Here is a 288,358-nt window from a genome sequence, read left to right on the forward strand (position 1 = left end):
ACCCTCACGAAATGATTGGGCAGAATACTCCCTGCACATCTTGCCTTAAATATCTGCTTTTATAAGTGCTAGAGCCTTTTTAAAGAAAGGAAAGCTGGGAATCCAGGAATGTAAATAGGCAAGGGGTGGCATGGCCTGAATCCAGGAAAAACTGGGCCATATGTCAACCTGGGTCATTGTGGAATACTGTAATACGGCTTGCCCTGCTGGGCAGTTGTAACTATGAACCCATTAAGGATTGTCACTGACATCACCTTAAAGGTGATGACCAGTGCACAGGGCAAATTGAAGGCACATGTGTGCCTGGCTCAATACATGTGTTTACCCACGAGTGTTCAGGACTTTTGAGCTTTCTCACTGTTGTCTAAAATCAGTGGTACTTTCACATTCTCATGCTATTGCCCTGTGTCTAAAAGACAGTATCTCTCCCCCCGCAAGAAATCTCCAAAGGCTTCTGCTCTTGCGTACATCCTCAGCATCTTTTGGTAGGTCAAGTGTGTGTTTGGAGGGAAGATGGAGCTTAGCCTGTCTGTCTGTCAGCAGCGGTAAGTGTGGGATGCTAGCTGACACCAAAATTCTTCATGGTATGCCATTTCCATCTCCACCCACCCTGGACACTGTAGAAGCTGCCTCTTAATTAAATGTAAATTTATGTCTCTGGCTTTGAATCCTAAATATGAAATTCAAGACAAAAGCTGACACATGTAATGGTTTCCATTCCTAGAGTTTTATGAAGATAAAAACCTATTCCATTCCTTATCTATCATCATACTGTAATATATCTGTGCTCAATAAAACCGGACTCTCATTTTAAAAGAGATTTAGCAGATATGGCAGTTTGTTTAAAAATGCCTTTAGAAAGCAAGAAAAACAATTAGTTGCTTTCTTCATAATAAGCTCCACTAGGGAACCCTTTCTACATCATAATTGATTTAATTTTAACAAGGCTGCGCAAGTTACCATGGCAACATGTTTACTTATCCTTTTCCAACTGAAAAGGCCTAAACCGGCACAGTGAACCTAGAAGATGTAGGCCATAGCATGTGTTGTATTCTCTCTCTTTTTTAAAGATTTCTAACACATTAGAAACTAAGTTAAATGCAGATGTAAACTATTTCATAGTATCTCTAAATAAATATATTTTTAGAAGGGGGGAAAAAAGAAGGAAAACACTGCATTCCAAATGACCTCACCCAGAGATTTCACATAAATGTTGAACAGACTGGGGGACAAAATGGAGTCCTCCCAGCATAGTATAGTACAATTGTCAGTGGGCACAAAAAACCCCTGACGTTATGAACGAAACTAGCATTAGGGAGAATATATTAACCTATATTGCTAATGTTAGACACAAGGGCCAGTAAAAAAGCTGGTAACTGTAAGGCCGTATTGTGAGTTAGTAGATGCTGCTTGAACCAGGAACCAGCACTTACAGCTCATCCTCCTAGCCATTTCATTATACTATTTATATATTTGCTATTTTACTGAACCTTAAACAGCTGCTCACCAGCAACAAAAGGCAAAGGCACAGGGACCAACATGCTGCAGTGACCCAGAAGTCGGCTCTAACCCCATCTGTACACAGGCAACAGGACCTAATAATGTTGGCCAGCTTCAAAAGTTTATTCACCTGTTCATTTCCAATATGATATATACAACCATCTGCAGGCAACACCCGTGTTCTACATAGGACAGGAAGACTAGCCTCTGCAAAAGAATAAATGGATGCAAAACGGACATCGGAAAGGAAAATTTTCAGAACCTACTTGGAGAACATGTCAGCCTCCCAGAACACTCTGTTAGTGACCTTGAGGAAGCCATCCTTAAACAAAGGAACTTTGAAGGGAAACTCCAGTGTGACGCTGCTGAATTACAGCTCATCAAGAAGTCAAATTCTACCATCAGTTCTGAATTGAGACAGCAGGTTTTATTTTGACTACAGGTGTTGGTGTTGTTAACAATGTTGCGCAAACAGCACTTATTTTACATTTAAGTTTACGTTCATCTTCACGGTCTGCGTTTCTTGCATGCCATTTCCCTCTGACCTTGCTGCCAACGTTGTTCTCTCTGTACTCCTGTGATTATAGCTGCCTGGTCTCTGTAGGTATAGCAAAATAACTACTGTACAGTATTTTGTTTCTAGCAAAAGTGTGCAGTGTATGTTACACTGTATGCATTACATGCTCCTTCCCACTTGGCAATCGTTTTTTGGGGAAAATACTTATGAAATAACTTTTTTACAGCTGTTCTATTCCTCCTTCAACCTCCTTTCCAAATGGTTTGTAGGTTGATTTATTGCTGCCACCTGCTGGATGAATAAATAAAATTATGCATGTTGTAAGTGAAAGGGAAGGCTTGATCATGCAATTATATTGTGAGAGACTGGCAATGGACTGAAGCGTGCAATGAAATAGCACCTAAAGAAGGAATTCTCATTTACCTCAACTATTTGCAGTACATTACTCTTACAGTGGTACCTTGGGTTACATACGCTTCAGGTTACATACGCTTCAGGTTACAGACTCCACTAACCCAGAAATGGTACGTCGGGTTAAGAACTTTGCTTCAGGATGAGAACAGAAATCGTGCTGCGGCGGCAGCAGGAGGCCCCATTAGCTAAAGTGGTGCTTCAGATTAAGAACAGTTTCAGGTTAAGAACAGACCTCCGGAACAAATTAAGTACTTAACCCGAGGTACCACTGTACTGTAATTTTCCTATACAAATCTCAGCTGAAAAGAGATCTATGGTTCAGAGGAAACCAGAAATGGTGAACTAGGACACATAGGACTTGTGTCACTGCTGGGAATGGTAGCTTGTTTCAAAATGCAGATGCCTAGAGAAATCAGATTTCAGTCCTGTCCCCCCCATTTGCAACCCAGGCAAGAGCTTTTTCTGTGGTAGCCCCAAAATCGTGGAACTAACTCCTTACAGAGATGCACCCTTAGCATTATCAATGTTTGCTGAAGATGCACCTCATTACCTATGACAGCTGAAAAGTATTTTATAAGCTACCTGAAAACTATAAAGAAACCCGATGGATAAGAAGTCAGGGTACATATATAAATGAATTATAAAATTTGCAGCATGTGGATAATGTGGAATGAATTGCAGTGAATAATGCAAGTGCACTCTAGAAAATTAAGGTGTAAATCTCATTGTAGAAGGTGTGGGCACAATTTTTTTTTTTTTGGTCTCACATATAGGGTTTGCCAGCATTTTAATGGTCCTACTCCTGCATCTTTGCCATGCAAAAATTAAGCAGATGAAGCTTCCCACAATCATTTCATCTCCATATTAGGAAGAGCTTTACCTGCTAGATTTCTGCATGCCAGGCTGCTGTTAAAATCATAGGGGCAGTACCAGTAAAGCTATTAGCAGCCATAGGTGCAGGGTGGTAGGGTTAGGAGACTAAATGACTGGATCAGGCCAACTTAAGGGAGAGAGTCAATAGCTGTAACAGGTGGACCATTCCCTACACATGCACGAAAAAAAAATATTACATGTTTTATTTCTGTACTGCCCTTCTTCCCAATCAGGAGCCAGGACAGTACACAGCATCATTAAAAAACAGTCAATTTAAACATCAGATAGGAACCACCCGCTTTTTCAATTTAACCTCATTTCAACAGTTGGTGAAGAAGCCCTTTGGACTAACGACTCACGATATCAACAATGACACTGGAATTTACATTTATCTATATTTGCTTTTTCAGCAACAGAGGTGGATCGTTGTAAACTTAGGTTTCTATTATGGGAAGTTTTATCGATTTTCAGTGTATAACGACAATTACGAAGAGTCCCTCCTCTCCCCTCGTGCAGGTAATTTTATTAAGTCCCGTTTGTGATTCTAGTGGATTCTTCAAAGTTATCAGTGGATAACCCTGTCCCGCTAGTAGGCGTGCTGCCAGCAGAAGGAGGAACGTGCATTCCCACGTACCACTCCGCCCGCCTGCAAATGTAGCGAGATTTAACCCTGCATCTCAGGAAACAGCCGGTCCTGGGGCATCTGCCTGTTTCCCTTGAGAGGCGCAGGACGCTGCTGCTGGGTAGGAGCCAGGTCTAGTTCCCGCCTCCCACCCGCAAGTTCTTCGCAGGCGTGGGCGTTTAAAAAATGCTTGCTTCCCACGTTCAAACGCTGGTAAAGCGCTTCAGTCCAGAGAGGGGAGCTCCAGCTCACATGACAGAAAGCCTCCCATGTGAAAGGCTATATAAAGGTTATATAAAGCAGAAAAGAGAGAGAGCCATTGAAATGAAATTCATCCTTATTATTTCGCGTGGCGCTGGCTCTCATTTATTTCTGCCGATCCGCAGCTTGCTGCGGGGCATCCCCAGGGGAGGAGCTGGAGGCCCCCGGCGGCCACCTCTTCGCCGCCAGGCATTGTGGGGATTGTAGTCAGGGGCTCCGGCTGTGCGCACACGCGTTTCCCCGTTGGGGGCGGGGCTCTGGCTCTGGGCCGGCCGCGGGAGGGGCTGGAGAAGAGGCGGCCGGCAGAGCCCCGCCGCCGCCGCCGCCGCTCGCGCTGCCTCCGAGAGAGCCGGGGGAGGAAGCGAGGCGCCTCCTCTTGTCCCTCCGGGTCACCCCCCTCCCCAGCCCCTTCTTCCTGGTCCCCGCTAAGAGGTCCGTAACGGCTGCGAAGGGGCCGGCGGCGGCCAATGCGAAATTGGCTGGTCCTTCTGTGCCCGTGTGTGGTCGGGGTCGTGCTGCACCTCTGGCTGCTGCTCCTCAGCTGCCCGGCCAGTGGCCCCGGGAAGCAGCACCCGGCAGGTAGGTCGGGGAGGGAGGGAGGGAGGAAGCAAGCGGGGAGCGGCGCCCTCTTGCCCGCCTCCCTGAGGGAAGGAGGGAGGGAGGGGTGGGCGGCATTTCACCCTGCTCTTCCCCCGCGCGTGAGGTGAGGTAGGAGAGAAGCCTGCATGGGGGGTGAAGGTGGGTGGGCGCCTTTCTCGCCCTGTGTGGAGGGAAGGGAAGGCCCGGCTCCAGCTTTTGGGGGGCGCTCTGGGCAGGCTGCCCTTGACGGAGCCCTGCCAAGCGCCTGTTGAGCCCCCTTTCCCCGCTCTCAGGAGGGCTCACCTGGCCTCGCCCGTAATGGGCTGCTGCCTCCTGAGGGCGAGGGAGAAGGGCAAGGGGCGAAGGTAGCGCCCGCCTCCCCCCCCAAAAAAAACTTAGGTATTGGTAGAGCAGGGGATGGCGACGTGCTGCCTCCCCCCCCCCCCAAGGCAAGCAAGGTTACTGGCGAAAGCAACCGGGAGACGGTGGGGTGCAAAAACCGCCCCTCAGAGGGTGGGGAGGGTGGTTTGCCTCCTTCGTTTTGGAGGGAGTTTAGGAGATGGGGCACCCGCGGGAGAAGTGTAGAGCAGGGGATTGTGGATCAGGAGGCATGAGGGAGGCAGGCGTCAACCAGAAGCGGGGCGGAAGGGGGGGGAGCTTGAGGGAATGAAGGGCATAATTCACCCAGGCACTTGGAGAGAAGTTGGGACAAAGGTAGGAGGGAAGTGCTGTAAAAATAAGGCACACAGAAAAAGCTGAGAGCAAATGAGAAAGGAGGTCGGCTTCGTCCCCACTTGGTTTGTAGGAGAATTGAATAGTGGCAAAAGATTCCTCATAAAGCATAAATAAGATATGGAAAAGGTGGCTTAGAGTCTCGCCTTATGTATTCTTATTGAGAAGTGAATGAGTTCAATGAGCCTTCCTCTCAAGAAAGTCATTTTTGGCTTGTAATGCTCATCTAGACTAGGGGGGGGGGAATGAGAGGTGAGCTAAGAACTAACATGCCTGAGTGTAGCAGAGGAAATCCTGTGTATGTGTTGGGGGCAGGAGGAACCCTCAACCTGACTGTTGACCTGAAGGGTGGGGACTCCTATCCAGTCATCCATTATTATTGAAGCAACTAAAGAAAGATGAGGAGGAGGCCTCCAGGCATTCCTTTCCTAAAATTTAATTTCTGGGGATCTCTGTTGGTTCAAGACAGATTGGAAAAGAATCTATGCTAGCAAAACTATTTAAATAAAGGAATAAGTCGGCACTAAGAAACTCGGGAATAAAACTGCTGGGGAAAAAGAATTGCAAACTAAATTATTGACAGAATACTGTATGATTTGGCCATCTACTGGGCTGATCATACGAAACAGATTTAATGAAACCAAATGCTGGAGTACTTTGGAGTAAATTATTTGTCATCAATCAGTGAACTAGTATCTATTTGTCTATCACATGCTGAAGAAAAAAAAATGGCCCAATAAATTAGACCCCAGTCCCTTTGTTCTCTTGAGTATTTATGACAAACATGCTGCCTTCAAGATCATCAAATCTCTTTTGAAATTAGGATAGGGGCAAAATTGCAAATGTTCCTCTCAGAGTGTGGTGAAACTTAAACTTTGGTTGCACCTACTCTCAGACCTTTTGCTTAGTCACTGTTTACAAAGTTTACCTGTTTGCTTCTACCAAGAGGGTTCAAGACACACCACTGTGCTCTTTGTCCAACTAGTTAATTAGTTAGTTTTTTTTATTCCATTTATGTATTGTTCCATAAAATATCCCAGAGCAATATTACAGCAAAACCATCCTCAGCTCCTTCCAACAAGCCTTTTTAGTAGAGATACTTCTCAGCCTATATCCATGTTCAGATTGTTCTGAGGTGTTTTGCGAGTGTGTTTGTTGCTGGGGGCTCCTTTGAGAGAAAGGACAGGGCAAGACATAGATTTAACAACAACAATTCCATAGTTAGAAACAATTTCATATGTAACAGATTTCCACTGAAAAGCCATGTTGAAAAATGAAGATCTTTAATAGGCACTGAAAAGACAATGAGATAGCACCTGTTGTCTCTAGCACCTGCCTAATGTTTAATGGAAAGGAGTTTCAAAGGGTAGGTGCCACCACACTAAAAGTCAGTTTCCTGTATCATGTGGAATGAAACTCCTTGTAAGATGGTGTCTGCAGGAGGCCCTCTCCTGCAGAGTGCAGTGAACTGTTGGGTGTATAGTTGGGATCTCAAGTTCCTGCTTTCCCCTATTCTCATTAATAAATTTATAGACTGCTTCACAGCATAAAACCATCAAAGTGGTTTCATTCAGACTTGTAGTCTGCCTCCATTCTTTATCCTTCTCTGGGGTCCAGGTGATCCCACTTCTGTGGGATCCTACTTTGTAGCAGTTTAGCTTTCAAAAGTAACTAGAACTGGGAGCTGAGTATGTGTTAGACCTGCTCCTTAAGTAGCTTTACGAATTGAATTCTAATTCCCTTGTGTTTCTATTTAGTTACATGTAGTGGCAAACACCAGTGTTTTCATCCTGTTGCTGTATCTCTGATTAGTTACCTGCCTTTTACTGTGGATGCGGCATTAGAGCTATGACACAAAAAGTGCATTGAGCTTTGTGCATGGCAGCTTACTGCTCCATAAGTGGTCCAGAGACCATGTGATGATTGAAGGTGGTTTTTTTGTGAGGTTTAGGAACAAATCAGTTAGTGTTTTGGGGAGCAAAACTGTGTTTGAATTGAATTAGGACAAAGTTAGATTCATACTAGTCTTTCTTTCCAACTTGGAGTTGTAGAATAGTCCCTGAATCTAAGGACTATGAGGTCTGTACCAGCTAAAGCTCCTAGACCAGCTTCAAGGGAAGCCCTCCACAGAATACACTGCAGTAATCCAATTTTGGAGTTGCTGATGTATGGACCAATATGGCAAGGCTATTCCTGTCCATGAATGGTCTTAGCTGGTGAAAGGTACTCCTAGGCTGCTTGAGCCTCCAGTAACGAAAGTAGCTCAATGAGAACCCCAAGACCAGGTACTTTAGGAGAAGTGCAATCTACCTAATTTCTACACCCAAGAACCACACACCCAGAGAACTTTAATCTTGCCAGGTTCAGACTGGACCTCATCCAGCCCACCACTGCTTCCAGGCACTGGTCCAGGACTTCCACAGCCACACCTGACTTAGATGTAACTGAGAAGTAGAGCTGGGTATTATCAGCATACTGATGACACAGTGTTCCAAATCCCCTGATAACCACTTCGAACAGCTTCATATCTTGTAGGGACAAATACACATTATAGCTTCAGAAGCAACCCAGGTATTCCAAGAAATTCTAGTAAAATGTACAAAGAAAAGTCTCTCCGACCAGAAACTCCTTAGATTCCTTGAGACATTATCAGGATATATTTGATGGGTTTTACTTTGTCCTAATACTGGCTTTCAAATACTTGCATAATCTCTCCACAGAAATAATAACAAGCATGCTTTCCACAGATCAAAAAACCAGCCTGGAGACAAGAGTACTAAAACACATTTGCAGACTTTTTTTTAGGTTGGCATCACTTTCTTCAAAAGCTTAGGTCAATTGTATAACACATCTAAAACCACCAACAGTGAAAACATGGTTCACAGCTTTTGACTGGTATTGATAGCTAAGATCTTTTCCCTCTCTTTGTCCCTGTTCCCCCACAGAGGTGGACCACAATAATCTTCTGTTTCCTCTTCAGCTCTAAATTGGACAGCCTTTGGGGCAGGGGAACGGGATTTGAATGGTGCTGGACTGCTGAGCAGCACAGCCCAGGCCAAGCCCCACTTTGGAATGTGGGGCCGGGGATCTTCCCCTCAGTTGCAGAATCTTTCTGTGTAGACTGCAGAGTGAAACTGCAGGAATAGTTCTGGGGCAGCAAGAGGTGGACAGAGATATTTAAACAGTCACAACCTTTATTGTACCACTGCATAGCTGGTGACCAGGACTAGATTAAAATTGGGGTGTGAAATTGGAGAGGGTGCCCACTCCCCTGTTCTTACAGGGAGATGTGGGTGGAATTGTGGACTCATGGCAATGAGATCAGGAGTGTAAAGTGACTTCCACTCACTTAATTGACTCGGAGGGGAATTTTCCTTGGCTGTATAACACCAACTCACTCTCTCCATACGTGTGCTACTTGTGCTCAGCTATTTTTTAGTGTGAATGGTAATATACCGGAGAGAGCATTTCCTCCTTAGATTGAACCTATTGTGTAAACCAGGCATAGACAGACTTGGCCCTCCAGATGTTTTGGGACTACAACTCCCATCATTCCTAGCTAACAGGACCAGGGGTGATGGGAATTGTAGTCACAAAACATCTGGAGGGCCACGTTTGCCTATGCCTGGTGTAAACCTTTTGTAATTCAAATTTATAATCTTGTGACTACAGGATTCCATTCTTGAAACTATGTGCCAGCAACAATATATTATATAAGATACTCATAGAAGACAGTGATATTATGAAATGTCACCATGCTGTTAAATCTTGAACATGCAATGTAAATTTGAAAATCTTTTGGGACATGCTAAAATTAGACTTCTGAAATTACCTCTTCCTGCCTTACGTGCAGTAGTTGTTCTAAGCTGTCCAGGCACTTAGTTGATTTGTCATCTTAATTTTTTTGGATGCAATCTCAGATTAAGCAGAGTGAGATGAAACTGATCTCTTGCCAGTGCTAAATATACATCTGAGCATTTCCATTATAGAATAACTGAAGATACAAGCCTATCTTTCTCAATTGACTATGATTATGCCATGTTTATTTAGTCTCAGTTTAGGAAAATGCCTTAGTGTAAAGGAAAATTTGTTTATTTTAAGTTTTTGTGTGAAGCTTTTCGCCGTAGCAGTTGGATATGCATATGTTTAGCTGAGAATGCAGTTTAAAACATATAACCTTCCTTTTCTCCCTCATGAAAATTTCAGAGTATTGGCTCATTTCCAATGCAGTGCTAAGTAAGCGTCCCTTTAGCACAAGGATTCTTGCTTGCTTAATAAACTTTTCTTCTCCCCCACCGCCCACGTGCTCCCTAAATCTATTTTGTGAGTTCTCCGAACCCTCTGGAGCAGACTTGGGAGGGTGTGGGACACACGTTGGGGATGGGAGGGGGAAGTTCTAGTGGGAATCCTTGAGCTTATGGGACTGCATTGTATACAAATCACTGAGACTCCCCAAATTCTGCCTTGGTTTATATTAATGTTAACTATACAATAATAGCATTATCTTAGTATTGCAGGCTTGAAATTATATGCAATCCATTCATTTTAGTGTGTAAAGTGCTCTTGTGTCAAAGCCTCAAACTCCTCAAATATATGAAATTGCATTTCTAAATCCCTTGTGTTCTTTACCTATTAATCTAAGAAATAGCCTATTATTTTTTAAGATTTCTTCTCTTGTTACACAGGTTTGGCTTGTTTAGCTTGTATTTAGTTAATTCTGGTTGAAGTGTTCGCAAGTTAATGCAAACTAAAATCAGCTTCCAGTGTTGAGTTGTTTTTTTAAAGTTACTGCCCCAGTATTGTTTACCATTTCACCACCATTTGAATGATCTGCCTATAGCTCTCGCCACCCTACTTGTGCACTTGCTTTTCTAGTAAGGCATTGTTAATTTCTACTTCCTAGGTCTACTGGCTTTCTTTCCTCATTGGAAACCGAAACATTATGATGTCATCGTAGGGGTACTGTCTGCACGACATAATGATGGGTTGCGGAATGCTATAAGGAACACTTGGTTCAGGCATTTGAAGCAGCACCCAGGACTGAGCCAACGGTAATTCCAAAGAGTTGCTTGTTTCTTCTCTTATGAACCTCAAATCCTAGTATCCAAGCTCATTTATGAGAATCTTCATTAAGTGGAATTAGTTCAAAATATTCTTTAAATAACGTAAAACCCCCCGCTAAGTTATAGTGAGTTCTGTTGCCTGCTTCTGAATTCTCCAACAAGAAGTGTCCTGACCTAAATTAAAATGCTCATCTGCTTGACAGTGCTTTTCTTTATTCTTTTAATGAACATGTCATAATACTGTCCTATGTAGCTGGAATATTCCAGGATGACACTTCATTACATATTAAGATATGCATTACTGTTGAAAAAAGATAGCAGCAAAACAAGGCAAGTGGATGTAATAGGTTCCCATGCTAATTTTACTGGCTTTTAATAAATCATTTCTGTGATTATTAATCCTTTATGGGGAAAAACATTTAGAAGATCATTAATCTCATTTTAATTAATCTGGAATGAATACCAGTGTCTAGTTTTCTCTTTCAAATAATTGAGGGAACTTAGAATTGCTACTCCACAGAAACAAGTAAACAAGTTGCACAGGGAAGTCCTTCCTTTTTATACCTTGAGCCCTGAAACTCTGTGGTTTCTTGGACAGCATCCCATGAAGCATCTGAAACACCAGAGCTCTCCCTCCAAGAGTAGGAGGATTGCTCCAACCTTGGAGAGGGAGCTCTGATGTTGAATGCCCATATTAGATGTCCTTCACTACTGCAGAAACTTCAGCTGCCTTTAATTGTTTTTTTAGTTATTGTTTCTGTTTCTATGTTTTAGCTGTTCTTAGTTTATCTGTAAGCTGCCTTGAGTCTTTGTCAGGGAGAAAGGTGGGGTATAAAACAAGAACATCACTAGGGCTGAATAGGGGATGTGACAGGGAAGATTAGCCCGACTAGCAGATGGCTTGGGTCCAAAGGATCAAATATCTCCCCACCTCCACTGCATGCCCCCAAACCACAGAAAACACTACAGCCCAGGAGCTTAAAAAAAAAAATCCTGGAAAAGGATGGCAAAGTGTGGTGGACGGAGCAGTTAATCTGTCTTCAGTTCTCCTGCCCCCACCTGCCCCCGCTTTAGGGTTGCAGCCTTAATCTTTTGTAAAGGGCAAAAGTGGGTGAAGTGTGTTGTGGTTTTCTTGTGTGAAGCAGTCTTCATAATTCTGGAACTTATGGAACAGAAATCAGTAAATGTTGTTAATGACAATATTTTAGTGTCCTTGTGAAGTTTATAATTGGTGCACATGGATGTGATGTGCCAGTAGAAGATAGAGAAGATCCTTATTCATGCAGACTTCTGAACATCACTAACCCAGGTAAAAACTTTTAGAAATCTTTTGGATGGATTGCTTATTATGTAGCATATGCTTATAGCTAATTAGCTCTGCGAACATTGCAACTGCTGCAGTTTATTGCCCATTGTGCTATTTTTACACTAAAAATCTCTCATACTAAGCCAAACATTTTTAGGCTGTTATGACAGTTTTAGCAAGGACCCCTTCTTTATTTTACATCGAGCCCACCCACTCTTCTTAATTGGTGCAGTTGGATATACTTTTAAGTAAATGTTTTAGGGATTAAAGTGTAAGCTGTTTCTAAGTACATTATCCACTGCACTTGCCAGTGATTGTAATTAATATGGAAAAAATCCATGTCTTCTGTAATAGGAGTGTTCAAGAGTTGCTTTCTCTCAATCACCTTTTTAAAATTGACTTCTGTTGTGCTCTTTGTTGTCTCCCCGCCCCCCTTCCAATAGTTCTGAATCAAGAAGTTGAAGCATTCAATTTGCCAGAGGATGACACTTCAGCGCTCTTGGAAGATAGAGTTGTCAGTGTGCATTTCAAAGTCCTTTACCCAATTGTCATCACCAGTCTTGGGGTGTTCTACGATGCTGAGGGTGTAGGATTCCAGAGAAACATAACAGTGAAACTATACCAGGCAGAGCAGGAGGTATGCTGCTGTAGTTGTCCTAATAGAATGAACAAAATCCACAGCCTTTTTCTAAGTGAAGAATAAAGGAGAGGTAATAGGTATCCATGATAAACGAATGCATAGCGTGGACTGTAGTACCATAACCTGCAATTGTCAAACAATTTGTTTCTTGAAAGTTCTTTGACATTTGTGAGTCAGTAAGAATAGGATTCATGGGGTGGGTATATAGGAGGAGAAAGAAATAGAAAAGGGCAAAAAGTCAGATATTTCTATGCCCTCTCTATGTTTTGTGCCAAAACATTGAAGAAGATGGTTTAACCATGATTTCTGGTAGTCTTCTGTCTGCTCTAAAATAATTAGGCACAGGGAAAGGGAACACAGATTCATTTTTCTTCATTAGGCCATTAAATTAATGTTTGTCTAGTTTTTAATGGCTGATGAAGCTAAGTGGGTCTTCTTCTGCCGTAGGATATGACTTGGCTCCTTTGCTTGCTTACATGGGTTGTGTTTTTTGGTGATTTTATAAGATGCAATTAAAGGGGTTGCAACCTAAAAGATGGGATATTAAATAAATAAATGATTCTACCTTGCAGTGGGTGTTAAAACTAGATATTAATTTGCTTCCTGCCAGCCCTGATGCTTTGAATCCATTGTGATGGAAGGCATATTCCGTATAATGGCTTTCCAGAGGCTCATGGTAAATGAGAGTTATGTTAGGTAGAATTCTTTCAGTGGATTTTAAAGTAGCTATTTACGTAGGGTAGCTGAAAGTCCAGGCTTAAGTCACAGGACTGCTTTGCAACTTGAGTCAGAGGACTGCTTTGCAATGTACTTTAGAGTTTAAATTAGCAGCTGGAGAATGTTTTATATGTGGGATTACATTTGGCTTTACTTATGCAGTAATAGTAATAATAATAAAGGAAGTATGCAAAAACCCTTGCATTTAACAACTCGCCTGGTAGCCACAGGAGACCAGAAATTCCAAGCAGGCTTGTGGAGGAGGAACAGGTCACTGTATTCCTCCTGTGCCAGACTGCTTGGTTTTTATGTTAGCAACAGAAGGAGGAAAGCTCCTTCTATGATCAGCATGGAAACACAGAGGGGATAGTTTGCTTTGGCCCTCACATGAGAGAAGAGTCTTGCATGTGCCAGATCACCCAGGAGTGGTTTCTGATAATTTCCACTAATGTATGGGTAGTAAACAAGCACAACCATTTTCCTTACTCATCCCACAACCAGTTCCAAAAATTCTATAAAGGCTTGCATGAGATTGGATTAAAATAGGTAACACTTGAATGCAAATGTGGGTTGTTCTGCTATTAGGACTGCATTTGAGATATCTTGAAATGGAGGTTTGCATATTACGTATTGATGTGAACCTGGAATATATCGTATTGGACTCAGTGGACATTTCAAATGTAGTCTGTGGTGTTTTATTCCGACATGGGTACCTTTAAGTGTGCAAGATGTTGGCTAAGGCCCTGAAGTCTTGATATAGGGACTTGAAAGCTTCCCCCCCTCCATTATTTAGCAGTGCATATTTGCATTTTAGGTGCAGAGTCTTTGAAGCCTACCTTTTTATAGGATTTTTTCAAGAGTGGGCAGGCCATGTAAAATACATGCAGGTGATTGCATGTTCTCCTGCATCTACAACTATATTTGAATGTTGTAAACTGGTCAAGAGTGTGTGAATATTAATTAACCTTAATGGCATTCATGGCTTACAAATGTGTTGCTTTTTGTTTTCATAGGAGGCTCTCTTCAGTGCTCGCTTTAGTCCAGCTAGCTGTGGAGTGCAAGTAAACAGACTCTGGTATAAACCTGTAGAACAGTTCATTCTGCCTGAGGTATGTGTGGAGCGTATCTAAACTGGTTCTTTACAATGGCATTTGGTTTTTTCATCTATTAAGAATTCTTCAGCTTTTTTTCTGTCATTATTAAATTATTAATGGATTTGAGACTGTGAAATGTCACACATACTCGGTGCTAGCAACCATATCTTTTTGTAGTTCAGTGCACTCTCATTCTGCTCATCTGTAAGTAACTGAAATCTTCTTAACATCCCAATAACTTAATGGGGAGGTGGCATTATAAGCTTTCAAGAGAATTGTCTCCAAGCCCTGGTGAGTAGAAGCAGTGGATTTTAGGCAGCTTTTATTCATGGTGTAAAAAAGAAGCAGCATTATATTGCATTCTAAAATTCTGTTTCATACTTAATATGGAAGAGAATGAATAGATCTGGCCAGAGAATGGAGTTCTACATTTAGACTTGGGTCCAAATCGTAATGTAGATTAAAGTATAGAGAGAGCCCTAGAGCACAGTTCTATTTCTTATCCTGTTTTCCACCTATAAAGTTGGAATATTAGATATTTCCATCATGGGCCTGTTCTGAAAATGAATGAGATAAAAAAATATTATCCCTCCTGCATGTTCCTCCAGTGAAGAGAGAAGTATGGAAGAAAAATGTAATGAGTTTTAAAATGGACAGATCATTTCAGTACAGGCAACTCCCCATTTATGCAAGCTCTGTTTGCATGCAATTGTGCACATGTGTGGTGCTGGAAATGGGTAGCACCCTGGAGAGTCCTTCTGGCTTGTGAGGAGATCCTCCTTGGAGCCCAAAAAGGAGGGTCTCCTGAACCGAAGGCCCAGTGTGGCTTTGTTGAGGCCTCCCCACCTAACAGTTGACATGTGGGGTAGTGCATCAGCTGCTGCTTCCCCACACATCAGCTGAGCAAGCCCTGCTGCCCTCCAGCTCACGTGCCTCATAATAATAATAATAATAATAATAATAATAATAATAATAAATAATAAAATATGTTTTTTAAAAATTATTTATACCCCACCCTCCCTGGCCAGAGCCGGACTAAAGGCAGCTAACACCAATAAAATTCACAGTAAAAACATCATGGGGGAAAAGGTGGGGGGGGACAAACCTATTTAAAATACAGGTTAAAATGCAATTTAAAATGCAGCCTCATTTTGAAGTAGCTGATAAATCAAGACCATAAGGGGAGGGAAACATAGGGGTCAGACTGAGTCCAAACCAAAGGCCAGGCGGAACAGCTCTGTCTTGCAGGCCCTGTAGAAAGCTGTCAAGTCCCGCAGGGCCATAGTCTCTTGTGACAGAGTGTTCCACCATGTGGGGGCCAGTGCTGAAAAGGCCCTGGCCCTAGCTGAAACCAATCTAACCTCCTTGAGGCTCGGGACCTCCAAAATGTTGTTATTTGTGGACCTTAAGGTCCTCCGTGGGGCATACCAAGAGAGGTGGTCCCGTAGGTACGTGCGTCCTAGGACCCATAGGGCTTTGGAGGTCAAAACGAAAACCAGCACCTTAAACCTGACCCTGTACTCCACCGGGAGCCAATGCAGTTGGTAAAGCAATGGATGAATGTGATCCCGCAGCAAGGACCCCGTAAGGAGCCTCACCGCGGCATTCTGCACCCGCTAGAGTTTCTGGGTCAGCTTCTTGTAGAGCGAGTTACAATAATCAAGCCTGGAGGTGACAGCTGCATGGATCACTGTGGCCAGATCAGGGCGAGAAAGGTAAAGGACCAACCGCATAATATGGCTATGGAAAAATGCCACCTTTACTGTGGCTGCAACCTGCACCTTCATGGAAAGGGAGGCATCGAAGGTTACACCCAAGCTCTTGACAGAAGGTGCTGGCACTAATTGAGCCCCTGCAAGAGATGGGAGTTGCCCCCCCCAACCCCGTATAGTCCCAACCCAGCCAGAGGACCTCTGTCTTCGAAGGATTCAACCGGCTCCCACGCAGTCATCCAGCCACAGCTTCCAAGCGTCTGGTCAGTGTGTCCGGGGCCGAGTCAAGGCGGCCGTCCATCAACAGAACAGGTGTCATCAGCATCAGAGGGACAGTGGGCCTTCTTGATCAGCTCAGCTGATGTGCAGGGAAGAAGCTTCCCTGTGTGTCAGCTGTGCAAGCCCTGCTGCCCCTCCAGGGTGCTCCCAATATACCGTATTTTTCGCTCTATAAGACTCACTTTATCCCTCCTAAAAAGTAAGGGGAAATGTGTGTGCGTCTTATGGAGTGAATGCAGGCTGCGCAGCTATCCCAGAAGCCAGAACAGCAAGAGTGATTGCTGCTTTCACTACACAGCGATCCCTCTTGCTGTTGTTCTGGCTTCTGAGATTCAGAATATTTTTTTTCTTGCTTTCCTCCTCCAAAAATTAGGTGCGTCTTGTGGTCTGGTGCGTCTTATAGAGCGAAAAATACGATATGTTGTTTTGGTTACAAACAGGGAGGCCCAGAAAATAACCCCCTCATGAATTGAGAGTTGTCTGTAATACAAACTTCTTCTAAAATACATATGTCCTGATTTTAGTGAACCATAGATTTAATGCTTCTGTGGAGAGCATGTTTTTAACATTTGTTCGTTGTTTTCTTGCTGGTTTGAGCTTCTTTGGGAGGAAGGGTGGGATAGAAATTCAAGAAATGCACAATAAAAAACAAAACAATACGTTTCCTGTTAAAATGAAAGATGTTACTTATAACTAAAGGTCAACATAGTTTGACCATCCCTCCTCATCTTCTAAGAGCAGAATACGGAGGTCTTGCTTAATCAGCAGCTTTTTTGTTACTCCCCTGGAATTAGCTTTGTGTGAGAACTATCTCAGCCCATCATTCCAGATATTTAGATGACATAAAACAGTTTTATTTAGATGATTATGTGATAAAAAGTGTTGTTGACTTTAAATTATTGATATTTTGATGTATCTTATCTTTATTCAATTTAATTTTAGCAGACTTTTTTTATTGTGTGCCAGGGACAATACACTGGAAGAGGAATTGCAAAATAAATGTATTGATAGAACTGGATAAAGTCTTCAGGGTTAAACTGCATCTGTATTTTTGCAGGAAGGAAATCTCTGAACACTTGTTTTTCAGGCCACAATTATTCTGTTTCTTAAAGCTTTAGGCTCAGGGACTCCACAGCCAAAATAAATAGCGAAAGAAGAAGAGTTTGTAAGACACTAGTTTAAAGCAGCGTTTATTCATCCCTGACACAGTTATGTCTTTTATGCATTTATTAATGAGCAGCAATCTGAACAACAACAGACACCATAGTGCCTCAGTTTTTACTGTGGTTAATGTTCACTGTGGTTTAACACATTAATAAAAGCAGCAGATTTGAACTTAGTGCACTGGGGGAAATTGCATATAGTCTGTGTTTTATTCTTTGATTATTCAACTGTAGTAGGCAGCCTTCAACGAAAGTTAGCAAGGTTGATAATTGATTTTGCTACTTTCTCATAGAGACCTCTACCAATTTTAAACCCCAGCCATTTATTTTTCACTGTAAAAATGTTGTTTGAATGTCTACACTGCCCCCTTCTTAAAGCAAACCAACATACATTAATTCCTTAAGGAGACAAGATGCCATTGTAAACTCGATGCAGAGACACACACAGTGCTTTGAAGGTGTCCCAGTAAAGGGGGAAACAGGATCGGGAAATAGCAGTGCTTGTGGAAAATCACTACTGTTGTAACATGCCATTCCAACCAGTCACAAACATAACCATGATAACATACTGCAATGGAAGATGAGAGATGGATACTTACCTCTGTAGTCTCCCCAGATAGGCTTGGGAGAAGTCTTTGGGGGTTTGCCTGTAAAGGAGAATAAGTTTCTGTTCTTTCATAGCCAGCGAATAAATTGGGGTATGAGCTAAATGTGAGTCACTAAAAATGAGAAGGGCCATCAGAAATATGCCAGAAGCTATTGAACTGCCTCTTTCATAAGCAACTATTAAACAGGAAAATGTTTATGTGAAACGAAGTAGAACCATGTTTGAATATACGCTTCAACGTGCTCACTCTTTTAGGGTGGAAAGAAAATATCTTGGAAAGTATGAAATCCCTTCCTTAAGCATCTGAAGATAATGGGGAATGTTGGGATAGGAAAAATTCCTTAGAACTACCGTATTTTTCGCACCATAGGACGCACTTTTTCCCTCCTAAAAAGCAAGGGAAAATGTGTGTGCGTCCTATGGAACGAATGCAGGGGGGAGGCAGGCGGGAAAAGCCCCCAAGAGCGGCACACAAGCTCCGTGCGCTCTTGCGGGCTTTTCAACAGGCGGGAGAAGGGACTGACTGGCGGCATCAGTCCCTTCTCCCACCCAGGAAAGCCAGGAGAAGCCGTGCAGCCCTTTTAAAAGGCGCGCGGCTTCTGCCAGTTTTGCGGGAGGTGGGGGAATCCCCCCGCCTCCCAGGAGAAGCCGTGCAGCCCTTTTAAAAGGCGCGCGGCTTCTGCCAGTTTTGCGGGAGGTGGGGGAATCCCCCCGCCTCCCAGGAGAAGCCGTGCAGCCCTTTTAAAAGGCGCGCGGCTTCTGCCAGTTTTGCGGGAGGTGGGGGAATCCCCCCGCCTCCCAGGAGAAGCCGTGCAGCCCTTTTAAAAGGCGCGCGGCTTCTGCCAGTTTTGCGGGAGGTGGGGGAATCCCCCCACCTCCCAGGAGAAGCCGTGCAGCCCTTTTAAAAGGTGTGCGGCTTCTGCCAGTTTTGCGGGAGGTGGGGGAATCCCCCTGCCTCCCAGGAGAAGCCGTGCAGCCCTTTTAAAAGGCGCGCGGCTTCTGCCAGTTTTGCGGGAGGTGGGGGAATCCCCCCGCCTCCCAGGAGAAGCCGTGCAGCCCTTTTAAAAGGTGTGCGGCTTCTGCCAGTTTTGCGGGAGGTGGGGGAATCCCCCCACCTCCCAGGAGAAGCCGTGCAGCCCTTTTAAAAGGCGCGCGGCTTCTGCCGGTTTTGCGGGAGGTGGGGGAATTTCCTCACCTCTCACAAAAGCCAGGAGAAGCCGCGATCCCTTTAAAGGGTTTGCACGGCTTCTGTGGGCTTTTGGGAGAGGTGAGGGAATCCCCCCACCTCCCAGTAAAGCCAGGAAAGCCCTGTGCAGCCCCTCCGCCAAGGGGAAGCCAAAACAGCGAGCGGTATCCATCCCGCTCGCTGCCTTGGCTTCCTCCATAGCTGCGCGCAACCTGTCTGCCAAGGAGAGGCTGCACGGGGCTATGGATTCTTCAGCCCCACGCAGCCTCTCCTTGCCGGAGGGAGAGGCTGCACGGGGCTAAAGGGGAAGCCAAAACAGCGAGCGGGATCCATCCCGTTCGCTGCCTTGGCTTCCTCCATAGCTGCGCGCAGCCCCTCTGCCAAGGAGAGGCTGCACGGGGCTATGGGTTCTTCAGCCCCACGCAGCCTCTCCCGGGAGGGAGAGACTGCACGGGGCTAGGGGAAGCCAAAACAGCGAGCGGGATCCATCCCGCTCGCTGCCTTGGCTTGATCCATAGCTGCACGCAACCCCTCCGGCAGGGAGAGGTTGTGTGCAGCCTGTACGCTGCTCTTTGGGGCTGCGGGGGGGGGGGAATATTTTTTTCTTGAATTCCCCCCCTAAAAACTGGGTGCGCCCTATGGTCCGGTGCGCCCTATGGTGCGAAAAATACGGTACTGGGTAGGCACTAACTAGGAAAATGAGTGCCCAGGGAAAGGATTAGGTATTTTTGAGGCGAGGCGACCAGAAACATACACAGTATTCCAACAACAGTTACGCCATAGATTTGTATAATGGCATTAGGATAAAGGCAGCTTTATTTTTGATTCCTTTCCTAATGATCTCTAGCATGGATTTTGCCTTTTTCATGGCTTCGGCGCACTGGGTCGACATCTTCATTGAGCTATCTACTAAGACCCCAAGTTCTTGTTCCTGGTACGTCACCTCCAGTTCAGACCCCCATGAGCATATATGTGAAACTGAGATATTTTGCCCCAACACGCATCACTTTTGACTTGTCTCTATTGAATTACATTTGCCATTTTACCACCCATTCACTCAACTTGGAGCAGTGTTAGAAACTAAGATATGGAAGCTAGGAGCTAAATGGCACCTTAAACCTAGGCGCAACAATGGAATGTCTAGGCACACTTTTTTATAACAATACAAAGGTGAAAATGAATGAACTGCAACTAAAATCTTATGTTCATTTTTCACATGGTCTAGTCCTCACCTGAAGCTTTCAAAAAACAAAGCCATTCTTCCCCTGCCCGCCCCCTAATATTCTTAAACAAGGTCCCTTTTACAGTCTTCAGAGAGTAGTTGGAAGTGGGGAGGCAGAAAAAGGTCATCCTTTCCTTCTACTCTGCAAACAAGCTCTGGATTCTCCCTACACCCCCTTTCCTTCATATAAATATCTCTTTTTGGCACCACAATTAACACATATTAAAGGCCTATACAACTGATGGCAGAGACCCACCTTGAGTGTCCAGTTCGCAAACCTAAGACTTAAGGGTCCTTCAATGATCCCACTCCAAAATTTGTTTTGATTTTAAGCATCACTGTGAGAATCTGAGGTAGATAACACTTTAACATGCACTACTTCCTCAAACTCAGCCCTCCAGATGTTTTCGGCCTTCCAGTCCCTTGATCCCTAGCTAGCAGGACCAGTGGTCAGGGAAGATGGGAACTGTAGTCTCAAAACATTTGGAGGGACGAGTTTGAGGAAGCCTGACTTAAGCCATCATAACTAACTAGCTAGTATATTTCAAATTAAAAGTACATTAAACAAGGCAACTAAAACCTAAACAAAACATGTTGGGTTTATAATAAATGAAAATTTTCAGGTCCCCAATGCATGCATGTTTTACTTGGGAGAAAGCACCCTTGAACTTGGTTGGAATTTACTTCTGAGTAACAGTGGCAATTTTAATCTGAAATCTTAGGCACAGTGCTGCACCCAGAGCTCAAAACGCACCTAGAACAATGGGAGTTTCAAACGCTGATATGGAGAGGTCCTTCACAATCTCTTTTTCCTTTAATGACCTCAAACAATTTGGTATCCTCAGCAGACTTGGTCACATCACTGCTAGTATTCTTGGCCCTGTTGATATTTGGTGGTGTTTCATGATTAGTAGATATGTGGCCTTAGCCATATACATAAAAAACTCTCAAGTACTTCACTGTTTTTTATCTCAGATGTAAGAGGATTTTAAAAAAACACCACTGTTAAACTACAGCTTTTAAAATTTGGAGAGTTGTGTTAAAATGTCTGGTGAGGAACAATATAAGGCTGAAAATTATTAAAGATTTGTCTTATCCTTCATTTTCTGTAAAGGTAAAGGTAAAGGTACCCCTGCCCGAACGGGCCAGTCTTGACAGACTCTGGGGTTTGTGCGCCCATCTCACATCTATAGGCCGGGGGCCAGCGCTGTCCGCAGACACTTCCGGGTCACGTGGCCAGCGTGACAAAGCTGCATCTGGCGGTACTCCTCTCCAAATCCAGTATTTAAGGATTTGTACATGAAAATTAAACTTCAGTTCCTCAAGTGTATTCTGTTCTGCAAAGAGTCTAAAAGATCTGTAAAAAAATTGATTTGTCTAGTGTGTTAACAGAAGTGGTGACTTTTTTGACAGAGTTTTGAAGGCACTATTGTGTGGGAAAGCCAGGATCAGCAAGGCCTAGTTTCTAGAAATCTTCACAAAGTGATGGTGAATGATGGCGGAGGTGTCTTCAGAATCACTACGGTCTGTCCTTTTATTCCTCCATATAATGATTATAATAGGGCAGCATTTTGGTAAACATTTTAAGCAGGTCAAATTCTCAAGTAACCTCTTAAATATGTTTTTGTTTTACTTGAAATCAAAATGGTGCATTTGGATCATTTTATCATCTTATAATAGTTTTGAGTATTTCTAGTTTATACATTTGTATAAATTCATATTCTTAAATAGAATCACCAGAGGGGAAATGCTAATGCTTCTAACTCTTTATGACTACTTCCATCTTGAAAGCCATCATGGAGGGCATTTGCCTTATTAGCTAATGACCTATGAGTTGCATTTTAGCCTAGAACAAATTGCTCTGAATTGTTATAACTATATTGATATAACAAGCATGTTGGGCATGTTGAGTATAAAATAACAAAATATCATAATTCCTCTTTATATATTGGTATCATACCATCTTCTAGTATATGTTTTTTGAACTGCAGGTCTACTTTGGATAACCATAAGATTGACTTATCTTAGGAATCTCTATTTCTAATACTAGATGCAGTGGGGATCTAGTATTCCTGCTAGGAATAAAGGTGAACTCATTGCAGCTCTGCCATATTTTGCCACTTTATGGCATCAGAGTAATGGTTTACTAGCTGCTCTGAACACTTGCATTTGATTAGGGCTGCAACATTTTATCAATTCTTTGGACAAAATGTTGGAGGAAACCTTGACAGTAACTACTTTCAAACCATATTAGTTTTGTAGAAGTGATATTTCTGTAGCAAAAAGTTTAACTAATTCTCTTCTGTTTAATAATTGTGCACAATAGGCAGGGGAAGGGTCATTGCCACATGAATTTACACAAGGCGTGGAAGGGATTGCTGGAGGCTTTATTTACACAATTCAAGGTAAGCATCAAAACATATACTCTTATTAAGGCGCTGCTGTTTGATGCTTGCTTCCTCTAGTGTTTTAAAGTTAGCTACCCCTGACAGATCTGCCTGAGATACTGTATGGCTCTGGGGTTGTGCACCTTGTAGGCAGCTACCACAATCCTGGAACACCCCATCTGATGGAAACTGTTGCAACTTCTTTGATTGCTTACAATAGCTTTGGCAGAAAGCGCAAAGCCGCCTGGCCGTACTGTATCGTAGCTCTCAGGTGTGATTTGAACTTTTCCTGTGTTCTATGGGACAGAGAAGCTTCAGCACAGCCCTTGGAGGGTCATTTTCCAATATGTGAAGATAATCATTTCTTTCAGTATTTAGCAAGATGAAGTAGAAGTACATAGGATGTTAAATATTCTTGAGAATCTCAGAATTCTCATCTCGCAGAGACCTTTTTTTAATACCCTTTACTTAGGACTAGAATATTTCTGTTGCAAAGTAAAGTGTATTTTTTAAAAATCTAGGAAAGATAATTATTTTTCCAATCCATCCTTGGCTGCAACCTAATTTTCACTGATTTTCACTTACCATATTTTTCGCACCATAGGACGCACTTTTTCCTTCCTAAAAAGCAAGGGAAAATGTGTGTCTGTCCTATGGAGCGAATGCAGGGGGGAGGCAGCTCTTGCGGGCTTTTCCACAGGAGGGAAAAGGGACTGACTGGCTGCATTAGTCACTTCTCCCACCTCCCAGAAAAGCCAGGAGAAGCCGCGATCTCTTTAAAGGGGTTGCACGGCTTCTGCAGGCTTTTGCGAGAGGTGAGGGAATCCCCCCACCTCCCAGTAAAGCCAGGAAGGCCTTGTGCAGCATCTCCCGGCAAGGAGAGGCTGCACAGGGCTAAAGGGGAAGCCAAAACAGTGAGTGGGATCCATCCCGCTTGCTGCCTTGGCTTGCTCCATAGCTGCGCGCAACCCCTCCGGCAAGGAGAGGCTGTGCGGGGCTATGGCTTCTTTAGCCCTGCGCAGCGTCTCCCGGCAAGGAGGGGTTGCGCGGGGCTAAAGGGGAAGCCAAAACAGCGAGCAGGATCCATCCCGCTCGCTGCCTTGGCTTGCTCCATAGCTGTGCGCACCCCCTCTGGCAAGGAGAGGCTACACGGGGCTATGGATTCTTTAGCCCCACGCAGCCTCTCCCGAGAGGGAGAGGCTGCACGGGGCTAAAGGGGAAGCCAAAACAGCGAGCGGGATCCATCCTGCTCGCTGCCTTGGCTTGTGCCATAGCCGCGCGCAACCCCTCCGGCAGGGAGAGGTTGTGCGCAGTCTGTACGCTGCTCTTTGGGGCTGGGGAGGGGGAAATATTTTTTTTCTTGATTCCCCCCCCCTAAAAACTGGGTGCGCCCTATGGTCCGGTGCACCCTATGATGCGAAAAATACGGTATGAGTCTTTGTCTTAAGAAGTTGTTAATTTTCAATCTAGTTACGCTTTTGCTGATATTTTAAATATCTGAGAAAACCTATAGAGAATAAATTCTACAGAGTGATCATTTCAATGTTGGACACATGTGATTTTTGAAAGTTTCCATTTTCCTATCTCATTTTCAGAGGGAGAGGCACTCCTAAAAAGCCTACAGAGTCGCCCTGAAAGATTCACGCATCATATAAATAAACTTGAAGAGGAAGATGCCTTATTGAAAGTAGAAAGCAACACTTATGATGATATTGTTTTTGTTGATGTAATTGATACATACAGAAATGTTCCAGCCAAATTACTGAACTTCTATCGATGGTAAGTTGGGAGAAATGTTTGAGGGTTTTGCCTGGTTTATCTGGTGCAGAATTATAAATGCCTTGATGTTGTGGATTATTTGCAGGTGTGAATGAACTGTAACTTGAAATGACCGTGGGCCTTTTAAAAGATTCCAATACAATTAAAGTGTGCATATTTCCCCACTGTATGTGTATGTCTGTTCCCTGATTGCTCTCCTCCTTGTGGGGCCACATTTTCCCAGTAACAGATGTATGTTATATTAAAATAAAGTTGATTCCCCAAATTACTATGTCCTTTGCTGCTATGCTTGCCACATGAAGTATGACAGCATGGTATATTCTTGACAATTATATTACATGCATACAACAAACTTCTCCCCTCCCCAATTCTTCATATTTACATTACTGCATTATTGCTTTTCCTCCTATTTTTGAGTTTTTAAAGTATCATAATAGTTGTTCATTGCTTCCTACACAGTGCATATGTAGGGTCATTAAAAGCATTGAGAAGTCTCCCTACCCTCTACTCTCTATCATATTTAATGTGTCCTTTGAGGATTTTTTAAAATTAAAAAAACAGCTTGCATTCCTCCTCTCCAGTGCTAAAGTATACTTCTGTTCAATTACAAGGGTAAACAGGAGCCTGGCTTTCCCTTTTCCAGAAGGCTACCACCTTTACTTTCCCAATGTAAGCGTGGGATATTGCACTATTTGTCCTCTATCACAGCTTACAGGAGTATCCTACTACTAATAAAATATTATTGGAGCCCCCCCCCTTTTCTTTTTCTTATATGGGTTTCAGTGAGTCTTAATTAGAACAAACAGTTGCCTCCCGGTGCCAGAAGAGGAATATGAAAGATGACAGCATTTCCTATTAGGCTGAAGATGACAAACATTTCAGAATTAGAGCTCTTTATTTTTAACTGCTGTCGGAGAGGGAATTTCAGCTCCTGTGGATTATCATGCAATGGTGCTGGGCAGCTGAAAAGTTGCATTCCTTCCTCAATTCAGCCATTAAAGCAAGGGGCCAGAACCTTTGGGGCCAATGGGATGTTGAGTGTGTCCTCCTGCCATGGTGGGGGCCATGCTCAGTGGCAAAACACCCATTGCAAAGAAGGCAAACTGGTGAGACTAAAAGGCAAGTTACTTCCCAAGAACCAGAATACAAGGGTGACGTCTTTTTCCCTTACCCTTGCCTTCGCCTCCCCTTCCGCTGTCCTACCCCTTGTCGCTCCCCTGGTGCTGGCAGGAAGGGGCTCCTTTTTTCTCTTATTGCACCTTTCTTCAGGGCGACTAGATATGTGCAGCTGTCTGCTGTCTTTATTTTTCTAGAGCACCTCTAGGCTTTAGGGCTGGATGTTGGAAGGGCAAGAGTGCTGCATGGGTGCTGCACTGGGAAAACCTGTATTAAAGGTATAGAAGCCAAAATGTTGAAACATTGATCATCCTATTGCATCAGACCTGTTTCAGTGTAGTTATTATAGCAGTTTCAATGCATTTTAAGGGACTTTTCTAGTATTTACTTATTTTATTTATTTATTGGATTTGTATTACGCCCTATACCCACAGGTCTCAGGGCAGTTCACAGAGTAAAATCGGAATATTAAACCACAAAATGCATAATCAAAATAAAAACAACAACCCAATAATAGTCTCATTGTTTTTTATTTGGCTACAGGACAGTAGAAGCAGCTAGTTTCAACGTATTGCTGAAGACAGATGATGACTGCTACATAGATTTGGAGGCTGTGTTCAACAGAATAAAGCTTAAAAACCTAGGCAGACCAAATACTTGGTGGGGAAAGTATGTTTGTTTGCATTTAAATAAATTGTTTACACCAGTAGTGTTTCTGCTGCTGTACAGTTTCATAGGCAATAGGTATCCTTGCACTGAAGGAGCTTATGGTTGAAGAATAATGGGGAGTATAGGAGATATTTTAAAGCCAAAAAACAATCACCAAATATTGTTTTTAAATGTTTGTTTTATTTTCATCTTGTTGCAGAGTATAAGTGATCAAGCATGAACACACTAATCACAGAAAGTATGTTTAAGGAAATTTGCAACTCTGGTTGCAAGCCATGCTTGAACCAATATTTTGATTTGCATTCTATATAAACCTCTAACTGCTGAATCAAAGACAATATTTCTAGATAGCATAAATGATGGATAGTTTTCCATTTGTGGCATCCTGCTTGTACAAAGATTTCTGCTTGTGCTACCAGACCTCCCCCTTATCTACAACATCTGCTCTGGGCAAGAAGGTGCTTGCCCTATGAGTTTCCTTATGGGTTCATTCAGATATGAAGTATATTTAATAAGCAGCTGAACTGCAGAATCAATACTGCCTACATGCTCCAGAGATTGATTTGCATGATAATGTATTGGTTTGTTTTGGGGGCTGGTTTCTGGTATCAGTCTTCTCTTGCAACTTCTTTGGATTTCCTCATGATGCCTTTGCTTAGACTGGCAAAAATGCTGGGTGGGAGTGAAGGTGGATGTCAAAGCTTTTTCTAGAGGTATCAATAATTCCCTTGATACTGTAAAGGAGGCAAATATAGGCAGGGAGATGGGGAAAGAAGAGAGGTTAACTAGCCTTCGTTGTTTTTTCATGAATCCTGTGATAAATATTTTTTTCTGCACTACAAGGTGAATGATTTCACTATTTCACAGCACCGACAAACCCCCACAAAAATAGAAAAATGAAATTGTAAAGAACTTTAAAAGCAAAAAAGTGGGGCACATAGGGGCTACTTTTCTACTTGTATATTGAAAAAAAGGAACAGGTGGCAGCACAAAAAATTGCAAGTTGCTGCCTGAAAGATTAAAGGGGTCAGACATGAGAGTGAGCTGCTTCTCTGCAGGGACTAGTCCTGATGATTAAATTGTCTAGTTGCCAGTCCTAGAGAAAGGGTTTCCTCCCCCTTAGTCAGAATTAAAGAGCTATTAATATTCTGTCAAAATAACTTGATTTTGGTCTCAAGTTTCAGATTAAATTGGGCCGTTGACCGCACTGGGAAGTGGCAAGAGCTAGAGTATCCAAGTCCTGCATACCCAGCCTTTGCTTGTGGCTCTGGTTATGTAATTTCCAAAGACATTGTAGAATGGCTTGCAAGAAACTCAGAGAGATTAAAGATATATCAGGCAAGTATTTTCACAGGAGGAATGGAGATAGGTTTGTGTATATGTAATCCTATTTATTTTATAAACCGACATTCCATTTCCCCTCAGCCTAACATTCTAATATTGGGATTGAGAGTTGTTGTTGTTTTGGAGGAGTCCATTCCAAGAGCTTCTATATGGATATGTGAACTCTGCAGTGGCTACACAATCCCCAGGTTGGCAAGGGCTTCCCTCATTCCCTTGTTCAGGAATAAGTCCATTGTTAGACTTGTGAGGTTTTAGATCAAAGCCAAAAGTTACACAGCATTAGACTTGGCTTGGGGGTTTCTGGTTGCATGGAAATGCTCCATTACCTCAAATATGGATGTGATGACATCTGTATACTTCAAACACAACAACACACCTATGCATCATAGTTTTCTGGTAAATATTTACTTAGGAAACTCGGCACAAGCTTAAATGATGAAATGTGTGCCATCTTGAGTCTTTGTTGAAACTGAACTCATTTCTTCATTTTGGTTTTTATTTTGATTTAAATGTGTGCATTTAGGGTGAAGATGTGAGTATGGGTATTTGGATGGCAGCCATTGGGCCAAAACGCTATCAGGTATGTTTTTACTTGATTTGTTAAGTAACTGAGAATCCTACATACATGTACTTGGGAATCAGCGCCATTTCACTCAGTGCAAATCTGCTTAGATTGAGCTGTAAAGACTTTTAAGACTGCTAAGGAACAGATGATTGTTATTATGTCCTCATCTGTAAAACCAGAGTTCAAAGAGGGTGTACTTCCTTTTTCCCATGACTCTATTTTCCTGGCACGGCATGCTATGTGCGTGCTTTGCTCCTCCTACAGCAGTGGTGGCGTATCTACGGCACGCGTGGCAGAGGCCACTCAAAGCCCTCTCTGTGGGCATGTGCGCCATCGCCCCAGCATGGCCGTAGCTTCTGTGCTGGGGGTGGCAGGGGAGGAGAGGAGGGCTCTTGCATGCCGTACAAAGCCTGCGGCACCAGGGCTTGGTGATCATTATTCTCATATATTAAAAATTGGGAGAGGGTGGCTCTCGGTGCAGCCCTCCAGTGTACACTAGTGGCCCAAATTGTGGAACCTTCTGGAAAAAATGTATTTCCGAGGTTTGATGGCTCATAACACAACTTTGTTTTGGAGTAATACCAGTGCTTTTTCCTGTGGGGACACATACCCCTAAACATTTTGTGAATTTAATGGGAGAAGAAATTCACTGTATTTATTTCCCCCGATTTGAACTGTATTTGTTTTTCCCCGGTGGTGATTTTCTTGAGTCAAAATGAGAGTACCCCTAAACATTTTTTTTAGAGAAAAAGCACTGAGTTATACCATAAAATTATGTATCAACGGAAAGACAAAGAAGAATGTAATGCAATAACTTTTTTGAAGGATTATTTATTACAACTGCAGCCATAAAGAAGAAACGTGAAACACACAGAAAACATGAGATATACAGGTTAAATTGCCGTTTTGGCACTTTAGGTTGAATAAGTGGGTTTTGGGTTGCAGTTTGGGCACTCGGTCTCTAAAAGGTTCGCCATCAGTGTCCTAGTTTCTTGGCTCAGGGTAGCAAAACACTGCATCCATTCCAGTGGTCTGAGAATTGGTTGTATTTAGCCAAACAGAGAGTATGGGATGGGGAATCTGTGACCTTGCAGAGGTTCCTTGACTACAGTTCCAATCATCCCTACCCATTGGCCATGAGAGCTGCAATGCCACAACTCCCGATTGCTGCGTGGCATCTAACCTGGTGACTTGCTGGTTGAAGCAATCCAGTAACTTAAGATTCAGTCTTAAGTGTTTGGTTCCTGTTGCCAGCAATATATTTCTAGTTGAGGAAATCTTTGACTTCTGCTCTTCTTTAGTTTCTCACTACCCCTTTATCTGCCTACCCCTGCTGTCTGTATTTTAAAATCTTGTTACAAGAGGATACTTGTATAACTAATATGAACTATCACTGTGACCTCTTCTTATCAATGTTTGCCGTGTTTTGTTTCCTGTTAAAGAGTCTCTGAAATAATTCTCTCAAACAGGACAATCTCTGGTTGTGTGAGAAGACATGTGAGAGTGGTATGTTGTCCTCTCCGCAGTATTCTCCAGAGGAACTTGCAGAGCTCTGGAAAGTCAAGGAACGTTGTGGCGATCCCTGCAAATGTGATGAAAGATGAACACTGGCCAACAGCATGAGGAAACTGTAGTTTTCAGTGATAACAGGAAAGGCTCTCTCTCAGTGGTTTCTGAAAAGAATTTCCTTTCATAAGACACAACATCAGTCTCCTGTGTAGTTTGTCACTTGTGACAAATATTAAGTGTGGGTAAGTGGCAGTTGTGTGTATGTCCCCCCCCCCCATCCCCAGGTTACATGGAAAAAGAGGAAATATGTTTGCTGTGGGTGCCAAACTATACATGGAATTCACTTATTCTCACAGGCGGATTTGTTTTGTGTCAAATGGCCCTTTAACAATGTTTTTTTGTACATCTTTTCTTTTGTAAAGGGAGCCTTTCGATTTCCATATTCCCTCTAGGAGTTTTACAAAGCTAAATGTGAAGTAAAGCAATTTTATTTATTAGCAAATGACAGATGTAGATAAGCTTGACCTCTCATGCATTAATATGCAAAAAGAACAAGGATTTAAGTCTAGCCTTAGGAATGTAAGTGTACTACTGTAAAAATAAGTATGTAATGAGGCCCACACTACTGTGCCAATGCAGGAGGGAAGCATAAGTTAGTGTGCCAGTATTCCACTTATGGGCACTATATATTCTACCACTTACTAAAGAACGATGGTGAATGCTGCAGTTCTTCATTCCTTCATTCTTCATTCCTTGCACCGGTGGATGAAGGAATCAGGGTAGCAGGTCCTTTCTCCCATGTGGTGGTGTGACTATGGAGCACTCAGGCAGCGATCCTATACCCCACTGAGCGGGTGGGGGGCAGGCATGGTGTAGGATTGTGCTGTAAGTAGCTGTGTTTACTTAGTAGTGTTATGCTTGCTAGTAATGCAGTGCCCTCAGGCCAGGTGGACAATGAGAATACCTCAGTTTTTAATTCTCTAGATCTTATGATTATATCTATAATAATGAGAGTAGCATTTATTATAGTCCCATCCACTTCTAAAAGTTAGCAGCGTAGCACAAACCATGGGTTAAATGCATTTCCATTAAGTTGGCTAAAGCTTACCTTTTCTCAATGAGGCATGGCACTGTTTTTACAGAGAAATTTATTAACAAAGTACACCTGGTAATTTGTCTAGTAAATAAGCGTTCCATTTTTCATATCAAGGTTCTTCCAGAAAATAGTTTTTAAAAAATCAACATATGACGTGTTAGAGGCTTTGCTAGCAGCATACAACTGTTTATTGAAAGATGTGAAGGCAGCAGTTACCATCGGACTAGAATGGAGTCTTCATTTTCAATAGAGTAAAACTGCAATGGCTTCAGGTCATTGTCTAGTTCAAATTCCTTGCCTTTCATCTAGGATAAGAAAATATCCAGATATTAGACTATTTTATTCTTGCATAACTTTTTTAAAAAGGCAAAAGATGTGAGATCAAGCAGCTGCTACCTCTCAAAAGAAAGCTGAACAAGGTCTAAAATTATGGTTATGGTTACTGTCCTTTACAGGAATCAAATAATTCAATAGTGTTAGAGTGCAGTGTTGACAGTAGCAGTGTGACAAATTGTATTCTGTATTGTATGAACATGAGCTTACTTTAGAACTTTCGTAGGATAGCTTCAGTTCTGAACCTGGGATTTTAAGTAGCCGATACAGCAATCCTTTAACCTTCTGGATAGTCATAGACTCTGTATAGGGAAAAGAAAATTGATCAACTTCAAATAATTACCTTTTAATGCATTTAAGTAGATTTCCTGAAGTTGCTCTCTTGAAGCAATTAGCAGAAGCACCTCAGTTTGACATAAAGGTAATAATATAAAAACTATAAACCAAATTGGAGTTTCTATAGTATATGTATACAACACACTGACTGACCTAAGTGACCTTCAGGACTTAGTTTATGGCATTTGCTCTTTTGTACTTTGACTGAAGCTCTTCCCTCTGCAAAAAATGATTGTCATTCTAGGAACTTACGACAAGGTCCAAAATCGTGTATATTAATTAGTTCTAGTTTACCACTAGCTTTATGTGCTTGCATTACAAACCAATACATATGAACATGGAGGTGTATTTTTGTAATGAGACTTGAAGGAGTAAGTTAGTTTTTTAAAACTATCTTTAAATTTGAGCAATGCAAGATATTGGCTATTGTGGGTAATCCCCTTCCCCTTTCATTTAAAGCTTTATCTGAAGGCACAGCAATAGTGAGTTACTCTATTGTCACAAAATGTACTTAGAAAAATATTTTTCTATTAACTTTTTGGAAAAGCTGTATATTTTATGCAACTTGTGATAAATGTGATTTTTATTTTAGAATAAATACTTTTCAAAATACAGTGTTCAAATTCATTAAGATCATTTGATCACATGGGTCATACAAGTGTGTTAAACTATATTCCTGCTACCCCACTAAGAAATTCCCAAGGAGAATGATGGGATTTGTATCCATGGAATATATGCTATTTCTTCTTCCACAAGATAGATTCAAAAGTCAGGTCAGTTTTGCCTACATTGGGATATTACACAAGAATGGAAATGGGTCTTGGCTTTGTGTGTCCCCGTCCACCAGAAAAATACTTCCACTTTGTTACACTGGCATTTATTTTACTTGGGACCTGTATGTAATTCTGTAAGCTGCTGCTTAAATGCTTTAACAATTAAGTCAGCAGAGACTACTCTATGCTGGTTCATCAAGTAAGTACTAAAGGTGTAAAATTTTGAAGCAGGGCAGAGAACTGGGCTTTTTAAGGGAAAACAGGACATAGTATTGAAATATGCAATTTTCCTTTCAAACTTATTTTACTGCTTTAACAAAAAGCTAGCATATAAATTGGTATTATTTGTCATGTTTACTCATAAGTAAAGCCCACGTAAGCATGCAAAAGCTTGCAGACCCAAAAGTATAAATACTTTACGCTGCAGTTCTATACATGTCTCTCAGAAGTAAGTCCAATTAAAGTTCGATCATATTTAAGTGAGTATAGAATTGCAGCCTTAAGTTTTATATAAGCTAAAGGAGTGAAGACATGGGATACTTGCTCCTAATGCCTCCAAACAAGATCACCAGACAGCCGGCATAAGGCAAGAAAATGATGGCCCTGTATGTTCTTAAGAAGGCAGCACCCTCTAGGTGCAGAAATTAATCTTGATTCTGAATGTTGTATTCTAATAACGACAGGAATTACCACCCTCTAATGTTGCCGATTATCTTACACAAAAGATAATCTTGCATATATTCCTAATCTATTTAGCTTTCCCACAAATACTCCCCGTTAAGCAGATGCTGCTGTAAGAGGATTCACCATTTAATCAAAATACATACTTGAACAACTAGACTGAAGTTTTGAATGTATTAAGCAGTCATCCAACCTAATGGGGTGGGGGGAATCCTAATTAGGGTACTCTGTAAAAAATTTACAATAGCCTAATTTCTCTTCTTCTGCTTCAAAGGAATACTCTTTTAAAGATGCTTCTTACATCAGTGTGCAGGCTGAGGATGATTCTGCTGCCTTCAAAAAGGCAGAATGAGGCTAGTTTTTCAATGCGTTTTTACAATGGAAGGAAAACTGGGTGGTATCCAATGAAATAGGATTAACGCAAGGACTTTTGGCTGTGCAATAGAACTTACAGGTCAGGTCCTCTCCCTGAGCATCTCCTAAATCTGTTCTGGGTTTCCCCTCAAACTTCTGGGACAGATTTGGGGAGGGAGATGGGGATGCACAGGGAGTTCTGTTAAATCAACAAAAATCCTTGCTGTAATCCAACTAACTTTGTTGGATAGTGCTTTATGTACCCTTGAAGAACTTAATCCACTTTATGTGAAAACACTTAAACATGAGGTAGCCAAGAAGCACAAAATAATTCTGACACGCAGAAACAACAGGCTATGTCAAATGATGAAATCCTGGCTTAATATGCCATGATATAAATTTAATAAATAATAATGATATACCTAAGTTCTGTGCACCAGCATACAGTTGCTTTATGCAAGCTGAGAAACAAGTCAGGGAGCCACAGTTAACCGTAAATTATTTATTACATGCCAAATGGGACTGATGGTTTATGACTTTCAAAGAAGCTTGGACTCTTAAGCTAACTTTAAACCATAGCTGGCTTGTGTAGAAGCCATTAACCCTGGTTCTCATGTAATGGGAAGTTAGATTAACTCTGTATTCCTGGGTTTCCCTAGTCACCTGAATGAGTTGTATGTTGGTGCACAGAACTCAAGCATATCTTCGTTTATTAAGCTGGGATTTGATCATGCCTGAAATCAACTGTCCTTACCTGGCAGTTTCTTCTCTATGGGCTTCTGATCAGGTCTGTCAGGACACTTAAAGGTTAAAGCTTAAAAAATAAAGAACAGTGAGAAGCTGATGTAATACTAACATTTTATACAATGTATATTAGTTATAGGCAAGGGAAAAAACCTTATGCATATTTCCAATTAACCCCTAATGCACTGCTGAGTGTAAGAATTCTTAACACTAAAAAGCGTATGGCAAGTTCAAAGGCAATAGATTAATACTGATAAGTTACAATACCTGGGCAGGACTATATCCTAAGAAACAATTTCAGGGTGCCAAAAAAGTGAGAAACTTTGCTTGACATAACTGGGTCACACCACAACGGTACAAGCAGAGTTTAAAATGCCTTTGGGTCAGGGGAAAGTGGATGTTACCATGCCTACTTGTTACCAAATACACTAAGAGTATTCCTTCCCCTCTAAAATAAGCACATCCATCTGAAAGCATTTTTAAAAAACCTCTGGCCTCACCAGGAATCCTGAGTGCGCTGAGGAATATTAAACTTAGATTCAAGTAATAGTTGTAATATCACATGCTGCTTGTCACATATAGCAGGGATGCAGAACATGCAACCTTCCCAGTGTTGCTGGACAACACACATCATCCTCAGTCTCCAGCCATGCCGGCTGGAGCTGATGGGAGTTCAGAGGCCAACATCCTCTGGAGAGAGACAGGTCCCATACCCCTGATGTGTAGTAATAGGAATCATGACCTCAACACCCCACATCCTTGTTGGTTTAAGGCTGCAGAAGCTATACGGCGAGGAGGGGAGGAGTCATCAGTTTAATAGTCTGTTGGGGATGTGTACAACATCATAACTGAGACATTCTTTTAAAAAGTCACCTGCTCTGCAAATACTGTACTGTAGCCTTATAAACTTCTTTAAATACTTTTCTTTAGTTTGGCCTTATATCTTACCCAACAGCTGACTTTTTAGTGAGAAGGGCTGTTCTCTTTTCAGCTCTCCATCTTCAGGGGCACCATATTCTGTTACGGAAAAATGACAAGAATGGCAATTCACTTAATGCTTAAAACAAAATATTAGTCTTGTGGGTAGGTTCGCTCATGCTGGCAGGTAAAAGAGGGGCTGCAACTTCTCAAAGTTTCAGACATTTCTGATGGGCATTAATGGCTACACAAGGGGAGCAATGAAGAAAAAGATCTGATGTAGAAAGGTCTGAAAGAGCTCATAAGCACATTCATCTAGAAGGTATTAAAAGCTTCCACGCACCCAGGAATCCCTCATTACCAGAAAGAACATACTTATAAGCCCTGATCAAACCTTTGCTCAAATCAAAAAGCTCATGTGCACAGCAGGTGTGTCCTACAGTGACTGACCTTGCAAACACATATCACATGAGAATCAGAAAAGCCAATATTTTATTATTCTACGTTATGAATTCTGCCAGGGTGCAAGAGAGAAGCAGTTGCTGGGAGAGCATCTCCTCTTGGCTACAGACAGGTTACACTGCAGGGATACTGAGAGGAAGATGTAGTCACTCGGCATTCCAGATAATGCTGGCAACTGGGTTTTGCCCCACCAAAAAGAAAGACTATTGAGTTTTATTCTCTGTGCTGTAGTTCCAAGGGACTGGAGCAGGAAACCTTGGACCATGAGGGCCACATTGCTTCCTGGACAACCTTCTGAGAGCTGCGTGCCAGTGCTGCGTTGAGCCAGAGGCAAAAGTGGGTGCAAGAATGGACGTTACTTTACCTTTTTCAGCAGGCTACATTCCAGCTACAGCAAAAGCCAGCAGTCTCTAATTAGCTTCACCTCCAAAATCTCCCCCAGGCAACAAAAAGGTATTACTGCAGTTCAAGGACATGTACCAGCCAAGTAAAAGCAACCAAAGAGGGCACAGCAGGGCTGGTGAAGGATATGGCCTGTGGATGGGCATGGTCTGTAGAGTCTTGAGAGCCAAACAGAGATGACCGGAGGGCCACATTTCTTTGAAGCTGCAAAGATATGTTCCGTGCCAATATGCTTTCTCCTCCCTCTCCCATGGCAGGAAACAAGTCAAGTTTCAGGTTGGTGGCAGACAGGCTACCCTTCTCCATCCTTGAAAGATGTGGGCTAGATACTACTGAGCTCAAAGATGCTGGAAAGTGGTGGAAGTGTTGGGCCGGATTCAACTAACCCAGGGGAATAGTGAAAGGGATAGTCACTCTACTTTTTGCCTAGAAACCTGACCCTGCTTGTAGCAAGAGGTGATGATATTCCCAGACTGATTATTGCTTTCCCCTGCCATCTCCAAGAATGTCCAAGAAAGTAGAATGCACTTCCTTACAGAACTGTGAAAGGATTATACCAAGGCAGGCAGCCATCTTAAAACAAGTAAAAAAGCTAGACGAAAAACCCTTCTACTGACACCATACTTACTGTCACAGAGTAACTGGAACCTGGGGTGAGCAGCAAGGAATTCCTCACTTGGATTGTTTTTGTTTGGATCCTGATTACCACCAGCCTTTAACCAATCGAGGCCATATTTTTTCCTGTAGTCAAGTTCTGCTCCTTTCCTTTCCTGAGGGGTGATCTGTGACAAAACAAGGACATATTTCTGCAACATATCACCAGAACAGCCGTTACCAGTTTATATAAAGAAAAGTGTATAAGATCAAGAAGGCTATAGTTTATGTCATTTCTGTTTGTAAGATGGACCATGAAAACTGCCGGGTCTTTTCATGTAAGCAACTGGGAATGGCTTCAACTCCAGAAGGGTTTTCAAATTAGCAAATGATACAACTTAACACAGCTCCAGCTCCTTTTCTACTATAGATGGCTTTTGGGCTTTGGATTTCTCAAGCAGCACTCACCCCTGCTACGTTACAAACTGCTGCTGTACACTAAAAGGACTTCTGAAAACAGTCTGTAACGTGGCAAAAAGAAAATAAGGCAAATTTCTCAAGCCCTGGGAGTGCCTGAAGCCAGAGTTTCTGTAATGAGACTATTAGCCCACCACCATCTCACAGAAAGAAAGGTAAGCGAATTTCATTTGAGGTACCTATAAACATCATTTGATTACCATAGAAAGAAGGGGTCTTAAGTCCCAGCCCTAAGCATCAACCCCAAAGGAAACAGCCAGCATTGGGTATAACAACTGCTGACCCTGAGCAACAGAATATCCTGGGTGGTTTACTGCTGCTTCACCCAGTTTAGTAAAAGGTACAGTACCAAAAGGTACAGAACTACATGAATCAGAAATGCAGAGAACCAGCATGGTTCAAATGATACTAAGATTTAAAACGTATTTACAGTAAGCCCACATTTAACTAGTCCGCATTCAGCTTTATATGCTTGACAAATGATTTTATTTTTTTTAAGTGGTAAGGGGACAGGCACCTGGGCAAAAAAAAGGGGGGGGGGCTTTGGCAATTTCACTCACCACTGAACCTGTGCTTTGACTTCATGCAATTTTGGCTTTAGGTGCGATCCCCAGAATGCAACCCACGTGTAAATTCCGGTTTACTGCATATAATTTCAACATTGCAGTAGGCGTATGCTACCCTTGCCTTGTTTCTGCTACACTGGTGCAAACTGTTCTGTGTGCTGTCAAAAGTTACACAATCTTCAGCAATGGGATGCTTTTCCAGCATCCAAGTTTAAATAACCCAAATTCACAAAAAGTCAACAACACAATCAAAAGATGAAGCTTATTTTTAAAGTCTCTTCTTTCGGATCACATTTTTGGTCATCTGAGAAAACTGATCACACCAAGAACAATTAATTCCATGTTATGGTTTGTATCTAAAGTTCTCAGGCACAAGAAACACTTTTCACGCTCCTCAGTGCTGCTAATTGAAAAGAAACTACATACCTCAGACTTGTTCAAAAAACGTAATTGGCCTATTTTGGCAATAATAAGCTGCTTCACAGTCGCTGTGTTTTTGTCTATATCCATTAAAGGGTTATTCCGGCAATCTAGAGATTGAAGCTTTTGTAGTTTATCAAGTTCATTGATAACGAACCACTGAAACAAGAAAATGGAAAAAATATGCCAACATTGAAACAAAAATTTCCTCTGCTGCATATTAAATGCTACACGAGGCTCTCATAATGGCCACTATTGGAATGGCAATGTATTACATTAAACACAAGTAAGTCATGCTATTTCACTTAATTATCTACATAATGCTTAGAAACTAAGAGTAAACCCTAAAGCTGGGGAAAGCTGGGGAAACAAATATTGCTTGGTCTCACACTAGTATATTTCAACTTCTACAGCTAAAGAGTCATAATTCTGAAGCAGTTTTAACTCTATTCTTCTGTTTCTGGCAAAGGGAACTAAAATGAGGAAATTGCTCAGATTTTTCTTAAACTAACCCAGAAATCAGCTTGCAACAATCAGGGGCTCAAAATCTCAATAGGCTGTGTATAGAGGCAGTGACTTAATTTGTTACCTCTTACTGTTATTGTGGAACTTGCTCCATAGCAAAAGCTTAATGAAAACAAGAATAGTGTGTGTGTGTGCGCGTGTGCGCGTGCGTACACGCACACACAAAATTCATACCCAGAGAAACTCACTGAAATCAACAGGCATAGCTAATTTCAGTCCATTGGTTTCTATGGCTCTGCTCTAATTATGACTTAGATAAATCCTTTACATTTTATATTGTACAGTTCATATTGCTAAGAAAAAACAGCCAGCAACTTATTCAACAAAAGCAAAGTTCTTGATTTTGAAGGTACTCTATTATTATTTCAGTCTAGGGATGGATACAATACACAGTGCATAGTCCCTACATCAACCCCTTGCATAGTATATGCCACAAATATCATGCCAGCCAAATGCCCTGGCCTGACATTGTAACATTTTCACTGTGTACTCTCAATTGACTGAAGGTCTGTTTTGAAAGTTTAAAAGATAAAAGGCAGTGTTAAGTTATAAGACACCAGTGTCCACCCTTCTATACACAATTCAATGCATTACATCAATATTTTACTTACTTCTGCTATTCTGTTGTCCTTTATTATAAGATGTGTTAAAGAAGGGAACATTTTGGTCTTGCAACCTTCAAAGAAGAAAAAGAAGAAAAATGAATAAACTGATAATAGTAAAGAAAAATGAATACACACAAAAAATGTTAACGGTGCTCAGTTTCCTTCAGTTTACTTACCAAATTCTACATCAGGAAAATGTATGGAAGAAATTCCATTGTTTGAAAATATTAGTGTTTCTAATCTGAAATTTAAAGTCAGAGTAAGGCAGTTAAAATATAAGTTAATAATATATAATATAAGCACGTATTAAAGCAGGCACTATGCTCTGATTAATCAAATCCTAAAAAAGAAAGAAAGAAGATTCCTCAATGGAAATAAAATTATGGAAAGGAAAATATTGCTTGAGAAAACAGAAGGTAAGAAAAGCAAATCCAGATCTAGAGAAAAGGACACCTGGAAGCCAGCAGCAGCAAGTGCTTCAAGGCATAGATTCAAACACATTTTGATGGTATATGTTGTATTTAAAGCAGTCTGTTGCATCACTAGAGCAGACCTCTGCTTGCACCACAGGAATTTCACCTTCCTCCAATCCCAATGCACCCTCAAAATATGCTCCAGAGGCAGGTCAGGGGACTGGAACAGATTTAGGGGCATCTAGAAGAGACAACAGGAAGGTGAAATCCAGCTGAATGAGTAGAAGTTTGCTGATGCCCACAGTGTGTAAGCTGCAGCCAATATTCATGGAGTTTTTGTCTGGTATAAACAAAACATGGTTTAAGCTCAATGCACAACATCTTCCTTGGCATCCCATTAAGTTACTTAAAAAAAAGAGAGATGGACAGAAATCGATTATAGACTACAGACACTCTGTCTTCAAAATGGGAACGTGGTAGAAATGAAATGGCTATGTGGTAGAGCAAAGTAGAAGAACTACATCTGTTCTTTGGAGGAATCGCCAATACATTCTGCAAAAAATGTAACTCTTGATCATTCTATATGGCTGGTGCACCACAGATGTTAGCTTCCATGACCAAAAAATCAAGAGGGGGACACAAGATTGTGAATTACCCCCCTCAGATCTTTGGCTCTAGCATGTCTTCATCCAGCTGGCCTTAACCCATGGTTAAGTTTTACACAAACGGTGAAATTAGCAATAGTACAGTGTTACATTTACCTTGGGAGATCTGCAAGTAGAAGAAGCTGATTTTCATCTGTTAACAGGTTGTCTGAAAGGTTTAACCATTTCAAGTTATGTAGGACATCAATAGGTCTGAGGGAAGATATCATATTTAAGAGTATAATAAAAACATTAAGAAATGTAACTGATTTCTTGTCCCTTTGCCACATTATACGACGTGGGAATTAACTGTTTGCTTTAGCCCCTGTAATACTGGAGTGCTATATAAAGCTCAATGATCACAGAGAACAATTTATCCAGGATTGGTTCCATGAATTTGTGCTTGATGAAGAACTCAAAAGTTGCCAGCTCTCGCCAGCTTTTAGAGGTATTTACCTACAAGATGCAAGGAATGGAGTATAAGCAGATTCCCAAATCAGACCACTGGGTCATCCTAGCTTAGTACTATTCATTCTAACTAGCATGGCTGGTCAGTCTCATATTTCCCCCCAAAACCTGGTACCCAAGGTCCACAACTTGAGGAGCTCAAAATTGAAAATTCCCCATTGTACGAAGTACCAAGCTGAAAACATTTATGTTCTCTCAACGGGAAAATCCTCTAGAACATTCAGGAATCAATTGGATTCAGCACCATCATTCAAAATTATTAGCGTGGCATAATACTTAATGTTCAACCAGCATTCTAATAAGGAATATCACAATTCAAGAATGCTTATGGCATTTACAGTTACTCTCATACCTTTTTAAAAGTGAAATGTCATTGGCAGTGAGATGTAGTTCTTCAAGAGCTGGCCACCCAGTAGCACATAAAAGAACCTAATGGGAAAACCTCACTTAGCATAAAAATACCATTTTGTATATCTTATATACATTGTATACTGGTATACCTTAACAGACATACATTAGAACAAAACAGCACCAGATTTATTTATTTAACGACCACTGGCTTAGATCTTATTTCAAAGATTGGGGAAGTTCTCTAGTATGAATGCCCTTGTTCAGATTCTACTGCAAGCCACTTTCAGGGGTCTCACAACAGGTAACATGAGGCAATATCTTTTTTCCTTTAGAGGTATTAAGAAGCCTTCCTTTTTATGCTTCACATAAAAAATGCCAATACTATGTTTTGCTATATTTTTTAGTAATATATATGTTTAAAGTGTCTAAAAGCAATTATCAAACGTAACTGGAAGTGTTTCATCACAATGAAGTATTTTCAGCTTTAATATTCGCAGCATACAACTCAACCCTAAATATCTTTGCTGATAGGTTCCAGTGGCTTCAGTAGAACTTCAAAGTTAAATGTGATTAGAAAGGCAAACACACATGATTTGTCTAGGTGAAAGTTAATAAAATCAATTTTATTAGGATTTTGTACTTCACATGGTGCAGTACTGTTGACACCAGTTATTTATGTGCAGCAATATTGCTGTATTGAAAAAAGTGAAGGTCTTTAAATTGTGTCATCCTTAATAACTTTTATCAGGTATCTTGTTTGTATGGCTTTCTTAGGGTATATTTCAGCCAGATACTGCCTGGGTACAATCAAATTTTCTATTAACATAAAGATGAGCACTTCCCCTGGGGTTTTGATAGGGATAATTTTTCAGGATCTCACAGGAAGATTAGTTTTGTATTTGTGAATTGAAGGCAACTGAAGATCTCCTTCCTTATTTATGCTTTTGCTATGAACATAAGTATTGATGAACTCATGTTGCCTATAAACTACAAATGATTTTGTAAGTGAAGACCCATAACAATCTTTAAATATTTTGTGACAAAAACAAAGCCATATGATTACGGTCATACCAAGCAAATCCAATGCAATATTAAATTACATTACCTCTGTCCATGTCACTCCTGTTTGATTAAGTGCTAAAGTCTTGAGATTACAAAATGTTGTTGAAGCAGGTGGTGGAGTAGATGGAAATTTCATTTTGTTCTGACTATGTAAAAATAGAAAAAAGTGTCTTGCTTTTAGTGAATGGAACAAGTTCAAATCAATTATCTTTGTTAGTTAATACACATTTTAAATCATGTGCTTAAGGCAAAGTAAGTTTATAACCCTTCTGTTAGATTCCTGTAAATTACTATCATGTTTAAGATAATACAGGTAACTCACAATTTATGCAATTTAACTTGTGCACATTCAGCTTTACACGCTTAGCAATAAAAAAAAGGGGGGGCCAGGGATCCAGGAAAAAAACTTCAGCAATCCCACCTGTCATTGTACCGAATGCATTTTGACTATACACAACTTTGATTTAATGCAAAACCCTGTAAAGTAACCCTCATGTAACTGAGAGTTGCTCATATTTTAAGTATCAACTGGAAGTAGTCAGATTACAGTGGTACCTCGGGTTACATACGCTTCAGGTTACAAACGCTTCAGGTTACAGACTCTGCTAACCCAGAAATAGTACCTTGGGTTAAGAACTTTGTTTCAGGATGAGAACAGAAATCGTGCAGCAGCGGCACAGTGGCAGCGGGAGGCCCCATTAGCTAAAGTGGTACCTTAGGTTAAGAACAGCTTCAGGTTAAGAACGGACCTCCAGAACGAATTAAGTTCTTAACCCGAGGTACCACTGTATATTTTAAACAAATTGTACAAATGTTGTATTTCAGAGATAGATTAAGCCAAACTATTTTTTATGTATGTGCAAATGTTAATAAGTTGTCAGTGAAGTAAGCCACAGCAAAGTGCCAACCAACTGGCAAATCATTCAACCAAGGGCCAGTAATCTGATTCATGATCAACTCTCCCAATATTTCTATTTTTAGTGTAAAGCAGTTGAAGGGGTCTCAGATTTGATGGGAACAGTGGTGCATGCATGTGAAGGGAGTAATCCTTTCCCTTCTGCCATTTCCCCATGTTTTCCCCAGAAGAGCATATGGCAGCTGGGACGTGTGTAGGTTTAAGATCAGGAAAACAGCACAGGGAAAGTGTTGGAAAAACATCGCCTGCTGCTACAAATAAGAGCCTCTTGCTGATGCTTAACTAAAAATAGAAACTCTGGGAGATCTGATCCTGGATTTCTCATGTTGTGTAGATACCCCCAGTTTGGAATCTCAGCTCCCGGATTCTTAGATTTTCCAGAAAGCAACAGAGCGTCACTGTTCCTTGCCCAATTCACATTACAGTGGTGCCTCGCAAGACGAAAAGAATCCCTTCTGTGATTCTCTTCGTCTAGCGGTTTCTTCGTCTTGCGAAGCAAGCCCATTGACGGATTAGCAGATTAGCGCTATTAGCGGCTTATCTGCTGATCGGATCAGCTGATAAGTGGCTTAGCGGCTTAGAAAAAGGGGGGGAGGGGGAAAAACCAGCAGGAACTCGCAAGACATTGTCGTCTTGCGAAGCAAGCCCATAGGAAATTTGTTTTGCGAAGCACCTCCAAAACGGAAAACTCTTTCGTCTAGCGAGTTTTCCGTTTTGCGAGGCATTCGTCTTGTGGGGCACCACTGTAAATTCTTTATGCTGCTCCACATTACTGTCAGCTTGGAATGGATAAGTATGAAACACTTTTAAGATTCTTACGTCTTACATATCAGACATGTCCAAGGTGTCAATTGCGATCGACTAGTCGATCCTGGGATGAATTCTGGCTGATCGCCATGCCCCCTCTGCTGGAGACGTGCCTGAGCAGCCACCACCTCAGGGGAAGCAGGCTGTTTTGACACTGTGTGCGCACCCACACCTTCCATCGGTGCCCGCCCACCCATCTTGTGTTAGGATTTTTATCTATCTGAGCTGCTCCAGCGAGTGGTATTATTGTACTATGTTTTGTATACATCATGTGAGTGTCTGAGTGAGCGTGAGACAGGAAGTCTGAGTACAGTTGGAAGTTAGTTTCACTTCTGTATGTGATGCAGTTCTGTACTGGTTTTCAGAACATGCTGATGGAATCTCTGTATTATAAGACTGGGAATGAAGCAGTTTAGAGCTACTGCTATGATAAAAGCCAGAAGACTAGTGTGCTCTTTTCAAGAGAGAGGGGTCGCTTATTATCGGTCTCTCTGGACTGCGGGAGATTTACGGCCAGAGAGGACCACCGGAGAGACGCCCCAAAGACTTGGGAAGTTGGCAGCCTTCCCGGGTGTGTTTCCAACACCTTGCACCCACCCCAGCCATGGTGGGGAGACACAGCTGGCGGTGGGGGCAGCCAGCGGCGTGCGCATTCCTCCCTCCACCTACCGCTGCTGTCAACCCTGCACCCATCTCGGGGGACGCAGCCAGCAGCCAGCGCCCACCTGCCCACATCCCTGCGCTCTCAGGGGAAGCAGTGGGCGGTGCGTGCCCACCCACCCTGCACCCATCCCTGGGTGGTATATCACTGCCAGTTTTTATACTGGATCGTTTATCACAGCCTACTTCAAGTTGGACATGCCTGTTATATATCAACATTACAAAGCCTTTAAAGGATTTCAGTTTCTTTGTTGCTAATATGTTAATGAATAAACTTTCCTTTGCCAACATCTGGATTCGAAACACACTAACCTCAACATTATTTTCTAATTTGAAAATCAAATAATTAATAGTTTAAAAACACATAATTGTACGTCAGCAACAAATTATTTGCAAAGCACTGAAAGTTCAGCTGAGCCTACAAAGGGATCCTCGTGCCCATTTTAATCCAATCATCATTCAAGGGTAGGACTTTTAAATGGTTATTTTCATGGGTTTTGACAAAATTAGAATATACCACATAAAATAAAGCAAGGCAAAGATAAATACATTCAGTGATATCTGTCTTAATCAGTCAGAAGAGACCCACTGAAATTAGAGGACTCAAGTTGGTCCTACTTAGTCAATTGATTTCAATGGAACTACTCTGATAACCACTTACATACTATGAAATATGAAGTACCGCATAAGTACCTGAGATTAAGTATTTCTAGATTTTCAACTTGGCTTGCAATGCCTATCACTTCCTTCCAAGAAGACAAAAGATTTTTCGATAGACTTATTTGCTTGACATCTGGGCATGAACATTAAAGAAAAATGTAACTGAATTGTGAAGCTCAAGTAGTAGGACCTTGCATCTTGTTACTTTTACAGTCAATGTTTCTAGAACATGTCATTAGTAAAACACCTTGAAAAGAGGTACTGCTTAAAGGTATAGCTCTCACTCATCTGCATTCCTTCTATCATTCCTAAGTAGAACACCCAATTCTTTGACATTTTGATATGCTTCTCACTTTAAGTGATCCTAGCTGCAAAAATAAGAATGTTTTATCTAGTTGATTTTAATTATGCTACCTCTTCCTCTGCTGTAAAGTTAACAAGTGCTGCCTTCTGAACCTGTGTTTCCAAACCAATTCAGACCTACCGCTAACCATGACTGTTTTTCCAGGTGAATAAAGGGAGACTTTATTCTGAGTAACACCTTTTGCAATTGGGTTCTGTCCATATGCAGGCTAATAATCTTTCCCCTCCTATCCAGACTAGTAACTTTTGCACATTTATCTCCAAGTCTGAAATTCTGGGCTACATGGACGAACAGACTGACTTGCCGTAAGACAATTTCCCGTTTCTCTAAACCTCTGCACAGCTTGCAGTCAATACTGTGCAACAGATAAACCTTTCACAATTTTTTTAAAAAAATTACTTGTGGGAATTGATAGCAACTAATTCAGCAGTTTTATTTTTTTTAAAAAAAGGATACTGGGGCATGCTCTTCTGATTTCTTCTTCTGGACCAGCAAGGCTTACTGCACATTCGTCTACTGAGATGTCAGTTAATGTATTCAATTGCCTGCAAGAAAGGAGTGTCTCAGCATAGAGCACTTTAGTGAAAAGCAGGAGTGAGGAACCTTCAGACTATGGACCAAACAGTCTCTCCCTAGGTCATGCTGCCCCCACCCTGCTCTGTACCCTCCTTAACTGCCAGAAACACATTAAATGACATTCTTATATACTGTTCATTTGCCAGAGAAAGCATACTTGCATTTGTTTTTCTTTAATGGAATCAAACCCAACAGTTTCTACGATCTTGCTTCCAAACGCTAATGATGATTCTGTCCCATCCTCGGCATCTTTTTCATCTTCATTCAATCCATACTGCTTCTTGACAGCAGAAAGGAAATCTACTCCAAAATTTGCCTTGCTTGGACGGATAAAGGATCCACCTGTGGGGTGCCTGGAAGGAAAATATAGAAAATTACAGAATTATAAACCACTTTTCTGTCAAAAAATAAGCTTCTGCTGTTGACATTTTAGTAATACCTTTGTTTCAGAACTGTAAGCCTCTTAATATAATAATAATAATTTTTTATTTATACCCCACCCTCCCCGGCCAGAGCCAGGCTCAGTGTGGCTAACATCAATAAAATTACAATAAAACATAATGGGGGTGGGATGATGGACAAATAAAACACCAGTTTATTAAAATACAATTTAAAATGCAGCTTCATTTTAATAGTAGCCCATAAATCAAAACCATAAGGGGAGGGAAACATAAGGGTCAGAATGAGTCCAAACCAAAGGCCCTGTGGAAAGATGTCAAGTCCTGCAGGGCGCTAGTTTCTTGTGACAGAGCGTTCCAACAAGTCGGGGCCAGTGCTGAAAAGGCCCTAGGCCTAGTTGAGACCAATCTAACCTCCTTGAGGCTCTGGACCTCCAAAGTGTTGTTATTTGTGGACCTTAAGGTCCTCCGCGGGACACACCAGGAGAAGCGGTCCCATAGGTACAAGGGTCCTAGGCCGCATAGGGCTTTAAACCTCTTGGAGGTGGGTATGATAATAATGCAATAAACACACTTACCAGCACTACAGAGCTTCACATACACTCTCAGCAATCCTTACAGTAGCTCTGCAAGGTGTCAATATTATTGTATCTACAGAGCTGTGCTAAATTAATAAATGTACACTTGTTCAGGGGCACTGAGACACTTGACTCTAACTGATTCATAGGCCAATTGCTTAGTCTTCGCCCCTCCAAACCTAATAATAAGTATTGCAGACAGCCTAAAACAAGAGAGCTTTTAGGAAAAGACAAAGACTGCTGATGGAAACTCTTCTTTCATTCATTTCTCAAACAGTTTAGTAACATTTGCCACAAAAATACTATGCAGATATTCAGAATTCTTGTATGCAACATGACATTATATTAAATGTCTTTCTTTTTTTTCTTTTTTTGCTAAAAATCTTCCTCTTCCTCTTTACTTGGTTACTTCAGAACTGGATTACTGCAATGCACTCTGTGTGGGGCTTCCCTCACGCTTGATCTGGAAGCTACAGTTAGTGCATACTGGTGCAGCACGATTGCTGACAGGCCTTGTCAGTATATAACATCTGTGCTCTAGAGATCTGCTCTGGTTGCTGATTTGCTACCAGGCCAGGTTTAAGGTGTTTCTATCAAATATAAATCCCTTACCAATTTGGGACCAGTTTACCCAGGAGAGCGCCTTACCCCACATTTGCCCACTCAACCGCCTTGCTCAGATGCTCAGAGAGCTGAGGTAATTTTAATCTGTCCCAGTATCTTAACTTTGTATATTCTAGTGTACTATTGTAAACTTTTCTTCACTTTATTGTTTTATCTTTTTGACAGCTGCTTTGAGGTTTGTTTGTTTTTTTACAATTTTTTAATGAAATAAATACACACAATCTTGTCCCCATATCCTCTGGTTCATCTGTTTGCTAAAAAAAAGTACTGCATATGTCAATATTAACTCACCTGCATCTGAAATATTGTATTCCTTCATGACTACCATTATGTTTTCCTTTTTCAGGGTTGTCCCATTCCACTCCAAGCCAAAATCCTACAGTAATTATAAACTTTGCTTTTACAAATGCAAAAATCAACATGAAAAGAAATCTGCCCATAATATAATTCGCAAATACTGGCAGAGTCCGCATGACACGCTAAAGCATGGTTTAATGTGACATGAGTGAGCAAAATTAATCAACACCACACTCTCTGCTCTGGGCTTAATAGGCCAAAACCCTTGAAGGTTCAGGAATGAACAAAAAGCCATCTGATGAGTTTTTTTGCTTTTTGCCTCAAAGCTGACACCAGTTTAGTATGAATACTACTTCTAATCCCAATACTAATTTACCCTGGACATCAGAACTGATTAATGAACATTGTGTAAAACATCAGTTAACAACAATTTCAGCTTGATAGTTTTCCATTTTATCAGTACTTGCCATTCTTGGATATTATTTGTATAATAACATGAGTAACTTGCATTTTCCAAATAAATAATGTTTTTTTTTTTTAAATTTCCAGTAGCACCTTAGAGACCAACTAAGTTTGTTCTGGGTATAAGCTTTTGTGTTCATGCACACTTCTTCAGATGCATGCATGCATACAAAAGCTTATACCCAGAACAAACTTAGTTGGTCTCTAAGGTGCTACTGGACAATATTTTAATTTTTTTATTTATTTCGACTGTGTCAGACCAACACGGATACCTACCTGTATCTAGCATTTCCAATATGTTTTTGCTAAAATTAGAAATCATGCTGCAGAATGGTTGCAAAAGCAGAAATTAAGCTCAATTTGCTAATGACGAATCAGGCCTGAACATTTAAGTTTTCCTTCACAGTGCATTCTTCCTAAAGCACTGGAAGCAACTGTCTACTATTGAGAGCAATCATAATCAGTCAGTGACAGCCACAGCCATATCCAAGGCCCAGCCAACTCCTGCCAGTCAATGTGAAAGGGGTAGTTTGACACTCATTTTTGCTGTGCCAGCGCCACTAAAATAAATGTTTGTGTATCATTTTGAATTCAATCAACTTTATTTCCAGCTAGGACTTTAAAGGGCTCCATTGAACCCCTATATAAGATTGATACTATCCAAAACATAGTATGCTAACCTTCCGAAGCAACATACCAAAAGGAATTAATGTTTTATGGCTTTGTTTGCCTTGCCATCCAGTGATAGTATATGATGAAATAAAAAAACATTTTCCTACCTGTTGTAGGAGGAACTTTGCCAGCATAGAGCACAGTTCCATATTCACCATTACGGATGATTCTTCGACCAACTGGATGAGAAGGAATGCTGCTGGTCATCATGAAAAACTGGAGTTCAAGATACTTCTTTAAAGATCTGTGGAATATGACCACAACTATGTGTGAGCCAGGAAAACATAATCTAGATACCCTATTTGTTTGCAAGTCTTCTATCCCACCTTTCCTAAGAAGCATGCCTAGAAGAAGACTTTAATGTCCTATCATCAAGGTGCTGCAGACAAACCCCCAGCACCATCCTGGGCTCCACCCAGCACTGCTGCCGCCCTTGCCATCATCAGCCTTAGCCTAGTGCTGCAATCAGTCGGTCAGTCTCTCTCTCTCACCCACCCCCCCACACCCACCAGTAGGACATGTTTACCTGGCAGGGAGCAGCAGTACTTTGGACAGCCCCTACATCTGAAGAATCAAAGATGTCAGCTGCTAGTGCATACTAGAACTGAGCAATATTTCAGCTGGCATCCAAAGCACCACTGTTGCCTGCTGAGTAACTCTAGTTGGAAGGGTGAGGAAGTGACTAGTGGCAGTAACAGGTGAGCTATGTATGTCTGGTGGTGATGTCAATGCCGACCAAAGGCCCAACGGGGTTGTGGGTTCTACTGCACAATGTGGCCTCCAGCAGTTGCCCCAATATATCAGGAACTCATGCTATGTTGGATGTCAATCAACCAAAGGCTTGGTTAAAAAGGAACATTTTTGCTTGGTGCCTAAAGGTGTATAATGAAGGCACCACACGAACCTCCCTGGGGAGAGCATTCCACAGACGGGGAGCCACTGCAGAAAAGCCTCGTTCTCATGTTGCCACCCTCCGGACCTCTTGTGGAGGAGGGACATGAAGAAGAGGACGTAGCTGGCTATCACCCAAGATCAGTAGACACCCTGGCTATCACTAGACATGGTTCCATTGATTTATTATTATTAATAAAAATAAAAGCAGCTGCAATAATTCAAACTAATACCAAAGTATTAGTATAGCTGCAGTCTAGGAAAAAAGATGAGGGCAATAACTACACACAGTATATTTAACAACAGTTATTATACAAGCTTTTGGCTTCAAGTTCTGTTACACTTATAAGGCAACTGTCAAACATTAACAGTTTTGACACTTAGAAGCATCTACATGAAGTACTAGGGCAACATTCTGTAGCAACGTGAGTCTGAAAAACTTGCATAACCCAATTCTTTTCATCCATGAAGTCAACACCTCCATTTCCAGTTATAGGTGTTGTGAGGGGGCATCTTATCTCTCTGGATCTGAAAGGATTGTTTCACACAATATTCGTAAAGACACTGGCAGAGTGTTTTCTGGGGCAATCCAAGGAATGCTAGTGAAGTGTCATACCATAGGGCTACAGCTCAGCAAAGATGTATCCACCCTTCCCTGGTGACAATAATGCTGTCATTGCTCAGAGCAAGCCCAAATCACATGCAGTGCCTTAGTGCATGTACAGAGTTCCAGTTGAGCTCAGCTCCTTGATGACACACTCTTCAGTCTAAAATAGTTAAGCAAGTTTGGGGAGGGGATGACAGCATTATAGTTTCTTTAACGAGTGTTAAATGCCACAACCAAGGTATGTTAAAGAAATATAAAGAGGCTGGTAAAGAGGCAGTGTAGACAAAACTCAAAGGAACTAGTTCCAAGAAGGCTTTATACTGTATTTTCTCAGTCTTTCCTCCACCAAATGATGAACTACTAAAGGAACTCTCAAGAGCACTCTATGTTATGATAGCTCTAAGGGCAATCCCCCATATGTGCCCACACTACCATAAGGGCAAATAAGACATAGGGTTAGAGAGCACCCCCACTACATACAGCTTCACAAAAATGTTGAAGAGTGCAAAATCCATCAGTAGACTTTTGTACAGATCAACTCCTGCAAACTAGCCACATTTCAATACCACACTACATTGGCATAGCCAGGATTTATGTTAGTGGGGCAGAACCACAGTTAGTTAAATATTTTTATTGATTTCCTTTATTTAGGGAAGAGGCAGTTGCCCCCCACCCCCCAGGCTACACCCATGCCACACTACAAGCATCGCTGAAGCTCAATAAAAACACACTTATTGTTGTTGTTGCAGTGCCAAGAGTTTAGGATGTCTTACAACACTTTAAAGGGACGCGGGTGGTGCTGTGGGTTAAACCACAGAGCCTAGGACTTGCCGATCAGAAGGTCAGCGGTTCGAATCCCCACGACAGGGTGAGCTCCCGTTGCTCAGTCCCTGCTCCTGCCCACCTAGCAGTTTGAGAGCATGTCAAAGTGCAAGTAGATAAATAGGTACCGCTCCGGTGGGAAGGTAAACGGCGTTTCCATGTGCTGCTCTGGTTCACCAGAAGTGGCTTAGTCATGCTGGCCACATGACCCAGAAGCTGTACGCCGGCTCCCTTGGCCAATAAAGTGAGATGAGCGCCGCAACCCAAGAGTCGGCCACGACTGGACCTAATGGTCAGGGGTCCTTTACAACACTTTAAATCAGTGGTTTTCAACCAGTGTGCCACAGCACCTTGGGGTTCCTTGACGGATGGTCTGGGGTACTACAGGCAACACTGGCATCTGTCCCTCTTTTATCCAATGCCCTCTTGCACCCTCTGCCTCCCAAAGGCTTGCACAGTTGTTTATTGCAGCAGCACTGGCTACAAGCTACCCAGGCAAATGGTCCCAATAGGGCTGGGCCAGGAGGTGCTGGTTGCCAGAACTGAGGCATGCTCAGAGTAAGCAAGCAAGTGGGTGAGGGATCCCACCAGCCCTTGATTGTTGGGAATGGACAGGCAAGTGAGAGGCCAGGCAGGCAGGCAGATGCTGCACTGACCTTCTTTGGGCTTGCTGTATGCAAGGCCTGCCTGGGGCTGAAGGGGAGCCTTTCCACCATGCATGCCCGGCAGCACTCCTTGCTGACACTGCTGCCTCCTAAGGTAAGGTGCCAGCCTCACTTTCACCTTAGGCCAGCCTCCGTTGGGCCACTAAGGCTGGGGGCATCCTCTTCCCAGGCCCTTGTGGGGCAATGTGAGGAGGCACCTCTCTTTGGAGCAAGGGTGGCAGCTGCAGCTCTCAAGGAGAGGAGATTGAGGGAACAGGTCACACGGGAGGGTGTTCAATAAAAGGGTGAGAGGCTGCCAGCTCTGCAGGCAAGGGGTGACATAACTCGTCTCCTGAGTCCCACAGGGGTACTGCAGAAAGAATGTATTTGGTCAAAGGCACCGTAGGCTGGAAAAGGTTGGAAACCTGCTTTAAATCAACAATTTTTTTTAAAAAAAAACCCTACACACACACACACACACAGAGAGAGAGAGAGAGAGAGAGAGAGAGAGGTACCTCAGGTTAAGTACTTAATTCATTCCGGAGGTCCATTCTTGGCCTGAAACTGTTCTTAACCTGAAGCACCACTTTAGCTAATGGGGCCTCTTGCTGCCACCATGCCACCACCCTGCGATTTCTGTTCTCATCCTGAAGCAAAGTTCTTAACCAGAGGTATTGTTTCTGGGTTAGCAGAGTCTGTAACCTGAAGCGTATGTAACCCGAGGTACCACTGTACTGTATAGGGAGAGAGCGCGAACGCGCTTGATTGTAACAAAGTCACTAATCGGTTTAGAAAAATAAAAATAAAACATCGATCATTATCAATATAAAGTTTAAAATAGTTACTTAAAAATATTCAAAAGAGAATGAAAATCAATAGCAACTGCAAATAAATAAATGCCACCCTCCCACAGGTACATTCCAGGGAGAGAGACGCCGAGGCAAGAGGACGGGCAGCTCCTGCTTCTCCCGCCACCGCCAAGGCGCAGCTGCTCGTCCTCCCCGGCGGCCCCGCGGCCTCCGCTTTATAGCAGCCGGCGAAGGAGGAGCCTCCTGTGAGGAGCGAACGGGGCGGGGGCCGGAGACAAGAAGAGCCGGGAAACCCGACACCCCCTTTCTGCCGCCCCGGGGGGAGGGGGAAGGAGGCGGAGGCAAGCCCCCCCGCCGCCCGTTAAGCAGCGCCGCCTCTCACCTTCCGAGGTCTCCGCCGCTTCTCCGCCAGCCCGGAGCGAGCCCCTTCTCTCCGCCCGTCTCAGCCCAGTGTGGCTGTGGGCACAGAGCCCCACCCCCTTCCGCCTCAACCGCCACCTTCGCCTGATGGGGGGGAAAATGCGCCACCGGGGCCTGTCGGCGCAGGCGCGAGCTCCTCCTACCCCCGCTTCCATAATCTCCCTTCGGCTCCCTCCACCGCCCCCGCCCCGCTCCATTTTCTCATTTTCCTCGCTGCTTCCCGATGCACTTCGGGAATTGTAGTACAGAGGAGGAGCATGTCCCCTCTCGGGCTGCGGCAAGAGGGGCTGGTGGAAAACCACGCTACCCAGAAGCCCGCGCGCCGCCCGAGTCTCCGTTTCCATAGAACTGGCGAGAGAATTACATCAGTGTTTCGGAGAGCGGGGCTAATGGCGCTGAGAAGTAGGCGGGCCTTGCTGGTTTGAAGCGGAGAGGCAAGGCGGGGAGAGGGCGGGCTTGCAGCTGTCACTCACGCTTCGGGTTTTGGGGGAGGGTAGTGAACAGCTTGGAGAGGTGCCGCTGCTGTCGCCGTCGCCACCGGGGTTCGGACGGGCGGGATTGGCCCCCGGTGTCGCCGGGCTTTTAAACACTTTAAAGTTGTTAAATGGTTTGTCTTTTTGTTTTTTAAAGCAGACGCCTGCATTGCAGGGGGTTGGACTAGATGGCCCTTCGGTCTCTCCCAACTCTATCATTCTGTGACAAACTTCCCACTCTTACATTAGAGACAGACCTTTCCTGAAATTTTCACATCTCCCGCATGAAATTCTTTTTCTGAAGTCACCAACATGAAAGGTTTTTATAACAAATCTGGACTTCTAAGAACTACTGTGTATTTCTTAAGCGCACCCACATACCAATATCTGGGAGAGTTCAGATATTCACAACAATACTGCTTAAAAGCAGGTGGGAGAAATCAGTGGTTTTCAGTCAACCGGATGTGTGAGAGTGGCCTAATGTATACAGAGGACAGATCTACTTATTTCTTGGGCCTTACAGGTCAGAGGGCAGCTGCATGCTATTTACATTCCATTCCTGCATTAGTCTAGTAATACAATATGGGATGTGTTAGTCATCAGGGAACAACAGGCTCTCTAGTACACTTGTTAAGTAAACAAAGTTATAAGTAAACAAAGCTAAACTTCAGTTCTCTCCTAGAAAGCAGGTTTGTGCACTGAAGAGCATTTTTTACTTTTTTTACATTTTTGGTTTACAGTACTACACACAGGTCTGGCTGTTTGGATATCTGAATCTGTGGTGTGTATATACAAATGTAATATATAAGTAAATAAATAAAACTGGTTTCGGATACTCATTCCTCATGTTTGGATAGTGTGAACTGTGTGTACACATTTGCAGTCCCCTGAAATGCAACCCCAAAAGCTACTATGAAATCTTAGGACCTCACACAGCCACTTTTTAGAAGACTGCAGATAAGGACAAAAATGGCTTAAATATAGGTGAACACGGGAAGAGTGGGCTATTGAAACTGCATGGCTACCAAGTCTATTTTCTCTCACATTATATCTCAGTGGTCCCTATGCTTCAACAAAACCAGTCACTGGCTCAATTGGGACGGGTGGCTATTACCCATTATAGTTAGACTCTGGGTTGCTTTACTTGCCTTCTTCAGCCTTTTTGACAACACATTTCCATTTTAAAGCATACATTAATCCAGTGCTTTTTTCTGGGGAGACATGGGGACGCATACCCCTAAACATTTTGTGAATCTTTGTACTTTTGTCCACTTACTGTATTTATTTTTCCCTATTTGAACTATAAAGTGGTATTTTCTTGAGTCAAAATGAAAACCCCTAAACATTTTTAAGAAAAACAGCACTGCATTAATTCATTGCCCAAAGGCTAAGTGAAAGGAAATGTAAAAGTGATTAAGAATACATGTTAGGACAAATCAGAACAAGATAAAAACCAACATTGATAAACCAATAAAGTAAGAACTTCATTTTCTTCTGTAGTCATTTTTTGGAAATGTGCCTTGTAGTCAAAATTAAAATAAACTCACAATCAAAAAGGATCATAGATGAAAGTTGTAGTTGGCAGCTTTATTTTAATGGAAATGTGCAGCAATATTGCATACACAGCTGAAAGTAGAAGTCCAAAGTTCACTTAGGGGACATATAAACCCCATAACCCCTTAATACATGCTTGAGAGCATTTCCTATGAAGCAGTGATAGAAATATTGTAGTTTAGTTTCCTTGATTATTTCAAAATTGTTTCCTGCAAATATAATCAGCAATTGTATCAGTTCTCGTCGTCCTTGAACATTTTGCTTAAATATTCAAGTAGTGCTGTAAGCTCAGGGTTGTCCCCAAGAGATTCAATTTGTTTGTAAGCTTCAGCCTCGAGTTCTTTTAATGTTTTCCGGGTATATTCAAAAGAACCCACATCCTCAAGGTAATGTACACAATATTTTTTTATGTCCACATTTTCAGTCCTTTGTCGCAGAATATTCTGCACCTGAGTGCTTTCTGGCCTAGACCATATGGCATGGATAGTTGGGAAACTGAACTTCCCTTCAGTTAGGTCTTCACAAAAACTTTTGTTCTCACTATATTCTTTGGAATGCAAGTTTGCATAGTCATCTCTAATTTGAAAGAAGAGCCCAAGGGTGTTAAGGAGTGGTTTTAAATCTTTCTTATAGCTAGAGAACAATTGCATGAGGCCAACAGCTAGTCCAAAAAGGCCACCTGTTTTTTGCAGAACCATGGTTTTATACTCTGCTTCTGTAGGACAGGTATAGGTGTCTCTCCAGTAAATATCCAAGCCTTGGCCCTTATGAAGTTCTAGCAGTTGGCGGGTGAACACTTTTACAGCATCTGGATGATCAAGTGTTAAAACTTTTTCTAAGCCAAGGAAATACACAAAGTTGGCACAATTTATTACAGATGGTATCCCATAGATGCTATGGGCCACTGGAAAACCTCGCCGTAGTTTTGAATTGTCTTCTATGTCATCTATAAGCAAACTTGCATTGTGCAACATTTCTGTCACTTCAATGATAACCTAATAAAAAAAGAGAACAGTAATCAAGTCTTGCATTCTACTAGTTTCTTCTACAACAATTCAATAGCTTTTGACTTTCCCTTAGCCTGGTTGCAGATCTCAACTTCTGACCCCAATGTATCAATTTTATTCTCAACTCTTTGCTTTATGGCTTTGGTACTTGTGGGTTCCAGTGTACCCAAAGGGCAAGCAGAGTGCACACCAGACTCGCTACTTCTTTGCGTGCTCACTAAATATAATGGTGGTGCTCACTCTCACATTCTTCTCTCTCCCTTGTGCTGCCCATGCTTCCCCTCCAACCAGACACAGAAAAGAAGAGAATGAACCATTCTGACTGGATTGTTCTAGTAAGTGAGTAACTCAACTCTGAGGGAATAGCGAGTGAGTGGATGAAAAATGAAACAGCCGGGGGCAGAGCAAGAAAGAAAAAGCAGAGCAACTAGGACCTGCTTAAGAGGAAAAATGTGTAAGAAGGAAGAGACAAGAGATTGGGAGCAGAGTTAATTGGCTGACCAGGCCTGGGTGATATATTGCCCAGGACCAGTAAGAAGAGCAGACCGCGATGCTGGTTTCACTCAGCGATATAATGCTGATGAAACCTGCCACTGGGCCAGCATCTGCTGGAGGGAGTCAAGAGTTCCTTTCTCCAGTGGGCACTGCTAGCAGAGGGATTTGGGAGCGGTAGCAGTTTCACCAGCGGGGCAGGGCGGGTGGAGAACGATGCTCTTGCCACTTGTGCACAAGCAGCGAGAGCACCAGGGTGGCGCAAACAAGCTGCATCGTTCCATCCTGCGAGCCTGGGTGAAACCGCCTCAGCTCTCAAGGTGAGGGCTGGGCAGTTTCACCTGGTGTCTCGTGGGCAGAGGCCAATGCAAACTTGTTTTTTCAACATCACGGTATATCGCCAAACTGCGATGTTTGGCAGGCGATACACCACGATGTTGAATAGCTGGTATCGCCCAGCCCTGTGTCTGACTAAGGAAATTAAGTGTCAACAGGAATAGGTTTGGCTAATGAACTCAGAGTACCGTATTTTTTGCTCTATAAGATGTACTTTTCCCCTCCTAAAAAGTAAGGGGAAATGTGCGTGCGCCTTATGGAGCGAATGCAGACTGCGCGGCTAAGCCAGAACAGTAAGAGGGGCCGCTGCGCACCACTCCCTCTTGCTGTTCTAGCTTCGCCGTCGAAGCCTGTTCAGGGCACGGGGAGCCTTCATCCCGATCCTGCTGCCCTGAAGAGGCTTCAAGCGGCTATCCCAGAAGCCAGAACAGCAAGAGGGATCGCTGCGCTCCCTTTAAAGAATATTTTTTTTCTTGCATTCACCCTCTAAAACCTTGGTGCATCTTATGGTCAGGTGCATCTTATGGAGTGAAAAATACAGTAAATTATTTTGAAGTGATCTTTCTATTAATTTGGAGTACATCTAGATTTACCGAGAGGTACATTAAGAAAATTAGTTTGCATGAAATGGGTTTTCTACTGGAGCAGGAAAATTGGTTTAAAGGAGTGGTTTGATTTTGGGGGGCTAAGACCCATCATTGACATACTCATGTTCTTCAGAATGTCTTTCAACCTCACCAGTTTGCCTTCTGTGAAAAGGGTGTTTTGTGATTGGCTACGCCCACCGTGTCAGTCATTTTGTGTCTCCCTCCACTCAAGACTCCAGATGTACTCACCATCCCAAAAAGGTTTGCAATCCCATAATACATATGGGGCTACGGTGATCACAGCATGCATGATTGTGGATCACTGCATAGTTACAGTACCTAGCCTTAGAAACGAACCAGATTTGGTATACAAAAAGCACAAACCTCCTATCAAGTGTGAAAACCATGTACATGTAAAATTCAGTATTGTGATCATTTAAATACTTGGTAGCTTCAGTCTGGAAAGGATAAATTTACAGGTAAATCAATTTAAGAATGCAACTTACTTGTAACTTATCTTCAGGAACATTCAGCCAGTGATTAAAAGCTTGGGAGAGTTTGGTTCTGACTTGCTTTCCTGTAATTTTTTAAAAAAGTTAAAGGTATTATTACCTGGAGAAATAATTAAAGTCTGTGGAATTTCCTAGCCACTACTCTTCTCATAGTAATTATACTTCACTAGGTCAAGTGGAACATGTGTTTGTGTGTGTGCAAGTTATTCAAATTCAGGAAAACTTTGCTATGTAGCTCACCAATGAATACTGCTGAAGTTTAGAAAAAGTTATTTTCATAGTATGGGGTAGAGTGGATGATACATGCTGTGTGGCCTAGCTGGAGTAGAGTACTTACTTACTTCAGGGTCCTGCTAGGACACATATATTGGGATTTGAGAAGTCCAGGACAGACACACCTGCATGTTGCTTAACAATTTCATTACCTACTGAACACTACCACAGGTAATCCTAAAATTATTACACTTATACAATACGTTGATTATAGCATTAAGGTATCAAGGTGTGGTTTTAATTTTGTACTTTCAGAACTAAGGCTGTAGGCAGAGAACATAAATTGTGAAAAAAACACTCCCAGTTGTAGCCACAATCCACTACTTCTGGGCAGCCATTTGTTCAAATCTGTATATAAGGCAGCTGCATCTGTTAAAACAAGCCAGAGGAATGTAGATAATTCAAATATTTTGTTGACATGTTATTATAGATAATCTGGACACCATTTCTGAGGGTCATGATTGCCCCCAAAGCACTGCTGGCTGACATGCCAATTTTATCTTACCAGATATTTCAATAAATTTAGGATTAATTTTAAATCCACTCAGAAGCTTTTTGCTAGGTTCCAAAATGTGGTATGGGAACTCTTTATGCATGCAGGAGAGCATTTGAGGCTCCCACTTCTTCCTGCAACATGCGCTCCCGTCCCACTTGAACAACTGACTGGGTGTTAGGGAATCCCTATGTGGTATCAAACAGTACTGAGAATTGTGGTTGCAAGACGAAAAGGATGCACCTAAGCATGCACACTGGGCTCCAGATCCCATCACCTAAGCGTTCCAAACTAAGGAAATTTAAAGGTGGGGGGGGATGGGCTTTTTACTAATTCCAGGGTAGACCAATACAGATTACCAAGAAAAAGAGGCGTTTCCCATGATTAAAATATTCAGTTAACAAAAAAATTGAATCTGGGGTTAAGTTCACCATTCTGCCCCTGACAGCTGTCCAGCTCCAAAGTATGTAGTAGACAAGCTGGAACTAATCACAGGATAGGATTCCATACAATATCAGTTAAATAACACATTTGCCAATGGTGTGGCCCTTAACAGCCACAGTTTTCCAGAATTTTGGAACATAAGTTAACATGGAAATCCCTTATCCCAGCATGCTAACATCAGAAGTGCACAGCTCACTGTGGAAATGTGACATATAAGCTAAATCAAAAGGTTTTTGTCAATTGAATTTGATTATGCCTTGCGTCTATGCTTAAAACGCTTCAACTTGAAATAAAAAATGAGAAAGGAAGAAATACTAAATTATACCATTTAGAAGGGAAATAATTCACATGCAATTTATTTAGGGTTGCCATTTTTCAAACAGTGAAAATCCGGACCGACTCTCTACCTCCAACAACTGGCTCATTATGGAGGTCATGTTTGTTCCCATGCCCTACAATCACCCTGGCTGATTTCTGCCTGTTGTATAGTTGTTAAAGGTATAGGAGCATGCCAAACAGGGCTTCAGGTTAACTGGCAAGCTTAACCTTTAAAGAATGGAATGGAAATATAAGAGATTCAGCACACACATATCCCCTTCCCCTTTTCTGTGCCTTAAAAAGCTGCCCATCAGTGCTGTGCATTCACCCCTCACCTCCCAAACTTTTTAACTCCTCTCCTGCAATTTCTCCTACCTGTCACACGTAACCTCTACCCTTTTGGCCTTTTTCAATTGTAAACTCTTCAAGGGCTTGGTATGGGAGAATCTTGTCTAGCAACAACAACCACCTTCTATACATCTGGAGGCTGACTGACCAGAAACCATTGCCTAGCAACAGCAGAATAATGAACCAGATAGAATTCACTAACATTAGCCAAAAAATGCCTTTTTAATACAAACTACAAATATGTTGCATGGCCATCTGTCTTGGATACTTTAGTTGAGGTACCTACATTGCAGGGGGTTGGATTAGATGACCCTCAGGGTCCCTGCCAACTCTACAATTTTATGATACACAAATCATGGCTAAAAACACATACTAGAAGTTCTCCTAACCCAAAACAACATTTCCTAAAACACATAGTACTAATCATAGTACTTGAAGCCTTTGCCTTGAGTCCTACCCTCCTCAGCAGAAGAAAACAAGCATGCTCCCTCTTCCATGTGGAAGCCCTTAAGATATTTGAAGATGGCTCCCTCCTCTATGTGGCAGCCCTTAAGATAGTTGAAGATGGCCATCATATCTCTTCTCAGTCTCTTCTTTTCCAGGCTAAACATACCCAGCCCTGCAACCTCCGCTTTATAGCAGCCGGGGAGGGAGGAGCCTCCTTCAACCCTTGATCTAATTCTGTCTTCTGTGGCATTAGCTACCCCTCCCAATTTGGTGTCATCTGCAAATTTGATGAGTATCCTCACAATTCCTTCATCCAAGTCATTTATAAAGAGGTTGAACAACAACGGGCCCAGGACCCTATGGCATGCCACTTATCACTTTTTTTCAGGATGACGAGGAACCATTAATGAGTACTCTTTGGGCTCAGTTAGTCAACCAGGTACAAATCCACCTATTAGTTACCTCATTCAATCCATATTTTACCAGCTTCCTTGTGGGAATATCATGGGGGACTTTGTCAAAAGCCTTACTGAAATAAAGATACACTATGTCCACAGCATTTCCCTGATCCACCAAGTTTGTAATTCCATCAAAAATAAAAGAAAGAAATCAGATTGGTCTGGCATAACATATTTTTGAGAAATTCCTGCTGGGTCTTAGTAATCACAGCATCCTTTTGTAAATGCTCACAGACAGACTGTTGAATTATCTGTTCTAGGACCTTCCCTGGTATTGATCAGTCGGTAGTTACCTGGGTCTCTCCCCCCCCCCCCTTTTGAAGATGGGGACAACATTTGACTGCCTCCAGTCAGTAGACACCTCACTTGTTCTCCAGGAATTCTCAAAGATAATAGACAAAGGCTCTGAAACTACACCCACAAGTTCCTTTAGTACTCTTGGATTCAGGCCCTTGAGGTTTGAAGTCATTCAGGTCTTGCTCTTCCTCTCCTCCCCTGCTGCTCCCCAATCTGCTCCATAGGGTTAGTAGACCTCCTGGGCCGGATTTGTGGGCTCATGCAAGAGGAAGGTGAAGTTTCATTTTTCAAGATGACGTCTGTTATTTGAGAATGGACTCAACAGGGTTTCAGCCAAAGCCTCTAGAACATTTCAGAAATAAGCCCTGGTAATTATAAGCAAAAAATATGCTTATCTTCAAGAAGGGAAATAAATATTTATGATTTTTTTTTATCAAGTCATAAATATTCTTTACAGTTGAGTTCAGACATAATACCAAAACATAGTTTGGCACAATGCAAAGGACCCTGGAATGAGCACAAAGCCTGCAGCTTTCTTCTTCCCTTGTAAGTGTGATTCTCTCCCTCTCTGGTATGTGGCAAACCATAATGTGCCAGTACATCTAAATGGTCAAACTATAATACTATTCCACACAAGGTTAAGCACCTATAATCCCATATTTTAAACAGGCAATTTCAGCACATATTTGATCTCCCCCACAGAAGGCAATGTGACTTAATAATTTTAACGTTGGATAGATTACACCTATTGCATACTGTATGACATGTTCTTGCTTTGAATTAAATCTTTGTTTGAAAGAATTTAAATTAACATAGACATTACGTTTTACCACCTCAAATGTATAGTGAGTTGGAGGTGCATATCTGATATGACTTTAAAATTGAAAAATGGTCCAAAGAAAAAGCCGATGTCCAATAAAGAGGGTGCAAGAATCATAATAACTGATTCCTTTTGTTTCAAGTAGGCAACTACAATTTCATATCAGTTTACTAGATATATTCAGGCATAGATAATACTGTGTTCTTGCGTTTTTTATAAAAGACAACTGAATTCCTCTCTAGAGTTACATGAAGATGGCAACCTTAATCTATCAGCCAGTGATTTCACCAAAGCATCTTGGAACTATGAGTAACATATAGGAATGCATTGCTTAGGAGTTACTACTTCTTGTGTAAAAAGAAAATGAGAGCAATTTAGTATTCATCCTGCTGCCGTGTGCTAAACAAGTTAGCATTATGAAAGCTTATGTTGAGATTTATTTAGGCTTCCAAGCTTACAAAAGCACTTGAGAGGGAGGGAGGTATTTTGAAGCTTGTGGCACGCTAGCAGCCAAATGTTTTCCCACATATACTACCTTTATTGAAAATACCGGAGAATTATTTCGTCAGCAATTTATTTCTCATAATTCAAACAATCTTAAAAACAGAAATGAGCCAGCAGAACTCAGAAACCTGAATATAGCTTGTAAATCAATAACCACCCTCAACTGAGGTGATATTAAGTAGGAAACTGAGCATGCACACCCAAGACACCCCATTGTAAAAAAAAGTGTAGGTGGAATGGCACCAGTGTAGGTGGAATGGCATGAGTAAACATTCCCTGTAATTTAACGCTTTGGTTATGAAACAGAAAAATCCATCACACCATGTGATGATTCCACAGGATCTCTACTTATCTTTTGGAAATGAACCTTTGTTCTTGCATGAAGCTTAAGTTGAGTACTGGCAGTGAAAACATGTTTCAACACCAAGTCTATTAAGACATAGTAATCTGGTTTTGACACAACCCTAGTCCATATTTAGTGGTACATGAATGAGCAAACTTGAACCTCAGGCTTTTATTCTCCCTTTTCCTCCTCTAGCATAGTCACATAGTTTCTGGTTTAAATCACCGTAACTGCAGTTTGTCATTAAAGTGAAGTTGTTGGTTTGGATGTAACATTAAATGTTACTGAAGCAAGCTAGAATCAGTGAGGTGTTAATGAGTGTTATCTATGTATTAAATGTACTATGCACCTTTATCTATGTACTACACAGTTTTAATTGCCCTGATGTGCATCAGAAAACGGTACAGTTAGTTAAACATATTTACGCAACATTTGTACACAGTCCAAACACATACTCTTTAGGTGGTTAACAATAAAAAGTACATGAATAAATATAAAATATAGCCACCCACCCATCATATCTCATTTGCTGGGGGAACCTGGAGAAAGGCCTCTGAAGATGACCTTAGGATCTGGATAGGTAATCTTCAAACATGTGCAAATCTATATTAAAAATCCAAGATCTTTAAAATATGCTAGCTATAGTGGACAGCAAATACAGAGATGAAAGGAAGGTGGGTAGTAAGATACAAACAAATCAGAATCAGGTATTATAAAAGCATTTACCCAGGAGCAAAAGCCCAGCCATTTATAACTCTTCTTCAACCAGAACACTGAGAAAACATATGATTAGACACAGGGAGTGAGCGGTCTGGAAATTTCAAGAGGTTACAGTATTGCTTAAGCTAATCACATGTAGAGCCGGTCAGAAATTTGGATGGAGAAGTTTGGATAACACTAATGTTAAGAACAGGATAAGAGTATAATTTAAAAAGAGAAAACACAGGATATGTGATGGTTGGATAGCACTGGTCAGAAATTAAAGGGTGGTTTGAAAGATATGTGACACCAACCCTAGGCTTTAAGCTGAAAACATGCAATAGACAAAACAAAGTGATTGCTACGGGCATCAGTTTAGATACTAGTTTTAGACATTACTAGAACTTAAAGCTGCTTCATGGATCACTGCCTTGTCGTGGTGAAGCCAAAGATGGAGAAGTTCTATACGGTCAGCAAAAACAAGACCTGGAGCTGACTATGGCTCAGATCATCAGCTTCTTATAGCAAAATTCAAGCTTAAACTGAAGAAAGTAGGAAAAACCACTGGGCCAGTAAGACACAATCTAAATCAAATCCCATATGAATACACAGTGGAAGTGAGGAACAGGTTTAAGGATTTAGATTTGGTGGACAGATTCCTTGAAGAACTATGGATAGAGGCTCACAACATTATACAGGAGGCAGCAACGAAAACCACCCCAATGAAAAGGAAATGCAAGAAAGCAAAGTGGCTGTCCAACGAGGCCTTACAAATAGCGGGGGAGAGAAGGCAAGCAAAATGCGAGGGAGATAGTAAAAGATGTGAGGAGAATCAGAACTTACAGGGTTAAACAGTTCTGTGTGACGTCTCACATTCTGAGGCGTGGTTTGGTTCACATACGGGAATCTTTCTTTGTGTGTGAGTTACCTTTCGTTTTTGGCTGAGAGACGAAATAATATCTGCTCTCTCGCCGGGACTGATTTATGATGTTTTTCTTCGCTGTTAGAGATTTGCAAGAAGCCTGCGTTCAGTCTGATTTATTATCCACACACAAGGCAACACTTTCTACCGCTGCTAAGAACTCTGCTGAGAGCTTCAAAGAGCTCAATTTTCTATCGGCACGAGCGTCCAAAGGCACAGGGGAAGTGTGCCGGGCGCCATCTTATCTCACAAAAGATATAGGAAATTGAATGCAGATTTCCTAAAAATAGCAAGGAGAGACAAGAGGGCCTTCTTAAACGAGCAATGCAAAGAAATAGAGGAAAACAACAGAATGGGAAAAACCAAAGATTTGTTCAAGAAAATTGGAGATATGAAAGTAACATTTTGTACAAAGATTGCCATAATAAACTACAAAATTGGAAAGGACCTAACAGAAGCAGAAGACATCAAGAAAAGTTGGCAAGAATACACAGAGGAATTATACCAGAAAGATATGGATGCCTCGTACATCCCAGGTAGTGTGGTTGCTGACCTTGAGCCAGACATCCTGGAGAGTGAAGTCAAATGGGCCTTAGAAAGCCAGTGGAAGTGATGGTATTCCAGCTGAACTATTTAAAATTTTAAAAGATGATGCTGTTAAGGTGCTACACTCAATATGCCAGCAAGTTTGGAAAACTCAGAAGGGCAGTGACAAAGAATGCCCCAACTACCGAACAATTGCGCTCATTTCACAAGCTAGCAAGGTTATGCTTAAAATTCTACAAGGCAGGCTTAAGCAGTAGGTGGACCGAGAACTCCCAGAAGCGCAAGCTGGATTTAGAAGAGGCAGAGGAACCAGAGACCAAATTGCAAACATGTGCTGGATTATGGAGAAAGCTAGAGAGTTCCAGAAAAGCATCAACTTCTGCTTCGTTGACTATGCAAAAGCATTTGACTGTGTCGACCACAGCAAACTATGGCAAGTTCTTAAAGAAATGGGAGTGCCTGATCACTGCATCTATCTCCTGAGAAATCTCTATGTGGGACAAGAAGCTACAGTTAGAACTGGCTATGGAACAACTGATTGGTTCAAAATTGGGAAAGGAGTACGGCAAGGCTGTATATTGTCTCCCTGCTTATTTAACTTATATGCAGAATTCATCATGTGAACGGCTGGGCTGGATGAATCCCAAGCCGGAATTAAGATAGCCGAAGGAAATATCAACAACCTCAGATATGCTGATGACACAACCTTGATGGAAGAAAGTAAGGAGGAACTAAAGAACCTTTTAATGAGGGTGAAAGAGGAGTGCGCAAAATATGGTCTGAAGCTCAACATCAAAAAAATGAAGGTCATGGCCACTGGTCCCATCACCTCCTGGCAAATAGAAGGGGAAGAAATGGAGGCAGCGAGAGATTTTCCTTTCTTGGGTTCCATGATCACTGCAGATGGTGACAGCAGTCACGAAATTAAAAGACGCCTGCTTCTTGGGAGAAAAGCAATGACAAACCTAGACAGCATCTTAAAAAGCAGAGCAGAGACATCACTTTGCTGACAAAGGTTATGTGCAAGTTAAAGCTATGGTTTTCCCAGTAGTGATGTATGGAAGTGAGAGCTGAACCATAAAGGCTGATTGCCAAAGAATTGATGTTTTTGAATTATGGTGCTGGAGACTCTTGAGAGTCCCATGGACTGCAAGAAGATCAAACCTATCCATTCTGAAGGAAATCATCCCTGAGTGCTCACTGGAAGGACAGATCCTGAAGCTGAGGCTCCAGTACTTTGGCCACCTCATGAGAAGAGAAGACTCCCTGGAAAAGACCCTGATGTTAGGAAAGATTGAGGGCACAAGGAGAAGGGGACGACAGAGGGCAAGATGGTTGGATAGTGTTAGAAGCTACCAACATGAGTCTGACCAAACTGTAGGAGGTAGTCGAAGACAGGAGTGTCTGGCGTGCTCTAGTCCATGGGGTCACGAAGAGTTGGACACGACTAAATGACTAAACAACAACAACAAGGAACTTAAAAGAGTGAAATGTTACCTGGTAACTGAAGTAGGTAGTTGTATGGCTCCAACAGAATTCTCTTGGATGACTCTTCTACTTGTTCCATTTTTAAAAATTTTCTGGAGTAGTTCAGTCTGTTTAAGAAAAACCTTTATTAATGACCAGGGGTCTGAAGATTAGGTCCTACTAACCACCAAGACTATAGTAAGAGATTACATGGTAATTATACCCTACCCCTTCCATAGAATTAAGGAGAAGACCTAATAATGTAGATGACATTTTTCTCCCATAAGCCTGAGTCCCCTGCATGTCCCTTCTGGAAACTGCCTAATGCAAGTTCATTACAGCCACACCTTTGCTAGGGTAGTGCCTAGGGGGTACACAATCCCGAAATATTTAGTCATGGTTTTACAAACATCCATAAAAAACTGTACAGTTAAAATACTCATTGTGCCAATTTTCTTAACTCCCTTGCTTTAGGCAGGCTTTCTGTTCTTTGCACCCACCCTGACAAAGGTCTTAATTTGTGCCAAAGCAGAATCCAGCAAGCATAATCAGGGTTTCAAAGGCTAGGAAATAGCCCTTCCTTCACTCACAGAAACACAGTCCAGATTTTCCTTCACTCCCTGCAGTAGCTTCCTCTGCTTCCCAGTCATCATATTTTAAAATATAGAAACCGCTCACTGCGGAATATGGCAAGGAGAAAACAGAACACGGATGCTAATTCAATACAAGCAGTGGGGCCAATATACAGTGAAAAATCTAAGCTGGTAGTCACTGCAGGCTTTACTCTAAAATACTCCTTAAGTATTTTTTACATGTCATTCCAAGTAGAATGTAGAATTTAGTGCAAAGTGCCCAAGATTAGTAGTATGTCACTTTAAGTAGGAAGCATCACTAAAAGAACTTCTTGAACACACACTTATTTATACACAACTCTAACAAAAATGATATTAAATGATATTAAAATTTCAAAGTACAGTGGTACCTCGGGTTACATATGCTTCAGGTTACATACGCTTCAGGTTACAGACTCCGCTAACCCAGAAATAGTACTTCAGGTTAAGAACTTTGCTTCAGGATAAGAAGAGAACTCGGGCTATGACGGCACGGCAGCAGCAGGAGGCCCCCATTAGGTAAAGTGGTGCTTCAGGTTAAGAACAGTTTCAGGTTAAGTACGGACCTCCGGAACGAATTAAGTACTTAACCTGAGGTACCACTGTAACATTGTCCTATCATTTTAAAATCTACTGTTGTGAGTTTGGGGGGGCGTGCCTTGGCTCCCCTTCTAATTTCTGGGTGCCAGATGCTGGATTAAGCATATTGATATACAAAACATGAGCCAGTCTGGTAATGACCCACTAAAGTATAGTAGGTGGGGAAGTGGCTATGTGCCAGAGGGCAAATGGAGGGCCCCCTCCCTCAACTCAGAATTAGTTAGAAAAACAAAGGCCTTTGAAGCAGAATTTTTAGAGTTGGGAGGGGAGCGGTTGAGTTTAGGATTGCAGCAGTGGTGATGTGAGCTACTTGGGAAGGGATACGATCTGCTAAACATAGCAAACTGAACAAAGTGACAGAGGGCCATGGCCAATTTCTCCTGGCATTCAAAACTGTGGCCATGGGAGAAGAAAAAACCTCTTGGAGTGTAATGTTGCTAGCCCCTCCATCATCATCTCAGGTTGTATATATGTGTAAATAAACAATATGTCATACACCAGGGGTAGGCAACCTAAGGCCCGTGGGCCGGATGCGGCCCAATCACCGTCTCAATCCGGCCCGCCGACGGTCCGGGAACCAGCATGTTTTTACATGAGTGGAATGTGTCCTTTTATTTAAAATGCATCTCTGGGTTATTTGTGGGACACAGGAATTCGTTCATTTCTCCCCCAAAATACAGTATAATCTGGCCCACCACATGGTCTGAGGGATGGTGGACCAGCCCAGGGCTGAAAAAGGTTGCTAACCCCTGTCATACACCTACCGCTGTGCCCCATTTATAAAAGAAACACAAGCCCTGGGTAAGCACTGGACCCCTGGTATCTTGCACTGCTTGGAGATCGGGCTGGTGTGTAACACTACATTCTTAGTTGTCCTATACAGCTTTCCGTATCTAGGTCTTCCTAAATTTAGGAAACCTATAATCTCATGTTTTGTAGGCCTGTTTTTCTGTAGACTTTACTGAAATCTCTTTTCTGACCTCTCATTTGTAATGTTTCTTGCTGCACTGCAAATGCAACTGCTTCAAACTGAAACAATCTGTCTCGTGCAGTTTAAATACAGACACTACAGTAGTATCATCGCCCCAAATTAATTCTGCAGCCATTGTTGATTAGCATGCAGATAACAAGTTGTGGCCCAACATATAATTTCCTGAAAGCTTCACCAATGTTCTGTCTAACAGAAATAGTGAAACACTCAAGCGGCAAAAAACAAATATACAGTGGTACCTTGGGTTAAGTACTTAATTTGTTCCAGAGGTCTGTTCTTAACCTGAAACTGTTCTTAACCTGAAGCACCACTTTAGCTAATGGGGCCTCCGACTGCCACCGTGCTGCAGGAGCACGATTCTTAACCCCAGGTACTATTTCTGGGTTAGCGGAGTCTGTAACCTGAGGTACCACTGTAAAATCATTATCTATCATTGTATGATAAATGCTGACTTTCCAGTTTAAAATCCACAAAGCACTTTCACAGACTTTGTGTGGAAAGTGCAAAGTTACAGAAGACTAATACTGATGTATATTCTACATAGCAAAGCCCAAATGAAGTTTTATATATCAATTATTATTAATTACACACCCTTCACCCTAAGATCCCAGGATGGGTAACAAGTACAACAATTAAAACACGGTTTAAAAGAGAGTTTAAAACAGCTTTCAACCACAGAAATAAGGTGGGTCCTATAAATATAGATCTCAAGTGTCAAAAGCCAGAGTAAAGAGGTTCATATTCAGCATTTGGTGACAGCTGTATGATAAAAGATGCCAGATACACATCTGTGGGGAGTTCCACAAGTTTGCAGCTACCACACAGAATGCCCTCTCCTGGGCTACCTGTCCCCAAACTTCTGAATGCTGTGAAAAAATGAAGAGGGTTTCTACTGCCAATTTTAATACTCTCCTTCCAGGGGAGTGCAAACCTGTGCATGACATACCACCAGAATGTTAGCCCTTGAGGGACGTAACACCCATGTTTTTAAGATTCAGTTTCCGTTTACTGGCCCACATCCAGCCCATCACCACCTCCAAGCACTGATCTAACACTTCAACCACCTCTCCTGATTCAGATGGGTAGACACAGCTGGGTGTCCTGAACATATTGATGACACTTCACTCCAAATTCCCCCTGCCAGGGGCTTTTTATAAATGTTAAATAGCATGAGCTACAAGAAGGATCTCTCCAGGACACCACAGGACAACTTCCATGGTGCCAAAGAGTAACCTTCCATGGCTACTTTCTGAACACAGTGGTACCTTGGTTCTCAAACGCCTTGGTACTCGAACAACTTGGAACCCAAACACTGCAAACCCAGAAGTGTTCCGGTTTGCGAACTTTTTTTGGAAGCTGAATGTGCTCTGTTTTGAGTGTTATGCTGCTTCCGATTTGAGTGTTACGCTGAGGTCTGTCTGTTTTTGCTATTTATTTTGCAATTTTGTTTTTGCGGCTCTTTTTGTTTTGTTTTTGTGACTGTGTGGAACCCAGTTCAGCTACTGATTAATTGATTGTGTGACTGCAGTACATTGTTTATTGCTTTCATTTTATAGATCAATGGTCTCATTAGATAGTAAAATTCATGTTAAATTGCTGTATTAGGGATTGTTTTTAAAAGTCTAGAAGGGATTAATCCATTTTGCATTACTTTCTATGGGAAAGTGTGCTTTGGTTTGGAGTGGACTTCCGTAACGGATTAAGTTTGAGAACCAAGGTACCACTGTACAGCCCTGGAGGTAGGAGTGAAAACAGTGAAGCACTGAAGGGCTTGATAATTATAACTGTGATCAACAGGATTGAAATGAAAGTCTCCAAGAGGCATCCCTTGATCTCCCTCCCAAGAAATGTCATCAACCAGGGTGTGACCAGGACACTTTCAGTGCCTTGATCAGACCTGAAACCAGACTGGAACGGAGCCAAGTAATCAGCTTCCTCCAAGCATGCCTTAACATGTCAATAAAATTTTAATTGTGCTTCAATGCTGACCTAGAATTTCAGAGAAGGGTTTAAACATCTTTGGTAATGAACATGCCACTGTTTAATAGTTTGAATTGGCAGGCCACTTAATGCCTAAATCACGTTGGGCCAGCATCCTAATAATGACCTCATTTTTAAATCCGGAATCTTTCAGTAAGAAGAGGCTCACAATCATTATTTCATTTATTATATTTGCTATGGTTATATTAATAAAGGAGAAAAGAGCATATATATGCATATATGTCTCCATTATTGAATTGTAACAGGTGCCCAGAGCAACATATATGTACACATTTGAATGGTTGCCATTATAACTTAGATTAGGGTTCCATCTTTTGCTTACATGGTTAACAAATAAACTGAGTTTTATATCAAAATGTAGCAACGCATTACATTACAGTATTGTACATTACACATAGTGGAAAAAACATAAATCACTTATTTCAGGAAAAACAGAGCAGCCCTCCCTCATATCTTTGAGCACGTCAACTTCTCCAAAGCAGGCACTTCTAAATACTGTACAGCCCTACAACAAGCCCCCCTACAGCCAAGTGATAATACTCACAATTGTTTAAACAAAAGCTTGAGTTCCTATTTCACCCTGTGTCAAAAGTTTAAGACGGCTTACCAAGAACACTGCAAGGCGAACAAAACTAAACTTCAAAGCAAATAGCAACATAAAGTCACCTGTGCCCGTCACCTGCCCTCTCAACCAGCACCCAGGAGGCACTTACCACGGAGAGAGACAGGTAACCCGCTTCAGAGGACAGCAGCCTCCCTCAAGGGCGAACACCGGTAGAGAAAAAGGCCGAGGAGGGAAAGGCGAGCTCTGAGGCGGGCAGCTCCTGCTTCTCCCGCCACCGCCAAGGCGCAGCTGCTCGTCCTCCCCGGCGGCCCCGCGGCCTCCGCTTTATAGCAGCCGGCGAAGGAGGAGCCTCCTGTGAGGAGCGAACGGGGCGGGGGCCGGAGACAAGAAGAGCCGGGAACCCGACACCTCTTTTCTGCCGCCCCGGGGGGAGGGGGAAGGAGGCGGAGGCAAGCCCCCCCGCCGCCCGTTAAGCAGCGCCGCCTCTCACCTTCCGAGGTCTCCGCCGCTTCTCCGCCAGCCCGGAGCGAGCCCCTTCTCTCCGCCCGTCTCAGCCCAGTGTGGCGGTGGGCACAGAGCCCCACCCCCTTCCGCCTCAACCGCCACCTTCGCCTGATGGGGGGGAAAATGCGCCACCGGGGCCTGTCGGCGCAGGCGCGAGCTCCTCCTACCCCCGCTTCCATAATCTCCCTTCGGCTCCCTCCACCGCCCCCGCCCCGCTCCATTTTCTCATTTTCCTCGCTGCTTCCCGATGCACTTCGGGAATTGTAGTACAGAGGAGGAGCATGTCCCCTCTCGGGCTGCGGCAAGAGGGGCTGGTGGAAAACCACGCTACCCAGAAGCCCGCGCGCCGCCCGAGTCTCCGTTTCCATAGAACTGGCGAGAGAATTACATCAGTGTTTCGGAGAGCGGGGCTAATGGCGCTGAGAAGTAGGCGGGCCTTGCTGGTTTGAAGCCAATGGCGGAGAGGCAAGGCGGGGAGAGGGCGGGCTTGCAGCTGTCACTCACGCTTCGGGTTTTGGGGGAGGGTAGTGAACAGCTTGGAGAGGAGCCGCTGCTGTCGCCGTCGCCACCGGGGTTCGGACGGGCGGGATTGGCCCCCGGTGTCGCCGGGCGGGAGCCCTCGCCTGCCTTCGGAGCCAGGCCAGCGATTGGTCGGTAGAAGCGTGGTATTCGACCAGGGGATCAGGTCCAGCGTTGGGAGGAGGCTCCATCCTCCTCGCCCCCCCTCTCCGCAGGTTAGGGGGGACCAGCGAGCAAGCGGGCGACAGCCGAGGAACAAAGGTAACGTAGCCCCGGGGAAGATCTCCCTGGCCCGGGTGGCCGGCGGGGTCGCTCCGTGCAGGCGAGAGCCTTTTGCAGGGGCCATGGGGGGAAAGAGAGAAAGGGGGGAAAGAGCGCTCCTGGTTTGTTGTTTTTCTCCTTGTTGAGGCTGCGGCGGGACTCGCCGATCGCCCCCCTCCCTCCTCTCTTCCCGAATCCGAAATCTTTGGGTCCCTCGGAGGACGGAGCCGGGCAAGCGGGGTGGGAGGATACTGGCCCGGGAGCCGCCTTTGGAGGAGGCGAGATGGAGGCAAGGCGTCCCTTGTTTCTCCTTCGCTGACCGTCGCTTTCCTGGATTCCTCGATCGCTGACCAGCTCTGAGCAGGGGAGCTGCGGCTGTTGCCGAAACTCCTGCCGCGGAGTCAGCATTTGGGGGGGGGGGCACGGAGAGAGAGGGACATCGAGACAGGTTGCTGGGAGATCTTTTGGGGAGCCGCTTTTCTTTAAACGGCATGGGGAGGAGCCCCCCCCATTCCACTCTTCGCTCCTTGTCCAAGTACAATGGAGAAGCCTCCCCTCCCGCAGGGAAGAGAGTGAGAGTGTGTGTGTGTCTGCATGGACGAGAAAGCGCCTCTCCGTCCTGGCTGGACACCCCGCAACCTGCCTCTCTCGTCTCCCTTATTCAGCGGCACCCCCTCCCCACTTTTTTGTTTGTGGGGGGGGGGAGACTGCTAGGGGGGTAGGAGCCGCTCCCAGAGAGCCGAAGGCGAAGGGCTCGTTCCCCCTCAGGCGGTACCCGGAGAGGGGGAGCGGACGTAGAGGAGGAGGGACGGGGACGGAGCGGCGGCGGGGGAGGGGGGTTAAGAAGCGGTTGTTGTTGTGGCAAGTTTCTCCTCTGACAGAAATGGCGTCAAAGGCAGCGAGTGAGGGGGAAGCCGAGCCGCCGTGTGTGAGGCTCCGAGAGGAAGCGGGAGCTGGAGCGGCGAGGTCGTGGTTTGTGGCGGTGGAGAAAAGAGGGGCCTGCGTAGAGGGAATAGGAGAGGCAGGGGGTGAGGGAGGGGGGAGTATGGGGGGGAGAAGCTCGTGCAGAAATGCTTCCCTCGCGGACCGCGGAAAAGGGGTGGTGCGGTGGCTTAGTGCTTTGTTTTAAATTTCAGGTCCAGCCTCGGCAGCTCAACCTCTTTCGGGTTTTTCTACTGCAGCCTGAGTTCATCATGAAGGTAAAAGCACTAATGGGGGGGGGGCGGGGGGTGAGGAACCGGCGGAGGGTTATGTCTGCCTCGGTGCGAGGACTGGAGCCGATTCCAGACCTCGACTGCAGGCTGTTTTCTGCCCTCCGGCTAATGTGTGTTGGTTCGGTTTTGGTAAACCTCCGTGAACTGTGCTGAGAGCATAATATAAATCTGGTATGCTGGAGTTTTTCTGCAACACCCTTTCCGTGGGGATTGAGGACATGTCTGCCTGGGCCAGCCCTTGGTAGTTTGGTGGAGGAATAGGGGGCATTTGCTCTCCATCGGAAAGTATGAAGTGGGGCGGGAAGCTCCACTAAGCAGTTGCATTTAATCAGTTGGGGTTAAACAATAGATTCAGTTTACTTTTATCGTACGAGCCCCATTGAATTGATATTTGTGGGCTGCTTGAAGGGGTATGTTTGGGAGGGAATAGCTGCAGCAAAAAAATTGCTGCAAGATGCAGAAAGAAATTTAAAACAGCCTTTCACTGTTGCATGCAGTAAGTGTTTGCATGACATGTGCCCGTTAACTGAAAGGCGCTGACAGCTGGTGGCCAGTGTCTTAAAGAGAATGTGATGGAAAAAATATTAATAATGCTTTCCTTATTTTTAAATCTGTACTGTCCATGAACACAGAACCTGGTGTAGCATATTATCTAAACATCCAGGACAAGCCCCTTATCAAAGGCCAAATCTGGGCTTTCAAGGCTTTACAAACCTGTTAGAGGCACTTACTGAATAACTGAAAATGGTATATTGCACAGTACTTGAATAATAAGTACTGCCTACCATCTTTGTTATTAAATATTGTAAGCTACTTCCTCTGTTGAGTAAGGCCTTTCTTAAGGGATGTGGAAAGCTACATCAGCTGTGCCAGAAACACTAACTTAAAATCAAATTAAAAAATTCCTTCCTGTAGCACCTTAAAGACCAACTAAGTTAGTTCTTGGTATAAGCTTTCGTGTGCATGCACACTTCTGTGCATGCACACGAAAGCTTATACCAAGAACTAACTTAGTTGGTCTTTAAGGTGCTACAGGAAGGAATTTTTTTTATTTTGACTATGGCAGACCAACACGGCTACCCATCTGTAACTTAAAATCAAATGTTTCATACAATTTAAATTGGAAATAAGCTCCATGGCTGTCTTCTCTTGATAAAATAGTTGTTTTTCAGAGAGTTGCTGAGTTGATTCCAAATCTGTTTTTTTACATTAAGATTTCTTTTGATAATGAAAGTGAAAGAATAGTCTTTTTCATCTAAAGACTATTTGTTTTTAAAATATGCAGCACCCATTCTTTATATATGCAAGTCTTATGTCAGATGAAAGATTCATGATCAGATATTGTGATTATAGCAAGCCATTCTGAAGTATGGAACTATGCAGTTCTGAAGTATGGAACTATGCAGTTCACATGTTGTTGAAAATGTAAGAAATGTAGTGCAGTCTTCACTCTGTAACAACTTAAAACCCTGTCGGTGTTAAATATAAACACTTTCGAAAGTGCTGAGTGCTTTTTTTCAGTTTCTTAGGATATGTGTGTAAAATGAAAGTTACAGTGTATTTCATACTTCAGAATGGATATAGTCAGGCATTTAGCATTTTAGTACCATAACATTATAGTTTTGGTCATATCAATCTTGGTACAGCCTGATTCTGTACATGCTTACTCTCTCTGTATTGGCCAATGCTTTTAGCATCTAAAAACTTGTCTGGAATATAATATGTTTACTCAGAAGTGTTTCACTGTGTTCAGCAGAGCTTAATCCCAAATAAATGTTCATAGGATTGGTTTGAAAGAGTTGAAATAAAATAGATCACTCTGTTATAAAGAGGTTCAGATGTTATTAAAAAAAATCATGACGGAAACCTACTTTTTGGGAAATGCCCACTTTGCTTTCTCCCAGATTCTCATATGAGTTACTTAAGAGGTTGAAGTAACTTCTGCCCTTTTGTGAAAGTATAGTCTGGCTAAAACAAAAAGGTGCAAACTTTTGCCACTCCATCAAGAGGACTAGCTGCCGTATGGCTTTGGTCGCTGACAGCTGTAGTATAAGAGAGAGAATAGTTTGTTCATTCAGTATGCTGTGGCAGCATTGAATTCTGCATATCCTGCTTCAGACCTCATTCTGTTGCATGTCAGAGCTTTGATTCATAGTTGTGATACATGTGCACAGAAGGAAAAATAAAGAGCTGGCTAGTCAGGAGCTCACCCCGTAGCATGTTTAGCGCTGTGACTCATCTCCTTTTTGCCCTGTACTGTGGAAGAAGTTGCCAGGCTCTGTGGTATATACCCTCTAGTACCTTTTCTTCTGTTTCACTGTGTCACAATTTAACTGTCTGCCTTTTTGCAAATGGCTAGCATATTGTTTAAAATTTCAGCTCTAAACTTTTAGAAAAGAACTCATTGTTTCCCTTTATATCATGTTTAAAGAATGTTTTATAGTATACCTTTACTACTGTAAGGGTAACACTAACTAGAATAATAGGTCAGTAAGCAAGGGTGGTTGTTTTTCTGCTTCTGTTAATTCAGTGTTTTACTAGAATGAATGTGATCTGTAAAGTGATGTCGAAGGTAGTGCTTCAGTGGATAAAAGTAAGCAGTGAAATTTTTAATTGTGTGATAGAGCTCTACAGAGGTACTTCTGAGGAACTGAAATTATTTTTAGAACAAATGCCACAAGCTCTGACTGATGGGGCTACTGGCTGTTCCCTTAAGTGAAGCAGGCAGTGTTGTCTTTTTTGGTTCATGTTCAAGGGTATCAGTCTGGAAACTCCCATTTCTGTTCCCAGCTTGCTGTTTTGCTATTGCTTGAAGTTGCACAAGTGCTGCAGCCCTTATTGGCAACCTGATGATAAATATAATTTGAGTTGAACACGCTTGAATCTAGGCATCGTAAAGTAGGTAAAAATATAGTTTCACATTCCTGCTTATGGCTTAGTAAGTTGCCTTTATTATTAAGATTTATTGATACTCCCTAGGAGCATCTGTATGAATTCCAAGACAATTAGTCCCTTTGTGTGAATGAATGCATGGTATCAAAACTCATATATTATAGGTTTGTAATCAACTGAAAATCCTGAAACAGTGGATGTGCAAATATGTGTTAAATATATCTTACCCCATTTTAATCACATAGTGCTCTTAATAACTACATATTGATTAGCACAGTATGCCAGTGGACAGCATGAAAAACTGTAGTAATTTATTTGTTATGGGAATTATTATATATTTCCTTTGGCCTTCACAGTATGTATGATGGGAATTATTACATATTTCCCTCGACTTCACAAATAGCCACTCATGCTAAATTATAAGTGTACTTCAATAGAACAACTCTTATTGATGAATATATTGACTATCTAATATCAGAGGCAGTGCTTGCAACATATATTCCACTATAGGAGGCATTTGATAGAAGCAGCAATCTTCAGTCTTTGAGTCAAATTTTTATAAGGTTTGGTTCAGTACAGTATATACAGCTTTCCAGTATAAAAACTAATACAGTATAAATGGATTGTTGGTTTTCTGATTCCTCCATAAATGTCTATTGATAGCCACTTGTGCCCCATCTTCTTTTAGAAAATGTTAGGAAATTTCATATGTCTGGCATGTGGAAGAGGATGTGTGGCGATGGGAACATTTTTTCATATCTGGTGGCAGTGTATATTCATTCAGACATTCTGGGTTGCAGTCATCATAGAGACAGATAAAGCCACCAATCAGATAATTAATCTAGATCCATATATAGACAATCAGTCTATAAATTTTAAAAATAAAATAAAAATTGGTTACTAACATGGAACATGGATGTGATCTGCTACTGACATATGAGTCAGCTGTATCGGGAAGCTTTTAATGTGTGATCTTTTGTTGTGTTCTCGTATATTCTGTTGAGAGTAGCTGGGGCAACCCAGTCAGATGGGTGGGGTACAATTTTTTTTGTAGTAGTAGTAGTAGAAAACAACTTTGGATAATCTGCAAATCTGATGGATAGCACAGTGAATGAATTGATGAATGCTTTGTGCTCTTGATCCTATTGTTATTGCTGCTTTCTTTTTTATATCTGAAAGACACATAATAGACACATACAAATAAAACATAAAGTACTAAGGACAAATGGACATGTGCTGTTGCTCTTGTCTTAAAATTTAGTCATTAAAGGTGTATACACTGGCTATGTGGCACAGGTTGTGTGAAATATATTTATTCCTGCTTGTGAAGAGTGTATGCTAACATTTATCTAGTTTATATATACACTCCTTCTCTTTACCAACTCCCTGCTCAATTATTTTTTATTATTATAAAAAATGACCTCTGCCACCATGCAAATCACTGATGTAATGAATAAGAGAGGCTGTAATTGTTTTCAGTGCTGTCTTTTTGTAATATAATACTATGAAGGAATATCAGCCATTTGTGGTAGTGTTTCTACACAAACAGCCTGAAGACAAATACTGTAGTACTATCATGCATTGGTTGAGAGCTCAATTGTTCTTGCAGACAATGAGCTGTAACCTAGTTAAGAATGTAGTAATGTTTTACTTTTCTTGCCAACTGTGTAGAAGCAAACACAGGATTAGAATAGGAATGCTTTTAAGAGTACATGTACTACAAGTAAGTTAAAGTAGGAAGGAAGGAAATACTTATGGGATGTTTATCTCTAGAACTGATTGTTAGGATATGTCAACAAGCATTTCTTTAAAGAAATGCTACTTTCATAACCTATCTAACCTGCCATTGCCCTATTTTTTTCTCTCCACCCCCTTCCATCTTCTTACATAACTCTAATACAATAACAGAAACAAAATACTTACACAAAGCTATTGTGTGCTATTTTATAAGGTCTGTTGCTTTACAAAGAATAATCCAAGAGATCTGCTTTAATTGCAAAACACTGTGATGAAGAAATGTTTGAAGTAATTTTGTTTAGTTTGTTTGCTACTAGGAGTTCACAAATCTGTTTGTGGTTGCCACCACCACATGCTTTCTTGAGACCAGTGGCAATTACAGAGAACTCATAGAAGTGAAAGTTGTTTGCCCTTGCAGTAGACTTCAGTGGATGGTACAAACAGTATCTTGACTGCTGTTACCTTATACAGTGATCCAGTGGAATGCGAGAGAAACTACTCCTTTCCTTCCTCCTTTGTGGAGAAAGGGAGGTGAGCTTCTCTTCTGTATGCTGGGATTATTTAGGAGAGGTCATTAGCAGCATAGCTTCCAGAAAGATCCCAACTCCCCCAAGTTATCTATACAGTAGACAAAAACTCTTTTCCTCCATGCTGACTTTGGGTGAGAAAATTGCTGGAAGTGCAGATTTCTGTACTAGAGAGGCAGACAAGACAATGTCTGGAACCTTGTTGATTTATGTACATTAGGAAAGGGATCCCCAGTTAGAATTATTCTGCCTTAAATGGTCAAAAAATAGTGGCTGGCCCAAGGTCACCTAGTCAGCTTTATGACTGAGTGGGGATTTGAACCCTGAATTCCCATGTCCTAGTCCAACACACTGTACCACACCATACCACTCTGGCTTCCTAGAGTACTTCTGCTGTGGGGCAGCTATATAAATTAAGCAGGTAAATAAATATGGGGAAAGCAAAATATCACTTAGAGAAGGATATGAAATATTTTCTTGGAAGCTTGATTTTGTTTTATTCTGGATTGTTTTATTTGATGTTTTAATGTGTTGGAACCTGCTTTGAGATTTTTTTTCTTTAAAACATAGAGTGGTGTAGAAATGAATAATAATAATAATAATAATAATAATAATAATAATTTCATTGCACAAAAAAAAGGCGCCTGGACAAATGTTGTAGCACCATAACCTAGGTTTAAGGTGTGCCATTTGGAGATTAGCTTATACAGTCATACCTTGGGTTAAAGTTGCTTCAGGTTAAATCTTTTCAAGTTGTGTCCCGCGGCAAACCGGAAGTAACGGAACGGGTTACTTTCGGGTTTCGCTGCTTGCGCAGACGCTCAGAATTAATTCACACGCATGCACAGACACGGCGAATCGCGACACGCAGACGCGGGTTGCGTTCTGCTCATGATGCAAACGGGGCTCCAGAACGGATCCCGTTCGAATCCAGAGGTACCATTGTATATCTGAGTTTCTAACACTGCAGGTGGCTGCAGAGGGGAGGAAGAATTGGTGAAAATTGCATCCCTGCCCTCTTCCTCTTGTGTGAGTGGAACTCCCATGAGGGCAATTCTGGAGTCAACTGAGTTAAGTTTAGTTTATAGGAAAGTGAGCCATTAAACTTCTTTTAAAATTCCAAATTGTTAAAGGGTTGAGTAGAGAAGTTGTTACCGTATTTCTGATTTTTTATTCTACAGAAGAAGCTAACAAAAAATAGACAAATACCTGGAAGAAAATGTGGGGTTTATCCCAGTTAAATAAGAGACATTGTTTTGATGTTGTGTGGGTTTATAGATATATATATATATATAGAGAGAGAGAGAGAGATGTAATACAATAAAATAGAGATGGGGAAACTGCAGTCCTTCAGGAAGTGTTGGACCCCAGCTCTCATCATTTCTATCTTCTGGTCAGAAGGGGAAAATGTCTTAGTAATGTTTGGAACTTAGCAAGAGAATCCAGAGTGACAGATGTAGCAGGTATCTTGTCTGTGAATTTAAACAAAATGATAGATTGTCATAAAATACAAAACCAGGAAAATGTTTTTGTGCCTTATTTTCCCTTTATATTTGGACAATGATATGCTAACACTTTCTTCTTGGAAGTGTCATTTTCCCTAGGAGAAAAACAACTGAATTTGAATATGGATGCAGTTATTTTGCATATTCATGGTTCCTTGAAACATATTTTGTCCCAGCATAGTTCAGACTAGGGCTTCCATTGGGATACCACAAATAATACTTGTATAGTGTGAGACTACTTTGTTTGAAAACATACATGTGTAATGCAGCCTGTGCAATGTTAGCAGTTTACTAGCACTGTCTTGTTACATGCTGAAGCATGTAAGGATTTTGCAGAACAAATCTGACAAACTTTAAGTTTAAATTTAGATGCAGCTATTTCATATTCATACACCATATAACTGCTTCCTATGAACCCAGATAGTGTGTGGAATTACCAGGTCATAACTTTTAAAGAAAAGGCTGGTGCCATGCTGTTTTTATTGTAATTATCTGTACGTTTTAAAATAGATCATATAGATAGTTTCAATTTTATTAATGTTTATTTTTTTAAATTAATGCTTTTCCCTAGGTTTTTAGCTATTTTTATCTTGTCTGTAAGCCGCCTTGAGTCCATGTCTCCTGCCTTTTCCCCTGACATGGACTCAAGATGGCTTACACATAAGATAAAAATAACTAAAAACCTTGGGGGAAAGCAATCATTTAAATAACCACCTGTAATAACAACAACCTGGAGAACTTCCTTTTCAGAGGCCCATAAATTACCTTACTACATTGAACATTCCTCTCCCCTCTGGCAACCTCTCAAACTTGTAGCTGGGGAGGCAGGCGAGAGATTAGCTCTGCAGCTACACAGTACTTCAGAAGTGCTTCAAGTGGCTCTGAAGCACAGTATGACAAAGATGAGCTACCACTTCCATTCTGAGCTGGAGAGTGGAGTGGTTCCTGACCTATAATGTCCGCAGAGTCTTGTTGGCTTCTAAGGCCAGCATGACCAGTATTCTAGCAGTCTCACTCTGTAAATCATCAGTAACAAACAAAGAACTAATAGGGAGTAATCCAGTCAAACCCCACTTCTGGCAGTAAATGTCTTCAATTAATGAAGAAACAAAGGGACACCCCAAGGGTCTCATTCAAAGTTAGTCCCTAACATGTTCACAATTAATTAACAGTTGAGCAGTATAGTTTAGTAAATGGTATACGGTTATTAGTGATAAGTTAGCGTTAAACTTACTGCTATGAAAATATGGCAAATGTTTTCCTAACAATTCACAGGTTTGCAACTCTGGGGATACTGAAAAACGAATAAAATTGCAAGTTGCTGGGTAATATCCAATTGTGTCTGTCTACTAGTGAAACTGACATCTACTTTTCCTTCATCTCTTCTACCTGCAACCCACCAAATCTAATTTGAAGAGTTGAAGGACTTTAGAGCAGATTTGGTGGGATGTGGGGGTAGGGAGGTAGGGAAAATCCACTTGTGCAACATTAAATATCACCCTCAGAAATATCAACCCTACAGGTTTTCTCAGAAGAGGCTGACATGCATGTCTAAGAATTAGTGGGCCTAGAATTTTGTGTCAGATTTAAAAGGTGCTAAATCTAAGCCCTTGTTGCAGAGGAACCATCAGGAGCACATCCTAAGGTTCCTGGTATTGTAGTTCCTTTGCAGCCATAGTTTTACCTGCTGCATCAGATGCCAGGCAGGTGGGCATGGTTGGGGGGAAAAACAGCCTCATTGTGGCAGAGGTTCCCCATCTGTTCTGTACTTTGCTTGCAGGTATGATGGGTTCATCCTATAGTTTTCTCTTTTGACCTGTTCAGTATTGTCTCACAAGCTTAAAACCCACTGCTGGCGTTGGTCTTAGGATTTTGCTCTGTAATGGCTTTCTGTAAATTAGATCTTTCTCTATCAGAACATGGACTTGTTTTCTCAGCAGTGAAACATATTACATTATCCTTTGATGGCAATAATAAATAACAGTCACTTTGCTTGTAGGCAAGTAGTGCACTTAAGTTGTAGTAGTGGTCTCTGGTACGTGTTTCTTCTCTCTGGTGTGGCAACTGCTATCTTTAACCTTTCTCTTGTCACCTTTTATATACTGAATTCTCTCCCTTGGGGCATTTGTAGTCCTTATATTTGCCCCTCTTTTAATAAATTGTTTAGAGTTCCTCTTGAATTTCCCTCTTGATCTATTCTATTCCTTTGATTCTTTTCCCTGTTGTTTAGCTTCTCTTCTTTTTGATTCTGTGTAAAATTACTCAACAAGTGCAAGGTTTTATCCCTCCAATCATATCCCTCTTTTCTCACGTTCTCTAGATCATGAGCAGGAACCTGTGCATTGAAATCATGTACAGTGCCTAGTTAACTTAAAATCATGACTTAAAATGATGAAGAAGCTGTCTAGTGTAAATTATATACTATTGCAATTAGAAGAAGTGGAACTCAATTTTTCTTTGAACGTTTGTTCCTTTCTTCCTCGCAAAGATGGAGACCAAAGCCAGCTGCTACAGTGTCTGTCCTTTATGCATTGGCCTGGCTTCTAAATCTAGGCTATACAGTTCCAGAAACAGAAAAGATCTAAGCATTGTTCACCCATGCTTTTCTTTAAAAGCAATAATGCCAAAACCCTGTCACCAGGTTGTATTAGACTGATTTGGCATGATAAGTGGCTAGGCCCAAAGAAAAAAGTAGAGATACTAATACATGCTTGAAAGTATCATACTTCACATTTGATATGGTCTTAAACATCTGTACGTTAATAAAATAGTAGAGTTACCCTGCCCCCCTGAAGAAGAATAACATCGGAAGATTATTCTTTTTTCTTGAATTTGTATGATTAATTCAGTTAATTTGTAAATAATTGTTCAGATCAGTTTTTTAAAAAGCATGAACTAACCCAGACCCTGTGTTTGTCCTCTGAGTCCCTTTTCAATGTGTCCTCTCTGAGAAAGGACTAGAGGGTGGGGGAATGAGAACAGGCCTTTTCAGTGGTGGCTCCGCACTTGTGGAATGCTCTTATCAATGGAGGCATGCCTGGCACCATCACTATCTATTTTTAGGTGCCAGGCAAAAACATTTCCTATTATCCAGGTTGTTAGCCCTTAGTCTAGAGTGGTTCAGGTATTTATGGCCTCTCTTATGTATGTATAGTGGTTCTTACTTTGCTTCATTTTAATGAATGTACCAGGTTTTTAAGTTACTTTGGGTTACTTTTGTGAAAAAGCAACTAAAATTCAATCCAATAATGAGAAATAATAATAATGCTGATAATTTAAAATTAACTGATTTTACCATTCTCAGAGCACCTTATGCACTACTTATTTTCCAGCTTTTCTGTACCCATTGTCGGTACATTATGGGATTCTTGCTAGCATATTCATATCCCAGATGAATTTAAACACTTGCTGGAGCGCGCACACATAAATAGTGATTGTCTTGTACAAAGAATGTAACAGCTTTTCAGGTTATATAACTTTTCTACAAAGATTTCATGTTTGGTTAACTGTCTTGCATGATTTGCTTTAGCCAGGAAGTGCAGTGTCTGTAGGTATTCAAAAATAACTTACCTTCCAGTTTCCTCTTTAATCTCCACCTAAGATAGTACAGTTTATCAAGATTTTGTATCTACCAGGGCCACTTAGTTCTCATATGATAAACATACATGCACAAAAAGGTAGAATCATATCACATGTGAACATCCTGGATTCAAATAACTTTTGTTTTATCTAAGATACATAGTAATATTTCAGATAAAATATGTTGTAAGGGAAATATACTCCATCTTCTTTGTAGGAAATATTTTATGAAGGTACATTCCTGTTCTAACTTCCTGTATTGTGGACCTGGTACTTTAAACCAGAATGTAATGAAACATAAATTGCAAGCATGAGGACCTAATGTTAAATACAGGATACTGTATTTCAATTAAGTTTCAATTAAATAGAATAATTCACAGTTTCTAGGGGTATTTTTCTAACCCTAGAGAAAAATTAATAGCATTGTGTTCCATAGTGTTTGGAAGCTAACTTAATTCTGTGTTATACTAATTTAAAAACTAGTAGATTATTTTAAAGCATAACTACAATAGTTAGACTTGTATATCCCTAAATTGTTCAAAGCAATGTCTAGTTTCAATTTTTTGTTATTGTAAATGTTTTATGTGACCATATTGTTGGCAGTGCTTATGCTATCTACACAACTTCAGATTCTGTCATTTGGTCTGTTAAACTACTGGAGGTCCAATATGTAATATGTAAGTAACAGCCTTGGCACATGCCTTTGCACAGTTTAAATTGTCTGTAATGATTGAAACAGGTTTCCTCTCGCCCATCTTGCACTTGTCATCCAGTTATGTATTTCTTCCACCCCCCGCCCCTCACATCAGATTATTCCATTCAGATAAACCCTCATACCCGTTAAGTGCCTGTAACAAATTACACTTCAAAAGAAGTGTACAATTTCAAGAGCTTTCACCCCATACCTTCAGTTAGTAGCACAAATTTAGATACTCCTGTTTCATAAACCAGATAATTTGCTAATCACAAGTAATTAAAAGAATTTTCAAATTCTCCCAGCTATTAACAGGTATACTACATGGCATGTTTAATAGGGAGCTGAAAAAAATACTCTGGGAGAATTTGCAAATATAAAATACACACAAGAAACAAGTATTCACATTGTTTCCAAAATACCCTGATCTAATGAAGAATTTATCCAATCACACTGAAAAGTTCTTGAAACAACTTACAGCTAAAAGCAGCAAAATATTGATATCGGGAGGAGAAAAGCACATTTAATAGGAGTACTTCTAGTCATACAGCAACACAATATGGATTAATTTAAATTTGATCCTTCCACAAAGGGAAAAGGAAGGAGCCCTTTTGCAAGATGATTACTTTCCTGGGACAAACCTAAGATCTGCTTGCAATAGCCTGGGTGCCAGGATAGTGCCTGACATCTCCACCACCTGGGGATCATTGCATTTGGACTGTTTTCAAACACATCCTATGGAATTATATCAGTTACATTTTATCTGTTCAATTGGAATGAATTTTTGTAATCAAATTGCTTTTTCTGTACCCTGAGCAGGAGCAGTCACCATTAAAAAAAGAGGTCAGAATAGGCCAAAATATAGGTGGACTGTCCCTGGATCAAGTGACATTTCTTCTTTAAGTTCTCAAAGCTCTTTATCTAGCTCAAAGTTGTCATCTGAATTACCCAGATGTTTAAAGGAGAATCAATCACAGTCAGTCCACCTTTTGAAAAATAAGACTTTAGAGCATGGGTAGGCAAACTAAGGCCCGGGGACCGGATCCAGCCCAATCTCCTTCTAAATCCAGCCCATGTATGGTCCGGTAATCAGCATGTTTTTACATGAGTGGAATGTGTTGCTTTTATTTAAAATGTATCTCTGGGTGATTTGTGGGGCGTAGGAATTCGTTCATCCCCCCCCAAAAAAAAATAGTTTGGTCCCCCCACAAGGTCTGAGGGACAGTGGACCAGCCCCCTGCTGAAAAAGTTTGCTGACCCCTGCTTTAGAGCCTTCTTGCCCCAAAATGGCAACTAGACATTCTATTTTGGGGACTACAATGGTTTACGAAGCCATTTGGTGCCTAGCTTATATATCTGAGTTTCTAACATTAGGTGCATTAATGTTGAGTAATAAACACTCCTAGTGAGGAGGAGGAAAAGGAACTTCTCTCTGTAAGGTCAATCATGGGAAAAGAAAGGGTCTGATGGACCAGTTGCAAGAATTATCCACTGGCCACTTCGGCTGATAATATCCACTGTTGCTGTTCCTTCTTATAAGATTAGGTGTAGCAAAATCTGACTTTATTTATTTATTAAAATATATATTGCTATTCATTTTTAAAAAACGGTAGTTTACAACAAATATATTTATGATGTAATTGTGGCTTTTGGGTATTCTAGTGTAAGGTGGTTCTGTTGTAAGGTTTTAGTCTACTGTATTAGGTGCCTTGAGCATCTCTGGGTAGGAAAGCAGGATATAAATTACCGTATTTTTTGCTCTATAAGACTCACTTTTCCCCTCCTAAAAAGTAAGGGGAAATGTGTGCGCGTCTTATGAAGCGAATGCAGGCTGCGCAGCTATCCCAGAAGCCAGAGCAGCAAGAGGGATTGCTGTTTTCGCTGCGCAGCGATCCCTCTTGCTGTTCTGGCTTCTGAGATTCAGAATTATTTTTTCTTGTTTTCCTCCTCCAAAAACTAGGTGCATCTTATGGTCTGGTGCGTCTTATAGAGCGAAAAATACGGTAACTAACAATGTTTATGCAGTGAAGAGAACTTTTATGGGCTTTATATTAGTGGCTCATAGTGAAGCAAATACTTCTGAGAGATTAGTTCTAGTACATACCTTCTTTCCTTGTTCATAGACAGATTTTTTTTTCCTTTTCAGAGGAAGAACTGAACAAGGTGGAAAGCTAGGCTACAGTCATTTAATACTAGGGAGGGACAAGTGGTGCAAAGATTACAATTGTACAGTGGTGCCTCACAAGACGAAAAGAATCCGTTCTGTGATTCTCTTCGTCTAGCGGTTTTTTCGTCTTGCAAAGCAAGCCCATTGACGGATTAGCGCTTTTAGCGGCTTATCTGCTGATCGGATCCGCTGATAAGCGACTTAGCGGCTTAGAAAAAGGGGGGGAAAGGAAAAAAATTAAGCAGGAACTCGCAATACATTGTCGTCTTGCGAAGCAAGCCCATAGGAAATTCGTTTTGCGAAGCACCTCCAAAACGAAAAACTCTTTTGTCTAGCGAGTTTTCCGTCTTGTGAGGCATTCATCTTGCGGGGCACCACTGTATAGAAATTTTAGTAGGGGACAGTTCTGCTCATCTGAAATCTCTAGCAGTATTGTAATATTACCACTACATAAATTTACAGGAAGACCAATTTGTACAACTCTAATAATCCCGTTTCCACTGTGCAGCTAAAACTCATTAAGAACTTGAGTGAACTGCCTAGCTTGATATCATCCATAGTATTTTAAGTTCGCAAGTAATGCAGTTAACACTGCAGATGCTTGCAGAGGTTAAGCGATTCACACACTTGAGACACTATGGGGATTCAGTTTGTGTGTCATTCTGTCACGTTTTTGTGGAACAATGTATTTATTCCTTCATATTTCAAGCATTTTAAAGTGTTTTAATGCTGTCTTTTATACTGCTGTAACCCACTCTGGAAGCTTCTCATGAAGGGATGGTAATAAACCTAAAAATAATAATACTGCCATGTTTGTCGTCTTGGGATCTTTCATGAGGAAGGATGGGGAATAAATTTAATTAATAAATAGGTTTTTAATAGGGCAGAGGAAGAAAAAGATATTGTTTTATGTACTTTCCTTGTTATGTTTAATGGTGTCGCATCTTGCAGCTTCTCCCAGCTGCTTAGCTACAAATGGTAAAAATGTTGGGTAGGTGTGTTAGCAAGCAAGATATGAGAGGAAAGAATGGGATTGTTAGTGCTTGTGTGTGAGATATGGGATGCTGAGAAGGCACAAATATCTGCTTTTCTTGATTTTATATGTTTTTATACTGTTTTATTGGTTTTTGGCTGTATTTTTGTTTTAATGGATATTGTTCTTATGTACTACATAGTGTGTACTACTTAGAGATTTTTGAAATATTAAGTGGCTTAGAAATGCATTCAAATAAAATAAATATTAAGAGCCAAGATCAAGGGGGAGGGACTGGGAGTTAGATACAGTAAATAATGTGCTTACTATCTATTCTTCCATGAAGGCTTTTACATAGGAAACACCTGTGTAAGGAGGGAACCCATGAGAATTTGTTCCTGGACCCACTCAGACATAATTACTGATGATAAAGCAAAGCCTGCTCCTTTATTCTGTTGAAGACAGCTGTGGCTTCATAGCAGCTGGCCCATCTCCATATTACTTTTGATTTGTTCTGGAAGCTGGAAATGTCTGGTGCAGTTTCTCAGAATGCTTTGGGAAGTTGAAAGGAGTTGGAGTGTGGTACATGTGGGAGCAGGAGTGTAGCTTGGGAAAGTTGGAAAGCCAAACCTCTGGAAAGGCCCTAGAAAGCTAATTGTTAGGCTAAATAGAATGCCAGCATACTGGCAGATTATTGGAGAGCCATTCTGTATTGTACGGAGGCTAGACACTGCTGTGGCCCTGAGCAGAAACCATAGCACACACAACAATAAATTCATGTAAGCCTAAAAAGAATAAACTTGCATCAGTTGTAATAATCCTAAATGTTACTTGATAACGGCATATACCATTTTTACAAACAGGATGATTAAAACTGTTCATTTACTCTCTCTCTCTCTCTCTCTCTCTCTCTCTCTCTGTGTGTGTGTGTGTGTGTGTGTCGCCCCCCCCTGCCAATGGAGATCTGTGAGATTTAAGAACTATGGGGCACTTTATTACATTATTTATTACTGATACTGTAGGTTTGAAGCAAAATACTTTTTTGGGGGGGAATTCAATTTCTATAGCTTATTATCAGTATATTTATTTAATCTGCACCCTCCCATGTCAGGTTTGGGGAACCTTGGCACTCTAGTTGTTGCTGAATTACAACTCCCAGCAGCCCCAAGCTTGGAAAGCAATTTGGGTCCAATGCAGATTTACCAAGCCATGAGCCAGCTTCAGAAATGTGTGCATATTCTCCTTCTTCCCTTATCTTTCTGGAGTGAATTCCCCCCTTCCCTCCTTTGTTTGCTCCAAACATGGTTTAGATTCATCAGCTGGTGACAACCATAGTTAAGGCTAATCAACTTTGATATAGAACAAGGGTTACAAACAAATTCTGGTTTAGAGAATCCTAGTTATCATGGCCATGGCTAATAGTGATAGAGATGTGCTAAATCATGGTTGAGGCAACTACAGGAAGAGAGGGCTGTATTTGCTCCAAAGTAGGCAAGTAGGTCTTATAAGCATGCCTTAGACTGGTTTCCTGTTTGTAGGGAGCTATCATTACATCTACATTGAACTATAACCATGTGCTAAACTTTTTCCTTGAGTGGAACATGGGGTGGGGCTTGGTGGCTTTGTGTTGAGTAAGTACTACCATTTCAGTCACAACAGACAACTCTTAATCTCAGTGGTCAATAAGCCCCTCTATATAACACATCAGCCATAGACCCATCAGAAGGATCTGAGTCCCACTGTGATACCAGAAATTCTACATAAACAGTGCTGAGGACCCTATCTCCAACATGTTTTGATTGGTGCCTTTGTGAAGGAACTGAAAAAACTGAAAATGTATCAGGCAGCATTCCTACAACCTAGGCCTCCTTCTCCAAAGCACAACACCATAACCACACAACCACAGCAATAGAGGAAAGAGAGATACACAGTGAGTTCTTTGGAGTCTCCAAGAGCCCAGTCAATTTCATGCTCCTTTCATCTCCCCACCCTCTGTGCATCACCCTGAGGAATACCAGCCATAGAAACCTGAAAGGGACCATATGGGGAAGCTATTGCCCCATGAAAAAGTGCGGGCTTCACATACAAGAGGAGGCAGGTGTGGTAGCCAGTTACAGTGACTGATGAATAGCCCATTAGACTTTCTCAGGTAACTGCAGGCATACCCATGCCCCAAGGTGTCTTGGCAGTGCTAGTTTCCACAATAATAGCACATTCACCATGCTGGCAGTAGCTGAGTTATTTTCATGACATGGAGCTATTTCCATATACCTGGTGAGTCCACTTGGCTACTTAGGCCATTTACCCATTGAAGGAGATAATGTAGTAATTAACTCGCCTATATAGTCTAGCGAATTGTAATGAACTCTATCCAGTTCGTCTGTTCTGTTCCACATGCTATAGCTCTTATCTTGCAAAGAAAAGGAGCCATTAGTTCTTGGCTAGAAGTAGTAGTAGATGGAAGTGTTCACCAGTAAAAGTACTTGGGCTCCCCACAGTGTTCCCTGGCGCAGTGTGAAAGAGTGGGTTGGCTGGCTCTCCTTCAGCACATGTGTCACATCTTTTATCCCTTCTTTGAGTGATACACTGTGGTTTAAACCACTGAGCCTATTGGGCTTGCCAATCAGAAGGTCAGCAGTTTGAATCCGTGTGACCGAGTGAGCTCCCGTTGCTCTGTCTCAGCTTCTGCCAACCTAGCAGTTCGAAAGCATACTAGTGCAAGTAGAGAAATAGGTACAGCTGTGGTAGGAAGGTAAACGGCATTTCCATGTGCTCTGGCCTCTGGCACGATGTTCCGTTGCACCAGAAGCAGTTTAGTCCTGCTGGCCACATGACCTGGAAAGCTGTCTGTGGACAAACGGCTCCCTCAGCCTGAAGTGAGATGAGCACTGCACACCATAGTCGCCTTTGACTGGACTTAACCGTCCACAGGTCCTTTACCTTTACAATCTGTTGAGTTTCATTTGTTAAGCAAGTACACAATAGTGGAAGGAGAAGCAATGTGTGTCCATGAATATTTGATTTTTTTGCATACCTATCTCCCTTCTGGGGAACAGGACAGGAGAGTGTGCAGGAATACTCATTTGAGCAGGGCTGGCCTGAAACCTTGGGGCGCCTCAAGCAGGATGTGCTACTGATGCCTCCTCATCCATGCCCCATGGGGTGGGAGGAGACCAGTGGCAACGCAGCTGCTCTGGGGGAACACCCCCTTTTCTCCAAGAGTCTTGATGAAAGGGAGTGTTCCTCAAGGTATTGCTGCTGTTCTCCTTATCTTTGGCTTTCGGCTGTTTCTTTGGCTTACCTGTATTGGAAGCCACTGTCGCCAGGGCCAGATTGGGATCTTCCACCCCCTATGCCACCTGAGCGGGTTGTCTCAGGTCACTTCATTGATGCGCCCACGTGGCACACATTTCTAACCACTTTCCACACCTCAGAATTTGCTGTCTGAGGCAGCCGACTCATGGTATGGTCCAATGTCCTCTAAGCCACCCTCCCTTGCTTACCTTTTGTAGGGTTCCTTGCACTTGTAGCCCTGGTACAACAGCAGAGTTCTCATAGTTGTTTGTATTGTATCTGGAATCCTTTGGCAGGGTACCCATAACAGGTTTTCAGAAGACCGTTCTTCATCCACTCATTACCTTTTTTATTGTTGCTGTTGTTTCTCCTAGGCTGCTAGATGTTTGTTGGTTGTACACAGTTATCACTCTCTGCTTTTTCTAAAGACAATTATATAGTCCTGTGCTACATTTTGATATCTGAGTTGTTCCCTTTGTGAAGCCTACACTTGATGCAGTGTGTCAATTGCTACTGAGTTAGGCTGTAACCCTAAACTGTGACTGACAACAGCAGGGCTTTAGGAGTAGAGCAGTCAACACTACATCCACAACCCAGCCATTTGTGCTGGCCAAGGCAAAAGAGTAAGGGGACAGGAAAGTATAATATTTGTGCTATTTTTTAAAGTAGAAAAAGGTCATTAGGCATGTCCATGGTTCTTTCAATTACTGTATTTTTTTATAGAGATGTGTTGTGTTTTTGCCTGCTCCTTTAATGATGTTGGAATTGTTTTATATTTTTAACTGTATAGAATCATGTCCTGGGAACATATGGTTAAAATATTCATTTGTTCAAAAAAGGACCATATTCTGAATTGTGTGTGAGCATACACATATGTAGTAACAAATCACAGTTTTGTAATTCATACTTTTTTCATTTGCTTGAACTTATTTTATACTCATGATTTTCTCATTCTAGCACATAGAATAACATGTGTGTAATACATAGCAGTAATTATATATTATTTCATAAATGCTAAGCATTGCAAAAAAAATGGCAAAACTGCTGAAAACAGTAGTACAAAATGCAGTGATACTGACGGTCTTATTTTAAGCTGCTTCCCATTCTGCAGAGGAATAAACACCCACGGAGTGGTGTCCAAACTTTTTTCAAAGAGGGCCAAATTTGATGAAGTGAAGGGCCGTGGGGGCCGACCAAAGGGCCAACCAAAGTTGTTGACTTTTTTTAGGGTTGGATTGGAGTTGTTAAGGTTTTTTTTGTTGTTGTTGTTTTTAGGATTTTACCCCAGGTAATAAACTGCCGCAGATTAAACCGACCAACGGGCTGGATAGGCCCCTGAAACAGATTTTGGACATGCCTGCCTGCTTTAGGGAAAGAAACCATGTGTGTTTGGTTATGAGTGGCTTTCTCTTGCTTCTTGACCAATTTTTAGAATACGTGGCGTGGCAGTTGCATTGAAGTAAACAGCAACTTTTGTAGATATTTATTGTTACATGCTTGTTTTTTGTTAGAAAAGGTAATGTGAAGTTGTTCTTAGTCTGGAATTATTTCTGTTGTATCTTCGTAATTTGCTTTGATCACACTAAAGTCTACTCAACATATAGATAGGATTATGCAATCCACAATTAGTTCATGCTGGCAACTTCCCTTGCTCTTGCCATGGACCTTGGAGCCAGGAGGACAAAGGGAGGGAGAGGTCCAGGAGCACAATTGCGGTTGTGTGGGGAAAGAACTTAGAAGTGGCCGGCTTTGTTGGAATCCTCCCTCCCTTTACATAAAATTAATGGCAACAAAATAAATGCCAATTTGAGTTAATTGAGAATCCAAGAAGGCTATCTCCACCCAACCTTCTTTACCCACCTGAAGCCACAGTAGAGCTTCACATAACAACTAATAGTGGCCAGGACCAGGAGTACACTAATCTAAGTTTAGATAGCAACAGTCACCTCTTTGGGCTCTGCTCCTATATTTTTTTGAACAAAGACCACAAGAGGTTGTGCATAGTCCAGGGAGCCTGTTGCTGAGATTCTTGGTTCAACTAGAACTCTCCAAGATGAAGTGAAGGAGGCTTACAGGGGTGGACAGGGAAAGCTCTAGCATATATGTTGGTGATAATCAAAACACATGCTACTCACTAGCATATTGATAGCATACCCCACTCTAACCCAAATAAAATAATCTTGTTGACTTTCAGAAGAAACCCAAACCCCATACCCTTATACAAGGACAAAGGCACATTACTCATAGTCTGTGTTAATGAAGTGAAAAAAGAAGCCTGTGTGCATTTTCTAAAGACTTTCAAGCTTGACCTCTTTTATCGGCAAAGCAAGATTATTTTGCTGAAAACAGTTTGAATGGGCAGAAACATCCTGTGGCTTGGATTTCTTCCTTGTGGCATGACATTGAATTAATTACACTCAGGATGTCCCAGGAATTCTCTACCCCAGTGTTTCCCAACACTAGTGTGCCGCGAGACGTTGCCTGGTGTGCTGTGGGAGGGAGGCGGGCGAGGCGAGAGGCGGGGCGGCGGCGGTGAGGAGAGGCCGCCCAGCACGGGGCTTTCGCCGTCTGCCTGCCTGGCTGCCTGCGTGGCGCTGACGTCACGGGGCTGTAACGTGCCCCACATAGGCACACGCGGGGCGGCGAGCGAGCTCCCTCCCACATCCCATCGCTGCTCGCTTCGGCCGGCCTACTGGGCTGTCGCAGGCAGAAGGCCTGCGCATGCGCGAGGTTTTCGCGCCTTCGGGATTCCCTTCACGCCTTCCTCCTCCCGGGTCCTTGAGAGCGCGGGAAGCGGCAGTGCGAGACCGGCGTTGAGCCTGGTAGGTATTGCGCTTGCCAAGGCAGTCATTTGGGAAATGAAAACTTGCAAAGCAAGCAACCAGTTCAATCTGAAGTACGTGTATGCTTAATATCCTGTATCTGAAACCTGTTCTGCCCCCTCCCCCACACTTGGTGCCATTTTCATCTACACATGCAGCAGAGTAAGTTGACCCAGAATAGTACCAATTCAGATGGCAGATGGGAGAATGACAGTGCTGAATGCTTTCCCATGTAGAACAGTCCCTGCAAATAAAAACCTAGCATATTTGGAAGAGGGATGCTAGCCTAACCATTACCTTCTATGCTGTTACTATTTTTTTATTTTATTTTTTTCATAAGTAAAAAGTGACCTTTCCCCATCTGGCATGGTGGTGTGCCTCGAGATTTTTTTCATGAAACAAGTGTGCCTTTGCCCAAAAAAGGTTGCGAAACACTGCTCTACCCTTGTCTTTGTCATGAAAGTTACTCAGGTACCTGACTGGACCTCTCTGAAAACATCTTTTAACATTGTTGTTTTTTCTATAGCTGGGGGCATGAGTCATCCCCACTGGATTCAGTCTTCCCCACTCAGACTGATCCTTGCTCCTCTACATGCCAGTCTCTTACTCAGGAGGCTGCCACACAAGTTCAGCTGTCTTGGAACACTCCTGGAAAGTCTTTTCCAATCTCTCTTTTAGTATTCTTTTAGTCCCCTTGCCTCAATTGATCACAGAAGCTTGCTCCTTTTTGTCCCTCTTTCATTTAGACTTTAGCTAGATTCCTTACCTCTTACACCCTTGCCAATTGCCTCCAAACCATGTTTGTTATTTTGTTTCACTGGTATCAATGAACCTCTGTACAAAGGCACCAGCCAGTGTCTTTATGAAAGAAGGTGAGTGAGCTGGGCTCATGGGCTACATTATTCACCACTCCATCACAGCCTGAGCCTTATCAGAGAGAGGGAGCATTTCCCACAACATGCATAAAGCAATCATGAAGGAAGTGTGATTACCCTTGTGCCCTTTTGTGGAAGGATCCCCTCCCATCACAAAGAAAACTCAGTAAATTTGAGATAAACAACACCTTCTCATCCCTTCCTCACCAGGACAGGTCACCCCTGCATCTCAGCTTTCCTACTCTTCTCTGTTCTTCACATTTCTCTGAACTCAAGAGAGAGGACAGCTACTAACCTTTTTTGTTGTTGTTATTGTTCCTGGTTCTTTCTCTTTTCCCACAGTAAAGTTCAGCTTCACTTTTACTCTTTCCCCTTCATCTTGGTGATTAAGCCATGGGTAGGCAAACTAAGGCCCGGGGGCCGGATCCGGCCCAATCACCTTCTAAATCCGGCCCATGGGCGGTCCAGGAATCAGCATGTTTTTACATGAGTAGAATGTGTGCTTTTATTTAAAATGCATCTCTGGGTTATTTGTGGGGCATAGGAATTTGTTCATTCCCCCCCAATATAGTTCGCCCCCCCCCCAGGTCTGAGGGACAGTGGACCAGCCCCCTGCTGAAAAGCTTTGTTGATCCCTGGATTAAGCGAATGGCCCAAGCATAGTTATTAACTCATTTCTGTGTTTTTCTGTACTAGAATTTTAAGCCAAAAACCTGCCTTGTTGTTTATTTGTTTATATTGGCATATAATCTTTACATTTATTTATATTAATTTATAAATAAATATTGTATTTGCAGCTGCATCATGTTAAGAATACTCCATACTAAAGCCCCCAAGTTTAAGTCAGTACAATTCTGTTTGTGTAAGCACACTATAGTCACCAGTAAGAAAGATGGAGTTGAAGTACGAGAACTGGGGGAGAAGAGGGTAAGAGCGTGACTAGAGCAAACCTATCTGGACTGAGCTCAACTGAACACAGGGGATTGTATTCAATATATTGCTAAAGTGAATGTTCTACCAGCACAAAAGTTTCTGCTTGTGGGACGGAACACTGTCCCCTGCCTTGCCTCTTAAATCTGTTCTGGATGTTTCCCCAACCCTCCAGAGCAGATTTGCAGACTGCACAGGTGGAGAAGAGGGGAGAATCCCTTTGTGCTCGTGCTAATCCTTGAGCTTGCACAAAAATTTGAATACTTCCCAGAGCTCTAGTTGTTTACTTTTCATGCAGGTTCAGATACATGTGGGATGGGTTTTTCTGCATCAAAAAGGGGAGAAGGGGACCTAGAGTCCTAGGAGGACCAAGTTTTCCTACCATGGGAAATAAGTGCAAAGCACCTAGAATGAAAGAGAGGTTCCATGTGCAACATTTTGGTTGACATTCCTCACTTTGATGAATGCTAATTAGTAGTGATATGTTTACTGGTGCTTAGAGTGCCTCAGGCATCAAGTTTCCTTCCCCAAAGCTGTAAGATGGCCAGTTAGTAGATACACCTTGTATGGCTTGATTGCCACAGGAATCAGGCAGTGAGGAAGACCCCTGCATATTCCAGTTGTCACCTCTCTCTGCATAACTTGTGAGAGTCACTCCTGCTGCAGATGCTAGGGGATGAGCTTGCTCTGGTTCCCCTAATTTCACCTGTTTAGTTCATCTTTCCAGACAAAATGGGATTTCAATGAGTCAGATACTGTACTGGCGCAGACTTAAATTGGCAGCAAGAATGAACTCCTTGGTATAACATCATATTAAAATTACATTTTTGAGGTGCATCTCCAATTGTATTCCTGTTGTGTAGCCTTAATCAAAGAGTAGCGACTTTCCCCCCATTAACACCTAATGTGAATGCATGTGTGAAACATAATGTATTACTAAGCCATGACAGGAGGATATGTTGCCTGTTTCACCTTGTCTCTCTTATGTCATCTGAAATGTTATACCATGTCAGGTCTTTGAATGCTTTGGAGATGATGATATGTTTATACATGTCTTAGTTTGCATTCTTAGTTTTGTTGGCAAGTGTGTATACGGTGCCAAAAAAAAGTTTTTGACACACATTGTAACCCACATGAAATTCATTTGAAATTATTCAAAGACTGATTGGACTTCAATGAAATGTATAGTTGCTGTGTCTAGCAGCATTTGTTTTTCCTCCATAAGCCACATATTTTTATCTGTGTCTTTTTGTGGGATTTCTTTGGCAGAAACAATTCCTGGCATGTTAGAATGTGAAGGGTTCCTTCTCACCAACTGAGTCTTTCAGCTGGCTGGGATCACCAAGTACTGTAGTGGTAATAACCCTTAGTATTCTAAATCACACCTTTTAGTTAAGATTTTGAAAAATATTTCTTTTAGATGCTACATTGGGGTGTGTGTGTGCGGGAAGACAAATTGTCTTATATTTATTATGTATCAAATGTTTCTGTTGCTGTTTCTTAATCTTTTGCATGATCACGGAACTCAAAGTACTTTCCTAAAAAGCCAATAATTTTCATTAAACTAGAAGAATCTTTTTTGGTAGTTAAAGCAGAGCACTGTTAACAAAGAATATTGTTGAAACAAAATTTAAAAAAATCCTTCCAGTACTACCTTAGAGACCAACTAAGTTTGTTATTGGTATGAGCTTTCGTGTGCATGCAACTTTAGTTTTCATTTCCCTCTACTCCCAAATATATCTAGTAGGTGGAATCCAGGCTTGCCATCTATGAATAGAAGGACTCAGTGTTAGAAACTGGGGAACGCTAGGAGCCCCGTGGCTCCTGGGACCTAGGTTGTGGGTGGCAAAACAAAATGTCTAGGCATCTGGGGGGGGGGGCTGCCCCGCTACCAGACCAGGCAGCCTCAGAGTGCAAAACAAAAACAAAAAAACAGGGTAGTGCAGCAGCAAAAGACACGTGTTGTGCTTTGCTGTGACATCACACCTCCCTTGTGCAGGTGAGATAGTCTCTAGCTATAGCAGCGCTGCTATTCAGTCATGTCAGGTCTTACACTTTACAGTGTAAATGCTTGTGGATGTCAGTTGAGCTACAGCAGCCCAGCTGGTATAAATTGATGGTGGATTGGATTGGAACCTCATATAACAACTTTCATAAGTCCGAAACATCTATGAGGGTTACAGTGTAATTTTGTATCGCAAGGCTAGGCAAAGTTGGCATGGTTTTTATTTGGGCAAAAATTGTAACCCACCCAGAAAAACCATGCACGTCTTAGTTCTTGCTTTTCTGGGGTTTTATTGTTCCATTTGGATCTGTTGGGTGTTAGCCAGTGATGTTGTTCCGCTAACACAAGAACCTTTGACTGTGCAGAGGAACTTTCCCTTGCTCTCCTCTTGCACCTCCCCCCCCCAAACCTGTTCTGGGGTGTTCCTTCAGTGTTTGATCCCTGTATGGCACAGCTGCGTATTCCCGCATTGCAGGGGGTGGACTAGACTAGATGATCCTCTGGATCCCTTCCAACTCTATGATTCTGTGTCTATGTCTGAACCCTCCAGAGCAGATTTAGGGAGGATGTGTGGGATATGGAAGGAGAGGAGTTTCCATTCTGGTGTGTGTGTGGGGGGGTGTAGTGTTTGCTGTCTTTTTATAAACTGCTCATAGACTGTTCTGGTATGAAGCAGTATAGAAATGTATTTCATTGATAGGTTGAGAGTTAAATTATCTTCTTTGATCAGAACTGTTTACACAGAAGGCTGTAGTGTGCTAGCAACTGGTCTTGGGGAAACTGCTCAGTAGCAAAGCAGCACTTTTCTTTCCCCCTCTCTATAGCTTTGTGCACTTACACTACAGCTGCATAATTCTTAGAAAACTCCTGGTTCTTCAGAGCCAGGATTGCCAGCAGCCACAGCTGAGCACTATGATGAGTGAACTCCTAGCTCTTTTAAGCTAACAGGCAGATAACAAAAATATTCTGCCATAGGTATGCTAATTAACACATCTAATGTGATTTTTGTTGGAAAAAACAATGTAATCACAAGGCAAGCCACAAGTGACAGAATGTAATTGTCTGATAAATAACACTGTGCTATATTTCCCAACAGTTGTATGCAGCTACCATTTTCTGCACACAACTGGCCCTTTTATTTCCTGTTTCAAGGAAGGCTATATTTTATACATCACAATGTACATCATTAATTCTATAAAGGATTATGTTGCACTGTGTTTCATTTTCATGTATAAAAGCTTGGATAAAAAATTCATGTTCAAACTGAGCCCCCACCTTGTAAACAGCCTAAGCTTGGTTGGTTTCCTTGCCAAATCTATAGAAATCTTAAAAGTGGTTTTAAGAAACGGGATCAAATTCTGTTTGTTGGACAGTGTGACTTCAATATTTTATAGAATACTTCAAGCTCAAAAGCTTTAAAAAGGATATTGGTCCAAACAAAGATATCAAAACCTGGGTTTTTACACACCAAATTAATGTTTCTTGATTCCATCTGAAACAGATCTATTCATCTTACAGTTTATTAGGGGAAGCACGTTGATAGCAGAATTAGTGCCTGTTGAAATATTTCTGTGCTCTTGATAAGTGTTAAGCAAAAAAAAGAGCAAATAGTTTTTGAGAAAAATAATTTTACAGCTTATTCACCAAGTTGATTCTCACAGTTCCTTGGGGAAAAAATAGGAAAGGTAGGGAATGATTGGTGCATTTAAAAAGTGCACTGATATTTCTAGATTCCTAGGTAATGGAAACAAACAACTTTTTAGATTTACACCATGTCTTACTGCTTTTCCGATTTAAAAAAAAACTAAAAGATTGTGTGAGCTTTGAATTAGCAATAAGCTTATACAGGAAGCAAAAGTTATTTGTGATGAGAGTCCTGCACTTTTACTGTTTGGGAAAGAGGTGACCCATGTTGCCTAAAGCATCTGTCCCTCAGCAGTCTGTGCCTGAATGTCTAGCCCCTTGCCCAGCAAAGAAGGGGCTTGCTTTGCAGTTTAGATTTGGAAATTGGCTCCCTGAAGAATCTGCTGCACCAACAGAAGTTAGGCAGAGACTGCAGAGCAGGCTGCTCCACCTCTTCCTTGTTGGGTCCTGATCTAATTTCCCTCCTCCTGAGTTTAACTTCAGGAAGGGATACCACAAGCAGACAGGCAAGTGTCTGGCTCACTGCTGGTTCAGGGCTTCGAGCCTGGTTTATTCATGCCTGAGAGCCAGCTGTATATTTATGGTGTCTCCCGCATCTGGGCAGAAGAAGGCAGGAGCGCTTGCAGTTCAGCCCATAAAGTACAGCCTAAGAGCCTGGGAGCACCTTCCTCTTTGTTCTTCCTTGTGTGTTTGTGCATGTCTTGCCACCTCCCTCTCCCTCTCCAGCAGCTGCGTGAGCTCTGAGTGCTGTCCCTGTCATTGCTGCCCTTGGATCCCTGCACTAATGTTAGTTAGGGGCTTGGAGACACACAGGAAGCAGCCATAGACACCACCTCACCAGCCCTCATTATTGACACCTCATTGACACACTGTCCCATTAGATCCATTTCTGTTGAAAAATATTGTGGCTTGGGGCAAGACAGGTGCACAGCTACTGTAGGTGTGGGAGTGGGGAGAAAAGGGCAAGAAAAGGCAGGGAAATGGGGGAGCAGCTCTGATTCGCTCTAGGAAAAGCAGCTTCCCTAGCTGTCAAGTTGAAAGGATACATTCAGGCATAATATTTGTAACATTTAACAACTTTAAAAATGTGCCCCCCTGTAATTTTTGTAACAATATTCTATACCATCTCTATGGAAGTTTCCTTGGTCTCAGGGTCAGGATCTAGATTAATATTGACTGGCTTAGCTATTTTTGATGTGATCAATGTCTAGCCAAGGTCTAAGCAGATTAGGTTTCTAGTTGCTTAAACAGGTTGTGTTTGACAAGGATAGAAGGAGATGAAATTTGCCAGGCATAATGCTTGGGAACTGAATGAATGGAGAACTATCATGAGCATGATTCATAATTTACTTAGAACAATATGAGGACTCTTTTTTTCAAAAGTTCCATATAGAATCATAGAATTGTAGAATTGGAAGGGACCCTGAGAGCCATCTAGTCCAAACCCCGTGATGCAGGAATCTCAACTAAATCATACATGAAAAATGGCTATTCAGCCTCCGCATAAAAAGTAGAGTACATCACCTCCCCAGGGCATCTATTTCACTGGCAAACAACTCTTATCGACAGAAAAGGCTTTCTGATGTTTAGCCGGAGTCTCCTTTTTTGTAACTTAAAGCCATTGGTTTGGGTCCTACCCTCCAGAGCAGACTAAAACAAGCTTGTTCCATCTTACATGTGTCAGCTCTTTAGATATTTGAAGATGGCTATCAATTTCAGTATTCCCATTGAAAAGTTTTCACTGAAATTTAGTGGTGGATTGCTTATTCTTATAAGTGTAATAATTTTGCCTCTTTTGAAATATCAGGGGAGAGATTAAAAGCCAGTTGTTTTCCTTTTTCTTCTCTTCTAGGCCCTTGATGAGCCTCCATATTTGACAGTGGGCACTGATGTGAGTGCAAAATATAGAGGGGCCTTCTGTGAGGCCAAAATCAAGACAACAAAAAGACTGGTCAAAGTCAAGGTATGTATGTGTGTAATTTTTCATTTAAAAAATAGCATATATTCAGAGCACTCCACAATGTATTGGTCTTGAAGTGAGGCATTTTAAGAGGGATGAGTTAGTGAAGTACTTCACTAGGACTGAGTGCTCAGTTGTTCTCCCTCTCCAGTAGATTAACTTCCTAACAGTTTCTAAGATCACTTTGAGGTAGGGACACAAATGATAAGCAGCACCAAAATGTCATTAGTGTTGTTTTAAAAGCAACACCAAAATGTAGACGTTGCATAATCATTTAATAATCCTGCTAAATTTCATTATGCCACCAATATATCTGAAAATAAAGAAAAGCTATAGCCCTCTTCAGGTGTTCTGATTAGGATTTGGGGAGGCTACAGGGATAAGCACACTACATCTGTTTGTTTCCCTTCTTGGTTTGTCACCCTTCACAAGTTGGAAGGCAAAGTTTTGAAGCAGGAAGCCTCATGTGGTGGATGTTCCCTGTGTATTTCAAAACCCTGCTTTTATAAAATAATCATTTGTATTAATGTAAAGTGCTGTTTGTTTTTAAGTAGTTTAGTTAATCAGTTAAATCCAAATCTCCTGCTCAAAACACTCAAGTTCTATGGGATTCAGTTTTCTATAAATAGGCAGTATAAATGTATGTATCTTCTATTGTTTGTGTGTAATACTTCAGTCATAAGCTAATGATGTTATTACTGACTACTTTTCTGTGCCACCCTTCCTTCAAGGAGTTAGGGAAGCATGCATGTGGTAATCTCACAACAATTGATGCTGCTTCATGGCTGAGCAGGAATATGAACAAAGGTTTTCTTAGTCCAACTCCAGCACTGTGTCCTTTGCATTACGTCTCGTTTTCCTTTATAAGGGAAAAAAAGCAAAATGAATTAATGGAGATTATAAAATGGGTGGCGCTTCTAATGTTTTAGATTTTAGTGGCAAATAGGGCCATAAATAGGGGAGACATGATATATATAGTTATTTGTCTGCTAGTGGCGTAATTTGCAGCTACTGTAGACTGGCTAAGCTCAAACTCAGAAATATCTGTACACCATGTGGGGATGTTGAAAACGGATGTGCCCTAGTTGTGGAATGCCCTTCTGTTAGATGTATGTTTAGTGCCTATTATTTTTTCATTTTGTTGCCAAGTGAAAAAACTATTCATTTGCCCAGGCAATTGTAGGATATTAGCTTTATTTATTGCTGGAGGTTGCAGGCCCCCTCTGTCCTTGAATAAAGGCCTGTATTTTAATGATTTGGGCTTTAATCATATTTGCTCTTATTATGAAGTGGATTTTTAAAATTGCAATTTGGATGAGTTTTACTTGTATTGTTCACCACCACAAGATTGGTTATAATGAAGGGCGGCCTAGAAACATCCTAAATAAATAAATAGTAAAGATAGCTATACGTACACTTGCTCTGCTTTAACAATCCTTTAAATTGTGCTTTGCAGGTAACATTTAGGCATGATTCATCAACTGTGGAAGTTCAGGATGATCACATAAAAGGCCCTTTAAAGGTAATATATTTGAATGATTAATCATGAAAAATATTTCCTAACAAATCAATATATTTACAGTGATGTATATATAGATATAAAGTTAGGTGTAATTATTGAATAATCCTACTACATTGCACCACAATTACCTTGTGAAGAATGAACAGTTATTATTTAAGCAGGATATAATATAGTTTGCATAGTATTAAAATCTGAGCTGTTCTAGAGTAGCTTGTTTCTGGCATGGTACGTACAGTGATAGAACAGATTCTGCAAATAAATGGGTTGGGATCCAAAGGATAACACACAGTGTTCTGGCCTCTCCTTTTCACTGCAGCTTCCTGGGCTTCCCTTTCCCAGCCCAGAAAAGCCACTCCTGAGGGTCAGGGAAAAGTACAGAATGGTGTGCAATATGTGTGCCAGGAATTGACAACACACATTGCTATGCACATGTGGAAGTGTCTTCTGTTCACTTATTGGCCTCTTTGGATCTCGGATCAAGTGTTCTGTACGGTGTCTTGGCGTAGCCATTTCTTCTGATGAAAAATTTAGGCCAGGTCTAGTATGCTGTGCGGAGAGTCATGCAAGGGACCTGTGTTAGTCTTTTTGAATTTAAGTCTCCCGCACCCCCTTTGAACCGCTGGACCACATCCCCATCCCCTATCACAAACTGCTTTTGATACACCCCTCAGTTTGAAAAGTGCTTGTCATGTGGTTCAGGGGCTGCTGTACAAGGACTAAAGTCTTGAGCCCCCATTAATAGCTATTAGATTTTTGACTGAGCATGTTAAGGAAAGTGCCTGGCTGGGTAATTTTTTAGAGTCCAGGACAATTCTGGTCTGTGGGGGTTGGACTAGATAACCCATGTGGTCCCTCCCAACTCTACAATTCTGTGATTCTATGATTCTTTATTTACAGAAATTTCTTGAAATTATTGTAGTGAATGAATAAGTGTAGGAAAATGTGTTGGGAATGGATAATCTTGTGAATTTTGCCAAGAAGACAAATGAGCAGGATACTTAAATTCCTGTCAGTTTCTCCTCACAGATCTTTCATTAAAATCCATGTATTTTTTTCTGTTTTCCAGTTGTTTGGCACATCTAAAACACATAGTTTGCAAATAACTACATTCAGAACTGCATGCCTGCAAATATTACTTTTTATGGAATATATAGTGTTGGCTTTGAGATTAACAATGAATTTATTATTTTAAGCAGTATCAAAATTTTAGTTTTAATAGGACAGACAGTGACTGCTGCCTACAGTGGCCTTGACCGTATTGATGCAGCTGCATACTTTGCTCACTCCCACAGTTGTTGGAAATGTTTCCTTAAATCCAGTAGCTGCCAGCAAAGCTGTTTGTTAGTTGGAATTGTTGGTTGCTGCTGCAGAGCAGTGAAGAGAGAAGGGAATTCCTGTTGTTATCTGCATGTGCTAGGAGGCAGGGGAGCATTGTGATCAGCACTGTGGAAGTACACTGTTGCTGACAGGCAAAAGGGGTTGTTATACTGGCAGTCAGCAACCACACACACACTTTCACAGTGCAGACTGTGAGACCCCTTGCTTCAGCACCAGCTCCTAATGTTTATGACAAGAACTATCCTGTCTCCCCGTCAGCAGCTTCTAGCAGTGCTGCTCAGCTCACTGATTCACTGGCTGGTGCTGCGTAAACAAGACCATATGCCTGGTTCCAACCAGAAGAATGAATAGTTTAGAGACTTCTCATGAACTTAAGTACTTTTATTTATATGCTGCCTTTCCATAGTTAAAGCTATGCTCAAGGCCCCTTACAATATAAGAAAAAGACATAATTACAAACATAAGTAGTCATCAACAATAAAGAAAATGCCAAAAAGTACAAAACCAAATTGAAAAAAGATCCACTTAAATCATAGTATCTAAAACAAAGATGCAAAATAAATACTATCAATAAGAGCAACAACCCCCCTCCCCAACAGAAGTACCTAGGCAACACCCCAGCGTAAGCAGCCTCAGCTATTGTAGCAGGAGTCAGTCAACACCCTGCCCTCCCAGGACAGGTGGGGAAAAGGCCAGCAAGGCAGGGAGCAGGTCTTCCAGGATTCAATGGAGTTCTCATAAGCACATCCTGCTTCAGCCAGAGATGACCTGCTATCCCTTTTCTTGCAACATGTTTCACTTTTCGTGGTGTGACGCAAAGAATATGTTTGGGAGTTAAATTCTGCTGCTTTGGGTGTATTTCCCTGTTTCCTGGTGGAAACAAGCCAATGCAGGATTTAACTCTGCCCTCCTACCCATCAGGTGATATAAAAAATGATGTCAGCTTATGGACAGATGGACGTGATTTGAAGGAAATGGCTTGGTGGGCCAAGCGTGCCAACAGGCTGGAGGTTTCTCATTCCTACCCTAAAATAAGCAAGTGTAACCATTAGACTTTCTGAAATGGTGTGTGTTTTACTTGCTGATTCCTTAAGTTGTTGAATAAAGCTCCGCAGTCACTCATCTAATAGTGAAAACAGCACACGGCAGAAAAATATTGTTCCTTCTAGAGAACAATGAATGGTAACTGCCATTAAAATGTAAAACAAGTGGTAGTATGATGGAGGAAATGTAGTTTCCTTTTTGTTTTCTATAATATTAATTACTCCTTTCATAAGAACTCTCCAGGTAGCATAAGACAGGAGACAGAAAGGAAATATGTGGTTAATTTAAAGAGGCATGCAGCTTTTTTTATATAGGAATATTTAAAATACTACTTTAGAGAGAAAATGTGTGACTTTTTCAGTCCGTCATGCTCAAAAATCTAATAGCTATAATGATTAGAGATTTTCTTTCTTTAATCTTTGAGATTCAGAGAAATTGAAACATTAGTGCCTACTTATTTAGACTTTAAAGGCATGGTAGAAAGAAGTTTGTTTTTTGTTTTAGGCAACTATTCTAGGGAATAACTTTGACCATTAGCTCTTGTTCACCATCTGCTGGCAGTAAGGAAGTAGTAATAGGCAGATCAGCATTTCTGAAAAGTGCCTTTTGGAAGCATTTTGGGGTAAAAGTTGGGAAAGCTGTCTTTTAAAAATAATTTAGGCATACCGACTCATAAAAAACACTTGTTTTTAAGCATAATTTTTGTGTACTCCAGGGTAGCAGTTCTATGCTAATTAATTGATTTTCTTTGGCTTATAGTTCTATATACTGAGTTGAATCCAGATTTTTCATGAGTGGAGCTCCACTCATAAGACATTTTCAAAGGGGGATACAATTTTCACTGATTTATCCTTCCCCTTTCAGCCCTCATATCCCCCCTGCCACCCCTCCCCCCGCTCTGGTGGGTTGAAGGACCCTTCAGAATAGGTAGCACAGGGGACTGCAAGAGGAAATGGTGATATTTATCTCCTTTCCTTCCTTCAGTGGTGGTTTCCACTAGATCTTAGTCCCAAAAAGCTCTTCTGTTCACTGGATCCAACCAAAGGTGGTGTGTCCCATAAATAATAACTTCACTGAATGTTTGGGCAGGTGTGTTATACATTCCAGCCATGTCTGAGCAGTCATGTTATACTATGTGTTCACTTTGGTGGAAGTCAGTAATGTATGTCTCTGTTTTTTCATGAACTTGTGTCATATGTACTAGTGTTTTTTAAAATCTGAGTTCCGGATTATTGGTTATAATAGTTATATTTAAAGGTATAAGATAACATCTGGAGGAGAATTTCAAAACTGCAACTTCTGTAGGCCAGGATCCAAAGTGTATTGTGAGTGCACCATGGCTGTTCATCTCCCCTGCCCAGGTACTCCTGAAGGTCAGGAGATCATCAACCTCCATAGCAGGTGTGGGCAACCTTTGGTCCTCCCATTCCCCCCCCCCCTGAAGTCCAACTTCCATCATCCCTGACCAGTGTAACAGGAAGGGCTGCAGCCAGAAAAGAAAACTGACCATCTGCCCCATTTGCCCATCTCTTTGCACACAGTTCTCTTTGAATCTTCATCATAGAACATATTTTGTCATTTTAAAAAAGATGCCTTCATATAATTTTATACATTGCATGTTCTGATATTTATAGCTTTCTTGGTTTGAGTGAAACAAAATTCACTTGTGAAATAATCCTATTAAGTAGTTCTAAAAGGCACCCTCTTGGTACAAATAGATATATAGTTTGAAGTCTGAAAAGTAAAACCTGACATAACATTAGATTGCCTCAGAGGCATGTTACAGAGCCTTGTGTGAAGATGGTATGTTTTTCAGAATTCCCCTTCCCCCAAAATGCAGCCACACACACTTTATCTGTAGATTGGTTTTTGAGAGCAGAAAGTGAATTTCAAAAGAATAAAAAATGAAATGTTCAATATTTTCTAATTATTGCCTTGGAGATTACCTAAGTGGCTTTTATGTTTTAGGTAGGAACTGTGGTGGAAGTAAGGAATCCAGATGGAACATATCAGGAGGCTGTCATCAACAAATTAACAGATGCTAGTTGGTACACTGTAGGTAAGGAAAAGCAACTCCATTTTTCACCAATCCAAAAATTACAGGTCAGGAAAAATATGTGTTTTTTCTTCCATAATAAGTAGTGAAATTGAGTTCTTGTTTTTTTATATTTAGTGAGTGTTTTCTTTAATTAAAATCTATATATGGCTTCTTAAGAATATTCTTGGACTTGCTGCTTGACAACAACAGGCAGTAGGCATGGAGATGGGAATGGGGAAAATGAAGAAAATATGGCAGAAGAAAATAGAATAATGTAGATTTATGCAAATTGGTGTGTGGGGGGGTTAGTTTTAGTTTGAGATTATTCAACAACATTTGAAAGGGTCTCCCCCACCTTTAGAAATTTTAAGAGTGTTCCCTGCCACACAAAAATACACAGTTTTATTGAATAGTATTTATACTGTTGTTTTCTTTTACAATCACAACATGTGGGGAAAGTGTAGAATTTGACTAATAACATGTTCATATTAATTTTCTGTCTAAGAAAGAGGGGGCAAGAAAAAGGGACCATTTGATTTTCAGTGAGTCCTATGGTACCTTGAAAAAGACTAAAGACAACATATGAGAAATCACAGTGCGCCTGCTTCTTAGATGCAGGTTTTTCTGAGCTATATTTTTGGAGTTGATTTTAAATTAGAATTAATGATGAAACTATAGTTCTAGTTGGTATGCTCATTCAGGCACTTCAGAATGATGGTTTGTTTCCTCCTCCAACAGCCTTCATGACAAATATCTATCACTTTAATATTGATGCCTACTAAGAAAAGATAACATTTCTCAAGATGCAAAACTTATCTGCATGCATTTCCAGAGTTAATTAATATTTCCATAAGCCTTGTTCCTTTATTAATTTTTTTATAAGTAAAGTTTTCAGATTCATGGAGGGCGGGATAGGAAAAATCCAGTAGATCTTTTTCCTGTAAAACACTGCCTAGCTTCCAGCTTACAAATTTGATTTTAAGACTGCAATGCAAAGTGTACTTATTTGAGAGTGAGCTCCACTTGAACTTACTTCTTAGTTTTGAGTAAACATGCATACATTCAACATTTGTTTAACGAAGGCTTTTCAGTAAGAAGTGCAGCCTTTTGCTTTTAATTAAAAATGCAAACAATATTACAAAGGCTGCTTTTGCACACAAATCAGGCATGAGCTGTGTGCTAGTGCACACATCCCTAGTGTTCCCATTTCACTCCTTCTTTCTACAGTAGATAAACAAAGCACAAACAGTCAAGCTTAGAGGTACATGCAAACCTGGGATTCTGGCTTGTTTCACTCAGCAAACCATGATTGCTATGCCGACAACAAAGCATGACCTTCAAGTTAATTGTTTTGTCTGGCTGAAACACACCATGATCCCAGGTGTAGATTTTGCACTGACCAAGCCTAAATTTGGCTTTTAATTGATTTTATTAGTTTGCATTTCATTATATTTGTATAAAGCAATGAATGCATGCAATAATAAATGAATAGAATAGAATAGAATAGAATAATAAAAATAGCCTGTTGGTTTGTTTATCCACTTGTGGAAGGGAGACGCAAAATAGGAACACTAGGGCTGTATGCATGAGCATGCACCCCATTCATAGTACTGTTTAATCGACCAAACCTTATGGCTTAGAAATATGTGCAAACATAGACTAATTTTTGGTCTGAAATAGTAACCCCTCCAAAGAAAAGGAAAGAAATATCCAGCATCTCTTGATGCTATTCCTCACTCTTTATTTTCTGTTTCTATTACTTTTTGGTATTTAGTCTTTTGCAGTTCAAAATAGTTTGAAATGTTAGAACTGAGTGAATGCAAAAAGGCCGAAGATTGAAAGGAAAGATCAAGCTGTACCCTCCATGTTCACCAGCAGTCTCTTTAAGCTGCAATCCTTCTTGCTCCAGTGGATTAGTATACATAGGATAACAGAGTGAGCATTCTCCCACAGGGGGACTGTCTTGGCTTCCTCTGTCTCCACACATCTTTTTTAGTTTGATTTCAACATTTCAAACAATAGTAAAAAAATTAAAAGCACCCTCCCATTTACCAAAGAAGAGAGGGCCTATCACCATAATTACCCAGGTGAATGGATTTGTAAAAGCCCTGTTTAGAGGCTGCATTTCTACCATAAATAAGTACCTGGCCAGTACTCTCCCCCAGTAGGGATGGATAACTAATGTGTGAGGATCTCCAGAGGCCTCCAGCATGCAAGCCAGATAAAATCCTCTAGCTATGTAACTGGGGAGACAAGACCAAGAAAGAAAAAGTATTTGAAGATTCTCTAGAAGCTGGACTAATTGAAACTAAGGACAAGAAAAATACTGTGTCAATCCGAAAGTAGAGGAGGAGACTCCAAACAACTTCAGTCCTAAGTTCTTCTAAAAGCAGCCCTCCGAGTACTCTAAGCCAAGATGGCAGTGGCAGCACAAGCCCACAATCACGGTTGGAGATTACTGTTGAGATTCTCAAATGTTTGGAAGGGTTGGAAGTGGAGAATGTCATGCCCTGAAATTTCAGAAGTTCTTTCCTGTCCATTGTCCAAATATCAGAGGATCACCTCAGCATTTCAGCATTTCCTCCATTAAAGACATTAAACTAGCATCTCACTAAAGCAAAGTACAGGGGGTTATATTCAGGAAAAGGGAAACACATTAAATTTTGGACTTCCAAATAATCCTTCATCATCTGCAGACATGCAGATACTGCATAAAGACCCTGTGCTCCTTACTGACTGGGCTTACATCATCTCTACAGTTTACAACAACTATTCAAATATACAATAAGAAGCATGTAAAAATTTGAAATTGGAGATCATCAGCTGTTGCAGAGATGCTTTCTTAATTGTCTGCATAAGGCTGACAGCAGATCTTCTTGCCAACAATAATAGTTGCAGATGACCAGTAGCCTTAACTCAGAGATCTCAGCTCCACTCAAGGTAGAAAAATTCTTAGGTTGGTGGACTTCAGGGTTACCCTTGATATATAGCTTCTCATCCAGAAATCCAGTTGGGTCATCTAAACTACAAATGCTGATCAGAGCACATGGGAGGCTCACTACACGGAAGCATTGATTTCGTGATCACCAGAGGATCTCAGAGGAACATAATCTCAGGAGTATAAAACCTTCTGGAACTCAAGCTGATCGGATTGGCTTTGCTCTACTTCTCTTACCTTCTACAGGCACATCATCTCCTGATCAAGATGGGCACTCGAGGTCTGCATCAAGAGAAGGGGGGCCCTTGATCAAAATTAGTCTGTGGTACACAAAAAAGGGACCCTCAGTACCTAAAAGGGAAACAATCTCTAGACCTAGCAGATACTATTCGGTGATAGAAATGTCTGCAAAAAGATAATGCAACACACAAATAAACTCTTGAGTATTTTATTGATAAATTGGAATATTGTCCCTTACTGAGCCATCTCCAGAGTTCTGCTTTGCAAAACTCTCAAGAAGAAAAATACCTACACAGCCTAATTCCCTAGAGTACAAAATTGCAAAAAAAAAAAAAGATTGCAAGAGTTTCATATGGAATGTTTCCCATTATTAAAATGTCGTCCTTTTATGAAATATTGAATGCCAAAGTACAGTGGTGCCCCGCAAGACGAATGCCTCGCAAGACGAAAAGCTCGCTAGACGAAAGGGTTTTTCGGTTTTGCGTTGCTTCGCTAGACGAATTTCCCTATGGGCTTGCTTCGCAAGACGAAAACGTCTTGTGCTTTTTTTTAAAAGCCGCTTGAAGAGGCGCAGTTGCGACGGACCGTGCTTTGCAAGACGAAAAACATCGCAAGACGAAAAGACTCGTGGAATGAATTATTTTTGTCTTGCGAGGCACCACTGTACATCTTAATGCTTTGACTGACTAATATGGGGAATTATTATTAGTGATGGACATTGAAAAGAGAATTTTTATTTTTTTTCTTCTCAAAATCTGATTTTGTCTAGGCAGCTATTATTCAAGGACAACTTATGAAATATCTGTTCAGTGTGTTATACATGTCAACCTTGTAAACAAAATGCATTAAGACAGTAGAAAATGCAGAAACATGTTGTTAAAGTATAGTGCATTTATATAAATTAGTGATATTTTGTGTCACCTACACTTCAGTAACTCCCTTTAAGGATGTATTAAAAATAGAGAAGTATTTAGACGCCAGTTTAAATAATAGGATTATGGGCTCCATGGAGCATTGGCTTGATTTTGGATGCTGTAATCTTATAAATTGGAATTGCAGTTTCAAGTTGACAAGTCATTTAGAAGAATGTGCTCTTAGAGAACTGTCTAAGTGCATGATATAAATATTGGTTGGGAATTTGTTGAATAAGCAGAAAGTGCTTTTGTCCACAAATAGGCAGGTTGCTGATCTTTCCTGGATGCATCCACTTGTCAAATTGTGCTCCAGGGGATCCCTTGACCTTTCATGAGTTGCTTTTGGGGAAAGGAGGAGGATTGTAGTAAGGGAGCAGAAAAGCCTGTGAATCGTAGTCCTTTGGATCCTGGTCACTTAATTTGAATTCTATAAAAGATATTGCCAGACGACACAAAAATATAGGCTAATAATTCTTTTAAGCTCTACTACTACAATTGGTTATACAAATAACTAATGGTTGAGTCCTTAGAAAGTTCATAAATTATGCCTAATAGATTGCAATGAATTTATAGTAATGGGCAAAACCTATTTAAAAGTGAAAGAGAATGCCTTGAGTTCTTTGTTGATTTACGTTAATAAATAGCTTGGCCTTCATCAGTTTATCACTGATCAATCCTCTTAAGAGTATTATGCCTTGCAAAGGGGTTGGTTTCATTAAACATACAATTAAAAATTATATATACACATGCACAGACACATTTTTAAAGTTTGTACACTCTGTTCAATATATTCCTGTCATACTTTGGGTAGATGCCAAAGCACATTTAGGAATAGTTATTTCTTAGTTACTGTTGAAGTGAATAGGACTTAAATTGTACTTGGGTCTATACTGAATCAACTTTAAGTCATAAGACAAGATTTGCTTGTTTTTAATTGTAATTGGACAAATAGATTAATAATTTGTGTTTCCTTTTTATGTTTGGTTACAGTATTTGATGATGGAGATGAAAAAACTCTTAGACGTTCTTCGCTTTGCCTGAAAGGAGAGAGACATTTTGCTGAAAGTGAAGTAAGTATTTCTGATTAAATGAGAATTAGCTTCTTTTTGTAGATCCATGCTATTCTGAATTTTATTTAGTTATGTTGAAGGAATCTGGCATGTTATCCCACCAATTAAAGGAATGTAGTAACATGGCTTTCTGAAAATAATGGATCATGATGTGAGTCTAAGAAATCATTACTGCTTATTGAGGAGACCTTGCTGTTGAAGTCATAAGCTCATGCTACCATGTCTTAAGCCAAAATACCTTTTACTCCCAGATTAGTTTTTTGTAGAATGGAAAGTGGAGCAGAGAAGATGGGCCATTTGTACAATACAAATTTTAACACAAAATATGCTTAAATATGTTTGCTTTCAGTGATGATAATGTGTATGTTAAATGTATACAAGCATGCTTATGTAAATCAGACTAAAAACAAATAGCTAACACCAGCATGTCCACAGGACAAATAAATTCTATAACAGGGAACCCAAGCATTTAATTAGCTGTGAAAACGTATATAATATTTACTGCTCTATCAAGAGAGAAGTTAATTTCTGGTTAACTTCTTAAGCTATAGTCTCTCTACACTTTGATGTGTTTGTGTAAACCATTCTACACCATGGTAACCTGGTAAGTAACTCCAGAGTCTATGAATTCGCAACTGAAAATTGCTCACATGTGTGGCTGCCTCTCCAGAAAAACAAAAAATGCATAAGCAAACTGAGAACTGTTGCTCTTCACAGTGCAAACTTATGCATGTGTACTCAAGAGTAAGTCCCATTGAGTACAATGAGCCTTACTTCCAGGTGAGTGGATATGAGTGTAGCCCTTAATCTATTCCCAGACTCTAATTCAATGCTGTTTATGCCATATTTTGGAATTTCTGCTGCAAGAGTGATTTAAAAAAAGGATGTTGCTGCTATTTAGCATAGTGAGAAGCAGATACTTTAAAATTTCTCCAAGATGGATCCCTAGGTGCATTGTATCCCTACAACCCTGCTCTTATTTGCTCTCTAATGATTTCCTCTTGATGGTTCTTCATCCTGCTGCAGAGGGCAGCTGTTGCCATTGAGAGTACTATATCTTGGTGCTGTAGAATCAAAAGTTAAATAGAGGGTGTGGGGGAGAGAAAACAGGAATGACTGTACTTACACATTTGTGTCCAAATGTTAGGTATTTTGATAGGCAGATTATATTGTTCAGTGCTGCTCCTTCCAATCTCTGGCATGCTCTTCCTAGAGAGCCTCACCTGATGCCTACATTAATGTCCTTTTGACTCCAGGCAAAAACTTTTCTGTTCTCCCAGGCCTTCTAGCAGCATTTATTATTTGTTATTTATCATTTCTTCCAGTCACTGCAGAGAGATGATAGTTTGGTCAGTTTTAGCTTTCGTTGGGGATGAATCTTGTCAATATGCTAATTGAATTAGTTGCTGGTGGCTGGTTTACATCTGTTTTATGCTGAGTTGGATTTTATGACTGGATCTTATTGTTGAGGTATTGCTGGGCTGGTTTTATTGTTCTATAATTGAATTGCTTTGTTTATAATTTTGTTTCTTTTGCTGTTGTATGTTGCCTAGCGACTCAAAAATGAAAATTTACTTTTTTAAAAAAAAAACCTTGTAAAAGGCTAGTGCTATGGAAAGCACTTCCAAAATTTTGTTGGAATTGTCTAACATCCAAATGCTCCGTTTAGACTTCTTGTGTGCTCGTCTCTTCTTCTGCTGGGTGAGGACTTTTGCCAAGTGTAGTTTCACTTTCAAAGAATCTTGGCTTAGCATTCTGTCTGGGCCTGGAATCTTGGGTTACAACATATTCTAGTCAGTCTCAATAAATCCATGGTTTGAAGTTGGCTTGTTGGGCAGTTAGTTAGTTACTGTTTGTTCTAAACTAGAATTCATGATTTTACATATTATGCTAAACCAAAATTGGTTGCGGGGGGAGAGGGGGACACCCATACTCTGCAGAAGTCCTCCTTCTGCCTCTGCAGGAGGAAAATAAGGAAGCATTTCTCTCAAGCTATTGGAGTCCTGTCCATATAGCACTAAACTGTGGTTTAGCATTACGTATAATCCGAGCCATTGGCTACTCCAGAAGATCACTTTTCGATTTAATTTAATTGCAGTTTTCAGTGCTATGTAATGCATTCATTAATATTCAGACATACTTTGTTGATGAAAATTCCTGAGTCAGTTCAAATGGTGATAAATGTAATGTATTTTTCAACAGACACTAGATCAGCTCCCACTTACCAACCCTGAACATTTTGGGACTCCTGTCATAGGAAAGAAAACAAATAGAGGAAGGAGATCAAATCACATGTAAGTTGTTTTTGTTTGTCATTGTTTGTTGATTTGTTATTATCTTAATTTTCAGCAGGTAGTTTGAAGTTGGTAGAAATGTACCACATAATTTAAACTGAAAGTGCTGTTATGTGGCCCAATGTGTATTGGAAGCAGGACATAAGGGCTATTAAAAAAAACCCAGACAAATTTGTTAATGGCGTGGGACAAGGCCACAGCTGGCCCAGTGTATCTTAGAGTGACATAAGAAGAATCCTACTGGGTTAGAGTAAAGGCCTATCTTGTCCAGCATCCTCTTTCCCACAGTGGACAGTAAGGTGTTTCAGCGTAACACACAAAAAGGGCATAAACACAACAAAACTATTTTTCTGTTTCCTAGTGACTAGTTCTCAGAGGCATACTGCTTCTGAACCTAGAAGTTTGGCCATTTGTAAAAAGATCTTGCATGAGTTCCTCATTTTAAAATTATATCTAAGCCAGTGGCCATCATTAGATACTGTGGCAGTGAATGCCCGGTCAGAAGTAAGATATGTCTATATAAGGAGGTACTTTTTAGACAGTCCTGAATCGACTGTTTGTTATTTTTGGAGGTTGGCTTCACGTGCTGGTAGTTGTAAGGTAGAATCAGCCTTGAACTCCTAGTGTAAGTACAACTTTCCCCTTGTATTTAGTAGTGGGCTGAAGAGAGGCTACTCAAGTCTGCCATGCTTACTTGTACTACTGGATATGGGTTTTGGATCTTTCTTCTGTTCTTTATTTAAATATTTTTTGTTGTATACTATATGGCGGGCGTTGCACACATTCAGAAAAAGTGGTGGTAGTCATTGGTACCGTGTTATGGATATAGGTTATGGGGGGCACAGGTGACAGAGATGCTGTTCTCTGAATTTTAACTCAGCAGATCAAACATTGAAATAGAGACATAAATGCAAATGTAATGAAGCACCTATATCAGAATATATATTTCTTTTTGTGTGTGTTTGCATATGGCAAAACACTGTTTGTATCTTTTTTCAAAAAGTTGCAAAGATGTATCAGAAACCTTTCCACTGAAGAATCCTTGCCAAGTGCACCATGAATACAAGCACTTTGATAATGGTTTATTCTTGACTAATCTTGGTTTTTGTTAATAGTACTGCTAAAGTTTTGTTTCGTCTGTACTCTCCTCTCATTTGCAGACACAATGTATTTGTAGTTGGCTTTAATACAGCTTGAAATCAACAGGTTTTTCTTTCACTTGCTACTTTGTTTGTATCAGGATTCTTAGTGAGACTTGCATAGCTTTGGGAACAAGACTGATTCCTTTATTTCCAATAATTATGACATACGTATTTTGTCCAGTTACTTGCCTCAAATGGTTACCCAGTTAAACTGTCAGGTTCTGACTATTAACTGATTGGATGACAATCCACCCAGCCCTGATTGGTTTCTGAGTCACTAGAAGGCTGACCATCATATGTGAATTCGTCCTTCACATGGGGATTTAAAAACTGGTGGCTACCATTTGTTACTTGCTCGCAATTCCCCTCAGAATAATACTATGTGATGTAGTGTCATTCCAAGGGCATTATGAGGAACATGGTGGCTACCAGCATGGAAGACTACTTTCACGCCCCTGGGAGACTGCTATCACTGTACCACCACTGTTGGGGGTTGGGAAAGAATGAAAAGTGAGAGTGAAAGGGATGGACCCTATAGCAGTCCCCACTTCCCAAAATCCAAGCTAAAGTTCATTTGTAGTTTGACCCTAATCAAAATTCTGAACTATATAGCACAATTTAACTTGGAGCTCTTTTCCTTATAGCCCAGAAGAAGAATCTTCCTCATCCTCAAGTGATGAAGATGAAGATGACAGAAAACAAACTGATGAACTGTTAGGAAAAGTTGTTTGTGTAGACTACGTTAGTGCGGATAAAAAGAAAAACCTCTGGTTCCCAGCTTTGGTAAGTGTTTCAATTTTATATTGTTTAATAGCTTTATTTTGAAGAGAGAGAAAAGTACCTAGAAATTATATTTTGCGCTTTGAGATATTCCTCTTTCATAATTTAAAACCACCACGTTAAACGAGGTCAGAATAGTCTTACTATCTACAATTCTAGGGCAGTAACTTCATAAAGTGCACATATTGTAAAAACTGTGCAGTTTAATAACACATAAGTGCCAAGTCAGTCTGTATACAATAAAGCAGAATTTTAAAAAAAATGTAAAACAGAGCACTGCTTCTTTTCTTTTTACATATTTTATGGTCCCTATTATTTTCCATGCTATTAGTCCAGCTTCCAATTGCATAAGAAGGTCAAAGGCAAAAGCTGCTGTATTGTTCTTATTTTATGCTGCAAAACATACAGATTGCTGGATCTGTATTCTGAAGTGGTGTACCAGTTGCTAGGGAGAAACAGCAGCAGTGGGCTACTTTTTTCATTCCCTCCCTGTGGGCTTCCTGAAAGCATCTGGCTAGCCAAGGTTAGGAAAACAGGCTCGACTAGATTGACCCTGAGTCAGGAATGTTTTTATCAATCCTTTTGCTGCATGGAATTCTTTTTACACTTACTTACTTGAGAATATTAACATTTTAAAAATAAAATGCCCCCTCCCCCAAAATTGTGTAAATCATGTCACATTAATTACAAGCATATAAGTGGTCGCAGGTAGAAAACTTGTTCATAAATTTTAATAAATATTTGCAGAACTGTAAATGAGATCCTGAACTGTACGGTTGACATTAAATAAATCGTCATTATTTTTAATTTATTGTTTTGGCTTTCAAAAGCAATGCACATGTCACATCCATTATAAAAGAATGGCTGGAGCATGAAATATTACTTGATAATGTTCTAGAAGAAGGTTGCATTAGGTTCGTGCTTCTAATGGAAGATTGTGACTTAGCCAAAAGCACCATAAGGTCACATTTTTAGAAACTGAAATAAGGCAAATCAAAGATCTTAGAAGCAATATGCCAGTTTTAAATAGGGAAGGTAATTTAACAAGTGGCTTAATTCATATGATGTAGGTGATTATATTTGGCTGAAGTTGCTGAGCAATTTAAACTCTTTGTGAAATCAGTAGTGAAAAGGGGTCCACAAATTTTTTCCTAGCTTACTAACCCACCGTCCCCTAGAAGACTCTGAAGAGAGGAAAGATTGGTATCTCAATTGCTGCTGGGCTTTTCAGAAGCATAGGCAGCAAGGGGCTTCTGCCTTCCCTCACTTCTGCACCAGACACTGAGGAAGCAGTGTAAAGGAGCATCGCTTCTTTCTCTGAAGCTCTGTGGGAAATGAGATGAAAGGGCTCTCCCCCAAGTCCTCTGTGTATACAGAGGACTCAGGCAAATGTGTGTGTGTGCCTTTTATCTCACTCAGTGCTGGACTTAAGGAGAAGGTAGAATGCAAGTCCTGTCCTCCTTGTTGCTTCTGTTTCTTCAAAGCCCACTGCAAAATAAGACAACATCGTCTCCCCTCCCCTGAATTCTCTGCATAGGTTAGAACACTTGGAGAGGAGCAAAGCCTTGTTTTTCATGCATGGCACAATGGAAGGCAGCCTTCACACAAGTTCCCTGGAGTTTTCAGAGAACTCTGGGCAGGATTTTTGTGTGTGCTGAGCATCCATGACAGGGGCAGCCAGTCACCTCTGTGACCAATTTATTGAACTCTAGAATATGAACAAAAAGTATCTCCGTTGAAATATCTCAGAATGGTACCAAATATTGATATAAAATATTTTAAGTATTTACTTTCTTTTTATGCAGGTGGTTTGTCCAGACTGCAGTGATGAAATTGCAGTCAAAAAGGATAACATTCTGGTTCGTTCTTTCAAGGATGGCAAATTGTGAGTAGAAATATTTCCAGTGTCATTATTTATACCAACTAGCTAATACAATCTGTCATTTCTACTCACTGACATGACATATATAGGGCTTTATTTTTAAATGCCAGTAAGAGGGAGGGACAGGAAACACAAACCAACTGTTCATTCTACCTTCCACCCCACTCATGTCACTTACATAGAGTGCCTAGCATATGTGTTAGGAATCAGGTTGCAATTTTGTGCAGCTGTATAAGTCAAAGGGTGGCCACTTTACATACTTGTTCTATATGTCAAAGTTTGTTTTTGTGATGGACAATTTCTAAATAGTCTGTTCTTGATTTGGTTAACATGCCTGTGTATCAGTGTAAATCACAGTAACACAGTATTATTTCAGCTGGCTTCAAAATAGTGTAAATGGCGGGCCCATTTCTGACCTGATTCATGCCACTTTTTCACTTGAGAAGAATTTCTTTTCTTTAAGAAAGTATCAACAAGGAAATGTCAGTCTTGTCTCCTTTTATAAAGCCATTTTTCTCCCTTCATTGAGAGGCAGACATTCCTAGGTGGGTTAGGTTCTGCCTCTGGAAGGCAGGACTGAGGAGCCATTTTTTGAGAGGTGTGAGCTACTCACCCATCTCCTGTTTGTCTTCTTGCTTGACACAAGAAGGCAGGGTTTTTGTAAGGATTGCACTGTTAAGCAGCTGCCATGGATACAATTGTCTGTTCCCACTGCTTTCCTCTCACAGAAAGCTTGGATTGAAAGCTCTTGCACAGAATTAAATCTGCTCTGGTAATGGACCCAGGAATCAGTACCTTCTTGATACTCTTGCTAAATGAACATAATAACAGCAGACAAGGTTTATCTTAATTATAATGGTTATGGACCTGGTTTTTTTGAAAATACCAGGATGGTATGTTTGATCCATGGATGGAAAGAATGATTTGTTATTAAAGTGTTTTAAATTTTTTGTTTTAAAAGTTTTGTAATACTGTATTATTATTATTATTATTATTATTATTATTATTATTATTATTATTTATTATTAGCTCTTCCGTACCAAGGAAAGATGTTCGAGAGATTAGTGATTCTTCACCAAAGCCTGATGCTGCATTAAAGCAAGGTAAAGACAATATAGAATTAAGAAAAGATAGCATTTTCCAGCTGAATTTGGCTAGAAATCTGGCACAGACTATGAGGGGCAGCTATGAGGGTGCTACATGTCCCACTAACTGCTAATCAATTCCTACCATATTTTCCTGCAGTTCGGCCCACTCAAAGTTGCTCTTTCCTGTTCCCTACCCTAAAAAGCTCCTCTTATTAGCCATGATAGCTAAAGGGAACCTTCATGTTCTCAAGTAGTATACTTCTGAATTGTATACTCACTGAGTGCACTCAGTGAATACTGGGTGCTGGGGACAAACAGCAGGGGAATTTGTTCCTTTCACGACCTGTTTATGAGCTTCGCACTGGGATATGACTGACCAATGTTTGCAACAAGAGTGCTAGACCAAATGGAGATCAGTGATTTGCCCAAGGCTTGAAAGTAAATATCAGGCAGAAAGTTTGTCTTAAACACCAGACTACTTCTGTGATCTCACATTTGTGGCTGCACAAACCATTTTAAAGAAGGTGAATGACTGAAGCTAAGAGATGAGTGACCTTACCCAAAACCAGAACCTAAGTATAAAGAAGAACAGGAGTTGCCTTCCTTTTTGGACCAAGAAACACATTTTGAATTTTGAAAGGGTTCTGTCATAAGATGGCTGCCTTAGGGGTGTGAGCAAAGCACAAAATGGCTGCCATGGGGAGCATGGCCTCACACAAAATTAGAGAGAGTGCTTAACCTGTTGAATTTCTGCATAGAAAATGAGGTAGGCTGGGAAAAGTGTATTAAAGGGGAGTGGAAGCAGCAGCTCTTTAGGACCTCAGGATTCCTACTGCCTGGTATCAATCACTTCACACATTGAAGTGTGTGGGAGAGCTAGGCTTGCTCATTTTACAGACATTCCTTAGAAGAGTGTTCCTGCGTGTTTTGCTTCATAACTATGTTTCTAGCAGGGCTGGAGACTTGCCTAAAAAGAAAGTAAGTTCAGCCTGGGGCCCCCGCATGGGAGCACAAATGAAGACTCTTGTGGGCACCATGGCACTCACAGGCTCCAGGCTGGTGTCCCCTGAGGTGAGCCAAGTAAGTTCACCTCCAAACTTCCCAGTTAAATTTCCCTTTAATTAGGTTACCTCCCAAATCTGTTCCTCTTCAGCTAATTTACACCACATACATTCATCCCTTGGGCATTCACACAAAGAAAGAAAAACTCAATGTATTTTTCACCTGTGCTTTCCCAAAGCTCCTGTACAGGAGGGGTGGGGAATCTGTAGCCCTTCAGGTGTTACTGGACTCCAACTCCCATCAGCCCCAGCCATTGTGGTCAGTGGACAGGGATGATGGTTGTACTAGCCCAGCACCATCTAGAGTGCAACAGGTTGCCCACCTCTGTGAACTATTAGCAGTCCTCTGTTCCAGCCTGCAGTTCAGCTCAAGAACGACGACAAAAAGCATGAAATTTCAGACTGGCAGCTGTTCTCCAGTCAGCAGCCACCTGATATGCTGGTCCTGTCTGGCTCCATTACATCTCTCCCACGCAGCTCCTTCACGTTATAACCATACAGGCAGTCTCTGGCTTTTGCTATAGGGACAGCCAGGAGATGAATCCTGCAGACACCTTCTGAGCCCAGCTGGGATCTTTAAAAAAAAAAAAAGAGCAACCCCCAAATTGTAATATCAGAGAAGGGGTAAATAGGGGTCAGCTAAATTTTCATTACTTATTCTTTTAATGTATTTTAAATATGTACGCATTGCCTCTCAGTTATAATTTCTGAGGGTGCTAATAATCTAATTGAACTAGGAAGAACAAAAGCCAACACTATACAAGACAAGCATCATTAAATACCATCAAGACCATGTTAAATACTATCTTAAATAGCCAGAATAAATCAGCTGAGTGATGCCTCACTTATAAAAAAAACCCCTGAAAGCTATCAGAATTTGCTAGGCTAATGGACAGGGAGTGAGTTCCATAAATGAAGTGCCACAACTGAAAAGGTCCTGTCCTTCACTGCCACCCACCATACTTCAGGAGATGGGACATTGTGAACAGGGCGTCTGATCCTAATACTCAGACATGTTTTGATGGGAATTTGTGGTTTTTCATTTACCCTGATCCCAAGCCATTTAAGGCTTAATAAGTCAAAGCCAGCACCTTTAATTATGTACAGAAATAAATAGGCAGATAGTGGACAGAGGGCACTTTTAATTTTGTATATTTATAAAACTATACCATTTTATCATAGAAGGTAGTGAGAGGTGAGCTGTGATTAAATGAGCACATGGCACTACTTTGATGCACAAAAGTTATGAACTTATACCAGGGGTTTGTCCATGGCTGATGGACTTGTGGCTCCAAGCAAGTCTGCTAAAGGTTTCTTGAAAGTGATAAAATAGTATCTAGCTATAGCAGATAGTTTTGTAATGCCAAAAGCATAGATTGGTGAATGTGCTTACTGCGAGATGTTAGCCAAACCCCTTTGGAACAAAGGTGGGCTTTTTATCTCTTAGGGTGAGGGAAATCCCATGTTCAAATAAAAGTAGGATCACTTCACACACTTACCATCTTCTCCTCACAAGGAAAAGGCATATGGCCTGCACCAGTACGTTCCCAAGGAGAAAACTTGAACAAGTCCCATTTCTCTCTTTTTTGTGTTTTACCAAACTGGCCTATTTTTTAAAATTTGTTTTACATGCAAGAGCAAAGTTGACATTCAGTGCTAATTCTATTTACAGCTTTTGATCAAGCCTTAGAATTCCGTAAAAACAAAACTGTTCCCAGTAACTGGAAGACTGAGTTGAAAGAGGAAAGCTCCAGTAGCGAAGCAGAAGAGGAGGAGGAAGATGAAAAAGAAAAGGAAGATAACAGCAGCGAAGAAGAGGCAAGTACAGCACCGTAATTTGGTTGAGCCATGGAATATTTCCCGTTTGGAGTATATTGATTGTTGAATTACAGTAGTGGCACAGACAATATCAACCCTTTTATTACATTGTCTTTATCATACCTCTTCCTTGTATATTGTCCATATTTGTGAACCCTGATTAGTCTAGGAAACCAGTTTTCTTTATGCAACAAAGAAAACTAGTGTGTGATCAGCGTTAAATTCTGCAAGGGGGGCAGGGAAACTACCAACAGGGGTGGTATATGACCTATATGTTGCAGTTTTATTTAAGTTCAAGAAATAGGCAGAATAATTGTGGTAATGAGCGTGTTTGATTGGAATAAAGAAGGGACATTATCTCTTATTTGGGTTTGTAAAAAAAAAGAATGTTCTGCTGATACCATAGCCTTTAGGGATAAGACATTGAACTAGCAGCATATAAGAGTAGGGGAAAAGTCAGTCACACACACCATGATCTGCAAACCCCGCACAGGCATGCATTGAATGACTAAGAATCCTCCTTAATATTAACTTGGTGTTTTGCTAAATCCCACTTCTAACAAACATGATTAACTAAAACATCAGCAACATCTGCTTTTCTAATTTTTTTGCTGGAGTTGTTTTGTTGGTTTACAAAGAAGAAGGAAACTTTAAAAAGTGCAACCCAAAACCCCACCTCCCTCAAAATGGTGCTAAAATATATGTGGAAGATCCCTGGAAATAAGTTGGTTTATCTTTCTGCAAAAGTTGCCACCTCCACAATGAAATATTTTTGTCTTGGAGAGGAAAATGGAATTTTCCCATTCAATTTTCTTCTTAGTAGACATGCAGAAGATTATGCTATAAATATGCATTTATTTGTATTTTGATGGCTCCCCATAGTGAAACTAAACGTTTTGCAATTAAAATACACTTAAAACAGTTATTAGTGTAAGATACAGAGAAATGACATTTGCCTTCAAAGCCAAAGTACTGAAGCATTATGTAATGGTTCCTGAACTTTTAAAATATAAATGTAATTCCCTGCAATACTTTTTAAAGAAAATTGTGGCGATTAACAGGGCAATCTAACATGTGCTTTTGTTACCATATTGTTTAAATTAGGAAGAAATAGAACCCTTTCCAGAGGAAAGAGAAAACTTCTTACAACAACTCTATAAATTCATGGAAGACAGGGGTAAGCATGTCATTATATTTAACATATAGTTTGTTTTACGCTATAGGGGATGTAGTACAGTACGAGAATGTAGTACACCCCTGAAAACTTGTCTTGTTGCTTTTCATAAAGTGAGTTTCAAAGCTCTGTTGGGGTTTAAACCCTGGTCTCCCTGGTCTCCTCTGGTCAAATGTGACTCTTCAAGCCTCTTTCCAGCCTTTGGGGGCCCTGCCAGGCCACACTGGCCTTGTTTCAGATACTCCTGTGGTGCTTTATTTTATCCCTGGCTGGAATGTATCCTTGAACTCTGATAATCATTCTCCCTTGCTTGGATGGAGGATAGCGAGGGGTGTTGTGCGTATGTTTAGAAGCTAGCCTACTGTACAAAGATAAAATTTACACCTGTGTTGTGCTTCTAGTCCTGCCCTCATAAAGTTGCCCAGAAGGGAATGCAGCCATAAGGTTCAAAAAGGCTCCCCCGCCCCATTTCAACCACTACATCAGATAGGCCAGTTGAAAGTTGTTCCTGTTAAAAAGTAGCACTATCTTTTTGGAAATAAAAATGAATTCTAGCTGGTATAGTACAGCAAAATATTTCATTTATATATTAAACCTGTTATTTCTTTTTCTAAAACATGTATCCTGTTACATGTACATCCAGTTAGTGTTCCCTGGACAGGTTATATCAAAGTAAAAATATAATAACAGCACACCAATTTTAAAATGGAAGGAAAATGCAGCAAGTAAAGAAACAACAGAGTAACTAATAACTTATGCAGTGTGTGTCTGTATTATATACGAGCCTGCACAACTTGTAACCCACCAAAACCAAACACAGCTCTTGTGACCTGCCAGGTGCTTTTGCAATCCTTTGCAGGCAGCTGAAATTGGAAGTTTATCAAGCTCTTCATGGCTACCATATGTTGCTGATGTGGTGTTTTCAACTTTGTGGATTACAAGTTTCACAGGCCTGAAGAGAAGAATGATTGCAGGGCAAATATTTCATTATATTTTGATTTTGAACTGTATCATAATGCCAGTTGTCCAACTGCCCTTTAGTAATCATAGGGCAGAATGAATGGATTTGACAAGAAAGCTGAATTAAATTAATTAATCTCAGCTTTGCAAAGAAGTTCCCTTTGTACCATTTAGCAAATTTTGGAGCCCACACATATTTGATAATGGCTTTTCCAATTACTTGGAAAAACTGTGTAATATGAGTTCTGTTACATGATTGTTAACTAGGAAGATAAGGCCACAACTGCAATCGCATGCACATTTCCCTGGAGTAAGCCTCATTGGAATTACCTCTGAGTAAATATTCAGAGTATTGAGCTGCACAGTATATATATGTGGTATAGTCTGAGATTGAAACACTGAACTGATTTATGTGCATTAACACCAATATGAGTTGCTCTTTACAAGCTAAAAAGCCACACTTCAAAATACTTTCTTTCACAGGGACTCCTATTAATAAACGACCTGTTCTTGGATACAGAAACTTGAATCTCTTCAAATTATTCAGACTTGTACATAAGCTTGGAGGATTTGATAATGTAAGTACTATTAATCAGAGTAGAAATAATTTTGCAATTTGAAGAAAAGTTAATAGTGCAGCTTCAAAACCACTAGGAGAAGAGCTTTGTAGATGATGAGGTGGACATCACACTAAGGACTTTTTATGCATTAATTTTTCTATCACTAAGACTTTTCTAGGTTAAAAAAGAAAGCAGCTTGTAATAGTAGTTTAGTATGAAGCCTGCAGTCATTACATATACCCAATTATCTGAGTGTTAACCCCATAGAAGACAGACTTACTTCAAAATACATATGTATTATCTGTGCACAGGAGATGGAAGTGAATTTGAATACTCTTAAAGTATGGGCATCTAATTTTTGTGTGTGCTATTTTAGACCCTTAAAGTTCAGAATAAATTACTTATTTAGACACCTGTGCAGAATTATTCATTTAAACATGGACATAATGCTTTTTATTGGGATAACAACTTTCATTCTGCTTTATAGATTGAAAGTGGAGCAGTCTGGAAGCAAGTGTATCAGGATCTTGGGATCCCTGTCTTGAACTCTGCCGCTGGATACAATGTTAAATGTGCATACAAAAAGTAAGTAGGTCTGTATATATAAAATTGTGTGCCTCGCTTTGATACTCAACGTTAAATGCTTCATCTCAGCGAAAATAAACATTGCACAGGTATTCTGTTTTAAAGCTGTCATCATTTAAATAAAAAAAAGATAATGGGCTATATTCAGTTGTGTTTTTTCAGTCATGAACAGCTTTGTTTCAGTGGAGCCTTCCATGAACAAAACAATGGGGAAAGTAGTTTTCACCGAGTCCCCTTTCTGTCTGCAACCCTTGCTCTGAAGGGTTAGATGATCTCTGGAACAGCATGGGAGGTGGTATAAGGGGCTTCAGGAGAAAGGTGGGATTTGCAAAAATCATATCCTTCCTGCATTTCCAGAAACATCCACAGAGCAAAGAACCCAGTACTCTCATAGTGCAATCCTAATACTGTACTCATGTGTATTCATTTAGAAATAAGTCACATCAGTGGGGCTTAATCCTAAATAGGAGGATACAGTTCTAATTAAGGTGTCTATCTATTTTGGCTGTATCATGCCATGTGTAGTAGTAACTACCCAAATCAAGTCTGCTGTGCAGGCAGCTAACAGTAAGTCCTCTTTCAAATTTGTTTGGAAAGTTATTAAATTTTATTCCTGAGCTTCAATGTTGCTAGACTAACCAGACTCAACATAACTTTTTTTCAGGTATTTCTTTCAAAAACAAGTTGGCATTTGGGGGCAGTTAAAACAACAACACAATTTTGAGCTGGTTCCATGTTGTTGGTTTCTTTTAAAAAACAAAGCAATATTAAACCATTATTTAGCAAATTAATTTACATCCTTAAAAGTGTAGTTGTCTCATAAACCAAACTATGGTGAACTAATTATTATGTTATTGCCATCTTTTAGATACCTCTATGGCTTTGAAGAGTACTGTACATCAGCTAATGTTGAATTTAAAATGGCATTACCAGAGAAAATAGTGAGCCAGCCCTGTAAGGACCTTGAAAAAGATATGAAGAAGCATGAAGAAACTGAGCAAAATATAAAAGAAATAAAGGTGGAAACTGAAGAAAGAGATGATGAAGTAATGAGGAAACAACAAGACACACAAGCTGAGAATGAGAGCGAAAGAAAAGAAAATGATACGTCCTCCTTGGTAAGAACTGTTCCATTATTTTTTGAAGATTTTGTAAAATCTATCATTGCATTCTGCTAAAGTAAGCTGAAATATTATTTGAGTGGATATTGTGCCTATAAAGCAAAGCGTTTTATTCTAGCATTAATATACTGTTCGCTAGTTTTGCTACATTTCTCAAAGTATTAATGTCATTTCTAGAGCTAATAAGAACCTGTTGCAGTCCAGATTCACTTTGACAGAAGAAATACCTTTGTGGGTGTCTAAAGAAGGCCCTAAAAACTCTGTTTAGGCAGAAATCAAACACTGTTGTCTCTGCTATATCTAGACTACATTTGGAGATTGTGTCCCAAGATCCGAACCAGACTTTTGTCCTCACACCCAGACCCTTTGCTCCTCCTTTTGCTAAGCTCCGTTAAGCTAGGAAGCCTCAAGCTACGAAACTGATAACACAGTTTGAAAGTTCCTTACATTCACATGACCTTACAAATTCCTTGTAGCAATAATATGCAGCATGTGGAAAATCTGAGCTCCATGTTCCTGATGTTCTCCTGGTCAAGAATATCTGGAAAGTTACGGGTGAACAATGTTTCCTACGATATTTATGTTCCTTTTTCCTTTGAGCAGAGATGTTGTAAGGTGGGATGAGAGCTCCCTCTAGCACAGCTAAATTAGAGGTTTCTGCTCTTCAGGTCCCAGCAGTTTTTACTGCTTTTACGTTGGGAGGTTGTATCTCACATTCTCCATTCAGTTTTGCTCAGAGCTGTGTTTTGTCTACAGTTTTCGGAGCTTATCTTTATGACATTGTTGCTTATCATTTGTTGTTAGTGTTTCTGTGCTTATTTGGGTGAAGGTTGTGTTGATGCTGTTTCTCTCTTAGGGAGTCCCGTGAGTTTTTTTCTTGATGTACAGTGCTTGACTGTGTGAGAGTTTTTGGGTTTCTTATGTGCCTTACCACTTTCCACTCTTTCTGCTCTGAATCTTCCCTTCACCACCTCCCCTGTTGCTTGTCCCTGGTTTAAAGTGAACTACCCTCCACCCCCAGTGTCCAAATTTTGTTTTTGGTCAATGGAGGGGATATTTCCTCCCCTCCGGAACTCCGACATTTTTTCACAGTTCTCCTCCAGCAGCTCTGTAGCTTTTTAAAATTTAATATTTTTGCTGATCACCCATTATATCTCAGTAATCAGCTACAGCTACTCTGGGGCTATGGGCAAGATAAAGCAGTTGAAGGCTAAAGCCCTTAAGGCAGCGTATAAATCAGCTCATAAACACCGTGCTCCTGGATGGCATTGACCTTTACTGTCATGGGCACAAAACCTAGTTCTGTCTCTGTTGGCATGGATACCATGGCTGAGAGGACTGATACTGCTAAAGCACTCATGCGTAAGTTGGGCCACCCAAGGATGTCTGGTTCAGTTTCCCACTCTCTTCATATTGATTGTGATAAGGAAGCTCTGTGTAAAGAATGGGTGCACCTTAGAACCCTCTGAAAACTTCCTCTGAAGAGGATTTTTTGGGGATTTGAGGTGGCATTATCTGTGAATAAAAATATTACTCACTTTTCAGATATGCAAACATATCAAAAGAAAGAGGTGCCCTAAGTCATGGAGTATTACGGTCATACCAATAGTGCATACATGACATGGGTGGCGCTGTGGTCTAAATCATTGAGCCTCTTGTGCTTGCCGATCAGAAGGTCGGCGGTTCGAATCCCCACAATGGGGTGAGCTCCCGTTGCTCTGTCCCAGCTCCTGCCAACTTGGCAGTTCAAAAGCACGCCAGTGCAAGTAGATAAATAGGTACTGCTGTGGCAGGAAGGTAAATGGTGTTTCCATGCGCTCTGGTTTCAGTCATGGTATTCTGTTGTGCCAGAAGCTGTTTAGTCATGCTGGCCACATACCCAGAAAGCTGTCTGTGGACAAACGCCAGCTCCCTCGGCCTGAAAGCGATATGAGCGTCGCAACCCCATAGTTGCCTTTGACTGGACTTAACCGTCCAGGGGTCCTTTACCTTTTACCTTAGTGCATACATGAGACTGCAGTGTTATTTTTAAATGCTCTGTGCTATGCTCCGGCCTGGGTGAGGCCTGGTTCCTTTACAAGAGATTGCCATATTGATACTTACATCTCTGCAGGTACACTTTTGAGAGGCATGTGCTTCACCATGTGTTTCCAGGGATATAGGCAGCCAAACCCACCTTATTTTGGGTAACCTGGACACATGAATAGTACTTTTCTTTGAGTGAAAAGATGTTTTCATAGCCTTACCCTACCATTCACTATTTGGTTTGTTCTTATCTGATTGAGTCTGTATCTGGAGTGCCTTGTGTGACGGAGCAGGGCACTGCTCAGTGTGTGTTGTTGTTGCTACATGTTGTTGGTATGTTTTCTTACTAGTGTGTTGAGTGCAGGATGTTGCAGCTTGGGGGCCAGCTGAGAGGGTAAATCTCTAATTTAACTGCAGTCGCACTTGCAAGTGCTTGAGGGAGCTCTCATTCTACCTAAGAACATCCTTTCACTAAAAAATACCCTTCACAGGTAAAACCAGTGGTCCTGTTTCAGCAGCCTGGACATGGATCAAGGGACAACATTCATAATCCAATGTGAATTGCATCAGTACTTAGAGATAACAGCAATGTATATAAAAACAGTTAAACAATTGCATAATTTTTTTTTTTAATTTACAAAGACAGACAGACAGAGAGTTTAAAACAACATTAGCACATACATAAAATCAATTCAAATCCAGTATAGATATCAACAGAGAAAATGGCTGGTGCAGATTCTTCCTAATTGAAAACTAACAGTTTGTTTTTTTTTTAATTGTGAGCTATATCAATGTTTTTATTTCTCCTAGGGAAGCAAAAAAGGTTTTCAGGAATCACACACTGACCAGGAAAAGGAATTAAGAATACTGAAAACAGATGAAGCCAATGTGGAACATAAAGAGGATGAGAAGATTAAGGACTTGGAAAATCAGAATACCAGTCTTGAAACGGAAGAGAGGGAGAAAAAGTAAGAATCTTATATTTTCAGCTAAAACCTATGTATGAGGGGAGCAATACTGGGCTTCAAATCTGAGTTGCCTTTGATCTCTAAAAGATCAAAGAGGAACTAGATAACTTAGGCTGTAATCCCAGCCTCATTTACCTCAGAGTAAGTCTTACTGAATTCATTGAGACTTACTTTTGTCAACTTGTTTAGGAATGCACCCTTTATGTCAAAAAGCTCAATGAATACCATCTTATTTTGGTGCTTCTTTTTGTCGGAGATGTCCAGTTAAATTGCTTCATTATTCTGAATACTATAGAGGTGGCGTAAGAGAAGTCATCTGCTGTCTTCTGATAAAAAGATAATTAAGAGTGATGGGGAAGCAGCCATAGGCCTCTCTGGTCCAGCATTCTGTTCTCACCGTGGTCATCCAGATACCCATGGTCGGCCTGCAAGCAGGGCCGGGTTGCGGCAGCACTCTCCACACTGGTAATCATGGACTTCCATACTGAAAGATAAGCGTGGAGTAGGATTGAAAGCTGGAAGAATTGTGTAGGATAATTTAAAAGAAAAAGGTGTGGGGAAAGCTAAACAATAAATTGTGGGCAAAAAAAAATTACAGTAGGGGTTCTCAAGCTTTCTGCCCGCGAGGCTCAGTTAAATTTCTTGAGGCCCACCAGTCACAAAATGGTGCAGTGGCAGAGCCAGTCACTAAACGGTGGCAGATGGAAACAGTTTGGCATAATCAGCTGACAGTTGCTGACATCATTTTCTACCGATATCGAATCCATCTTTGGAAATTGCTGACATCTTTGTCACAGCATTTTCCTTGTGGCAAGGAGTTCCATAGCTCAGTTTCCCTCAGGTTAAGTACAGACATTTGCTCTGTAGGTATTGTGACTCAGCCTCCCTATTTTTGGCAGAATTTGCTTCTTCAGAGGCTCTTTAAGTGGAGAAGGCTTTTTCTTTTATATTTCCCCCTTTACACTCCCACATGCCTCTAAAGTATTTTTACTGTCTCATCTTACCACAGTTACTGATCTTCTCCCATTTTCCTTTCACACTTAACTTGTACCTTATTCACACATACCCAGCCGACTGCTGTTTCTTTCAGCCCTTCCTCCTTAATCCTTTTGCATTAATTTCTTCCTCCTACAACAGTTTTCCTCTCATTCTCTTACTTTCTATTTCTAGCTTATAAAAATATTAACCTATAATCTCACCTTTAACACCTCCCCTTACCCTTCCCCCTCAGAGGAGGGAGACCTTCCTTCCATTTCCATTTTTTCCCAGTCTTTACTCAACATGCAATGAATTTTTGACACTAGCCAACTGTCTGAGAAACACTGAGTTATAGGTTGGAGTTTTTAAAGATTTGGCTCATCTGGTGCGCCACCAAAAGGAAAGAGACTATTTCTTATCCAGAAATCAACTGAATATAGATCAGCACTCCATAAATTTATTCTACTGGAAGGCGACAAGTTTGTTGAAGCACCTGATCAAGTAATTGTCTTGATCTGCCAAGACTTCCCTAATTTTGCTGCTATGGTGTGACGACTATGTTGAACATCCGAATTTTATTGCCATTCTGCTTCTGAAATAAATATAGGAGTATCTATTATCAGCGTGTCATGCATGCGACTAGATTCAGGTCGACAGCCTATCTGAGTAGTTGACCCTCAAACATGCATAAAGGTGTGGTATGCTTTTCAGGCAAAATGATAATCGACTGATCATTTTTATGTATATAAAAAATAATGCTCCCCTTTTTTTGAAATACAGATTGACATGTATGGTATGTTGGAATTGACCCATTGTGTTCTCATATTTTGGTATCATGTAGAGTTCACTGCTTATTGATATTGAAGTGTATGGATTTCTTTATTGTGAATTCATCTTTCAGGCACTTTTTTTTTCTTTTGGAAAATATAGCTTTTTCCAGTTCAGGTTTCAGGCATTATTAGTGGGACTAAGTAGTTCATTTACAATTCTCACTTTTATACTTGTAGTTTGTACCTATCTTAAGTTTGTATATTTGACTACAGTAAGAATTGTGTCTGCTGTTACCAGTTCAGTGCATTACATGATTTCTGTGTTGGGGGCTGCTTATTACGAGGACCTGTGAGGAATGTGGTGAAATAATGTAAAAAGGAGCTAGTCAGGAAAGTCACTGAAGGGGAAGCATTGTGAGGGAAGAGTATTTCTTGTGGAGCTGTTTGTAAGAGGTTTGTAGCAATGAAGGGAGGAATATACATGCCCTTTTCTTGCGCATGCTCTAGGCTTAGATAAGTAACAATGTGCCTCCTTGTATACATGTTTTTACAGAAGATGCAAATGTAACTGTGCACTGTATTGTCTCATAAAAAGTAGCACTCACATTCCTGTTTACTACTACTAATATTAGTACTTCGTTCTGCTATGTTGGGGATCTACAAGCCGTGGCCTGATGTGCCCCTGTTGTGTTTTTGTGTAGTATACTATTGTTTTTCAAAGTATACATTTCTAGTTATCTTTATCTCAGACACGCTTCTTGATTTGACAAACAAGTATAATATCACTGTATATCTAGTATATGTTAATAATGTGATTAAAACTTTGGTTGTTAGTATCTTGATTTGGGGCTTAGAAACACCTCACTAGAGCACTTCACTGTGTAAGTTTTGTATATCAGAGTTACTGTATCTGAACATATTTTTTGCTACATAGAGTTTTCTTTCCTTCCTTCCTTCCTTCCTTCTTTCTACACTTGATAATCTTTAGCAATTCCGTTTCACTAGTGATTTGCCTTAGAATAGGCAGTCTTGTGCTGTTAGCCACTTTTTTTGTTCAGGAGCATGCTAGCCATTGCATTGCCTCAATTCTGTGGTGGCTTTCAGTCAGGATTGCAGTGGGCTGTTTAGTCTCACATATAAAAATACTTATCAAGACAACCCTCAGCTTTGTACACTCTTTCATATCTGCAAACACTGTTATCTGATTTCTTGCAAGTTACACATGTAATTGAAGAATCTCGGGTACAACTACATACAAAGATTGTATCTGCGGCCTGTAATGACCATACTGTTAAAATGCATAGATCGGACACGAGTCTTTTGTGTGGTTCTACTTTCATCAAAACCTTATGGAAGTATAGTTTGTTTTGTTTTTAAAACCCCCCACTAATCCTAAGGTTAGCAACTTTTAGCTAAATAGCTTCATTGAAATAAAACAGCTATTGTGGGATAAGGTAGTAAAGAGAACCATGGCTGTTTGGATTTAATTGAAATGAAGAGCATTTTAGCATATTGGGATACAAAAGGAGGCTTTTGTACAAGTTGTTCTGTTGTCGTTGCTCTTCCCAGAACATACATTAATTTATGTGGTTGTTACAAATGGGTTTAAAATAATGTGTAGAATATGTATCCAGTACTTGTGTTTTGCACATTTTGCCTCTTGTATTCTAGTCACAAATATATAAATTCTAACATTTTGAAAGCTCTGATTCCTCAGGCCCTGGTTCTTTAGTCTATAAATTTATTAGTGTTTTGTCTGGGACAATTACAATTGTGAGTTGCAATAGTGATGGGCGTCATATTTTTTCTAGAGAACAGATTTCTTATGCTTTGCTATATTTGTGTTTTGCTTCTGTGACTCATGATATAATAATGCTTGGACACAGATTTACAAGTTACGGGGGCCGGGGGGGGGGCAATCTGCTAAAGCTAATGATAGATACGACTTCGTGAATCAGTGATTGAAATCTATGGAATGTGTAATGATAATGATAATAAATTAAGCAATATAGCTGTGCTTCTTTCATAGTCTTTGAGATTAGCTATGGTGTGCTTCCATCAGGAAATTAGTTAATTGTTGCATATTCAAAATTGCCACAATCTGTCCCCACTACCACCTTTTAAGGATAGTCCAAAAGACTGACAGAACTTGTGTAGCTATGCAGACATTGCCTCTCTCTTACTTTTCATGGAATACATTTTAAAGTACCGAAAACTTTTGAATGCTATTTGGTTAGCCTGTGAAACTGTGATAACAGTTCCTTGTCATCCTGGAAAAAAGTGACAGGTGGGATGCCTCGAGGTTCTGTCCTGGGCCCATTGTAATTTGGATGAAGGTGCTCATAAATCTGCAGATGACACCAAACTGGGAGGGATAGCCAGTGCCGCTGAGTAACAGAATCGGGATTCACGATGAGCTTAACAGATTGGGGAACTGGGCCCAAACTAACAAAATGAATTTCAATAGGGACAAACGTCGGGTTCTGCACTTAGGCAGGAAGAACCAGCTGTACAAATTAAAATGGGGGACACCTGGCTTGCCAAAAGTACATGTGAAAAGAAGTTACAAGCAAGGAGAATCCAACTAAACATCAAGAAGAACTTACTGATGCTCAGCAAGGGAACAATATACAATTCTATGAGTTCAAGGACACATTCCAGCAAGGCAATGAAGGAAGGTTGGTGAGGGTGTGCGCCCTGGGCCAAGTCCCAAGGACCAGATAGAGAGGTGAGGAGGGTTATATTCAGATGCTGGGCCTGAGGTCCCCATCTGAGATATAAAACCTAGGGAAAACAAGCAGAAAATGTGCAACTTAAAGATATAGTGTCTGCCCATTTACATGGGAGTTATGTTCCTGGGCCCTTGCACTCATTAGCGAAAATTGTGTAGATAGGGAGCACTCTCTAAATATCTTATCTGAAGCTCTGTCTCCAATCCAGATCCCCAAAAAATTACTGTATCCAAAAATACCCACAACTAGAATTGAAGCTCTGGGGTCAGCTGGAGGCTGGAGGGTGCATGGAAAAGCGGCGGGGGAGGCTGAGCAGCCTAAACAAAGCCCCATTGCGCCTCCAGACTCTTTGAGGCTCCCTCTGCCCTCATTCATGCCCTCTTCCAGCTCCGGTGAGGCTCTCCTCATGAGCCACGTGAATTGAATGGTTTATTTCCTGGCGACATGCATATACGTGGTCGTGCCCGTATGTGGGGATGCCTGCATAGTGAAAACAGATCTTTTCTGAAAAATTATCTTGCTTTTCCTAAAAATGCAAAGGGCAAAATGGACTTCATCTTCCATGATGGGTCTTGCCCTTCCTCCTCTTCCCTCTGCAGCCTTCCCCCCCCCCATTCCCCAAATGTTAGAGCAGATTTTGGGGGCATGGGGTGTACTGAATGGGTGAAGAGGGGAAAGGGAAATCCCATTGTGCAAGTAGAAGCCTGTGCCGTTCACACAGATGATATCATTGGTTAATCATTTTGTACAATCATTTATAGGACCACTACGATGAGTATCGTAAGGGGCAATAGAAAATGACTTACGCTGATCAAGCCTCATTGATTTCTACGAGATACTGTTGTTGAGTGTACTTGGTTTGAAATGAGGAAACTTCACAGGATACTGTGCTATGCTCACAATGATTTTTTTTGGGGGGAGGGGGGATTCAAGTTAGTTAGGCATATCAAAGTGCTGCTTGATCTACTTATTTCAGTTGAATTGCATTATTGATTATATAGGAGTGAAGTGTTCGGTTCCTTAGATTGTGTTTCTGGAGATTTGCAAAAGATGTTTCTCAAGAGAGCAATTATCAGAGTAAATGATGTATATTATGCAAAATGGCCACTAATGTAGAAGTAACAGAGTAGTTTGAAATTTGGAAGAGGGATTTACCCTAAGCAGACTCTAGATACAATTAATATTTTCCCTCTTTCAAATATGATCAGAACGATTACTGCATTGTGATAGTAAATCCTTTATACACTAATATTCAGGCTCGTCTTTTAACAGTATTTACTTTGATGATTATCAAGTGTGTCTGTTCCCTATAAACCTTTTAACGTAGTTGCAGTCTTCAGTTGTCGCTGGCTGGTTTCTTTCACTTTCCTTTTCTGAAGGTTGAAGCTCCTGTTCTTTGGGACAGTTTTTACTTGAACTGCTTGAGGCAGCTTACATATGGGAACTGCTTACATCATCATCTTACTGTGTTATCTTATTGATGTACTTTGGGATCCATCGTTCTAATGAACTGACCTTTCAGTTGTCTGCTTTACAACACTACCATTTAGCCAAAATCTTCACTTTACTGGAGTTTTTAAAATCCTATTTAAAAGCTTATAGACATCACCATCTGCTATGCAAATGCTTTTTATATTAGGTTTACCAAAGTCTGAAATACAAGAAATCTAGCTTCTGTCTGTACGCAGATACGTAAAGTAAGGTTTCTTGAAGGCATACTGGCCTATCCTGGCAACATTTTCCCTCAGGACTTCTGCTTCATGGTATTCAGTGCTTTGCTTCTTTTCTGTATGGCAAGATTTTCAATCTGGGAATAGAATGCTGTGGTCTTCATAGTACAGAGCTATTTTTAAAAATCTATTGAAAAACTTGGAGGCATGTATTCTTGACAGTTCTGCTGTTCCCTGACGTGAATATTCTTGACATTGGTTGCATCTTTGTATCTTCCATCTGTGATTGCAAATCACTCTTCACCCCTTTTAAACATATATTTTAAAAAATGATCTCCGCTTTAACTTTATTATGCATCCTGGTATTTGGTTCCAGAAGATGTTATAACTTGCTCTGAGGATTTGAGGATTATTTAATTTGCTGAGATTTTCACGCTTCCATAATTTTTTCAAGCTTTTAAATATTTATTTTTTTGCTGCATTGAAGGTTAGATACTCACTTTAAATCAAAAGAGTGAGAACTTAAGGGCACCAATGGCAGTGTTTTGCCTTTTCCTGATTTATATAATTAAGATTTCATAATAACTTAATACAAAAAATGCACATAATAATAAAAAATAGAATTTTCTGTTTAACAGGAACTTATTCATTAGTGTGCTGCCTAATATTTAATAGATTTGTGTGTTTTTTAAAGAATTGAAAGCACTGATGGTGTAAAATTGATGTTGGAAAGCAGGGGACAGATGAGAGAGAAATGCTGAAATCTATGCAAGTGTTTCTAGATCCCTTTTAGATGAGAAACTGAAAATCAGTTACTAACCCCGCACACCCAATAGTGCTTTTTTGTTAGCTTTTTAAATTACAGAATGGCTTTATGCTCCCACCTCTTATGCTGCAAAACAAAATCAATACATTTTGAGATGATCATTCCTTAGGGTCCCTTCCAATTCTTTGAAAAGGTGTGGCTGAATATGCTGCATGGGGGGGGGGACTGTTGTATGACAAACAACAATTGAAATGGGGGAGAACATGCTTGTTGAGCTCAAAATCCCTACAGTTGTTTCATTGATATTCCCGTTGAAGACACATGGGCAAATTAATTTTTAGGTTGTTCTTTCTGGGAGATTGATCCCTTTTTATATGGGAAAAGCATCTGAATTACAATGAAATGGCTTTTTCTATATGAAATACTAAAAATTAAAATTTAGATTATAAATTTCTTGCAAAGCCTCTTTCTCTAGCTGTAACTTGTTCAAAAACATTTTACAATGGTTTTGAAATTTTCTCCAAGAAGTGCTTACTTATTAAGCATAATGAAGTAAGCACAATGCCAAATCCAGTTTATTATTGGAGACAAATTAGAATGGATGTGTGTAACATAGGAGAGAAAACATGCATAACTTAAACTATCTGTTCTGGTCACAGCACTTGCCGCTGGGTATGAGAAAAGCTGCTTTTTATACTCAACAAAGGCTTGGTTCTTCAGCAGCAGAAATGGCTATGGCAAAAACAGCTAGGGAGAGCTTCAGCATGTGGTTCTCTCTCATCCAACTTCTCCCTCTTTGGATTTTTGTCAAGGCTTATGAAAAATAGCCGCCAATTTTGGATGCTTGCCTCTTCAAAAGTCATGATTAAATTCAGTGGGAAATTCAGTGCCCATGACTTCTAGGGAGAGGACCTGAAAAAAAATCTGTTATTTAAAATTCATAAATATTGGGTTGAGTTTTTAATTTTGAAAACTTAGACCACTGCTTTCTTTGTCATGACCAGGATCCAAAGAGCTATTTTATACGTACCCAAGGGTGTGGGTGTGCCCATTGAGGTTTTAAATAGATACACACCTGCCTCCTTCTTCACAAGCTACTTTTGAAATTCATCCTAATGTCAAAAAAGTTTTAACCATGAGGCTTGGGTTGCTACTGCTTTCAGTATGCGGAATTAATTGCAAAATTTTTTGAATTGAAGCCTTAGCAACGAAAGCATACCTGTGCTTTTAAAGCAGTCCTTTGCCAACTAATGTTATGTTCCAAAACAAAAAAAAGACCTCAGTGTATACTCAGTTGGTAGAGCATGGGACTCTTAATCTCACGGTCCTGGGTTCAAGCCCCACATTGGACAAAAGATTTCTGCATTGCAAGGGGTTGGATTAGATGACCTTTGTGGTCCCTTCCAACTCTAGAACTCTAGGAGTCTATGTTCTGAAAACTAGTTATGTATGAAGCACAGTGAAAAATTCAAATACATTCTATAGGGAGAGACAGAGAAATATGGGCCCAAGAAGCGGGGGGGAAAGGTCTCAGCTAGGGATAGACAGCTTCAGTAGCATCTTGGCTTATGACTGCATCTTTAATCTTCATAGATGGTGGTAAACGTTTTTTTCATTAAAACAAGTCATCTTTTTAAAATCTTCTGTAAGTTTTAAAGCTTCTTTCTGTCACTATTCTGATTGCTAAATTCTTGTCTATATTCTTGTCAGTTGACAATATAAATTAAAAATTCTCATCTTTTAAGGGATTTCATATATATTTACATATATATATGGAGCCTGCTGTTCTTCACCCTCTATGCATCCGCAGTATTAATCAATATACGCCATTTGGCACAGAACATTTTCCCCAATCTTTTTATTAACTGACATTTTTTAAACCTTTCAAGCAATGGCACCATTAAGGAGGAAGAAGAAGATGAAGAAGAAGCAGAAGAGGAGGAGGAAGAAGAGGAAGATGACAACAATGACAACAATGAGGAAGAAGAAGAATTTGAGTGTTATCCACCAGGCATGAAAGTCCAAGTGCGGTATGGACGAGGGAAAAATCAAAAAATGTATGAAGCTAGTATTAAAGATTCTGATATTGAAGGTGGAGAAGTCCTTTACTTGGTGCACTACTGCGGATGGAATGTGAGGTAATTGAGATTTAGCTAGTGATTACTTCCTTAAAAATACTTCTAAAATACACTTGTGTATTTTAAAACACACTGAATATTGAATTTTTTTCAATATTGCTGCTCTTTGGAGATCATTGTACTGTATAAAATTATTTATATTATAGGATATAGCAACAGCAACTGAATAGCATATAGATCAAGAAAAATAATCTTGTTTGGACTCCTTTCTCAGCATTATTTTAAGTAGTACATAACAGAGAAATAGCTTATGGCTCTGCTCATCATGTAGTATTGGGCAACACACAGCTAGATCTTTACACATTTCTCAAAGTCTAGCATGAAAAAGCAAAGCATACATTTTACCATGAAGTAGAGGTGAGGTTTCATTTGGAGTAACTGGATTTCTATCTGGATGATTGCATGCATGCAAGAATCTTATCGTTCATTTTCAGCACTTAAACCAGATGACCAGCTTCTTTGAGCACCTAGGATTCTTATGTGCATCTTTGTGGACAGTAAATAGCTGACTTTCACTTGGCCAGACCTGGTTTCTTGTTACCATACACTTCTAAAGAAGATTCATCTTGCCATAGTTACTTGTGTCACTGATTTTATGTCTGAGCATCTTCCTCTTATTATGGCTTGCTGCTGTAATTTAGTGCTTTGGGGAAATGGTGGGTTTAATTTTTGCCAAAATTGTTCTTGACTTCTTTTATGCCATTAATTGAATTTTCTACTCCGTGCAGTTCTCAAATTGCTGCATCCTCAGGCTCTTTCAAAAGTTTGTTTTATGGATATGTGTTTTGCAAGGGCTTTTGTAACAGGCCCCATATTTATCATTTAATACTCATGTAGACCTTCTTATCATCTTTGCTTGCCATTTGGATCTTCATTGCTTTTATAGTTATCTTTGTCTCGGAAGGTTGGAGAGATGCCATATTAGACTTCTCTGATGTTGGCAAAGTCAGCCATCATGAGTCATAGTTGGAAACTCTTGTCATGCTACCTTCTCTATTTTCATAATGGAGCTGTGTTCAATGAAGTCATTGCTTATCAGACAAATAAGAGACTGCTAGTAAAGATTTTGAATTGTAGGATTTTCTTTTTCTTTTTCTTGCAGTATTTAGTTTCCTTTACTGTTGACTTGCTCACATGTGTCTTCAAACCAAGTTGAGCATGTATTGCAAAATAATAAGAGTTTTGCCTTCTATGTTCAAGTGTAAATAGTGAATACACAACATGACTTGCAAACTGATGTAATGAACTTGTATAAAGCCTTTGATTTTTTTGTATTTTATTTCCTTTGAAAAGGATGTATATTTTATATACAACACTACTCAAGCAACACTCTTTTTCTCCCTAGCATTAGAAAGAAGCTGAAAGTTGAGCTCAGGCTTTACTTGCTTCATTGTGAAAGAACTTTTATTTATAGGCTTTAAACTATTTTTATTTATAAGAGATCCAAGAGCAGCTATAGTTAAGTTTTGAAATGATATTGGTGTTAGTATGTAGAAATGATAGATTTGTGAGCGGTTGACTATAAAGTTTTAATTGTGGCTTGGGTGATTTGTATTGAATGTATTCCAGTTTGAAACTTAGCTTTTGAGGGAAAGATTTAGATAATACTTATAAGGGCTAGAGAATCCTGTTAATTCATGTGATTGTTTAGTTACTGAAGGGTTTCTATTATGTATATTTAACTTTGAGTGTGACCCTTAGAAACGTTGTACTCAATAGACCATCAACATAAAGCCACTAGTTTAAATTTCCCCTAGAGGTCGTGCCCTGAGGCTCTTGCTAATTCCCTACAAGAAATGCAAACCCTAAATCTGAGATTGGACTTTTCAGCCTCAGTAGAAAACAGAGTAGAACTTTTTGTCCTGAAATCTAGTCATACAAAAGCGTGTGTGTGTGTGTGTGTGTGTGTGTGTGAGAGAGAGAGAGAGAGAGAGAGAGAGAGATTTGGTGGTTATATTTAGGGTGTGTGCGCCTAATAAGTTGTTTTCTCATTGCTTTTGTGGCCTCTTGTTCTTCAAAGCAATTTAATAATAAAAACGTAGCTTTGTGGTTCTCTGTATCCTTCCTCCACGCTCCCAACTCAAAAAAAGCAATAGCAAATTGAGATGCCTTTCACATCTGTCTTTCAACTAATAATATATCATGTATGCCTCACATCATAATTGTAGACCCTTCACTGTTGGTTTGTAATTCTATAACCCTTGGACAGACTACATATGTTTACTGTACATCAATATTTACACAGATGATTTAGGCTAGGGATCCCATGTGAATTTAAGCAAATCAAGGAATTGTCAGTTTTGCATAATCAGAATTAAATTGCTACAGGACCTGAGACAGAATGGGTGGAGGGTCTACATACATTTGTGCATTAAGAGAGTCAGAATGCTTAGGTGAGTAGATAGTTATTTTTAGGAGGTGGCAGCAATAGGTGAAGGTTTGTTATTTGGCGATTGGAGTTAGTGGAAGGAAAGAGACAGCTAGGAGTTTCAGTTCTGTCAATCAAATGTAGACCCTGCAGTCATCTTTTGTGGAAGAAAATAGCATTGATTCATAGCCTGACTCATACAATTTCTGTTTAGACACTTCTTTGAAGTAGGGAAATGTGGCCTTCAGCTTGAAACAGCTGTTAACTATGTGTTCAACAGTGCTAGTGCTAACAAGGTGGCGACTCATTCATACTCTTTCTGCTGAATTTTAAATGTTAAGCCACTTTCATTCTGTCTCCTGAGTTGGATGAATATGACTGTCAGAATTCTGTGTGATATGCTGTCAGTAAGTTAAAATAATGTATTTATGGTTCTTCTTGCTTTGAATATTTTATTTTTCATTTTGTAAGAGTTAGTCAAAGCATAAGCTACATTTAATTGCCATGAAAAGTTTCTGAGTTATTTCAGAGTGATTACTGGAGATAACCAAGTATGTGCTGCCTCCAGTAATGGTGTTGGTATGCCTCTGAACACCCATTCCTAGGAAGTACAACTGCAGAGAATGCTGTTGCTCTCATGTCCTGTCTGCAGGCTTCCCATGTGCTGTGGGACCTACTACTGTGAGAACAGAATACTGGACTAGGTGGGACTTTAGTCTGATCCAGCAGGGCTCTTCTTATGTGCTTAAAAAGTTATTATCTGTATTTCTACTTGTTGTTCCTGTAGACTTGGGGAAACTAATCTGGACCCTCCAGGTACTATTGGACTCCGATTCCCATCATCTCTGACCATCTGCCATGTTGGCTGGGATTGATGGGAGTTGGTGTCCAACAAGATCTGGAAGCACCATATTGGCTACCCCTGCTGAAGACCATGCTTTGAATATCTCCCAAAATGTAACATTATGTATTTTATTTCCTTGTAGGTATGATGAATGGATCAAAGCAGACAAGATAGTGAGACCAGCTGACAAAAATGTGCCAAAAATAAAGCATCGGAAGAAAATAAAGGTTGTTGACTTTGGACTACTGCTGAATATATTCATATTCATATGAATAAGTGGAGGAGAAAAGACCACATACTCATTTATGATAGCAGCTGTTCTAGTTGGAGGGAATTTCAGTGCCACAAGAATGTTGTTTCATATTTACTTGTCATTATGTACCTGAGTTAACATAATACCGTTGACTGTGAAGGACAATGCCAGTCATCCTATATCAGACCCATATTATGTGTTTGGCAACTTATTCATCAAAACACAACAGTAGGCATTGTGGTGTTTTTTTTTATGGGCTCAGTGTTGCTTAGTTAGATAACTGTTTGTTGGTTTGTTATATAGATTTACATACTGCCCTTTATCCAGTATGGAACATTCACAGTTTCCAATATCATAGAGCCTTTTTCCTAGCAAATATGAGAAATCCATGATAGAGAAAGTGCAATTTAATAATGCAAACCCCCAGATTCCATTTAGGACTACACTGAGACTATCTCCAGTGCCATACATATAATGAAGCTCTTCACTTACTTATAGTTTTCACCCTGTTTTGAGATATCCCTTGACGGGACCTAGAATCAATCACCTGCTTAGACCATCACCCAGAGAGTGAGCAGGACTCAGCATGGGTCCTAATAATGCTCTTTCTTGGCAGGCTTGTATCCAATGATGTAATTCAGTAGACAAAGGGTTCAATCAGTGGAACAAGGAGGAAAGCCATTTTTGGTTATTTCCCTTTTACACTGCAGGGCCCCTTCCTCTAAATCTGCTCTGAAGGATCCCCAAACCTCTGGAACAGATTTAGAGGGTCTGGGGGAGGGAGTTGTTGCCAAAGAACGCTTCCTTCTCCATTCCACTGATGGAAGCTTTAGTCAGCTGAGTGACACCATTGGATGCAACCCTCACATTCTTAGCATTCTGGAGGTTCAACATCAGGTTCATTTATGAGGAGGGACGTGAAAAGCTTTTGTGCAGCAGCAGAACTGTTTCCAAAATTTCAGAAGGTACACCCTCACCAGTTTCACTGGAAAGTGTGTATATGTGTCTATGCACATATTTGGGATTTGTATTTTTCTTGTTTGTTTGTTGGCAGGAAATTCTAACAAAGATAAAATTTCACTTATGGAACTCTTGTAGAAAGCTTAATATCTGCTCCATTAGGCTTCCTTCTCCTCAGCATGTGTGATACCTTTCCAGAGTTTTATGCTCAAAACTCTTAAGATAAATAGTATGGCTTAATTAACTGAATATATTTTTCTTATACACTAGAATAAAGCAGACAAAGAGAAAGATGAAAAATATTCTCCTAAAACGTTTAAATTGCGACGCTCATCGAAACCACCTTTTCATGCCAGTATATCACCTGAGATGGCATCCAAATCAGACTGCGCTGAAGCCAAAACTTCTGAAACTGCTCCAAATAAATCTTCAGAGATTATTTCTATCCTTAATGGACTGCAAGGTAATAGACACGTTCCAGTTTATTATGCAAACATTTTTCTAGTACTAGGGAAGAGAATCCTTTATGTAGCACAGGCTTTAAACAGACCCTAGTCGCCTTTAGAGGGACGCGGGTGGCGCTGTGGGCTAAAGCCTCAGCGCCTAGGGCTTGCCGATCGAAAGGTCGGCGGTTCGAATCCCCGCGGCGGGGTGCGCTCCCGCTGCTCGATCCCAGCGCCTGCCAACCTAGCAGTTCAAAAGCACCCCCGGGGGCAAGTAGATAAATAGGTACCGCTTACCAGCGGGAAGGTAAACGGCGTTCCGTGTGCGGCTCTGGCTCGCCAGAGCAGCGTTGTCACGCTGGCCACGTGACCCGGAAGTGTCTCCGGACAGCGCTGGCCCCCGGCCAATAGATGTGAGATGGGCGCACAAACCCCAGAGTCTGTCAAGACTGGCCCGTTCGGGCAGGGGTACCTTTACCTTTACCTTTTAGTCGCCTTTAGTGAATAAGAACCATGTTCAGACAAGGAGACAAGAAAGCCTTGGTGAGCCTTGTCAAACTGCCATTAATAACTAACACATGCACTCATCTCTAAATGTTTTCATGTAGTGATATGTATCAGTGTCAAGGGTAACATTTATGCAAACACATGTGTTTGAGAATACGTGTTAATAATTATTTAATTTTTCCATTGGTGGACTAGTAAATTCTGTGGACACATTTGTGAGGTTGATGCTAAGAAACAATCCAACACTAAATGGAAAATTGCACAGAAAATAGCTATTTCTTATTAAGTTTTTGGAATTAGTTTGTAACTTTTTTGTACTGTGTGCATATGCTGCATGCATTGTGCAATGAAGTAACCTTTTGTATAAGGATTATCTGCAGTGGAGATGCAGTCTTTATTTCTTGGAGCAAATACTTTTCTCTAAATTTTCTGTTTTATTTCTTTACATTTCATGGGTCGAACCCAAAGGTAAAATGGAGCAAATGTTGCTTATTTTCCTGCAGTGATCAAGGCAATACTGACATGTTTACTCCTACCACATTAGCATGAATGTTTAGAATTACAATACTTGAGGAAATTATCTCTACTGATGTAATCTGTTTAAATATAGGGATCTAGAAATTATTTCTCTTTTTGAAAATAATATTTATTACTTTTCCAACAATTTAAACACAACACTACAAAAAAGAGGGGGGGAAAGAACAATACAACACAATACAAAAACACAACATAACACTGACACATAACCAAACAAAAACAGTTTAAAACACATCAAACAATTTCAATATCTTATCTTTCATTCACTTATTTCAACGACCTCCTCACACCTCCCTTTTTGTATTCCACTTCTGTTAATTGTTTCAGCAATTCCTTTCCATCTTCCTCTGTTTTCTATCCTATAATTAGCTTAACACATTCTAGCCTTATTATTTCCTTTAATATTCTATTAATCTATTTATACTTAATTCCTTATAACATTTCTACTAAAGCCATATAACTTCATTCCAACATTCTTCTAACATTCATTAATTTTACAATATTTCTGTAAATAGCCTTTAAACTTTTTCCAGTCTTCTTCCACCAACTCTTCTCCCTGGTCTCGGATTCTGCCAGTCATTTCTGCCAGTTCCATATAGTCCATCAACTTCATCTGCCATTCTTCCTAGAAATTATTTCTCCATCATGGAAGTATTGTCCTTAGCTTAGCACAAAAGCCAAATTCAATTAGTATTGTGTGTAAGATGTAGTGCAACACCTAGCGCCACTGCTATTATTATTATTAGTCTGTGTGACACATAAGCTTGTGTGTTGTGATTCACATGACAATGTCAACTCTCAAACATCTTGTGTTAACATTATGTTGGATCTCACCCAAGGAGAGAACAGAAGGCAAAGATAAGAACTGATAAAGAAGAAAGAGGGAAGCACATTCATGTATTTTGAAATCAATAGTACTGGTGACTAGCTTAAGCATGACCATTCATTTACTTAGTACAAAGTATGCATAAGAATCTAGGCTCATTAAGAAACAGGAAAACTATAGCAAGCCGGAGTAAGTAATCATGTAATCTCCTAGCAGAATGTCTTTGTGTGAGTGAGTTGCCCCCTCTTCTTTTTTGTTCTTTAGTTTCCTACCATCTACATTCATCTGTTCCTAGTTTGTCCTAACATTTTCCTTTTTTATGGACATCAACACATTTTTGCTTTTCTGTCTGTTATTAGATATTGCAACTCTCACATTTTATTTCATTTCACCCACATCCTAGTAGTTCCATTCCTCCTTAAACAAACTTGTGGCTTCTAGTCTTGGGTCAGAATCCAACGAACTACTTTAGCTGAGCCCAAAGGCTTGTGTTTGCTGAATGGAATTATTGGCTGATTTTTCTGAACAGCCGCTCTCCATGAAAATCTTCGAAGTTTTAAAAGCCATCTTGATCAACAAGCTGCTGATCAAGAAGATAAATATTAAATCCCCTTGGGCTCATGAAATTGATTGCTCAGTTGTTTGAATGTTGGACCTGGTCCCATACAATATGGTATCAATCTGTCATTTCTCACAATGGAACCATACTCTTTATGTTGCTCCTTTAGGGAGTCTTCGTTCTCCTTTCCTTTCTAATTCTACAGTCTTAGAACATGTGGGATTGATTCACTTTTATCCTCCAAAGAATATTGCATTTCCTTTTTAAAGCCATTTCTCTGATAAAGCCTTTTGAAACCATCCTCATTTCCTTTTCGTCTTGTGCACTTTCCTTTGAGTCTGCTTCATCATTTGTATTGCAAGTTACAAGCTATCCTAGATTGTTTGAGAAAAGAATATTTATTTTTGTGGCGTTTGCGTAAAGGTTTTTATTAATTGTATCTAAAGGTCCAGTTTGCATTAATAAACATAAAAAGTATGGTTTTTGATGCAAAAACTTGTGGAGAAGAAGGAATAATATTATTTCTTGCAAAAAAACAACAACCCATTGAAGTGTTCTCATTCATTGGTAAAACACAAGTGTTGTGTGCAGGAATACCTGCGTTCAATCTTCAGCATCTTCAGTTAGGGCTGAGGAAGAGACCCCTGCCTGTAAACTTGGAGAAGTGTGTAAATCAGTTTAGACAATACTTAGCCAGGTGGACCAATATTCCAACTCTATTACAGCTTCCAGTGTCCACTTAAATGATTTTTTTTAATAAAAAGAGGCTGATGTTACACAACTGGATTGGATTGAGGACTGGTAAGGCATTTTAGCCCAGGCCCGCACAGAGCATGGAACAGCTGGGTACACTTGTCCAGGACCTCAGAGGGCTAAGCCAGCTGGGTGGGGGGTGGCGGGCCTGCCAGGGGCTGGCTGTACTTATCATGTTTGAGTTTATAACTTTATTCTAACAAGACTCCTGCCCTGGGTCCTTAGACAAGATCTGCATGGGCCTGTTTCAGCGAGTGCTGAAACCTGGAAATAACCTGTTCCGGTACTTCCGGGTTTCAGCACATCCGTAACCTGAAAACGCATAACCCAAAAAGTCTGTAACCCGAGGTACCGCCCTTCATCCATAGATCTCGGGGCAGTTCACAACATAAAAATACAAGATATAAAAAAAAGAATACACAATAAAGACAAGAGTAAAAACAAACCCATAACCCACCCTCTCTCAAAAGAATGCCACATGAGAGGAAACCCCATGTATTTCATGCACATTGCCAAACACGTGATTAGCACTCTTACTTATATGTGATTGCATATTAGGAGTAAAACCTAGGCATCCCATTCTCTTCATCAGGTTATCAGTGCTATAAGAGATGAGCATGTAATTTGTATGCTTAACTGGGAAGATTTTTGCATGCATCCATATGTACATCATGCTCCTATGAGTGAAGATGTATTAATCAGGGCCTCAATCACTTAATAGAGTTCCAGAATACTATACAAGTTCCTTGGTATAATTACCCAGCAGCATTGTGAGAATTGCAAAACAAGAACTGCCACCAGTATAGCTCTAGCATTTTTAAAAAATCATGTTTGATTTGCTTTTTAAGAATATTGAATGCCTAATTTTAATAGATATAAAGATTCTGAAGCCTAAAACAAATGTTTTTGTATCAATATAATTGTAATATATCCAGAAATATAGTTAGGATGATGGTTTTTGCAGTTGATTTTCTTGGTTCCTTCCCCAGCTTCTGAAAGCTCTGATGACAGCGAGCAAGATGATGACCAAAGTCCTCCAAGTGTTTATAATAATGGTAAGGAAGAACTGCAAGATGAGGCTTTGAGCCAAGGTAACAATGAACTCTGTCTAAAAGAGCAGAACAGCTTGCCCTTTCCAGAAGAGGTCAAATCCCTTTCAGATGCCACAGCATCCAAACCAGCATCCAAATCTCCAGAAAGACTACGAAAAGAATTGGCAGAACTATCTGATGATACTGATTATGAGGGAGAGAACGAAGCCACCAAGAAGAAGAAAGATGTCAAGAAAGAGGCAGTGGATAAAACAAAGCCCCCAGTGAAACGTGGAAAACGAAGATACTGTGTCCCAGAGGAATGTGTAAAAACTGGGTCACCTAATATCAAGGATGAAAAATCAAATGGCAAAGACATGTTAAGTTTGGAAAACAGTAGCAACAGTTCCTCAGATGAAGAGGAGGGGAAAACTAAATTAAAAATAACACCAACCAAGAAGTACAATGGTTTGGATGAGAAGAGGAAATCCTTACGGACAAATGCTTTTTATTCAGGTTTCTCTGAAGTGACAGAGAAGAGAGTAAAGCTTCTAACTAACTCTGACGAAAGGCTTCAAAACACCAGAGCTAAAGATCGAAAAGATGTCTGGTCGAGTATTCAGGGGCAGTGGCCTAAAAAAACCCTCAAGGAGCTTTTTTCAGACTCTGACACAGAGGCAGCAGCTTCTCCGCCACATGTGTCTTCTGAGGATGCTACACCGGAGCAACACCTGCAAACTCTCGTAGAAGAGACTTCTTTTCCCAGTTCTAAATCTGAAATACCTTTGCCACTCAGCACAGAAATGAAACCTGTCGAGGAGAAGCCAGCTGAAATGAATGACAAAAAAGTTGAATTCCCAAGTAGTGGCAGTAATTCCGTACTAAACACCCCTCCCACAACACCTGAATCGCCCCCGTCTGTAACAGTAGCAGAATCCAGCAAACATCAGTCCAGCGCGTCTGTGTCTGAACCACTGGCACCAAATCAAGAAGAGGTACGAAGCATCAAGAGTGAAACGGATAGCACAATTGAGGTGGACAGTGTTGTAGGGGAACTGCAGGACCTGCAGTCTGAAGGAAATATATCTCCTACAGGCTTTGATGCCAGTGTCAGCTCCAGCAGCAGCAATCAACCAGAACACGCTGAGAAAGGTATAAACATTGTGCCGTTTAGCTTTTATCACTTTTCCAAATTCGTTATTAATGTGTTGAGTTCCAAGGTTTCTGTCTGTCTTCAAGATGTCTTAAATCTCTGTGAAAACTGTACTGTTCAGAAAATGGAATATAATTATCAGTGGGTTGGACCCAAGGCTTCCCTTCTGGGAACAGATTCAGCCCCATATATTTTAGAGTTGAAAGAATGCGTCTTATTATTTAAACTGAGAGATGTTAGGAATCTGATATTAATACTGAACTATGTGAATGTGCCACTATTCTTTGCACAAGTTTATCTCACAAATGAGAATGAAAATATTTTGTTATCTCAAAAGTTATCCGGAAAATGTAATTGAATGGCTACAGTCTAATAGATTATATGGTCTAGTAGATTATAGTTAACCATGGGATCTAACAAAATTGTTTTGAATTTCAGTACAGTATTAACTACAGTACAATATTTATATATTTTGCTAAAGAATGGTGCAGCTGACTGAAGAGGACATCAGACTGCACATTTGATCTTCTTTATCCGCTTGTCACTGCCAACCAATCCTGGTTTGCTCTACAGCATTCTTCCATTTCTGCTCTGTTCATGTTATCTGTTGTTCAGCATAGTAGTTTTACATGTCCTGTGAAATGTACTGTCTTTAGAAACTATGATAAAATTGTCTCAGACTTAGTTAAATTAATAGACAGCTGAAAACAACAAAATCTTTCAAAAACATACAAGCATGATTAAGTGTTCCTATTCTATTAAATTTCATCCCTAGTATGGTAGGCTTTTTATTACAGGAGTATTGCATTTTTTTTCACATTTTCTAAAGGGATTTCTAAACTAAGAGTGGCCATTACTTTATCATTCTATTAAAATGATAAAAATAGTTTATTTTAATAACATATGTCTTGTTTTTTCTTCTCTCAGTTTTAATGAATCATCTAACAAAATCCTTGCTTTGAATAAATCAGAGTATCTAGCATTCATATTTTCTATGGCTGGACCCAAAAAAGGGATATGGCTATGCAGGAAAGGACCACACACACAGCTGCAACTTCACATCCTGCTTTTGCCACATTAGTTTCCACTGCCTTAGAGGCAAGATGCTTTCTAAACTGAACAGTGGTTTGCCTCTTCAGTAGCAACTGCTGAGACAAAAGCAGCAAGCAAAGCTCAGGTTGTGCGTGCGGTTTTTCCCCACATGGGTATGTCTCTTCTTTGGTCTAGGCCTACTTACTTTAGAGAATTTGCATTGAAGCAGGAAGCAGATATTTTAAGTTAATTCCACTTCATTGTTTAAAAAGTAAACATTGGTGTCTCTGGTATGTAAAATACATTGTGTAATATCTTGTTCTTGCTATTATTTTACTAAAGCTTGTCCAGGCCAAAAAAGGCTCAAAGATGTCCAGGGAGGTGGTTCCTCAAAAAAGCAAAAAAGAAGTCACAAAGCATCTGTGGTGAACAACAAAAAGAAAAGCAAACGTAAGTATAGCAAACTTCAGCTTCAAACTTTAGAAAATGTCTTTGCAACAGTTTTGGGCCTGCTTTTGGGTCAAACCTTAATATCATTCATGTTTCTCACAACTGAGAATGAAGTGTTGTTGGAATGAAGAAGTTATAGAATCTGTACATACAAAAAAAAATTTTTTTGTATACCCCCCCCCCCCGAATGAGTTCTCATAAGTGATAAGGGCTGCCTAACTAAAGGGAAGTTCTCTCGTTCATTTTCAACCCAACACCTAACCATATCAAATTGTGGAATTCCTTGCCCTCTGGCAACAGGGCCAGGTACCACTCATCTCTATGGAAACAAGTGTTACGTTTTCTCTTCCAGTTACCTGTTTTAAACTGCCATTCTGTTTTTATTGGAAGATTGCAGCCAGATTGTCTGCGTCAAGATTAGTTTTACCCCGCAGTAAGAGATGCATCTTATAATTGCAAACAATCAATCAAAGGGGTGCTGAGATTTTTAGAAATATGCTAAACCTGTATTTCCTATGTGTTTCTTCAGCAAACAGCAGTGATAGTGAAGAACTCTCTGCTGGAGAAAGTATCATCAAATCTCAGCCAGCAAAATCAGTTCCTGCAGCAATGAAGTCTCAGAATACCAAATCTCCAGCAAGAACACAGTCTCCAGGAAAGTGTGGCAAAAATGGAGAGAAGGATTCTGATCTCAAGGAACAGAACAATCGCTTGCCAAAACTTTACAAATGGAGTTTTCAGATGTGTAAGTATGGATTTCTTGTTGCTGTGCCTGCACTTTTGAATGTGTACCTTCTGCAACCCCAAGGTTGTTGGGGGGGGGGCAAGGGAATGACCCATGTTAGCCTGTTTTGCAACAAAGGCAAAGACGTTTGTAGTATTTTAAAGACTTAAGAGATTTATTATAGCATAAACTTTCACGTTGCATCTAATGAAGCGGACTCTTTGCCTTGAAATCTTATAGCAAAATAAATATACATAGGTGGTTGGTTGGTTGGTTGGTTTTTGTGGGTGGTGATTATTTGATTCCTAGTGGCAGTAGCTACTGATACAAGAATAACCTTGATAAGTAGACTCATCCAGTCTTCCCAGTTTTCTATAAAGAATCATTTATTTCTTAACACTGCCCAATTTTTATTTAATTAAATCTAGAATTTGTATAATGCTATAAATTTGTTGCATCTCCTTCAGTTTTGGTCTATCCCTCATTTTGTGATATTTTTCATAAGGTGGAAGAATTAAGATTTTGCACTGAGCTAATGAATGTTGCTTTCTCTGCAGCTGAGCTAGAAAATATGAGCAGCACAGAGCGCATAGCAATCCTACAAGAAAAGCTACAAGAAATCAGGAAACATTACTTGTCTTTAAAATCTGAAGTAGCTTCCATTGACAGAAGAAGAAAACGTTTGAAGAAAAAAGAGCGGGAAAGTAAGTAATTAGGTCTTGAACATGTTGACGAAGTTAGAATTTGACTCTTGGGTGTCTCTTAAAATATTAGGTATTATTTTGTGAGTATTAAGGGACCGTTTCAATCTTATCCTAATCTGAGCCTGAATGCTGTCCCTTGCTTCTCACATTGTTATTTTTCACATGCTCAGTGGCTGCCTCTTTGATTCTGTACTTGAGCAAAGTTAAAAAACCAAACCAAACCAGTGCAGAATAAAAAGCGGAGGCATTAATAAAGCTCATGCTCATCCCTCCTCTATGGGCAAGCATTGTAAAAGAAGAGTGCAGGAATTGCTCCATGTAGACCTATTTCCCATCCAGTGTACATTAAAATAATCACAAGGAAGCAAACACGTTTGTGAGAAAGTTAGGATTATCTCATTGCAACCGCTCAATCCACAAGTGCTACCTGATTGTACTGTTTATTAGGCCAGGAGGAGGAGCTGGCAAACAGATCTATATAATGATAATGCACAAAAAGGTCTTATTACAAAGCAACAGTGTGAGCCTATGTATAGTGTGTGATGGGAAGTGGATCTTTAGATCATATTTTCCTTTCCCTTGATGCTCCTTCAACTGTAATGTCTAAACTGGGAGATAATGCAGTTACTGGAACACGGGACATGCCTCACCCAGCAGTCTTAAACACATCTGGAAAATTAACTCTGAAGCAAGTAAAACTACTATGTTTCAGACAAATACCCCAAACCTAAGTGCACTAAAATGGAAGCAAGTTCCTTTCATCTCAGTGACATTTACTATTTCACTTAAGATCAAAGGCAAAATCCTTCCAAAATACAAGATGGGCAAATTGGTAATCCTGGTTGGGCTTCTGTTGCAAGACTGGGCTTCATAAAGCTCTTTTTCAATGCAAAAATGAACTTGGTAACAGAAGTGAATCCATTAAAATGAAGTATGCCTTCTTAAATTGTGGCAATCTGTGTGCACCAAAGTGAACTGAGGCTATAGTCTCACCCACTTACCTGTGACTAAGCCCCACTGAAATCCAGGGGACTTACTTCAGTATAAACTTTTATATGATTGTGCTGTAAATGCCCTTAAGATTGCTTAATAAAGCAACACATATCACTGAAGAGACGACCACAACTATAAAAGCACTCAGGAGGTTACAAAATGCCGATATATGCCCTAAATGTTATTTGATTTCTGTAACTATTCTTTTCAGGGAGTATTAAATTTTTTGCTCTACATTACAGGTGCTGCTACCACGTCGTCATCCTCTTCCTCGCCTTCTTCCAGTTCCATTACAGCAGCAGTTATGTTAAGTTTAGCAGATCCACCCATGTCGAGTTCATCACAGAATGGAATGTCAGTTGAGTGCAGGTGACAGCAAGACTTGCCTAAGCACTTTGCACTTAATGGCTGCTGAGGGCCACTTTTTATACTGCACAGTGGCACAAAATTCAGACAAGCACTATTTTGTATTTAAATTTTTTCTTGACAAGCTAACTTTGCACTTAAGTGCACTTTTTTTGAAGAAAAAGTACAACAAACTGCTTTTCCTCAAGCAATAATTGTTTCCAACTTGTCTGGGAATTGTGTGGTGAGTTGAAGGCCTTCCACTGTGGCAAATGAAGGCTGTTCACTGCCAGTAGAATGGATACGGTAAGCATACAGTTGTTGGGTAGGCCTGATTAATGTGTTAAAAGTGGCTTACTGTTCACCTATTCCCTGGTATTTTGTTAAAGCTGGAGCATTTGATATTTTTCCATTATTTAGGAAAAATGAACCTATTTTCATTTTTACAAGACAATTGTTTTTTAACTAAGTCACCTTACGGTGGCTATAACTGTACAAGTCAAGCACATGTAATTTAATTCCAAACCTGCCATCAATAGGATGTTTCTCATCAGACCTGATAACCAAATATAAGGATTCTGTTTAAAAGGCTGACTAATGTTTACAGGTTTGAATTAGGCTAAATAGGTTACTGTGGGTTTTTAAATAACCCAGGAATTGGAATGAAACTACTGTACTTTGCCATTTTTCTATGAATCAGTATTTTTTTTAATTTTGATAAAAATACATTGTGAAAAAAGAAGAAAATGGCTAACAAACTGTATTAAATCTTAATGTATAAAGATTGTATTTAGCCAGTTTAAAGTGTATATTTATTCATAATGAATTATAACACTTATATTTTTGTGTTTTCTTGTAAAAGTTTCTTTTCAGTTAAAGCAACGAATATTTCATTTGTAATGCTTATTTTATTATGAGCTACAACTGAGAGGTCTTCAAGAAGGAGTAAACTGTGTTAATATTATACATGGGTGTCGAGAAGAACATTGCCACAGAAGGGATAGTTGTTTATAATATAAATAGCTAACTGAGTGGTAGATACTTTTTTTTTTAATTGCCTTGTACAAAACCCCAAATCAACTCAACTGTTTTCACTTCTATTGACTTTATGTTGTATGGATCCCAAGCCCTCTCTCGGTTGGCACTTGTATTTAATTACACAACTTTGTAAGACATTTGTATATTGCGGAGTGTTCATTCAAGCTATTTAATACCTGGCACTGTTAATACACAGTACTTTATTGTACAGATTGTTTTACTGTTTTAATTGTAGTTCTGTGTACTTTTTTTGGCTGGGCTTATGGGGGCTGGCATGTTTTTCTTTTTTCGTTTTATTTCTTTTTCTGGCAATACAACATGTAAGAATTTCAAACCTTCTGTTTGTAGATGCTAGAGTGTCAGAATCTTTACATTCGACTTTTCTAAGAAAAGCATTTTCAGTCTTAGTAGTGTGTGCTTAAAAGGTAACTGATTTTATTGAAAATGGTTTCAAGCTATTCAGATATGTACAGGACTGTAAAAAATTGTTGACAAACATTGAAGGAAAGACATATAAAGAAAAGCTATAAAATATATATTAGGTTCTGCAGACAATGGAATTATGTAATATATTGTATAAATGTAAGCAAAGGCCTCCGAAATAAAATGCCATAGTTTGTGAATATTGGATTCTGTTTCTAACAGTTTAATTAAGACATTTCAGTGTCTTCAGGATTACCAGCTATAAATTCAGTTTAGCTAATATATTGGTGGTTACCTGGGGTTTTTTTTTGGTAAACATTTCTATCATTTCCCTTTTGATTCCATACAGTGTAGAGAAAACAAATGAAATATAAAACCAGAGCAATAAAAAAACAACAGCATAGATAACAAAAGTATTTTAGGCATGCATCTTCTGCCAGAGAGTCAGTTATACCAAGTGTAAGTTGGGAGCAGTTGTTTGGGAGCAAATCATCATACAAATGTACCTCTGAGCCAAATTTCAAGTTAATCTAATCTACAGTGTTGGTACCATTGTCATTGATGATGCATTAGATTCCACAGATCTTGTTGAGGCTTGCTAGGCAGCCACTATTTGTGCTTCCAATCAAACCCGCTTTCCCAATTCCTTTGGCATATGCAGAAGGCTTGGAGGAGAAACAAGAATTTCTCCCATGTGCACTGTGGCTAGGAGAAGGTAAAAAAACAGCAGGGTCCTTCTCACTGTTTATCCTCTTTGCAAAGCAGAAGTGAGAAGACCTACACCTCTCTTCCAGGCCCTCTGGCACAGGCAGAGACATTTTTGCTGGGGCAGTTTAACTTTTAAGTATCTGATGGGCTCTAATATTTACTGTTTTGGTTATTAGTTGGTAACATTGGATTCCATTGCAGACACTGATGTTGCACTCACTCACACCAGCACCTAACAGGATCTTTAACTGTGTAAAAATGTCTAACACACTACAAAATGCTGTTTCATGTGCAGTACACCTAGGAATGTCCCCTTGCCCAGCACACCATTGATCAGAACATGGTATGGTTAAAATAGGCTGATACCTTCTTTACCTCAGTGGACTTATAATGTTCCAGAACAGTTGTTGGTTATGGTTTTGTTCAGAGAGGCTACTTGCTGTAGGTTCTCCTATGGCTGGGCCCAGTCCTTAGAGCTCCCAAGAACAGAAGCACAGCAAGCGTTCTTGATTTGTAGAATTTGTCTCACACCCTTCATCATAGATCATTTTGGGGCAGGTGACAACTTTTAAAGTTACGTTTTACATTAACCCAGCAGAAGCATCAAACAAGTAAGAACATAAAACAAAATACAGTGCTGCATATTGTTTTGATATTTTAAATGAATATATATTTTTAATAAATAAGCAGTTCAGTACCAGAAAACAATCATTCCATCTGTCATCATGTTAATCCACAGGTCCGTACATCTAAGATACTCGAAAGGCCTGGAAGAACGAGGAAGATTTTACAGCTGGCACCGAAAGTGTAACTTAAACTGGTACTTGTGCATTGCATCTGTTTACAATTGTGGTATATAAAGAGCTGTCTTTTAATTAATTATTACAGATCCTCTTGATGTCACCTTTGCTTTTCTTGGCACCCTTCTGTTTAAAGCCAGATACAAGAGTGCTGGGTTGGATGAGAGTGTTGGGTCAGAAGGTTATGAAGATAGGTCTACAGTAGGTGTCCCGCCTTGCCATGTGCCACCCTCAAGTACTACAGTGGCTACAAAGTCATGTGGTGTGACTCACCAGGCTCTTACTGCCCCCACCCCCGAACAGGCACTGGCAGCAATCCTGTGTAGGTGCCACTCTGTTCTCATTCTGCTTGGGTGGCAGCAGATTAGAATCCCCAAAATGCATTGCCTAATGTGGACTTAATCATATTATCCGGTAGCCTAAAATGGTATCCACTCAAATGGGGAACTCGGGGGAAGGGGAGAAATGAAGCGACTAGAGGGGAAGAAAGGAAAGCTAGGAGGAAGAGGAAGAGGAGATAAAGCAGAGCAACAGGGGTAGGGGGACGGAGCAATCGGAGGGTGGCACAATGATCAGAAAAGAGGAGCAACAAGACACCCACCCACAGGTAGAAATGGAATCCCATAATATAGAGTCACTTGAACTTGTACAGTTTTTATATGGGATGTGCCCTGCCATCAAATCACATCTCCATGGACTGAAACATAAAAATTGCAGACCACCACTTTCAGCACCACTATTATCAAAAACATATGAGAAAAATCCTCATGATTTTTACACCATCCAATCATATTACTCTGTTTCCATATGTGTTCTGTGATTTAATGGTGGTGATGTTGGCATCCTATGTAATGCTCATAAAGATCTACAAAGATCCACATTTCTGTGCCATAGTAGCACTAGCATGTACTGGATTTGTGATTTTACAGTTCAGTATAAGTTTTAATTTGATGGTCAATTGGGGGGACACCTCTTGTAAAAGACATGACAACTGAAGATAATCAATTTTTCATCTACTTTATCCAACTTTTGCCTAGACTTCACAAAAAACGCTGTGTCTCCTCTGTCTGTAAGGGCATGGGATCATTCACCCACAGTTGACTAGCTGAGCAACAAAGCCACTTCTCTTGCTCTCTTCCTTCTCCCTGCCTGCCTGCCTGCCCACAAAGCAGAGGCAGCCCTGTTGCTCCATTCCTCACTTGGTGGAAGGGGTCCTTCCTCAGAGTGAGGCATTGTGGGTGAGGTCACCCAGTGACTGCCTGTGCTGCCACCACTTAGTCACTTTGACTATGTCAAAAGATTGGTTTTTAAGCTTCAGGTTCTGTCAAAAACTTGATTTGTTGTCATCACAGCAAAGCAACATCAGGGGGTATCTCTCGTTTCCACCAGCTCCCCTACCACATCACAGCCTGGGCATGCCGGTCCCCCAGTTCCCATGGGTGGCTTTTCTGGAGCTGCGGCAGGAAGGAGGAAGCAGAAATGCCCTATTCTGTGAAAAGTTAAATTGAGGATCAAGCACTCAAATTTCCCCCCAAAGAATAGTATTTTATTGAAAATGAGTCCTTAAAATTCAGCCTAACTTCACAGGAGATTTCAAGTCTTAAGCCTATTACTGCAGACATGGCTATATATCACTCCTTATGCTAAGAAGTTTACATCAAGTGGATGGTGCTCTTGCATCTTGCACTGGCCTAATTACAGCCCATGGCATAAGAGATAAACCACCGCCACCCCAATGCTTTTGTAGCTTAATAACAGTTTAACCCAGTGATTTCTATTATGCTACAATTAAAGACAAGAGCCAGCTTGAGGGTGATGTGCTGGAGCTATTGGCAGCCCTTGCAGACTCTGAGTGAGTTCCTGATACCGGTAATTGTTTCTTTGCAACACAAGGAATCAGGAGCAGCCTGTTTTTACCTAAGTGTCCTCTCCAGCTTCCAGTTTTAATGCTGCAGCTAAGTCCCTATTATGACCAGAGCCTAGACAGCCTTCCTCATTGGTGGTGGGAGGTGTGCTACCTATTACAAGATTCAAAAGCATAAACGGGAAAATCTGTGTTTTCCCCTTAAACAACGAAACTTCTATAATCCTACCACCGCAAGTGTATATGTACCGTACTTCACAGAGTAGACGACTTACTAGCATCAGAAACTGAATTTATTTTGGTGGGAGGAAAATGTATCTGATTTATGTGTGGAATCAGCTGGGCGCCTAGATTCAAAATGTGATGCTTTGCATGTCTGCTTACAGTTCTTGGCTACTCTGCCTATCCCTCTTGCAATGAACAAATCATACACTGTTAAGTTTAAAAGCTTTACTTAACTATATCCAAAGGTCTGGTTCATGCATTATTCTGTGCAGCAGAAAGTGGAACACTGGTAGATTACTCTTGGATGCAAAATACCGCATATACTGTAGTCTGAACTACATACTCCCAAGTTCAGACACATCCATCCATGGCAAGAAGAGATTAATGAAAGGAACAGAAACAGCTTCACTCCCTCATGGAGAAGAGGGGGCGTGGCCTAGCTCAGTCTGGGAACAGAACTCTCTGGTCTTAATCCCTTGATGCACTACTTAGCACTCCTGCATAGCTGTTTGACCACTTGCTTACCTTAAATAACTTTCTTAAATTACTTCTTACCTTCACCTCTAAGCACCTCACCATGCTCACAGCCACACAGAGAGTTTTTGCTTATTTATTCAAATGATTTAAGGACTCCTGGACAGTTAAGTGATTACCTACAAGATTGCCTTACCCACACCTGCCCACTTGACAGTTTCAATTGGTGGAATTGGCACTGCTACAGGTGCCAAATAATATGTGCCTCTCTTTGGTGCCTGCTAAAAACATTTTTATTTAGACAAGTCTACTCAGATGCTTAGAAAGTTGAGGTAATTTTAATGTTTTAATATTTTAATGTTCTGTATGTTGTAAAGTAGGGTTGTGATTTTTTCTCTCAATTTTATTGTATTGTCCTTTTGTAAACCACTTCGAGGGTTTTTTGTTTTTGTTTTACAATCAAGCAATGTATAAATTTTATGAAATAACTAACCAGATGTAACAGCATCCTTTAAAAATCCAGCCTGAGCAAGGAAGTTGTGGGAAGACCAAGATGGGCTGGGCCAGCTGGGTGGAGTTTGGAGTGCTTCCACTTTTGCAGGACAAGAGCTGACACAGGCTTTTGTCGACTTTTAACCATCGGATTTGTACTGTTCTGAAAGTCAAACAGGGACTGTGCCAGCGCACAGCTAAAGAAACTTTATTTGCATCATGGACTGCAGGGGACGTGCGAACAAGAGAGAACCTCCAACCCAGAGACGAGGAGACGGTGACGGTGATTATCCCTGAGATTTCTCCTCCCGTTTATGTCCAGAGGGCGCAAGTGTGATACTGCTTTGAATTAAACTACGGAGGCAAAAGCAGACGAAATAAAAGTAACATGGGCGGAGCTTATTAGTGCTGGAGGCTGCTGGTCAGAAGCATGCTGTAGGCACAAAATATGAAGCAAGCCATTTTATTAATTGGATAGAGAATTTCCGGGCTTACCCTGGAAACCATATGTTTGTCTGTCCATTAGGATTTTGTGACTGGACAACACTGCCTCTACCCAGAAACAGCGACAAGTAGTGACAAAGGTGGCAGCTCCTTCTAACTCGTATATTAAATTGTCCTGCCAGTGTCAGAACCAATGCAGTTCTTCATTGCACCCATATTGCACTTTAGGACTGACGAAACCGTGGCTGGGGAAAAGTTGCTTACAATAGCCCTGCAAGGTAGTCCAATCTTAGTGTGAGAATAATAATTTATTATTTATACCCCACCTCTCCCAACAGATCATTAAAAACACGATAAAAGATCAAACATTAAAAATAGTACAGGTTAGAGCCTGGTTTGAATTTCCCGTCAAAGCTCCCTCCTCCGAACACGCCTCAAGTTGCAGCAAAGGCCAACCTCCTGAAATTACTCCTCCTCGGCTCAAATCCAACACCCAAAGTTACATGCTCGCAGTGGCGTAGCGTGGGTTGTCAGCACCCGGGGCAAGGCAAATAATTTGTGCCCCCTAACCCGTGGATTTGCGCCCCCTAACCCTAACCCCCAGATGTTGCGGCCGGTGCGGCCGGCCCCCCTGCACCCCCCACGCTACGCCACTGCATGCTCGTATCCCATTGGTTTCCGTACACACTCTCTGTTCTTTTCACAGTTCAATCCAATGCAAGTTTACTCGAAAGCTAGTGCCAGGCTGTTCAATTGTGGGGAAACCTTTGGTCCTCCAGATCCTGTTGAACTGCAACTCCCATCAGCCCCCAGTGCACACGGCCAATGATCAGGAGTGATGGGACTTGTAGTTCAGCAGCATTTGCAGAGTCCATTGTTCCGCGCTTGGGAGTCAGAAGCGGGAGAGCGCGCTGTCGTGCTCCTGCTCTGCTTGCGGGCGTCCCAGAGTGAGAAGAGCAGGGCGCCGGGCCTGTTTTGCTTTAATTCAACAACATAGTAATGTTTCCTTGTGTTCTTACAACACACAACACACACTTAAATGATGTCCTCCTGATATTTTGAACTCTCCTGTCCCCACCCCCTCCCCGCAAACTGGCTGGGGCTGACGGAAGTCCAGAACAGCTGGAGGAGAAGCTGAAGTAAAATGGCGTAAAAGAACCGGAAGTTTACGTCCGAGTGTTCCTCTGAGCTTCACGCGGCGCTGCGGGGGCGGAAGCGGCCCGAGCCCCGGCGGTCGCGGGAGGGCGTCGAAGGCGAAGATGAAGCAGTCCAAGGCGGCCAAGCTCCGCCCCGGTACCGGGTGAGGAACGCGGCCCGCGCTATGCCCTCTCTCCTCTCCGCCCCGCGGCTCCCATGCCCCCCCCCCGCTCACCTCCTGGGCGCCCGCCGCCGCGGTCCCTTCTGATCTCCTCCTGCCGCTGCGTTTGCCTGGCGACCCTCCAGTCCCCGCCCGCGAGACTTCTGCGCACGTGTAGCTTCTGAAACCGAGAGGTGCCGGGGCTCAAGTCACGCCCTTCGCCTTGGGATTTCTCCACACGTGGGAATGCCGGTGGCAAGAAGCGCGGAGGTGCTCTGCGGATGCTCAGAGTTGCCCTCTTCTTTGTAACGGCTCCTCACGTCTTGTGGCCGGCGCTGAAAAACATGCCCTTTCCTAACGTGGCACTATAGGCATGATTCGTGGCCCAGTCCCCTGCAGAGCCTGTGTCACAGAATGGTATAATCTAAACAAGCTATAGCATAGCCCCCCCCCCCAAAAAAAAAAAATTAAAGGAGAAAAACCTGGATGTACATTTCCAAAATATAAGAGAAAAAAACAAATAAAATAAAACCTACATACAGCAACAGTGTTTTGTGTTCTGTAGGCTCCTATGATGTAAGTAACCAGGCCTGCTAGCCTGCTCCCTAAAATATCACTGTTTTGCTCATTTCGGTATATAGGGTGCCTACATTCTGCAGAAGTGGCTTTAGATACCTATTAGCTCCATAAATTACCATATAGCATAGATTCAACACAAAAAACAGTGGCAATTTGTTGTTGACAAAGGACAGCTGGACATATAAAGGGCCCCATGAGTTTAGAGCCTCATCAAACCTAAATCCGGCCCTGAAAGGCACCCTGAGGGTCCTTTAGTCCAACCCCCTGCCATGCCATCCCAGAATTGGCTCAAACCACCAACCTTCTGGTTAACACCCAAATGCACTGACCCATTGCACCACAGAGGGTCGATTATGGGAACAGTCGTGTATCTGTGCAGTAGTTTGCCTCCAAAGTTCTCATAGAAGCAAGATTGGGCTCCAAGATTGACTAGAAGAAACACACACATACACAACAGGAGTCTCTCAAAATGAACACCTCCTATAGCGTCTGCATGGTTAGCTTGCTCCTTATCAACAAAACATAATATTGCGGTTGGTAGTTGTAACTGCTGTAGCATTTAAGAACATAAGATGAGCCTGGCGGATCAGGCCAGTGGTCCATCTAAGTCCTGCATCCTGTCCTGGCAGTGGCTAGCCCGGGGGTCGGCAACCTGCGGCTCCGGAGCCGCATGCGGCTCTTTAAAGCCTTTGCTGCGGCTCCGGGGCGGTGGCGAGGGGAGGAGGCGAGGGGAGGAGGCGAGGGGCAGAGGCGAGGAGCGGAGGCGAGGGGAGGAGGTGAGGGGCGGTGGCGAGGGGAGGAGGCGAGGAGCGGAGGCGAGGGGAGGAGGCGAGGGGAGGAGGCGAGGGGCGGCAGGCTGCTCACCTCCGCCCCTCGCCTCCGCCCCTCGCCTCCTCCCCTCGCCTCCGCCCCTCGCCTCCTCCCCTCGCCAGGCAGACATCCGCAGCGTGGGGAGCCTTGCCTGACTTCCTGGCAAGGCTCCCCACGCTGCGGATGGCAGCCTGCCGCCCGGCCGGCGAGGCGCCCTAAAGCAGAGCGCCCCCTCGCCAGGCAGACATCCGCAGCGTGGGGATAGCAGCCTGCCGCCCCGCAGGGGGGGCGCCCTGATGCAGAGCGCCCCTCGCGCGGGGCAGACATCGGCCAGCCCCACAAGCTCGGGGGACAGCAGGGAGGCGCAGCACCGCCATCCCGCTGTTCCTCGACCTGGTTCGGTTTCCCCGACCTGTTTTTTGGGGGGAAATAAAGGGAAATTTTTTCCCCTTTATTTCCCCCCAAAAAAACTAGGTGCGTCCTATGGGACGGAGCTTCCTATGGGGCGAAAAATACGGTATTTTTATAATGACGAATGCCTCATTATTAATTATTATTTACATCAGGCACTGATTATGATTTATGGTACACTGGGGCCCTGATTAATTTTCTATGGCATTTTGGGGCATTGATTATTGGGCATAGCAAGTCGCGGTCGCGTGGAATTTGTGCTTTGTGACTGTTTGAAGTGGGGTTTTTTTCTTGGGAGGCTGGGCGGCACGAAGAGAGGGATTATTTTTATAATGACGAGGATGACATTGGGCCCTCATTATTAATTATTATTTACATCAGGCACTGATTATGATTTATGGTTCACTGGGGCCCTGGTTAATTTTCTTTGGCATTTTGTGGCATTGATTATGCAGTCGCGGTCGCATGGAATTCCACGTGGAGTTAGTTGCCTGAAGCCCCTTTTTAGTTGCTTGAAGCCCCTTCTTAAACTTAAGCAGGTGAAAGTATGGTGAATTGCTGCCAAGGAGTGTGGTGGAGTCTCCTTCTTTGGAGGTCTTTAAGCAGAGGCTTGACAACCATATGTCAGGAGTGCTCTGATGGTGTTTCCTGCTTGGCAGGGGGTTGGACTCGATGGCCCTCGTGGTCTCTTCCACATATGTATGTGAGCAGGTCTTCTCCAACATGAACTATATTAAAAACAAACACCGATCACGCCTCACAGATGACAGCTTGCAAGCCTGTGTGAAAATGAAGGTGACGTCTTACAGCCCTGATGTGCAGACACTGAGCACTGAGGTTCAGGAGCAAAAGTCCCATTAACCTGGTTACCTGGTTGTAAATTAAATATTTTAATTAGCTATTAATTTGTCCTTTTTTCTTGAGATTGACAGCTGACTGCACCATCCTGTATATATAGCATTAAGGCCAGAAACAATATATGCAGTGTTATATTTGTTTTAAATGTTGCAATGTTTTTGCGGCTCCCAGTTGTTGTTTTTTTTCCGGAAACGGGTCCAAGTGGCTCTTTTTGTCTTAAAGGTTGCAGACCCCTGGGCTAGCCAGATACTTATGGGAAACCCACATGCAGGCCTTGGGCGGGGGGGGGGGCGCAACCCATTGTGCAAGCTTCTAATTGTGTGTGGCAGGGGATTTAAATTGTGGAATTGTATTACAGCAAGCCTGCAGCTTATGAGGGGGTTACATTACTGGGGATTGTGCCTAAAGCTAAAATCGCGTATAATCATAAACCCATTGGGTTCAGTGGCAGGTGGGATCGCCAAAATAATTTTCCCTGGATCCCCACCACGTTTTTTATTTTTTAGAAATCTTTTTAGCATGCATGTAAAGCTGAGTGTGCACAAGTTAAATGAGCATAAATTGTGGACTTACTGTAGTTCTGCCTTTGTTTTGATTTTTCTGATTTCTATAAATTACCGTATTTTTCGCCCTATAGGACGCACTTTTTCCCCTCCAAAAATGAAGGGGAAATGTGTGTGCGTCCTAGGGGGGGAATGCAGGCTTTCGCTCAAGCCTGGAGAGCGAGAGGGGTCGGTGTGCACCGACCCCTCTTGCTCTCCAGGCTTCAGGAAGCTATCCCCCCCCAGCCGCGCAAGGTCCCAGAGCGATGCCGAAGGTGCGCGCACCTTCGCCATCGCTCTCCGACCCGTTCGGGGGGCTGGGGTCAGGGGAAGCTCCGGCTTCCCCCGCCCCCAGCCGCGCAAGGTCCCAGAGCGATGCCGAAGGTGCGCGCACCTTCGCCAGCGCTCTCCGACCTGCTCTGGGGGCGGGGGAAGCTCGGGCTTCCACCACCCCCAGCCCCTGCAAGCTCCGAGAGCAATGGCAATGGTGCGCTCACCTTCGCCGTCGCTCTCGGACCCTTTCTGGGGGCTGGGGGTGGGGGCTCCCATTCTGGGGGCTGGGTTCGGGGGAAGCTCGGGCTTCTCCCGCCCCAGCCCCGCGCCTGGGGGGGGGAATAAAAAATTTCCACTTTATTTCCCTCCCAAAAATCTAGGTGCGTCCTATGGGCCGGTGCGTCCTATAGGGCGAAAAATACGGTACCTAAATATAGTTAAATGAAGGAATTTGCCATACTCAGGTTAGTGTGTAGTTTAGAAGGCTTTTAGCACTTTAAACTAGAGGAAGTAAAATGCTAAGGCTACACATTAATCTGAGTATGTATGGCGGATATATTGCAAGTGGTTTGACTTGCTATTTTTTAAATAACAAAACTGTAAAAAGTTATTTTGTTATGTGTTGTGACAGAGATGTGACAAAGCTTTAAGTTCAAGGGGTACCAAACTTGGTACACTAGGGAAGATTTATGCACTTCTGTAGCCTTTCACTTGTGGCAAATATTTTTCTAACATTATTTATTTCATTTATTAGATTTATATACCGCCCTTCATCATAAAATCTCAGGGCAGTTCAGAGAATAAAATAAAGAATAAAAGCAAGTAACTAAGTAAAACAAAACAGCAAAACAATACCCCCCTTCCCACAGACATCTGCAGGACCTGCCTACACCTGCAGATGAGCTGCAGTGGTGCATGAATCTTTCCTAATATACCAAGACTGGTACCCCTTAAATTTAATACGGTATTTGTCACATCACAGAACAAAATAAATTAATAAAGTTTTGTTATAAAAATAATTTTGAGACAAACCACTTGCAGTATTTTTGGAAAGACAGTATATGGTAATTGCTCCTTCTCTCAAATGCATACCTGAAATTGATTTCTGGCAATGTAAAAGTAATCATACAAGAATCAGAGCTGTCTCCTGTTTGTTTTTCTCCTCCTACATAGTGATTATCTCCTGGCAGTCAATGATTTTTGCATTATTGTTTCCTTTAATTGGAAAACTGCTGCAGAAATTATCTTGTAACATTGAAAGGCAAGGTAGAAACATCTAAGCAAAAGTAGGAAAAACTGCAGGCTGTTGCTTGTGAAGTGCCATGTGTTTATTTTTCCAGAAGTCCATGGCCCATTGGCCCAGGAAGCAGACATATGTGCAGAGACTTCTCAGTCTGTATACTTACAGCAAATGAAACACTCATATTGTACTAATTCTTCAAAAGTAATGACATGCACAATCTGCTTGGTTTTTGTGGGGGTTTTTTGCATGGATATTATTGGTTTGTTTTACCTGTAGTTTATGCTTTATAGGACAGTACTAAATAGGATCTGATGACCAACTTTATCTCTTTAATAGCAAAGCATGTGAGAAAGATGCTGCCACTGTATCAAAGGAAGATTATGTTGTGGGTGAAGTGGCCAACAGTCTGTTTCAAAATAAACCCACCGCATGTGGCACAGCTTCCCTGGTCCAGCTCTTCAGTGCTCCTGAGGCTGAAATACAGCCAGTGTATGTTGCTGTGCCAAGAGTAAGCACATTTCTTTACCTATGTAATTCCCAAAATGTTAGTTCAGTTCCCAGTACTGAAGTATGCCAGCATTTGGAATGCTTGACGTCCCTTAAATAAGACTGCAAACTGTAGATGTTAACTGTTAACAGTTCCATATTTCAACTCCTTAACCAGGCTGTGAGACTGTTGCTTGTATTCATGTTACAGACACTGAAGATGACAGATCATTTTGTTAACATAAGGATGGTCATAGCACCCTTATTTTTCACACTATGTTCTTGTTTGAAACTGTTGATACATCCTTTTTGGTGTTGCGGGCAGAGGAACAAGCAGCTGATAAATTTTTAAAAAAGATTCTCAAAAACAGCATCTGTGCCATCATGATAGGTCTTGGGTGCCATAAAATATTTTAATGATTGTTCCTTCATTGAAAGTTTATGAAACTTAAAGGTGCTCTTAAAATATATTTATCAGCTGTCATTGGTAATGCTTCATCTTTTTTCTGACAGAGAAGAATCAACAGAGTGCTTTGCAACCAACAAGTATTAATAGACAGAGCCTCTAAGTTACATTGGGCTTCTGAAAGCAGAATTTTATCCAGATGTTCATCCCCACCATCTCTCAAGTTACCTCAAATCTGCCACCCAATACAGTCTTGTTGGTTGTGTGATTACTGATAAAAACAACATAGATTTTTCTTTTAAAAATAAATAAATGTGTTTTTCAGTTTTGATAGAGGCCTGATTAATACTTCACCATTGTTGCATGAAATCTGTTTTCAGTAAGCCTGGTCCAATGCTGAACAGTTCATGTTTGTAGAAACTGCATTATAAACTCAACTCACCTGCTTCTTGTGGGGCTTCTGTAGTATGGGATAGCCCATGTAGTATTGAATTTGATTATACAGATGCAACTTATGAAATGACCCTTGTGTGAGGTAAAAAACCTTAAAAAGAGAATCAGTGAGCCCTTTACACCTGATTCAGTTTAATTCTAATCATCAGTATCTTTTTAAAATTGCTGTTTAAAAATACCTTTTAACATAACATAACATAACATAACATAACATAACATAACATAACATAACATAACATAACATAACATAACATAACATAACATAACATAACATAACATAACATAACATAACATAACATAACAAGGTATTATGCTTGAGTGCCCTGAGCAATTATCTCCCATTCTAAAATTGCAAACTATTACAAAAACCATCTCAAAAGTGTGAGATCCTCAAGATTATTTTATACAGTGGTACCTTGGTACTTAAACAGCTTCGCTCCTGAACGCCACAAACCCGGAAGTGAGTGTTTTGGTTTGCGAACATTTTTTGGAAACCGAACATCCGCCGCGGCTTCTGATTGAGTGCAGGAAGCTCCTGCAGCCAATCGAAAGCCACGCCTTGGTTTTCGAACGGTTTTGAGAGTTGAGCCGACTCCCGGAACAGATTAAGTTCGAGAACCAAGGTACCACTGTATCTGAAATCACATATGAGAAGTTGCTTAAGGTATTTTTTCACATAAAAATTACATGAATAAAGGAGTGGGGCAGGGGCATCATAAAACTTAAGTTGTCCCCAAAGTACATATTCTCTTATTGCTATCTGGTGACCTTGTATTTCCCCAACCCCTTGTATGACCACGTTCTAACTAATTCATTAAAATCCCTTTTCTAAAAGGAATGTAAGAAACGGAAGCTTACGGAGGAAGATACTGCCACAGAAGTTAAGAGTTCGTCTAGTAAAGGAGAGCCTTTTAAAAAAAAGCTAAAAGCTAAAAAGAAGGATATCTCTCTCGCAGAGGAAAGAGTAGCAAGCAGGTAAGTGAAACACTTTAAAACTGATTAAGTTCAGAATAATCAATAAAGGCAACCACCTGTCCTCACTCCCCCATGGTCTGACTTGAAGACCATTAGTAAGTCTTACCAAATTCAGTAGCGCTTACTCCCAGGTAGGTGGGGTTAGGATTACAGTCTAAACTGTTTGTTTTAGTTTGCAGCACTTAATATAAAGAAAATTTTATCATACTTGTCATTTCTGTTGATTGGTTCTCTTTTCTGGGTCTAGGAGTGAGACAGAATTTAGAAATATAGAGTAATTTAAGGCACATAATAAATTTTGGGTTTTCTTGTTGAGCAGTGTACATTTTATAGAATGACACTGTCGTAGAAGTAAAGGTATGCTGTCTTAGATAAAAACAATTTGAAGGCCAGCAATAATTAATAGAACAAAACTATGCATGTTCCTTCAGAATTAAACCCAACTGAGTTCAGTTGGGCTTACTCTCAGGTAAATATGCACAGAATTGCAGCATAAGCATGTGAAATATGCACTGGCTCTTAGAGTATAAATTGTATGCATATCTACTCAGAAGCAAGTCCCATTTAGTCCCATTCAGTTCAGTGTGTAGCTTTCATTTATTTCACGCTCAGCCCCACTAAGATTTGTTGACTGCTTGTTGCTTGAGTGACAGTAATTGCATGTTTTCAATATAGATGTTGTCAGTCTCTCTAGCAATGTTGTCTGTTCCCCCCACCCCACCTACCGCTTCCCCAGACAGTGGATAAGTAGAGCTAAAATATAGATTTTTTGTGACTATTAAAAAAAACACCTGCTAACAAAGTTGTTGTACTTTTTCATGGTTTATCAAGGGAATGTGCTTTGGATGTAGCAGATGAAGAGGAGGAGAAAAAAGAAATACAAATTAAACAAAAACTGAAAAATAGACGTTCTAAATTGGTTTCCCAAAAGCTTTCAGATGAAGATGCTGGACTGAAACAAAAGAAAACACAAGTTAACCTGGCTGAGGAAATGCTAAAGAATAAAAGAACTATTTTTGTGGGCAATTTACCTGTTAGTTGTAAGGCACAGGTAAGTTTGTAGTATGTGGGCAGAGGAGTTATGGTCCCCAGTATAGCAAGTGTTCAGGAGTTTGTTGTCACATATGGTATCTCCATGCCCCCATTTTTTATCCTTATAGAAGTTTTAGCACTATATATTTTTCTGTGCTTCTTTGACCTAACTGAAGATTATATAATTCAGTTACAGATAAACCAGATTTCCCAGTTCTGTGTTTTACTAACCCCCCCCATTTTTCAAAGAAGATGTTGTACTTCTTGTCCTTAATATCATGAGCCAGATAAAAGTTGCAGTGCTTATTATTTTTGCTCACATTTGCTCTGACAAATTACACCGTATGCTTCTTTCAATCTAGATGCTGAAGACGTTTTTCAAAGAATATGGGCAAATTGAATCAGTTCGTTTCCGCTCTTTGGTATGTTTTGTTTGGTTGTTGATTTTTATAACATTAACTGCATGTATCTTCGTGGGGAGAGAGTCTCTGGGCAAGAGCAAAATTGTGCTGTATGTGGGGAAAGTAGTGGCTCCTTCTACTTTTACCCATGAGCTATTGCTACTTCGTTCTCATACAGCTTCCGTAGCAAAAGGGTTAGTTTGGTGGCTGGCAATTTGTCACAGTAGAAAAGATGCTGGTTTTTCCTTGTTCCCTACCTACTGTTTGTTCCAGTATTAAAGGGCCACAACAGGCAGCTGCGATGGTGCTGCCATTTGGAAGAAGTAAAGCTGGAGAAGCAAAGGAGGTGAGGGGGGATATAGCAGGATAGAAGCAGAAAAGCATTTTACCCAGTGTAAACCAGTTTTGGCTTGGCTTAGCCAAGGAATAATTTCTAGTTAGCACACATCCTCCCAAGTTCTCTATCTACACTCTTCCAAATGGTGATGGGCTTTGAAGCTAGCAGGAAGTGCATCAACATGACCTCAGAAACCCATGTCCTTCCTCCAGCAAGAGATTAGGGAAGGATCTAGTGTGGTGTTGAGTTCATAATGTGATATGATAACGGAACAACACCTACCAACTAATGCACCACTTTCCCCCCTTCCCTTTCCAGATTCCAGCTGAGGCTACTGTATCCAAAAAAATGGCAGCCATAAAGTAAGTTATAATTTTTAAATAATTTTTTATAAAATGTGTTTAATTTTTAGAATGGGGGAAGTCTACACATTTTCATTTAATATTTTTTTTTTTAGCTGTTACATTTTGTTAATTGTTGATATTTTCAAAATAAATACATTCAGTAGGTTTGCTAGAGACCAGGGGTTCTTTCTACTGTTCTGGAACAAATTGGGAACTGATGTTATTCTGCCATTCATTTTGTTGATTGGTATAAATGGTAGAGCAGTGAGTAGTACTTTGTGCTATAGGTGTGGCATAATAAAGCCACGTCCAACTTCCTACCTGGAAAAGGTAGAAACTATTTTTCTACCCAATTTCTTGCTATTGCTGATTGATGTCAACATCCATTGTGCCAAACTAGTGCATTTTTTAGCCAAATGAAGACTCCTTAAGATGCTTCCCAACGGGGCAGGAAGTCTCTCATTCCAGCAAAATTATCTTACAGTTTTGTACTGATGAAGAAATATCAGGAGAGACTGATCCTGTGTATTTTGGATCAAGAATGTATACAACTAGGCAGTTCCTTAAAATGTTTGCTAAGTGCCATTGAATTCAGTGGAATTTGTGTCTTAGCAAACATGCTGAGGATTGTGCAATATATTCTAAAGCAGGGGTAGAGAACCTTTGGCTCTCTAAATGTTGTTGGACTCAAATTCAAAGGAGGATGGGAGTTGTAGTTCAACAACAACTGGAGGGCCACAGTTTCCCCACCCCATTCAGCTTTCAAATGTATATATGTAATTTGTAATTAAATGTATAGTAAACTCATTTTTTTTTCCTTCAGGCGAATGGTGCATCCTAATATGAAGTACATTAATGCTTATGTCGTTTTCAAGGAGGAATGTGCAGCCAATAACGCCTTAAAATGGTATTTTTAAAAAAGAATACTTGATGCTGGATTTTATAAAGTATTATGACATGCATTTAATCAAATAAACCTTAACAAAAACATATCCTAAATTGTAAATACCTTTTCTGAAGTAACACACTGTGCAAACTAGGAAGGTAGCTGACTGTTTTTTTTCTGATTATTTTTTCCTGTTGTGGCTTTAATAGTAATGGAACAGAATTTACCAGTGGATTCCACATAAGAGTTGACCTTGCTTCAAAATCTGCATGTGTAAGTAATTCAGTTGCTGTGGGAAGAAACTCCCCGCCCCTAGCTGCTTCCTTAGACTGTTGATTCAATTCTTCTTGTTCACTTGTTTTACAGCACGATAACAAGAGATCTATTTTTGTGGGAAATCTCCCTTATGGTAAGTGTTAAGTGAAATTTTACACTCTTCTTTTCAAATCTATGTAGAATTCTCTTGTAGAAAAATGACAGTTTCAGACATCCTTATGAAATACATTCTTTTTGTAGCTTTTGCAGACTATAAAAGATTTAGACTGCATCTAGAAAGCTTTTAATATAAATGTATACTCATTTTTAAAAGCTGCTTTCAGATATATCAATAATAATTTGTTTTGTCACAAACAGATGATGCACGTGATGTATTGTTACAGCGTAACAGAAATAGATGTACTGCAACAGTTCACATTAAAGTAGTTGTTGCTGGTAGTAAAAAGTCCTACAGTTAAATCTTAAATGAAAATATTTTGAATTTTTGGCACATACCTAAAACTATTATGTTTTAACACCATACTTTTTTTAAAAAATGTTTGCTTACAGAAATTGATGATGATACAGTAAGAGACCATTTCTCTCAATGTGGAAATGTAATCAGTGTACGAATTGTGAGAGATCGGAGCACAGGCATTGGCAAAGGTTTTGGTTACGTTCTGTTTGAGGTACGTCGATAGCTATTCAGAATCTGTGATGGAAGAAACTTAACATTGTATTAACACTGACTGTAATAGGGACGCGGGTGGCGCTGTGGGCTAAAGCCTCAGCGCCTAGGGCTTGCCGATCGAAAGGTCGGCAGTTCGAATCCCCGCGGCGGGGTGCGCTCCCGCTGCTCGGTCCCAGCGCCTGCCAACCTAGCAGTTCGAAAGCACCCCCGGGTGCAAGTAGATAAATAGGTACCGCTTACCAGCGGGAAGGTAAACGGCGTTCCGTGTGCGGCTCTGGCTCGCCAGAGCAGCGTTGTCACGCTGGCCACGTGACCCGGAAGTGTCTCCGGACAGCGCTGGCCCCCGGCCAATAAATGTGAGATGGGCGCACAAACCCCAGAGTCTGTCAAGACTGGCCCGCAAGGGCAGGGGTACCTTTACCTTTACCTTTAACACTGACTGAAGGGTATCTGGTGTCATATGCCCAGCTGTTAGCAACATTAAAACTGTTATGGCAGTTACAATGATGCACCTTCTAAAGAGCTGATAGAAATTGCTGCCAATTCCACTGAGGGTGACATCATAGCTAGACACCTCTACAACTGAATGGTGCAGCGTTGGGGACCTGTCATCTGTGACAACTGACTGTGCTGACTGGAGATTTGGGGAGTTGGAGTCCAAAGCCCCACAGGTTCCCAATCCCTGGCGTAGGGAAGGCGCCAGTTATCATGCATTAACTTCTACAGAATTGAAAACACAGTTCAAAGCAAGCAGTCTCATGCAACCTGATTCCTGAGTTTTGCCGAGTATCACCTCTCTGCTCTGAAATATCTATAACTGAATTTGTAGCCAAGCAAATAGAATTGTTCTCATAAGAACTAAAAGCTCAGTCCTCATCTGTCTTATTCAGAAGCAAGTCCTACTGAATTGGGGTTAAGATTGCAGAGGGAGATAACAACATTCAAATCCTGCTGCTAGCATATGGTGTCTTTACTTTGTCTCACTTCTAACACCTTCACAGAGTCAGTATTTTTCAACACACTCCCAAGCTGATGTGCCGGGCCATCTATATTTAATTTTTGAGTGACGTGTTCATGGGGGGGGGGGGAGGATTAAAGGAAGAAAGTTGAAGTAAGAAACCTTGTTTGCAGCACAGACTTGCTCATACTTGATGTGTTTGCAAGCAGGAAAATTTCATGCTCCAAATAATAGTTTAATGTGAAAGAAGAAAATTGTAGGCAATTGGATAGCTTTCCAGTGGCTATGTTGCTTCTGTTTACTGTGCATTTGGGGTAGACCTGTATTTCCTTGTTTTAAAGTAGATGTGCTGGCATGATTTTTTTTAAAAAAACCAACCCCCCCTTTTTAATTTAGCTGCTTTAAATATTTTTTGTTTTATTGTTTATTGATTATGTTGTAAAGTGGTTTTTTATTTTTGTGAATTTTTCTGAAAGGAAAATAAATATTAGTTACTAAGATGTAAGATGAATGCCTAATTTTAGATGTTGCCCTTTATTTTCCTTAAAGACTACAGATTCTGTGCACCTTGCACTGAAGCTAAACAACTCTGAACTGAAAGGAAGAAAGCTACGAGTGCAACACTGTGTGCAAAAAGAAAAAGCTCCACAGAAGAGTTTAGTCAAGAATGTAAAGAGCCCTGTTGGACTGAAGTATTCAAAGTCTTCTTCACTGAAAAATGCAAAAGGATTATCAAGTCACTCTTTTGCTGGTGAAAAAGCAACTCCAATGACAAAGAACAAAAAAACCAAGTCAAAACACATAATGAAGAAGAAACCGAGAAAATCCATTTGAAATAGTTATGCTGCAAGTTTTGAATTGTATTTTTAAATAAATTTTATTTCCTAGTCATTTGGGAGTTCTGCATATTCTGTCTCCAGAGTTTGAGTTTAGAAATTAAGCTGGATTAATTCATAATATTAACAAGAGAAGTCACACTAAGAAAGTTCAACACATAACAATTCTACTAGCCCGTCTCCACTCACTATGTAGTGATTTGGGGTCTAAAAGGGAAAGAGACAGTCTACTCCAGTAAAGTTTACTTAAAGAACATTTGCTAACCACAAACATTTGATCATTTATAAACCTGTTTTTACTAGTGATTGTCCTTTCTACTGTTACATTAAGTTTGTTTCCAAACCTTCAGCAGTATACTGTTGCACACCACCCCAATCTCCGAGCAGTGTAAGATTTCAGGGGTTCCAGGTGCTTCCCTAGGGTTCGTGTTTCCATTGGAAAGATTTACAGTGGAGACTAAGGTGTATTCATGATATATGGTCTGTTTACACATATATACCACGAGCCTACAATGGAGGCGTTGACAGGATTAACAAGAGAGTCTTCCAGCTTCTAGCTCAAGGTAATCCGCTGTCCTCAAGGCCTTTTTGGGTGGCCTTTGGCAACATTTGATGCCTCCCACCCCTGCAGGAGGAAGGTAAAGATAAAGGGACCCCTGACCATTAGGTCCAGTCGTGACCGACTCTGGGGTGCGGCGCTCATCTCGCTTTATTGGCCAAGGGAGCCGGCGTTTGTCCGCAGACAGCTTCCGGGTCATGTGGCCAGCATGACTAAGCCGCTTCTGGCAAACCAGAGCAGTGCACAGAAACGCTTCCCGCTGAAGTGATACCTATTTATTTACTTGCACTTTGTGCTTTTGAACTGCTAGGTTGGCAGGAGCTGGGACCGAGCAACGGGAGCTCACCCCGTCGCAGGGATTCGAACTGCCGACCTTCTGATCAGCAAGTTCTAGGCTCTGGTTTAACCCACAGCGCCACCTGGGTCCCTGCAGGAGGAAGAGGACCCACCTATTTGTCCTCTGGTGCTGAGCCACTTATTTAGAGGGCCATTATCAAACCAGGAAACTAGCCTGGCTATTCCAGGAATTTGAATCCTTCCTTAGATTTTAGCACTTGCTGGATCCAAGAATTATAAGGGTCTCTGCATCTAGCCTACTTCCACCCCCCAAAACTCATAGCAATACTTTTAAGCTGAAAATCACCACATTATCAAATTGCATCTCCATGTCCAAGTTTAAATGTTCCTGCTTCTGGAGATTTTTTTTAAAAAATATTTCCCGTATTTGAACCAATTGATGAAAATTCTTTTAAAGAGAATGCATATTACTTCATTCCTGTATTTCAAACTTGCAACTGTTCCTGTTGTATTGTTGTTGTTATAAGAATTTTAAGGTCATATATATATAAATGTTCATAACTATAGTGGCACCTCCGGATGCTGCACCCCCCTGCAATCCCTACACAGATCTGGCTGGCACAAGGCACAAAACCACAGCTCGCCCCTATACACGAAGCCAAGCCAGAGCACAACTAAATGCAGCACAGCCATCTTCTCAGAAAAACTCTTCACAAGCTCAAGAGGTCAAGACACGAAAGCTTTAGCAACTAATCTACACTTAATGACCCACCCAGTGGTATTCAGAATATCACTCATGAAATCACCCAAGATATCCCTCAAGTAATTAAGGAACAAAAGAAGAAAAGGCACACTAATCTAGGAACTTCCTCTCTGCCCAGAACGTTGGAGGCTATACACCACACCCCTCAACAGTATTTATAGGAACTCAAACACCAGACTCTGCTCTGTTCCAGTAACAAGAAGCCGAAAGCACCAGCCTGAAGATGACGAGTGAGACCTCGTCGAAACGTCGCACAGACACCCCGACTCTTACACGGGAAGACACCCGAAGACACCAAAACCTGCAAATGTTCATAACTATATATATAAACCACGTCTGAAACCCGCACAAAAAAGGTCCTGAACAAATTGACCTCATATTTCTCTGCAAGGTCAAAGTGGAAAACCTCCCCATTGTCTCTTTCCTCACAAATCCTGTCTTAAGGGCACATTCAAGACAAGAACAGGGTGTGAGCCTGTGACCTGTGACCTAGATTCAGGAATTAAGTAGTTATAATAACAAAAGAGTGGCCAAAACCCAGATAATGAAATCAGGTAACTTGCCAGACAGGAGAAACAATGCACTCAGGTTTCTGATGTATCTGGGGGGTGATCTTGGACTCCAGGGTGGCAAATTAAAAACATCTATATAAGGGCTTCCGTGTATGGCTCAGGGTCCTCCTCTCTCCTGTGTGGGGGGGAGCACCCTGTTGCAACAGTTAATAAAGATCAGGCTTACTAGCTGCTTTGCTTCTCAATATTCTCTGGTTGCACTGGTATTTTCTCCTACCGATAGAGAATCTACAAAAGGACTTTATATGGGCTCTTGGGCACCCCACAAGGGAAAAGGATAAGTTTTTATTTATTTATATCATTATCTTTGCAGCGGGTATCCCAAAAAAGTCCATGTAGCATCTAGTCAGGAGAAACTTGGCCATGCTAATCGTGGATTTTTGTGGGTTGTGTAACAGAACAGACTTCTTTGATAGACTTGGTTTATGAACCCAAACTGACTCCCAGGTTGCCACCTGAGCTGGCTGATACATGTAAACAATTTATTTGTGATTTTGGTCAGTTCAGTGACAGGTCATAGGGGAAATGAGTGTTGATTAACAAAATTTAAGAGGCATTTGTCTAATATAAGTAAACTTTGATTAAGCCATCTGTTTCTTTGAAGACGACCTGCTTGACTTCTAATCTAGCACAGGAAACTACTGGGGAATTCTCTGTACCAACCATCAAACATATTGCATGAAAACTGCAGCAGTGCTGATCCCACAAGATTTGCTAGTACTGTATCCTAGCAGTTTTATGCCTACAACGTAAGAGCCTCTGCGGCGGGTTAAACGCAGCGAGCTCGCGACACCCTTACGCAGAGGTTAGCCTGGGACACGCTTAGAGTAAACGGACTCCCGGTGACACTAAAACAGACGTGACTCCTTCCACATAGTTTAAGGGGGCGGGGGGAGGAAGAGTCCCGCGCGAACCCACCACGCATGCGCCGCCCTCCCGCAGAAAGCGATGGGCGCGTGCGCAGTGCCGCTGGGAAACGGCTCGTTTTCCTGCCCATGCGCTCGGCTCGCGGTCGCTGGCTGATGACGCGCTCCGCCCGCCGAAGGTAGCGTGTGTGTATGTGAGCGAGAGGAGCCGCGGTGGGCGGGGTCTTCCTCTTCTGCTGGCTCCAAGGTGGCTGTGAAGTACGAGGCGGGCTGGGCAGGCAGGATGATGGGGGGAAAGAGCAGCGCCATCGCCGCGGGCCTCTGCGGGGCTCTCTTCATCGGCTACTGCATCTACTTCGACCGCAAGAGGAGGAGCGACCCCAACTTCAAGAACCGGCTGCGGGAACGTGAGTCGCTCTCGGCCGCCCGCCTCCTCGTGCAGCCGCTTCCCCACCCCGCGCGGAGCCGGCCCTGGGTCGCCCCTCCGACCGGCCCCCCTCCCCGCCCCCCCCCGCTCCATTGGGAGGGTGGCCCTCCGGAGAAGCCCCGCTGCTTCCGAGGCTGCGGTTCCTTCGCCATGAGCGGGCGCGGGGGTTTTGCGGTGGCCCCGAGGACAAAGCAAAACCAGGCCTCCCAACTGGGCATGCCTCTGGCGTGGGCGACCTTCTTCCCCTTGCTCCCTTGCATCGCCAGGCTCGCCTTCATTTCAAAGGTCACAGGCTGCAGGTGTTTGGATGAGGATCGCTTCACACGCTGTTAGGACCCACCTAGTGTGTGTCTTTTACTGGATGTACGCAGAAACCTTGTGTGTGTGTGTGTGTGTGTGTGTGTGTGTGTGCAGCAAACACATGCTCCCTGCTGCATGAATCCTCCTGGAATTTGGGATTGGCATTATGCGGTGGAAATGCACGGTGATGTATATCGTGTTTCCTGCCACGTGTTTTGAGAAGGGTCCCTGGGAGTGCAGAAGCTTGTTGCATTTTTGATACTTTGCTTTGCACAGGTTTCCGAAAACTTAACTATCTTAATCAAGCTGTTGAGATTTTTCCTCCTGCATGGAGCCCACCTAGGTTATTTTGTCCCATGCTCATCCCTCTCACACTGTGATTGGGTTTGTCACCTTTCAGGTGTTGCAAAGTGAACATATGCAGCCTTTTCTACTCATGTAGACTTCCCATGTGATTTAGAATCCTAGAGAGTTCAAAGTCCCCTATTACACAAGTACCCCCTGAAAGGTGATGAAGCCTCCAATGAGCCCAGATGGAGGAAGTGGACTCACAGGGAGTGGGAGAACGAATTTTGTAAAGTTAACCTGACTTCTTAGGTACTTACTATACTGTTACGCATTCACAAACCCTCCTGGTACTGTTGCTGTTATAACTTCCAGGATAAGGATGGATGCAAGAGGAAAATGTAGAGTTATCCAAAATGCAGAACGTTCTCTCGTACTTCTGCATTATTTCACCTCTTCAATAAAAAACTCACATTCTTTAACGTGATCATTCTTCCTTAAAACACACGCTCACAGAAACTGTTTTAAGTGTCAAATTGTGAAACATGTTCTCAGAATTGAGCTGGTAGCTTTTCTGTGCTGAATTTTTTCAGGGATTTATACAAACAATATACCGTAAATATTTTGTGCTTTGTCTTCACTTCTTGATAACATTTTATTCCAGTACGGTTTGCAGTAGAGCATGATAATGCAATAGGAAGCAGTTAACTAGTCTCTGGGTGATGGGGCAGTCAAGTGATGTTGGGACATGTGATATGTTAACTGTTTCTCTGTAGCTGTTCAGTATTCCTGCCATTCATGTGACAAATTGAGACAGAATAGCTCCCCCACCCCAGAAGTGTCCTTCAAGGCAACATTGTATTTAATTATGCCACTAGGTGGTAGGGCTTCTCACAGTTATTAAAATGTTACCTCCACTCCTGGTCGCAGTGGTCCTCCTACTGTATAGAGCCTGCAGTGAGCTCAGGGGGAAATAGTTTTATCCTAGGAAGTGTGTTTCCAGGAAGTATAAGATGTAATTTTGCATAAGTTCTTATAAATAATTCTCTATATACAGGCCTTTGTAGATGGTTGCTTATCCAAATATGGACCCCTAGCTATATTATGTTTTATTTTTATATGATAGTTCGAAATGTCCAAGTGTTGTTCTTCCCCCCATGTCAGTTTGGAGTGCAAATAGTATTGTGATTCAAAGATCAATATATCCTTTTTTCAGTAGATTACCAAAATATAGAAACTGAAAATGTGTGGTGTGTTTAATTCATAGGACGGAAGAAGCAGAAACTCGCCAAAGAAAGAGCAGGACTTTCAAAGGTATTGATACCTTGTTGTCTTGAGTTCAGTTTTAGTTGTGGTACATTATACATGGTGTACAGAATTCATTTCAAATTGGATTTTAGCTTGAAATTACCATACAGGCAGTGACCATTTTGCACAAGGGTTCTTTTCCTGACCCCCCACACGCATCAACAAAGCACACATAAGTCTGCCCCATTCCACCCCATTTTGAGGCCACTTCTGGGTTGGCAGCGACAAGCTTGTGCATGATTGTGCGATAATTGGACACGTAAAATGGTTGCTGTCTGTAGTAACAGCTTTTTTTGACCTATGTTAGTCAACTTGAATCCAGATAATTTCCTGCACCACTCACTGAAAATGTATTTCATGTTTTCTGGCAGTCGCCCTTGCTCCCCAAATCATAGGCAATTCAGGAGAATTACTGACCCCCAGAAGAATGCTTTTTTGAGGGGGGAGTGTTGAGGGGCTGGGGACAGCACTTTCCATAGCCCCCCTTCCGTGGATATATGTCTAAATTAATTCTTTCCATGGAAAGAAGTTTCACAGAGTGTGGCTCAGTTCTGTAGCAAATGCTGTTATGGAGGTGATCTCAGGAGTTCAGGCATCTTGCCAATGTTTAAAAACCTAACTTTAAAAAACCCTACTAGAATGCTCTTAAGTACTGTATTTAAAAGCATATGTGAGGAACAGGATGTTGTGACATAAACGGCTGATTGCATAAATGTCATTGTTACAGTTGCCTGATCTAAAAGATGCTGAAGCTGTTCAAAAGTTCTTCCTTGAAGAGATACAGCTGGGCGAGGAACTACTAGCACAAGGTTGTTGAAATTTTTACAAATGTGAGGGAATGGGGGAGTAAAAGATATTACAGTTCAAATAATGTTAATTTTTGAAATGGAACATAATGGGAGACAATAGTTAACTGAGGGCTTCCTGGTTTGTATGCATGTGAAGTGGCTATGTGCAAGGCAGTGAGGTTTGTTTATATCTCAGCTTAATAAGCCTAGATATCGTCATCTGGATTCAACCATTGTTTAATAAGATAGCACATCTTAACTGTCATGGCATATAAATCTAATACAGATTTAGTACCCTAACCAGACTGGGAATCACCAATGTACTGGCCAGATGTGTGGACTGCAACTCATTTAAGCCCCAGCCAGCACAGCCCAGTGGTCAGGGATGATGGGCATTGGAGTCAGTAACATCTGGAGCTACATTGCCACATTGGCTACCCTGATCCAGGCTGCCAAAGACCAGTCATATTTAAAATTACTTTGTTAAAAGTCAGAAATTTCCTGCCATGATTACGTTATCATCACAACCACCCTATCTTAAAAAGATGACATAATAAATGATAAAATCTACCTGGGAATTTTCTATTCCAGTACTCGGTTCTTGGATACTAAGCCATCCAAACAACCCAAATATAGTCTGAAGGGTAGTTAGGAATTATTTCTATTTTATTTTCTATTTAAAAATGGCACCTGGGATTAAAGTATTGGTAAATTGATTTAAATTCCCTTGGATGCCAGAATTCTGAAGGGGTGTCTTTCTAAGTGTGTTTAGCTAGCATCCTCCTGAAGGCCAGGGTAGAATCATGGTAGGATTCAAAGTATATCTAGGCAAACAGACAAAGAATCCCTCTACTGACCTTGCCATTTAATGTGAGAAGGTTCAGGGTGCAGTCGACAAGGCTATTGGAGATCGAGCTGGTATGCTCTGCTTCTCTATACTTATTTGTTCTAAATAGTCCATTTGTTCCATTGATGCTTCCAAATCTACTTTGAAGGTGAAATTTATGGCATGCAATTTAAAGCCAATTTAACACGCTTCGTATTTTACAGGAGAATATGAAAAGGGTGTTGATCACTTGACGAATGCCATTGCTGTGTGTGGACAACCGCAGCAGTTACTACAAGTTCTGCAGCAGACGCTTCCACCACCAGTGTTCCAGATGCTTCTTACTAAACTCCCCACAATTAGCCAGGTATGGAAAGCTGTTTTTTGCCCTCCTTTTTGCACTTTGAAATAGGAGTAGTCGCAATCAACATTGTTTGCCTGCTTCTGTGTATGTTTGTTCCCACTGATTTTTAACAGCGTTGCTGCTCCCAAGAAAGTGTGCTCAGGGTTGCAACTTTATGAATAGTTTTTGGTGGTTTTGCTGATACTGAGACAATTGCCTAATTCATCACATTCGTAGACTTGGCTTTAAAATCAGGGAGGTATTCTAACTGGAATTGAGCAAGTGGTGGCTCTGTTTTGAGAGCCAGTGTGGTGTAGTGGTTAAGAGCGGTAGTCACGTAATCTGGGAAACCAGGTTCGCGTCTCCGCTCCTCCACATGCAGCTGCTGGGTGACCTTGGGCCAGTCACACTTCTGTGAAGTCTCTCAGCCCCACTCACCTCACAGAGTGTTTGTTGTGGGGGAGGAAGGGAAAGGAGAATGTTAGCCGCTTTGAGACTCCTGAAGGGGAGTGAAAGGCGGGATATCAAATCCAAACTACTACTCTTCTTCTTCTTCTTGTTTCATTTAGTGCAAATACATCCCATTTTCAGCTCTAGTCCTCAAAGCAGCTCAGAAGATACAATGGGCACTTGAAACAAAACAGCTCCACTTGAGCAGGAACTAGCATCCCACAAGGCAATTGGTGTTAAAAGGCCCTGGGGATCAGTCCAGTGGGAACAGAAGCAGGCACATGGTGGTGTTTTTGCCTTTCTCATATTATGGCACAATTCTGACTTTTCAAGCAGCTCATGCAAGCAGCGTTTCTGGCAATTGTGTCTACTGCCTGCTTGCTTGCTGTCCTTGAGACCAAGGACTGCTTGTCAGAACAACTGTAGCTCTCAAACCCCGTAATATTCATTCCTACTATATGCAGCTACTCAGGGTTATATCCAGAAGTGTGTTTCTGTTAACTCTTTTTGATGCCTCTGTGAATGGAAGCAGGGGGCAATTTATTTTCTATCCTGCCTTTCTTCCACTATGAAATCCAAGATGGCACACATGTGGTTCCCAGGCAGTCTCCTATCCAGCCACTGACCAGGCCCAGACCTGCTTAGCTTCAGCAAGTTATTGGCCTCGTTTTGCCTTCAGGCCATCTCCTGGGCAGCGTGGAAGGGGGTTGCAGAGGGAGGCAGGGGAATTAGTTACCTCCTGCTTTCCATTCACAGAAGCTTTCATTGAATCAGTGAGCCTTCTGTGAGTGGAACAACACAGTTTGATGCAACCCTGTTGAAAGGGTTGAAGCAGATTTCCAATGTGCAAGAGCAATTGTTTGCTTACCTTTAATAAGAAGCGTTTACTGTGTCTGAACAAACTCACATATAACTCAGAACTAAAGGGAAAAGATGATCTAGTAGTTTTATACATTCCTAGCTCCTGGGATGTCCTCTGATAATGTGTTCTGTTGAGGATTGTCTGTAAACTTCAATTGGTTCATGATGCAGCTGTCCACCCAGCTCCCAAATCCTAAATGACTGGGGTTCAGAGCTTGCCCTTAACTTCATGTCCCATCATATCTGACCATTTGCTATTCTGGTGGGACTGATGACAGTTTTAGTCCAATTTCCTGGAGGCCACCATGTTTGTTAGCCCTGTTCTGTGGTACAGTTTTGCTTTAATTGTCAGTGCCACCTGATACTAGTGCTGACAACGGGTGGTATAAAGGGCAGGGGGGCATTTGTGATGGATTCCTCACGATAGAACTTTCCCTATACCATTTTGACAGCCCCATCTGTTCAGGAGGTTAGTTCAAACCATATTGTTCAGGGGAGCATATCTGGAAGTATGAATTGGACAAGATATTCCTGAAAGAGAGGAGTTCCAAAAGTGGTTGCGGCACCATGAGGAGCAGTAAAAACCCTTATTTGCGCATGAGTTCCTTTTTTTGGAAACCACTGGGTAACATTAGATGCCATGCAAGCAGGTTTCCTCTTTCTTCCCCATGCCCCCAACCTACTCTGGAGGGTCCCCCAACATTCTTGAGCATATTTTAGGCAGCACTCAGTTGCAGAGGACAGGAAGTGGACTCCCATAGCATGGCTGGGTGTTGCTTCCACTGGCAAATGGACACCTCTGGATTTCACCCACATTTCTGACAGATCTAAAACTTGAGTTAAAAACAAACAAAAACAAATCAGACCTGGGCTTCTTAAGAGCTTGCAGCTGCAATCAGAATTTGGAAAATGGACCACACTATAACTGCTAAAGGGCTTTTTCAGTGTTTTCATTCTGGCTTAACATAAGAGACCTGCATAACCAAGATTTCTTGGTATTTGTTTCATTTAGTTAATTTCAAGCTAACTAAAGCAAGTGGAGTAAAATATTAACAGCAGCAATAGATGCAAGTTTAATTACTGGATCCCAGGTGCATCAAGTTTGGTTGATGTTTGCTTGGCCAAATATTGCACAATTTCATTTTAATAAATACTGTATTTTGATTAGGAAGCTTATTAGATCCTTGCTGCACTTGCTGTTTACCTGCTGTTTTCTTACTAGTGTTGATTTTCACAGAAGAGGGAGAATCTAAATTTAATTTTGCAGGTTCAACTCATTCTGTAATTCACCTGATGAGAGAGAGTCTTATTACTCTTAAGATGATTCAAATATTTTCTTTTACAGAGAATTGTAAGTGCACAGTGCTTGGCTGAAGATGATGTGGAATGAGAAATTTCAGCTGGAAAAACAAGTGTTTCCTTAGCCCAAAATATGAGCATCACTGGGGGGGAAGAGCAGGGTAAAGGAGTAAGCATAGAACTCATGAACTGTATACCACATTTGAATCGACCAAAGTTAATTTTAACTTTGAGTGGGTTGGTTTGGCTGGACTTTATTTATTATCTAGTGCAAAGTGTATTTTGATAAATTCATTTTATAAATACACCATGTTGAGTTATAAAAAGTATCATTAATGTCATTTATTACTGATACAGTTGCAGCATTGTACATATAAAAGATGTATTACTACAACATAAAAAAACCCTGTGCTCATTTTTGAAAAACCCAAAGCTAAGGCATTAAAAGACGTACCTGCCCTCCCATGTGTATGTGTGCTCATTCAAATGTCAAAGGAATAGTGACAAATTTCAGAATGTTCTGTACAGCACCCAGGACTATTATTTTTCAGATAGCTCTTATTAACTTTATATTGTCTTTGGTTCTTTGGATCTAATGGACCTACAAGGCATCTTACACCAAGTAAAATAATAAAGCAAAACAATCATTATGAAATCCTAAATCATTTTAAATGCAGTTTTACTGTAATCAATCTCAAAAAATATAACTAAGAAGAAAAATGTATTATGGGGGGCACAACTCAGAGATTCATAGAATCATTTTCATATTAACTCATTAGGACCTCACTACTAAATATAAAGCAGTATAGAAATTAAATGAATATATTATATTTTATACCATTTATATTTTTAAGAAAAAATCTCAAAGCTTTTTACAGCTAAAGAAATATAAAGTATCATACTTAACAGGAAACTAAATATTATCTTAAAGATTTCAAAATAAAATGTTACAAAAGAGGTCAACTACAGAATGTACATATAACACAGCATATTATATATACCTTATACAACATATATATATACCTTTAAACATTTCAAAAGAAAACATTGCAAGGAAACAAACAAGGAAGTCAAATATAAAATTCATCATACAGAAGTGTTTTACTTACAATTTTAAGTTGTTTTGAAGCCACTCCTGGTTCTTTTTAATATAGGCAGAAATGTCAGGCAGTCTAATTTTTTTCTTTTTAAGAGAACGGAAATGTAAGAGAAAATATTTATGGTGGTCTTTTCCAGCTTGACTATTTCTTTACAAGTAACAGGGCTTTGTATTCCAAAGCTTATAGGAAGCCATGGCTGAATTTTTTTATATTGTTTGCCAAGCACCTTTTCCAAATTTTACAGGATGCACAACTTTGCTGTATTTTTTTAAAGTGACAGAATTACATACTGAACAACTTAGTTCTCCAGGAAATATTCAGACCATACAGTCAACATTATGTACTTGTTTCCCTTCAGAATTCTTTATTATTGATTTGACCCAGCTGTGTCCATACATATTTCCTTTATGAAATATTTTTCTGCTTATTTAACATTATTTAACATTAGCCAGCCAAATAAAATACGCACACTGGGTTGCATCCAAAGCAGCAGTTGCCCAAGGGAAAATTTTCCATCCCCTCTCTCCACTGCCACCTTCATTGCCCCTCATCCCGCAAAAAAGGACATCTCCTGAAGGTTGGGGGAGTCTCGAAAAAGGCTTGGAATGTGGTGCTGGTTGGAGGAGGAGATGGTGAATGAAAGGTAATCTTAAACCCACTGCTTGAAGGGAGGGGTGAATACAGACTGGAGTGCAGCTGATGTAAGTCAGGTTTAACTATAATTCAGATTGCTGGTTAGATGTGCTGGGTGAGGAAAGGATCGCTACTAAATCCCTTAATGTTTTGCGGGCGTTGTAAATGCTGACCTAGTTTTGTTACAGTTGCAGGTAGGTAGCCGTGTTGGTCTGCTGTAGTCGAAACAAAATAAAAAAAAATCCTTCCAGTAGCACCTTAGAGTCCAACTAAGTTTGTTATTGGTATGAGCTTTCGTGTGCATGCACACTTCTTCAGATACACTGAAACAGAAGTGGCCAGATCTTTATATATAGTGAGAGGGTGGGGAGGGGTATTATTCAGAAGAGTGGTGGGAATGGGTGATTGGCTAATAGGTGTGGTAAACCAGCACATCTAACCAGTAATCTGAATTATAGTTAAAAATCATCACGTCAGCAAAAATTCATTACTTGCTTGTTACCTAGAAAGGTCTCCAAATGACATGCATTTATAAACATAAAGAAAAATACATTATACCATGAAAGGAAGAAAAGCCACAAAATATGTAACTTTTTAATAAATTTATAGCAATCCCTCCCAACAACAGAAAGCTTTGATTCTACACTAACAATAAAACATAACTCAGCCCAGCAAAGGCCTGGGGGAAAAAGGTAAGTTTATGCCTGGTTCCAAAAAGATGTCGGTGAAGGTGCCAGGCAGACCCCACTGGGAAGAGCATCCTCAGAGGGGCGATCTGGAGAGAGACCTGGGATGAAGATCTGAGGGTTCAGGTAGGTTCCTAGCAACAATTGCTGCAGTTCAGTATAAACAATACTATTTTGGATTATTCCATCTTCCATCACAAATTGTTGCTGAGTGCCAGCTCATATAATTCCTTTGGCTTCCTCACCAGGTGACTGGTTCTGGTGGTGGTTTTAGCTGCAAGGGATGTAGGGCTGGCCAACCAATCTTACTATGTCCTAGCTAGTGCACACACCAACCCCCAATGAAATCCTGGTCATTACGGTCTATGTTACCATGACCCACTATAACAGGGGACTTGTGGCGCAAATACATGGGAGGGACAAGGGTATCAATGGCTATATATTGCCTCTAGTATCAGTGGTAGCAGGCCACTAAATGCCAGTTATCGTTATCCCCACCTCTTCTTTCCCTGATTCTCTTCCCCACAACTTCACAATGTCTATGACAGCAGTATCTAAAACGGAATATACCTGACCTGTAGAAAGGACTCTATGGTTGAAAACAGTCTTATGTGACCTTGTTATCCATGAAAATATTTCAATAAAAACAATTTTTTTAAAAAAATGCCAGCTGCTGGGGAACAGGAGTGGGAAAAGGCTATTGCACACATGCCCTGCCTCCTGTAGTTTGTGGAGTTATGTCATGCTCTCAGCTCATGTTAATAGAAATCTTATTTAAAAGACCAGTAATGTTAGGCACTGTGGAAAGCAGGATGTTGGATCGCACAGGCTTCTTGGATTTTTATGTCTGACAGTAATGTAACAGGCCCAGCAGAACTGGGGGTGGAGACCCTTTGGCCTTCCAGATGTCGCTGAACTACAACTGCCATCAGCCCCAGCAACCATGGCCAATGGCCAGGGATGATAGGAGTCCAGCAACATCTGGAGTGCCAAAGGATCCTCACAACTGCCCTACATGGAGAGACAGTGTTATGGGCTGCAACTAATTCTCAAACTAGCATTCTGGACAGACCAGTCATGCAGGGTGAATAGGCTCCCACCGCAGGCCCCTTACATTCCCTCAGCCTCAGGGAAAAGTGAAGCCCTAGGGTGCAAGGCAAATTTTTACAAAGTAAGAGCATCCAGCTTTCCTCTGTCTCTTACCTGAGCACAAGGTAGCTTGCTTTTCTCTGTCTGACCCTACTGATAGACACACATAGTGTGAAGCCAAATAGCCTAGCCACATGAGGAGGAAATAATCCCTTTGTGTCCAGTCAAAATGCACACAAGAACCTCCCACTATCCACTTTTAGGATAATTTATTCAGAATAAGGTTTTGGTGGGGGCATAATGGTGCTTTAAGAAAATAAAGAGAACTAGTTTGTTTTGGAGAACTAGCTACGTCAGGTCTAGAAGCTGCATACTCATGCACAGGGTGTTTCTTCACAAGTTATGCAGCTTCTTTAATGGTCAGAGGGGAGGGTGAAGGACCATGAGGGACAAAGGGATGTTAGCAACATTCCTCTTTTAATAATCTGAGCCAGTTCACTGCATTTGACAGCTGTGGTAAGGTCACTTAGCAGACAGGAAGTGTATACACAAAACCTGGTCTGCATCCTTTGTGTAGGTCATGGTGGAACAAGAAATCAGCTATCCAAGGCACCATATGCCAATCACCATCCTGATCTCTTCCAGCTGTTTTGGACTATAATTCCCATCAGCCCAGGCCGAAGCTGGAGAGGAACAGTTTGGTGATGGTTGGATTTCCTCCTGAAATCAAAAGTGATGATTTGGTGTGTGTGTGTGTGTGTGTAATGTATATGACAGTACTTGAAGAGTAGAAATCACTAGAATGGAAAGTTTTGGTTCACCATAGAATTTTTTAATTCAGACTTTGGAAGGGGCTCCAGATATCCACTAGCTTTTGTTCACTTTGCATTATGTGCTACAGGCTGACTGTAAACATTATGTAACAGGGTTAAAACAAAATTAAAAATGGTTAGCCATGGCTGCTACCGCTCCTGAAAGGAAAAAACCTAAATCAAGAAGCCCAGAATTTAAAAGGAGTCCCCACTAGTGAGGCAGTCTTGATAAAACTAGTAGTGGTGAAAGTGTTGGACTACAGGTGTAACAACATTCAGATCCAGTAGTTACTTCTCTCCCATTCTGGAGATGTAAGAATATGTGACAATACCCAATTTTTCTGGAAATATAAACCTTGATATATCAAGGCCTGAGACCGCTCCATAGGGAGGTTGAAGCAGGAGTTCTACACCTCCACCACTAGATGGCAATGTGGCACTCTTGCAGTTAGATAAATTATTTCCCCTCTTTCCTGTAAAACTCTTCCCACCCCCCTCACTTTATCTCTCACGAATTGATAATTTCATCCACCACCTTATGAAGACAGAGGGGGAAATTGTTTGATGATCCATTACAAATGTTGTAGTTTTGGACCCGTTCCCAGCGTTGTGTCTCATTGTAGGAAACAATGGTTCAAAATCCATCCTTGCTCCCTCTCCCAAAACAGGTAAATGCAACCCCCTTAGGAGCAATTAGTTCTGAGAAAAGCTTTTCTCAAACAATTGCCAGGAAATATTGTCCTGACCGATATTTCTGATGCAATGTCGGCTTTCTCAGCATTGTTATTCCGAGTGCTTCCAAAGCACAGGGGTTCAAATCCGCGTGCTGCCTTGGGCCCGAGGTCTCGGACCCCTGGACTAGAATCCTAATGGAGGATTTTGGGCACCTCAGCCCACTTCGCTGGGGTACCTTAAAACATTAGACAATAATTAGTTTGAGCAAAGGTGTCTTTATCTTTGGAAACAATAATATATATCCCCACAAAAACTGACTGCTTCCCACCCTCTCTCCTTCCTCACCACTCTCTCCCAGACTACTGGGGACAAAATTCGATGGAATCTGCTCTGGGTTTGCTGTTCTTTGACAAGAACATTTTAGGTATCTAAACTTAAAAGAAAACGTCTGCTGTAAGGACTCTTGTTCTGACATCACCTTCTGCCGTGTACAGCAGCCATACTGTACTACTTCTGGCCAGGAATCAGGATAGATGTTTTAAATTGCACTCCAAGTGAAATATGGAAAATAAACCCCAAAGGATTCTTGGCGCAGCCTGAGGCCTATAGCAGACATTTGCAGTGTGCAGTACAAACAAAGGGAGGGAAACTGCAGGAACTTTACTAAAAACAGGAAAGAGTAATCCAGTCCCAAGTTCAGTATTAAAGTCATGATCCTGTAAGTCCATTCATTCCGTCTTAAATGTCCTGGATCAAAACGTGGGCTTAGCAACACAGTGAGAAGGTAAGGAACAGAGACTTGTTTATCTTTGACTATGCAGGGCACAGTCTGTTCAGCGCAGAATATCATATCATAGTTGGCACAGTGCTTGTCTTTAGTTTCCCCTTGCTTTATTAGGTTGCTTCCAGATGACCTGTTTACTGAGCAGCCATCCTGATTTCTTTGCACAAAGTTCAGTGGGGAGGCTATACAATGCCAACTGTTTATTGAGCATTAATTGATTGCCGAAAGGTTATATGATGCCGCATCAAGCCATCATTATCCCATGCTTCCAAGTCCATTTCCCCATCCCTTTGCTTATTGCAAAATGGCCAGTTTTATTGAAGCAGGTGTGGCCAGCAGGACCGTCACATCTTCTTTAGTTGTGCAACCTGAATTGGCTGGCAAGTGATTGAATCCCACATGCAACACAGAGACACTGTGGAAGTGTCCTTGCATCATGTTTCCAGACCTCATGATACACGTTTGAAACTATGCTGTTTCTGATGTTTGGCGCAGAGTTGTTAAGCAAGCCTGTGTGCATTTGATTAATCTGCTAACTTCCTATTGGAAAAATTTCCCAGCGTGGAATTAAAGCCATGGTGGAATGCTTCATCTGCGTAATTTCTGTGCATCGTACTGGTGCTGAAGGCATTGGAGCAGGGCTTTGTAAAAAAACCAAAAAAACTTGACAACCCTTTGAATATGTATATTTGGGTAAGTTTTCTTCTACAGGAACAGTTCTTGGGCTTCTCCAGACATCCTTTTTGCTGTGTTTTCCTGATGATTTGTGCTCATGATGCTATCGGGGTGGCCACACACAAGCACACTTGCCAAAGAGCTTGTGCCTGCAAAAGCTTTGGCGTTGTCACACTGCTTCACTGCCCATCAGTGCAGCTCTTGTAACCTCCTGCTGAAATCCTGTAAGTTTTTATTCTACAAAGGTTCTTGTTTATTTCTGTCCTGCTTTTGTTGTGCTCAAGTCCCTCTGGACAGCAATAATGGGGAAGCACTGGGGATGCATAGGATACCAAACCAAACCTGAATAAATCTACCACTAAGGCATTATTATTGTGTTAAGAACTTGTTGCAGAATACGTTTCCAATAAAGGACCCGTCTGCAGGGGCCTTCACAATCTCAATCTCCCCCCCCCCCCATCTTGAGCATCCAAACATGTGTATACACAAATTTACGGAGGTTTGAGAAATCAGCTTTGCTCTCTGGGACAGGGTGTGAACCAAAGCACATTCTGGAAGGCAGACAGCAGTGTAACCCTTCCATTCAGTCCCGTCTGCAGCTGCTTTTTATAAACTTGGCACAAATAAGTACTTCGTGAGGCCAGGCCTGTGTATCTGGAAAATATTTTCCACAATCCCCCACCCCACCCCCTCACCCTCGCCCTCCAAAAAAAAACTTGGACAAAGAGCCTAGGAATTGTGCATAGCGTGGAATGGCCTTGCTTGTGGTTATTTTCCATTACTTCCTCTCCTCATTTTTCTGCTGCCAATTGTAGAAGCCCATAAGTCATCGCTGTTAAACTTTCTCAGTTAAAATGTAACTCTAAGAACAAAGTAATCTGATACATTAGAGCCAAGTAATCGTCCTTTTAGGGGCTCTGACTTGGGAAAGGCTCCAGTGTGCTGGCAAGCTCAGCGAGCAGCAGGGGCTGTGATCCTGGGTCAAATGAGTCATGTGTGGGCCCCTGGTGTGTGGCTCTGACAGGCAAAGCGCTCCCATTGGACTGAATGGGGTTTTTTATTTTTATTTTTTTGCCTCCTGCAGCACAGCCAGCCCGATACTGGGAGGAGGCTCCCTGGCAGCTTCCAAGCATTCTCATTTTTTTTCGGTCATGGATATTTGTTGCTATTCTGCTGCTTGCCATGCGCACTGGGGGACGGAGTCTGACAGGATGCCTCTGGGTTGTGTTTTACTTTGTTCCTCAAACAGTCCTTCTCTGCTCTACACTTCCTCTTCTCCATTACAGACACGCATGCACAGCACACTTAAAAATAAAAATTAACAAAAAATCAAAGGAAGTGTGCAAGAGCAAATGTTACCAGCTATAGCTAACATGTTTCTCGCTGCCATGGTTAATCCCCACAGCAGGTTAGGCTCAGAGGCAGCGATCAGCCCAAGGTCACCCAGTGAACGTCAATGCCAAGTGGGATTCGAACCCTGATCTCCCAGATCCTAGTCTAACACTAAGCACTACACCACATTACCTCTCATTTGGCTCCTGGGTCCGAGATGCCCACTGCTGCCCCAAGGCTTGCACAAGAGTGAATAAGAGGTCTTGCACAAGACCTCTGTATTTGGCTTTTGTTTTTTTTTAAGTTCAATGTATGTTCTGCAGTTACAGTCTCCATGTGCGTTGTGTGGAGATTTGGGGAGAATAGCTGTGCCCAACCGGTTTGTTGAAGTTTTGAATGTGCCTTCCAGCCTGCAGTAGTTGGTGGAAATAGGCATCCTTGCATCATTTGGGCCACTGGAAACAAAATGGCTGGGTTGTGCTCAGCTGAGGAGCAAACACAGGTAGGGGTGTGGCAATAGATGGCAGCCAGCAAAACATCACCACAGAGACAACATCTTGCCTGCCAAAAATGTTCTGCTAATGAGCTTCCACCCCAGCTGTGGTTGCAGCTGTATAACAAATTAGTTTCTGTGGTAAGAGGAAATCCGGATTAAATGCGAAAGGTTCTGCTCTATTCCCCCCCCTTCTTTTATTTTACTTGCGTTGACCACTGAAAATCTTTGCTATTGTGTTGTTTTGATTGATTGCATTAGTTGTATTAATTGCACTGTATTCTTGTTGCATATTTCCTGTATATTGATATTGTTGTATGCCACCCCAATCTCTGAGCGATGTAAGATTCCAGGGGTTCCAGGCGCTTATCCAGGATTCAGTGTCCTCAGAATGAGGGACAGCAGAGACTGTTGATAGTATGGTTTATTTACACACAGATATACAACCTGAGCCAATGATGGAGGGGCTCACCGCATTAATACCCCAAGGCAGTCTTGTTTTCCCCACAGCCACAGCCTTGGATTCAAACCAAAATCAAGCATGGCTCTGTCTCTCCAGTTGCTGTCTGATTCTAGCCCAGCTCACACACATAGCTCTGCTTTAGTCATTCTAACTACCAGCCAATTGAGGGAGGAGGGCCCCCCCCCAGCTGCCCTCTTCCTTTGTTACCTTAAAGACCCATACTTAGGGAGGCATTGTCAAGAAGGTGGCCTGGTTATTTCAACAATCAAGTCCTTGCTGGATCCAGGAATTAGAAGAGACTCAGGAACACAGCCTACCCACCACTGCCTATGCCCCAAATCCTGCTCTCAACACTATGTACTTGTATTGTTCACCGCATGGGAGCCTTTCCACTAAAAATGGTATACAAATAAACCACGTTTTTAAAAAGACTAAGTTTGGGCTGGCATTCTGGTGCTGTGGATGTGGCAAAACCCTCACATCCAGGACAGCATTGATTCTGCAACAAACTCTCCCAGAAGCATCCTTATGGTAATGCAACTGCATGCTGCTGCTACTTGTGGGACCATACATAGGAAATATTGAGCCCAAGATCCTTTTGAACAATAAGAAGAGTCTCTTGCCTTCGTGAAGAAGACCCTCACCTAGAGGAGAAGTGAGTTTCATAAACATAATAAATAATTGTATCACACCAGACGTAATATTTCCCCCTGCTACCTTTTGATAGTAAACAACCCCTGCCCTTTGAAAAGGCCAGTCCTCCTCCTCCTCCTGGGCACCCCAGAGCAGCCATTACAGATCCTGAAATTGCCCCCTCAAAAGCATCCAGTCCAGTTTTTGCTATTAACTCCATCTCTAATGACCACGCTAAAAAATCTTTCTGTGGAAGATCAAATCACTGCTATTAAAGTGGGGCGGGAGTGGTCAAGTATAGGACTGATGAAACATCATGGGGGAGGGGTGGCATTCCTCCCTGGCTTATTTCCTGAACATAGGACACCAACATGGTGGTATAACCTAGGAAGCTACCTTATAGAGCATTGGCTCTCAGTACGTTTCCGAGCACAATTCAAAGTGTTGGTGCTGATCTTTAAAGCCCTAAACGGCCTCAGTCCTGTATACCTGAAGGAGCGTCTCCACCCCCATCGTTCAGCCCGGACACTGAGGTCCAGCGCCGGGGGCCTTCTGGCAGTTCCCTCATTGTGAGAAGTAAGGTTACAGGGAACCAGGCAGAGGGCCTTCTCGGTAGTGGCGCCTGCCCTGTGGAACGCCCTCCCAGCAGATGTCAAGGCAATAAACAAATATTTTACTTTTAAAAGAAAACTGAAGGTAGCCCTCTTTAGGGAAGTTTTTAATGTCTAATGCTGTATTGTTTTTAATATTCAGTTGGAAGCCGCCCAGTGTGGCTGGGGAGGCCCAGCCAGATGGGCGGGGTATAAATAATAAAGTATTATTATTATTATTATTATATTATTATTATTATTATAGCAATCTAAACTACTGATCTATCTAACTCAGCATTGTCAATACTGACTGACAGTGGCACTCCAGGGTTTTTGAAAAGAATTTTGGCCAGTCCTACATGAAAATTCAGAGATTGAATGTGGAATCTTTTCCATACACTCCCCCTTGGTGTGGTGGTTGTGCTCTTGGGCCTATCATCGTCCCTGGCAGTACAAGTGCCCGTGGTGTTAGAGCCTGTCACATGCTTAGGCAGGTATCCCAGCTACATCCTTATCCAGATTCAGTTTCTGGTGTTCGTGCTGTGAGAGCCTCCTGTTTGGATTACATTACTGTGTTGCCTGTGGAACTGCCTTTGAAAGTAGTCCAGAAATTTCAGCTGGTGCAGAACATGGTGGGGGAGACAGTTAACAGGGACTAGGGAATATGGACACATTACTTGAATGTTTTCTCACCTTCGTTGGATTTCAGTTTGTTCTAGGCCCAATTCAAAGTGCTACAAAGCCCTACACAACTTTGGACCTCAGTACCAAAAGGAACACCTCTTCCTATCATTGTGAGGTGTGTTGGGGGGGCGGTGGCTCCCTAAACCCAATGAATTAATAAATGGTAGGATTTTGATTATTTGAAGAGGGAAATGCAGGCCAGTGGAAAAATACGAAGTAGGTTCCTTTCTAAGCCAGTTCCACACTTGGAATCAAGGCGTTAACATGGCAAAAGGTGTTGATGGCCCATCTAAGAGGAATCTTGGGCCTTGGCAGACAGAGGTTGCCAAGGTGATGGGGTGTGTGAGAGAGGCGGGAAGGGGGAATAATGTTTTTAGCAAGGTACGCTGGGAAGAAGATGGAAGAGAACCAAGATAGAGATCCTTTTCAATTTTTGTTTTGTATTGGGCATCACCTCGAGACTTCTTGCATGAGCTGACTAAGAAATATAATAAATAAATAAAGTAAATAAATGCCACCTAGCTCCGTCTCTTGTCATAAAACACACAAATAATTTTCATCACTGACCACTGGTCACCTGAATGGTGACCATTACCAATTTGCTGCAACCACTTGGAAATCCAAGGAAGGAACAGGGTGTAGGTTTTTGGCTGGCAAGTCTGCCTCTGTCCTCATTGTTTTGGACCTGGGATAGCTAAGTTGGCTCAGAGATCTGGCAGATGCAAATGTTGGTCTCCAACTACTAGGGGTGACTCAAATTGGCAGAATCCTAACATCAATCTGTTCCCAGTTCTCCGTGTTTCATTTGCAGAATAGAGAGGCTTGGTGGGGAGGCTAACAGCTGCTCCTTCCCAGTTAATACTGCAACCAAAGCTACTCTACCACACAGTGATCTGCACATAGAATTACCTTTTTAAAGCTAAACGGTCCTGGAGTTGGTTCTGTCTGGCATGTCCCAGAATAGTGAGACAGGCAATAACAAAGGGCAGAAGGCCGACTTACAAAATAGTTTTGAATTCTTAGCTGTGGGGTGGGGTTGACTCCTGCTAGTTCTCTGTCAAAAGTGCAGAAGATTAAATTCATTGCACCCAGGCTAAATTGGGAATAAATACAGCGAAATCAATGGGTGTTGTTTAGCTTTTAACCGATATAGTAAAAGAATCCAACACCGTGTAATTGCTGGAGATGAAGCTCCCTTTTTCAGCCAAAATGAAATCTCTTTTCAAAATTAGTCTAGTCTCCCCTGATGGTGAGGAAACAAACAAAGCCAATGAATATTGGCTGTGTGACATATTTTTCCCAAAGTTAATTTTCAGGATCTTTCCTGATGTCAGTTCCTGGACCATGACATCGTACACGGGAGGTGGTGTGATTAATGCCTCCTGGTTTGGATAGGGTCACTTGCTCAACAAAGCAGGCAGGCAGCCAAAAAAGGGAGGGAGGGAGGGAGAGAGAGAGAGAGAGAGAGAGAGAGAGAGAGGAGCTAAGGCAGGACCCGCCCCCCCATCATTCTATATAATATGTGTTCTTCAATTTCCAGGTGATTTAATATGAAAGCAAAGCAGAAATTACCGCCTGCCTTTTCCTCTCCTTTTCCTTTCCACAAAAAGTGTATTAATTTACCTATTTGCTCATCTGACATCATTACCTGTCAGCCAAGTTTTGTTTTCCTGCAGCAATATTGTAAATAAAGGCATTGTCTGTTTATTTAAACTATCTGTTCTTTACATTTGAGGTGGGCTGGAGAAGATTAGGAGGGCGGTGGGAGAATACTGCCCAATTCTATTCACATATTCCGCCTTCATCTTCCTGAGCCCACCCACTCCAAATCACATGACAAATAAATTGAGTAAAATAGCATTTTTATTTATTATTATTTTTTGCTGAAGAGTTGCTTGACAGATTTTTCAAAGATCTTTTTGCATGAGCCATGCTCAGTAGGTCTCTTGGAAACTGACTTTGAAAAGAGACTTGCTTTTATACTCACTGTAATTTTGTACTCAATGATGCTGTATAAATCTGAGCCAGAAGCAAGATCATTAGATATTTGGGAAGGATGCAGGGCTCAGCAGTAAGGCTTTCCATTGTCATGAAGTGCCAGTGGTGTGTTACAGATACCCTCAGGAGACATCCATCTGCACCTTGCACAACAAAGGACTTTCCTATTCTTCCTGAATGATCTGCATCTTTTAAAAAGCTAGTGAAACAGAACTGTGCTATTCATAATTTTATCAATTGGCTATGGGGGCAGGGGGACTACGACCATTGATATGCCAGCTACCTGGAGCTTTTTAACATGCGCCTGATGTTTCAACATTTCCCCCCAAATCATTGATTCCTTCTCCTCCCCTTTGAACAGAACAAAATTGTGCATTACAGTAGTACTGTCAAATGAAGTAGGCAAATTTATTTTCTTCTTTTCACACAGATATATTTTTTTAAAAATAAGGAATATCTTACACCAGGAATTGTCTTCCAATGAAAATGTGGGCTACTCAGACAAGTCCATAATTCAATGGTCATGAGAGTTGGTACAAAGCAGTGAATAAAATGTTGGACTTGCAGCTGGAATATTTGAGTTCAAATCCCAGCTTAACTTGGAAGCTCCCTTCATGATCTTAGGCCAGTCAATATCTCTCAGCCTAATCTGTCTCAGGGGGTGCTTGTTTCATTTGTTTGTTTTATGAATTTGTATGCTGCTCAGTTGTCAGAACCTTTAAGCAGTTTATGTGGAATGGAAAATATACATTGAAGTCTGGAGTTCAAAACAAACTGCCCAAAATAAAATCAGTAAAACTATACCTGTAAAAATACATATCAACTTTACATAGGCTTTTCTAAACAAAAGGATTCTTGCAGTGGCATAGCGTGGGGGTGCAGGGGGGGGCGGCCGCACCGGGCGCAACATCAGGGGGGGGCGCTCGCACTCGCAGCTCTCTGCCCCTACCTGGCTCACTCACTCTCTCTCACTGCAGTGCTAGCTGTGCGAATCCGATCCGAGCTGCTGGGTCGCCGCCCACTGTGGAGGGGGTGGGTGCCAGGCGTGCGGTGCGGAGAGAGAGCAAGGGACTATCTGGGGGAGGGACAGTGCAGCGGCTGCCCAGCGCAGCGCTGAGCGCGGGAGAGAACCACACCAGACCAACCCAGGCAGCAGCAAGAAGAAGCTGGCAGCGGCGGCAGGTTAGGGGTTAGGGTGCGCAAATTACTTGCCTTGCCCCGGGTTAGGGGGCGCAAATTACTTGCCTTGCCCCGGGTGCTGACAACCCATGCTACGCCGCTGGATTCTTGGCAAGTACCAAAAACAATATGAGAGTGTAGGTATTTCCACAGATAAAATGTTATTATTTTATTGTTATTTGTACCCACCCATCTGACTGACTGGGTTGTCCCAGCCACTCTGGGTGGCTTCCAGCGTATATAAAAACATAATAAAACATTATGTATTACACCTTGTGTAGGCTGGTATTTACACTTAGAGGGCAGGTGGGAATGTGATACGTAAGCATTCAACATCATACTTCTTGGATGCCTGAGGTTCAAATAAAATGTTAGATCTATTATTTGATCGAAGGATACTTCTCCATGACTGAGCTTGGCAATTTCTCTTCTAGTGACCATGAGCTCAGATGCCCTCATCTCCAATCCCAAACATGTTACTCAGTGGTGATATGCCCCATTCTCCTGTCCTTTACTCAGCTGAAAGCAAACTGCCTGTTGCTTCCCCTTCAGATTCCTTAGAACCAATTGGCACAGGAATGTGTGGTCCATCCCACTGAATCTGAGCCTGAATTATCTCCAAACAACCTGGCATCTTTTCAGCAGAGCAAAGTGTGGATTTCTGTGGAAATGCTCCTCCCATCAAATAGGACATGAGTGGGAGGGAAGAGAGAGAGAAAAAATGACTTTAAGCATATTAACACAGAGGCGTACCAAGTATTGCAGCAAGGAAACTGTGATGCTGTAGGTGTGGTGAGGCTAAAATTCCTTCTGGCTGGGATCCTGAGAGGCCCATGCATCTGTCCAAACAAAAAAGGTAGTAGTTGGTTTGTTGCATTTTATTGGCTGCTGTGTATGAGGGTGGTGACCTTCAGGGAAACTTTTCTTTTGGATGCAGCTGGAAAGGTTAGTTAAAAAACCCACAAGTACCTGCAAGGTATTTTCTGTAATGCTTTTGGGTCTCAATGACAGTTGGGATAGTTAGAAGGACAAAGGCTAAGTTTACAGAGTGTGAAGTTATAAGTAAAGCAACAAGCTGGCGAGAGAGTCAGAGCAATGTTTGATTTCTGTTTGAATCCAAGGCTGTGGCCATGAGAGAAACAAGATCCTTTTGGGGTGATAGTAGTAGTAGTAGTAGTAGTAGTAATAATAATAATAATAATAATAATAATTTATTATTTATACACCGCCCATCTGGCTGGGTTTCCCCAGCCACTCTGGATGGCTTCCAACAGAATATTAAAATACAATAGTCTGTCAAACATTAAAAGCTTCCCTAAACAGGGCTGTCTTCAGAGCTTCATCACAGGCTCAGGTTGTATATATGTGTAAATAAACCATATACAGTGCTACCTCGGTTTCAGAACAGCCCTGTTTACGAACTATTCGGTTTACAAACTCCACAAAACTGGAATTAATGTCCCGGTTTGTGAACTTTACCTCAGTCTAAGAATGGAATCCGAACGGTGGAAGGGTACCGGCGGCAGGAGGCCTCATTAGGGAAAACACGCCTTGGTTTAAGAATGGTTTCGGTTTAAGAACGGACTTCCCGAATGGATTAAGTTCGTAAACTGAGGTATCACTGTATTATGAAAACACCACAGTCTCCACTGTGCCTCATTCCAAAAAGGAAACATGAATCCTGGGTAACGCCTGGAACCCTGCAATCTCACACTGCTCATAGACTGCACTGCACAGTAGATATCGTCTTCCTTAACTAGATGCTTTAATCTTACCAACTCATCTTAAAAAACAACAACACATTACCATTATTTTCATACAGAATGACTCCACTATGGGCTCAATTTCTCTTTCAGATCTGACCATTATGTTTACTGCACAAGGGTGAGATCATGTCACTGATCTATATCATGGCATTGCTGGTCTAGTGTCATCCTGTGCCAAAGCTATTTTTTTTCTGAAGCGGGTTGGTTTTTTAAAAAAGAATGAGGAGGTCACTGATGCTACTTTGCATATTTTCCATTCTCCGAACACCCTTTCACTCTTACAGATGCACAGATAACATCACTCAGAAAGCAGGGTGAATTATGAGACACACAGACAGCTATAATCCTTCCTCCAGGGTTGTTCAGAGATATTTTTTTTTTTTGCTGAGTCCAAACCTGTACCACCAGCCTCTTTTGCAATGTGGCTGAAGGGCGAACGAAAGCTCTTTCTGCATTCCAAGGTGCAGGCAACATTTGTGCTACATTTTATACCAGGAAGCCTACAAGATGTGGGGGAAATCCCACAGCTCATGTGTTGTTTTTCAGTGGTGGTGGTTTTTCTCCATTTGTCTAGATTATTTGATGTGTTGGGATTAAGGTATTTAGCTGACAGAGCTACAAATGAAATGCCTGCAGGTTTACTGCATGCCATTTGTGTGGAGCTGTGTTACACTATGACCAAGTAGCTCGGAGGTGGGCTAGTGGGACTAGGTAACAACTTACCTAACCTGATCCAATATGTCATTGCAAGCAAAATCAGCAGATGTAATGAAGCTGGTCTTCAAGAAATAATGAAAAAAGTGTTCTTATTTGGAGGCAGAAGTTAATTATCTTGAGATGCAACACAGGACCATTTGAAGATGATACGGGTTACCATGTCCAGCATGACATAAATGACTGGTCTTGGGTGAGCATGTGGTCAGGATTTGGTTCTGGTTGTGATCATTTTGTATGTGACCATATAGTTTTATGCAGGGAAGGAATAATAAGGAAAAGGAGTATTAGAGTGCAGTTAAGAATGGAGATGTATTCTTACTTTTGCTTTCATTGTTCTAGGACAATAATCTTCAACTTTCCCCATGTTGATTAATTCCAAAATAACTGCAGTGTCCGCCATGGAAATCAGGTGTTGCAGGAGATTCTAGGGCATGTTCTTGAAAAGACTTCCTCAACCTAATGCTCTCCAGATATTCTGGACTACAACTTCCATTAGATCCAACCAGCATGGCCAACATCTGAACAGCATCAGGTTGGAAAGGCTATTCTAGGGTGTAGGTAAACTTACGAGTGCAGTCTATTATGCTCATCAGGGAAGATGAATGGCAAGTGGAAGGTTGTCTGCTATTGCTGATCTTCCGTTCTCAGTTTTTTTTTTTCCTCTGGAAGCCACTGTTTCAGGGCATGTCATGAGGCAGTTTGCCTATGGGTAGAAAATTTTAAAGTTACAATCCTGTCAACACAGATCCTTGCTCACTGCATTAAATCAATATTGCCTTTTTCTCAATAAGGTGTGTGGCTTCCAAGATACCTGAGATACTGAAGTAATTGGACAACTCATTCAAAAATAAAAAGGCAGCAATTACATTTTATAGATATCTATTAACAATACACAAGTTCAATATGCAGACTGTAAGAGATGATTGGAATAAAGATTTGGAACTTTCCTTATTACCTAGACAGTGGGAAAATGTATTAGCGTCAATACCTAAGGTTTCATTAGATTTAAAATTAAGAGTAATACAACAAAAAATAATATTTAGAGTTTATTGGACTCGTTTAAGGTTGTATAAAAATGGGTTAGCTAGGATAGCTCAATGTTGGAGATGTGGCAATGATAATGCCTCTCTGAACCACATGTTTGTACAGTGTTCTTTACTTACCAAGTTTTGGGAGAAAATGCAGAACTGTGTAAGTATGACTGTGCGTCATACATTAAATTTTTCAGCGGAGTTAAATAAGTAATTTTTTTCAGCGGAGACTATTTTATTGAACTATATACCTACAGTATGGAAATTATCAATGGGACAACGGAAATGGATTTTCTGTGCTATAATGGTAGCCAAGAAATTGATATTGAGGAATTGGAAAAATGAAGATATGATACTGGACTGACGCTATGACATCACTGACACAGACTCTGTATGGATAAATATGATAACATTTGCAATGAGTTTATATAAAATGTGGTAGGTTATTAGTATTTGCATAAGCACTAGGACAATAATACTATACCAATTTATACAAGAATGTATGGGGTACAGTGGTACCTCAGGTTACAGATGCTTCAGGTTACATACGCTTCAGGTTACAGACTCCTCTAACCCAGAAATAGTGCTTCAGGTTAAGAACATTGCTTCAGGATGAGAACAGAAATTGTGCTCTGGCGGTGTGGCGGCAGCAGGAGGCCCCATTAGCTAAAGTGGTGCTTCAGGTTAAGAACAGTTTCAGGTTAAGAACGGACCTCCAGAACGAATTAAGTACTTAACCCGAGGTACCACTGTATATATTTTCCTCTTTCTTTTGCGTATTTTCGCTTTATATGTATGTATGTTTGTTGTTGTTGCTTTTCTCCCTCTCACTTTTCCTCCCTCCCCCGTATCTCTTTATTTCTTTCAACTGAAATTACCTTAATAAAATATAAATATTAAAAAAGTAAGTCCAAATGGGCTGTCACTGTCCCATATCCATGCCTTTTTGCTAGTAGCCCCCTGCTGATGGAATGCCTTCATCTGTGAGGTGGGTGTGTCCCTCTCATTAGTAATCTTTAGAGTGGATTTTAAAATATTTCTGTTCACCCAGGTTATCTGTTGGCTGAAAGACATTGTTTTGGGCAACTTTGACATTATTAGTTGTGAGATTATTTGGTTTGTTTGAAAAATGTTGTTTTTAATGTGTTGTTTGTATTACTTTATTGTTTGTTGCTCTGGGCTCCTTCGGGAGGAAGAGTGGCTAAGAATTCAGTGAGTGGGTATGGACTGCAACCTAAGTGATGAACAAGTTTTGGATGCTTCGCAATTTACAGCTTTGTCTTGGTTGCATCCAAAGCCTGTGAAAAACAAATGTCTATGAAATCCACAGTAAAAGAACAAAAAAAGCCAGCTTCTCCAAGCATCAGATTTCCCCAGGTTTCATCCCAAAGTAGAGAATTCACTTGATTCATGCAGGAAATAACTGTTTAGAAGTTTGAGGAAATGTTACACATTTTACATACCTGCTGTTTGAGCCTTCTGAGTTTCTACACGACAAGCAATTGGCTTGTGTCAACACGCACCTAACGTGCTGTTTTAACTTTGGACTTGCTGCAAGATCCCAGCTTCCATTTTTATTAGAATGTATAAGGCGTCTTTCACAGAGGAAAAATGATGATAGGTAAAGGAGAAACTGTGCTTCATTTAGACATTTTACACTTTGGAATTGTCTTTGGCTATATTCTGTAATTTGCTCTCTGCAGGCCCAAAGCGCATCATGGCTTTCAGACTTCAGCTCAGTGTGGCATCAATTACTTCAGTCTTCCAGGAAGGGCAGTCACACTCACTCCATTTGTCCTCCCCATGTCTCCCAGGTTTCCTGCTATGAGAACACTGCAAATTATTGAAGCGCAAAGGCTAACCTTGCCAGAAAATAAAAATTTAACCTGTTCCATTTACTTCAGCTGAAAAAACCAGCCACAAAAAATGAAATAAAAAATGCCTAGCTTAGCTCTTTTTCTCAGACCATTGGGCAAATAGCATTCAAACCACAGGAACATCAGAGCCCAAAGGCCCATCTAGTTCTGCCTCTTGTTCCCAACCAAATGCCTATGGGAAACCCACAAGTGGGACATTAATGCAACAACACTCTCCCTACTGCATTCAGAAGCATACTGCCCTTGACAGTGTAGGCAGAACGCAGCCACTATGGCAAGAAGTATCCACAACAAATATCTAAAGCTCATGGCTTCCTGCATATAATCTCGAGAACTGTAGTTTGTTAAGAGTGCTGGAAATTGGAGCTCTATGACAGGTAAATTATCCATTTTTCTATTCTCTTCACAGAGAATGGTCACCCCAAGTGCCCTCAGCATCAATCCATTTTAGAGGAGAGTTCGGAGAACACATCTATCATCTATCTATCTATCTATCTATCTATCTATCTATCTATCTATCTATCATCTATCTATCTATCATCTATCTATCTATCTATCTATCTATCATCTATCTATCTATCTATCATCTATCTATCTATCTATCTATCATCTATCATCTATCATCTATCATCTATCATCTATCATCTATCATCTATCTATCTATCATCTATCTATCTATCTATCTATCTATCTATCTATCTATCTATTTATCTATATCTATCTATCATCTATCATCTATCTATCTATCATCTATCTATCTATCTATCTATCTATCTATCTATCTATCTATCTATCTATTATTTCTATCATCTATCTATCTATCTATCTATCTATCTATCACCTATCTATTATTTCTATCATCTATCTATCTATCTATCTATCTATCATCTATCTATCTACACTTCCTTTGACGTTTTAGTCCAAGTGTGTCACAATAACCATTGAGCAAAAAACATGGTCAGGAAATTTGGTGTTCCATATTATGTTCAGAGAACTAGACAGCACTTGTAGTGTTATTTAAAGGGGATGTGATAAATGTTTTTTCATCCAAATGCATCATTCCCTGATGTATTGTTAAAAAAACCTTTGATAGCATTTAATTATTGGATTCCAGAAAAATTGCATTGACACTATTTTCTCTAGTATTTGATCCCTTATTCTCGTTCTTGATAAGTCTGATGTTATTTGTCTCATTGCAGTCACCTTCTGTCCCATGCGTTTAAGGGACTGGCTTGTGTTGATTTTTGAAGCCTCTGTCACAGTGATAGCACAAAGTTTCTGGTAGGAACTGACATAGTGCTATTACCTCACCTCTTTGGAGGTGTGGCTTTTGATGAGCTGTGTGATAAGAGTGGAACGCTGTCACTCTTTATTACTTAACCTGCCCTAATATGACACCCTACTGCTGCAGAGTTCTTGGGACTGAACCTGCAGTGAGTCCCAGAACATGTTTCAAGATGAAATGAGGTGCAATTGATGAATATCATGTCAAGTTCATTTTTTACCTACCTCACAGTTGTACCTGGACTTCAGAGATGAATAAATACAGTAGTTCATCAATTTCATGTGGCAGAGGGAACTCAATCTGAGGAATTGCTTAGGATGGATGAAGTTTCCCAGTGTGACTCTCCCCTTGGAAAAGGGGGATCCATTGCATAGGAGATGCACTTTGAAGGACTAACACTAAACTGGGCTAAGGCTTGAAGAGCATTAGAAAAAGAATAGTTTTTTGTTGCTGTCTAGAAGGACCCATTATTTCATAATTACACAAAGAAGCTAGAACTGGCTATAGGGAGATGCTCTTAAAGCTTCCTTTGATCACAGCAATTGTGATTTTTATCCACTCCTTCCATCTTACGAGGCCATGTTTGCTTCAGTTATATGGCAACATCTTGGCAGGGTGCCACTTGGACTCATGGTAGGGAAGGTATGAAAGAATGGCAAAATGAGTGAGAGGGGTAAATGGCATCCGCAGCTGTTAAACCACAAGAAAAGAAAGTCTGGCCAAGACACACACACCACCAGATGAGATAACGTGCCCACAGAGCTATACATGTGTGGAACCAGTCACAGAAAGGCTCCTATGCGCCAAACTTGGTGTGTGGCAAATTCTTATCTGTCATCATCGCTTGTATAATTAGTCATGTGCTTCACTGACATAAACCACAATTAGTGCCAGCTCCACCAAATATCAACTGGGTTAAAAAGAAAGAAAGACGTCACAGATTCAGGCCTAGACTGCAACATGGATAGGACTTTTATTTGGTTTAGCAGTGTGGAGCACCTCTTCAGCAAGGGTACACCAGGGTAGTTGACTTGCAGCTTGCTGGGGACACAGAGTGTAGCCTCTGTCCATTAGCAAAGCAGGCTGTTCACTTATGGAAGCCTTATAAGCCCTATTGAGGCACTGCAGTTGTGATGGGCAAACATCAACAGAAAAGGGCTTTGGGGTCACGCCTCCAAGGGTGGGCAACCTTTGGCCCTCCAGATGTTGAACTACAGCTTCCAACATCCCTGACCATTGAACATGCTAACTAGGGCTGATGGGAATTGGAGTCCAACAGCATCTTGACAGCCACAGGTTCCCCACTCCTGCCTAGGTGGAAGCTACTATCTCTTGAAAACACCACCACCAAAATGCCCCTAGGGCGATTCAGCTTCTGTTCAGCAATGATATGTTTCTCATCTTCTTCTACTGACCAGTGAGGAATCTTAATTATAAATACTAGCTTGGAAACAACTGAGAAACCATTGTTCAAGAACAGGTAGGCAGAGATTCTCACACCTCCACAGGGCGCTTGCTGCTTGATTTTAAAATAATGTAGTAGCCTGTGGGAGGGCAAGTTAGGGATTATGCTATAATTGGCATTATGTTATCTGGAAGAACTTGCTCTGCCCATGCAAGTCGAAGATTCTGCTTCTTCAAACATGTGCTGTTTCTTGTGCATGTCTGGCTGTAGTGATTAGAGAGATAAATGATGAAAAGGCATGGGAGGTTTTTCCCCTCTTCCTTTTTTATTTTTGCACGTATGGATGGATGTTAAAATCCCAGCCCCCATGGACCCCTCAGCTCCTCAGGGTAGCTCACAATGATACTACTGAGAGAAACTGCAACTATGAAAACGTAAATAAAACAGAAATCAGGAAGGGGAAAAAGCAAGCGAGTAGTGGGAAACCTTGCAACTCTCCCAAAAATGCCCCCCAAAATCATGCAAATAGGTTACTGGATTGTAACACCAACTGCCAGGTAAAATATAAAGCCAGATCAATTGCTGACCCTGTAAGATTGCAAGAACAGAAGGTTTTATGATCCTCTTAATGCACATAAGTAGAAGTGCTGGGACTGGGAATTATAGAGTAGGTTCACTCCACAGCTGAGAAGAATGGGCTCCTTGTGCCAGGTGCCCTAGCCTCAGACAAAGTTGGCACACAGAGCTGAGCCTCACCTGGCAACCCCAGTCTACTGGGAGCTCGTATGGAAGAAAAAAACTTTGGCCTAGTCTTTTAGGGCTTTAATGGTCAGCACCTTTTGATTGAGTCTGACAGGAAAGTAACAGGGCGCCAGTGCAGGACTTTCAGAACAATGTTATTATATGTATTCTGGCTCACTTCTGTCAGCAGTTAGACGGATTAATTTATAAACAGAGTCTTTGCATAGTCTTCAAAGGCAGTCCCGTGTAGAACACATTGCAGCAGTCCATGCCAAACATTTTAAAGACGTATATCATGGAGGCGAAGTCCTCCTTTCCTAAAAGCAGCTGCAGTTGACAAGTCAGCTTAAGGCTACAATCCCATGCTCACTTACATAGGGTGCATAGAAAACCCCACTGAGCACAGTAGGACTTACTTTTAAGTAAACGTTGATAGGATTAGACTGCATGCATGAGGAACTCCTAGCCGCAGATGCTACCTGAGTATCCAGAACTGGAAACCTGGATTTTTATTGGGAAATCAGTGTAGACGAGGATCACAGATCTAGATATTTCCCTTTCATCCAAACCTAGGATTGGTTACTGGAACTTTAAATATAAGCTTAGCCATGCCATCTACATGGACTCAACACATTATGTCAATAATAAACACTGTTATTGATATAATAACATAAAAATAACTGCTGGATCAGATCAAAACCCAATCTAGCGCAGTATCCTGTTCTCACAGTGGCGAACCAGATGTATATGGGAAGAAGTTTTAGAAGAAGACCTGGACCAAAAGCACAACAGAGTCTCTCTTCTGCAGAAATCCTATACAGGTGTGTGAGCACAGGTAGGTATGTTTTTCCTGCCAGAGAAAAAAATGCCTTACTTGGAGCTTAGCTCACCTTCTTTGTTCCTCTGCCAGCAGACTCCTTAACAATGCTTTTAATTATCCTGCTCAGTAAATTTCAGTGAAATGTATCCAGTCAGAAGTAAGTTCTGCTGAATTCAGAGGGGATTTCACCCACTGTGAGCCTTTGTTTCCTTAATACCATGTTCATCCTTGCCATTAGGTAGTGTACAAATTCCCATTTACTCTGCACCTAGTGCTCTCTCACACTGGTTTGAGCCACAATCCATATCTATCCTGTAGTTCATATGCACCAATTCCCCGGCGTCATGGGTGCCCAGGCTACAAAATTTGAAATGAAGCCCCCCCCCATTTCCCTTCATCATTTCCAAAGCTTTCTTCGACTGCACATAAGCCAAACCCCACTTCATTTTAATACCCCTGCTTATTCCTGGCCATCATTTGATAAAACCCAAAGCTAAGTCTGTGGAGAAAAGATGGAAGTCCTCAGAAACTTCTGGTAAATAACTCTGCAGATCCTGGTTTTGACAGGGCTGGCAACTCTTTGCTGGAGGCACTAGTAAGATCTGGGACACACAAAAACATAACACACCCATTTGGGAGCAGATCATGAACACTATTCAAATTTCACTTTCCCTGCAGCTACCTTGTGTAACAACATTAGTTGGCAAGTTACTTATTACGCGTATCTCATGAATCTTTTGTTGGTTCATGATGAAGTTGCCAACACTGTTATTTTCCATATAGATTCATATTTGGAAAAATTAAATTCCCAAATGGAAGAAACTGCCTTGTAGTTATCTACAATTCTTTTGACAAGTCTTGTTTCCTCATGTGTTGGTGTCTGTAAAAACGCTGCATTTTTCATTAACTTGCATCTTACACTGCAGTTTCAAATTGCTTGGTCTATCTGGGTGTAACAACCCACATTTGTAAAGACCGGAGGGTAATGCATTACACATGAAGATCTTTATCATGAAGCTGGCATAATGGTTTCTTTAAGAATGTAATTTAAAAGGAAAGTTAAAGCCCCCATCCTTCATTTGGCACATACCCAACATTCCTACAGAAATTCTACTTATATTTCCTCCCCCCTTCAATGTAAGGTAATGATATTTTTGTTGAACCAATACATATGTGTCAGAGTTTTTAGGCCAGAATTCCAATCATGCTTATGTGGGAACTGGTTCTACTGGGTTCAACCTTTGTAAATTTGCTTAGAATGGCAGCCATGTGTCTATATTAAATGTGCATTTGCTGGTAGATTAGGGTTCTAATATCGCAGTCAATACTCTGCTACTAACTATGCAAAATGGTGTTCAGCCATTTACAATTGCAGCTATGACCTAATTCTTAGGTACCATGCTTGCTGCCAAGAAACCAATCTGTGTGGGCTCCTATCAATGCAATAGGTTCATTATGGGAAATGGTTCCAGCAATTTCCCACCACGCAAGGGAACCTCCTCTCTATTGATAAGTAGGTGTTTCCTTGGCGTAGTTGAAAATGGCCCAACCAGTGTGGGTGTTCACATGGATAGCCTACTATGTAGATTAGAATCCATAAAGTTTGACTTCCTGGTGACAATCACACAGTTGGAGTAGCACGTAGGAGTCCTACAGTTCCCAGAGTTCCCTGGGAAGAGAGACTGGCTGTTAAACTGCCCTGAGAATTATAGCTCTGGCCTCCTAACAACGCTAATCATCCTTAACAAACTACAGTTCCCAGGATTCGTTGGGGGAAGCCACAACTGTTTAAATGGTGTGATACTGAATACTGAGGGGGCTCAAGCTAACATTCTGAAAAAGCTTGAGCAAATAAAAAATGTCTAAACACCTGCAACAAATAGAAAGGGAATTTAATTATTTGAGTGAAGTAAAACAACAACAACAACCATCTCCTCCTGTTAAAAGTATCAGAAAAAATGGTCTCACCTTAATCAGTCCCTGGTGTTTTGGTTTTTTTGTTTGACCTATTATATGACTCATCAAGTGTGTGTGTTCCTCAGACAGCCTCAGAATTAGCTGGTGAGCACTAGGCAAGCTACATCCTTGCATGGCATATTGCAGTGTTGCCATAGCAACAGGCACAGGATGAGTTAGCAAGCGCAAGGAGCCGCAGTTGGGCTAAGTAGGTTAGAATGAAATGGAGGCCAAGGATTCTCTTTTATCCTCTGTGAGACCCTGCCAGCAACCCCCACTCCTGCCTGGAGTATCAAAAATATGATTACATTAACAGCACTGGCGTTCAGGCAGAATCCACCACAATATTATGCTATGTCTGGATATATAAGCTGGACACACACACACACTGTAATACTTCTGTGAAGGTTCGTTGAGGAATTTAATCACATAACTGGTAGCAAGGATGAGCGTTCAACATATAGAAGCAGAAAAGGGCTGTATTTTCCTTGGAATGAGGAGAGGTGCATTCAGGACACACTGCGAATAATATGCAAAGGATTCCTGGCAGGAGATACTCTGCACAGCGCCAACAGCTGGGGAGTCAGGAAGGAACAAGGTCCAACACAGAGACCTCCTTGCTGTCTAGAAGGCTGCTGATCTGCCTAACAAAGATAGGAAAGGTTCTAACTGCCGAAATGCTCCGTATCCTAAGGCGTACGGAGTGGTACCAATGCCACACAGTTAAAGCTTTGTGTGTGTGTGTGCTTCCCAGACACTCAGACCATCTTTGACTGGTGACAGGTCTGTTTTACGGCTGCACAGAAAACACAACCACTCAGCTGTCATCCCAAAGAATGCTGGGATTTATAGCTTTGTGAGGGTATGGAGAAGTCTTAATTAAAAATGGCGACCTACTTCCATAGAGGCTTAAGCCTAGGAGGCACAGCTAAAGCAGTGTGGTCAGCTTGCATGTCAGTGGTGAGGGGTGGGGCCTGCAGGGGTTTGAACTTTCCGAATGAAAAGGTTGGCATGACCTCAGTCAGAGATAGGGAACCCCAGGCCCAGTTCCAGATGTGGCCCTCCAATTCTCTCTATCTGGATCTTGGCATTCTCCTCAAGACACTTGCCCTCCACAGCAACAACGCCCCTCACTAGTCCTGCTTTGTCACCTCCTTGAGTGTTTTTGCCTGGCTGGAATGTGTCCTTGAGCGCTGATAATGCTTCTGGCTTACTTGGATGGAGCAGAGAGGGAATGTGTGTGAAGAAATTAGCCTATTGAACAGAGGTAGCGTTCACGTTGAATGCCCCACCCACTTTTGCCTCTGGCCCCACACACCACTGTCATGTGGCCGCCGGAAATTTGCTCAGAAGGGCTTGTGGCCCTTGGCTTGAGAGTCCCAAGACACCTGAGTCGGAAAGGGCCAACAATCTTGGCGGAAGAAAAGCAGGTTGCTGTTTTGGAGCATTGCTTTCCACATTCTGTACTTTTTTTTCAAATAGTTTGCATCCATGGCTGAGAACCTGAACTATCTTTTTCCAAAGCTGTAATACATTTCTTGGAAGGAGCTACCATTCATATTTTACACGAAGCTTTCTTTCCATTCTGTTAGTGTCATAATAATAAATATCGGCTTTCTCATGCATATCAATGTTTTCACCCCTTAGGATCTCAAACTGCTTTCCAAATGATTGTATAATAACAACATTAGTGACTTCATCATAGCAGTTGTATATTGCCTTCCATTAAGGCTCGGTTCTGGGAAACATAGAAGCACTTATTTCCAGCTGAAACTGATTTGGCTGCCTTGCCAGCAAGCAGAGGCAATCCCCATGCTGCTCAATTTAACTGCACAACTCCTCCCAGGGTTATTGAAAGTTTTATAAAGGAGAGTTCCTCTATGCACTGCATGACTCTTGGTGGGAAATTCAGTGTTTAGGGTGTGTTATAACTCTCCCAAACAACTTGGTTAGGAATCTCCATGTTTAATTAATTTGTCCCTCTCCCATTTTATGAGTAGCAAATGCCAAATCTAATTGCTGTGTCAATATATGTCATCTGAATATTTAGCCAACATCTGGATTGTGTGGGGACAGCAACAAGAATCTGAATGGGTGATTATTGCATCAATATGTCATGTCGGTGTCTTCTACTGGTCTCAACAGCATTTCAGCAGTTCATATACATTAAGGAATGTAGCCAATGCACCCCCCTTTTTAGAGGTAGAGATATACTAAATTATATCTGCATCTGACGCACAGCTGCATAATGTTGATAATTGTTCATCTTTTTAACAAAGTCCCTGAGAGGCCTCTGCAGTATCAGAGTGCCAGGCTTTGGGGCTTTCTGTACAACATCAGGGTTAGTTTACAATGTCATTATTATGTAATAATAATAATTAATAATCTAAAGATATCCAAATGTTGTCATCATGTGATAAATTATCATGGATCATTGCCACAATTACATGAAGGCTTTCTCACTGATTATGTTGTGGGCAGTGGGAAAAGGGATCCCTGCTGTTGATTTTACCTCACCAGAGATTGTCTGCCTCTCTGATTGGGTGAGCTCTGCTGAAGGCAGAAGTGGTCTTAGAAATTGTATGGCCCAATGCAAAGGATCATGGGGAAACATGGGAAATAGACTGTGTTGCATATATAGTAGTTTTCAAGGAACTCAGGGTTGGTCAGAGAGGAGTTCCTTTGGCTTCTGGTAGAACTTTGCATTTTGTTTTATTTCTACTTGGTCTTGAATCATAGGGTATATACACATTATATACACATTAACGCACAACAAAGCTGCTTTTTCTTGCTGTGTTTCAGTTCAGTTTTTTTCAAATCCTGGTACGCTTCACCATGGTTTGATGTGTTTACTTTCCCATCACTGTCTACCTCCAGTTCCCCCCCACTTCCTGACCCATGGCCAGCCCTACTTTCCTCAGTCCTCTTCTGTTCCAGCTATGTTGCTAGCCTTCTGTTTCTCTTCTTCAGTTTCCTTACCTTTCACACTGCTGCCATCAACAGGCTTCACCCGTGGCTCAGCTGGCTACTTTGCTTGACATGCTGGTGGAGAGGGCAAGCTAAGAACTGTCAGAATGCACTTATGTTCTCCCAGGAAGCGACGTGAAGGTGGCTAACCAATGTGTGTCCAGTGGCCATTGAATAAATGCAACTTAGCTTGCTGTGAAGTAGGAAGGGACACAGTTAGCTGACTGGGCTTGGTCCCTCTTTTTAATGCTCCTGCTTGCTTCAGTGACTGCCTCTGTTTCTTCTCCAGGGCAAGATAAACTGCTGCTGGATACATTCATCAGCCGATTCCAGGTCACTTCTAAAGGTGGTTTTTGGTGTGGGTGGGTGTCCCTGCCTAGATATATGGAGCAAATGACCCACTCATCAAATAGCTGGTCCAGCGCTATTTTTTTCTAAGTTCTTCCAGCTTTAGGAAGAAGTGTGTGTGTGTGTGTGTGTGTCATCATTTTGGGAGGGAAGCCCTTTTTATTCCATATTCTGTTGCTATCACTTTGCATCTTGACCTTTTTTAAATTGTTGTTTTTGTTGTTGTAAAAATGCACTCCTATCCCCCTGCCAGCAAACTGCTACTATTTGCATGCATATTTTCAAGTTATATAAGTTGTTTGGCAAATGAAGCAAGCTGCATCATGAATCAGCACTCATTGTTTATCTCAGTCACTGTGCATAAGCGCCAACCCAGCATTTCTGAAAGGTTTTTATGTTTCATTTATTATTGATCAAAGGTTGGTACCCATGAATAAAAGCTTGATAAAAAAATCTCTTTGTTCCACTCTTGTCTCCATCAGCAAGAGATTAGAGATATTGGCAGTGGAGTCTACAAGGCAAGCCTAATCTCTGCATTTTACATGGGTTCCCTCACCTGCAGGAGGGTTTAAAAGTGGTTAGATCATCTGCCCGATAATAAATGTTGGAAATGTAAAGAAACTGAAGGAACATTCTTTCACCTTTGGTGGACGTGCCCAAAGATTAAGGCTTTCTGGGAAGTGATATATAATGAACTGAAAAAGGTATTTAAATATACGTTTCTGAAAAAAACCAGAGGCCTTTCTCCTGGGCATTGTCAGCCAATCGGTGTCAAAGAAGGATAGAACTTTCTTTTTGTATGCAACGACAGCAGCAAGAATACTTATTGCAAAGTATTGGAAGATGCAAGATTTGCCCACTTTGGAAGAATGGCAGATGAAGCTGATTGACTGTATGGGACTGGCAGAAATGACTGGCAGAATCCGTGACCAGGGAGAAGAGTCGGCAGAAGAAGACTGGAAAAAATTTAAGGACTATCTACAAAAATACTGTAAAATTAAGGAATGTTGAATGATGTTGGATTGAAATTAAGTGGTTTCTAGCTGTAATGGTAAAAGGAATATGATAAAATGGTTTTCTTTTATTTAAAGTTATAATAATCTAAGATGTTGGAGAGAAAATAAGGGTTTTTTTTTAAGCTGTAATGCTTTGAGATAAGGATTTGCTGCATAAATAATTTGAACTGGATATACAAGAAGGGGAGGTATGAGGAGGTCGGGGAAATATGTTATGAGAAAATAAGTTGTGAAATTTATGTGTTTTTATTTTTTATGTTTGCTTTTTTCTTTTTGTTTGTAAAAAATTGGAAACTAATAAATATTTTTTTTTAAAAAAAAAATAAAAGTGGTTAGATCATGGGATGAATTGGACCCACAGGATCCAAGACCACCAGCCCCATTTCCCCAGTATGCTCCCAAGCAGAACACAAAACTGTGCCAGCCTTAGAGCTGGTGTAGTGATTTTCTTTCACTTGGATGCTGATGGGATCCAAGCGTTGGCCCTACCATTAGGCAGAGTGAGGTGGCTGCCTCAGAAAGTAGATGACGAGGTTCATGTAGTAGACTCAGCTGTGAAGCCTTCTCTGTGTCCCCTAACCTAACCTCCTGGAGGATAGTTGTTGTTTTCGATTTTAATATTAGAAAGTCCAAATAATGCAAGAAGGAAGCTCAGACCATCATAAATCTGTATGATCTACTGCCCTAGAAGCTGATATATCTATGATTCATCCTATTTCACCTACCCAGGATTTTGTACAGGTCTTAGTTAAGCGATATTGAAGCAAATCTGTTTTCACCCTTCCTAATGAATCTAACTTCCCAGAATAGAAAAACAAGGAAAGAATAAAGAAAGGTGCTTCTGCTTTTATTGTCTGCTACCAGCTTCTGGGTGTGTTTTTTTTCCTATTTCAGATTTCCTGATGATAATGGCTGATTGATTTACATAACACTTTACATAAAAGCAGAAGCAAACAATGAAAAGTCTGTACCCAAAGAGTTTATAATTTTATTTATTTATATTTAGAAGCTCAGGAGAGTTGCTGGTGCAAGTGAAAGCTATTCCTTTCTGATGTTAGTGTGTTCTCAGACAACTGGTTTTTTTAAAAAATCAAATAAATTTATATTTATCAAATAAAATACTGCCCCTTCCAATTGTTATAAAAATAATTAGAAGCAATGAAAAAGAGCAATGACGAATAAGGAGGAAATGAACAGGAAGAAACCCCAAAGTGGTAGCAGAAAAGGTGATGGGAACCTCATAAAGTGAGGTCAGGGGTCACATGTAGGTCCCCAGCTACAGGTTGCCCACCCATTGCTTAACCTCAAAGGAAGGAAACAACAATATTTTTCTGGAACAGAGACCCTGTGTCTTAGAATGGTTTTGTTGTTGTTGTTTAGTCGTGTCCGACTCTTCATGACCCCATGGACCAGAGCACGCCAGGCACTCCTGTCTTCCACTGCCTCCCACATTTTGGTCAAACTCATGTTAGTAGCTTCAAGAACACTGTCCAACCATCTCGTCCTCTGTCGTCCCCTTCTCCTTGTGCCCTCCATCTTTCCCAACATCAGGGTCTTTTCCAGAGAGTCTTCTATTCTCATGAGGTGGCCAAAGTATTCAGCTTCAGGATCTGTCCTTCCAGTGAGAACTCAGGGCTGATTTCATCTTCCAGTGTAATAACTTTTATATGCCTGTTGTCTTTGTCCATGGAGTTTTCTTGGCAGGGATACTGGAGTGGCTTGCCTGTTCCTACTCCAGGCGGATCACATTTAGTCAAAACTTTCCACTATGACCTGTCCATCTTGGGTGGCCCTGCACGGCATACCTCATAGCTTCTCTGAGTTGTTCAAGCCTCTTCACCATGACAAGGCAGTGCTCCATGAAGGAGAGAATGGTTTTTCACTGCTTCAATGAGCGCTGGAAACATTATCTGATAGGATGAGGTTCAATAAAAAGGATTGCTTAGCTCGGAAGCTGCCTTTCCCTCCATTTTTATATACAAGCCCATCACAATGTTGGTTTTATACCTTCCTCAAAGTTCCCTGCAGTGTGGAGGAAGCAGACCCTACAAATCTGATCTCCTGTCAACAATAACGTCAAGTACAGTGGTGCCCCGCAAGACGAATGCCTCGCAAGACGGAAAACTCGCTAGACGAAAGAGTTTTCCATTTTGGAGGTGCTTCGCAAAACGAATTTCCTATGGGCTTGCTTCTCAAGACGACAATGTCTTGCGAGTTCCTGCTGGTTTTTTCCCTCCCCCCCCCTTTTCTAAGCCGCTAAACCACTTATCAGCTGACCCGATCAGCAGATAAGCCGCTAAAAGCCGCTAAAAGCCGCTAATAGTGCTAATAGCGCTAATCCGCTAATCCGTCAATGGGCTTGCTTCGCAAGACGAAAAAACCGCTAGACGAAGAGAATCACAGAATGGATTCTTTTCGTCTTGCGAGGCACCACTGTATAACATCAAGTTTGGTTCCTTTATTCCAAGCAATCTGAGCTTCCTCCTGGCTTGCTAGCAAAGTAGAAATGTGTGTGTGTGTGTGTGTGTGTGCTGAAGATGGCAATTTAAATGCAAGCCAGCTAGACAGGCAAATGTGACTAGAAATGGGTATATTGCAGGATGTAACTAATGTGGTGAGTTTATTGTAACTTTACTCTGAATGGTTAAGTCTTTAGAGCAGAATGCAAAATCACAGTCTTGAAGGGACTGCTGCTTCATTAATTCCTGCTGCCTGAGTTAAAAACAGATCCAGGCTTGCCACAAACCCAAGTGAAGCACTGCTTTAAGATACAGGTTCCCAGTAGACATTTTCTTGCACCCAACTTTCCGGGCATTTTCTCCATCTTTTTTTATTTACTTCCCTGATGTCTTCATGGTTAGCACTGGTTCAGATAAAGAAATGAAGACAAATGTTTCCATGAAGAGAAGAAGATTATTTGTTTCTGGTGCTATAAACCTCTTACGTCAATGGAAAACTGCCCCTGCACCCTGAATACTCTAGAGGGAAAAGAAATGGCAAGTGTTGGTGAAATAGGATGTGTATACCTGCCCATGGATGCTGCATTGATGTGCACTCAATTGGTCACCATCTTAGTGGGTATTACAATGACGAAATGTTTGATTTAGATTACTGGAGAGAAGAGCTTTGATCCTCACTCATCACAGCCTAGAAACATATTCTACAGATGAACTATACCACACTTGTATTCCATGTGAATCATTCACAAAAGAGGCATGTAATTTGCATTCCATTATGGAGGTTTGCTGACTATCCTTTGTTAGGTTGATCACTTGCCAATGGTTAGAATGAATTGGATCATGTATCAAATTTGTAAACGTGGTGATGATGCAACTGTCACAGCCATTTCAATGAGCTGTTTAGCATGATTGATTGTGGAATCTACTTCACTGAAGCACCTTTTTTTTTTTGAGGTGGTATTAGAAGCTTTCAGAATTAAACTTTGCTTTCTACTGTTGGCTGTTAGGTGTTTTGCTTTGGGTGAAAGAGTGTCTGTTTTAGTTCCAGCAGTGATATGCCAATAGAGGGCTGTTGTAGCTAAGGCTAAGTCTCATCTAGTTACTGATAATGGCTGAGCTTGATGAGAGTTGCAGTTCAGCAACATTTGGAGGGCCAAATGTTCCTCTGGAGGACCAAAATGCATTCTTCTGAAATCACTCATGACAAGTGAACATGGACTTTATTTGCCCGTCACTCCAGTTGCTAACCCATTGACAAAGGACCAGTCTAACCCTTCAGGCCACAGACTGTCTGCTAGTGAGTCTGACTGCTGTAAACTTACCTGTCAGGAAGACTTTGGCAGGGGTTGGGCTGGGTGACCCATGGATCACTTCCAGCTTTAAGATCCTACTGTTCTCTGCAAGTCTATAGACGAGTTTACGCTGGTGTTATAAAACCAGAAGATGAAAAACATCATTGTCCAGAGACCAGTGGGAACTACAGGCCCATAATTTAGACCATGCTTTTAAAACATAATAATAGTTATTCCATACCACGGCAATCTGAAATGGAGCATCTGTCTTTCCCACCAGCAGCCTTTCCAAGAAAAGTTGCCTCTGATATCTCAGCAATAACTTTTAGGACACACACCCAGGTGTCCAGCCTTTGCAGAAGCCCCCCACTCCCTTCTCACAACAACTCTTGCACAAATATGTCAGCATCCAGATGTTTGTTTTGTTGCTCAGAAGATGTGTTGGCTGCCTCCCAGATTTCCTAATTCTGTAATGTTGCATCAGTGTGACTCACAAGTGATTTTCTGTATGTGCCCTGTCCAAGCTAGATTTTAAATTAACCATTTAATAGGACCTTTTACTCAAAATCTCCGGGACTATTATTTTTTAAAATCATTCTGTTACTAGAATAGAAACAGACCGTTAGAGAAAAGTAATTCAGACCAGCTTTTCCCAATGATTTGGATTCCATGCTAGCTGAGGCTGATGGGAGTTATAGTCCAAAACATCTAGAGGGTACCTGATGGGCCGTTTTAGATTTTAATGCTAAGTCAAACTTTGCTTAGTGGGACCACTAGGGAGGAGCTTGCAGCAGTGGTGTAGCGTGGGTTGTCAGCACCCAAGTAATTTGCGCCCCCTAACCCGTGGATTTGCGCCCCCTAACCCGTGGATTTGTACCCCCTAACCCGTGGATTTGCGCCCCCTAACCCTAACCCCCAGATGTTGCACCCAGTGCGGCCGGCCCCCCCTGCACCCCCCACGCTACGCCACTGGCTTGCAGCCTCCCCAGTCCTATTTCCTGAGCTAAACCAATGTTTGGCTTGGCATGCCATATGGACTGGGGCTTGTGGTTAAGATCTCTCTTCATTAACCATGAAATGTAACCACAAACAACTCTGGTTACCTGCTCGAGGGTTCCATCTTCTCAGAGTCTCCTGGATATCACATTTCAAAAGCTAGGGAGAGATCTCCCGTGATTCACTTCCATTGATGAACCACCAGCCAGTTATCTGGTTGTCATGCCTACAATTACGTATTGCAATTAACCCACCAAAGGAGGACCTCTGAGCACCAGCAGCCCTGGACCTACCATTAGGCAGAATGAGGCAGCTACCACTGATTTCAGCTTTCATGAAAGGGCAGGAAATTGTTAGTTAATTACTGTAGTTTTGCTGTCAGGGAGGGAGAAAGATGCTGGTGGGCTTTTCTGGCTGAAGTGCCAGAATAACTCGGATGGCCTTAGATATATGCACCTTGACTTGGGTTGGGGTGCCATTCGCTGTTCTGGGCCAACCCTGAGCATCTGTGACACTATCTAATAAAATCAATTAACTAATACAATCAAGTCTACCATCTTTGTACTGGCAAATGATATAAATGGTACTTTGTAAAGTAACATAAAAGAAATTCCTGCCCTGAGAAGCCTATAGCCTACATTTAGATCATGCAGCAGACAACAGAACAAGGAAAAGGGGGGGGGGTATGGCTGTGTACACTTTTTCTATGTACACACTTCTGTTTACACCCACTGCAAGCCCAATACTGTTTTGGGATGTGCTATACAGTAGGGCTGTGCACTAGTTCCAGTCAAATCCCAAACTGAATTGGGCTGATTTGTGCCCTGTTGGATCAGGCTGCAGCAGCTACAGATCACTTCAGATTTGTTTGGATTGTCCTAATCAATTTGCAGAGATTTGTGCCGATATTATTATTTTTATTTATTAAATTTGTATACCACCCTTCATCTGAAGACGACTGGGTAGGTTACAACATAAAAATACAAAATGAAACCACAAAATACTGAATAAAACAAAATCAGACCAACAACCCCTTTCCTACACACACACTTAAAAGGTCATATAATTTTTAATCAGCCAAAGGCCTGGTTATGGAGAAACGTTTTTGCCTCGCACCTAAAGATATGCAATGAAAGTTGCCAGGGGAACCTCCCTGGGAAGACCATTCCACAGACGAGGAGCCCCTGCAGAAAACGCCATTCTCGTGCTGCCACCCTCCAGACCTGTAGCGGGAGAGGCACACAAAAAAGAGCCTCAGATGACAATCACAGGGTTGGTTCATATGGGGAGAGGCGGTCCTAGAGGTATATGCAGTGAAAAGAGCCTCTCAGAAAGTCTGACAGACTGTCCCCAAACTATTGCATGTCTTCATGCTGCTGCCTGCCAGTATCTGCATGCTACCTGTGCCTAGTATCTCAAGCCAAATTTTAAAAGCCCTATTTTTCTTCAAAAAATACTGATGGAATAGAGCAAGCGCAGGTGCATGAGTATTGGCATAACGAAGCACTCAGTCTTTTTTTAATAAATTTTTTGAAAGAGCAAAATGCTTAGCATGAAATCCCCAGGAATTACCCAACTGAAATTAGGATGGGTTATTTCCCTTTATAGTGGCAACTGTATCTCCAGATATTGCGTCCTTGTGTGAAATAACAAGGAATTTGTGGCCATTTTGGTTTTGCAGTGCAAGCCAGCGTGGTTTCTGGAAATTTGTAATTTCCAGATCATAAGCCGGATTCAAACTGGGTTCAGATTAGATCGTGTCTGATCTGGATTGACAGATTAGAAGGGCAGGTGTGTGTGTGTGTGTGTGTGAACAATCCATACGTATATTGTATCTATTTTGTCAATTGTGGTGGAATACTGCGTTTTCATGTGTTTATCTGCAAACCAAGCTTCATCGGAATTGGAAAAAAAGGTGACCTAGCTGTGTTCTAAACTGGTAATATATATATCTCCTTTAACTACTTTTTAATTCTTAAAATCAGGAAGGTTCAAAAGTTAAAATGTGAAGGTTTCCCAATATGCTTTAAATGTATTTAAGGGTGAGCTAGGGCTTCTACAATTCTGGTCCACGTTTGTCCTCCAGGTGTGCAGCCGGGGCTGATGGGAGTTGTAGTCCAAAACATCTGGAAGTCCCCAGCAGCTTGGGGAAGGTTAGTATACAAAGCGTAGGTCATTTCAGCCAGTTGATGTCAGTCAGCTCCGCTTGCTGTGGTGGAGAATGCTCCACTCCTATCACAAACGCGTAAGGCAGCATCAAAGAGCACTCAGTAACACGCAGCTGAGCATCTCCTCATAAAAGTTACAGATGACTAACCACTTTAAGATCATTTTCGCATTGTCTCAATGGCTTGCACATTGAGACTTCATCTGTACCACAGGCCATTACCTCACTGATCGTGCTTGCAGCAAGAACAGCCACGCCTGCTTAAGGCGGGGGGGGGGGGGGGCTGGAACCTGAAAGCAAGCCAAGTCCTTTTTCAGCTTGAGAAGTAATCGAGTTAATTCTAAGTATCTGCACAGGAGGCCTTCAAGGAAATCCCTGAGTATTACAGGAAGAAGTATTGATTATGCAATAAATGTCACTCTCCCCTTGCCTCTCAGTCAATTCTGGAGTGGAACGAAATAGGCTGATAAGATAGCCACTGGGCCAGTTTCAGGCTAGTCAGAGAATGCTGCTCACCAGCTTTCCATTTTCTTTTCTTGCTCATCAGCTTAAGGCCCAGTTTTCATTACCGCCCCTCCCCCACAACTTGTTGATGGTGCTGCACAAAACCTCCACATGGTGGCGCTTAAGCAATGTGTGTAACGTTTGCAGGCTCCCCCTGGGCACTTATTGATCTGGTTGGGTGCAGTGGGGTGGGGTCATGGAACTTGCATATTGGAATTTGTGATCCTAGCTCTCTGTCTGTAGGGATCACGGGAATGTGAACTAGCAGGCGGAAGAGGTGCCTGCTGGTTCTTTCCTGCCAATGCTGTTTCCTCCTTAGCTGGGCTCAATTTTGGTTTCAGAGCCTGGCTGGAGAAAAGACCTATTTAAAATTGCCTGGTAGGGGCACCGGCACTAGCTGGGACAAGGATTAAGCAGGCTCTCTGCTTCCATCTGCTAAATTTAATCTGCAAAGGTGAGAAAATGTGTGTATGTTAGCATATAAAAAATGAGCAACAAAATGAGGTTTTGTTTGCTAATTCTTCCTATTTAGATTTGGCAAATATAAACATATACAACAGTCTTATTATTACTGGTTCAACAATGCCTTTTTCTTTTTTTAATGCAAGAACCTTATTTATTTAGTGTTAGACTAAAATTAAGGACATCTATGTGTGAAAGAGCAGGCTGTTAATTGAGATGTCATGTCAATAGTTAGCATAAACTATGACTTGCAATTTTGCTTCAGACCACACTTTCTGATTCTGGTTTGCTGATCATTGGCAAACCATGGTTTGCCAGTCTGGGTGTCACTCAGCACAACAAACCATGGATAAGCTTCCTCCTTTGGCGCAGCAACTGTATGCAGCCAGAGATGGAATCTCTCGATTTAAAAGAAGTCTTGTATTATGTGAACTGTTACATCAAAATGTTTCTGTCATATGTGCAAAATAACACCCTTGTACTCCATATTAGTTGATCAAAGCTCCATTCTGACAGTCACTTGATGCCAATTAGAAACACCAAAGGCATGTTTTGGAAAAGGGAGCAAATCCCAGACATTTGCCTCCTGACGGACAGAGTCATCTTGCTACAGTAGAGTTAATGCTACTGCCAGCTCAGCATAATGGAAGTTACAGTCCTATGCGCTTCTGGCAGCAAAATGGAAAGCAAAGCAATACCAGTAAGACAAGAAATAATGTAGCAACACTGACACTCCTACAGAGTCCATGGCAACTTGGCTGCCACTCACCATTCCGTATCAACACCCCCTCAATACCCATGCACTGTGAAAGACACCGATCAATACACCATGCCTGGTATGCACCTCTTTCACATACATCACAAAGCAGCCAGGGAGACACCACAGTGCCTCTCGCCACACGAGCCCTCTGTGTAGCAGATACGGGGAAAACAACAGGCAGCTGTATTCAGAAGTTCCAGAACTCAGACAGGAACTTGGAATCACCTGGTAGCATGCAGAGCGGCCACCTAAAAAAGAGTGAGGACATTTTGCCCGGTAGCGAAGGAAAGATGGACTTTCCAACACCATAGTCATTTAATAAAAGGCCTGGATGGGAAACCAATGTGTCCTCCTGCCCAGTAGGAAGCTACAAGTATCCTTGCAGGAATAGTCACTCTGCATAGCACATTCATATGAAGGGGGAAAGCATTTTGCAAGAGAGAGAGAGTCACATGCATAAAGAAGAATGGAAGTTCCCATTAGTCCTAAAAGGTTGGCAACCTCTGGCCCATCGATCCTTGTTTTTGCTTTGTGTCCGTTTTTGTTTGCCTTGTTTGCCTTAATTACAAATCTAAGGTGTATGTATAGGGAGAAAAGGACAATTTATATTGATAGATAAACTGGGAAGAGGGCATGTCTTGCATATTTCACGCTTGATATGGCTTATGATTGTGCATATTTTATTTTTATTTTATTAGTTTCTATACCGCTTTATATTTTTAAGAAAAATCTCTACGCGGTTTACAGCATATTAAAACAATAAAACATAAATGAAACAATTCAAAGAAAGTAAAATATGGAGTATACAGTAAAAGCAACATAACAGAAAACTAAAATATTATCTTAAAGATTTCAAAATAAAACATTACAAAGGTGGTCAACTACAGAATACACATTTGACATAATAGGGCTGGGCGAGTGTGGGCCCTGCCCCCTAGGCCAGGTGGAAAGGGCCTTGCAGGGAGCAGCCTTCATGCCTCACAGCCGGGCAATGTTCCTCCTGCCTCATGTGGAGTCTCTTCAGTGAGTCTGGGTCCCACCCCCTAGGCCCATATACATTCTCCACCCTAAACCCAGAAGCCAAATTCCCTGATCAGAATGCAGAATAGAAATCAGACAGATCTGCTGGGGTTTGAATCAGCCAATCTGAATGACTGAGTCAAGGAGAGAAAGAAGGAACTATCAGAGTACGAAAGCTTACATTTTCTAACTGTTGGAAGTCCCCCACTGCCTTCTGAGAGTTCATCAGGCATTGTCCTACTTTTTCTAGCATTCCTCCATAAGTGTAAAGGACTGAACAAGAGATTTCCATTTTAAATGTTATGTTAAAGATGAGATTCTTCGGGTGATGAACACTACTATAGAGCTATCAGATTTTGCACTTTCAAGGGTGATCACAAACGTGAAAGTCTCACCTCCCAGCCATGGAGTGATGCAAGAGGTGTTAGTTTTATGCTAGCACACAAGGCCTGAAGTAATTTAGTGATGAAGTTTTTTACAAGGTGATGTGGCTGAACAGCAAGCAGCGTGGCATGATGGAAAGCCTTCATCCCCACCTGACTACAGCAGAAGCTCTACCCAAGATCCCCAGGGATTGTTGGGCATTCAGCTCATAGCGGATGTGCATGTTTTCATGCTTTTGGTGCTAACATTTTTCTTTGCTAAATGCCAAAGCTTTTGAACAAGCCGCCAGATTCTAGCAGTACACTCTCAATACATGCTGTGACTTCAGCCATTTCAAGATCTATACTCACCTTCCTACTAATCCAACTGGAATTTGTCTATCTTTTCTATACGCTTATACCCAGTGCTACTTTTTTTCTAGAAAAGGAGGTACGGGAGCTCACTTCTCCTTTGTTCTCTTACAATGGCAATTGCACCTACCTGAGAGGTGCCAGAACTGAGCTCCAGTTGAAAAAAAGTCCCTGCTTACCGTATACTAAAGGCAGGCAATTTATAATCTTAAAACTACTTACGTTTGAAAACAACAACAGTCGCCCAGATATAAAAAGGCCCTTGAAAAAAAATGAACTAACAGTGCTGATGGAAAATATGGTTTCTTTAATCTGCTAGTGGCGTTAGGGGTTGGCTTTCATAAGCATCAGCTGTGAAATGCTCAAAGTGTTTCATTGACATTCTATCAAAGCCAGGGTGGTTGTCAGCCACTGGAATGCGTGTGTGTATATGTAAGTGTGTGTTAGTAGTTTGCATTTTGCTTTGCCTTTGAAACTCATGGCTGATCTTGTTCTAAATGGGCCCAAGTGTGAGCTGAAGAATTCAGCAGTATATTTAAAAAAAGCATAATTATTTGCTCTGATGAATGGAAGATTGGTATGGAAAACCTACCTCCAAATCTCGTCTTAGTGCAGAATATGTGAAACACATTACTTTGAAACCTTCTGAAGAGTAATCTTAGAATGTTTATATTAATAGGAGTTATATTTGAGCTGTTTGCACCCAGAGATTGCAGTGATTGCCATGGCAATGACGCAACTCCTCTGTTTGTTCTAAGAAAGACAGTTGCAAGCTGTGCACTTTGACCTTTTAAAACAGACTCTATTTTGATTAACTGGTCAATCAAACCTGTACTTCTTGTGGGGGGAGGGGAAAGGAAGGACAAAGCTGGGCAGACAGTCAAATGAAAATATATTGGAAAGACCAAAGCAGTATAGCCCTTTGCAGCAGGGAAATTATTTTTACCAGGGTAAGATTAGGAATCATTCACACCTCCATTTCCCCCTCCGCTTTCCCCCAGTTCACCACTGAATCAGAGTATGTGGCAATTGGGTTTTCTGTGGATAGTCATTTCCCCTCAATTCATTTGTATGGAGTGTGTTTTCCAAGGGAAAACTGCAGGGCAAACACAAAACCGCCTGCATGCTTGCTTAGAAAGTATGAGACAAATGGAAAACGGCTTGGACCTGTGCCTTCTAGGCAGGACAAACGTTAAGTGTGGATGAGCCCTTAGAAAAATGGTAGCAAGAAGAGGACGCACATCTAATCTGAAATGTATTCCTTTGATCCCAGTTGCTGACATGTACAAGGCATGTTTCCAGACCTGCACTTCTGTAACTAAGGTCGCTTTGTTCCCAACAGCCCATGTGTAACTTATTTTCACCTGCAGTCTGTCTAATAGCACTTCCTCCTCTTGGACTTTTAAAATAGCATTGTTATTTTTAAATAGCATTGACTTTGCACTGTAGCTCTTATGTGCTTATATGAGTCTGATACATCTGATGAATTTGTGCCAGGAAATGGCAAATGCGAGGTGTTCAGACCAAGAACAGAAAAGCTTATGGCTCTTTTATGAGCAGCTTCCATGAGAAAACTTAAAGTCAGAATGCTGTAAATGAACCAAAAGGTGGTAGCGAATCGCAGGATGCAAGAAGGGACTGGGATCTAAGGATTGCATGAAGACTACAGTTTCAAAGGAGCCAACTCCTAGGGGCTGAGGTCCCTTCATCCCCCAATAAAGTCTTTGAGTGCCGCCCCCCGTTGATGGGCATTGCCATTTAAATGGCGCGCACGCGCGCTGTGTCTTGTATTGATTATGAGGGGCGGGGCTTACCTGCCCCCCCATATTTTATTCAAGTTGTCACTCTTGTACAGTATTCATGCATAACAGCTGGTGGCTCTGGATGGGCCACACATTTCAATTCACAGCCAAGGATCCTATCAGCCAGTTCAGTGGGGCTTGATGAGCAATTCAATGCAGATGGCGATGTGCTCCCAGATGCACATCTGCACCCACATCTTTGAAGGTTTGCGCATGAATGTTTCTTGCTGGATTGCAAACTGCATGCAAAAAATGCTGGTTTGAGAGGAAAGTGGATTACATGCTTTCTCCAGAGCTTCAGTGGTGTAACATCAATGCCAACTGTGCAAAAAAATGTTTTGTTTGGGATTTGTCTTGTGTTGCTGGTACTCTGTAAGTTTGTGTTCCTGCCTGATTTTGCTTGTGAACTGGATGAACCTTAGTCTCCACCAGTGTTCTTGGGTCCCCAGGTTTTGTTGGACTACAACCCACATCAACCCTGGCCATAGGCTAGGCTGGCTGGGGATGATGGGAACTGTAGTCCAACAACACCTAGGAACCCAAGGTTGAAAAACACTGGCCTGCGATGAACACCCACTTAGGAGTGGACGGCTTTATAACATGTTGATTCTAAATTTGGCATGCCATAGTTTCCTGGTTCATTGGATGGCCATGTAGACACACAGTGAAAGGATGATTCAGCTGGCTTTGAAAAGGACATCATATCCTCTGCAGAGAAATTCAAAATAAGTCAGCAGAGGCTAAATGGAGATGGATGACAGAGTAAGGTTGCATGGCGTGTGAAGGGTGGAGTGGGGCATCAGCTAGACATAATTGCTAGTTAGGTGAGTCTTAAATGTGAGACTTGCAATGAAATGTTGCAGGAAGTGGTCCCAGGGTTTCAGCAATGCAGTATTTCCTAATGAGTCACTGTTGGCACAAAGCCCCAGTAAAATGGAGCTCATGGGACTGTGTTGTTGTGTGTGACACATACTTGTGAATAAAATAGTGGGAACTAACTAGCTGAGTGTGGTGAAAGGCAAGGGGAGAGTTTCCACAATGGCCAGATACATTTTTGCATTGTGATAAATTGCAGATAACCCTTCATCAAAGTGGCACAACTTGAGTCATATTTACTGGCTCCCAAATTTCCTCTTTTTGTGATTCTGCTGTAACATTTGAAAGTTTCACTTGCTCATCACTCCTGTGCTGATATGTGCAAACTCCCCTTAGAGGAACATTGCACACTGTTGTACAAGTTCCCCCTCTGCACATTAAATCAGATGCATGAAAAGAGGAAGTATTAATATGTCAAAGAGTCCCAAAGGGTTTTTTTGGGTGGGTGGGTGAGGGCATGAGCACATTTCTTTCTTTCTTTATGACAAACATTTTGTATGAAGGCTCAAGGGAGAAGTGAAAGGAAAGAATATAAAGTAATATTAAGCCCAGTTAAATCAGCCATAACATGATGCATGCTAAAACTAGTTTATAGTCTTCTAGTCTTGAAGAAGGCTGAGAGTGAGTGGCAAAGCATCTGCCTTGCATGAGGAAGGTCGCTATTTGGCTGGAAGACGCCCCTCTCTAAAAGCCTGCAGAGATGCTGGCAGTCTGTGCAGACAATGGTTCTAGTTGGACCAATGGCCTGACTTGGTGTAAAGCAGATTCCTATGGTCCTAGGAAATACAAGTACAAAGGTGTTACAGAAATAACACTATTCACACACACCAAATAAATCTGTTACAGTGTGATGAGGAAAGGGTGGGCAGCAGCCATGTTCTAGGATCACAAAGTAACCAGGTTCAGATTCCGATAAAATTAATCCATTGACTGGCCACAAAATTATGGGTAAAAACACTGGATATCTGCAATGGTATAAATTCTGCACCAACAATTTTAAAGGAGTGCAATAGCAATGGAGGAAGGACAATGGTTGGGAAAAGGAACAACATAAGACTGCTTCCCAGATTGATTGTGGGTGTGGGGGAATTGTACCTAATTACCCTTCTAACATGCACAAAAAGCAAGGAGCAGAGTACTAATAACTGCTAGATAATTGGCAGCTTGCGTGAATTGTGATGCTTCCCTTACACACATATCAGTGTCCGATCTTAGAAACAGAAAGAAAGGCAGCGTGTCTAGATGCAACCTTAGAGAGCCCAGTGACAGATTTGCTGGAATGTATGTATCGAACAATTCTGCTCAAGCACTGGGGGGGGGGGGGGTGGCAAGGGGGAAGCATATTGTAGTACTGGATCCAAAATTTAAATCCTTGGCACAAAATCAGGGTTATGCAGGCACAGGTTTTTCATTTTTTAGAGTACACACAACCTTGTGCGTGAGGAAGTAGTAGTTGAAATTACATTTTAGTCTTTGCAGCAAAGCTTCCAGCTGCTCTTAGTGATTCAGTTGAGTTTAATTAGGTTTGAAGTTGACACAAATTTTGGAAAACAATCTAAGCTCAGCAGGGCAGGGTCTGTCCACTGATGCAAGTGCACTGTAACTTAGGAACTAACAGATGTCTGGGCTTCATGCTTAACTTGAAAGAGATACAAGGAGGGGGGGGGACTAGTTCAAATTTGGTACACAGCTGCACAGATCAGATGACTCTTGTCAGCTGAATTTCCCTCCTTGCTGGCTCTTGATGATTTATCGCAGGCAAAACTCTGACCTTTGTTTGGTCGCAAAAGATTCCATCTTAGGAACTTTTTATGAAGGCTGACAGAGTAAACGCTGACAATGATGGCGGTCATAATTCACAAACCAGGGAAGCACGCAATGACTGTACATCACTGCGATAGCTACAGAAATGAAACACAGACAGCTTAACTGTTAATGATTTGCTCTCATTTTAGATGCAGAAGCATGCAGGTTAAGAGAGAGAGAGAGAGAGAGAGAGAGGGCAACATCATGGCATATGTGGTATGCTTTCAAGTCCAAGGATGAAAGGCTTGAGAAAGCAAAGCCCACCCCTCACCCCGCCCTCAGTAAAAAAAAAAAATAAGAGGCATCCCTCAGGCATTCAGCATCATCAGTCAGCACTGAAGTAATTGGAAGAGCACCCACCACCATGAAGTCATCGCAAACAATACACTGAGGAAGGAAGGGGAGGGAGATCAGCAAGGCGTTTCTACCTAGAACCTCCTGGGAAGGGCTGCCTCATAACTGTATGCGGCTTAAAGTGACCACATGCTTGCCACACACAGTGCTGATGCTTTTCTGGGTATGTAAGTGAAGTTTGTGGAAGGTGGGGTGGTTAAGTCCTCAGCCTAATTTCATATGGATGGCAGAGAAGGTGAAAGGGGTGGCAGAAACAAGAGAAGGGGGGGGGAAGAGGTGACCCTCCCCACTGTTGACTCTGGCCGCACCCATTGATGGTATGTTGGCTCAAGTCTTGACATGCCCAAAGGGGCTCATAATAACACCAACTTGCAGGAACAATAAAAAAAATCAAAACATAGCATCACATTTCAAAATCATTCAAATAACAATTCATTTCCAGAACATGTCAACAAACGTACAAAAAATACAGAGTCAGCAACTGAGAGGCACTGTGCTTGTTGTAAATATCCTCTTCCCAGGCCTCTCTTATTACTGCTGTTGCTGAAACTGGCCCTACGATATGTAGCAGGAGTCCATGTGCCTTAGAGGTGTACGGGGCTAAGCTATTTGCGTCTTTATGGCTCTCTCTATGCCTGCATGTGCTCAGGGTGGGGGCTGTGTATGCATCCCCTGAGGTTGATGCAGTCTTCTTCCTCCTCACATATATGTGACCTACAGAACCAATAACGTTACTTCATTCCTACTCTTCTTCCAAGTTGACCTTGAAGTTGCTGAAGAAATGCATCCTACCATTGCCAAGGAATTACAATATAGCCTTCTCCAGACCTGGCAAAATATCTAGGCAGGCTGAGCTGATGGATGACCAGAGGTATCAGGAGGATGAGCTAACCCTCTTTATCTTGTCTCTAAGAGATTTAGAAATCCCTGGCTCAGACTGCAGAATTGTTGATGCATATCCACTTAAATATAATATTTTATTTGGATTATAATTTTGCTGTGCAGGACTTCAATTTATCTCCTAAATGCCATGCTATATAACTCTCATATTCTGTACATTATTGTAAATGCAATTATTTTCTGCAGGGGCATTATGGAACATGATGAATTATAGGCATCATCTTAATGATATATTGAAAAATAAGCGGTACAAACATTGCACTAGAATTACACTTAGAGTGGAGAGTCTTGCCATGGAGTAAGTCCCATTGATCACAGCTGACGTGCACAGGATTGCACACTTAACCTTTGCTGCTTTCCTCATTGACCAGTAGGTAAAGAGCTTTGAGGCTTGCCTACAGACTTGCACAAGCCCAGTGGAATTTCTGACCTTTCAGTTTTGAAGGGCAGATCCCCATGCTGTATCTTACAAAATGTTTTTTAAATGTATCTCAGTTTCAAATGCAGCTTGCCATGCTGCTTGGGGAAAACAACAAGTGTAACAATCTATTGGACTCCTGGGACTAGCTCTATGGTTTGTTGGATCCAGTATCCCATACTGATGATCAGAGCAATTATAGCAGGGACTGGGGAGGTGTAACTGAGCCCGGGGAGGTGTGAAACAGCAGTTTCTCCACTGTGTCCACAGTCCTGCTGGCTCCGGCCAGGAAGGACAGAAGACACGTGTGTGTGTGTGTGTTTTGCTGCACCAACTCTGGATTGGGTCCCCCATCTGGCAATGGGCAGGTTTTGGATCCAGCAAGGCTATAGCTGGCCCTGCTCTTATTAATGTCCCATTTGGGGGCATTGTGCTAGCTACCAAAGGTGGGAACACTGCCAACAAGTTGCTTTCCCAGCCATGTGGGCGTGGTATAAATAAATTATTATTATTATTATTATTTCCAGCTGCCCATGTTTGGGTTGGGGGCCTCCACAGCATCAGAACACCCTCTGCCAGCAGAGGGCCGTCTCCACCCAATCCTGACCTCCAGGGGCCCTGGTTTGGGGTTTAAAATGGCAGCATAAGCTTCTACACAAGGTTGCTGTCACCAGAGGAAACCAATGATCTCTCTAGCAGGCTAAGAGAACCTCATCCTTATGCCAGAGTAGAAATAGTGACGGAGGCGTCACCTGCAAGCCAACTGTTTCTAGCTAAATCTGAGAATGCGGATGTGTTCTTAACCACAGGGAAATGGTTTCCTTAGTCACAGCAGTTAATCATACCAGTTGGGAGAAATGTGTTCAGTTGGTTCCAAAGGTCCTGTTTCCAGATGATTTCCACCCTCTCCCATTCAAAATGACTCACATTGTGTGTGTGTGTGTGTGTGTGTGTGTGTCTAACTCACATTATGGCAAAGTAAACAGTAGCTGTGTTATTGGAGAAGTAGAGGGCCTCTTAAGTGTCTGAGGCATAGCCTGTCACTGACTAAACCATGCTCTCAGAGCCTCTGGCTGATGGGAGAGACAAGAGGAAGGGTGACCTATTGACGTCAATGAGGCCCATGCTGCACTGCTTTCACATTACTCTGTGTCTTGGTCTCCCAGTCCCTCCAGTATGCTAAAATTCCATGGGAGGTGTTTGAAATTTCATGTTTGTGCTGCTCTCCCTTCAACCAAAGAGGCTATTAATTGCCAGGAGCTTGAAAGCTACTTGATTCCTTCTTCAAAGGTCTGAAACAGAAGGGGGATTTCCATGAGTAATTATTCAGGCCGTGCCTGTGCAGTGCACTGTAGGCAAGCGTAAATTGATCCAGCTGCTTGCAAGGCTGGATGGAAAAGTGCCCAGGGGCCCCCAGGAATACATCAACAGATGGAAGAGGATTGTGTTGTCATCACGTGCTCAGCCTGGTCTGCTGAGCATGCTCTGGCTTGATCTTCACCGTTAAGCTTGGAGGGTGGCTTTTATTTTTTTTTATTTTTTGCTTCCCTGTCAGTGCTGACTTGCAGCGTGAAGCAAAATTTCCAGCCGATGTTGCAACCTCTTCTCGCGAAGTAAAATGGATAATTTTAGACGAGCTGAAACTGCCTTGACATTTCCCTTCCCCTTCCTTGCCTCCATCCCCTCCCCAAACATCCTGGCTTTACTACTCCACAGAAATCCTCCCAGTGACAAAGTCTACAAAAATCGCTGAGAGCGGCCAGCTATCTACGCAAATAACCCAATTTGGCAAGGTTAACCTGTAACTTGAGGCTATGAAAACACAGATTCTACTCTCCAGATGGCAGAGTTCAAAGTTCCAGCTACTTCCTGACTGAATGCGCGCAACTTATTGTGATTTCAGTTAAAATGGGGGGTCAAAAGTACTAATCTAGCAACGAACGATTTAATGAATTATATTCTCCTAGCTCCAGTCGAATTTACTTTACTCATGTTTACTTTATTATCAGTATCTGGAATTTGTTTTTATTTTATGCAAATAATATGAATTTGTTCAAATATATTATCGTGTTATCTGTCATTTTGAGGATTTAAAGCCTTTTCCTCAGTTATCTGACCACCATGGCTTGTGTCATCGGCCATAGTCTACTGCATCAGTAGCAACACAATTATTTTATCTAACAAAATTGGTTTGCTTTCTGTCTCATTTAAATTCCCAACACCCTTGTCAGAGAGTAGGGATGTGAATTTTTGGAATAAATAATAATAATCTAGTATTTGGGTGGCATCTGCTGGGGTAGAGCCCAGAGGAAAATCTGTGGGTGGAGCCAGGAACAGGATCTAGCAGATTTTTAGTGTATGTCTAAAAGAGATTTGTTTATTTATTCAAATGGGTTGATTTTTGTTCCATTCCTTGTAAGGCTGGTTATGGAGGCAAAGCTTTCCCACATAGTCTTTCATGCAACTTGTGACTTCTTTGGTCATCTCATATAGAATCCTGGAAACTGTAGTTTGTACTGGGAATTGTGACTTTGGGGCTGCCAATCAATTCTCAGCAGTCCAAACTAACTACGGTTCCCAGGGTTATTATTTTTTGTGGGGGAGGATTGGTATAAGAGGACTGTTAAAGTGGTGTAAGAGTGTTTTTAATGTGTGGGATAGATAGATGTGACCTTTCCACCCCTTCCCACCATTTTCCTATCTCTTCCTTGCTATCAGGCCCTTCTAGGGAGCAACCCCTTAAAAAACAAACCTGGAAGGGCTAGAGCTATAAGGATAAAACACTGAGGGAACAACATGGCCATGCTTCATGCTTTGTTGATAAATGATCCTGAAGCCAAGCCAAGCAAAACAAAACAGATCCACCCCCCCCCCTTAAACCCAGTGAGGCTACCCTCTGGTCCCAGTTCCCTGGTTGGTTAGCAACTGTTTCAGGAAGGTTTGACCAAGAGTGATTTGCTCACAACCAGTCAAGGCAGCTTTGCACAGGACACAGACAGAGCAATGGTGGAAGTGCAAGTGAATGACTGCTTATGTGTTCCGAATAATTCACGTGTTTCCCTCAGGATTTACATCTGTGAATGTTAAAAGAGCCTTACACCTCAATTTGCTTGGAAGGAAATAGGCCCTTTTCATTTGGAATCCACATACTTATTTATAAAACAGTCCAATTTCAGTCAACGTTTCCAGCGTGTCATAAAAATACATTCAAAGCACAAGAAGCACCGACAGCTTTAAGATGCATCGGTAATAAGTTTGTCTGGTAGGCAAAGAACGAAACACTTTTAACAACAATTCTTTTTAAAGAACACATGTTCTTTGCTTCCTGAGCTAAGTGTTAATTCTGCCCAAAAAGAATGTGGAAGTGTGAAATTTCGCTATCTGCTGCCTTAACTCTTGCCATGTGTAATTCTGGGGAGTGTTTGCCCCTCAAAAGTTTCCCTTTCCTTTTTCTTTTTGAAAATGCAAAGCAGAAGAGCAAGAATAAAGTTCATCCAGTTGGTTCTGTTTTGCCCTCACAGACAGGGTCATTAAAGAAAACAGCATCTGAAAACTGCTGGCAGGACTCCTGGCTGGACTGAGGTACACTCCAGGAAATCGGCACTCTGAGTTCCAAGCAGAGAGCTTATGATTAATTTTGCAGGCATTTATTGTGCAATGTCAAATGGCTACTGGCCAGCTCAGGAGTTAAGCCAGGAGATGACTATCAAACAAAGCTGTTATATCTGGCAGCTTTTCTCAAAGCTGCTGTGCAAAACAGACATATTGAAGCTAATTTCTGGATTTACTAGACGCATACTTTTATCCTTGGGATTTCCCCCCCTCTCCTCTCCCTCTCCTTCCCTTCTGAAATGGAAAAACATGTCCTGACTTGCAGAGTGTATGTGTGTATATATATACTTAAGGTCAAGATTCATACAGTGGACAGTTTCATGTCTTCTTTGGATGTTTACTAGAGACAGCTTCGGCTCTCCACCCCCCCCCCCACTCAGCCCTTCCCTGGTGACCTTAGAAGGAACTGCTTGCATGTTATTTCACTTTCTAAAAATGAAACTCCACATCTCTGTGAAGGACTTGACTGCCTCTGTTTAGCCAAAAAGAGATGAGGGGAGTTTTTGAACAAGCAATCAGAAATAATGGTTTTAGATTGCCTTTGGAAATGGTGTCCTTCTCAGGTTTACCTTGGTTTAAGGTCAGACAGAAAACTCTGTTTAGACAGTACCTGGCACAATAAAGCTTAATGTGTAACCGGGTTTTGTCTTTCTTCTGTGTCAGCAGTTGGCAAGGGGGTACTGTAAATACGGATCCCTGTGAGTAAACAGATATGTGCGTGGAAAGGGGAGGGGGCAACTGGTGTAAGCAGTTTTGAAATTCATGCCCGTGTTATTTTAAGTGATAAGATTATTTGAGTAACCTGCCAGCCATGCAGATGCTTGGGTTTCAAAAACAGGAAAGAGCCTTGTTTTAAGAAGAAAAATCAGCTTCTGAGGCAACACTAAGCGCTTGAAAAAAAGGAAAAAAGAAACTGCCTTTGTGGTTATATGATTCTACTTTCTTACTAGCATAATGATTTAGGTGGTGCAAAGCATCATGGGACAGCAGTGTTGCTAACCACAAACCCCAACAGTTACTTACGATGACAAAGTTCTGAAACGGGCCATGGAACTTTTGGAAAAGATGAGAAATCAAAAGTTTCCCTTTGAATTCCCTCCGCCCTTCAACTCTTTTGTTGTCGTGGTTTAAATGGATTAATGCAGAAGTTCTTGGAAACTGTCATTAAAAAGGAAACTTTTACAAATTTTTGCCCAAGTTTTCCAAGAATCTCCAATGCCCATTGTCTTTTTTGCTTGTTCTTTTGTAAACTAAAGGAACCTAAAAAACTTCAAGTTGGTCACTGAAGATGTTGGTTCCTTCCTTGAGAAATGGGGCATCTTTAAGACAGAACTAATTAATTCTTATTCTTCCCCACTGCCGGTCTGGATTTTTAAAATTATTTTTAAAAAGAATGTCCTTCTGTACTATGATTGACAGACAGCATTTGAGATTAAACAAATTATCAGGCTGGTGGAAGATCTTCCTGAAATGGAGTGTCTTTAAAGAATCAATGCACACAAGATATTTGATTAAAATAATACCTGCTTAGATCATCACTTGAGAATCTTCTCCTTCACTCAAGGTGCATTGCCACCGCTGACAGATTATTATTTTTCCGCTTAAAGCTTTAGTTTAGTTTATTTATATGCCACTTCCCCATAGCAATAATGCAAACAATTGGAAAATAGAAAACATATCAATAAAACAAATTAAGACAAAATCAATTCAACAAACAGGATAAATTCAATATTACAAAGACATAATCTAAAGTAGAGAGCAAAATCAAATGTAAGATCCCATGGCCTGTGTCACCATCATCTTAATCACAGTGGCCAACCAGATGTCTATGGGAAGGTCCATGAGCACAATAAGACCCTCTCCACTTCTGCTCACCAGCAACTGATGTTCAGAGGCATATCACCTTTCAGACTGGTGAAAGTACTTGAGAGATTTTTTTAAAAATAAAAATGATTGGCTTATGGTTCATACGTTTATTTGGAAGAGTAAAAATAGCTTGGAAGATAAAGCTACCCTAGAGCTGTTCCCACCCCCACTGTCTGCTTGACCTGTCACTAGCATTAATGGAAAAAGGGTAAAAACAAGCAAGCAAGCAAGCAAAAACATCAGGAGACCCATTGGTAAAGGGGAAAAGGGGTTCTTTACTTACAGTTACTTAATATTCACAAAGGCAGCTTTGAATTCATAGATTCATGAGATTTCATAGATGCCTCATGCAGGAGGAGAGGGAAGAAAGAGAATGAGCAGGAGGAAGGGGCGGAACTTAGATGTTTAGTGGGACACCAGCAAATGTATTTTCCCTGACTACCCATTAGTCTCAACGCTGCCCTCTGTCGACTGGGGGCAGGTTGCTTATACCCAATGGTACTGAGTCAACGGGGTGGGGAGTATTCTTATTAGGCTAGAAGGTTCATAGCCGCCTCCCTCACCACAGCTTTAGGGGAAGTTGACACCAGGAAAAGGGAAGTGACAATGATGGTGGGTCTGCTGACTCAACACTCCAGATGGTCCAGCTGCTGGTGTGAGTCTTATTGCACTCTGGGGGTGGGGTGGGGGAAGCACAGTAGCCAGCCTGGCTCCTCTCTTACGTTTGTACAGTTTAGATTTCAAAGAACCTCATATTTCCCCATGATACGATGACTTCTGCAATCATTGCATGACTGAAACCCAGGGAAAGCAGATTGTGTGAAGAGAATCACCTCACAAATGACTGTCACCATGCTTCCAAGAAGCTCAGTTTCTTTTAAAAAACTTTGTCGAAAGAATAGTGACCGCAGAACCTTTTAGGCAACCTGTTCTGTTGTGTCCTAAATGATTGGAGAGTAGTAAAGGATAAAATGGGTGTCTTAGATCATATCCAAAATTAGTTCCCATCTGTATTGCTGTTATTTTCATCCTTCAGTTGGTAATCAAGATGGCAAGTCATTATTAAAGAGGATCAGAAGTGTATGCAGGGTGCCATTCAGCGCAGTGAGAATCTCCATTTAATAGTGCAAAACATGCCACAAACAATTAATCCTCAGAAGTGCCTCTATCTCTGTCCATCTTACTGGTTCTACACTTTGACTGATAGTCAGATTTTTATTGTTTGTAGCCAATGCCTGTTACCACGTAATTTAGAAAAGCAAAGTAAAAAACCTAAAGGTAAGTTAAAGGTATACTCTTTTGGAAAATGCATGTTGTTGAAACTTAAGATTGTAAATCTCAACAAGTTATATTATTATTATTATTATTATTATTATTATTATTATTATTATTATTATTATTATTTTGACATTCAACACTGTTTTGGGTCAGAAAAGTGGCCAGGTATTCTGTAATTTTTTGTCCCAGAGCTTTCCCCACAAAAACCCACCCTTTAACACTCGACTGGAGCAAACATCAGTCTGGGTTTTCGGCAGATTGATGTTTGCTCCAGTTGAGCTTTAAAGAGTGGGTTTTCACAGGGAAAGCTTCAGAGCAAAAAACAGTACACTTGGACACATGAGCTTTAAATCATTGACAATGCCTGTAAAGAGTGGAGGAAAGCTAAGTGTAAATAAGCTAAGTGTGAATAAACTCCTAGTCTTGGAAAAGTAGACATTTGAACCTTGCTGAAAATGGACTTCTTACTTACCTACCTACCTACCTACCTACCTCCTCAAATTGTGTCCTTAAGTGATTGCAGTATTGTAGTTTGGGCACAGTACTACACAGTACTACCTTTCATGTGTACGAAGCAGAGTGCACAATTTTAGCTAAAGATGATACTGGGTGACAATAAGTCTCTTGAATTCCTGCATCATTTTGCTCCATGGATATAGTGAATAATTAGACTGTTCAAAATTTGCCAGGTTAAAAGGTAATGATAACACAAGCCAATGGTATTTCAAAGGTAGTGTTGGCTGTTTCCAGACGTTTGACATTTCAATCTTGGCCACCATAAAAAAACAGTAGTGCAAACTCAATGTGGGCTGCACGAAGCAGTTGTATACTGAACTTATTTCACCCAAGAGTGAATATTTGGATACATCTGCTTCAATTTGACCCTTGTTGTCCAGTACTAAATCCCAGAATGCTTATAATTCAGGACATTTTGAAGAAGTAGAACTCTGAGGGTGTTCCAGGCAGGTCTACAGAGTTTACTTTCCATTATATTCTTGGCTGCTATGCTTCTGCTGGTAAATGACTGATTACTGAAATTAGTTGTAACACCTACATGTACAAATAATATTACCAAGTGTGCAGAGTGTTTAAATGTTACTTAATATTACCTGTGTCCAAGTTAATATATAGACACATCATAATAGAATGGAAAGTATTTTAGAAAACTGAGCAGTCATTTCCAGAAATTAAAAATAAAGTTTGCATCACATTGTTATGAGCCAGTTACTTTGTCTTCTAAAGTGTTCTTCAGAAGAGCCCAGATGAGGTCATGAGTCATTCAAGGCTTAAACATCCAAATGTCTTGTGGCTGTTCCAAAATTCTTTCATCAGCATCCCACATGACATTAAGAGACAGTTATAGTATTTTGTTTTGCTTCCAAGTTTGTATCCATTTGTTGGGAAAGCCTGGAAAAAAAACTGTTTTTCAGATTGTTGGAAAGCTATCGGCTGTTTTGCATAAATCAGTTCTGTGTTCTTCTTTCCAAAGTGAGCAGCTTTACGTGGCGTAGAGTATAGCTGGATTCTTCATGGCTTTCAGATGGTTCTTCTGTGCCTGTTAGTCATCCTTCTAATAGGAAAATTGGCCATGCTACGATGGAAGTGTCACAAGGCTGGCAGCTCAGCGATGGACAAAAGATGCATCCTCCTAGCAATGATACCACATTCCTGCTGTTATTCCATCCAAAGCCATCTGTCATGGCATTGCACTCTGCTTCTTCTCCCAAGCTTTGAATCATGTAGTTGGAAGAGACCTTGGAGGTCATGCAGTCCTGCCCCCACTCAGTGCAGGATCTGCAATGCAGAATACAACCACAGCGGCCAAGGGGGTAAATACTGCTCAGTGGGGATCAGCACAGTTTTTCTTTTACCTTTGAGAACCTGGAATGCTGCACTAAAAAACCTTAACAGCGGAATTCTATGCAAAACGTTTAGGGGTACTCTCAGTATCCTACTCATATTGAAATACTGCCCCTCAATGAGGTCAAACTTAGATTCACAAAATGTTTAGGGGTATATGTATCCCTGCATCCCCCCCAGAAAAAAGCACTGTCTATAAGTTCAGTGTGATTATTTCCACATAATATTGGATTGCAGGCTAAACGTGGCAACCAACTTGTGCAAACATATCTTTGAATAATGTATGCAAAATAGGAAACGATGCAATGAAGTCCTTAATTTTCTGGATCCATTTCAGTCAAGGCTTTGAGCTGGTTGCCTGAGTTTGGCTGGGTGGTAATGTTTTGCAGCAGTGCCCTTTCTACTTGCATGGCCGAATCCAGAAGGCGGTGCTGGGAAAGTATTGTTTGGCTCCTTGCAAGCCCTAGGGCCTGATGTTATCTTTCAAGCTGTTTAACATCTACATGAAACTGGTGTGTGATGTCATCTAGAGTACACTATGCTGATGACATACAACTCTCTTTCTCCTTTTCGGGTGTGGTGGGATATCTGGCTGTGGTAATGGACTGAACAAGGGCCAGTAAACTGAAACTCATTCTAGACATGACAGAGATACTGGCAGTAGATGGTTCTGCCGTCCGGGTAAACAGAGTTTCACCTGCTCCCCCAAAGAATCCCAGGAACTGTAGCTTGCCCTTCACAGAGCTACCATTCCCAGCACCTGTAATAAACTACAGTTCCCAGGATTCTTTGGGTGAAACCATGTCCTTTAAAGCTATGGTGTGTATGCTACAAAGTTTTCACTGAGGCATCGCATAGCAAGTCAGCATTGCCTTGATATGTGCTTACTGCTTGGCTGGAGAGATTATAGGGAACTTCTAGGTGGAATAATTTGCGCTCTTAATAGGTCAAAACATATGAAGGCATGGAAGCTCTTCAGATTCTAGGTTTTACAAGTCAGACAATGTTGTGCTGAATATGGGCTGCAGATGTAGTTTAAGCTGTCTTTTCTTCAGGGTCCTCCCCCCACCCCAAAGAAACTGGTAATCTCCAGCCATGACCTTTTTTACACTGGAACATTTTAATGAAGAATATTCCACATGCATATCTTTTGTTTGCCTTTTAAATGGCAAATTTGTCATTTGATAAGTGGGTGGGTTGCATAGTCATACATTTTGGTGTACGAAGCCAATCGTGTTCACTGTCCTTGAAGTAGAAAAGTTCACTCCAGGTGGCAGCCCTGCATTTTGTGGGCCTGTAGGCCCAATGTTAAAATGCCTTGTTTCCACCCACTCTTTAGTATGTTGGACTGTATCTTGTCATCTTCCTAGAATCTTCCGGTAAATTAGCTGGAGGACATTTGATGAACATGCTCCAGTACTAAGGATGTCATATGTTCCTTCGAGTTCTCCCTGGACAGTTTAAGCTTCTTTGAGATGCAAAGTAGTGGAGGGAAAGTCATGTTTCCCACAAAAAAACAAAACCCACAATTAAAAGTTCCATGAACTTGGAGTGGTAAAGAGTCACATGTAATCCTTTACAACAGCAACAACAAAATCAAGCTGTTTATAGTTCTCATTAACTGCAGAGGTTTGGGGAGGAAATGATGAAATAATAACTAAGGGCTGGAAAGTATTGTGACACAGAAAATGAACACCAGGCTAGGTCCATCTAAAGCCAGCCAAAACCCTATCCCCAGTCAAAGAAAATACCTCAAACAAACAAAAAGCCCTCCAAAACAAAAGGAAAAGGAAAATAAAAACTTGCCTGCTGGATGAATAATCTGTCTATGAATCAGAGAAGAAGTGGAAACATTGTCTCCTTCAGTGCATGATTTGGAGCAGAATTATAATATATGTATATCACTGCTGCAATTGAGTTTTAGGCTGTGTACACATTCTTGGCTTAAAATGCAGCAAGGGTGTTTTTTTTCCTCCATTTGGTTTGAAGCTTCCAGTGGCTTTGTGAAGATCTGTAGGGGATTTTCCCAGGCAGAATGGTTTCTACTAGAACTGCCTCTTTAAGGAGGCCCCCAATCCATCCCTACAGGAGCCAGGCTGCTGGAACTCAGCTGGCCCAGGGAGAAGAACGACAAGTGCACCACCATGACTCTTGGAGATCATGACCTTATTTCGCCAAGATGGAAAGAGAGGGGCAGATGGGGATAGGTGAAGCTGACCATTTCAGTTCCTCATTTTTCAAACGTTAAGCTGAGCTCTCCACATCTACACATCAGTTAGCGATTACCCCCTGCAAAATTCTCATGAAAATCCATCAGTATTTTTGTGTGAAATTCATCCTAGATCAGGGGTAGGCAACCTAAGGCCCATGGGCAGGATGTGGCCCAATCGCCTTCTCAATCCGGCCCGCGTATGATCTGGGAATCAGCGTGTTTTTATATGAGTAGAATGTGTCCTTTTATTTAAAATGCATCTCTGGGTTATTTGTGGGGCCTGCCTGGTGTTTTTACATGAGTAGAATGTGTGCTTTTATTGAAATTGCATCTCTGGGTTATTTGTGGGGCATAGGAATTTGTTCATCCCCCCCAAAAAAAATATAGTCCGGCCCACCACATGGTCTGAGGGACGGTGGACTGGCCCATGGCTGAAAAAGGTTGCTCACCCATGTCCTAGATGCACATTTTTGTATGCAATTTCCCCTAAGCTAGTGATTCCCCCCTAATATAATGAATGATTGCATGTTATTTTCACTAGTATGACCATTTATATGTCCATCTTACATTACAAGTGCAAGTTTATAATGTAAAGGTAAAAGGTAAAGGACCCCCTGGACGGTTAAGTCCAGTCAAAGGCGACTCTGGGGTTGTGGCACTCATCTCGCCTCAGGCCGAGGGAGTTGGCGTTTGTCCACAGACAGCTTTCTGGGTCATGAGCCAGCATGACTAAACCGCTTCTGGCACAACGGAACACTGTGACAGAAGCCAGAGTGCATGGAAATGCTGTTTACCTTCCCGCCACAGCGGTACCTATTTATCTACTTGCCATGCTTATCTATCTGTCATGCTTTCGAACTGCGAGGTTGGCAGAAGCTGGAACAGAGCAATGGGAGCTCACCCTGTTGTGCAGATTCGAATGGCCAACCTTCCAATCAGTAAACCTAAGAGGTTTAGACCACTGAATAACTGCATAGCAAAATTCGGGGAAGTGTAAATTTCGAAGGATGTATGGGTTTCAGTTCACATACAGTTACCTCCCTCACTTATACGTATTCCACTCTTGTGCAACGACATTTACACTGGTTGCTGGGAAATAAAGTTATTGGCCTTCCCTCACTTGGGGCTGTTGCCTAGAAGTGAGCGAGGGAAGGCACACCGGTCCATTCCCCAGTGAGGGTTTCCCAGTGTGGCCGCCAGGCAGCGGCGTGAGCGAGGGAAGGCTTGGGACAGGACAGGCTGTGGCCCTAAGTGAATTCCAGGCAGCAACCCCAGCAGTGCATATGAGTCTCTCTCTCTCTCTCTCTCTCTCTCCACCCTGTGCACCCTCCCTGTGAAATTGGGGTGCTCCCCACTTCACACAATTTCACTTATGCATGTGGGGGCCAAGAATGTAAGCCCTGCATAAGTGGGGTGGATGCCTGTTTTGTTTTGGAAAGTGTGAATTAAGTAAGTTGTACTGAATCAAGTCCAGTCGTGGGCGATTCTGGGGTTGTGCACTCATCTCGCTCTATAGGCCGAGGGAGCTGGTGTTTGTCCACAGACAGCTTCCGGGTCATGTGGCCAGCATGACTAAGCTGCTTTTGGAGAACCAGAACAGCGCACGGAAACGCTGTTTACCTTCCTGCCGGAGCAGTACTTATTTATCTACTTGCACTTGACATGCTTTCGAACTGCTTAGTCTGTACTAAGGGCCAAAACTCAATAAATCTGGAGTTGCCATTTTGCTGGTATTATCTTTAATTTGGGTTCACATTGAGCATATTCCCCCATGGAATCCAAAATAAAGCAGTGAGTATTCAATGTGCCCCTCCTCCCCAGGACAGCCCCACAGACCTCATGCTAAGGAAGTGAAACCCAGGAAATTCCCTGGGCTTCTCACTGCTTGGAGAAATGGAGCAGATATAACAATATGTATAAAATATGTTTGCATACAGATGCTTTGGCCACACAACTTGTCCACGTGCTTTAAAGTTTAATTTACTAAAATTTAATTTTTCAGAATATACTTTAAACAGGTGTTCATCCCACATGTAGTGTGCAAATGAGCCTAAGTGTTCCTTTTAATGACTAACACTGGCATTTTTAAAAAGGTGCACAATGATGCTAAAATGCACGATACTAAAAAAAATTATTCCCAAGGTAGCAATATTTATTTATTTTAGGATACTTCTAGATGTGTGCTTAATACTGCAGGTTATTCAGATGTCACAAATGGGCGGTTGGAAACAGATTTATTTTTTAAACTGCTCAATTCCCTTCAGAAAGGGTAGATCCAGCTTAAAAGATGGTAGTGGTGAGGCATATGTGCTTGTATTTTGATGCCAACCATGTTGTGTGGACGCTGCACAAAACTTGAATGTTGTAGGATTGCTGTGTCCCATGCAAACACCCTTCCAGAAAACCCTTACTCATTATTCTCCTGCACTTCAGGGCCAAACTCCGGTAACAAGGCATCTTACAAGAGAAAACAAAATAAGTAAATCACACCATTTATCTTTGTACATTTAATGTGCACTGAACAAAATTTAGAAAACAAGGTTGTGCTTGAGGTTTTGTTTCACTGCAGTACAGTTATGCTTGAGCTTGGCCAATCTGAGAAGCAAGTGAAAAAACTGCTGGTAAAAATGAAACACTATTGTAAAGTGTTGTTAAAACTGCTGCTAAGTCTCTTTTCAATTTCTGTTTTCCCTCAATTTTACTTTTGTTTTTAATTGTATTTTATTTTGATGCTATCTTAAGATTCTCAAACACTCTGAAGAAGACCCACAGGTGGAAAGGAAGTGTGTGTGTGTGTGTGTGTGTGTGTGTGTAATGCTTAAAAGAGCTAACAAAAATAACACATTTTTGACAGTCACACACCATAACTCACAGCATCAGCATTGGTTCTAACATTTATGGTTTTATTTTCCAACAAGCCTGTCAAACAGGTTGAAAGCCTATAATACTATCGCTAACACACGGCTGATAAAAAACAGTTATAAAACCACTTCTTACTACTAACCACAAATAAAAATATCAAAAGCTATGCATGCGTACCGAAAATATAAATACAAATTATGTGTGACAAATGGTGTTGCTAGCTTAAAACCAACGTCTCGCTGGTTTTGGGTTTGTTTCATTTTCATTCTTGTTTCTTTTTTTAGATCATCATCAGTTTTTAATTGTTTGGGCAATTGGTGATATTAAACAACTTAGCAAACTCAAGCCTCTAGAAATTCCTATTAGAAAATTATACTTATTTACCAAAATTAATTTTGTCTCTATCTGTATAGGGTTTAACATCATCCTGTGGTTGAGATGGCTCACAGCAATGCTAAGAACACCATGAAAAGCAGTAAAAAGAACATTTCAGCATCAACAAACAAGGAAGCATCTCAAATCACCTGACCTCAACTCTTAAATGGAGCTCCTTTCCGCTTCTTTCCAAAGGCCATCAGTGATGTGTTCCAGAAAATCTCCCCTGGGAAGCCAGGCTACAGACTCAGGGCCACTAGCAAAAAAGCCCTGCTACTTCTTGAGGTCAACTTGACTTCTCACATTAATGGAGTACAGAGAAGGGCACTCAGTGTAGATCTCAATTTGGTTGAAAAAGATTTATGGGAAGAGGCAGTCCTGTGGATATGTAGGGCAAAGGAAATGAAGAGCTTTTAAGGCTAATGCCAGCACGCTGAATATTCCTCAGAAAGCTAACTGGATGTGTGTACAGTGGTACCTCTGGTTAAGAACATAATTCGTTCTGGAGGTCCGTTCTTAACCTGAAACTGTTCTTAACTTGAGGTACCACTTTAGCTAATGGGGCTTCCTGCTGCAGCCGCCGTGCCACCACCACACGATTTCCGTTCTCATCCTGAGGTAAAGTTCTTAACCTGAGGTACTACTTCTTGGTTAGTGGAGTCTGTAACCCGAAGCGTCTGTAACCCGAGGTACCACTGTATAGTGACTGAAAAATTGGTTGGTTCTCATCTCCCTACAGCTTCTTTCAGGCCCTCAGTGTGGCGAGGGTATGCCTGGTACATGCAGCAATGATGGAGGCTGGCTGTTATGTGTGTGTCTACCTGCTCCCCCTCACCAGTTTAAGCCCTTGCGTATTCTTTGGAACCATGACACACTTCCTCATCTATAACGCAGAATCATAGAATTGTACAACTGGAAGGGACCACGAGGGTCATCTAGTCCAACCCCCTGCAATGCAGGAATCTTTTGCCTAATGTGGGACTTGAACCCATGAACCTGAGATGAAGAGTTTCATGCTCTACTGATTCAGCTACCTCTGCTATGTTTCATGTTTATTCATCAAATCACCTTATTCAAATCAAAATTATTATTCTGATGGGAAGTAATGCTGCCTTTTCACTCAAGACTGAGGAAAATTGGGGTAGAATTTAGATATAATAATAATAATAATAATAATGTCTTATACCATGGATTCATTCCCAGGTTATGTCACTTTTTATATGCCTTGACTGCCTATACACAAAACCTTGGTGAAATTGGTTTAGGGACTGCAAATTCAAATCCATTCAGATGCTGTTAAGTGTCATGTGACAAATAAAGCAAATAAAGCAATTACTATGTTGTCATAAGCGGCTTGGTAAGAAGGTGACTTTTCTGGATTAGATAACCAAAAGCTATATACTGTTAAACACAAAACAAGATGTGATGACGTGTCTGATATTGCTCAACCTGAAGCATGAATAATGTTTAGAGTGGAAGCTCCAACTATTGCAAGCATGCTCATGTGTCATTCTGTGTGTCAGTGCGAAGGAAGTTTAGACTCTGAACACAGATGTGCTCTGAGCATCTCACTTAATTGTAATTTTTTAAATAGAGAAAGTTCCTTGCCCTAATCAAAAAAGACATATGGGCAGGGTCACGTTAAGGATCAAAAGCAAATGGACAGTTTCCAATAACCCAAGTTATGTTCTGGGTAACTCCCTGCACCACCCATGGCTTCCTGACCCTCTGCTCCTATTTCCTCCATTCTTCGCCAACGTGGTCAACCTCCCACCCCGACCCTTTGTCCTCCTTTATCTCTGGCCTTGCCAAAATGTCTAGGATAACCAAATGTTGCATTTGGAATCACTTTCATGACTCAGAGGTACATTTACGAAGCGTTTTCTGGGCACAAAATGTCATGTCTCTGTGCTGATTTTGGATGTGTTTTTCATGTATATAGAGAGTACAGCCTGTCCTATTTACAACTTAAGCTGCAACTATGCAAAGAAGCCACAAAGATGTAGCTACTTTGAGTTACTTCCCCTGGTTTCCTAGAACTGATCGAAGCTCTAAGAATTAGGGCACCAGAGACACTGTCACCAGTGCCTGGGCCTGAACACTTCTTACATGCAGAGAACTGGCATCAGCACCCAGCATAGGATTCCTTAGACGGCATTCACTACAAAATTGGCTGCCCAAATAAATTTGTGAACATCTTTCAGCTCCTCCACGATAACATGATGGCAACTATCACGGATAACAATGGCTCTCAAAGTGAACCATTCATAGTGGGATCAGGCATTAAACAGGGATGTGTTATCGCCCCAACTCTATTTATTATTTTCATTGCCAAGATCCTACACTCTGTTGAAGGGAAACTACCCACCAGGGTAGAAATTTATTTAACAGATGGAAAGCTCTTTAATCTGAGTAGGCGGAAAGCAAAGAGTAAGGTTACCATAACTTCCGTCATAGATCTTCAGTATGCTGATTACAATGTAGTGTGCGCACACTCAGAGGATGAGCTCCAAACCATCCTAAATATCTTCACAGAAGCTTATGGAAAACTTGGCCTAGCGCTCAAATCCAAAAAATCAAAGTGCTGCACCAACAAGCACAAAACAACCCCACTACAATGCCACAAATCCAACTTAATGGTGTAATGTTGGAAAGTGTTGATCACTTTTCTTACCTGGGCAGTTATCTTTCCACAAGGGCCGACATTGATGCGGAAATCCAGCATCTGTGAGCTCAGTTTTCTCCCGATTGGAGCATAGAGTGTTTGAGGACCGGGACATTCGTAAGGAAACCAAAATGCTTATTTGAAAACCTATTGTACTACCAACTTTACTGTATGCTTGTGAAACATGAACCTCTTATAAATGCCATCTCCAACTCCTTGAAATATTCCATCAACAGTGCCTCCAATTTTTTTTTTTTTACTTCATTTGGAAAGACAGGGGAACTAATGTCAGTGTACTGGAAGAAGCAAAGATCACCAGTGTTGAAGCAATGATTCTTCAACATCAACTTCATTGGACTGGTCATGTTGTTTGGATGCCTGATGATCGTCTTCCAAAGCAACTACTCTATTCTCAACTCAATAATGGAAAGCGAAATACCAGTGCACAACAAAAGAGGTTTAAAGACGCTCTTAAGGCAAATCTAAAAAATTGTAACATAAGCACTGATAACTGGGAAATACTGGCCTGCGATAGCTCCAGCCTTTACCAAGACTTTGAAAAAGCACAAACTTGGGGCAAAAAGGAGAAATGTGCTAAGAGGAAGACACGTTTGGCAAACCCTCACTGTGATCAACTCCCACCCAGAAACCTATGTCCCCACTGTGGAAGGACATGTGGATCCAGAATTGGCCTCCACAGTCACTTACAGACTTAACAGTGAGTTCGTGTTAAAACCGTGTTTGTGGAAGGCAATCTTACTTGGCTACAAGTGATCACCAAAGAAGAAAGAAGACTACAAATGCCTCTCTTGTGCATCTCTTTTAACGCTGCCCCCAACCCATCACTCTGAGGAAGTGTCAGTCAGCTGGATCTAGCTGTACTTTTAATTTCCCATAATTCCCCTGGTCTAGTGTTGCTCTGGGAATTGTGGGAAATTTAAAGGGTGGCCAGGCCCAGTTACCAAGTATTGCTCAGAGTGCTGGTAAGCCCACCATCGCCCACCAACAGAGGAACAGACCCATCAGAGGACATTTTGTTCAGGGCTCCCTCAGATCTGAATCTGGCCTCACACAGACTGTGTCACTCCTTCAAACAATAACCATTTGGTAGCTGGCTACATGAACAAATGTCAACATTGCTTTGAAGGACATACAGACCCTGGGACCATGATTACTTGAATGACTGTGAACCTCACAGTTCCACTGGGCTTCAGAACATTTCCAGTGTGCAACTGTCCTTGACCCAGGAATTCAGATTGCCTATGTGCAGGTGAGAGAGAAGCCTTGTCCCTTTCTCCAACACTGTGATGCCTCCTAAAAGGCAAGGAAGAAGCAATCTCCCTGTTCCTTTTCAAGAAGGAGTAATACTGAAAGACACTGAGAAAAGGGTGTAGAGACTAGGGTGTGGAGACTATGATAGCCTGGGAAGGATTTGGCCTGATCTACCTACTTTGCTTCCCCTTGCCTTGGTATTCTCACAGGAGGCAGTGCAGTTCATGTCATTAAAGTGGAATACTTTGGTGCAGGATATGTACATTGCCAAAGTTCAACTGATCACAGAATCATGGAATTGTAGATTTGGAAAGGACCATGAGGGTCATCTAGTCCAACCCCTGGCAATTCAGGGATCTTTTTGCCCAACGTAGGATTCAAACCCACGACCCTGAGTCTCATGTTCTGTCGACTGAGCTATCCTTCTTAATGATCAGTACAACAACACTGCAGAGGATGTGCCTTGTGGTCTCTCACCAGCCCACACACATTTCCCCTTCCAAATTGCGGGGCAGAGAATAGGATATATCTGTTGCTAGCTCAGTGAAATGCTGGCTCGTCCATCTGTCAGAAATTACACATGTAACAGTAAGCCCTGAAACATTTGAGACCAAGAACATTTGTCAGTTGTCGAAGAGGGCAGCCTGCATTTGCTTCCTTCACTTACAGGGCATGTTTTACTGCTTAGTCAGCTGTTAGGGAGGCATACAAACTTTTTTTCAGTAGAGTTGTGGTAGAAAATAACTGATCAGTAAGTCAAAAGTGTCAAAGCTGTCTGGGTAGGTGGAGGCACTAACAGGAAAGCAGGAAACCTTGTCTGCAAGTTTAGAGCTTGTGGAAAGGAAATAGTTTCCATCCGACACAGAGATTGTAGACTAACTTTGACAGGAGGGCTCAGACAAAGCCAAGAGTCATTTCTCCCCCTCATCCCACTTTAATGATTTCTGCTTGCTGCAGTTTAGCACTCGAGGGAGGAAGTGTGGCTTAGACTACATTTAATGCTTTGGATTGTTCTTACTATCGACATTGCAGACATGGAGAGGAGGAGGACATGTGTGTAGAATAGAACACCCATTAATGGGTATGCATAAAACAAATACTGCATCTCGGCTAAACCAGACCATAAATCTTATCTTGAATTTAAGCATGTTTGCTCTGTTTTTAAAAAAACCTAGTACATTTGAACCTTGCACAAACAGTCCAGCTATACTGCTGCATAGACTGAATTTTTATCTCAAGCCTGTGATTTCCTATTAATATATTTTTAGTAAAGCGATTAAAAATCTGTAGCCACATCCAATGACACAAACTTTAAAAAATAAACACCAATAATTAGAATATGCAATAAAACAACCTCGGTAAAACAACTTAGTTATCCGTAGCGAAACCATAGTTAAACTATGGTTTATCATGGCATCTAAACCAGGCTGTAAGGAAAGCTTTTCAGACAGCTTGAGCTTTTAATTAGAAATGCAACCATCTTGCAAAGAAGTGCTATCAATAAAACTGCATGTGAAGCAGGAACCTTATAAAAAAAAAAAAGAGGGGACCTGAAAGCTGCTATCACTTCATTAACTTGTCAGGACAAGGAGGGTGCCTCAAATACCCTTGTACTCCAGAAAATGATGTCATTAATTTTGCTCTGGAAGAATCCCCCTAGAGGTTCCTTCTGCGCCCCTGTTCTACTGCACTGCTGTTTAAAACTACCTGTTAAACAATATGCCTGGAGTCCTGTTCACAACAACAAATGTACTAACAGTGCGGACAAAGGGATGTGTGCAAGAGAAATGGGTAGGAGAAATCCCAGCTACTATGTCTCCTGCTTAAAAGGAAAGTCTAAAAAGATGGAGTGAATCTCTTGAATTGCACTCTGGCAACTGTGAAGTTTTTCCAGGGCTGTTCTGGGCAGATGAGAGGGGACTGTGGTCTCTGTGTTGTTGCATTCTTGCCAACAGAAAGTAGGCCTGAGTCAGACGAGTCCCTTGGAGTCCATGCAACAAATACGTTCAGGGCCAAGGGCTAAGTATGCAAACAGTTCTCTGCCCTTTCGTGTCTGACGGGAAGGAGCGTCAGCCTGACCAGGCTGTAACTGAGATGCACTGAGAAGCCTCATGCTCTGGAGTACATGGTTAATGTCACTGTACTAGAGTAATCTAAATGCTACTGCTGGGTATCTCAGTGCGTGCCAAGTTATTTGAGTGTCTGGTGCACTGACAAGTTCCTGTGAAAGCTACTTGGCCGACGTCTTCTGAAAGGCATGGAAAAATGGATCATTGTGACATGGATGGCAGCTCAAAGCACACACCGTTGCTATGAACAAACAATGCCGTGACAAGCTGGATATTCCTCTTTGTCAGTCAACTTACCGTACTCTCTTCACTCTGCTTTTCAGGGTACAGAACAGGTACATGACAACATCCATGCAAATTACTGAAGCAGTCCAGGACTAACAGACCGTCCTTTGTCTTTTAATTACCCTTGACAGAAACATTCCTCATGGTGCAAAACATCCAGGAGAGATTTCAAAGAAGTACTTCTTTTCACACAACACATAAGTGGTGATGGCCTTCAGCATTGATGGCTTTAAGGATTAGATAAATGTATGCAAGACAGGCCTGTTGATACCTATTATGAATTAGGTTCTAGTATGACTCAAACTGATTATTTTTTGTTGTTGTGTATATTTCAACAATCCCAAACTTTGAGAGTCAGTAGCACAGATGTTGTAAAGTGGTGTGTTGCAGTAAGTTGGCTGCTTTGCTGTGGCTAATGTTACCCCCCCCCCTTATAACAAAGTGAGTTCATGAAAATACTTAAGTGGATACTGAAAAATGCAAACTCGCGGAAAATTTGTGGTGATATCTATTGTGGAGCAGCCCCACGGAAGGAGATAACACTGGTTACTCAGGCCTCATTGCTGGTTGTGAAGGGGCCCTCCTAACATTTCAAGCTTCAGGGACACCAAAATGTAGGTCCATCACTGAGATGCAGTGTATCCCTGGTTACAAGAAGCTGGAGAGAAATAACAGAAGATGCCTTCACCTGTTTGTGAACTTAAATGGCTACCTCCTGTTGGAGAGAGAATGCCAGATCTTTCTCAAATTTCACAAGGCTATTGTTATGCTGTTAATAAAACAGCAAGTTGCCTGACAAATCTGTTTTCCTTCTTCCTGAAGCAAGCAGAGATTTTCCATAGTTTTCCATTGAACTGACTCACCATGTAGTAAATCTCAAGTTCAATTGTTTACTTCAGTGCTTCTCTCATATATATGTATGAATTTCTATACCACCCTTCATCTGAGGTTAACAGGGCAATTTAGAATATAAAAACTCAGAAATACATACCATAGTAACAAACAAAAACAATGTGTGTGTATTTGAATGTGGCAGACACTGCAGAGACAGTGGCCAAGCCCATCTGTTTGGATAGCTGACAGGCAGAGGAAAACCATTCCAGACAAAACAGAAGTGTATGCTATCAACTTCAGCTCTGTGTTATTTATGGACATGTCAAGCAGTAAGGGCATTTCTTTCATACATGAAGCTTAAATATTGTAGTGTGGATGTAAAACCTACACTAGTCCTACCTTTTTTTGCTACATGTGCATGCTTGGTGTAGAAATTGCTTTTCAGCCTGCGCTTTCTTTTCTGCCTTAACAACATCCACATGTTTAGCCCAAGTAGCTAAAGAGGCTTAAAGGCATTATCAGGGCCATATGTTAAAATATCGTAACTCTTCCATGGGAAGAAAACTTTCTCCTTTAGTATGCACTTCAACTTTGACTGTTATGTACTAAGCTTGGGTCCTAAAACAATAGGCAGGTAGGATCCTAGAATGCAACAACCTGATTGGCCTGCAGCAGCAGCCCAATCAGAACCCAGGAGGAAATTAATCAGCCTGTTAGGCCAGTAGGATCCTAGAATGCAACAAGTGATTGGCCTGCAGGAGAAGCCCAATCAGGCTCCAAGAGGGAAACAGAATCAGACAATCAGATGGGACTTATTGTGTAAATAATGCATATAAAGCCTGAGGTTTTGGGGAAAATTCACTCACTGTTTTACAAGCTGCAACAAAGAGCATGGAATCACTAAGTGACTCTGAGTATATTTCATTGACGCTACTGTGGGAGGTTTGTGCATGTGCACATGCATGTGTGTGTAAGAAAGAGAAAGAGAGATTTTTGTATGCATTTTCTTGCACATCTATAATCAGTAAAGGATCTGAATTCCAATCACTGTAAAAGGAAGGGAACAGTGGTAATCACAGAATGAGATCCTACCTGCCTACGTACTGTCTCGCAAGAGTGGCGCATGCTCTGGTTATCTCCCGCTTCGACTACTGCAATACGCCCCACATACCTTTGAAGGTAGCTCGGACACTGCAATTAATTCAGCATGTGGTTGCTAGACTAGTGACTGGGAGCGGCCACTGCATGTATAATTGGCACTAATTGGCTTCCACACATTCCTTTCTTCAACCATTGCCACTGCTATTCTACCACTTTCCATCCATACCAGTGGGTGTGTTTATCTGGGATGTGTTTATTTGTCCCTCTTTGACATCACTTGCCCCCTACCCTTTTTGTTCTGTCCATGTATGCAGTGGTGCAACAAGGTCCAGACTGCCAAGAGCCCTATAGAAAATAGAAGAAAGACATGATTTAATTGTTGTGAGGATGAGGCACATGTGGGCATATTATGCATAAATGTGTGCAATGAAGCTCTGACAGGGTTTGGGTTTTTAATGGAAAAGCAGCCTCACTAGGCTATGATTTTGAGCAAAGAAGTATACAGTAAGTAAGCTAGCGTGGGAGTTCCAATCCAGATTAAGACCCTAGTGGGGGGGGATAGGGGAACTTAAACCCTTTGCCCTCCTGAGAATGTGATCAAGATTCATATTGGAGGTCTACACCATCAACTGTGATTCCCCAAACAAGGTCCCATTTGTTAGGGATTTGGAGGGGGGGTGTAATGCAAATTTCAGGCTTCTTAGCTCCCACACCAGGGTCATGATTTGGATTTTCTCCCACTCCACCCTCTCTGCAACATTATCTGTTTGAGCACATACCCCAGCCATGCACTTAAAGGCAGAGCTATGTGACTAGCATCAGATGTAGCTTGATCCTGGCTGCCAAATTTCCTGGGTATGAGTCTGAACAAGTTACTTTATTTTTAAAGTCACAGCTTTGTTACACGCATTTGCATATGACCCCTTTGCCCCTTAGAAAACAAGGAAGTTGTGTCTAGTTTAACAGTGTCTAGAGACCGGGAGGGTGGAAGACCTTGAACATTTACACCACGTTAATGTCTTAAGTTGGGGGAAGTGCTTAAGGAAAAGCAAAAGAAACCATTTGTTTTATTTCTGTAAAGCAAAACAACAATGACCCTTAGAATGAATTATTGTAGGCATTATTTTAGGCTGATGGGAAGCTCTTGAGGTGGATTTTCCTAAGGAAAAGACAGAGGAAAAGGAGAAATCCCTAGATGACTCCAGAAATAATGGAGTCATACAATAGCTAGAGAATCAATGCTATGACTTACTTTGCTTATTCGTTGTTTGCTTTCATATTCTGCAAAAGTAACAGAATAGTTTTAACAGCTTGAGTAAAACCAAATACAGTGGTACCTCGCAAGACGAATGCCTCGCAAGACGAAAAACTCGCAAGACGAAAAAGTTTTTCGTTTTTTGAGTTGCTTCGCAGGACGAATTTCCCTATGGGCTTGCTTCGCAAGATGAAAAAGTCTTGCAAGTTTGTTTCCTTTTTCCTATGGGAAACCGTTTCAATGCATTCCTATGGGAAACCGTGCTTCGCAAGACGAAAAATTCGCAAGGCGAAAAAACTCGCAGAACGAATTAATTTCGTCTTGCAAGGCACCACTGTATGATGCAGAGATAAGTAAGGGAGCTTGCCAAAGGATTTCCCTTTCTCTAAGGTGGTACATACCTGATGTTTGTTGTTTCAGTGGTACAACAGGAACCAGCAGACTCCACAGAGGCCACCAACCTTTTAAAGCCTGTGGTTATGTTTGGATTTTTGAGTGAGTGTCATGGGCACCACACCCTCTGTCCATTCTGCACCAGACTTTCCCCCCACAATCCTTTGGAGCAGCACCAATCTCCTCCTTCAAAGCTGCCACCATGAAAGAGCCCACACCTCAGAGATGGAAAGAGAGATTGTGTACACAAGCACACTTGGCTTTCTCAAGGGATCAGGGTAAGAGTTGAATTCAGTAAAATTGATTGGTGCCTTGAAAAGCACAGAGAACTCAAAGAGTAAGTAGGAAGGAGTGTCAGGAGGAAAAAGGTAACCATGTTCACCATCTCATGGCCAAGAGGGCAGTGGATAAACATGTTCAGAGGCTACATGGGGAAAACCCAGTGGCGTAGCGTGGGGGGTGCCAGGGGTGCCAGCCGCACCGGGCGCAACATCTGGGGGGGCGCGAGTCCAGAGGGAAGGGACAAGTTCCTTCCTCCGCCGGGCTCCCCGCCGCCACCGCCAGCCTTGCGCCCTAGCGCGCGCGCCCCCCGCCGTCGCTGTGGCTGCGCTCCGTTCACTGCTCGCAGGAGGAGCAGCCGCTGCAGCAGCGCCGCCGCCGCCACCGACGCCTGGCCGGGCACGGGCAGCCTCTGCACCCTGCCGCCGCCGCCATCCCCTCGGCCCAGCCACAGGCGGCGGCTGCTTCTGCCTCCATCCTCCTCCGGGCAAGCAGCGTTGTTTGCGCGGCAGCGCCAGCGGCAACTCGCAGGTTAGGGGTTGGGGGGGCGCAAATTACTTGCCTTGCCTCGGGTTAGGGGGCGCAAATTACTTGCTTTGCCCCGGGTGCTGACAACTCACGCTACGCCGCTGGGAAAACCTCAAGGTGCTGTTGTACTCATGTGTGCAACGTTAGCAATCTTCGCTGTAGAACAAGGATGCAAAGCCTGTTGCATTCCTTGTGTTGGAATAAAATTTCCACCTGCCCCAGTGAGCCTGGTCAATAGCTAGGGATGGGGGTTGTAGTATGACAACACCAGCAGGACCACAGCTTAGCCACCCCTGTAGGGGTAGTAGCATTTTCAAATTTTGTATGGTAATCATTGCTTTTAGTGGGAGAATTAAAGCACATGCTTAAAACCCACACAGTGAAATCAGTATGATAGAAAAGTGCTTCATCAGGCTGAGTTGTCCTTTGGAAATTTCAAGAAAAAAAATCCCACAAAATAGAGTTGCCAACTGATCAGCACTGGGGCATACACTGCATTTCAGAGCACCTAGGATCACTGGAAATTTATGATGAACTTTTAAATCTGTGTGAGTGGATTCTGAAGTAACAGATGTAGAAAATCGTTTCAAGTTAATCAGCCCTTTTTGAGAATCGATCCCACCCTGTGGCCTGTGTTTGCATGGATAGTGGTCATGCACGCGGCATGCAACAATAGCTCTGTGTCTGTCTTCAGGGGCTGCTTAGCTCTGAGTCTGATACACATACAAAAAGATATCCAGTAAAAATAAGCAAAAGCAGCCAACATAATCAGCTTTGATATAATTCTCGTTAAAAACGAAAGGGGGGGGACTTCTCTCCAAGATAATCAAAAGTATCCTGTAAAATAACACTCATTATGGAGGAAGTGCAATGTGGGATAGGATTGTGTGTGAAATCCAAGAAAAATAGTCACCATTGTTTTCCTGCTGACAGTGAACTAAACCAATGTAAACAAGACTCTGATCATGATCATATATGCTAAAAAATAAAGCTTAAAATACATTGTTACTCATAAGTAGCATGCCAGATTGGTGTAAAGGAGGATTATATGCTTGTCTGAAAATTATTTGCAGATCTGATTAACACCACCAACCCATTTCATTATAATATATATATAGTCTGAGTAGAACAAATAATGGGATGGAACTCAAAGTGCATGAATGGAACAAGGTGTGCTTGCACAATAGGGCTCCCCCTTCCTCCCTGTGTCCCCTAAATCTGTTCTGGGAGTTCCCACAACCCTCCCAAGTAGATTTGGGGAATGCAGGGGACTCAACAACTTAGTTGAATCCTGCCCAATAGTTTGTTCCTGCTTTGCTCCCAATATTTGGACATTTTAAATAAATAATCTCAGCTCATAATTTTCTACCCAAGAAAGAATTTGCAGAAGTCCATGGTGTGTTCATCTAAAATAGAAACAGTCTCCTTCAGTTCAAACACCTAGAGGATGAATTGTGTGCTAGGGCTGCCATCCCATTATGTTTGAAGAGGGGTTGTGGGGTAGACAAGTTTATTTCTTTGAATCACAAACAAAATCTGCACAAATGCAAATCCTGCAGCATATATTAACGTTTTCTGCCTTGTTCTTAAGCAGGAAACTTTGGTGACAGACTGCAACTCACCTTGAAACTCCCATGATCTGTGTTGCTGGTCATCTAAATAAAGAAATTAAAAATATTGGGGTGCAGGGTTTAAGATGGGAAATAAGAGAATAAAAAGGGATTGCAATAGCAGTCTTGAACATTTGGTTTTGCTTGAGTAAGGAAAGATGAGGGTATGTGGCATGAGTCCAAAATGAGACATTATACTCCTATATACCCCTATATGGTTTCCTTTAGCTACATCAGTTCTCTTCTGCTCTCAGCTGGTATCCCAATAACACTCCAGATCAATGAACTCAACTCATCAAGGCACTCAATGGCATGAACCATTTCATATTTCATGACAGTTTTGACAGTTTATATTGTTATTTAATATTTTATTGTAAACCATCGTGAAAGTTATTTTTTTAATGGAAAGCTGAGAGAGAAATATCCTATCTAGCCAAGTAAACAAACAAACAAACAAACAAACAAACAAACAAACAAACAAACAAACAAACAAAAGCCTTGAGCAAGTAACTATTTGCCTACAGCTTTCGGACCTTAGCTGTGACAGAATGGGAAGTGTTTGCAGTTCTTTGGTGTAACAGAACCAGGAAGATTTTTCTCTCTGCATAGTACACTGGTCTTTTTAAGAGTGCAGAATAATGGAAGAAACCCCACAGCAGACTCCAGAGCTGTTGTCTGAAAGCCTCTGCAGAAGCTAATTGAGCTAATAGACCAAGTGGATGGAAGACTAATTGGGAACCATATGCTACACAAGCCAATCTTCAAAGAAAGGAGCACATTTATCATAAATAAAATGTTCCGTAGGGTTAAATGGGAGTGCCACAATTTGCAATTGCACCGGTTCTATCTAGGCTCTGAACCCCCCCCCCCGGCCGCAGATGTCCATGTGTATAAAAGTCATGTGATACTACCCATGTCATTATTGGCATTAAATAAATACTTTGTGTCCTTAAAATAGCCTGAGGCCCTGCTTCAAGTACAGAATCGGGCAGTTGTTTATAATGCTTTAAATATACCAACAAGAATGGCTGCCAAGTATGTAATGAATGAAGCACAAGTGTACAGAAGCGCAGTAGGCAGTCGGGGGCCTGAGGTGGGGAGGCCTGTAAGATAATACCTCGGACTTATTTTGCAAAGTAGGCTGTAAAAAGAGTCTGTGTGTATAATTGGTGCCAAATCCTACTCTGGTATACTGATGCAACTCCACTGAAATCTCAAGACCATCTGCTATATATAGCCTTCAGTCAGTGGTTTTCCAAAGGTTGGGGATTCAATGGAATTTTAGAAGCTTTGACACGCTAACAGGATTCTGTGGGGATCTTCCAGGCTTTTGCAAATGATTGCAGGCCACTTTCTCGAAACAGTGTTTACTGAGCCGATACATTTTAAGAAAGGATGTTTTTGTGGCTACATGCACACATACATAGGGACGCGGGTGGCGCTGTGGTCTAAACCACTGAGCCTAGGGTTTGCCAATCAGAAGGTTGGCATTTTGAATCCCCGCGATGGGGTAAGCTCCCGTTGCTCGGTCCCAACCTAGCAGTTCAAAAGCACGCCAAGTGCAAGTAGATAAACCGGTACTGCTCCGGCGGGAAGGTAAACGGTGTTTCCATGCGCTGCTCTGGTTTCGCCAGAAGCGACTTAGTCATGCTGGCCACATGACCCAGAAATACTGCAGACAAACGCCGGGTCCCTTGGCCAGTAAAGTGAGAGGAGCGTCGCAACCCCAGAGTCATTTGCGCCTGGACTTAACTGTCAGGGGTCCTTTCCTTTACACACATACATAAAAGGAAAGAGAAGAAACAAGGGTTCTAAGTCAAGTTGATATATGTTGAAAACATGGCATTTATATCTATTCCATGTCTCATTTTTTCCTCACTTTTATCATGCAATACCCTGGAACAAATATCTTTTTTTGTTTGGTTTTTTGTTTTGCCACAACACCCAGGTAATAATGCTACAGAACATGGACCCACCTAACTGTGCATAGATGCACTTGGAGCCCTCTTCAAAAAATGGCAATTGTGTTGACCAGGCATCTGATGGGGAGGGAGGGTTCAGGAGAAGGAAATTAAGGTCAGAACCTCTACTCATTTCCAGAACATGTGACAGACACTGTTGATAGACCAGTGTGGTGTAGTGATTAGACAAAGGTTGGGGAGAGCCAGGTTCAAGTCCCCAGTCGGTCCTAAAGTTCAGTGGTGGTCCTTGGACCAGGAATTCTCTCTCAGCCTGAGTTACCTCACAGTGTGGTTGTGAGGATAAAATGGGGAGGGTGGAGAAAGCTGTGTACGCTGTCTTGAACAGCTTAGTTTCCTCCTCCTTAGAGGAAAAATGAGCTATAAATATAATTTAGGTTGCATCAACACCATACCTTTAAGGCACATTTGAAGCACATTTAAAGAATCATGGGAGCTGTAGTTTGCCCCTCACAAAGCTACAATTCCTAGCACCCTTAACAAAAAAAGTCTTTGGTGGAAGCCATGTGCTTTAAATTTGCATTAAATGTGTTTTAGATGCATGGTGTGGATGCAACCAGAGTTCTCCATGTGCAGCCTCAACATCTGGATCAAGCTGAAATACCCTGTGAATATAGTGTACGCTGCACCCATCTGTGGTTTCTTATGCAACTAGGCTAGGGTATGCCTGGAACCCTCCTACATACCCCCACATGGATTTGGGTGCATAGTTAGAGAAATAGAAAACTCCCATTTAGTAAAAAGTACACCCACATTTAATCTAATAATTATTTTGTGCTATACGGTACTTCTCAGTTTCAGTATTAATCCCTTCTTGGTGACTTCATAATAATTTCCGGGGGGTGGGGTGGGGAATGATGGTGATGTCACACTCAAGGGATTATTACCCAAGGTGGGAAATGAACAGCAGCAATAGTTGAATGCTTAATAAACAAAGCCTCTGTTTTCATGCAAATGGCCTTAGCTATAGCTGTGAGGAATATAGAAATGTATTATATAGAAGCAGGAGTGTTTATGAAATTGACTTTTTATTCGTCATTCCATGAGGCGCCAGTTGCTTTTCAGTGTTTTCATTTTGGATTTTTATGTGTGAAAGATTTAGCCTGTGTAAATAGAAAGTCTGCTAATGAAGAGTGATCCTCAGATTGGTAGGGCTGCCATATTTTGAAGAGCAAAATAGAGGAAACATTTGCCGACCTCTACTTTTAACTATGGATCTCTATGATGACTCTCATTTTACATACCCATGAAAAAGAGATCATGTCCTGGAAAAAGAGGACATATGGTAACCCTAAGATTGAGGAGAAATATTACCGAATAATTTTTTTTTAAAGTGTAGATATTCAGGATGCTTCCTGACTGTCACTATTTTCTGGTGGGATTCAGTCACATGCAGACAAATTCAGGTTGCACAACTGATCAGTGCCCTTGCACAAAAGTGCCAAAGGTGTGATAAGAAAAGAGATTTGTTCTGAGAATTTTTAGGACCTCTACACAGAACTACAATTCCTAGAGTCGCATGGGAAGACGGCTTGAATGTCAAAGCAGTTTAAACCTGTGGTGTGGCTATAATCATACTTTCCTTCAGAGTACATGTCAGACAGAAGGAGGAAACCTTGCCCTCAGAGTACAAATTCCCCACTTTGTAAAGATTCCTCCCCCCTCTGGATTCCACTATATTGCTTGCTTAGCTTAAAACAGCCTGCAGCTGAAACCCCATGGGGACTTCCCTATGAGTCAGGGAACACACACCATCTATGACAGCCTTTTTAAGTTCAGAAGGGCTGGGTGAGCAAAAGATAACAGACTGTGGGTTGAGAACCAGCTCATGCTCAGTCCTGAAAGGAAAATAAATTGGGTATCATGCATTCCTCCTTCCTCCCATCGCATGGAAGGCAAGCAGTGTTAACACGAAGAGGGCAACGAGAGAAAAGACACCCATATCATCTGATCATTATGATATCACAAATAAAAATAAAAATAATGATGATGATGATAATGCTACAGTGGTACCTCGGTTTAAGAACAGTCCTGTTTACGAATGATTCAGTTTACGAACTCTGCAAAACCAGAAGTAGTGTCCCGGTTTGCAAGCTTTACCTCAGTCTAAGAACAGAATCCGAATAGTGGAAGGGCACCAGCAGCAGGAGGTCTCATTAGGGAAAGCATGCCTTGGTTTAAGAATGCTTTCAGTTAAGAATGGACTTAATGAAGAAGGAATGGATTCTCCTCTTGAATTAAATAACTCAAATGGAATGGAACTTGCAGGTGGGTTACACTCTTTTCCAAATTTTAGGCAAATAGCACCTGTGCTAGATTTATCTCAAAACACAAGTTTGAGAAATTTTGCAAACACAGTATGTGTAAAAGGATAAAGACTTTGGGCTGTATTCAGCTAAAATTCTGCAATCATGCAAAGGAATTCCCGTTACCCTCTGCCATCCTCAAAACTGCTCCAGAGTGTTGGGCAACCCTCCCCAATCAGATTTAGGAGATGTGGGGAGAGGAGAGGGGGAGAACATTCCATCATCAAAGGAGAAATACTTGCACTGATGGGATGTTCAGTTTTGCTCTACTTTGAATACAGTCCATGGATTCCTCAATCCCCATTGCAATAGATTTTACTGTAGAATAAAATTAGTGTTGCAATAGAATTTAGTGTTGTCAGGGCTGGATTGTTTCCTATTGTGAATTAAATGTCCTGAGATCCATTTCACTTTTTCTTTTCGCTGGTTGCTTGACAGCAAGGCCTGTAAAGTGCTTCCAAATTGCCTTCCTGAAAGGTGGTAGAAAAGTGTAAATGATTGATAGGTAGGTTTGTAGTGCGATATTGTAATGCATAAGGAGGAGTGAGCCTCCTCTATCTGCATTATTTATTGACCCAATGAGTTTTCCTTGACAGAATAGATTGAAGTGGTTCCAGAAGGCTTCTATGGCAAGATTTGCTGATCACTTCAAAAGGCATTGCTTTTGACTTAGGCCTCAATCAGCAGAGCTCGTTTTGTTAGCCGTTCAAATGAACCGCCTTGCATGTTCAGTGGAGATGGGATGGGATGGGATGCAATGGGATGGGATGGGATGGTGGGAATGTGCCTGCCAGCCCTGTCCTTCCTGAATGCTCACTTGTCATGTGTTCAGTGTTAGTGAGAAAGGGGTCCTACATGTGTATGAGATCTACACCTCCAGAGATTATATGAGTCTGCCATTCTTTCTCAAAGAGGTGGATTTTCTGCAGTTTGAAAAGAGGTAATAAAGAGGATTATAGGAAACAATGATTTGATGCTGATGCTAACAGATGCCATGGCTGCTTCACCCACATTGAAACTGGCTGTTGTGAATTTCTTTTGGCAGGGGAGAAGAATAGGAATGGCTGCCATGTTGTTTTTCTCAGCAACACCTGCTCCAAGATTCTTTTTTAAATTTTGGGAAATTCAAAATGGCTGCTGCCAAAGAAAATGGCCAACTCCTTTGTCACTCACTGGAGGCCAGCATTATAGTGGACAGCAGTCATGGGTTGCCATATCTTGAAGAGCAAAAAAGATGATGGCCCTAGCCGCTGCCAGCCCAAGCCAGGGAAAGAGGTGCCTGGGAGTGGGTGTGAGGGGCCGCCACCTGGCAGCTGTGGCATGCAGAGCAGCCCATGCCGGTGCCTGATCCCCCAAAATGGATATATCCTTTAAAATGTAAAAATCTGCCTTGATGGGCATGTTTGCTTCCCAAAAGAGGACATGCCCAGGTTTTCATGGACGTCTGGGAAATTTACCATAGTCAGAATTTATTTTAGCAGGGCAGGCTTTATGGGTGTGTGTGTGCAGAACCAAGATATCTGTGATGCAATTGGTCAGTTAGTTAAGTATTTCTATTTATTTACTTGATTTGGAGTGGCAGCTGCCCCCCTGTACCTCCCTGTACCTCCCTGGCTATGCCCATGACAGCAGTGGAATAATTACAGAGGTATATCGGGTTAAGAACTTAATTCGTTCTGGAGGACCGTTCTTAACCTGAAACTGTTCTTAACCTGAGGTACCACTTTAGCTAATGGGGTCTCCCGCTGCCGCCATGCCGCCACCGCATGATTTCTGTTCTCATCCTGAAGCAAAGTTCTTAACCCAAGGCACTATTTCTGGGTTAGCGAAGTCTGTAACCTGAAGTGTCTGTAACCTGAAGCATCTTTAACCAGAGGTACCACTGTACAGACCAAAGCACATTTCTACAGAGGGGGTGACAACTCCAAGGTAGCAACTGAAGCAGACTTCTTAAAAATATTATGTCACAGTGTATCATTCTACGCAACAGTACAGTGGTACCTCGGGTTACAGACGCTTCAGGTTACAGATTCTGCTAACCCAGAACTAGTACCTCAGGTTAAGAACTTTGCTTCAGGATGAGAACAAAAATTGTGCTCTGGCGGCGTGGCAGCAGCGGGAGGCCCCATTAGCTAAAGTGGTGCTTCAGGCTAAGAACAGTTTCAGGTTAAGAACGGACCTCCGGAACGAATTAAGTACTTAACCCGAGGTACCACTGTATTCTTATTCCTGAACAGCAGTTTTTGAGATATATATCAGGTCAAAAACCCAAACCAAACCCAAAGGTATTTTTATTAAAAAATTTAAAGGAAGGAGTCAGGAATGAACCAAAGTGTTCTTAGCATGTCCAATCTGAAGTCAGGCCCATGAAGTGTCAGTGAATTTATCTGGAGAAAGTGAGTGAACAAAGTGTGGCAATTATACAGCCAATGCTCACTGTGGAAGCATTTGATAAGTACTTTTGCGAAATGTGAGGCATTTCTACTTCAGGGGCTTGTTGACGTAAATGAGACTGTCTTACCATCTCTTCCTGACTGCAGCCCATTCCACTCATGTTGGATACCTGCATTCAGTTTTTTCCCTCCACACCCAAGGGTGCTGCTAACACAGTGGTTTGACTTCACCCCTGGAGGCATACTCCATTGGCTCTCAACCGAGAAAGAAATTGCATTTTGTGTTTCTGTCTTGTGTTTTTATGTTGTGAACCTCAGCAGAACCTCAATGCATGTGTAGCATTCCTCTCTCATTCAATAATTTAGTGCCCTAATCTTAAATATTTTGCTTGGAAAGAAGCAATTTCAATATGGCTTATTTTTAGGTATTTTGGTACAACTCACACTGCAAATATTGTAACTTTTGCAAGGTTACAGCATTTTGGAATGCAAAGATGAATAGCATTGTTCATCAGTTATACAATTATGGGCTTTAAAAGTGAAAGTTTAACAGCTACTCTTTGAACATATACAGAAAATTACAAACGAAAAGCAATCAAAGATGGCAGTGGGAAGGGATATGTTGACCTGGGATTATATGCATGCTTTGAGATGAACAGTGTTCTTTTATTACTAGTTGCTGTTTTATTTTTAAAAGAACATTTTATTAACTATAAATCATGTTCATGTATGCAACCTACCTGGTAAAGGTAAAGGTAAAGGGACCCCGCCCATTAGGTCCAGTCGTGGCCGACTCTGGGGTTGCGGCGCTCATCTTGCTTTACTGGCCGAGGGAGCTGGCGTTCAGCTTCCGGGTCATGTGGCCAGCATGACTAAGCCACTTCTGGCGAACCAGATCAGCCCACTGGAAACGCCGTTTACCTTCCCACCAGAGCGGTACCTATTTATCTACTTGCACTTTGATGTGCTTTCAAACTGCTAGGTTGGCAGGAGCAGGGACTGAGCAACGGGAGCTCACCCTGTCGCGGGGATTTGAACTGGTGACCTTTGAACCGGCAACTCTGTGGATTAACCCGCAGCGCCACCCGCGTCCCTCCTAACCTACCTGCTAGTAAACGTAAAAAAGATAAAGGTAAAGGACCCCTGGACAGTTAAGTCCAGTCAAAGGCAACTATGGGGTGAGGCCACTCATCTCACTTCAGGTCAAGGGAGCCAGTGTTTGTCCACAGACAGCTTTCCGGGTCATGTGGCCAATATGACTAAATTGTTTCTGACGCAACGGGATACTGTGATGAGTGCCAGAGCACATGGATACGCTGTTTACCTTCCTGCCACAGTAAGAACCTGACTGCTCTTGACAGCTAAGGTACAAAAGTTTATTCTTCATAGAAATAACTCCAGCTCTATCCCAAGAGTCTTCAAATTGACTGGTACCTTTCTGAGAATTCGTGTCATCCTGTCACAAATTCAGAACAGGCAGGAAGGGCAGTTGTGGGTGTCTGGTGTGGCAGAACAGGGTCAGATCTAGAAAGGCCTTATAAAAAATTAAATGAATAGTCTGTATCTGCCTGACAGGTTCTTAAGTGGTAGAGCCACAGTTTTGCTTGAGTCTGGTTGACAAAATAAGTGTCACTTTATGACAAAACCAAATGCCAGAAATAATCATGTTGGGTTTTGTGATCAACTGGAAAGCATTTTTGACGGTCCATTTCTTTTACTGTATAGTTGGATGTTGGATTCGTGAACACCTGAAACATGCAATGGTTTGTTTTTTTAAATAGCACAAATGGGTGGGATGACCTGGTTCTATACTTTCCAAATTTACTTTTTTTAAAATTAAAGAACAACAACTGGCCTTGACTTCATTCAGTTGATTTTTCCATAAACAAAGTAATGCAGTGCTCTGCTCTCCCATACTCACAGTAGTCTATTGAGAAAATGGATTGATTCCTCAATTCATATATATTAAATATTTACACGGTTGTAAGAAATGGATTGATTGCACTAGTGGCATATTCCTAGTGACAGCCACAGCATACATTTAAAGCACATTTAAAGTAGCTCCTTGAGAGGTAAACTACAGTTCCCAGGATGCTTTGGGGGAACTCATGTGCTTTAAATGTATGGTGTTGATGTGACTCCTATTAAGCAAAATGTGTGCTTTTACTGGTATATTTAGTCCTGGAGCTACTCTCAGCTCAGTAGAGTTTTGTCTCTACTGTGTACCATTCTGATGCAGAGATTATGGGACAACATAGCACAATGCTCAGCTGGGGCAGAGCAGCCAAAAAACAGGAGCCATAGACCAAGCTAGTTAGGACTGAAAAGCGAGTCTATTATTAGTGGGCACCCAGGATCAAGAAGCAAGCCTGGACTGAAGGACAACCAAAGGATGCAACCCCACACCAGAGCTTAGGAATACTTTGTTATCCGAGCAAAACTTAACTAGAACAGGAACTCTCATATTCCTTCCTATCAGCCTAGGAGGATCCAGTGGACAGTTTGGTTTGGTACAGTCAGTCCAGAATTTGAGATTATTTTGCTGAGAAGCTGCCACCTGCAACTCAGTGGATTCAGTGATCTGCTGCCCCCAGATCCCAGCAGCTCTTGATAGTACAGCTGCCCATGACTGTAGAAAATTCATGCAAAATCCCATCAGTGAGATTCATAGCCTGACCTGAAAAAGGTTAGACCAGGGGTAGTCAAACTTTTCATACCTACCGCCCACTAATGCATCTTTCTTGATGGTAAAATTTCCTTACCGCCCCCCAGTGCTGCAGTAACATGTGCCGTAGAACCCCCCACCGCCCACCTGGAATCCTGAAACGCCCACTAGTGGGCGGTAGGGACCAAGTTGGCATCCCCTGGGTTAGATTTAGAGAATGGCCAATGGATTTAGCTCAATCTGAAGGCCACTTGACCTTTTCACCACTTCTCTGAGATTGTCACAAAGTTTCCTAATTGGGATAGATTTCTCTTTCTTTATCATACATTCACCTGTCAGCTAGGACAGCTTGGGGCTCTTTTCATGCATGTTAATAATGCCAGGCAGGGGAGGAGCCTGCTGTTGTCATGAAGCTCTCTCTCCCCCCCCCACTTCACATGTTTATGAAAGCCTTCTAATGTCCGAAAAGGACAAAGGATGTACTTCTAATGTGACAGCTGTCATTACCATTAGGGTTGCTGTGCCCATTACAACCAAAACAGTATTAATAAAAATGCAGAACATAAAACACCATCAAAAAGGAATTATACAGTATAGATTAAAGCTCTTCAAACACATCACTTTGGCCTAATATTTGGGTTTAAACAGTAAGTAAGAATTTAGGTCTTGGTTTTAATGGGAATTTGACCATGTTTAAAACACATTCTCAGATAAACAGAATGCCCCCAAAAGTATATCCTTTAAATATCTTCTTTTGGTTATGTCTTCTTCTATTCTATGAGATAGTGGTGGTGAGGAGATCAACCTTTCTGTACACACTTTTCTTGGGTTCTCTTTTCCCCCAAGGAAGCGCAAACAGAAGTTTGTTCCAGGCTTTCCCCCACCCCCATATTCTGTTTTTTATTTGTGATTTCATTTCTCTCTCCTCCTCTCTCCCTCTTCATATGGAGCAAAGTGAAATTAAGGAGGGGGGAAAAACACATTTGAAAGAAGAAAGGCTTGGAAAGAGCTCATGTTTTCCAAGAGTCTGCTACAGCTGTTAATTTGTGGAAAACCTCAGTGGAAAGTAAGCAAGATGGCAGCATCATTTTACATGAGAATTCGGAAATGGCCAAATTCCAGACCTTGGCTGACTCTGGGACCTGGGTTTCATTGCCAAAGCTTCAACTGGTGTCATGCCATTTTACAGATAATGTTGATGCAGCTGTAAAGGACTCTGATGTTCTTCTTCAGTGTGGATTTTTTTTTTTTTTGCTATACACTCAAATTGAAGTCTCATTGAATTGTGGTGTTTGTCTTTGCTCAGTAGATTATGGTGAACATGTTTGAGAGAGAAAATGAAAATAGGGTTTATTTTTGTTGTTTACAGAGACTGGCTGTATCCAGACCTCAAGTGTCATGAACTTTGGCAAAGTTCTGAGGCAGATTTGAACTTTGTGGCTTGGGTAATTTTCAGCATCTCTCTAACATACACGTACTAAAAAATGTTTTCTGCACCCTGTATATGACTTGTGTGTTCGGACGTGCTAATGTTTGCTTTTCAGATGAGATTTTTCTTAAGGACTCAGCTTTAGCCAGGGAGTGAGGGGAAGGCAACAATTAGCAATTTGCTGCCTTTTCATGACACTCAGAATCAGCAGTTTCACTCCATAGACAGCCAGTGTGGTATAGTGGTTAAGAGTGGTGGACTCGTATTCTGGTGAACTGGGTTTGCTTCCCCGCTCCTCCACATGCAGCTGCTGGGTGACCTTGGGCTAGTCACACTTCTCTGAAGTCTCTCAGCCTCACTCACCTCACAGAGTGTTTTTTGTGGGTGAGGAAGGGAAAAGGAGATTGTTAGCCGCTTTGAGACTCCTTAGGGTAGTGATAAAGTGGGATATCAAATCCAAACTCTTCTCCTTCTTCCATAGGACCAGCCTGATGGAACAGTTTTGCTGAGTCACTTCCAACCAAATATGTGGGGAACAGGATAATAAGTACAATTATTTCTTATTTATTAAAATACTATATCCCATTGTATAGCTTTGAGAAACTCTCAGGGTGGCTTGCAAAAGCTTCTCAAAATAAAATCACATTCACCTACTACAGGAACAGAAATTACACAGTGTCCATATGAAACCAACATTGAAGAATGCATTTGCAAACAGACGCAGTCTCTTCCCATTCATTCATACCAGTGGTTCGAAAGAATCAGGACGTCAATCTGCCCACTTTCCCCAATACAGTCTTCAAATCTGACAGTGCCTCAGGCTTGTTTCCCATTTCTTCACCAACATTTGCATCCCTGTATCACACCACCTTTGTCTCAAGCAGCAGCTCAGTTGGGAAAAGGCAGCCCATGTCATCCCGGGTACCAAGGAAGGCTTTCTACAGCTAGGAACCAGTCTTGCTCATTAAAGTAGTCTGGATATGGGCAACCTACAGGACAGAATTTGCAGTGTCAGGCTGCACAATTGACTGCTTGTTGGCAGCCTACAGCCAGGTGTGCTGTCCAACTGCTCTGCCATCGAACATGTGCTAGGGATGACAATATGGCCAAAGTCAACCAAAGGCAAAAAAAGAACCTGCTCTTTCTTTTGTGATATCAGTGGTTCACCATTGTGGGATCTTCACAGGGAAGGCAAATAACACATCATGGATGCCCGCTGATCTTTGCCATATATGGGGGGGGGATTCATTTTTTTTTATACTGCTTGATTTTAAAAATAATGAGGTGTGAGGGTAGCGATGTCAGAGGTGATCCACACACACCCTATGATTTTATGATTTAGTTACTGCTGGAGCAGCATGAGACTCAGCCACAGAGGAGCGTAAGAATGAAATCATAAGAGGAACACATACAAATATTGTTCCCCACCCTAATTGTTTACTTGCCTTATGAAGTTAAGCCAAACACTGGCTAATCTTGTGTAACTGGCACATTTCCACATTTCCACTCACCTAGCCTCAAAAGAGCAAATTTCCACCCAAGGTGAAACACTCTGCTTTATTTTTTACTTAACGTGTTCTAGAGCTGAGCTCTGGCATCCAAAATAGGCTCTGCTGCTCAACCTGAGGCCCTTTCAAGATGAGAACCCCTTCTTCTTCCTAGATTCTTTTGATGGTAAAGATCAGGCTAAAATAGAAATAGGCCACCACTTGCTAGCAGCACAATTTAGGATGTGGTTGCCAATGTGTTCTCAGAAATAGTGTTATTAAAAATATTTTTGTTTTGCCTTTCCATCAAAGAGACTGAAAGCTGCTTGGAACACCATTAAAGCAATAAAAATAATCTTGGATTAGGGCTGCCGACTTGTGAAATACGTCCCTGGGTAGGCCCTAGAGCCGAGTTTCTTTGGGTCCAGGGACAGAGCCTCAAACAGATCTAAAGGCAGAGATAAAAGAAAGAAGGCCGGCACAAAAGGATCTACAGCATACAGCTTGCTTTCTTTTTAAGAAAAGCTGGCCAAAGAGAAGGAAATGGCCTCAAACCTTTCTTTTATGGCAACTGGCACAAAAGGAGGGGGAGGAAGCTGGACATACCCTCTTTTTCCTGATTCATTGGCAACCTAACCCTGGATTATCCAATTCACGTTTCATCAACACCTGCTGCCTATCCACTATCGCAGCCATAATAAGGAAAGAGTGTGAACTGACTCTAGTCACTCATAACCATACCTATAGTTACATCTACATAAAGTCGAATACACAAATGGAAACAATAAGCGTTCTGCACAAAGCAGAAGCAACAAATAGTCAGTAGGAAGACCATACTGCTGTCAGTTGGTGCACAGCACCAATGTATTTGTACAGTGAGAGACAATGTGATGTCTCCTTGACCACCTGTTTGTGTATTGTGGATATGCATACATGTATCCTGGGTGTGTTATGCCATCAATGTGCATTGACTGGTCCCTTCTATGCACAGGTATTGTTGGTGCAATGTTGTGATTCATGGATGTTGTTGTGGGAATGTTGCTTGGGAGTGTCATGTTACTTACCAGTTTTATTCTGCTATATATTTTGCTGTTGAGACGACATAGGGTTTTGGACTACTACACAGATGCAATACCAGCCTAACTGTGGTCTTGCAGATGCCAGCATAGCAAACAGGAACACAGGAAAGGGCTGGTTGGGCAGTAGAGAATGCAAGGAATGTAGTCTCAGCAACACAGAGAGTCTTCTAGCCTCATTCTGAACAACAGCAGAGATCAGGAGGGCACCAGCATGTCAAAAACAATGGGTGGAGGAGAGAAAATTAGGCGCCATGTTGGTGGGTTTTTTGCACAGATAAAGATCTCACAATGATTATCGTAAGTCTTTTTACAATTAATGTTACAAGCAGAATCCCATTGTGAGCAGGAAGATGCTGGGGTCATGCAATTACCATAAATCACACTTTGTCCCTGTCCCCCCCATGAATGTGCAGATCCAAGAATGCTAGATCTGTATTCTGGCATGTAAGAGTGAAGCAGCCCCATATTACATCACACACAGATGCAGTTATAATTTAATCATTTGTTGTTGTGAACTTAGAGGATGAGGGTGGGCGACACACACTCTCCAATGCCCTTTCTCCCACCCCTTATTACTGTTGTGTGCAGTCGCTTAAGTCAGCCGCAGATATCAGGATAAATACACAGTTTAGTTTACAAGATTAATGTCCTGTGTTCAGATCTCAGTATTGCTGTTTGGCAACACTGATTGCTATTGGCACTGGGCTGCTTAGCAGAGCACAGGATCAAAATGTCATTCCTGTCTGTATCTCAATGCATTATGTCATCCCCTGTGGATGTACTCGTATCCTTTCCAATAGTTCTCCTAGGGAATAACCTAATCTACAACGTTACGCATCTGGTGGTGAGACAACATGATGCTCACAGATCTAAACTTGGATCCCGTCTTTGGTTCCCACATCTGAGTATAACTTGTTCGTGTATTTTAGGAAATTATGGCTAATAAAATATTGGAAAACAATCATCTTCCCATCCTGCACAAATCAGTGAGTGATAAACTTAAGACGCATGACTGAAATATGCACGGCAAGGCACCATCTCCTTTGCGAGCTGAAATCTTAAGGCCTGAATGTAAAACCAGAGGCTTCCTGTTCTGATACTGCATGGTGTGTGTTTTTGTGGGGTGGGTGTGCTGTTGTTTTGAGGGATGTGATGCCTTCTCTGTTATTGTCATCAGTGTTTATGGCAGAGAAAGAAATGGATCATGCAACAAAACATTCCATGCAAAGTATTAAGTCTTGTCATCTATCTGATTGCAAAGCCTTTTCTGACTTGTGTGGGAAGTCTGTGCACTGAATAATAGCAGGGCATTTTCCAGGTTATGAATCAATGGAAACCAGCACCCCAATGGATCTTCAAAGCAAAATGAATATACCACGAGTGCATATACTAAATGTGGGTTTCTTTACCCACAGATGTGGTGTGGTTATTGGTCTCATTTTTTAAAAAAGGTAAAGGACCCCTGACAGTTAAGTCCAGTCGCGAACGACTCTGGGGCTGCAGCGCTCATCTCACTTTACTGGCTGAGGGAACTGGCGTTTGTCCGCAGACAGTTTTTCTGGGTCATGTGGCCAGCATGACTAAGCCGCTTCTGGCGAAACCAGGGCAGCGCACGGAAACGCTGTTTACCTTCCTGCTGGAGCAGTACTTATTTATCTACTTGCACTTCACGTGCTTTCGAACTGCTAGGTTGGCAGGAGCTGGGACCAAGCAATGGGAGCTCACCCCATCACGGGGATTCGGACCGCTGACCTTCTGATCGGCAAGCCCAAGAGGATCCGTGGTTTAGACCACAGCGCTACCCATGTCCCTTATTGGTCTTATTTAGTTTATGGCTAATACATTTCTATAAAGACCTCACAAATGGAAATATTTGAGTAGCTCAAGAACAAATGATGGTAGCAATAGGGTTCATTTCATTGGTCAGAGTCTTACAACTTCAAGAAGCAGCCAGAGCTCAGCATCTGATTTGAACGCAGAAGGTTCCAGGTTCAATTCCTGGCATCTCCAGGTTGGGCTAAGGGAGAACACTGAGCTAGAGGGGCTGTTGTTTGGACTCAGTATTTGTCAGCTCCCATGGTTCCTAATCTCATTCCCACCTTGTTGCAAATGCCTTGTGGAAAGGATCTGCCAAGAGCCCAAATCCATCCCTTGATCCAGGCTTGCTGATGACCAATCTTTATCTTGATTGTGACTGTGTCTTAAATGATGGAGCTAAATGCATAAGGATTAGTTGGGCTATCTTTCTTACTATTATATTATTTAACAGTATTTTTTCTTTCTTCTTAATGGTATACGTATATATAGAGGTAAAAAGGAAACACTTCTCTTCAACCCCCAAATAAGCTTTATTTAAAGGAACAAAATGAATGAACACTCAAAAGATTTTCATACAATATTCATTAAATTTATGTGATTTCTTCAATATTTTCTTTAAGAAAATCATTGAATAACCTGTCATAGTACCATCCTGCAGTACAGGACTTTCAATCACTGAAACTGCTGAACTTGTTAAATGCTCTTGAAACAAAGTGCAAAACATTTAATTTTTGACTCATTGCATCAATATGGGAAACGTTAAAAACAGTTTAAGAATTGTCTCAGCAATTGGAAACATGGCAATTTAAATCACCAACTATGAGGGAGACTTTGATGATATAAAGTCCTAATTGTTGACAAAAAAATACAGGAAGTGTCACAATACATCTTCAAAAACAACAGAATCAATGTCCTCTGAGTACACATCCAGTAATTTTTGGATGCTGTTGCCTGTTTTCACCCCGTCAGTGTTCTCTCCAAAAAGCACCTGGAATAAGTCCAAATTTGAATTTGAAGCATCTTTTCTTTTTTCCAGCTGTACAACTAAGGCCACATTCATACCATACATTTAAAGCACTAAGACACCACTTCAAACAGCTGATGTTTGATGTATCACAGTATTTTAATATTCTTTTGGAAGCCGCCCAGAGTGGCTGGGGAAACCCAGGTAGATGGGCGGGGTATAAATAAATTATTATTATTATTATTATTATTATTATTATTATTATTATTATGCTTCCCACAGGGAATTATGGGAACTGTAGTTTGTTGAGGGTGCTGAGAGTTTTTAAGAGACTACAATTCCCAGAGTGATTTAACAATCAGTTCATCTTCACGGGGAACTCTACACCCATACACAAACACACACCTACCTCAGTTCTCCATTCATGCTAGCAGAATTAATTACAGCGGTACCTCGGGTTACAAACACTTTGGGTTACAGACTCCGCTAACCCAGAAGTAGTACCTCGGGTTAAGAACTTTACCTCAGGATGAGAACAGAAATCGTGCAGTGGGAGGCCCCATTAGCTAAAGTCGTAACTTAGGTTAGGAACGGTTTCAGGTTAAGAACGGACCTCCAAAACAAATTAAGTTCATAACCAGAGGTACCACTGTGTATCACAAGGCAATAACACATTCTCACCAAGCAAGAGCACTCAAGAGAAGTGCAAAGCAGGTCGGTGAGGGGTGGGTTCTGATCGAGAGCCTGGGAATAACTAGGAGCTGCCTCCCAGGATTGTTGTGAAGAAAAGAGCAACATAAAAATTCCAAAGCATTCCAATGCTTTCATGTTTAAAGATGTCTCTATCAATGGGACAGCCCACACTCCAAAAACTCAAAGGGGGGAAAAAGCAATTTCTCTTTGTTGCTTAAAGAAACAAAACAAAACACCCTCCATTATAGGAAGAGTTTGGGATAAAGAAATATGTCTGTCCCTCTTATATAGTTTCTGGCAACTAATAATAATAATAATAATAATAATATTCATTCATTTGTTTGTTTTAAAGGAAAGGAAACATAAACGATTACCCAGAGTTAACTTGTCTCTGGCCTCTTGTCTGGAGAATCTCTTTTATGAAGTAAATATTTATGTGTTTGGATTCCCTGCAGGCCTGAATAATTATTTAGCACATGGCAAGTCAGGCCTGCAGGATAAATCTGCTCCAGCCGCCAGCAATGGAGGAAATGCATTTTCCAAAATCCTCTGCTAAACCACCAGAATCAGAGAGACACCAAGCCAAAAAACATTCTTTTCAACGAGAGCCTGCTAAAGCTGTTGGGAAACAGGATCTTTTGGAAAGAAATTGGCTTTTCTCCCTTTGCTGGTTTTATTTCTCCTTTAAGTCTGCAGTAGTGGAATGAGTGAATTATTTCCTGGGGCAGCTGCTGTGAAGCATAACATATTTTATTCTCTGGACTTGTAAAATAAGCAAATCAAAGAGAGAAAGTGGCAGGTTTTTAAGAATTTCTGGAAACTGGGCCACACTTGGTATTTCTTACTCCTTTTGTTGACATGTGCCAGACATGTCCATCTCATTTGTCAGTTTCTGGGGGTCTCCTACCTGCCCCATCCTTCTTAATAAAAATAATAACAGACAATATAAACCTGTGATGCAGGACCTCCAGGCAGTCTGGAGAAAGGAGATAAATTGAGGACAGAAGAGTGGTGGTGTTGGTGGTAGGATACTTAGCACTCCTGGGAGGAATGGAGGAAATAGATAAAAACTGCATGCCTGTGTTAAGGGCCTTGCAAAAGGAACCTGGTAGACTTCTAACCATGCCAGAACATGCTTTCTACAGCAAGCATATGCTTACAAAGTAGTTAATAAAAGTGGTGGGAGGGTTTTGCTTTCAGTTCTGTTTCTCTGAAAAACCCATTAATACACAAATATGCCATATTGCTTTGTCAGACTCATATCTAAACAATTACCTTGCTACTTACATGCTGATAGGAGGCCCTCTTCTGCAGATACCACCACATCAGGAGGTATGTTCTACACAATGTCAACATCAGGCCTTTGGTGTGGTGACACCTCCCTTTTGGAACTCCCTCCCATTACATATCCAATAGGCAGCCATCTCTGTGGTCTTTTTGGCGCCTACTAAAGAGCCTTTTAAAGTGGAGACTTTTATCCCAATCTTGGAATTTGTTTTTACGTAGTTTTCACTGTTGATATTTGCATTGTTAAATGATCCTCGGGGTGTTTCCCAACTCTGCAGTTCTATGATTCTAACTCAGGTAACCAGAAATGAAAGGAGCTGAAACAAAAGAAGCTAAGCGTTCTCTAATTTTTCATAACAGGCATTACCTTTTCGTATAGGAAAGGTATCCATTTTAGAAGTTAGTACCAGGCCCAGAGGAATTACGCTTGCTTGTTAGTCAGTTATCACACTTGGTTGCTTCTTTCTGCCTCAGCACAGGAAATGCCTGCAGGAACTAAGGAGATCAGGGGCTTGCCATTCTTGAGGGACTTGGTAAATTTGGGTTTCACTCAGGCTTCTCATATTTCTGTTCTTAAATTCCGTTCTCCACATTTCCACATCACTTTGTGAATTTCTTTTGGAAGTCCTCATGAAAATTCATCAGCAGTTTAGTGCGAAATCCTTCTAACACACACAGTTTTGTAAGCAATGTTGCCTACTATAATGCATTTTTTAAATCTTATTTTCACTAATGTATGCATTTATATGCATACGTTCCCCTCACATATTCATGTTTGTAAACATTACTTGGCTGGAGAACTGTATTGCAAAATTCACAGGAGCATGAATTTTGAAGGATGGCTGTAATTTGGTTGGCCTATTGTTTGGGAAGGTGTTAATTAGGTAAGCCCGCATTTAAACATGAACTCAATTTCTCCCCATCCCTACTTGTCACACAAGGAAGCACACATCTGTAAGTGCTGCGCTCATTCTCTCCTCCGAATAGATACAGGAAAATAAGTTGCTATAAATATATAAACCCACAATTTAGTTTCAATTTCCCCTGAACAAGTCTCTTTCCCCTACCCCGATCCTCAGGCTTTGGTAATGTGTACATGTTGTCTTCCACATGTTTGTGCCCTTGGTCAAAGCTCCAAATTGTTCTGGATATTTTATTCTCTTTTATTCAGCTTGCTTCCATTCTATGTGTAAAAAACAAATAAGGGATTTGGAGTGACTTTGTTATTTGGTTGTGGAAATGGGTCCAGACAGAGCCACTTTTTTAAAAAACTGCAACAGCCTTATAGTCTTTCCTACGTGATTAATTGTTACCTAAAGTTCTCTAGTTAACAAGATCCTAGTGGGGGCAATTATATGGAAAGATCCAGCAGAGTGCATTAATTTCTTTTTTAAAAAAATGCAACAGAACAATGAGGTAGGGGGAATAATGTAAGAAACAGTATGAGAGGTTGCATACAGGAAATTAAAAGGCTCATGCTGTTTCAAGAGGAGTGTATTCCTCCTTATATTGTGGTCCTTAAGGAAGTTGGAATTCTCAGGGGCCACCATTATACAGATCAAATGACTTGTAAAATGAGTTGGATAATGTTTTCAGTGTTGAATTAAAATCCCATTGAATTAATCAATGGCTTCAATCTTCCGTTTTACAACGTATTTATTAAAGCAATGGGTTGTCCTAAATTCTGTGCCCACACGGAGAGTTAACAGCACTGACTGAGGGCCCATTCAGTTTCCTGTGGTTCAGTGCATCGCCCCCAGGAAAATATCGAAGGCATGATTCCATGTGTGGCCTCTGAAATCACAGTGACATGTTTACAATCGAGCTCCTCACCAAGGTAAACTGGCATTCTTCCTGTCCTGTCAGTGGAGTGACATGATTTATGACCTACTATCTTAATCTTTCCAACTGAAGTTAAATTTGTCAGGAGGACTTTGGACATCTGTTAGTCATCAGTTGATATGTGGTACAGACAGCTAATTTCCATTCAGACAATATTCAGAATGAAACATATTACAGTGACCTGAAAGAGGAAATCCCAGTTGGACAAGTGGGGAGGGGGAAGGAGGAAGAACAGCTCTGCAATTTATGTATTTTAGAATTGCAAGTCTTCTGGATAAACTGTGCTCCTTAAATACATATTTAGGAGATGAATCCAAAGGCCTAGCAAATGCTAGTTAATGACAACATGGGTTGGCGAAGAAAGTCCTGAGGAGAGACATTCACTAAGAGTACACAAAAATGTCTCCCACCCTTGGTCGCTGCACTGAGTATTTGTATCTGATATAATTTCCATTGTACCTACATTCCCTTATATAACCAGCATGCTTAGCTCTAGTTAATGCATGAAGGGGTTACAACCATATTGTAAAGTGTTTTGTCAGACTCGACTAGGTCATGTCCCCTCTTGATGAGTGATGAAGGGTCAGCAATTTCTCTTTGTCCACTCTCTTCTACCATGTGAATCTGACCAGAGAAAATGTCTGGACTGATCACTATAAGCCCAGACCACTTGTTTAGAAATATTTTACCAAGTTTTGTAACTAAGCTTTTCTGCCTGTGTTTTCTTGCTGCTGTATGGAAAAGCACATGAATCTGACCTTTGAAAAGTTTGTAAGTAAACCATTTTTTTAAACTTACCAAGCTGTGTGGTCTTCTCTGTGCTATAGGGAAAGCTTTGAAAGCAACTTTAAAATGGTATATTTTAAAGGTCTAACAGCCCATATTTCCACATGCTGCATGTTTTGTAATTTTAAACCTCTGCTGGGGCTCACTTACCAGAGAGCGCTTGCTAGAGACTGCATCTAGGGATCAAAGGAAATCTTCTTTAAATCAATAATAACTGACACTTTTGAATAAAAGTAGAAGTGTTAGATAAGAATACCTCAAACTGCATGTTTTAAGCTTAAAGAGGTTCTTTCTGTTGTGGTGAAATATGAGCTGAATCTTATGTTTACCAGGCACTGATAGCCATGGTGTGAGGAATAGTCTTGTCATAAAGCTTCTCTCAAGATTTCCCAGTTGTGTAAGCTGTTGGAACAGTATGCAAAGCAGCATTTGGAAACTGCTAAACCACTAAGCTAATAAAATAACCAGCCTTTATGTTTATGAGAATAAGGAGGAATGGATGGGGGGAATGCTCAAAGCAAATGAGGCTGCTGAAAAGAAGAAGAAGCTGTTTTTCTGTGTAGACATGCGCTTGGGAAGCTGGAAGTCAGGCATGTTGAAGATCACACTGACTGATGATCCTGACTCTCCTACCTGTATTGCTCATTTGTAGAGGGCCACTTTCTTAGACTCATACCACCATCTCCTATAGGCAGAATAATAATACTGGCCTACTTTGTTGTAGAGATTATAAACAAAGCAATCCCGGTGAGCTCTTTGAATACTGTACTTTGAAATGCTGTATACATGCTAAGAATTACTATTAACTGTTTTAGGATGCCTTTCTGTCAAGAAATGCCCTGCAATAGCATTAATGAAGGGAAACCACCAGGAAGTGACCCTAAGCTTATACATTTCCCTCTAGAATTTAAGTCTGCTTTCCCCCCTGTGGCCCATTTCTGTCAGTATTTCCTGACGTTTCATTCCATGCTGGAGTTCAGCACAATGTGCCAGCAATAACTGCATTCTGTGTTTATTCACACTTCAAATGCTTGACTGTGATAGCTCAGCAGAAAAAAAGTTGCATGTTTATATCCATGGCTTTATGACAAACAAATATTTTTACTGCTAACTCAGACATTTCAGGACGTAGTACTTAGCTGTAGTCCTCCAGAGGAGCAGCACTCCCCTCTAAAAGCAAGAATGGTGATAAACAGTCATACAATGGTACCTCTGTTTACAAATGCTTCAGGTTACGAGCCCCGCTAACCCGGAAGTGGCTGCTCCTGGTTGCGAGCTTTGCCCCAGGATGCGAACGGAAATTACGAGCCAGAGGCCCCATTAGTGAAAGCGCGCCTCAGGATAAGAACAGTTTCAGCTTAAGAGCGGACCTCCGAAATGAATTAAGTTCGTAACCAGAGGTACCACTGTACTTGTAAAGAGAGTGTGTGGGTATTCCGCATCTTGGGCCCACCATTATTGCCAAGTTGCAGGCAAAAGGGAAAGTGTGCATACCTCTGAATGGTGCCTGATAAATTGGCGCATGGGAAAGGTAACTGGTGTCCTGTGTCTGCCTGCCTCAAGAGGGTTGAAACAGCCTCAAGAGGCTGTTTATACACCAAGGTGCTAATGCCCACATGGCTCACACAGCTCCCGTTTTTCCATATGTGCTTTTGTGCACTTTTATCCACACATGAGCACTTTCAATATAAATCTCCCTCCAAGTTTTCCATTCATACTAGTGGATGGTGCTTGATGGGTTGTATCCATAGCCTGTGCATTGTCCCCTCCCCTAAATTACTACTTACCTGCACTCTGCAAGTTCTGGAAACTGAGGTCCATTGTTCCCATCCATATACGTGTTTGTTTAGCTGTGTGCATACACTTAAGGAAAATGTTTTGTCCATGCATTCAAGCAATAATGAACATTCACTAAAACATAGATGATGATGATGATAGAGAGATTAGATAGATAGATAGATATAGATAGATATAGATAGATAGATAGATAGATAGATAGATGATAGATAGATAGATAGATAGATAGATAGATAGATAGATAGAACAAAACAGCAGGTAAAGAGCCAGGTGGTGTCAGGATGCTGTCAGTGGCCCCAGCTGATTGCCCAGGAAAGTATAAAGACAAGGAAAAGTTTCTTACAGTCCTTTTTTATTTCAATCTTTACCAAGACAGGCTATAGAACCCAGCCTCTCGGATAATGATGTTGTCCCGAGTGAATCTCCACCCTCCCATTTCTCCACTTCCTCATTCGTCAATCTCATCGTCTCTCCTATGGATGCTGCTACATGCCCTCTGTCTTTGAACTCTTTGCTCTCCTACTTTTAAGGCTTGCCGGGTTCTGGGAGATGGAGGGTCTGGAATACTTTCTAATGACAACGTGTCAGCTGGTTGTTGTTCTGGGTCTCCCATTATTTTCCAACTTTCCCCCTCATCTGCCTCTGAGCTGCCAGCTCCCTCAAACCCCTGTTGTAAATCTATACTGTCTTCCTCTTCCTCCTCCCTGGAAGGGTCAGGCTGGAGAGGCGGTCTCCTCCTCTGTCCATTCCTCCTCCTCTGTCCAGCCCCTGACAGGTAGACAACAGCATCCCTAGATTTTTGGGCGCTCTGTGTGTGTGTGTGTGTGTGTGCGCGCGCACACACGCAGGGATCTTGTCCCATTTAGAGAATGGAAGCTAGGATTCAAACCATTGTACAGTGGTACCTCAGGTTAAGTACTTAATTTGTTCTGGAGGTCCGTTCTTAACCTGAAACTGTTCGTAACCGGAAGCTCCACTTTAGCTAATGGAGCCTCCTGCTGCTGCCACGCCGCCGGAGCCCGATTTCTGTTCTTATCCTGAAGTAAAGTTCTTAATCTGAAGCACTATTTCTGGGTTAGCGGAGTCTGTAACCTGAAGCATATGTAACCTGAAGCGTATGTAACCCAAGGTACCACTGTATTTGGTTGCATGAAATATACCCTTTGGGATTCCTTTCCAGCCCCCTCCCCATGTTTTGCTGGCTTGGCTGGGTTGAGGTTCTCCAAGTTTAAAATCTACCTCTATTTTATCTACTCAGCACTGAACACATCATCGCCTCACCTCAGCTTGGGCTCCAATTGAAACGCTAGAAAATTGGATAGTTGCTTTAAAGTACAAGCTTCATTTCACTTTGTTAATAAGTACCCACTTAATTATCTCTCTGTGTGTGTGTGAGTGTGTGAGTGTGTGCAGTACTTGTCCTTGGCAAGGGTTGGTTTTTGAGGGATTATACCTAGAGGAAAAGGGTGTAGGGCAATCCTGCACTATCACTTTCTTTGACGTGTCTGTTCTCGATAGATTAAAAAAACAAAACTGCACTGTTAAACAGACATCCTTATTTGCATTGCCGAGAATTTTGTGATTGCTCTATTATTACTAAAGAAAGAGTACCTTGCACTTCTGACAGCCAGGTGGTTGTGTTGCTTCATCTACTTCCATTATTTACTTGGCAGCATTTCAGGGGCATGTTTTCTTTGAAAATTGTGCAACACCTTAAGTCCCTTTAAGCTGAAAGCTATGTTGAAAGTTCTTGGTGCCTCTTGAAAGTTAACCCATGAGACTTGGGAGGCTTGAGTTTTTGATGCACTAGATTCTTGTTATGGGCTGGCTTGGCCAATCTCTCCCTCTATGCCAATTGGTCCTCTATGGCTGCCTCTGTAATCATGGCGACAACATGAAAAAAGGTGCTAAAACAGCCTCTTTAGCTGGCCAGTTCTGTTCAGTTTACCCAAACTTAGCATGATAGAACATATTTTTAGGGCCTCAAGCACTTCTTTCTGAGGGTCAAAAGCTTCATTATGCCAAAGGGTTTATAATTCATATCCCAAAGGATCTCTCCCCTTCACCCGGAATTAGCTTCTAATTTGATCAGGGAACTGGGGAGGTGGTGGTGTTTAACCTTTTTTTCCACATTCCCTCCAAAGCCCTATTATTTCCGAAGGGTGGGGAGACACACTGAAGGCCACAGTTAGTATTATTTAAAATGCCCATGAATAGATTCCAAGATATTTTGTATATGCCTTGACATTTTGTATATGCCTTGACATACCGTTTGTAAGATAATATGTTTGTTACTGACTGACTGTTTGTTACAAAGAAGAGAATAGGAGCTGCATGTGATAGTGAAAAAGGCATACTTTGCCTTAACTGAGTCTCTTGCTAGTAGTAGTCGTAGTATTAGTAGTAGTAGTAATTTTATTATATAAACACCATCTATCTGGCTGGGTTTCCCCAGCCGCTCTGGGCAGCTTACAGCAGCATATATAAAACATAGTAAAATATCAAACATTAAAAACTTCATGATACAGGTGTGTTCCCTCTCCTCTGGGGGCTTGAGAGCATTGCATTGGATTCTCTCTCTCTCTCTCTCTCTCTCTCCTTATTTCTTTCTGCCTGGCATGATCTGAATGAAGATGTTTCTGGTATTTATAAAGCCACAACGAATTCTATCATTAATTTTATTGCCTGTTCCCATGAGGTGTCTTCATGATTCCTCATAAACATTGTTTCATTAATGAAGACAAAGCATAAAAAGTAGGAAGTCAAACCCTAGTGCTTTCATTTTCTTGCTTCTGCATACCAAATGAATACCTAATAGCAAAACATAGCCTCCCAATGTATCCATCTGCCTGCTAAAATACCAACTTTCCTGCCCTGTTACTGCATTGAACAACTTTGCTTGTATACACTGAGGACTGGAAACAATAGCATTTGGGGCTAGGCCCTCTGAAAAAAATATTTTATTGTAAATTGGATGGAGAAACACATTTTTAATCCAAATCCCGCAAGGGGAATTAATATATGAAGCTGGCTTCTACTTCAGACTCTGTGTTGTAAGCATTTGTGTGTTCGCACTATTGCAGAGAGAGAATAATGACTGTATGCAGAAAAAGGAAAAGCTGTGTGGGTTTGTTTGCACCACGAACCTTCTGAATTAACTCTACACACTCATTCTGCAAGGCCTGTTCAGCTTGCATCTCAGGCCACCTTTCCCCTCCGCATTCACCAAGTGTTCTGAATGTGCTGTCCAAATGTTTGCTGGGGGGCACACACAGCTCTTCGCACAGAGGAGCATTCACATAGATATAACTGGGGGTGGGAATTACGTTTCAGTTCCTATTTTAACGTGAAGCTACCTAATTTATACTTCCTGAAATAATATATGAACCAAGAAACACCTATCTTTTGAAATTTGCAGTTTTCTGAATTTTGCAGTGGAGTTCTCCGACCAAACAATGTGTCCAAAAGTGCCTATGTTGAGGAAAATAACACGCAAAATACACAATATGTGGAAATTGCTTCCAAAATACTGATATTTGCATGTATGCACAAAATTGCACAGAAATGTGTGGAATTGCATTAAAATTGTATAATATGAGAAATGCACACTAAAATGCTGATGAATTTTCATGAGGCCTTTAAAAAAAAAGTTTTCAAACTGATACAGAAAATTGTAGAATTGAATTTAAGACTGGAAACAAAAATTACAGATTTTTCCATCTCTGACCATAGCATACAGCATCTGCTTTGCAAGGAAAAGGTCCCAGTTCAATCTTCAGATGGGGCTGGGACAGATCCCTGTAGGAAACTCTGAAGAGCTGCTGTCAGTCAGTGTGAACAGTGCTGGGTAGATGGTTCAGTGGTCAAACCCAGTATAAGGCTTGTTCCTATAGCCTGCTTCTGAACATGAGCATCTGTGGTTCAGGGCCAGTGAAGCTGAGATTTCCAATATTTCAAGAATAATTTTTTATTAACCGACCAATCACACCAAATCAAACCAAATTACATAAATTCCAAATCACACAGCCGAATTTTAAATTTTTGTTGGGGGTACCCATATTTCAAGTTCCGAAGGGGATCCAATCAACGTCTTGCTTCTTGCTGCTGTTCTAATGTCCACAAATCTAACCTTATGACGTTCACAGTACTATCCAGTCCTTTCTTATTGTTTTTCCACATCTCTTGTTGTTATTTTCATATATTTTTCCTTTCTCTTTGTGACCTCTGATAGTCTCCACAAGCTGGTTAGAACAGTTTGTAATCCTGCGTGGATATTATTATTTTTTATCCAGTAGCCATATCCAGACGTTTTCCATATAACATCACTTCCATACATCAAAACAGACTTAGCGTCATTAATCTTCACCAATCTGCCTCCTTTCTCAAAGCCTCTGAGGAGATTCACCAGGAATGCAGTCTGAAAACAAGTCCGTTCCTCCTCCCGGCTATAAATCCTTTGGCAAGATGGCGACTCTGAATTAATTGCTGCGCTATTCCAAAAGCTCTTATTGCTTCTCGATCTCCATAAAGCATACATTTGGTTAAAGTTTATCTCCCCTCAGACCTTAATCATCCTGCTTGGGTCAGTTCAACGAACGATTCTAATGAGGAGGGGTTCTTGTAAATCACATAGAAGGAAAGTAAAAAAGGTCCCCCCCCCATTCAGTCCCGTTGTCAACATACCCAGCCTTTGGTGTATCTTCATGGAAAAATATTCCTGTTTCTCCAACTCGTCGTCTTCTTTCGCAGAGGTCACTTAAATTAGCAGACTTCACTATCCTTCTTCACTTGAAATATGTGCATTTGCTTCTTTTGTAATTAATTATTCCAAATTGCTGCAGCTAGTGTGCGATCAGAGACAGCTTCCAGGAGAGCCAAGGTCCACACGGGGGCATTCTGCCTAGTGCCCTCACCCCCTTCTTTCGAATTAGGGGGTGATTTATGGGCACAGCAGGCAAGGGCAGTGTTCCACATTTCCTTGGGGCAACAAGGGAGGCTGCCTACTCCCATAACAGCCTCTTAATTACCCCGTGTGGGTCGGAGAGATGGTATTGTCAGCCATCTTCCAATGCGCCCCTAGTGGCCCCAAGATTTCCAATTTCAAGATTTCCCATTGAAATAGTGCAGTGTCGCAGTTAGAGTTTTGGTCAGACAGGATTCAAATCCCAACTCAGCCACAGTTTGGTGGGTAACTTGGAGTATTCATGATCTCTCAGCACAACCAGTCTAACAGGGTTGTTGTGAGGATTTAAGGGAGAGGGGAAGAACAATGTATGTTGCCCTAAGCTCCTCAGAGGAAAGGCAAGATATAAACGTTCTACCATTCTTGGATGGGGCTCTGCCAAGTCACAGGGGCTGCAACATCTTGCTTGCAGAATGGTTCACTGCCCCACCATGAAAATCTACTATTTATAAACTCACTGTTTATTTGTTGCTGGTCCAATTAATGTCAAAGAATATGCTATTCACATGCCTCTCTCTGAGGACAGTTGGCTTCTGCCAATTTATTCTGTTTAAGATTGGGGCAGTTTACAAACACATGGTGAAATGTTCGGTTTGCAGAACGTTGACCTGCCAATGCAATAATAAAAAAAAGAGTATGAAGAAGATAGCTTCCCAAAACTTCAGCAAAATATGCAGAATCTCTTCTTCATGAAGAAAATAAATCTAATTGTGCTGAACAGCATTTCCCTTAGATATCAATTTATAACGATTTTGAACATGGGAAAAATCCATCATATCCCTAGGCAGGTTATTACCCTGACTGTTAATTGTTAGACACCTCATGCCTCGCATGCATTTGTTTATTTTGGCTTCTGTCCACTGCATCTAGTTACATATTTGTCAGCTAAATTGAAGAGCCATCTGCTACCAGAAATCTCCTTTCCACAAGGGGAATTCATCACCTCTCAATAAACCAGCCCCTTAACTTTCTTTGGGGGAAAAGTGAAATAATATTTTCTACTTGCCATTACAGGGAAGGTTTTCCAGAACTCAATTCTTGCGTGGGGTGGGGGTGGAGCACCTTAAATTATCTAATTGTTTAATTTAATAATGCCTACATAGGAAATGGTAAAGATAATAATGATAATAATTATTATTGTGGGCAAAATTCAAGTAATGACACCCATCAACAGAAGCCCTGTTCAAGGGGTTCTGCTTGCAATGAGGTTTACCCCCTCTCCTCCCCTGTGCACCCCATGTCCCCCAAATGTCTGGGGGTGGAAGAACCCCCATAAATGCATGTGGGGGGTGGAGAGGGGGGCTAGCAGGTCTTAAACCAAAGCACATACCGATGTTTACATGTCCTGTTGATATTATTATTGCAGTGAGATCAGTCTTCATGGCATTATAAGCAAAAATGACTGCCCCCAAGGAGATTACGATCTAAATGACATCTGAGGGTGTGGGGAGAAGAGAGGGAAGGAAGGGGCAAAAGGAAGAAAAGGTGAGAGGGAGTAAACGTCTTCCAACTCTACGATTCTATGATTCTATGAACAAGGGGGGAAGAGGTGGCCAGGGAGAAGGAATAACAACTCCAACTGGCCTATCCCTTACCCTTCACTCTTGCACCTCGGCTGCCCCTAATCTGCAGCTTTCCCATCCTCAGATCCTGGAGCCTTGGTGCCCTTTCCTACAGGCCCAGAAGGGGCTGGATCAGAGTTATTGCTCTTGATAAACAGCACAAAATCTTGAAAGGTGTTGAGATTTGCAGAAAACGAGGTGTTGAGACTTGGTGGCTTTGATAAAGCTGTTATATACACACCCACATGCAGGCACACACTATTTGGAATTTTGTTCTTGCAAGTGATAAATTTGGATTACCTACTTGGCTTATCTCCTTCCTCTGGGTTTTCCAGCGTCCCGGCCCCCCACCACAGGGATCTTGTGCCTTTAACAAGAGTGTGACAGTATCCTTTTATCCAGAGAAGCTATCACTGTATCAGTGTGGTACACAAAGTTTTACTTGCTGGGTTTCTGTTAAAAGCACAAGAACCTTGACGGATATTTTGCTTGTCGTTGGCAGCCTTGCCCTACTGAACACACACTGTAGTCAGAATTAAGTCTTGCTGAGTTCAGTGGGAATAACTTCCCAGATAAATGGGAATAAGGAATGCAGCCCCCACGTATCAAAGAAAACGAGGAGCTGGGGTGTGAAAGAGGAGGAGAGGCTAACAGAGAGATGTTAGACATCAAGTGTGTGTGTGAAGGAAGAAGAGTGAGGCTGAGAAAAACATATTGCTTAATTGTGATTTTGCATTTCTCTCTCTAACGGATCCACAAACAAAGGGCTCATGCCGTGTTCTGCACCTGGATTAGCAGATGTTGCACAAAGGTGTTGGATATCTTATTTGCCAATTCACCAGTTCACTGACAAGCCCAGGTTTTGTGTTTGCAGGCATAAAAACAGGGCTGTACCTATGAAGACAATAGCTGGCTGACATTACTCACTTTTTTTTCTTAATTCTGTATTGTTTTGATGGAGCCGTAATGAAGGCAAGCATTTCAACGATTGTGTTGAGGCAGACAAATGCACTGTTAAAGGCTCATGCTTCTTCGGCACATTGGATCAAGACAATCTTTCATGGAAAACAGCTGTTGGCAGACCTTTATTAGCGTTGCCATTAGTGAGAGGATTCAAGTTCCTTCCTCCCCTCTTCAACCTGGTGAACCAGCTCCCCTTCCTTCTTCAGAAAAGCTTGTGATGTGCCTTGCTGTTTTCCAGTCTTGTGTTTATGACTTTCAGACTGCTGATTTGCTTTGTCTGTGAAATATAATTTTGGTAAATTGAGTTTTGAACTGGACATTTTAAGCTGCTTTTGGAACTTCTTTTGTCGAGCTGGGGGGGGGGGAGGAAGAAGGATATGAGAGAATGTATAAAGAAAGAATTTTTCTGAGACATTCCAAATATGATGATCAAAACAGAATTCATATAAGTGAAATTTTAGGCTACAATCCCACCCTGAGGTGTCAATGGCTTTTAGGAGGCAGCACAAGGTGTGTGGCTGGAGAGGGGATTTGCCATGGGGAGGGTCCAGAGGGCTAGAGCAGGAGAGGATTGGAGGGTCAAAATTGCCCTCCCCCCACCCCAGCCTTTGGTTTGCCATTCCTGCTACGAAAGTTACCATCTGCTTCATTAGAAAGTTTTTTCCATGGATATGTTTACAATGGCTGCCTTGCTTTCATTCCTGCTAGAGCACCTTGTTTGTCATAGTGAACATTTGGGATATTTTCACACTGACACTAAAACTGCTTCTTTGCATTTCCTAAGCCTGTACTGAAAAGATAAAACTTATACGGAGCCAAACGTGCATATGATTTTTGAACTGTCTCTCTTCTAGTTTCTGCTCCACAGGAACATCTATGCATGCACACAAATGTTATGAAACAATATCACAGGTGAAGTGTTGGGAAGGTTTTATTGAACACAATAGCTCACCAGGGCTCATATTTCTCCCGTGTTAGTATATATTTTCAGGCCTGCACCCTGTAGGCACCCAAACTGCTGCCCAATTCACAAGACTGTGTGTTGATTTGTTCCATGAGCTGCCACAGGCAAAGTCTAAAATATCCCACCAATTAGTTATTCTAGAGTAATTTCCTGCATCTGGGCATCAAGTGAAGTCACTCACAGCTTGGCTCATGAAATGGGTCACGTGATTTGGTTATGAGTAAGCACTATGTTTATGCAACAGTTATTGCACTGGTTATTTTTTGCCGCCCCCCCATGTCCCTGAGCTTTCCCTCAATGTTTTTATTCCTCTCCCCCCCATTGCCACCCCCGCAGATACTTCCCAAATAATTTCAAACACAAATGTACAATTACAGGAAAACAGTCCATTGAACAACAGCAATAGGTAAATGCTATAAGTTGGGCTTCCTGCCTTTTGGTCAACTACAGCCAGTCACTTTCCTCATTTTATCCTAGTAGATAACTGGGGATTCCAGAGCTGACAGGCTGACAGATTTCTTAGCACTTGACCTTGCATTAGGTTTACCTGATATACTGTTTTGTTCAGGTAGAAAGATGATCAGTAGGGGAAACAGAGGTGAGGCACAACGATGGAGTTCAGCTAGCTTCCCAGCAGCAG

General features: G+C 41.6%; 6 protein-coding genes across 14 annotated transcripts; 4 read left to right on the forward strand and 2 right to left on the reverse strand.

The window, feature by feature from the left end:
• The first annotated feature begins 4,442 nt into the window (after positions 1-4,442).
• B3GALNT2 (beta-1,3-N-acetylgalactosaminyltransferase 2) lies at positions 4,443-30,213 on the forward strand. 2 transcript variants are annotated; one of them, XM_082215057.1, is made up of 12 exons: positions 4,443-4,766; positions 10,402-10,549; positions 11,770-11,870; positions 12,311-12,504; positions 14,238-14,333; positions 21,901-22,011; positions 22,814-22,892; positions 24,470-24,653; positions 26,313-26,429; positions 27,617-27,776; positions 28,306-28,362; positions 29,817-30,213. In XM_082215057.1, the coding sequence occupies exons 1-12, from the start codon at positions 4,655-4,657 to the stop codon at positions 29,949-29,951; spliced, it is 1,494 nt and encodes a 497-aa protein (XP_082071183.1). In that variant the 5' UTR covers positions 4,443-4,654; the 3' UTR covers positions 29,952-30,213. The 2 variants fall into 2 exon arrangements, with proteins under 2 accessions (XP_082071183.1, XP_082071182.1); XM_082215056.1 differs by having other exon boundaries at positions 4,445-4,766; positions 26,313-26,438.
• Positions 30,214-30,355: 142 nt separating this feature from the next.
• TBCE (tubulin folding cofactor E) lies at positions 30,356-71,970 on the reverse strand. Of its 3 annotated transcripts, none has more exons than XM_082215041.1 (17): positions 71,949-71,970; positions 53,250-53,302; positions 49,202-49,338; positions 47,955-48,039; positions 46,225-46,416; positions 45,944-46,032; positions 45,157-45,256; positions 42,124-42,226; positions 41,020-41,096; positions 40,317-40,412; positions 39,319-39,383; positions 39,149-39,213; positions 38,019-38,171; positions 36,584-36,737; positions 35,122-35,190; positions 34,184-34,243; positions 30,356-31,587 (listed from the first exon to the last, which is right to left on the reverse strand). In XM_082215041.1, the coding sequence occupies exons 3-17, from the start codon at positions 49,302-49,304 to the stop codon at positions 31,352-31,354; spliced, it is 1,647 nt and encodes a 548-aa protein (XP_082071167.1). In that variant the 5' UTR covers positions 49,305-49,338; positions 53,250-53,302; positions 71,949-71,970; the 3' UTR covers positions 30,356-31,351. The 3 variants fall into 3 exon arrangements, with proteins under 3 accessions (XP_082071167.1, XP_082071165.1, XP_082071166.1); XM_082215039.1 differs by lacking the exon at positions 71,949-71,970 and having other exon boundaries at positions 30,356-31,257; positions 31,496-31,587; positions 53,250-53,427; XM_082215040.1 differs by lacking the exon at positions 71,949-71,970 and having other exon boundaries at positions 53,250-53,594.
• GGPS1 (geranylgeranyl diphosphate synthase 1) lies at positions 55,322-72,282 on the reverse strand. The gene is given in 5 exon segments (XM_082215098.1): positions 55,322-56,309; positions 58,243-58,313; positions 66,658-66,755; positions 71,886-71,902; positions 71,905-72,282. Coding segments are annotated over 5 exon segments (1,311 nt in total). The 5' UTR covers positions 72,268-72,282; the 3' UTR covers positions 55,322-55,547.
• A 129-nt stretch (positions 72,283-72,411) lies between these two features.
• Positions 72,412-155,256, forward strand: ARID4B (AT-rich interaction domain 4B). 6 transcript variants are annotated; one of them, XM_082214982.1, is made up of 24 exons: positions 72,412-72,679; positions 73,816-73,878; positions 101,390-101,500; positions 102,954-103,019; positions 107,370-107,460; positions 112,522-112,601; positions 114,804-114,895; positions 116,682-116,820; positions 118,623-118,702; positions 119,729-119,802; positions 122,521-122,670; positions 123,775-123,843; positions 125,284-125,378; positions 125,848-125,945; positions 126,814-127,063; positions 129,902-130,059; positions 138,865-139,113; positions 142,468-142,552; positions 143,809-144,001; positions 148,153-149,346; positions 150,722-150,829; positions 151,359-151,574; positions 152,111-152,257; positions 153,493-155,256. In XM_082214982.1, exons 2-24 carry the CDS (start codon positions 73,873-73,875, stop codon positions 153,621-153,623), a joined length of 3,882 nt encoding a protein of 1,293 aa, XP_082071108.1. In that variant the 5' UTR covers positions 72,412-72,679; positions 73,816-73,872; the 3' UTR covers positions 153,624-155,256. The 6 variants fall into 6 exon arrangements, with proteins under 6 accessions (XP_082071108.1, XP_082071107.1, XP_082071106.1 ...); XM_082214981.1 differs by lacking the exon at positions 72,412-72,679 and adding an exon at positions 72,948-72,968; XM_082214980.1 differs by lacking the exon at positions 72,412-72,679 and adding an exon at positions 73,156-73,251.
• Positions 155,257-161,208: 5,952 nt separating this feature from the next.
• On the forward strand, positions 161,209-174,191 carry RBM34 (RNA binding motif protein 34). The gene is made up of 11 exons (XM_082216709.1): positions 161,209-161,363; positions 166,413-166,584; positions 168,257-168,396; positions 169,228-169,447; positions 169,791-169,850; positions 170,485-170,528; positions 171,334-171,417; positions 171,606-171,669; positions 171,763-171,805; positions 172,222-172,340; positions 173,850-174,191. Exons 1-11 carry the CDS (start codon positions 161,323-161,325, stop codon positions 174,132-174,134), a joined length of 1,272 nt encoding a protein of 423 aa, XP_082072835.1. The 5' UTR covers positions 161,209-161,322; the 3' UTR covers positions 174,135-174,191.
• A 3,169-nt stretch (positions 174,192-177,360) lies between these two features.
• Positions 177,361-184,545, forward strand: TOMM20 (translocase of outer mitochondrial membrane 20). The gene is made up of 5 exons (XM_082216990.1): positions 177,361-177,600; positions 179,473-179,519; positions 180,241-180,322; positions 181,352-181,494; positions 184,127-184,545. Exons 1-5 carry the CDS (start codon positions 177,477-177,479, stop codon positions 184,169-184,171), a joined length of 441 nt encoding a protein of 146 aa, XP_082073116.1. The 5' UTR covers positions 177,361-177,476; the 3' UTR covers positions 184,172-184,545.
• Positions 184,546-288,358: the final 103,813 nt, after the last annotated feature.

Source organism: Podarcis vaucheri (assembly GCF_965113315.1).
Source record: "Podarcis vaucheri genome assembly, chromosome: 3".
In the NCBI taxonomy this organism is placed as follows: Eukaryota; Metazoa; Chordata; class Lepidosauria; order Squamata; family Lacertidae; genus Podarcis; species Podarcis vaucheri.

Coding starts and splice junctions, on each gene's coding strand:
- B3GALNT2 (XM_082215056.1), top strand. CDS start 4,655: ATGCGAAATTGGCTGGTCCTTCTGTGCCCGTGTGTGGTCGGGGTCGTG. Junction 22,012..22,813: donor GTGTCTTCAGAATCACTACG/GTCTGTCCTTTT, acceptor TGTGCACAATAG/GCAGGGGAAGGGTCATTGCC. Junction 28,363..29,816: donor TTGGGCCAAAACGCTATCAG/GTATGTTTTTAC, acceptor TCTCTCAAACAG/GACAATCTCTGGTTGTGTGA.
- TBCE (XM_082215041.1), bottom strand. CDS start 49,304: ATGATGACCAGCAGCATTCCTTCTCATCCAGTTGGTCGAAGAATCATC. Junction 36,738..38,018: donor GTTTTTTGAACAAGTCTGAG/GTATGTAGTTTC, acceptor GTTTTGTCACAG/ATCACCCCTCAGGAAAGGAA. Junction 31,588..34,183: donor CATAGAGAAGAAACTGCCAG/GTAAGGACAGTT, acceptor TTCCCTATACAG/AGTCTATGACTATCCAGAAG.
- ARID4B (XM_082214980.1), top strand. CDS start 73,171: ATGGGGAGGAGCCCCCCCCATTCCACTCTTCGCTCCTTGTCCAAGTAC. Junction 107,461..112,521: donor TGCTAGTTGGTACACTGTAG/GTAAGGAAAAGC, acceptor GTTTGGTTACAG/TATTTGATGATGGAGATGAA. Junction 112,602..114,803: donor GACATTTTGCTGAAAGTGAA/GTAAGTATTTCT, acceptor ATTTTTCAACAG/ACACTAGATCAGCTCCCACT.
- RBM34 (XM_082216709.1), top strand. CDS start 161,323: ATGAAGCAGTCCAAGGCGGCCAAGCTCCGCCCCGGTACCGG. Junction 168,397..169,227: donor GAGGAAAGAGTAGCAAGCAG/GTAAGTGAAACA, acceptor TGGTTTATCAAG/GGAATGTGCTTTGGATGTAG. Junction 170,529..171,333: donor AAAAAAATGGCAGCCATAAA/GTAAGTTATAAT, acceptor TTTTTCCTTCAG/GCGAATGGTGCATCCTAATA.
- TOMM20 (XM_082216990.1), top strand. CDS start 177,477: ATGATGGGGGGAAAGAGCAGCGCCATCGCCGCGGGCCTCTGCGGGGCT. Junction 180,323..181,351: donor CGAGGAACTACTAGCACAAG/GTTGTTGAAATT, acceptor CGTATTTTACAG/GAGAATATGAAAAGGGTGTT. Junction 181,495..184,126: donor AACTCCCCACAATTAGCCAG/GTATGGAAAGCT, acceptor TTTCTTTTACAG/AGAATTGTAAGTGCACAGTG.